This window comes from Homo sapiens, chromosome 12, assembly GCF_000001405.40.
Source record: "Homo sapiens chromosome 12, GRCh38.p14 Primary Assembly".
NCBI lineage: Eukaryota > Metazoa > Chordata > Mammalia > Primates > Hominidae > Homo > Homo sapiens.
The window spans coordinates 49,850,690-50,053,353 of record NC_000012.12 but is presented as its reverse complement, the minus strand read 5'-3'; the positions used below and the strand labels follow the sequence as shown (position 1 = coordinate 50,053,353).

Sequence of the window (202,664 nt, the reverse complement as noted above, 5' to 3'; positions counted from 1 at the left end):
TGTGTCTAGCAAACAGTAGGGGGTGTTCCATCAATAGTGGCAAGCATTATGATCATCCCTGAAAGGCTGATGGGGGCAAATTCCCCATGGATGCTTCCCTTGCAGATGGCCCCATCTGCTTTAGGTGCAGAAGCGCCCTCCAGCCTCTCAGAGATGGGTGAAGAGGGAGGGTAAAGAGGGGGACAAGACCCCCTGGGATTTCCAGGCAGCTCTTCTCCGCTCCCCCGTGCATGAAATCACACGCGCCCCAATCTGTCTGCATCCACTTCATCTGCCGGCTCAGCAAATGCAGAGACAATTAAGGAGTTAATTAGCACGCACTGGGAAGGGGCTGGGGACCTAAGGCTGATGGGACCCAGCAACACAGCCTCCCCACCCTCCATACTCAACGTTGTCCCCCCACCACCTGCCAACCCATAACCCTCATCTTTTCCACTGCTTTCTCTTTTTACTAGTCCAAACACTCCTCTTACCCCACTCCCACACTTACCTGCTATCCTCACCCTTTCTCCCCCACCTTATGCTATCCTGTCTCTTTTCTCTCATTCCTCTCTCTAATCTCTTCTCTCCTCCTCCACTCAGCTTTTCTCCCTTTTCCCACTCAAGTCTCTGTCTTCTCCATCCTTCTAGGACTCACCCTTTCCTCCTCCCCACTTCCTCCTTCTAATCTAGCCCCCTCTTCACTCCCCATCTCTTCTCCCTCTCCTATTCATCACCTTTCCCTCTCCAACTTGAATATGGGTCTCAACAAATGTGCCTGTCCACTGGTTCATGAACATGGGGCTCTGTATCTGCTACAGGAGTCCATGGGTTCCAGGTTGCCTGTCAGGCAGGTGTCTGCCTCTGCAATCCTGAAGGAGTGATCTCTGGTCCTCACCGTTCCCCAGCACCTCTCATTCCTGGCTCTCTCGGTGTCTCAGGCTCTCTTTCTTGTGCCAGTGCATCTCTGGGGGGCTCTCTCCCCATACTGCTGCCTCTGTCTGGGTCTCAGCAGTTTGTCTGCACATCCAGGACCATGTTGAACCCTTCTTTTTTCTCCCCAATTAGGGGGTTGGGGGACAGCAGATGGCCACCTTCCTTCTATGGCACATTACAATTTGTGTGTCAACATGCCATTTGGGGGAGTCAAGACTTCAGAAGGGAGGGATCATTAAAGAGACAATAGGCTGGGCATGGTGGCTCACACCTGTCATCCAAAGCACTTTGGGAGGCGGAGGCAGGTGGATCACTTGAGGGCAGGAGTTGGCCAACATGGCAAAACCCCATCTCTACTAAAAATACAAAAATTAGCTGGGCATGGTGGTAGGTGCCTGTAATCCCAGCTACTCAGGAGGCCGAGGCAGGGAGAACTGCTTGAACCCGGAAAGCAGGGTTTGCAGTGAGCCGAGATTGCGCCACTGCACTCCAGCCTGGGAGACAGAGCCACACTCCATCTCGAAGAGAGAGACAGAGAGGTGGAGAAATCGGGGCCAAGGCAGAACTTCAAAGGGCAGATGGACACACAATATGGAGTGAGAGGGAGGAGTGGAGACAGATGGAGAGGAAAGAGAAGAGAGAAGGTAGGGAGAGATGGAAAGATAGAGACTTCAAGATAGGGAAGAGACTGTTAAGGTCCTTCCCTGCTTTCAAATTCTGGGTCTTTGAGAACAAGCAAGAAAGGAGAGAAACAAAAGGTTCACATAGTGCCTGGGGTTATTTCCCCTCGCAGGAAACTTCCCTGGTTATCTCCCTACGGTAGCACTGACCCCCACTTCCCCCCTACACCACCTGCCCTGGTTTCTCTGTTTTGGGGGCTCTGGCTGGCCTGAGAGCAGATCTGTCCTGTCTCCTCCTCTTGCACCCCCTCAAGTCGGGGTGCTCCCCCAGAGCGAGCAGCGGCTGTCTTGACTACCAGAGGAGATGACGGAGGGGGAGAAATGTGGCTGAGACAGGCCTGGTGAGAGGAATGCGCCCAGGTCCAAACACAGCCCGCATTCGGTAGGTGCATTGTATTGAGGGCGCCCTCAGGCGGGACTGGCTCTCTAGCTCTGGGGTGCTGGGACCTGGCCTGAGTCTGGCTATTGTAGCCTCTCAATAGCGTTTAATGAGTTGTATAATAAGGAGCACCCCTGCGGGGGTTCTGGCTGGGTCTGGGCTTCCCAGGGCCTGGGGACACCTTCTTCCCCTGCATCAGTTGGCTTTTCAAGGCGCTTGTGTCTCTGAGCTGTCCCCCAGCTAAGTACAGTCCTCCCCTCTCCCCATCCCCCATAGGAAGACCCCTCTACAGCCTGCTGCCCTTCCCCACGGACCCCCCTCCCACCCTACCCAGGCCCCTCTGGAAGACGCAATCTCAGCGCCCAGGGCGGCCGCCCAGCCAGAGGAGGCAGTGCCGGTGAATAATTCATGGGGCTGGGAGGCCCTTATCTCCCTGGCCGGCCCCACCCGGGGCCCCGGCGCTGGGCCGCCGTCCCGCGGCTCCCCGCTTTATCTCGACGCCCAGCTTGTAATGCAGCCCGCCATATCACAGGCAGAAGGGGAGATTAATTTTCTAGTTTTGCATGGGCGGGGAGGGGGAGGGGGCGAGGGGAGGTGCTGGGGAGCAGAAGCTGGGATCTTTCCGATTTCAGACTCCAGCGGCTTAATCCTCTCCCAGGCCTGCAGGAAGGGGAGGAAGAGGTTGTTGCAAGCCAAATTTCATCATCAGCGGCAGCCCCAACAGAGGGAGGAGGCGGCGAGGGGCAAACAGACGGGAGAGGCAGCGGCGCTGGCGCAGAAAGGGGAGTTGTTTGGAAACAGGGTAATAGGCGGCCCTCTCAGCCTCGGCTCACAGGAGGCTCAGCTTGTCGGGAGCTGGAACTCCAGGCCGTGTGGGGCTTGCACGTGGGCACATGTATGTGCACACACAGGAGCTCCGGGCACATAGGCATACTCTTTGGGAACGGACACCAGGCTGGTGTCCGCTGCACCTCACACAGTGCCTGGCACAGAATAGACAAAAAAAAAAAAAAAAAAAAATGTTGACTGACTGAGGGGCTAAATGTCTGAGAGAATGTTGATGAGCTGAGCACACACAGCTCCACATGCTCCTAGAATCTGGCTCTGCCGTCTTCTTGCCATCTGCTCGGTGGACCCTGCATGTACAGACTGCTGGCTTCGTTGGTTTTCTGTACCCTCATAGTCTACACAGGTCAGTGAGGGTGGCCTGGGAAACCTGCAGGTTCCTGCTGCTTCTGCTTAGATGACACAACTACCCAGAGCTAGTAGAATCCACCGTCTGTTAGCTGAGCACCTATTACATGCCAGGCCTTGGGCTGGGCAGCCCTGTGTTTCCCAAGATCAATCAGAAGTGGGTCCTGCCTTCAAGGAGCTTATGGGTCAGCAGGGATGACCAGACACATAGGTGTTTGGCTCTGATGCAAGAAAGAATGCGATGCTTGCCAAGAAAGAGGTACTATTAAAGAGTTCAGAGGCAGGAGAGAGTTGGAGATGACCATGAAAGCATATTGGAAGAAGTGATATTTGAGATGGGTTTTGAAGGATGATAGGAGTTTGCAATGGCCATAATGGCATGGGAGGGAGGCAAGGCATTTCAGGTGGAGGGATAGTATGAAAGAAATGTTGATGATGGGGGACCAGGGTGAAGCATAGGGAGGAATTTAATCTGTCTGGTTGGCTGGAGGTGGCAGGGAATAAATAGTGAGGGCCAAGGCTGAGAAGTAGGAAGAGGTGAGGACGTAAGTATAAAGGAAATTGGATTTGCCCTGGGGTTACTGGAGAGCAATTAAATGGTTTTGAGCAGGAGGTGGCATAATCAAGGTAGTACTGGGATAAGATAAAGACAGCCAACATTTATTTAGCAAGTATGTGCTGGGCATTGTAGTAAGTGCTTCAAAAGGAGTTATTAAATCCTCACAACCTTCTTAGGTAGTATCATCCCATTTTATAGATGAGGAAATAGAGTCACAGAGATGCAAGCAATAGAATGGGGATCAATTGAAGACCCAGAAATCAGAGACAGGAAGCTTAGGATAAATTCTTTAACACCTCAGGTGCTTTTGGGTATGGAAAAAAATGTTTGTTATTTTTTGTACTTTGATGTCCAATTTATTAATCTCTATTCAAGTAATATTCCCCAAATACTCCCATACTATTTATACAACCAATAAATCAAAACTCAGAAATTTAGCAGGTTATGTTTCCTCAAATATTTAAACATTGATTGCAAATGAAATCAAATATCAAACTCTTCATAAATCTGTTTTTCTTTTCTTTCTTTTTTTTTTTTTTCAGAGACAGTACCTTACTCTGTTGCCCTGTCTGGAGTGCAGTGGCACAATCATAGTTCACTGCAGCCTCAAACTCCTGGGCTCAAGCAATCCTCCCTCCTCAGCCTTCCAAGTAGCTAGCATTACAGACATGTGCCACAACTCTTGGCTAATTTTTGTTTTTGTTTTTTTGAGATGGAGTCTAGCTCTGTCACCCAGGCTGGAGTGCAGTGGGGCAATCTCCGCTCACTGCAACTTCCACCTCCCAGGTTCACGCGATTCTCCTGCCTCAGCCTCCTGAGTAGCTGGGATTACAGGTGTGCGCCACTACGCCCGGCTAATTTCTGTATTTTTAGTAGAGATGGACCTTCACCATGTTGGTCAGGCTGGTCTCGAACTCCTGACCTCATGATCTGCCCGCCTTGGCCTCCCAAAGTGCTGGGATTACAGGCATGAGCCACCGCGCCCTGCCTAATTTTTGTATGTTTTGTAGAGACCAGATCTTGCTGTATTCCCCAAGTTGGTCTTGCTGTATTGCCCAATACAGGTCGGTCAGTACAGGTCAATCAGGCAATACAGGTATTTCTATATTGCCCGAAATCCTGGCCTCAATTCTCCTGCCTCAGTTTCGCTTATAAGGTTTAAACACCTTTAAAAGCAGACGAAACATACAATACAATTATTGCAAAAAAAATCCACCCACCCATTATGAATTTAAATTTCTCTGTTTAATATTTCTAATATTATGTTCTTTATTTTTATTCTTTTTTCTTTTCAGAGATAGGATTTTTTGTGACTTAAACTAGGGAGTAGAGATTTACCTTCTCCAACAGGCTGAGGCTGCAGAAGGAGTTGATTGGGATGGTTTGGGACCGGGCACACAAATCCTGGCAGGGTGGGGCTTCCAAGGAGATTTTTCGGGGAGTTCATTATGCAGCTCTTCACCTATTTCATCAGAAATTGTCCTCTTTATGCTCAGACCAATCATAGGTTCTAGTTTTGTGTGCGTGTGACCCTAATCTTTTCTCCAAATAATTCTAGTTTTGAGTACCTTATCTTTACAGCACAGCCCACCACGTAACCACTGTTCTCAGTGGAGCCTGGTCTGGTTCACTTAAGTCGAAAGCCCTTGGTCAATTGGTTAACTGGAACTACATCCCTTCCTTCTCATCAACCACTAAGACCTACAATATTGTCAGCTAGGGTGCTGAAGCAAGGGTCTAAGACGTGGTATTAAGAGCTTGAATTAGGGCAGTGGCAATGGAAATAAAAAGGAAATGACAGTTTTCAGACACTCCATGAAGGCAAAATTGACTTCTATTAAATGGGGGATAATAGCTTACCTCATAGAATCAAATGAAAACACGTGAAGTCCTTTGTACCTTATAAGCACCATTAAGTCCTAGTTGTTTTGGCTTTTGTTATGTTACTAGTACAAGCGGTCAAGGAGGAAACCTTCGGGGTTTCATCAAAATTTAAGGGGTAAACAGAAAGCGGACGCAGATAAGAGGCTGAAAGACAAAGGGACCTGAGAAAGATTGGCCAAAGACATGGGAGAAGAACAGGAGAGGAGGAATGTCCCTTAGGCTGAGAGGGTGGGAGGCAAGGGAACAGTTACAGAGGCCCAGGAGTGTGTTACAGAGGCCCAGGAGGGAGGTGGTGAAGGCCTGAACTAGGTGGGAACCATCTGGGTGTGTTAGAATGTCTCCTGGGACACACCTGGGCTGTAGGTCTTAGTGGTTGATGAAACAAAGGGATATCTTAGGGGAAATTGCAGATGGTGGCTGACTGGACGCACTGATGAGTGTGAGGGGAAGCTGGCAATTTTAAGTTCATGTACTTGGGGCCTGGCCAGGTGCAGAAAAGGAAGGTTGGGGTGGCCCTAGGTTCCTACAATGCACAGAAAAAAGGTACCCTGTTGTGACTAGGCTTGACTCTCCTTTGCAAAACGAAACTACTGTCTTAACCATGTGGCCCTCAGCTTTCTAGTGCAGCTAGCACCTTCTGCTCAACCTCCACCCTTTTCCTGGGAAGCAGAATTATAGAAGTTTCTTTTTTTCTTTTTCTTTCTTTCTTCCTTTTTTTTTTTTTTTCTTGTGAGATAGAATCTCACACTGACACACAGGCTGGAGTGCAGAGGCACAATCACGGTTCACTGCAGCCTCAACCTGCCAGGCTCAGGTGATCCTTCCACCTCAGACTCCTGAGTAGCTGGAACTACAAGCACATGCCACCACACCTGGTTAATTTTTGTATTTTTTGTAGAGACGGGCTTTCACTATGTTGTCTAGGCTGGTCTTGAACTCCTGAGCTCAAGTGATCTGCCTGCCTTGGCTTCACAAAGTGTTGGGATTATAGGTGTAAGCCATCATGACCGACCTATTTTTTTTTCTAGTATAATATTTACCTTAAAATTTTTGACCAGGTGCAGTGGCTCATGCCTGTAATCCCAGCATTTTGGGAGGCCGAGGGAGGAGGATCACTTGAGGTCAGGAGTTTGAGACCAGCCTGACCAACATGGGGAAACCCCATCTCTATTAAAAATACAAAAATTAGCCGGGCGTGGTGGTGCATGCCTGTAAATTCCTGCTACTCAGGAGGCTGAGGCAGGAGAATCACTTGAACTTGGGAGGTGGAGGTTGCAGTGAGTCAAGATCGCAGTATGGCACTCCAGCCTGGGCAACAGAGCAAGACTCCATCTCAAAAACAAAACAAACAAAAAAATTGGTATAAATTGCAACGTTATCTATGTAAGTATTAACCTTTTTTCCCTTCCTCCCCTTATTTATGCATGTATTTGAGACAGGGTCTCTCTATGTTGCCCAGGCTGGACTTGAACTCCTGGGCTCAAGGGATCCTCTCACCTCAGCCTCCTGAGTAGCTGGGATTACAGGCATGTGTTTATGGAACTGGCAGGGTCTTTAGAAATGATCTAATCCAGGCCGGGTGCGGTGGTTCACGCCTGTAATCCCAGCACTTTGGGAGGCCAAGGTGGGCGGATCGCGAGGTCAGGAGATCAAGACCATCCTGGCTAACATGATGAAACCCCATCTCTACTAAAAATACAAAAAATTAGCCGGGAGTGGTGGCAGGCACCTGTAGTCCCAGCTACTCAGGAGGCTGAGGCAGGAGAATGGCATCAACCTGGGAGGCGGAGCTTGCAGTGAGCCGAGATCGCGCCACTGCACTCCAGCCTGGCTGACAGAGCGAGACTCCGTCTCAAAAAAAAAAAAGAAAGAAATGGCCTAATCCATCTTTCACCTTTATCATTTAACAGACAAGGATACTGAGGCCAGAGAGCATCACAGGCATGATTAGTGACAAAACTGGGATTAGAATCCTGGTATCTTGACTCCTTGTCTAATACCTTTTCCCCCTGGTTACCCTACTGCAAGAGAACTTGGCCCCCATATTACCCATTATCACCTGGCTGCCTGAAGAGATTTTTCTATATAATTAGTCCCTATTATGGCTTGCCAGGCCTAAAAGCCCTGGCACTGGGGTCTTATTAGGGGGCTTGTGGTGATCATCGCAGGGATAAACCTTCAGAAAAGATGAGTCCTGGTCGGGCGTGGTGGCTCATGCCTGTAATCCCAGCACTTTGGGAGGCCGAGGCGGGCAGATCACCTGAGGCCAGGAGTTGGAGACCAGCCTGGCCAATGTGGCGAAACCCTATCTCTAGTAAAAATACAAAAAAATTAGCCGGGCATGGTGGCAGGTGCCTGTAATCCCAGCTACTCAGGAGGCTGAGGTAGGAGAATCGCTAGAACCCTGGGGGCAGAGGTTGCAGAAAGCCAAGATCGCAACACTGCACTCCAGCGTGGGCAAGAAGAGCAAAACTCCATTTAAAAAAAAAAAAAAAAAGGACAAGAAAAGAAAATATGACCGCTTTCTGTGCTTATCAAAAACAGCGGTGGGCCAGGCCCAATGGCTCATGCCTGTAATCCCAGCACTTTGGGAGACTGAGGCGGGCAGATTGCTTGAGGTCAGGAGTTTGAGACCAGCTTGGCCAACATGGTGAAACCCTGTCTCTACCAAAAATACAAAAATTAGCTAGGCATGGTGGCGGGTACTTGTAATCCCAGCTACTCGGGAGGCTGAGGCAGGAGAATTGCTTGAATCCAGGAGGCGAAGGTTGCAGTGAGCCAAGATCACACCGCTGCACTCCAGCCCCAGCCTGGGCAACACAGTGAGACTCTGTCTCAAAAAACAAACAAACAACAACAACAAAAACCAGGAGTGGTGTTGGGGAATTTCAAGAAATAGAAGATCATCAGAAGTAGGGAGAGATTAGAGGTAGGAGATGGAGGCCGGGGCTGGAGTGGATGGGCTCCTATGGGCTCCCATGGGCTCAGTGAAGCTCTGATCTAAACCCTATGTGAAGGACTGAGAGAGGGAAGATAAAGTGATGGTGGGGTGGGCGGTGTCTACAGCGGTGTGGTAGACCAAGGACATGGGGTTCAGTATAGAATAGGGTAGATGGCTTTATCCAAGTTGAAGGATCCACAGTCCAGCCCCCAAACTGGCAGCACCTCTCCATCCCCCCTGGGCCTCTGACCACTCTTTCCCCATCCCCCTTGGACTGCTGGAGGTAATTGCTCTCCATTTGGCCATTACTTAGCTCATTAATTGTCTAAAGAGGAAGAGCAGCCTGGAGTGAGAGTGGTTGGCAGAGAAAGCAATGAGTAGCGAGGACTCTAGGGGAATGGATGTGGGCCTGGACCTGGAATGGGGCTGGAACATTGTGGGGAAGAGTGGGTCTCATATATCTGGCTCGGGCCAACTGAATGCCCCTGCTCAGATCCAGTGTGAAGGAACCACTTTTCAATTCTAATAGGCCACCAATGCTTTCACTCTCAAATACCCTAGCATCCCTGATCTAATCACCACTCTCCAACTTCTCTACTGTCGTCATCACCACCATCGCCATTGTGGTAGGCAGCCTCTAAGATGGCTCTCAGTGACCCCTGCCTCCTGGCATTCATGCCCTTCATTGCATGGCATTCATGCAATCCTATCCCTTTGAGTGTGGGTTGTATTTAATGACTCACTTCTAGTGAATAGACTTCAGCAGAGGTGACGGGATGTCACTTCACGATTAGGCTACAAAAACACTGTGGCTTCCGTCTTGGTTACTCTCTCACTTGCACTGAGGAAAGCCAGCTGCCATGCTGTCAGCTACCCCACGAAGAAGCCCACATGGCAAGGAACTGAGGAAGACCCCAGGCCAACACTCATCAAGGTCCAAGAGCCTAAAATGAAATGAATCCTGCCAACAATCATGTGTGTGAACTTGGAAGAAGGTTGCTTCCAGTCGACACAACAGATGAGGCTGCAGCCCCTGCTGACACCTTGGTAGCAGCTTTGTGAGAACCCCTGAGCCAGAGGCACCCAGCCCTAAGCCATGCTCCAATTTCTAATCTATGTAAACTGCAAGGTAATAAATGTATGCTGTTTTGAGCTCCTAAGTTTTGGGGGTAATTTGTTATGCAGCAATATGTAACTAATACAGCCACCATCGCCACAGTCATCTTCAAATTCACATCATCAGTATCACCATTACCACTCCCAACACTACCATGCTCTCAAACTCACCACCAAAACTGCCATCATAGCCATCACCACCACTACTTTATACTCAAATGTGGATTCATTCTATCATGAGCATCATGACCACAATCATCACCAGTAGCTGCAAAATTCATCCTAGTATCCAATACGTCCCAGACCTTATGTAAGCCCTAAGGTTATGAAGAGGCAAAAGACAGTCTGTGCCCTCAGAGAATCAGCTGGGGACTCTAGTTAAGAGATTAGAACACATTCATAAAAAGTGGCTCATGCCTATGATCCCAGCACTTTGGGAGGCCAAGGCAGGCAGATCACTTAAGGTCAGGAGTTTGAGACCAGCCTGGACAACGTGATGAAACCCCGTCTCTACTAAAAATACAAAACAATGAGCCGGGCATGGTGGCAGGTGCCTGTAATCCCAGCTACTTGGAAGGCTGAGACAGGAAAATCGCTTGAACCCGGGAGGCAGAGGCTGCAGTGAGCCGAGATCACGCCACTGCAGTCCAGCCTGGGCAACAGAGCGAGAGTCCTCCTCCTCAAAAAAAAAAAAAAAAAAAAAAAAAAGTGAATGGTAAGTCAAGAAAGCCTATGCTTATTGCCACTGTGGGTCAGAGTGGGAGGGAAGGCTTCACGGAGGAGGGGACCTCAAATACAGGGGATCAAAGAGATCTGGATAGGCAGAGGAGGAAGGGGAAGACATGAGATGAGTCAGCCTGATGGTTCATGTGAAAAATGAAGTGAGGAGATCTAACCAGAAGGAAGGCCAAGCAGGAGAGCAGTGAGAGTTGAGGTTGGAACCAGAAAAGAAGCATATGAAGGTATAATGCATTGTAAGTTTGTGCATGACTCTATACTTCCCAGAGCATTCTCTGTGCCATCCTCTTTAACAGATGAGAAAACTATGGTTTAGAGTAATTTACAGATCTGTCCAGTTTTTAGCTCAGGGATGGGGAGACAGGCCTGGGGCTGAGGCCTCCAACCCTCTGCTCCAATGGGAGGCAGTGTGGAGTGATGGGATCCATCCAACCTGAGTCTCGGTTCCTTCCAGCTGGTAACAACGGGCAATTATTCAACGGCCACATCCACTATACCTACCTCTCAGGCTGTAGTATGGGCCAGATATATGAAAAACACTTCCTATATCTGCATGGTGCTTGGCACATGGCAGCCTGGTAATAAATATTAACTCCATCCCCTAGCCTCCCTCCACCGTCTCCTCTCCATCACCTTGTCCACTCACTGGAGGCTGGGTGGAAGTTGTCTCGTTCTGTATTCAGGCAAGCCTGCCACCCTGCACCACTCCGGGGCGCACCATTCACAGGAGGACATAAGGGTAGGAGGAGTTAGGAAGGAGACACTATTGACCAACTGCCTCTCAAACCTCCCTCTTCAGAATGTCTTTCTGGATTGGTCTGAGGAGAGTTGACAGCTACTCCTCTCAGTTCAGGATTGTTTGTCCAAGAAACTGCCTTATCTCCTTTCCCAGACAGACTGTGTCCTCACCCCACTTCGGGAGGGCAGGGACCAGAACTGGGATCCTAAGACAAGAAGGAACCCTGTGGAGCCATGTCCAGGACCAGCCTTCAGTCAGGGAACGCACCAGGAATCCCATTGTCTTGTAACAGGACAATGCTATTGGCACAATTGTTTACAACTTTCATATCTCCGGCTTTGTTGATACTCACTATCACCTTAGGACGCAGGCCTTATATTTGTGTCACCCGCATTTTATAGATGAATAAACCGGAGCTCAGAGAGGTTAAATGATGTTGCCCAAGACCAGTGAAGCAGCGAGTGGCTGAGCCTCCGCTAGGGTCTAGGGATGCCGAATGCCGTTGTTCTCTCCCTCACCCGCACTGCCCCAAGGCTTAGAGAGGCTCAGTGACTTGCACAAAATCCCTGCACTTGGAAGCGGTAGGGGGGTTAGAACCCAGGCCTCCTCTCCAGCCCCCAGAGCAGTGTTCTTTCTGTTCCATCACCCTGCACTGGGTAGAAAAACTGCTGTGGGGAAACAAGTTTGGCAGTTGAGAGGGAGAAAGGAGGGGAAGGGAGGAGGAAGGAGCTTGGGCTCTGCTGGTGACTGCGGAGGATGGGGTCGATATAGAGATGGGAGGGTTGGGACACCAGGGTCCCCAGGTGGCAGGGCCTGGGACCAGCCCTCCTCACTCTGTCAGGCCTGGGGCTGCAGGCTGCCAGTGCTCTTCCATCAAGACCCCCGGAGAGTCTGAAATCAAATATTCCTCCTCCCCTGCTCAGGCAGGCTTACTGCCATTGACAGCAAATGTATTGCTCTAATCTTTTCTCATTTTGCCAGGATGGGCTCCATTCTGACCTCCCTCCCAGCCTTGAAGGCTTCACAGAGGCAGGAGGGAAGCACGGAGGAACAGGAGGAATGAGATGGGAGGGAGGAGCAGGGGTTGGGCTGTAAATGGGGCAGCCACAACGATTCCAGGTTTCATATGGCCTCGTCTCTAGAAGGCTGGAAGATACTTCGAATTTGGAGGAAGTCAGTTCCTCTGCGTTCCCCGAGGGTTTCCCTGGGAAAGCAGATGGGAAAAGCTTGGTAGGCAGTAAGGAAGCAGGCCCTGGGGCCCCAGAGAAACAGACCAGGCTGGGTGTGTGTGGGTGTGTGGGGGTGGATGCTGGAGCCAAAATTCCAAGCTTGGGAGACTATCCTGTTGAGAAGAGGGGTAGGTTGTGTGTGTGCACCCTCTCCAGAGTGGCTGGCCTGCCTGCCTGTCCCGCTGTCCTCTGCCATCCAGGGAAGCCTTGCCAACATGAATGGCCCTGCTCTTTTGCCTGCCTCTCCTTCTGGCCTTCTCTGCTGGGAAGCACTCACTTGGGAAACCTCAGACAGGCATTGTGGGAGAATCAGAGGTGTGGGAGGGTGGGTGGAAGAGTCCTGGGAGGCACTTGGCCTGGGGGACAGGGATGGTGCCCAGAGCCCAGGCAAGGGGTGGAGGGGCAGATAGGGCAGAGGGGTTGTGGGAAAGAATTAGAAGCTCAGAGCCAGCTGGGGTCCATGAGAAGGGAAGAGCAGATGAGTAGGGCTTGGCTGGGAAGGGGAAGGGTGGCACCTCCAGAGCAGGAGTGAGGCAGGCAGAGTCCAGTGCTCCGCCTGAGAAGCTGGGAGGCCAGAGGCCCTGGATTCTACTTCATTTGTTCTGCTAAAATCAGCCCTGAGCATGTGTGCGTGCGTGTGTGTGTGTGTGTGTGTGTGTGTGTGTGTGTCTGTCTGTCTGTCTCTCCCAAGGTAGGGTAGAGTCCCTGTGCCCCATCATGGTGGGCATCCCTTTGTCTGAGTGTATCTTCGGGTTGGGCCCGAAAGTTTTCTGGGTCCTGATGGTTTATGAGTGGAGAGGGCCTCAGCCTCTGGCGGTGGGTAGGGGCGGGTGTGAGCTGCCTTGTCCCTTTGAGGCTCTCTGGCCCTTCCCAGGGAGAAAGTCCTGGCTGGAGTGTCTGAGCTGGGTGGAGCTCTGCCCGGGATTCAGCAGGGGAGGGAAGGGAGTGGAAGGAGGGTTCTGGCCTCCCAGTCCTCCCTTCTGGCAGTGAGCTGCTGCCTTCTACTGCTGGGCAAGGCAGGCCCTGCATGTCAGCAAAGATCTCAGAATTGTTACCTTTCTAGACAGACCCCCCTGCCTGGCATGATCTTCCTTCTCTCCTCTGATTGTCCCCAGCCCCACTTTCAGAATGGCTTCCCTGACTCCATAGGTCTCCATCCATTCCCTGCACTTGCGAGGTCCATGGGAAGCCACTCACTTGGGATAGCCATCCTGCCTTGTAGGAACATTTCCTCCTCTCAGTCCCTCTTGTCTGAGGATAGCTGAGGTGGAATTTGAGAAATTCTCTGTTTCTACGCCTCCAAGGTCCAACCAGACAGGAATGACTACTGGCTGCCACAGGAGCCCCCATGCAGGTGTGAGTCCAGTGCAGCGGACCTGGGACAGGTCACCCCACCCTGGGCCCCTTACCTCCCCCAGCTCTGGAGAGACACCTCCCTTACAGAGTACTTAGGTCTAACAGGTCTCAACTGTGGTCTATAGAGCCTGGGCCAGAAGCTTGACCTCACCCCTCTCTCTGTTTAGAGCCTGTTCACCATGGGCCTCAGCTTCCACGTTGCACAAGGGCTGCAGCGCCCCCTGGTGGCCCAAAGTCCTTTCTCCCAGGTGGCTGCGGAGGATGGCAGCTGATAAGGCCTTTAGAGGATATCTACACTAGGGGCTTCCAACCTTTTTATTCTTTTATTTTTTTAACTTAAGCCAGGAGCGGTGACTCACCCCACCCAGTAATCCCAGCACTTTGGGAGGCTGAGGTGGGCGGAGCGCTTGAGCTGAGGAGTTCCAGACCAGCCTGGCCAACATGGTGAAACCCATCTCTACTCAAAACACAAAATTCACCGGGCATGATAGCACTTGCCTGTAATCCCAGCTACGCAGAGGCTGAGGCAGGAGAATCGCTTGAACCCGGAAGGCAGGGGTTGCAGTGAGCCGAGATCCCGCCATTGCACTCCAGCCTGGGCGACAGAGCAAGACTCTGTCTCAATAATAATAATTAAAATTTTTTTGCAGTGATGGGATCTCACTATGCTGCGATGGAATACCTGGCCTCAAGCGATCCTCCTGCCTCAGCCTCTGAAAGCATTGGGATTACAGGCGTGAGCCACCATGCCTGGCCCAACCTTTTAAATTTTTTATTTATTTTTTATTTTTAATTCTTCTGGGTAACTTATAGAACCCAGCATAACCTTTCTATTTCCAAAAAAATTTCCCTGACCATGACCATATGGCAATAGCTGTACTTTTGTTATCTTTTGACTGAGAAAATACATGATGATTGAGTTCTGGATCGCATCATTAAAGCTCATTTGGATCTCGTCTCCCAGCAATCACACAGTTACACAGTCAGTTACACACAGATGGGCTACTCAGTCTTTATGGAGGCCAGGGGCTGAGTCTCTCCTGATCACTCCAAGGTTTCTACAGTTAGGGAACCACAGATCTATATTCTTCTTATGTAACAGATGAGGCCTAGAAAGGGGAAGGAACCTGATAAAATTCACACAGCTAGAGAAGTTGTGCCAGAATTTGAATTCAAGATAGATGCTTGTCAAAGGGACCGCAGGGGCTTAAATAGGGAGGAAGGTGCAGACAGGGCTCGGAGGAGGGGGCAGCAGAACAGGGCTGTCTCCAACAGGGGCAGGGAACCCCACCTTATTTCCTTACCATTCAGATTCAGGTAAGATATGCCCATAAAGAATGACCTATGGGAAGGAGATGTCAAAAGAACAAATACAAGGATGAGGGGAGAGGAGCAACCAGCTCTGCTTAAAGCCCCTTCCCCTATATACCCAGACTGTGCAGGTCATTTTAACCTCTAGGTTAAGAGTCATTTAACCTCGGCTAGGGGCAATGGCTCACGCCTGCAATCCCAGCACTTTGGGAGGCCGAGGCGGGCGAATCATAAGGTTAGGAGCTCGAGACAAGCCTGGCCAACATGGTGAAACCCCGTCTCTACTAAAAATACAAAAAATTAACTGGGCGTAGTGGCAGGCGCCTGTAATCCCAGCTACTCGGGAGGCTGAGGCAGGAGAATCGCTTGAACCCAGGAGGCGGAGATTGCAGTGAGCTGAGATTGTGCCACTGGACTCCAGCCTGGGCGACAGAGTGAGACTCTGTCTCGAAAAAAAAAAGAAAAAAAAAGAAAAAAAATTACTTGCCTAGAGATTAAATGACTTTTTTTTTTTTTTTGAGACGGAGTCTTGCTCTGTTGCCCAGTCTGGAGTGCAGTGGCAGGACCTTGACTCACTGCAACCTCTGCCTCCCAGGTTCAAGCGATTCCCTTGCCTCAGCCTCCCGAGTAGCTGGGATTACAGGCGCCTGCCCTCATGCCCAGATAATTTTGTATTTTTAATAGAGACGGAGTTTCACCATGTTGGTCAGGCTGGTCTCAAACTCCGGACCTCAGGTGATCCACCTGTCTAGGCAAGTCACTTAACCTCTCTGAGACTCAGCTTTCTCAATGGTAAAATGAGAGTGAACCATAATGTCTTTCTTACTCCTCATGACTGTTGTAAAAACCCAATTAAATATGTATAGAAGTTTTGGTAAATAGCAAAGTGATGGCTGGGTGTGGTGGCTTCACGCCTGTAATCCTAGCACTTTGGGAGGCCGAGGCAGGCGAATCACGAGGTCAAGAGTTTGAGACCAGCCTGGCCAACATGGTGAAACCCCGTCTCTACTAAAATACAAAAATTAGCTGGGCATGGTGGCACATGCCTGTAATCCCAGCTACTCGGTAGGCTGAGGCCGGAGAATCGCTTGAACCCAGGAGGTGGAGGTTGCAGTGAGCTGATATCGCACTCCAGCCTGAGCGACAGAGTGAGACTCTGTCTCAAAAAAAGAAAAGAAAAGAAAAAAAAGGTTATGGATGCCAAGTTCCTTTCCCCAGTCACTTTGCTATTATTTATTTATTTATTTATTTTTGAGATGGAGTCTCGCTCTGTCGCCCAATCTCAGCTCACTGCAACCTCTGCCTCCCGGGCTCAAGCAATTCTCCTGAGTGCAGTGCTGTGATCTCAGCTCACTGCAACCTCTGCCTCCTGGGTTCAAGCGATTCTCCTGCCTCAGCCTCCTGAGTAGCTGGGATTACAGGCATGCGCTACCATGCCTGGCTAATTTTGTATTTTTAGTAGAGACAGGATTTCTCCATGTTGGTCAGGCTGGTCTCGAACCCCCGACTTCAGGTGATCCGCCTGCCTCAGCCTCCCAAAGTGCTGGGATTATAGGCGTGAGCCACTGTGCCTGGCCCCATAACCTCTTATTTAATCTTCAGCTCAACCCTGTGAAGTAGGTTATGTTATTCTCATTTCACACTGGAGGTAAAAGAAGCAGAGTGTAACAGAAACGGAGGGAAGTTTAATAGGGAGGAAGAGAGCTGAATTTGACTCCAGGTCAGACTAGGGAGAACTAGCTCCTGGCTTGTCTTTCAGAATTAACAGTTAGTAGAAGTGGCACTTGTTACAATTTACGTAAATCTCTGGTCTGCTTTTTAGAACCAGCTACTTCCTCTCACTCTTGGCAGCCCATTCCTCTATAGTTCCAGCCATCTTGAACCCAGAGCAGCAAGGTGTGCCCTGAATAAAGTGCAGACAGGCAGTGGGCTTTGCTTGAAGCAGGAGTTAGCTGAGGCGGGCAGAGTACAGGACTGTGCGTGGCAGTAGAATACCAAACCTATTTGCACATAAGAATCACCTGGGAAGATGATTTTTGGAAAATCTCTGAGTCCTACACCTCATGATTCTCAGCTTTGGACCTGTATTTTCAATGCTGATGACCAGCTGAGCTTGGGAAGGGGACGGTGAGGCTACTTTACCGTCTCAGATACAGCCATTCAACATGTTGTTATAGAGCGGTGGTTCCAAATGTGGTTCCCAGATCTGCAACATCAGCATCATCTAGGAATGCATTCAAAATGAAAATTCTTGGGGCCCATGGAAGACGGATGGAATGAGGAACTCCATGATGGGTCCCAGCAATCTGTATGTTACCAAGCTCTCCAGGGGATTTTGATGCACGCTAAGGTTTGAGAAGCACTGGTATAGAACAGGGACTTACTGTGAGTCAGACACATTGTTCGGCAGGGGACAGGCTGGGGTGAATAAGCTACGGTCTCTGTTTTTTTTTTTTTTTTTTTTTTTTTTTTGAGACAGAGTCTTGCCCTGTCACCCAGGCTGAAGTGTAGTGGGGCGATCTTGGCTCACTGCAACCTCCGCCCCCCGAGTTCAAGTGATTCTCCTGGCTCAGCCATCCGAGGGGCTAGGATTACAGGCGTATGCCACCATGCCCAGCTAATTTTTGTGTTTTTAGTAGAGATGGGGTTTTGCCATGTTGGCCAGGCTGGTCTTGAGCTCCTGACCTCAGTTGATCTGCCAACCTTGGCCTCCCAAAGTGCTGAGATAACAGGCATGAGCCACCACACCCGGCCTATGGTCTCTGTTTTTGTTTTTTAATTAATTAAATTTTTTTTTTGAGATGGAGTTTTGCCCTTGTTGCCCAGGCTGGAGTGCAATGGTGCAATCTCAGCTCACTGCAACCTCTGCCTCCTGGGTTCAAGCGATTCTCCTGCCTCAGCCTCCTGAGTAGCTGGGATAACAGGCATGTGCCACCATCCCTGGCTAATTTTGTATTTTTAGTAGAGACAGGGTTTCTCCATGTTGGCCAGGCTGGTCTCGAACTCCCGACCTCAGGTGATCCACCTGCCTCGGCCTCATAAAGTGTTGGGATTACAGGCGTGAGCCATCGTGCCCGGCGGTCTCTGTTTTCAAAGAGGTTGGACTCTAGTAGAGATGAGTTCAGCATGTCAATAACTATATCCCCTCCTCCAAGCAGGGCTCCCCAGAGCCTGGACACCCAGGAGAGACACAGGCGTGTTTCTAAAGGGGGACTTGTTTCTATTTGTTCCTATTAGAGTTTTGTTGTTATTGTTGTTTTGTGGGTGGTTTGTTTTGTTTTGTATTTTTTGAAACAGAGTCTTGCTTTGTCTATTACAGTTTGATTTAGTTCAACACTTTATTGAGTGTGAAAGGGTGATTCCTAGGCATGGGGCAGGGAAACATTGTTTTTGATTTTTTTTTTTTTTTTTGATGAGAGAGAGAGAGAACATCAAAAAAAAAGGGGAAAGAAACAGAGAATGTTATATGTAAATGCTTATTTAGAAATAAAATGCTTGTTCCCTGGTGTCACAGAGAAACAGCACTTAAACATAAATTTAATTCTCTTAGCAAAGCCGTTTTTACTTTCTGCAGAAAGGGTGCTCATCGCAGATGGAACAATGGCAAGAGCACATTTGAACAAAAGAGGGAAGCAATTTTTATTCCTTATGCAGTTTTTCCCTGCTACTGTCTTGTCTCCATTGGCTGGAGCCAGACTGCACAATTTAAAACCCGATTGGCTAGCAGTTTAAAACTTTTCTAAATAGGTAAAAGTAATGGAAGGATAAAGGAAAAGAGGAAGTTGCTTATGCCAAACAGGGAAGGGGCATAGGCTGCGAGCTGGTACCTGCCTGTGAGCATGTCCAGCACAAATATTTTGGTTTAAGGTACAAGGACATAGAATGTACTATATGCCTGTGAGTGTGTTTAACAGCTACATAGGATAGGGCCCAACAAAGAGTTATTACCATAAAATAAGGAGGCTTAAAGCAAGTTAGTCTTTAAAATAAACTATTATTTCTAACATTATTTTTTTAACAAGAAGGGAAACTTTGAAGAGGAACTTTTTACTTTCTACAGAGAGGAAGACAGAGGGATACAAAATAATTATAAGTAATACTCATGGAGTTACTATGTGGCAGGCACTGTGCTAAGAGCTTTGCAAACACCCATTTATTGCTCCCAACAGTGCTTTACACTATTATTATCATCCCCATTTAATAGATGTGGAAATGGAGGGACAGAGAAGTTAAGTTGCCCACTACACAGGTCATAAATGGTGGAAGTAGACCTTCACCCAGGGCCAAAATAACTCCAGGCCTGTGTGTTTACCCACTGTGCTTATTGTTTCTCTTAGAGAAATAGGAAGAAAACCTTCAATGGCTCACTAGTCCCTCAGGAATTACACTGAATTTATCTGGCCTGTCATTCAAGGTACCTCAGCTCTGCTCTCAAAAGTCCTTCCAGCCTGTGGGGTGTGATGGCTCAGGCCTGTAATCCCAGCACTTTGGGAGGCCAAGATGGGAGGATCACCTGAGGTCAGGAGTTTGAGACCAGCCTGGCCAACATGGTGAAACTCCATTTCTACTAAAAACACAAAAATTAGCTGGGCGTGGTGGTGCGCGCCTGTAATCTCAGGTACTCAGGAGGCTGAGGTGGGAAAATCGCTTGAACCTGGGAGGTGGAGGTTCCAGAAAGCCGAGATCGCGCCACTGCACTCCAGGCTGGGAAAGAGAGCGAGACACTGTCTCAAAAAAAAAAAAAAAAAAAAAAAAAAAGTCCTCCCAGCCTTACCCGCCCCCCAGCCAAGATCCTCTCACTCCAGTCAGGCTGGACTGACTTCCCTATTTCTCTCAGCACTTCCTGCCTACTTCAGTCCCCAGCCTCCTCCCTGTTGGGGTCCTATTCATCCTTCAAAGCTCAGCTCAGAGGTCTCTTCTTTGACAGTCTTGAGTCCCAGCCAGAGGTGGGCCCTCCCTCCCTGGACCCCCAGAACACAGCCCCCACCTCCGCACTCTGCGCTGCAGGCCCTGGCCTTGCACCCCGCATCGCCCCACCCCCGCCCCTGGGCTTAGCGCACAGCCTGGAAGGCAGAAGGGCTCAAAGCTTCTTGGTGTAATTCACAGGGGGAACGATAATCCTGGATGGGAGGTAGGGAGCCAGACCTCCAGAGGGCAAGTGAGAAGGCCATGGGAGGCGGAACCCAGCGAAGGCGAGAGAATGAAGACACGCATCGGGCTGTGGCCAGACGGTTGGCAGCCAGGGACCTAGCCAAGCCTCCCTGCCCCCGACGCCCGCGTCCAGGGATCGTCGATGACAGTTCGCCTGTCGGGACATCGGATCAGGCGGCCGCCCCTGGGGAGGTGAGGGCCGGTGGGGTACGGGCGCGCTCGGGAGGTCACCCGCAACCACCTATCAGCACCAACCCCATCATTGGTGCCTGGGCGCGGGGGAGCGCGTGGGAGGGGGGCGCCCCCGCTTGCCGCCCCCGCGCGGGATAACAGGCGCGTTCCAGCCTGACCTCTCCCGCACCTCGGAAGCACTCAGAGCGCGCGTCTCGCCGGACATGGGAGATTAAATAACCGGATACTGCACCTCTCCTAGGTGGCAGAGCGGGGAATCGAACCCAAGCTTTCTGGCACCAGCTCTCAAAGCTCTCAAGCTTCTCCGGTTACAAGTGCAGCCCCAGGATCCCTCCCTACTCTGGAAGCTACAGTTTGGGAAGAAAGGGAGTTAGGAACCCGCGCCCCCACGCCACCCCGCTTCACACACACACACACACACACACACACACACTCACCTTTTCCTTTGCTGCCTTCTCGCTGGGGCGGGTGCAGCAGGGAAGGAGATTGAGAGGAATTGGAAGGGTGGGTGGTATTTTGGGTAGAGGCAGGTGTAAGAGAGACAGCATCTCCAACCCCCATCCATTATTTGGGACACCGTCCTATTGAACTTAACTCACCTCCATTACACAGCTATTTATTGGAGCTGCAAAAGCAAGACTAGTACATGGAAGGAGTACCATCCCTTCTTCTCTGGAAGTTCATAGTCTAGTAGGGAAAATAGGCATTGCAGAGTGTTTACAGTGGGCCAGGAACTGTGCTAAGTGTTTTATAAGGATAACTCATTTATTCCTCTCGACAACCCTAGGAAATAACTATTATTATTATTATTATTATTTATTTTTGAGACAGAGTCTCGCTGTGTCACCCAGGCTGGAGTGCTGTGACACAATCTTGGCTCACTGCAACCTCTGCCTCCCAGGTTAAGCAATTCTCCTGCCTCAGCCTCCCAAGTAGCTGGGACTACAGGCACGTGCCACCACACCAGGCTAATTTTTGTATTTTTAGTAGCGATGGGGTTTCATCATGTTGGCCAGGCTGGTCTTGAACTCCTGACCTTGTGATCCACCCTCCTTGGCCTCCCAAAGTGCAGTATTATTATTATTATTATTTCCATTTATAGATGAGCAAGTCAAGCCACAGCTGACCTGTGAAAGGCCGTGTAACAGTGACTGGAAGAACCAGGAAGCCTAAACAAATCAGGAGTATGAAAGGGAGAGAACACAGTGCTGCGGGAGTTTATGCCAAAGGCACGGACCCAGGCATCAGCGTTTAAGTTTAAACTGTCTAGAGGGTGAGTAGAACTTATCCTGGTGAAGAGGCACTGGAAGTTCGGGAAGTTCCGGAGAGTGCTGGCGCACAGGGAAGGTTGAAGGCCCCAGGTGGAAATGGTAGCCAGGTGCGTGGAGGAACTGCAAACGAGGGTTGGGCAGTGCAGCTAGAAGGGCGAGCAAAAGCAGCCTAGGAGGGCCTTGTAAAGGATTTTGGTCTTTTTTTTTTTTTTTTTTTTTTGAGATGGAGTCTTGCTCTGTTGCCCAGGCTGGAGTTCAGTGGTGCAATCTCGGCTCACTGCAGCCTCCACCTCCCAGGTTCAAGCAATTCTCCTGCCTCAGTCTCCTGAGTAGCTGGGATTACAGGCACACACCACAATGGCCGGCTAATTTTTTTGTATTTTTAGTAGAGACGGGGTTTCACCATGTTGGCCAGGCTGGTCTTGAACTCCTGACCTCAAATGATCCGCCTGCCTCAGCCTCCCAAAGTGCTGGGATTACAGGTGTGAGCCACCGCGCACGGCAGAATTTTAGTCTTTATTAGAAGGCAAGTTGAAGTCATTAAGGATTTTAAGCAAGGGAGATATATGATTAGAATCACATTTTTACTTTAACATTTTTTTTCAAGTTTATTTTTAAAAATTGGCCGGGCGCGGTGGCGTCTGTAATCCTAGCACTTTGGGAGACCAAGGCAGATGGATCACCTGAGGTCACCAGTTTGAGACCAGCCTGGCCAACATGGTGAAACCCCATCTCTACTAAAAATACAAAAAGTAGCCAGGCATGGTGGTGGGCGCCTGTAATCCCAGCTACTCTGGAGGCTGAGGCAGGAGAATCTCTTGAAACTGGGAGGCGGAGGTTGCAGTGGGCCGAGATCACGCCATTGCACTCCAGCCTGGGTGAAAGAGCAAAACTCCGTCTCACACACACACACACACAAAAGACATAAAATTGAACATATTTATCATGTACAACATGATGTTTTGAAGTATAATGTATATATATTATGGTTTTTGTTTTGTTTTGTTTCTGAGACAGAGTTTCACTCTGTCGCCCAGTCTGGAGTGCAGTGGCGCAATCGCGGGTTACTGCAACCTCTGCCTTCTGAGTTCAAGCAATTCTCCTGCCTCAGCCTCCTGAGTAGCTGGGATTATAGGCATGTGCCACGACGCCCGACTGATTTTTGTATTTTTTAGTAGAGACAGGGCTTCACCATGTTGGGCAGGCTGTTTTCAAACTCCTGGCCTCAAGTGATCCACCCTTCTCAGCCTCCCAAAGTGCTGGGATTACAGGTGTGAGCTACCACGTGCTCTCAGACTGTACATATATTATGGAATGATTAAATATAGCTGCTTTTTTTTTTTTTTTTTTGAGACAAGGTCTTGCTCTGTCACTCAGGCTGGAGTGCAGTGGTGCAATCATAGCTCACTGCAGCCTTGAACCCCTGGGCTCAAGTGATCCTCCTGCCTCAGGCTTGCAAGTAGCTGGACTAGCCAAGCCCACTACATTCAGCTAGTTTGTTTGTTTTAAATGAAAGCAAGTTTGTTAAGAAAGTAAAGGAATAAATGAGTGGCTACTCCATAGGCACAGGAGCCTAATTTTTCAGTTTTTTGTAGAGAGGAGGTCTCGATATATTCCCCAGGATGGTCTTGAACTCCGGGCCTCCAGTGATCCTGTCGTCTCAGCCTCCCAAAGCACTGGGATTACAGGCATGAGCCACAGCTTGTCTGGCCAAATCTAGCTCATTAATTAAGCTATGCATCACTTCACATAGTCATCATTTCTGTAGTAGAATTGCATTTTAATTTTTATTTATTTATTTTTTTTGAGACGGAGTCTCGCTCTGTTGCCCAGGCTGGAGTGCAGTGGCGCAATCTCAGCTCACTGCAACCTCCACTTCCCAGGTTCAAGCAATTCTCCTGCCTCAGCCTCCCGAGTAGCTGGGACTACAGGCGCCCGCCACCACGCCCAGCTAATTTTTTGTATTTTTAGTAGAGATGGGGTTTCACCATGTTAACCAGGATGGTCATGATCTCCTGACCTCGTGATCTGCCCACCTCGGCCTCCCAAAGTTCTGGGATTACAGGCGTGAGCCACCGTGCCCAGCCCTCAAATTTTTTTTTAATTAAATTAAATTTTATTTTTTGAGACAGAGACTCGCACTGTCACCCAGGCTGGAGGGCAGTGGCACAATCTCGGTTCACTGCAACCTCCGTCTCCCGGGTTCAAGAGCGATTCTCCTGACTCAGCCTCTCGAGTAGCTGGGATTACAAGCACACACCACCATGCCCGGCTGCTGTTTTTTGTTTGTTTGTTTGTTTGTTTGTTTGTTTTTGAGATGGAGTCTTGCTCTGTTGCCAGGCTGGTGTGCAGTGGCGCGATCTCAGCTCACTGCAACCTCTGCCTGCCGGGTTCAAGTGATTTTTCTGCCTCAGCCTCCTGAGTAGCTGGGACTATAGGCGTGCAGACCACCATGCCCAGCTAATTTTTTTTTTTTTTTTTTTGAGATGGAGTCTCACTTTGTCGCCCAGGCTGGAGTGCAGTGGCGCGATCTCGGGTCACTGCAACCTCTGCCTCCCAGGTTCAAGCCATTCTCCTGCCTCAGCCTCCTGAGTAGCTGGGACTACAGGCGCACGCCGCCACGCCTGGCTAATTTTTTGTATTTTAGTAGAGACAGGGTTTCACCATGTTGGCCAAGATGGTCTCGATCTCTTGACCTCGTGATCTGCCCACCTCGGCCTCCCAAAGTGCTGGGAATACAGGCATGAGCCACTGTGCCCGGCCTAACTTTTGTGTTGTTAGTAGAGACAGGGTTTCACCATGTTGGCCAGGCTGGTCTTGAACTCCTGACCTCAGGTGATCTGCCTGCCCTGGCCTCCCAAAGTGCTGAGATTACAAGTGTGAGCCACTGTGCCCGGCCATAATTGCATTTTTATTTTTATTTTTTTGAGACAGAGTCTTTCTCTGTCACCCAGGCTGGGGTGCAATGGCATGATCTCAGCTCACCGCGACCTGTGCCTCCCAGGTTCGACCAATTCTCCTGCCTCAGCCTCCCAAGTAGCTGGGATTACAGGCATCCACCAGCACACTTGGCTAATTTTTTTCGCATTTTTAGTAGAGACGGGTTTTCACCATGTTGGCCAGGCTGGTCTCGAACTCCTGATCTCAAGAGATCCACAGGCCTCGGCCTCCCAAAGGGCTGGGATTACAGGCGTAAGCCACCTCGCCCAGCCATAATTGCATTTTTAAAAGATCACTTGAGGAGTAAAGAATGCAAGGGAGGGCAAACAGTTTCACTGGGGTTGGACTACCAGATTGGACAAGGGTAGTGACAGGGGGAAGGAGAAAAGTGGGCACACACAAGAGATCTGTACTTAGGAGTTTCACTCAGTAATTGAGGTGTAAGGGAAAGAGAGAAAGCTGAGGCATTCTACACTCCCCTGCTTCTCTCCCTCACCCCTGAGGTCCAATCATTTAATAAGTCCATTTCATTTCATTGATTGATTTCATAAATATCTTTCCCACCTGTCCCCTCCTTGTCATCCCACTGCCACTGGCCTAAATAGAGAGTCTACCTTTACATTTTTCCCTTTCCAGACAATCCTGCTTGCCATGTTAGCATATGTTCTATCCAAAGACAAATCAGTCAAGTCAGTCCAAGTCCCATTGTCTTGTCATTGAGTCCGTTACAGGATCAAGTCCAATCCGTTCCTAGTGTGGTCTCATCCTACTTTGCCAGTCTCTCCTTTTCCTTCTCAGGCCAAAGCTACTCAAGAAGCATCACACTCACTTAACCCCCAACATCACCTGAAAGTTGAGGTAAATGTTCCTTCACAGCCTAAACCTTCATAAACGCTTTCTCGTGTATTGATTGATTGATTGATTGATTGATTTGAGATGGAGTCACGCCCTGTTGCCCTGGCTGGAGTGCAGTGGCATGATCTCGGCTCACCACAACCTCTGCCTCCCGGGTTCAAGCGATTCTCTTGCCTCAGCCTCCCGAGTAGCTGGGATTACAGGCGTCTGCCACCACGCCTGGCTAATTTTTGTATTTTTAGTAGAGATGCGGTTTCACTATGTTGGCCAGGCTGGTCTCGAACTCCTGACCTCACGATCCACCCGCCTCGGCTTCCCAAAGTGCTGGGATTACAGGCATGAGCCACTGTGCCTGGCCTTGTGTATTTATTAAATATATGCTTGCCTCATTCTTCAGAGGTCACATGATCTTCCTATTGCCAGTAATTTTCCATTCCCTTCTCTCCTGTAAATTCCTATTCACACAAGACCCAGCTCAGATCAGTCTCTGCAGGCTTTTTTAACACTCCCACTCCCCAGATAGGATTAATTGCTTCCTTGTCTGTGCTCCTAAAGTACTTTATACATGTCTTTGTCCTACTACTTATTTCATTTTATTATAGGTATCTAAGCAGGCACAGGCTAATGCAATCAATGAATGCTCCTGACCTTGAAAGGTTGTTAGGAGGATTAAATGGGATAACAAATGCACAGTTCATATTTTCTTTCTTCATCCCTTTCTTAATAATATTAATAATAATCTGTATTGCAGTTTACCAAGTATAAACTTTGATAGTGTACCACACTGTGTCTCAGTCGATCTGGGAATAAACCTGTGAGATAGAGATGGGATTATTATTTCTACATTATACTTGGAGGAAGTGAAGTACAGAAGTATTAAAAAGTGATAATATGGGTGGGTCAGCCGAACGCCTGCTATTGTTCAAGGCCAGGTGGAGTGCTACTGTCTGTAATCCCAGTGCTTTGGGAGGCTCAGGTGGGAGGATCACCTAAGGCCAGGAGTTCAAGACTAGCCTGGACAACATAGTGAGACCCTTCTCTACAAAAGATAAACAAACAAGCAAAAGAATTACCTTGATCATGTGCCTGTAGTCCTAGGTATGAGGGAGGATCCCTTGAGTGTAGGAGTTCATATTTGCAGTGAGCTATAATTGTGCCACTGCACTCCAGCCTGCGTGACAGAGTAAGACCCTGTCTCTAAAATAAAAGTGGAGTCAAATTTTCGGGTTACAAAATTTGTGATGTGATTTTTGGATAAAATACAATTTTATATATTTATGGTGATGTTTTGATGTATGTATACACTGTGGAATGACTAAATCAAGCGAATTAATATATCCATTACCTCACATACTTTATTGAGGTGTGTGGTGAGAGCATTTAAGATCTACTCTTAGCAATTTTCAAATGCATTATACTTTGTTATTAACTACAGTCACTGTGTTGTACAATAGATCTAAATTTTCCTCTAACTGAAATTTTATATCTCTTGACCAACATCTCCCTAATCTCCCTCCCCCAAATCTGTGATCTTTCTTTTCTTTTTTTTTTTTTAAATTAAGGACCAATGTGACAGTAAGTGATCTTTCCTTTAAACCACAGCGCTTCTTGTATGCTCCAGCCAGTATTTTTCCAAATTGCGGGTAGCCATGCGTTGTTGAGTAGTGAGTTCTGGGTACTTTGCATGTAGTAAGGATGAGCAGAGTTTTCATTACCCGGTTGCAACGTAAAATGTATTTCTCACTGTGGGTCCAGAGTTTTTAAAAAGCATGAAAGCTCCTGTGCTAGCACAATGCCAAGTTCTAAATAACGTTTATTAAATGGAATTATAGTATTTTATTTTCATTTTGTATTTATTTTTGTTTTCTAGAGCTATCGCCTCCATTCGTAGCTACTGGACAGTAGAGACCATACCATCTTTATTTTTCCGATTCCCAGTGGAGTGCTTGTGATGATGTGGGCTCATTCAATGTGTGTCAAATAAAAGTCTGAATGGATACATCAATGGAAGGGATAATATAGCTCAGTGAATGTGCTTGAAACTAACTGCTGTTCTAACTCCTGGTATTCTTCTGATTCTACTGTGAGAGCTGACATTGTTCAGTTAATCGTTTCCAAGGGCCCTAGTCCCGCAGACAGTGAGACCAAGAATAATTCGCATTCAGGAAGTACCACTTGCCCTTAGTCAATATGGCATCCTGAATGACTTCCGGAAAGGGCACCGCAAAAAAAAACAAAAAAAACCGAAAAACCGTTGACATTAGTCAAAATGGCCACCTTTGGCTTCGCTTTGTCAGAATGCGCATGCTCATTCCCGTTCCCGTCACCTCCGCGTGGCCCTGACGCGTACGTCACACCGTAGAGGGACGGCGCGGGAGGAATAAATTTCTCTGTGATTGGTTGGTGAAGGTTTTCAAACCGGAGCTGTGGGCGCGGCGCTGCTCTGCCGTTGGGTGAGGCGCGGAGCGAAGTGAAGGGTGGCCCAGGTGGGGCCAGGCTGACTGAAGTGAGTAGTGGGGGTGCCAGACCAGGTGCGTCTGCCGCTGGATTGTGATAGGAAGCAGAGTGTTCGTGTGGTGAGCCGTGGCCGCCGCGGGGGTCCGGGACAGCGGGACAGCGGGACAGGCTGGCAGCCACAGCCTCTCCACTCGGGCTTTTCTGGGGTGGGGGTCGTGGCAGGTCGAATGGACGCGGCCTGGGAGGGTCGGGGGCTTCTGTCTTGGCGCCGGGTTTTGTGGAAAGCCGGGGGCGTCTTTTTGAGGTGGTGGCTGGACCAGGGCAGGAGTCATCCTAAACAAGAGTCTCTCAGTCAGATACGAGTTTAAGAGTGGTTGGAGTGACACCCCATCGTTTTCGAAGGGAAGAGCCCTGGTGTTTGAGAGGCCCGGGCGGCCTGCAGTGGAGCCCCTCTACTTCGTGGGTCTCGTATGTCTAGGGAGGCAAGGCAAGGCAATGACATCTTGTCCTTCTCATCCTGATTCTTACCCTCAGTAACAACGAGGCCTTACTTGTACACTTTCACGTACATTTCTCTTCACAGGATTTCATCCGTAGGCCGAGAGGTGTGTGTCGGAAAGTGGGGGTAGGTGGGTAGATAAGCCCTTTTTTTTTTTAAGAAAGCATTATCTTTCTAATGTGTCGGGTAAATAAGCTTTCCGAGTTATTGTAGGTGTTTAGAGAAGGCGCCTTTCCTGTAGCTTAATCATTCAATAAGTATTTATCTTTTGGAGGGGACTTAAAAAAATTTTTGTATATTTAGGGGGTACAAGTGCAGATTTCTTACATGCATATATCGCGTCGTGGTGAGGTCTGGTCTCTTAGTGTCCCCATCACTCAAATAGTGAACATTGTACCCAATACGTAGTTTTTCAACCCTCAGCCCCCTCCACCTTCCCATCTTTTGTATTCTCCAGTGTGTATTATTCCACTCTGTATGTCTGTGTACCCATTGATTAGCTTTCACTTATAAGTGAGAACATGCGGTATTTGACATTCTGAGTTATTTCACTGAGGATAATGGCCTCCAGTTCTATCCATGTTGCTGCAAAAGACGTGATTTCATTCTTTTTTATGGCTGAGTAGTATTCTGTGGTGTATGTCTGTCTATATATTACATTTTCTTTATCCAATCCTTCGTTGATGAACACTTAGGTTGATACCGTATCTTTGCTACTGTAAATTCTGCTGTGATAAATATATCAATGCAGGGGTCTTTTTGATATACTGATTTCTTTTTTTTTTTTGAGACGGAGTCTCGCTGTGTCGCCCAGGCTGGAGTGCAGTGGCGCGATCTCGGCTCACTGCAAGCTCCGCCTCCCGGATTCACGCCATTCTCCTGCCTCAGCCTCCCGAGTAGCTGGGACTATAGGGGCCCGTCACCACGCCCGGCTAATTTTTTGTATTTTTAGTAGAGACGGGGTTTCACCGTTTTAGCCAGGATGGTCTTGATCTACTGACCTCCTGATCTGCCCACCTCGGCCTCCCAAAGTGCTGGGATTACAGGCATGAGCCACCACGCCCGGCCGATATACTGATTTCTTACCCTTATACCCATTAGTGGGATTGCTGGATTGAATGGTAGTTCCATTTTTAGTTCTTTGAGAAGTCTCCATACTGTTTTCCATAAAGGTTGTACTAGTTTACTTTTTTTTTCTTTTTCTTTTTCTTTTTTGAGAAGGAGTCTTGCTCTGTGGTCCAGGCTGAAGTGCAGTGGTGCGATCTTGGCTCACTGCAAACTCTGCCTCCCGGGTTCAAATGATTCTTCTGCCTCAGCCTCCGGAGTAGCTGGAATTACAGGTGTGCACCACCATGCCTGGCTAATTTTTTATTTTTAATAGAGATACGGTTTCACCATGTTGGCCAGGCTGGTCTTGAACTTCTGGCCTCAAGTGATCAGACTGCCTTGGCCTCTCAAAATGATGGGATTAGAGGCGTCAGCCACCATGCCTGGCCTGTTTACTTTCATTCAATAGGTATTTCTTAAGTGCAAAGTGTAAGTAGAAGACAGTCTTATTTGGTCTTAAAGAATGTGCAGTTAATTTGGGGTAACAGAACTTAAAAAGATAACTGGTGAGTCTGGTAAGCCTATACACTGTTGAAAGTACTGTGCATTAGTACATCCCTTTTAGAAAACTTTTTGGCACTATTAAGAGCCATAAAATGTTTTTACACCCTAATATAGCACTCCTAGCCTTGGAAATCTAGTCTAAGGAAAACAGTCACCTGAAGAAAAATATTGTCCATAGGAATGCTCAATTCATTTATTCACCAAATATTTATTAGTCATTTACCAAATGTCAGGTACTGTTCTAGGCATCAGGGAAGAAAACACAAAAATCTCCGCTTTCTTGGAACTTAAGCTAGAGGAGAAACAGACAATAAACTGAATAAATATGTAAGTATGTTAGATGGAGAGAAGTGCTTTGGAACAAAGTAAAGCAGGGTAATGTTAGAGAAAGGCTGCAGTTTACAATAGGATGGTTGGAAAGACCTCACTGAGAAAGCAGCATTTGAGTAAAGATATTTGAGGTGAGAGAGTGACCATGCAAGAGATTCCAGGCAGAGGTAAGTGAAAAACTGGAAATGACCTAAACGTCCAAAGAAGAGAATAGTTAAATAGTTGTTCATCAACTCTTTAGAACTTAATGGAAACATGATAGAAGCAAAACACAAAATTATATGTAATGTATGATTGTAACACCATGAAATAAGAGTGTAAAATGGGCAAAGATTAGATCAGATGGTACATATAGTTGTTTAGGATAGTGAGATTTTTGTTTTGCTATTAATTTTTTGTTTTTGTTTTCGTTTTGTTTTTTTTTGAGACAGAGTTTCACTCTTGTTGCCCGGGCTGGAGTGCAATGGCGCCATCTTGGGTCACTGCAACCTCTGCCTCTCGGGTTCAAGCGATTCTCCTGCCTCAGCCTCCTGAGGAGCTGGGATTACAGGCATGCACCGTCATGCCTGGCTAATTTTGTATTTTTAGTAGAGACAGGGTTTCTCCATGTTGATCAGGCTGGTCTCAAACTGCCGACCTAAGGTCATCCACCTGCTTCAGCCTCCCAAAGTGCTGGGATTACAGGCGTGAGCCACCACACCTAGCCTGTTTTACTGTTAACTTTTTGAACATAGAAGATTAATAATAAACAGTATTTTTGTATCTGCTAAATGAATGTTATAGATAATAAAGGAAATCATTTTGGACTGAAATGGTTAGGGAAGGCTTCAGTGAATTGGTGAGACTTATTCTAGACCTTGAAGGATGGAAGACCAGAATAGGAAGAATTCACAGGGAAAAAAAGAGGTATTCAGTATGCTGAACTTCTAGTAATTTTCTGAAAAATCACAATTCAAATCTTCCCTTCCTTATTTTAGTCTTCATGTTGGATTGAGAACATTTTGTTTACTCTCTGCAAGTGATTTGCTTATAAAGAACATTTGGTTTCAAGATAATCCTTCTGTCCGCCAGTTGTATTAGAGACTTTCGATACAGTGAAGCAGAAGCTGGACATTTCAGGAAAAGAATTGTCCTCACATTGTCCTCAAATGTGTTCCTATGAAAGGATCTTAAAGTACTGAGATTATCTTTGAGAATGGTTTTCCTTGACAGCAGGGAATCTATATTGTTGATTTCTTGGAAATCTCCAGATTTAGCAATGTTTGTGGGAAAGTTTTTCATTAAAACACTTTCCTGAAAAACTCCAGCAACCTTTCATTGCTTTGTCTTAAAGTATTTAACACCCTTGATGCATCTAAAAAACCTGATATATAGGTCTCTTAATAATGTTGTTTGAAGGAGGAGGAAGAAGAGGATAGAGACTTTTCCCAGGATACCCTGCAGTAAGATCTGTAATAGTCTGTTTTTCTGAAGGATGATATCTACCTCTTGGCTGGGTGATTGAAATTAAATTGGGGGCTCAAAGCAATCACATCCAGCTGAGACTCTTTCATGGTGTTTCCAGATTGCTCCCTTAGGGATACTCACAGATTGGGAATCTGTAACATACTGACTTCTCCACCTCTGGGGTTCCCCATCAATAACAGCTGAGATTCTCTAGCACCTTTTGGTTTAAAGTGCTCCACAAACTGAGTTTCTTGCTGCACGCAGGGATCGTTTCAGCTTTCCCGAAAAGGCAGCAGTCTCTGTTGTGGAAAGTGACAGCTGTTTTACAGCTGCAAAAGCAATGTACTACAATATGACTTTGTTTTTGTTTCCTTTCACATTAGTGTATCTCCTAGCTATGGACTAAATAATACATGGGGGGAAATAAACAAGTATTCATGAGGGTGAAAATGTGACCCAGCAGGAAAATTACAACTATTTTCAATTGACGTTGAATAGGGTGAGTAAATTTTAGCTTTTTGAGTTACAATTTGGCTGAGATATCAGAGTTAGTACTGATATAGAAAGATATTTTTGTCATCTATAAATAATTCCTGAGAGTCACTTCTGTAGAATGTTAATAAAAATATATGGTCCCCTAGCATATAAAGAGAAGAGGATTATATTCTGCTAGTGCCATTTTTGGATTACCCTAAGTAAATCTATGTTAGAGGAAAAAATAACTCTTCAGAAGCAGCAAACCTCATCTAGAACAGCTTGTTTAAAAGCCTAGACCTGGCCAAATTTTGCTGTTTCCTTGATTCTTCTTGGTCTGGGTTCCAGCTATAATTTGTGTTTTATATGTGTTGCTGTTTGTATGACATGTTATGGTTTGCAGGAGGTCTCTGAGTAGGTCTGCAACATATATGGTCTAATTGATATTTTTGTAACTTATCTCTTCAATGTGTTGGGTTGGAGAGAATATAGATTTTGGACTCAGACCTGGGTTTCAATGAGAACTCGACATTTATTGGTTAATTTAAGGTTTCTGGACTTAGTTGCCCATTGTCTGTAAAATGGAGATAATTAAGTTAGTGAGGCCAGGCATGGTGGCTCACGCCTGTAATCCCAGCACTTTGGGAGGCCGAGGCAAGCAGATTGCTAGAGGTCAGGAGTTCGAGACCAGCCTGACCAACTTGGTGAAACTCCATCTCTACTAAAAATACAAAAAAAAAAATTAGCTGGGCCTGGTGGTGGGCACCTGTAATCCCAGCTACTCGGGAGGCTGAGGCAGGAGAATCACTCGAACCCTGAAAATGGAAGTTGCGGTGAACCGAGATGGTGCTACTGCACTCCAGCCTGGGTGACAGAGCAAGACACCGTCTCAGAAAAAAAGTCAAATTCACTTAAAGAAAAAGTGTACGTGAAGTGTCTAGTTTAGTGCCCGAATCATTTCAAAGCACCTAGTAAATACTGGATTCTTTTCTTTCTAATTGTATAGTATTATTTTTAAAAATGGTCTAAAATTCTGAATTTACTGATATCCTTATTTGGAGACAGCCTAGGGGGGAAAACACCTAGATTTGAGAATCACTGTTTTAGGATGGAAGTAACAACTATCAGACCAAAACCAAACCTAAACAAAAGAAACTCACTTCATACCAACTAAAAGATACCTTATATTTTGGTAGTGAGATTGTAAACTTATACATTTTAAAATTTTTGTAATATTCTATGAGGTAAATAGAGCAAGTGTTATTGTTTTCACTTTATAGATGAGTCATGGAATTTAAGTGATTTACTGAAGATTATACTACTGGTAGATAGAAGAGCTAAAGGTTTGTCCCAGGACCTTTTTATTTATTTATTTATTTATTTATTTATTTTAAGAGAAGGGGGTCTTGTGATGATCAGGGTGGTCTCAAACTCCTAGACTCAAGTGATCCTCCCACTTCAGCCTCCTGAATAGCTGGGACTACAGGCACGCACCACCACACCCATCTTGTCCCAGGACTTCTGCTCCCTCTCCCGCTTTTAACTGTTCTTTTTGCTTTAAACTATATTACACGTTGATGTTGAGGTAGAATGGAAATTCTTTTGACCATAGCATCACAGATATGTGTGTGTTTGTTCTCTGAATTAACACTTATCAATTTTTTTTTGTGAGCATCATATTAAATGCTACATGCTTGTGTGTGTAATATAGTAGTGCCGCATGTAAGGTTTCTCCCCTCAAATTTATATTCTAGCTGGGACACAGGGCAGAATCATATGGTAAAGTTTAATTCAAGTGCAAAGAGTTTGTATCTGAGTGGCAACTGCCTGAAGCAGTAGGGGAAGGACTGGAGGAAGGGAGTGCAATTGAAGTGAGTGGTGACAACCTGCAAGTGATAAGGGGGTGGGTATGGTAGATACATGAGAGAAGAGTACACAAGGTTTAGTGATTATGCTGTGGGAAGGGGAGGAACCAGAGGTGATTCTGAAGTTTGGAACTGAGCGACTGAGAGAATGATAAAAATAGGGAAATCAAAATTGGAAGTCAGTAGGGTATGGGATAGGGTAGGTCAGTGAGTAGCGTAGTTGATGGACATGAACAGGAAGAGTAGAACAGTGTCAGGAGGCTGAGGCCGGAGAATCACTTGAACCTGGGAAGCAGAGGTTGCAGTCAGCTGAGGTGGCGCCAGTGGACTCTGGCCTGGGGGACAGAGCAAGATTCTGTCTCAAAAAATTAAAAAAAAAAAAATGGACAAGAGAACAGGTTATATTGTAATTTAAGACTTAAAACCCCCCCTAAAAAAGCTTTTTTTTAAACAACCAGTTTTCAACATCCTAGCACCATGAAATTTTCCTTTTTGAATTCTTGGACAGATAGAAGTTTTGCCGTGGTATTGAGCTGTCTTATAGTCTCACGATATATAAGTGAATGCCGAGATGATAGAAAGTAATACCTTATATTAAAACTACTGATTAGAGTCTTCCATTTTTACCTCAGGAGAGCCAAAGGAAATCAACATTTGAATTGACTACCCAATGTCCTGCCCCTGTTTCTGTCCTGTAGCACTTAGGGTATGTTGCCTATTTCATTATATGTTAAATCCATGGCATCTCCATGAATTCCACAGCTCTTCCTGCCGGTTTTAATGCTATCCTTTTAGTTTTGTTCTTAGTTTAGAGAAAGATCTTTGTAATAAATTTGTTGGTCTGGTTGCTTAGCAGCTTGCTGTGATTATGTAGCTTGGAACAGATACTTGCCGTTTGAAAATCTTGGTTTCCGGCCCTGATTCAGGTATATGTTGCATCCAGGCTTGGAACTGAGAACTTTTTTTCTATTATAGCAATTATCATATGAGTATAAATGTATAATTCTGCAGCATTTAATATATAAAATATCTTCATGTTTATATATTCTTTTTTTTTTTTTTTTGAGACAGAGTCTTACTCTGGCACCCAGACTGGAGTGCAGTGGCACCATCTTAGCTTACTACAACCTCTGCCTCCCAGGTTCAAGCGATCCTCCTGCCTCAGCCTCCCAAGTAGCTGGAATTACAGGCACACATAACTGTGCCCAGCTAATTTTTGTGTTTTTAGAAGAGACGGGGTTTTGCCATGTTGGCTCAGGCTAGTCTCGAACTCCTGACCTCAAGTGATCCGCCCGCCTGGGCCTCCCAAAGTGCTGGGATTACAGGCGTGAGCTGCCGTGCCCAGCCTATGTTCATATATTCTTTGTCCTTTGTGCTTTTTTATATATTTTTTCTTGCTCTCATAGCTTGTGGTGCAATCTTGTAAACATTGCAAAATCACTAACCCTTCATAAGAGTTCTTAAAATTTTATTTAGGAAATAAGGACCTGGACTAGAATGTTGAAGCATTGGTTAAGAGAAACACAAGAATCCTTTAATGGTATTTCTGAGGACATTAAATTTCTAATAAAATTTGACTTTTTATTTCATTTCCTTGATAGTTTTCATAACATCCAGTTAATGTCTTTCTTTCTTGACTGTTAAGTGAAGATCTTATTTCCTCAAAGTGTTCCCAGTTAAAGTCTATTTGGAATAGAACCGCCTGTAACGACACTGTTTTTTCTATAGTATCAGCAGGCCTTTGAGGGGAAATACAAAGTCTGAAATTCACTATACAGGACACAGTAGCAAATGATTTTTGCTTTGCCCTTCGAACTGTGAAGGTGCTGTATTGTCTCTCTGATGCCAGAATGTGGTACAACATAATCCTTTGCCTCTACTTAGTATAAATTTATTAGACGTAGTTCCTGCACGCAGCCCAGCAGAGAGCCCTGTATTACAGAAATAATTCTTGTGCTGCTGAGCTGGCGATTTTCCCACTTAATCACTCATGTGACGTCATCTGTGCTTTTGGTAGGAAATGTGCTGACCATGTCCTGCATTTTAAAAGGCAGTTGCAACAGGGGCATTAGCTAAAAATGAAATTAAAAATAGATATTTTAAGTTACATTGTAGGTCTTCAAAGCCCACAAGGAATAAACTGGCAAAATTATTATATTAATCAATAGGCTTGACTTGAAGAACCACATTTTCTTGTTGGTCAGTCACTTGCTAATGAACTGACATGCTCTTTCCTATTTGTTTTCTGCTCCAAGTGATTGGAGGGGCTGTTATATTCAAAGGTCTGAAATGGTTTTCTAATTTTCAGATGAGTCTTAAACATTCCAAGTTTGTTTTTATAATAAGAATCACACAAAACATCTGTTGTTAGCTTGAGATTCTTATAATGGTAGTTATAAATGGAAGAGTCCAGATGTTGGTCACTAATGGCTGGATTGCTATAGAATCTTTTGTTGTGGGCGAGAAGGCAGGACCCCTAATGTATATTTGATTTCTTGGCAGAAAGATGGATACTATGATGCTGAATGTGCGGAATCTGTTTGAGCAGCTTGTGCGCCGGGTGGAGATTCTCAGTGAAGGAAATGAAGTCCGTAAGTCATTCTGAGCTGGCCTGTCCAAAGGAAAAACAGATTTCAAATTTGGGATTTTTACAAAGCTGAAGTATTTTCCAATCTTAAAGTTGTTTTCCATTTGGGTTACCTAAAAAGAAAGCAGTGATCACTTACGTGGTCAAAGCCTAATGGGCACTCATTCTAAATGGTCACTAAAATTCTTTTCTATAGCTGCTCTTAATAGGTTTTAGCCAGGCTTTTTTATTATCTTTATTTATTTATTTTTTTGAGATGGAGTCTCTCTCTGTCACCCAGGCTGGAGTGCAGTGGCGACATCTCGGCTCACTGCAACCTCTGCTCCCCGGGTTCAAGCGATTCCTTGTCTCAGCCTCTCGAGTAGCAGGGATTACAGACACACGCCACCACGCCCGGCTAATTTTTTGTATTTTTAGTAGAGACGGGATTTTGCCATGTTGCACAGGCTATTCTTGAACTTCTGACCTCAGGTGATCCGCCCGCCTCGGCCTCCCAAAGTGCTGGGATTACAGGCGTGAGCCACCGTGCCCGGCTGCTTTTTTATTATCAAGATTCTTTTTCCACTGAATAGTTGGCACTATTTTCTGTGCCATGAACTGGGAAAAATTTACTAGGATGTTGCTTTTTTCTTTAGAGTAGTAGTTGTCTTTTTTTTATCCTGGATTTTCTTTGTGTTCTATAAAGCATTTTCAGTTGAAGTGGGAAAAATTCATAATTTCTTCTTTTTTCTTTTTTTTTAAGAATCTCATTCTGTCACCCAGGTTGCGCCACCATGCCCAGCTACTTTAAAAAAAATTTTTTTTTAAATTTTTTTAATTTTTTTTTTATTTTTGAGATGGAGTCTTGCACTGTCACCCAGGCTGGAGTGCAGTGGTGCGATCTCGGCTCACTGCAAGCTCCGCCTCCTGGGTTCACGCCATTCTCCTGCCTCAGCCTCCTGAGTAGCTGGGACTACAGGCGCCCGCCACCACGTCCGGCTAATTTTTTTGTATTTTCAGTAGAGACGGGGTTTCGCTGTGTTAGCCAGGATGGTCTCGATCTCCTGACCTCGTGATCTGCCCGCCTCGGCCTCCCAAAGTGCTGGGATTACAGGCGTGAGCCACTGCGCCTGGCCTTAAAAATTTTTTGTAGAGATAAGGTCTCCCTATTTTACCCAGGCTAGTGTCCAACTCCTGGCCTCAAGCAGTCCTCTCACTTCTGCCTCCCAAAGTGATGAGATTATAGGCATGAGCCACCAGGCCCAGTCCATAATTTCTTTTTGAAGGAGATACTAGGCATTTGCTTTCACCTACTTCATATATTTGATGCTAAATAATTAAGGATTGAGAGCCAGGTTTGGTGGTTTGCACCTGTATTCCCAGCTACTCAGGAGGCTGAGGCAGAAGAATCACTTGAGGCCAGGAGTTTGAGACCAGCTTGGGCAACATAGCAAGACTGTCTCTGAAAATATTAGCGGTCGGGCATAGTGGCTCATGCTTGTAATCTTAGCACTTTGCAGGGCTGAGATGGGTGGATCGATTGAGTCCAGGAGTTTGAGACCAGCCTGGGCAACATGGCAAAACCCCATCTCTCTCTTTTTTTTTTTTTTTTTGAGACAGAATCTCACTCTGTCACCCAGGCTGGAGTGCACTGGTGTGGTCTCGGCTCACTGCAACCTCCACCTCCCTGGCTCAAGCAATTGTCCTGCCTCAGCCTCCTGAGTAGCTGGGATTATAAGTGTCCGCCACCACACTCGGCTAATTTTTGTATTTTTAGTAGAGATGGGGTTTTGTCATGTTGGCCAGGCTGATCTTGAACTCCTGACCTCAAGTGATCAGCCCACCACAGCCTCCCAAAGTGCTGGGATTACAGGTATGAGCACCTGGCCACAAAAACCCCATCTCTACAGAAAAAAAAACAAAAACAAAAAAACCCGCCAGTGTGGTGGCATGCTCCTGTGATCCCAGCTACCTGGGAGGCTGAGGTGGGAGGATCACTGGGGAGGCAGAGGTTGCAGTAAGCTGAGATCACACTCCTGTACTCCAGCCTGGGACAGAGCGAGACCCTGTTTCAAAAACAAAAAAATTAGCTGGGTGTGGTGACACATGCCTGTGGTCCCAGATACTCAGGAGGCTGAAGTATCACTTGAGCCCAGGAGTTTGAGGCTACAGTGAACTATGATTGTGCCACTGCACTCCCGCCTGGGTGAAAGTGAGACTTCAATTCCTGGGGGGAAATAATAAAGAGAATTGAGATGGGGTGGTGAGCTGGGGAGAAAAAGGAGGTGCTAAGAAAGGAACAGTCTGGGAAATAAATTAGCAAGAAAGAATAATGGGGATGATGGTACTGACATGTGATCCAAGGGAATTATTCTATACCAGCTTCTCTTTGTATTACCATCCTGTCCTATTTCAGATTTTCATTAATACCTAATTTAGTAAATGTTGCTCTCAAGTCAGCCTCACTGGTGTTAATGTAAGAACTGTGTCTTGAACTTTTTTTATTTCTATAGTACTTACTTGTGGTATCTTGCTTATGCCATTCAATATTTTTTTTGAATTGATTGATGTTTTTAATAGCTCTTATCCACTTACAGGCCTTTCAAAACAATATTCTATTTTCTCTCTCTAATAGCTGCTGCATGACCCTGTCATCTGGTACCAGCTCAGTAACCACAATGGCATACTAATTAGGTTTCTCTTTGAGGTCACATCATCTCAGAAGATGGATCAGAGTGTGGTGGGGACTAGAGTAGGGAATAAGAGATATTAAAACTCAGATTCATTCAGCAAATATTTTGTGAGAACCTATCAGGGCTTCTAGCATTTTTGAGTTGAGGGAAAGGGATGACTAAATGGTGTCATGGAGGAAAGGGTTTGAGCTGAGCTTTAGCTGTAGGGTAGAATCCCAAGAGGCAGAGATGAAAGGGGGTATTTTAGATCAGGCGACAGCCTGAGCAGAGCAAGAGGGTGTGGGACTTGAGGGAAATAGGAGTAAGGGGGTGTGACATAATCAGAACCGTGCTTTGGGAAGATTACCCTGGCAGAGGTGTAGTCTGCATTAGAGGTGGATGCTGGTACACTGACTAGGAATGACATGGTTGTCATAGCTCAGGAAAGAGGCAATAACAGCCCTAACTGGAATGGTGGTTATGAAGATGGAAGGAGGGAGAAATGGGTAGAAGAGATTGTGATAATAAGACCTGTAGAAGGAGGCAGCTGATAGAATATGGGGGCAGAGGGAAGAATCTGTGGTTTAAGAGTGTTGATAACTAGTGCTGGCTTTTACCTGTTATTTCTGTGTCTGTTTTTCCACCTATAAAATAGGAATTTAAACATCTTTATTTTCTTTGTGGGAGTGCTATGAGGATTTGGGCATAAATTGAGATATTAGTTGTGAAAATACTTTGGGAAATGATTATGCCAAAAATCTCCCAAGATATTTATTTTTACAGAAATCCTGATTTTATTGTATAAGCAAATTTTTACCTTCCCATTTATTTCTATTATAAAACAGAGGTACATTTTACCTCCTTCTCCAGATCTCTAATTTGGAATGTTGGCTTTTTTTATTTTTTATTTTTATTTTTTGAAACAAGAGTTTCACTCTTGTTGCCCAGGCTGGAGTGCGATGGCGCAATCTCAGCTCACTGCAACCTCCGCCTCCCAGGTTCAAGTGATTCTCCTGCCTCAGCCTCCTGAGTAGCTGGGATTACAGGCATGCACCACCACACCTGGCTAATTTTGTATTTTTAGTAGAGACGGGGTTTCTCCATGTTGGTCAGGCTGGTCTTGAACTCCCGACCTCAAGTGATCCTCCCACCTTGGCCTCCCAAAGTGCTGGGATTACAGGGGTGAGCCACCGCGCCCGGCCCTCATTTATTTTTTATTTTTTTTGAAACAGAGTCTCACTCTGTTGCCCAGGCTGGAGTGCAGTGGTACGATCTCAGCTCACTACAACTTCTGCCTCCCAGGTTCAAGCAATTTTCCTGCCCCAGCCTCCTGAGTAGCTGGGATTTCAGGTGTCTGCCACCATTCCTGGCTAATTTTTGTATTTTTATTTTTATTTATTTATTTATTTTTTTTATTTTTTTGAGATGGAGTTTCACTCTTCTTACCCAGGCTGGAGTGCAATGGCACAATCGTGGCTTACCGCAACCTCTGCCTCCCAGGTTCAAGTGATTCTCCTGCCTCAGCCTCCCGAGTAGCTGGGATTACAGGCATGTGCCACCACGCCTGGCTAATTTTTTTGTATTTTTAGTAGAGACGGGATCTCACCATGTTAGCCAGGATGGTCTCAATCTCCTGACCTCGTGAACCACCCGCCTCAGCCTCCCAAAGTGCTGGGATTACAGGCGTGAGCCACCGCGCCTGGCAATTTTTGTATTTTTAGTAGAGACAGGGTTTCACCACGTTGGCCAGGCTGATATTGAACTCCCGACCTCAGGTGATCCAACCGCCTTGGCCTCCCAAAGTGCTGGGATTACAGGTGTGAACCACCATGCTCAGCCTAGTTTTTATTTTTTTGGAGACAAGGTCTCGCTCTGTTGCCCAGGCTGGAGTACAGTGGTGAAATCATAGCTTACTGCAGCGTTGAACTCCTGGGCTCAAGCAATCCTCCTACCTCAGCCTCCAGAGTAGCTGGGACTATAGGCTCATGCCACTACACCAGCTAATTTTTTTTTTTTTTTTTTTTTTTTTTGAGACGGAGTCTCGCTCTGTCGCCCAGGCTGGAGTACAGTGGCACGATCTCGGCTCACTGCCAGCTCCGCCTCCCAGATTCACGCCATTCTCTTGCCTCAGCCTCCCAAGTAGCTGGGACTATAGGCGCCCGCCACCACGCTCAGCTAATTTTTGTATTTTTAGTAGAGACGGGGTTTCACCGTGTTAGTCAGGATGGTCTCGATCTCCTGACCTCATGATCCTCCTGCCTCGTCCTCCCAAAGTGCTGGATTTATAGGCATGAGCCACCATGCCCGGCCCACACCGGCTAATTTTTATATTTATTTTGATTATTTTATTTTGAATTTTTATTATTTATTTTGTCTCCCAAACTACTATAAACACTACTTTTGTTTTAATTCTATTTTTTGTAGAGACAAGGTCTTGCCATGTTTCCTGGGCTGGTCTTGAACTCCTGGGCTCAAGCGGTCCTCCCACCTCGGCCTCCCAAAGTGCTGGAATTACAGGTGTGAGCTACCGCACCTGGGCAAATGTTGGCTTTTGAGGAACTAAAGTGACCCTGTGTTTTTTAGACACTAGAATCAGGTTTGTGCATCCACCCCAGTGTCTGTCCTCTTTTTTCTTTTTTTTTTTTTTTTTTTGAGACAGTCTCACTCTGTCGCCCAGGTTGGAGTGCAGTTGTGTGATCTCAGCTCACTGCACCCTCCGTCTCGTGGGTTCAAGTGATCCTCCTGCCTCAGCCTCCCAAGTAGCTGGGATTACAGGCGCATGCCACCAAGCCTGGCTAGTTTTTGTATTTTTAGTAGCGATGTTTCACCATGTTGGCCAGGCTGGTCTTGAACTCCTGACCTCAAGTGATCCACCTGCCTTGGCCCACCAGAGTGCTGGCATTACAGGCGTGAGCCTCTGTGCCCAGCCTGTACTCTTCTTAGATCCTTAGGAATTCCCCACATGCCCAAGTATCCCTTGACTCCTTACTCTTGCCTTTCATCATTAACTTCATTCCTCTTTCTCTTTTTTGTATTCATTTTTTTTTTGAGACAGAATTTTTCGCTCTTTGTTGCCCAGGCTGGAGTGCAATGGCGAGATCTCGGCTCACTGCAACCTCCACCTCCCGGGTTCAAGTGATTCTCCTGTCTCAGCCTCCCGAGTAGCTGGAATTACAGGCATGTGCCAACACGCCTGGCTAATTTTGTATTTTTAGTAGAGGTGGGGTTTCTCCATATTGGTCAGGCTGGTCTCGAACTCCCGACCTCAGATGATCCACCTGTCCTGGCCTCCCAAAGTGCTGGGATTACAAGCGTGAGCCACGGTGTCTGGCCTGTATTGTTTTTTAAAAAGCTAAGTCCGGGCCGGGCAAAGTGGCTCACACCTGTAATCCCAGCATTTTGGGAGGCCAAGGCAGGTGGATCACTTGGTCAGGAGTTCAAGACCAGTCTGACCAACATGGTGAAACCCCGTCTCTACTAAAAATACAAAAAGTTAGCCGGGCGTGGTAGCATTCACCTGTAATCCCAGTTACTTGGGAGGCTGAGGAATGAGAATTGCTTGAACCCAGGAGGTGGAGGTTGTGGTCAGCCAAGATCATGTCATTGCACTACAGCCTGGGCAACAGAGTGAGACTCCATCTCTTAAAAAAGAAAAAAAAAAAAAAGTTAAAAAAAGAGAGCTAAGTCCAAGTTACAGGAAGATCAGAATGAAAGTTAATATTTTAAAAAAGATGACTTTAATAGCATATTTTGTTGTCTTGTTTTCTCCAGTCCACACAGTTTTTATGTTCTATTTTTAATTTTTCATAAGCTGCCTGAGCTTTTTAAAAAAAATCATTGGTGTATAAATTAGGAATAAGTATAATTTAACATTTATCAGGTGCCTGTTGTGTGCCAGTGACATACTAGGTTTGTGCTACACTATGCATAGTAGGAAATAATGAAGTATATATGACATATTGCCTGTCTTCAAGAAGATTATGGTATTTTAGTTTCAGAGACAGGATTTTTTTCTCATGAAACAGAAGATAGTACAAGTATCAAAATATATGCTTTTGGGTAATCTAGAAAAATTTAGTGTGTAGCAAACTGATTAGGAAAAGATTCACAGACCAGATGGGACTTGGTAAATGGGTATGTAATAGGTAGGGCATTCCATTTGGAGTGCATAGCTTGGTCACAAGTGAGAAGGCAGGAATGCCTCTGTTCTGGGGGCAGGGACAGACTGGTTTAGCTAGAGGGGTATTTATTGCATAGTGGTGGGAGGTAAGTTTGATTAAACTGGTAAGGTGGTCTTGGATGCTGGTAAATTTAATTTGAACAGCGGCTTTTCATTCATTCATTTGTTCAACAGATTATTTCAAGTGTCTACTGTGTGCTAGGCAGGTTACAACACTGGAGATAAAAGAGCAAAGGAGACATAGGGTCTTTGTCTTTAAGAAGCTTAGAGAGGGTAGTAGGGAAGGCAAATGGAAGAGCCTGTTCAAAGGCCTCCGGGAGTAAATGGAAAAAAAAAATCAGGATTTCTGGACCCACTTAAATTTGCTTGCTGAGCTATGAACCAAATCCTGATTTTTAAATTTTAAATAAATCAAAGATCACCCTCAATTTGTTTTGAGGAAATTTCCCTTCTCTTTCCTCCTTTTTGATAGGGGCACTTCATAGTTTAGGGTGTACGTAACTTTTTAAAGGAGGTACTGTAATTTGAATTTTATAAATCTTTTTTTTTTTTTTTTTTTTTGAGACAGCATCTCACTCTGTTGCCCAGGCTGGAGTGCAGTGGCACGATCTCAGCTCACTGCGACTTCTGCCTCCTCGAGTAGCTGGGATTACAGGCGCACACCACCACACCCAGCTAATTTTTGTGTTAGTAGAGACAGGGTTTCACCATGTTGGCCAGGCTGGCCTTGAACTACTGACCTCAAGTGATCTGCCTGCCTTAGCCTCCCCAAATGCTGGGATTACAGGCATGAGCCACCGTGCCCGGCCTGAATTTTATAAAGCTTTTAATGTGCACTTCATGGCAGGCTGGTACCAAGCTGAATTGTGATTCACCAACTGACCAAAACAGTGCCATGATTATTGGTCTTCAACATCAAAATTGTTTCTGATCTATGGCCCAAAATGCCTTCTGACCCAATCCCAGCAAACTTTGCTCATAGCAGAATTGTACATAAAAATAGTATCTTTCGGCCGGGCATGGTGGCTTATGCCTATAATCCTAGCACTTTGGGAGGCTGAGGCAGGTCAATCACTTGAGGTCAGGAGTTTGAGACCAGCCTAGCCAACGTGGTGAAACCCCATCTCTAGTTAAAATACAAAAATTAGCCAGGTGTGATGGCACACGCCTGTAGTCCCAGTTACTCAGGAAGCTGAGGCAGGAGAGTTGCTTGAACCTGGGAGGCGGAGGTTGCGGTGAGCCAAGATTGTGCTACTGCACTCCAGTCTGGGTGACAGAGGAAGACTGTCTCAAAAGTGAAAAGTAGGCTGGGCACAGTGGCTAACACCTGTAATCCTAGCACTTTTGGAGGCCAAGGCAGGTGAATCACCTGAGGTTAGGAGTTTGAGACCAGCCTGGCCAACATGGTGAAACCCCGTCTCTACTACAAATACAAAAATTAACTGGGCATGGTGACACACACCTGTAATCCCAGCTACTCAGGAGGCTGAGGCAGGAGAATTGCTTGAACCTGGGAGGCGGAGATTGCAGTGAGCCAAGATTGCGCCATTGCACTTCTGCCTGGGCAACAAGAGTGAAACTCTGTCTCAAAAAAAAAAAAAGTAATATCTTTTTTTTTTTTTTTTTTTTTTTTTCACATTTCTCACCTGCACACACAAAAAGTAATATATTAATCAGGTATGTAAATGTTCTGCTTTGGGTCTGACTTAAACTAAGCTGAAGCAGTAATTTAATAAAAGGAGTATCCTAAAGAACAAACAAACCAGCAAAATTAGGTCAGATGAAAATCTTTTTATTCTCAAAATTGTTTTTCAGTTCGGTAAATATTTTGAGTGTGTATGCATACGGTATTTAGTTTGCAAACATATATGTTTTTTTCTTTAAGCTAAAAAAAAAAACCCACAAAAAAGTAGTATGTTCCAGACTAACCCAGCATATTATTTCTTAAAACTATTTGAATTGTAATATTTTTTTAATTGTTGATATCCGCATTGTTTAAGATAACTAGGTCATAATAACCTATTTTGCTGAAATTTGTGGTTTGTAAAAACTAAAGTTTCCTTATTACTTGGTTTTTCTGGAACAAATTGGTATCCTGATTTGTAAGTTTGATATTTGGTCAAATGATTAAAATTGTTTAAAAAGGACTATGTATTGTTTCTATGCTTTTAGGTTAAATTCATAGGGGAAAAGTGCCCTTACTACCTAAGAATCTGCTAGCTGTGTGTGAATTTGGCCTAGTTTCAGTTTTAACTGGGTTAGTTTGACCAGCAGCAGATGTACACCTTGAGACCTTCTTCCTTGATGTTGGTGGAGAGTGATCCTTAGAGATAGACGGAGGTTAACTAGAAAATTGTAAGGCACTTTTGCAAATACATTGCAGAACAGCTTTGCCAATAGCAGGAGATAAGAATGAATGCCAACAGGGTTATCTTCTTCCTTTGAGATGCTGCCTTGGAAGTGATGTTCTCTTTGCAGACATTTGAAGAGACTTCACATTCTGCTATCAGGGATGTTCCAAAAGCTAGTTTGATCTTCTCTTCCTGTTTTTTTTTTTTTCAACTGGAATGTTTACATACCCTTCAGGGCAGTGTTAAACAGCAAAAGCAAATTGGCTTTTTACTTTCAAATCAATATTTGTATAATTATATAGCCAAATGGAATTGTAGGTCTAGACATCTGTAATATTAATCTACATCTACTGGAGCATATTACAGCAGTTACATTTGAATTTGCTGTTTAACATCTCTCTGGTGCAGCAATGCGTGACTGTAAAGGAAACTGTTTTTGTTTTATAGCTGTAACTGTCCTGGTGCATGACAGCTGCCCCAAAGGTATCCCCCTTTGATTGCCTTCTGTTCAGGAGCTTTCAGTGTTAGTGTTACATCTGGAGCCAGGTGACTAATGAGTTACATATTCCATAGCAGATGCCACTGGCTAAGCCAAAAGTAAGTGGCCTATTGAATAGGAATTGCTACCCACAAAGTTCTCATCAGAGTGACAAACATATCCAGGATCTGCTCCTAGTTATTTTCAGCTGGATTTGCCCATAGTTCAGCTGGTTCCTTAATTATGAATTTCAAATAAAGCTAACCGTAGGACTCATTTATTAGAGCAGTTATACTCTGTTTGGTGCTTGAATTATTAAAGATTCCCCCTTTCCTCAGAATTTATCCAGTTGGCGAAGGACTTTGAGGATTTCCGTAAAAAGTGGCAGAGGACTGACCATGAGCTGGGGAAATACAAGGATCTTTTGATGAAAGCAGAGACTGAGCGAAGTGCTCTGGATGTTAAGCTGAAGCATGCACGTAATCAGGTGGATGTAGAGATCAAACGGAGACAGAGAGCTGAGGCTGACTGCGAAAAGCTGGTGTGTATTGTTTTCCGTGCTAGAACAGTGATGATGCAGGAGGGGGAAGGCATTGTCTGACAGTTTCCACTTGCCAAATATACCTAGTTTCTTCTTCCACATTAAAGAACTGAAAGTGACCTGTTCTTTAACAGCTTGCCCATGATTAGAGCTGAAATTGCAGACTAGGAATCTTGTTCTTCATAATTTGAAATTTAAATGTTTTTGTCACTTAGACTTGAAACTTACTTAACAGACAGATTTCAAATGAGAACTTAAAGAATTAGAGGAAAAGGGAGGGAGGGAGATCCTAACGTACTTGATCTGTCACAAGTTATTGGCCATCCTTCATTGTTTATTTTAAGTGCTACCCGGAATATCCATCCTTACATGAGTAGCTGGTACTTTGTCATACATACAGGCAAGACAACTGTGACTCTTCTTTTCATCACCCCTCTCTAATTCAGGGTAAAAGGCTAGATGTATTCAACCAGTTGAGCAATGTGACTGACACAGAACACTATCATTTTGATGTGCCAGGATGGGTCATAATGCAAAGGAAAGCCTTTACTGGGAGGGACTAATCCATCTTGGTATACAGTGTTAGATGCCTCAGTAAACTCAAATTGTCTGGTTCCAGTGCATTATAGCTTTGTATCCATTTTAATGCATTTTGCTCCACTACTTTGAGAGGTGGGTGGCTGCTTTGATCCGTAGAAGCCAATATTTGTCCTGATAAAATGACACTAAAGTGTTTTTGCTATGTGAAATCTATTTTGGGACTCTCATTTTGCATTATTCTCCTCTTGGATTAGCAGGTTAATCCAAAAGTCTTGTAGCAGAAACTTCGCTGTTCTAGATGTAGTTCATTTTACCAGTCAGAAATCAGAGACACAATCTGGGTTTGATGTGAATTAATATGCTATTGGTGTAGCAGCCTTCCTGAAGGTCCATTTGCATAATGCTGCATTTTAATGTCTTCTGGTCTGCCTGTCCCATAAACTTGAGGTGAAGCTTTCTCCCCTGGCTAGTTATGATGTTTTACTTTGCTTTGGTCTGTAGGAACGACAGATTCAGCTGATTCGAGAGATGCTCATGTGTGACACATCTGGCAGCATTCAACTAAGCGAGGAGCAAAAATCAGCTCTGGCTTTTCTCAACAGAGGCCAACCATCCAGCAGCAATGCTGGGAACAAAAGGTGGAGGAACTGCATCTGTTGTTATCCTATCACAAGCAACACAGGCTGTCAGATATTCTTGTTATCTGAATTCTTAAATATACTTCTTCTAGAATGTGTGCTGAAAAAAGCAGAAAAAGATTTTGTGGGGAGAGTAGGTGGGGAATAAAGGCACAGGGATGTCCCTGTATATTTTATTTTATTTTATTTTTAAATCTTTCCTAAGGATGTTGTTTCACCATGGATACAATTTTGATGTTGGTGCTAAATTGCACATCAATAACTAATCCTGTGCATTGCTAAGAAACCCAAAGGTGAAAGTGGCAGTTCAGCAATACTTTCAGTGTTTACTCTCCAGAGAGCTCTTACAGCTCTTCTGGTTTAGAAAGGCCTCTGTGAGCCAAGACCAGACAATAATTTTGGTTCCACTGCACCACTGTTTAAAATAGTCTCAACCAGGCTTTGAATTTAACATCCCCAGTACAATATGTAGGGAAAGGTCAGCTATTTATTTTGTTGCCTGGTTGTTTTATGGGGAATCTTTATAACTAAGAAGATGTACAGGCTTAATTTCTTAAAAAGTCAGTGTTGGGTAATACTCTTGTTTGTAGAAACCAGCACAGTTGGGATCAAATTAAACTTCATTCCCTTGATTTTGTGAATTTGGAGTAGCCTGTAATACAAACTCGGTAGAGAATAGCACCCATAACCCTGACTAACTTTCAACTGCCCTTATAAGGTCTTTGCTGAAAAAGCAACTGTGTTGCACCTGTACTCATGCACACACACTCCTCCGTGGAAACCATACAAAGTAGCCTACCACAGGGTTTGAGATTGTAATTGTCTCTATAGTGAAGATTTTGCTATGAAATTAACTGATGTTACCTGACCAGTAGGACTTGTTCTGAATGTTGGTGAATTTTACATTCCACAGTCTACCATGTCTAACGTTGTATTGTTTCACTGATCTAGACTATCAACCATTGATGAATCTGGTTCCATTTTATCAGATATCAGCTTTGACAAGACTGATGAATCACTGGTAATAAACATTTGATCTCTGAGAATTACCTACTTTTCTTACCTCTGCTTCCCCAGGAATATCTCTCCTGTCTTCTCTTCTGAACATCCTATATTACTATTTTATTAGTTGATGTGTTATAGATTCTGAGCTAGCAATTTAAAATATAAATCCACATGAGCTATAAGAGGCTGGCTTATATATTAGTTTCTGAAGTGAGAATATATAATTCAGAATTTGGCATAAGTTGAGTTCATTTAATAGATCTCTGTGTGCCACATGTACTAACTGATTATATTTTGACTTATTAAAGCCCCAGCTAATAATAAAAATATTAGCAAGACTGTATGTCGTCAGGGTTTATTTGCTGCTCTTAAATAGACTTGTGCCTTATTTCTGAATTAGTTTGGTTCTTGGGGAAAGCATAGTCATACTTCACAATTAGAAGGAAACCAAGGTCCTGGGATTTCAGCCAGAAAAGTGTGATTAGAGTTTCTAGGCACTATATAATGCTTTCATCAACAATGGTTAACATGTTAAACTATTTGTTGCCCTGCTTTTATGGGGCGGCACACTTCTTTTAACTTACAGTGATGCTTCTGCATAAAAGGTCATCTCCTGATACAGTCTTTGATATAGTTCATTGATTTGTGCATCTTTTCTGTTACTAGCTGAAAACTAGCAAACAAAACAAATCAGGAAGTTTTTGGTGACTGGTTTTCTGGTATAGCAAAACAGGTGACAACTATTTGTTACATGGCTAGGAGTTTTCTGTTCAGATTCAGTGTTTGACCAGGGAAAATACGGCCATTTTATAGATAAAAATATTAGGCATCACCTTTCTCAAATAGGGAATGATATAGTGGAGGTCTGGAATATATAATAAAACTAGATCATATTATCAGTTGATTTTTGAGCTAGACCTATGATACGATATTTCTTGTAACTGAAGCTGAATCAAACAACCAGTAACTAAATTACTGGACCATGACTTGGGGAAGTTAAATTTATTTAGCTAAGCTATTATTTGCTGTATACCACTGTTTCTAGATACTGTTTTCAGGGATGATCAGGAGTAAGGAAATCACAGGTAACTACTAAAATGAATGCAAATAGTTAAAATAGGTGAATTGAAATGAGACCACAATAAAAGACAAATAGTTCTTCAGTGGTGGACACGTTTTAGGGCCTAAGTTCCTAAACTGTAGAACTTTTTTTTTTTTTTTTTTTTTGAGACAGAGTCTCACTCTGTCACCCAGGCTAGAATGCAGTGGCGCAATCTCAGCTCACTGCAAGCTCCGCCTCCCGGGTTTATGCCATTCTCCTGCCTCAGCCTCCAGAGTAGCTGGGACTGCAGGCGCCCGCCACCACGCCTGGCTAATTTTTTTGTATTTTTTTAGTAGAGACGGGGTTTCACCGTGTTAGCCAGGATGGTCTCGATATCCTGACCTCATGATCCGCCCACCTTGGCCTCTCAAAGTGCTGGGATTACAGGCATGAGCCATCGCCTGGCAACTGTGGAACTTGTGAAGTGGCAATATTATGCAGAGCATTTGATTAGACAGTGGCAATCCCTTGGGGGCAAGAATCACATCTAATACAATCAGTATAGTGCCTAACATTCTGTAAGTTCTAAAACTAATTACAAAAATAATCAGAAATAAAGGATCAGCCACTGGAAATATGGCAGAATTTGATTCTTTAACCTCTTCTTGCCTCTGTGGTATTGATTCCTGATTTTATTATAATAGCTTCAATTTTTCAAAGAAAGCACATTAACTTACTATAGCTCTATAGCTACAACACTTGAGACCTTCCCTTCTCTAACCCTCCCCGAATTGTACGTTAGGTAGCCTGACTGAAGAAGCCTTTAAAGTTCTCTGTAAATTTATTTGCACAGGGTTTAGGGATGGCCTAACCAAAAAAAGAAATTAATACAGTGTAATTGTCAACAGGATTGGGACTCTTCTTTGGTGAAGACTTTCAAACTGAAGAAGAGAGAAAAGAGGGTATGTATGATTTGTTTAGTCTTTTTTTAAAACAAAGTAATAATGGAGTTATTTTTGGAAATTTTGCCATGATACTGCATTCCTGTCATGTTGCTCTAGCCATTGTTAAGCACATACTACAGATGAATTCATGCTGTGGGGACAGTATTGATATTCTTTTTTTTTTTTTTTTTTCTTTTTTTTGAGACGGAGTTTTGCTCATTTCCCAGGCTGGAGTGCAATGGCGCGATCTCGGCTGAACGCAACGTCCGCCTCCCGGGTTCAAGCAATTCTCCTGCGTCGGCCTCCCAAGCAGCTGGGATACAGGTGCCTGCCACCATGCCTGGCTAATTTTTGTATTTTTAGTAGAAACGGGGTTTCACCATGTTGGCCAGGCTGGTCTTGAACTCCTGACCTCAGGTGATCCACCTGCCTCGGCCTCCCAAAGTGCTGGGATTACAGGCGTGAGCCACTGCTCCCAACCAGTACTGGTACTCTTTGAAGTAGTAACTTAGGACAGAATCCTGTCCATTTCACTGTTTAGGCTGCATTTCAATTCATTCATACAGTGGAAAAGGATAAACTTAAGTTTGTTTTGAATTGTCATATGAATTTTTACACAGAACTTTTGTGCTCTAATATAAGCTTCATATAATGGGATATATAGAGATCTATCTGTGTATGCTTGTTTAGGGTACTTAATGTGTTTCCAAGACTTCATGTCCTTAGTTAGGATTACAGCTGTACTTTTTCTGGTGGTGTCATCTAAATTTCTCCATAGCTTGCTCATTTTTTCTAGGGCACTGAGAGCATTTTTGTACAACATATTCTTTTGAAACAGCTTATTCTTCATGTGGAAATAGGCAAAGAGAGAGAGAGAGAGAACACATTGTTTGTTATTTACTGTAGCCCTAATCCCCAGGACCTGTATCCAAGTTGTTTGATGGAATAATTTTATCTTCTGTGCTTCAGATCTGCTTGGCATTAAAGTTACGGGTCTTTGTCTCCTTTCTAGCGCTCTACTAGCCGACAGTTTGTTGATGGTCCCCCTGGACCTGTAAAGAAAACTCGTTCCATTGGCTCTGCAGTAGACCAGGTAAGAATAGTCAGGCCAAGGTAACAGAGATTACTGGCCCCAAGCATTAAAACTTCTCTGAGTCAGCATTGCAGCATTGTTTTGAGAGACATGATGTTTAGTTAAAGTTTTTGTTTGTTTTTTGAGACAGAGTTTTGTTCTTGTAGCCCAGGCTGGAGTGCAATGGCACCATCTTGGCTCACTGTAACCTCCACCTTCCAGGTTCAAGTGATTCTCTTGTCTCAGCCTCCCACGTAGCTGGGATTACAGGCGCATGCCACCACGTCTGGCTAATTTTTGTATTTTTAGTAGAGACAGGGTTTCATCATATTGGTCAGGCTGGTCTCGAACTCCTGACCAGGTGATCTACCTGCCTCAGCCTCCCAAAGTGCTGGGATTACAGGCGTGAGCCTCCGTGCCTGGCCTTTGGTTAAAGTTTTTCTATGCAGTAGGATCCTTATCCCTATGAATGGAATTACTCTGATGTAGTAAACAACTGTCAGAGTGAGTCTTAGTTGCTTGAATATATACCCCCATGACCTATGTTTATCTTCTTAGGTACGAGATTTCTTTATTTTTACTTTTTAAAGTAGAGGGGGAGTCTCTCCTTGCTGCCCAGGATGACTCGAACTGCGGGGCTCAAGTGATCTTCCCACCTTGGCCTCCCAAAATGCTGGGATTGCAGGCATGAGCCACTGCACCCAGCCAAACATCAGATTTCAACATAAGAATGTTTCAGGTCAGGCGTGGTGGCTCACGCCTGTAATCCCTGCACTTTGGGAGGCCTAGGCAGGTGGATGATCACCTGAGGTCAGGAGTTCGAGACCAGCCTGGTCAACATGGCGAAATCCCGTCTCTACTAAAAATACAAAAATCAGTCGGCCAGGCGCGGTGGCTCACGCCTGTAATCCTAGCACTTTGGGAGGCTGAGGCGGGTGGATCACGAGGTCAGGAGATTGAGACCATCCTGGCTAACACAGTGAAACCCCATCTCTACTAAAAATACAAAAAATTAGCTGGGCATGGTGGCAGACGCCTGTAGTCCCAGCTACTCGGGAGGCTGAGGCAGGAGAATGGCGTGAACCCGGGAGGTGGAGCTTGCAGTCAGCCGATATTGGGCCACTGTACTCCAGCGTGGGCGACACAGCGAGACTCCGTCTCAAAAAAAAAAAAATCAGTCAGGTGTGGTGGCGCATGCTTGTAATCCCAGCTACTCAGAAGGCTGAGGCAGGAGAATGCCTTGAACCTGGGAGGCGGAGGTTGCAGTGAGCCGAGATCACGCCACTGTTCTCCAGCCTGGGCGGTAGAGTGAAAAACTCTGTCTCAAAAAAAAAGTATCAGACTGGGGTCTTAAGTCTTGACTAAGACTAAGGAATTTTTTACCTGCTCCAAAATACCCTATAGTGGAGGGTAAGTTAGATTCTTTGTTTGTCTTTCCTCATTACTACTTTTGTTGCAGGGGAATGAATCCATAGTTGCAAAAACTACAGTGACTGTTCCCAATGATGGCGGGCCCATCGAAGCTGTGTCCACTATTGAGACTGTGCCATATTGGACCAGGAGCCGAAGGAAAACAGGTCCATTGAATTTGTGACTAAACTGGCCTGTGTAAAACAACTAGCAAAATTTTGGAGAGTTGGTTTCTTAGAACCCTCTGGAGGCGGGGATTGGATGTATTGGGTAGTTTCTTACTGCTGCATACCGAGGACCAGAGAACTGCTTGTGTCATGCTTTACCTTTGAATTGCTAGCCCACTGGCATAACTTTAGTTTTTCTTGAAACTGTTTTTTTACATAGCCATTAGTTCTCACTTTTGGCTATGATAACAGATTACTGTTTATCTCCCAGTTAAAATTGGAGCTAAAATTTAGAAGGAGCAAAATACTTAAGACACAAAGCTTAAAAGTTGCTTGTTTTCTAGGTACTTTACAACCTTGGAACAGTGACTCCACCCTGAACAGCAGGCAGCTGGAGCCAAGAACTGAGACAGACAGTGTGGGCACGCCACAGAGTAATGGAGGGATGCGCCTGCATGACTTTGTTTCTAAGACGGTAAATCTGTGATTGTTGTTTGTGTTTTAATTTTTTAATTGTGAAAGTAATAAATACCAGGAATAAAGTTAAATACTTTAGTGTTATAAAGTTAAATGTCAAATTTCCTTCCTCATTCCAATTTTACTCTCCAGAAGTAACTATTGGTTACAGAGGTAAGTTTCTTTCCATTCTGTGAGTAATACTAAATTAAAGAGACCAACTTTTCTGAAGCAATTGTTAGTACTTTTTTTTTTTTAATTTGAGACAGAGTCTTACTCTGTCACCCAGGCTGGAGTGCAGGGGTGTAATCATAGCTCACTGTAGCCTTAACCTCCCAGTCTCAAGCAATCCTCCTGCCTCAGCCTCCTGAGTAGTAGGGATACAGATGTGTGCCACCACGCCCGGCTAATTTTTAAATTTTTTGTAGAGACTTGGTCTTGCTATGTTGCTCAGGCTGGTCCTGAACTCCTGGGCTCAAGTGCTCCCCCTGCCTCAGCTCCCAAAGTCCTGGGATTACAGGCATGAGCTACTGTGCCTGGCCCATTGTTAGTACTTTTTAGTGACACATGTTTACATTTTTTCTTGAATATATCACCTAAGATTTTCAAAATGTTTTGCTTTTGTACCATTTTATTTCCTTATAAAAATCCAAGCAAATTAACTGAGGCTCAGAGGAGTTAACTGACATTTTTGAGCCACATGATAGTAAGTGACAGATTTCACATCCAGGTTTTCTTTTTTTCTTTTTTTTTCTTGAGACAGAGTCTCACTCTGTTGCCCAGGCTGGAGTGCAGTGGTGCGATTTCGGCTCACTGCAACCTCTGCCTCCCGGGTTCAAGCAATCCTCCTGCCTCAGCCTCCCGAGTAGCTGGGATTACAGGTGCCCACCACCATGCCCGGCCAATTTTTTGTACTTTTAGTAGAGATGGGGTTTCACCATGTTGGCCAGGCTGGTCTCAAACTACTGACCTCAGGTGATCCTCCCGCCTCAGCCTCCCAAAGTGCTGGGATTACAGGCGTGAGCCACCATGCCCTGCCAACATCCAAGTTTTCTGCTCTTTGTAAACAAGTTCTTTCCACTATCACACACTGCTGCCTTCCAGTGGGATGACCTTAAACAAGTTACTTAAACTCTCTTTGCTTCTGTTTCCTCATCTTAAAATGAAGAAAACAAAACCTATTTTATGGGATTACTGTGAGAATTACATATGTAAATATGTCTAAAGGGCTTAGAAAATTTTTTGGCACATACTAAGTGCTCAATAAATGTTAGTTGATTATGGCTGGGCACAGTGGCTCACGCCTGTAATCCCAGCACTTAGGGAGACTGACGCAGGCAGATCACCTGAGGTCGGGAGTTCGAGACCAGCCTGACCAACATGGAGAAACCCCGTCTCTACTAACAATATAAAAATTAGCCGGGCGTGGTGGCGCATGCCTGTAATCCCAGCTACTTGGGAGGCTGAGGCAGGAGAATCGCTTGAACCCGGGAGGTGGAGGTTGCAGTGAGCCAACCTCTACCACGCCATTGCACTCCAGCCTGGGCAACAAGAGCGAAACTCTGTCTCAAAAAAAGACAAAAAAAGGCCAGGCCCAGTGGCTCACGCCTGTAATCCCAGCACTTTGGGAGGTCGAGGTGGGTGAATCACAAGGTCAGGAGTTCGAGACCAGCCTGGCCAACATGGTGAAACCCTGTCTCTACTAAAAATACGAAAAATTAGCTGGGCGTAGTGGTGGGCACCTGTAATCCCAGTTACTCGGGAGGCTGAGACAGGAGAATCGCTTGAACCTGGGAGGCAGAGGTTGCAGTGAGCTGAAATCACACCACTGCACTCCAGCCCAGGCGAGAGAGTGAGATTCGGTCTCAAAAAAAAAAAAAAAAAAAAGTTAGTTGATTATGATGATAATTTTCTAATTCATATCACTCTGTTCCTTCTGCCCTGTTTTATCCCAGGTTATTAAACCTGAATCCTGTGTTCCATGTGGAAAGCGGATAAAATTTGGCAAATTATCTCTGAAGTGTCGAGACTGTCGTGTGGTCTCTCATCCAGAATGTCGGGACCGCTGTCCCCTTCCCTGCATTCCTACCCTGATAGGAACACCTGTCAAGATTGGAGAGGTATGACTTATGCAAGCCGTCATTGTTTTATGGCCTCTTTATTCGCCTTTCAAAGGCTTAGTGTCAGTTTTTGTTCTAAAATTAATCATCTCAAATATATTTCTTTCCACAAATAATGACTAGAATTGTAAGATACTTACTTGTAGAAGAGTCCTGTTTGGGTTTGTCTGTCTAATACCTTTCTAAACCAAACTTCTTTCCCCGCCCCTTTTTCCTTCTTGCTCTTCCCTGCTTCTCCTTGCCTCTTCTTCCTTCCTTCCTCCCCTTCATCCCATTTTGGAAAATTTCAGACATATATAAAACTAGAGAAATTAGTATAACTAACCCCTGGTTCTTATCACTTAACTTCCATGATTACTAACTTGTGTCCATTTTTTTTTTTTTTTTTTTTTTTTTTTTTTTTTTTTTTTTAGCTCTATTGCCTAGGCTGGAGTGCACTGGCAGGATGTCAGCTCACTGCAACCTCCGCCCCCCTGGGCTCAAGCGATTTTCTTGCCTCAGCCTCCCAAGTACCTGGAATTACAGGCATGTACCACCACCATGCCCGGCTAATTTTTTTTGGTTGTATTTTTTAGTAGAGATGGGGTTTCATCATGTTGGCCAGGGTGGTCTCAAGCTCCTGACCTCAAGTGATCCGCCCACCTCAGCCTCTCAAAGTGCTGAGACTACAGGCGTGAGCCACCGCGCCTGGTCATGTCCATTCTTTTTTTAATGTCTCTCTTTTTTTTGAGACAGAGTTTCCCTGTTGTCCAGGCTGGATTGCAGTGTTGCAACTTTGGCTCACTGCAGCCTCTGTCTCCTGGGCTCAAGTGATTCTCATGCCTCAGCCTCCCAAGTTGCTGGGACTACAGCCATGTGCCACCATGCTCAACTAATTTTTTTGTATTTTTAGTAGAGACGGGGTTTTGCCATGTTGGCCAGGCTGGTCTTGAACTCCTGACCTCAAGTGATCCGCCTGCCTCGGCCTCCTAAAGTGTTGGGATTCTAGGTGTGAGCCATGGCACCCAGCCTTTATGTCTGTTCTTGATTTATCAATACTGTCGTTGCCTCCTCCTGACTCTGTCCAATGAATTACTTGGAAGCAAATCTCAGCTATCATATAATTTTATCTGTGATAAAATTATCTTTTATTCTTGCTCTTATGTTAGACATACTTCATAATAGGTTATCAAAATGAAGTTGCTTATTTCCAAATATTTAACCAGTTTAATCCAAACTGATTAAATCCATTAAGAAATTATTTATTGCTGAGTGTGGTAGCTCATGCCTGTAATCCCAGCACTTTGGGAGGCTGAGGCAGGAAAATCACTTGAGCCCAAGAGTTTGAGACCAGCCTGGACAACAAAGCAAGACTCCATCTCTACAAAGAATAAATAAATAAGTTAGCCAGGTTAGTGGTGTGCGCCTGTGTTTGTAGCTCCTCAGGAGGCTAGGTTGGACTATTGCTTGAGGTGGGGAGGTTGAAACTGCAGTGAGCTGTGATCACACCACTGCACTCCAGCCTGGGGAATAGAGCAAGACCCTATCTCAAAAAAAAAAAAAATTATTATGTAAGTAACATTAGCAAGAATCAAAATGACTATCTTCCTACCTACTCTTCAGCAAATCAAATATTATTTTCCCCTGATCTTACAAGTTCTTATCCATGCCTGTACATTTTGTTTTGTTTTGTTTTGTTTTGTTTTGTTTTTGAGAGGGAGTTTTGTTCTTGTTGCCCAGGCTGGAGTGCAATGGCGCAATCTCGACTCACCACAACCTCCACCTCCTGGGTTCAAGCGATTCTCCTGCCTCAGCCTCCCTCATAGCTGGGATTACAGGCATGCGCCACCATGCCTGGCTAATTTTGTATTTTTAGTAGAGACAGGGTTTCTCCATGTTAGTCAGGCAGGTCTCGAACTCCTGACCTCAGGTGATCCGCCCACCTCGGCCTCCTACAGTGCTGGGATTACAGGCGTGAGCTACCGCACCTGGCCGCCTGTACATTTTTTTTACACATGTTCTGTACTCTAATATAGAACCATGGAGTTCTCCCCTACAGGTAGGTTTGTGTCATAATCAACTGATAAGATATGTTAAATAATTTTTTTTACTGAGAATAATGAAAGTATACACAATTTTTTTCTCTTGTTCCAGCTTTCTTCTGTTAGAAAAAAAAATCTGTTTAGAGTAATAAATTATTTTATATTAAAGGCTATACCTGTAACCTCATTATTGCTTGTTTTCTGCTGTCCTTGAGTGGATGAGAAGGAGGTAATTATAGCTGGTGGTCTTATTCCTTGTTCACATAACAGTGTGGTGTATATATGAAAAAGAAAAAGTGTGGTATATATGATAATAAATCAGTCCTGGTGTGGAGGTAGGAAAAATAATTGAGAGTCTCTGTTTTAATATATGCTTTGGGAATAGGAATGTAAAAGTAGACATGATGTCCCAGTTTGAGAATAAGATTGGAGGTGGTTCTTCGCATGTGGTCTTCATCTGTTGGTCTACATGGCGTAAATAATAATTTAAAGCTCTTTTTTTTTTCCAGGGAATGCTGGCAGACTTTGTGTCCCAGACTTCTCCAATGATCCCCTCCATTGTTGTGCATTGTGTAAATGAGATTGAGCAAAGAGGTCTGACTGAGGTAAGAGTCAACTGTAGGAGATGGTGAATTTGTTATTTGTGTTAATTCGGAGGTTTTTAAATAAAAATGTCATCTTGATAATAGACAGGCCTGTATAGGATCTCTGGCTGTGACCGCACAGTAAAAGAGCTGAAAGAGAAATTCCTCAGAGTGAAAACTGTACCCCTCCTCAGCAAAGTGGATGATATCCATGCTATCTGTAGCCTTCTAAAAGACTTTCTTCGAAACCTCAAAGAACCTCTTCTGACCTTTCGCCTTAACAGAGCCTTTATGGAAGCAGCAGGTAAGGGCAGATGTAATACTTGAATATGAATTCCTCCACGGCAGTAGTTTTTCTTACTCTCTTTATTTTTTTATTTATTTTTTATTTTTTAGACAGAGTCTCACTCTCGCCCAGGCTGAAGTCAGTGGCGCAATCTCAGCTCACTGCAACCTCCGTCTCCCAGGTTGAAGCGATTCTCCTGCCTCAGCCTCCTGAGTAGCTAGGATTACAGGCGTGTGCCACCATGCCTGGTTAATGTTTTCTATCTTTAGTAGAGATGGGGTTTCACCATGTTAGCCAGGATGGTCTCGATCTCCTGCCCTGTGATTTGCCTGCCTCGGCCTCCCAAAGTGCTGCGATTACAGGCGTGAGCCACCGTGCCCAGCCTCTTTTTTTTTTTTTTTTAAGACGGAGTCTTTCTCTGTCGCCCAGGCTGGAGTGCAGTGGCGCTATCGGCTCACTGCAAACTCCGCCTCCTGGGTTCAAGCGATTCTCCTGCCTCAGCCTCCTGAGTAGCTGAGATTACAGGCGTTAACGGTGTTATACCATGTTAGCCAGGCTGGTCTCAAACTCCTGACCTCAGGTGATCTACCCACCTTGTCCTCCCAAAGTGCTGGGATTACAGGCATGAGCCACCACACCTGGCCACCTTCCTCTTTTTATTAGCTCCTGCCTAGTACAATGCCTGAAACATAGTAGGTGCTCAAGTAGTTTGATGGATGAGTAACTGTATGCGTGTCACCCTTGCCTATCCTCTTGCTTTCTCATTACGTTATTGTGTACAGTGTTCTTCCTTTCTTTCCTTCCTCTCCAGTTAGGTTGGAGCTTTTTCAATTCTTAGAATATACCAAGTTTACTCCCTACCTTAAGGCCTTCACATTTGTTGTCTCAACCTGAATGCTCTTACATTAGATACAGTATGGTTTGCTCCTTTATTTCTTTCATATTTCTCTTCATATACCTTGTCCCCAGAAACACCTTTCCTGACAACCTTGTCTAGATTAACAGCTCTCATTTCTTTCTAGCTTCTTGCCTGCCTTGTTTTCTTCATTTATGTATCACTCTACCTGATAGGTATTTGCTTTTTGACTGACTCCACCAATAGAATGTAGGTTCCATAAGATAAGGGCTTTGTTTACTTCTGCTTTATCCTCAGCACTTGTACCTGGCACATCGTAGGCCCTTAAATATGTCTCATGAATGAATACCTTCTTGGTAATTGTAGTCACTGCAATTGTATGCCTGTCTGCCTAGCACATCAGTTGCCAACTGCTTTCCCTAACTGCAAAGGCCGATTTTTTAAAAGTTTTGACTTCTAATATTGAGCTGTTGGCCAGTATCCTGCTTGTTAATGAAACTAGAGTCTGATGTAGTCATGAACTAATCAGGAGTTTCAGAAGCTTACTGTATAGATGAGACTTTGTGGTCGATAACTTGGAAGCCCGCTGTCAAGGGAAAGAAGTCTAGGCCTCTTGGTGCTTTCTTTTCAATTACAGAAATCACAGATGAAGACAACAGCATAGCTGCCATGTACCAAGCTGTTGGTGAACTGCCCCAGGCCAACAGGGACACATTAGCTTTCCTCATGATTCACTTGCAGAGGTGAGTACAGCAGAAACTTGTTCTGGGAGTTAGGGAATTTTTTTCCAAGGGGAAGATAATGTGGGTTGAGTGTTTGGGAGTATGAGGGATGAATTGTTTTCTTATAGAATTTATATTTTGGTCTGCATTTAAGCAAGGAGCAAGACTTCTAATTTAATATTCTTTTGCTTAGAGTGGCTCAGAGTCCACATACTAAAATGGATGTTGCCAATCTGGCTAAAGTCTTTGGCCCTACAATAGTGGCCCATGCTGTGCCCAATCCAGACCCAGTGACAATGTTACAGGACATCAAGCGTCAACCCAAGGTAGGCAGGTGCGTGTGTGTGTGTATGTGAACTTGTGTAATGTGATAACTTGAAAGACAGTTGAGAAGCCCTGAGCTTTGGAAGTTTGCTAACAGATTTGCTGGCTTTTAGGTGGTTGAGCGCCTGCTTTCCTTGCCTCTGGAGTATTGGAGTCAGTTCATGATGGTGGAGCAAGAGAACATTGACCCCCTACATGTCATTGAAAACTCAAATGCCTTTTCAACACCACAGACACCAGATATTAAAGGTAAGGCCCAAGATGTGCTTCTTCAGGGACTTGACTCTCTCTTTAGTTTTAGTCATATGACCTCTTCCTGCCTTTGCTAGAGCTGTTTGAAAATTCTAACATTAAAGGAAAATTTGTATAATTCTACCATCGTAATTTTTTTTTGCTTTTCCATGTTCTCCTTTCTTTATCCATATGGATATATGTTTTTTAAATATAGATATAATAGGCTGGGCATGGTGGCTCACACCTGTAGTCCCAGCACTTTGGGAGGGAGGCTGAGGCGGACGGATCACAAGGTCAGGGGATTGAGACCATTCTGGCCAACATGGTGAAACCCCATCTCTACTAAAAATACAAAAATTAGCTGGGTGTGGTGGCGCATGCCTGTAATCCCAGCTACCAGGGCGGCTGAGGCACAAGGAATTGCTGGAACCCAGGAGGCGGAATTTGCAGTGAGCTGAGATCCCGCCACTGCACTCCAGCCTGGTGACAGAGTGAGACTCTGTCTAAAAAAAAAAAAAAAAAAAAAAAAAAAATATATATATATATATATATATAATAGTTTAAATATAATTCATTCTTATTTCACTTAGCATGTTGTGAGAACTTTTTCTCATGTATAATCTTATTTATCATTTACTTAAATGTTCTAGTAGGTATTAACATTATTTTTCAATTTTTCATAATTACAAGTAATGCTATAGTCAATATAGCATTTCTCTTAATGATAAATTCCTAAGAGTGGGATCACTGAATTAAATGGCTTGAACATTTTTATGTGTCTTGGTATGTTTTACCAACTTGATTTATTAAATTTCTTATAGGCTTTTGCCAATTTATATTGCTAACCAACAATTTTATATGAATAGGCTGGTTTCACTCCAGTCTCACTGGCATTGGAGACCCATTCTTTCATTATTGCAAGTTCCTTCTAAGGGAGCATATTGCTTCTTCTAGTATAGCTAAAAGTCAGATGTTTAGATGTTAGATTTGTGAAGTGTGGAGTTAGAGAATGGCCTAAATCAGGACGTGTCAGCTATTCATTGAGTTCAAAAGATACACTAGTGTGTTACAGAATGATGACAAAAATGATCTCTGGGACTTTGCTAGATGTCTAACCTTAGCTCTTAAGTGCTTCAGAGGGTAATCAGCTTAAAACTAGCCATCTAAAAAGATGCCTTCTTTTTTCCCACCTCTCTTAAAAATATGTCTGAACTTTGAAGTGAGTTTACTGGGACCTGTGACCACTCCTGAACATCAGCTTCTCAAGACTCCTTCATCTAGTTCCCTGTCACAGAGAGTCCGTTCCACCCTCACCAAGAACACTCCTAGGTATGCAGAATTGGCCTTCCTAGGAAATAAAAAACAACTACTTTCTTAGACTTCTTATTATATTGAAGCTTATTGAAAGAAAAATTGCATTCGATTTTAGCTAGCAACTAGACTTTAAAAGGGAACGTGGGGCTATAAGGATTCCTTCTTTAAAAAGGTTCTGAAAGTCTTTACTATTTCCCCTCTCTCGTTGTTGGTGACTAAGAATACTTAAGCAACTATTGCAAAATAGTTGTCTAGGGTTTCCTACTTATAATGGGTTATATCAAGTAATATTATAGTTGTTTATTCAACCATTTTTTATAGAATATTTTTCCAGTTCATTCTCTTTTTATTGTAGATTTGGGAGCAAAAGCAAGTCTGCCACTAACCTAGGACGACAAGGCAACTTTTTTGCTTCTCCAATGCTCAAGTGAAGTCACATCTGCCTGTTACTTCCCAGCATTGACTGACTATAAGAAAGGACACATCTGTACTCTGCTCTGCAGCCTCCTGTACTCATTACTACTTTTAGCATTCTCCAGGCTTTTACTCAAGTTTAATTGTGCATGAGGGTTTTATTAAAACTATATATATCTCCCCTTCCTTCTCCTCAAGTCACATAATATCAGCACTTTGTGCTGGTCATTGTTGGGAGCTTTTAGATGAGACATCTTTCCAGGGGTAGAAGGGTTAGTATGGAATTGGTTGTGATTCTTTTTGGGGAAGGGGGTTATTGTTCCTTTGGCTTAAAGCCAAATGCTGCTCATAGAATGATCTTTCTCTAGTTTCATTTAGAACTGATTTCCGTGAGACAATGACAGAAACCCTACCTATCTGATAAGATTAGCTTGTCTCAGGGTGGGAAGTGGGAGGGCAGGGCAAAGAAAGGATTAGACCAGAGGATTTAGGATGCCTCCTTCTAAGAACCAGAAGTTCTCATTCCCCATTATGAACTGAGCTATAATATGGAGCTTTCATAAAAATGGGATGCATTGAGGACAGAACTAGTGATGGGAGTATGCGTAGCTTTGATTTGGATGATTAGGTCTTTAATAGTGTTGAGTGGCACAACCTTGTAAATGTGAAAGTACAACTCGTATTTATCTCTGATGTGCTGCTGGCTGAACTTTGGGTTCATTTGGGGTCAAAGCCAGTTTTTCTTTTAAAATTGAATTCATTCTGATGCTTGGCCCCCATACCCCCAACCTTGTCCAGTGGAGCCCAACTTCTAAAGGTCAATATATCATCCTTTGGCATCCCAACTAACAATAAAGAGTAGGCTATAAGGGAAGATTGTCAATATTTTGTGGTAAGAAAAGCTACAGTCATTTTTTCTTTGCACTTTGGATGCTGAAATTTTTCCCATGGAACATAGCCACATCTAGATAGATGTGAGCTTTTTCTTCTGTTAAAATTATTCTTAATGTCTGTAAAAACGATTTTCTTCTGTAGAATGTTTGACTTCGTATTGACCCTTATCTGTAAAACACCTATTTGGGATAATATTTGGAAAAAAAGTAAATAGCTTTTTCAAAATGAACATGAGGCTGGTTTTCTTGTCTTGCAAGGTAATTTTCAATGCCTTTTAGAAAATCATTTCTGGGGCTGGGCTTGGTGGCTTATGCCTCTAATCCCAGCACTTTGGGAGGCCAAGATAGGTGGATCACCTGAGGTCAAGAGTTTGAGATATGGCCAAACTCTGTCTCTACAAAAAATACAAAATTAACTGGGCGTGGTGGTGCACACCTGTGGTCCCAGCTACTTGGGAAGCTAATGTGGGAAAATTGAGCCTGGGAGGCAGAGGTTGCAGTGAGCTGAGATCGTGCCACTGCACTCCAGCCTGGGTGACAGAGTGTGAGACCCTGTCACAAAAAAAAAAAAAGAAAAAATTACTTCCTTCAAAGTGTCTTGACTCTGTTGTTCATCCCCATTTCCCACTCTCTGGACCCACCCCAGGCTTACCACCACCGGGAGTTTGTTTCTTCATTTCTCATCCAGTCTCTCTTTGTCCAAACTGGAGTTGTAGAGTTGTCCTATGCCTGTTGTCTTGTTTAAAGAAACCACAGTCATGAGTTGCATAATGACAGGGATACATTCTGAGAGGTGCTTCATTAGGTGATTTCATTGTTGTGTGAACCTGAGTGTCCTTAAACTAACCTGGATGGTGTGGCCTACTACACACCTAGGCTGTATGGTATAGCCTATTGCTCCTAGGCTACAAACCTGTACATCATGTGACTGTTCTGAACACTGTAGGCAGCTGTAACGCATGGTAAGTATTTATGTATCTAAACATAGAAAGGGTACAGTAAAACTATGGTTATTATAATCTTATGTGACTACTGTTGTATATGGGATCCCTTATTGATCAAAACGTTATGTAGTGTGTGACTGTACTTAAAAAATAAAACAACAACAACAACTTTTTAAACAAGTCTTTAGGGACCAGAATGGTGCAGATAAAAAAAAAAATTGCCTCTGGCTGGCTGACTGCCTAGAACATCCTTCACTGCTGGAAGTGACTTTGGAGTGAGCTGGGATGATTAACTGAGGGCACCTGCACTTGGAACTCTGAAGCTGGTGAACAGAATGTATCTGAGATTGAACGTAAACAGTTGTAGGCTTAATATGTAACTGTGGAGAGAGGAGGCAACCTACTGGCTTTTTTCCCAGGAGGGGGCAGCTTCACAGCAGGGCCCATCTGCCTCAGCAAATTGACAGAGGATGGGTCCCATACCCCCTTTCACACACGCCTGCTAGGCCTTGTTTTTTAAAACTGCCCTAGATGCTACCTCTTTTCTTATGTCTTTGCAATCCTAGCGTTGGCCTGGTTCCATATTTGCTGTTCTGTAGTATCTCCCCAAGGTGCATTTTCAGTCACTAATGTAGAGGAAGTAAATGGATTGTGTAACATTAGTGAAGGCAAGGCTACCCTATGCAGGAACCAATGGTCCATTAACGAAAAAGGAAATGGTCCTGTGTGTCAAATGTTGGCAACCATTTGCTCAGTTTTTGGGCTAGGCCAAGAGACCTTAGCCATGAAAATAATTCTGATAATAGCAAAGGGAAATATATACCCACCTTCAACTTCTTTAACAGTACTTCCTGCGGAACAGCCTGACTTTCCAGGGCCTTCTTAATTATACCTCCTCAATGTGAGGGCTGTGGAAGGGGGTCCAGTGCTTTGGAGTAGCCATCAGTCCATCTCTTACTCCTAACCCTTTCTGACATTCCTCTCTTTTAATGCAGTTTAATTTTACTATCGCACTTGCTAATAAACAGAATCTTTAAGTTGTGATATTTACCTTTATTCTCCCTGATCTATGTAAGACTCCCTAGTTTGATGTTTATCTAACTGGGCAAGCATTACATGGTTGGATTCAGCTGCAACAATTTGAGTTTATTACTGGGTGTTTAACAACTTATCCTTCCTTAAGAGGGTGAATTCATTGCTTGCAGAGATAGAAGAAGGAATGTGAGTTTTGGTCAGAGGACATTTAGGGTGCGCAATTGATTTACCAGGGGAAAAAAGTACTCATTTTTGGTTATGAACTGAGCCTGTGGCATTGAAATTGGTCTTGTGTTCTTTTTATTTTATTATTTATTTTATGCCTCCCAAGTAGCTGGGACAACAGGCATGCCCCACCATGCCCAGCTAATTTTTAAATTTTTTATAGAGACAGGGTCTCACGATGTTGCCCAGGTTGGTCTCAAACTTCTGGACTTAAGTGATCCTCCTGCTGCAGCCTCCCAACAAAGTGCTGGGATTACAGGCATGAGCCATTGTGCCCAGCCAGTTCTTGCATGCTTAAATTATTAGGCAGCACAAAATGACAAGGAGAGCTGAGGGAGTACAGGGAGCAAAGATACCAGGCTTGCTGCTTTTGTTTTGTTATGGTAGGGTCTACCTGCACACCTATCTAGCTTCAGATAGATTGATATGGTTTGTGTCCCCAGCCAAATCTCATCTTGAATTGTAGTTCCCATAATCCCCACGTGTCATGGGAGGGACCCAGTGGGAGGTAATTGAATCATGGGGATGATTACTAACCTCATGGTGTTCTCGTGATAGTGAGTTCTCACAAGATCTGATGGTTTTATAAGGAGCTTTTCCCCCTTTTGCTCTGCACTTCTTGCTGCTGCCATGTGAAGGACATGTTTGCTTCCCCTTCTGCCATGATTGTAAGTTTCCTGAGTCCTCCCCAGCCATGCGGAACTGTGAGTCAATTAAACCTCTTTCCTTTATAAATTACCCAGTCTTGGGTATGTCTTTATTAGCAGTGTGAGAACGGAATAATACATAGATACATACATACACACATATGTACATTACACTTGGTAAGTGATTTCCTCTTGGAAAAGCATTTAGAGGCCCCACTGCTATGCCTGGCATGCCAAGGGGTTCAATCGTGCATCACCTTTTCTTAGGCTCTCAGCACGAGCAGGGCAAGAGCTGGTGTGGATGCCCAGATGTGAGACGTGAGGGTGGCACAGCTCACACAGTACGTTCTTGATCAATGTGCTTTGATGATAGTCTGAGTGATGACTCAGGTTTCAGCCACTGATGGAAAAAGCTTTCAAGCATGCAGAGTTGGGGCATGTTAGCCATTGTGCTTTTAGTGTAAACAGGGTTTGGAGAATGGCCACTTAACCTAAGAACTTGGTAATTTTTTAATATGCCCCCTGTAGCGGGTATATTTTGTAAATAAGTGAAGGCACCAGGCCAGGAGGTCCCTAACTTGGGTAGTTTATTACACACTGGTTCTCAGAGCTATATTTGTTGATGGTTTGTGTTCACAAAGTCAGGTGGAAGACAGTTTGACGTCACCAGGAATAACCTTGTAGCATGTGGGAGCTTTGTCCTCTGCAATTGCGTGGGATGGGGAAGGAGGCTACTTTTCAGGGACTCCTAGTTGGAAGCAGGAATTTTTCCTTTTGTCTACCTTTCTCCCTCTGTAACTCTTGCCAGGCTTCATTTAGCTGCATTGTTTTTTATGCAGCATTACTCTCATATCTCACACAGTTGGGTACCATCTCTGTGCTAGGCTCAAACACATGTAAATGGATATTTAGACTTATAATAAAGCACCAGTTAAATCTTCTCTGGTCATCACTGAAGATGGAATTAGGAACTGATTCCCCATAAAGTCTCTAGGGAATTTAATATGGTGATTTACCATATACAGAGCGCTTTCATTTATCGTCTTACTTGATCTCACTTCACCCACCGGAGGTGGGGCAGGACAGGTGATACTATCCCAGTTAACAAATTCAGAGAGGTGATTTGGCTCAAACTCCTACCAACTAATGTGTAGCTTACCTGGGGTTAGAATCTGGGAGTTACAGCTTAGTCTGAAGGTTAGCCCTGGTGCTTGCTATTTCAGACTTCAGAGAGCATTGTGGGGCCTCTAAGTGTATTATTAGGTACTTAAGTACTAGTAAATGGCCTTTGCTTGGAGCCAGTGTTATTCACATTCCATGCAAGGAAGGATCTTGTTCTGCAAAGTGAGCAACTATAAAATGAGCAGCGCTGTAGAAAGAGATGATCACTTACTTTGCAGGAGTTCTCTCCATTATCCTAAGAACTTGGTAAGTCACACCCAACCTAGAGCCGCAGATTGCACTGAGGACTCTATGTATGTGGATGTAGTATGCATTCTCATTATGCATTCTCAGCAGATGACCCAGAAAGAGCAGGGAGGCCCAAACTGCTGGAGACGGCACGTGGGGCAGAATTTCCTAATGGTTGTCTGGGAGAATGGAAGACCTGGGCTTGGTGATGTAGGGCTGTTTTCTGTGTGGAAGGAGCAAGATGAGTTGTGTGAGCACTTGAGGTTGCTCCTGGTGGCAGTCTGTTTTCAGGCCACCCCTGTGCATCCTGTGTGCTCTGATGCTCAGAGCCAAGGACAGGCAAGTCTCGGAGCCAGAGCCATCAGCCTGCTTCTAGAAACGTGTCAGTGGATTAACTGATTAACTGACTGGCTTTCCCCCTAAGTGGCATTAGCTCTCACCCTGTCTCATGCTCACCATCTGGCTTTGAGTCTTCGAGTGATCTCTCTTCACAGCCTGCTTTGCGCCTGGGCTTTCCGAGGGCTGTGCAGCACTCTGCCTCATCAACCCTAGGGCCCAGTGCTCTCCAGGAAGGGGAGGTCAGTGTGCTGTGTCCACACATATGCATACCTGGGATCTGAAGACTACTTTAGACCTCAAAGGAAAAAAACCAGCTCAAGGGAGAATGAGCCTCCATGGTTAGTGACCTAAAGTCTTTTTGTTGTCAAAACTAACAAGTGGATCTGTTATTAGGTTAGCTTTTAAAATGGAGTTGCTCCCACCACAGAGAAAGCTCTTTCTGCCAGTGAGATGATAGTTTGTCCAGATTTTGGTAGAGAGATATTCAAAGGGGCTGGGATTTTTCTTTCTCATTAGGAAGCAAAGCCCGGGGGTGGAGGTGGTTAAAGGAACCACCTCCCTTCCTCCCAGGGAGCTGGCTGTGGCTGCTCTCTCCTCCTAGGTTAATATACATTGAATGGGGCTAAACGCCTGGTGCTTCTGGACAGAGTCCAGCCCCTCAGCAGAGCAGCCGCACTGTGAAGATACAGCTGCCGGCATTAAAGGGCTAAGCCCTTTCCAGCTGCTTTGCTTTAACGGTATCAGGAATTGCCTGCAGTCGGCAGCTTAGCAGAGCAGTCTTAGCCCGATTAGGAGGAAATGACTAATCTCTGCATCTTCTCTTGACACTGCTCTGGAGGCTCCGGGGAAAATAACCCAGTGGGTTGGGAAGTGGTTGGATAAATGGTGTTGGAGTGCTAGGCTCTAGCTCCTTAAAACTGTGGTCCCAGCTTGGTGTGGTTTGTGTTTGTTTTGCCTCTGTGAAAATAGGGGGCTGGCTTCTCTTCAGTGGACTCCCTGGCACTGAGGGAGAGGAGACGTTCACTGTGAGGGGTGGCCTGGGTACTTAAAAGCTGGTACAGCAAGAGATGTGCAGAGTTGAGAGCATATGGGGGCAATGTATCCATCCCCCTGGGAGGAGGAAGACACCTAAGATGGTCCCCACTTCAGCCTTCCATTCCTCTTTTCACTAAAACCCCATGTAAAGAGCCAAGATTCAGACCCGGCACAGTGGCTCACACCTGTAATCCCAGCACTTTGGGAGGCCGAGGCGGGCAAATCATCTGAGATCGGGAGTTCAAGACCAGCCTGACCAACATGGAGAAACCCCATCCCTACTAAAAATACAAAATTAGCCGGGCATGGTGGCGTATGCCTATAATCCCAGCTACTCAGGAGGCTGAGGCAGGAGAATCACTTAAACCCAGGTGGCGGAGGTTGCGGTGAGCCAAGATTGTGCCATTGCACTCCAGCCTCGGCAACAAGAGTGAAACGCCATCTCAAAAAAAAAAAAAAAAGAAAGAGAAATTATCATTTCATTGATTGAAAAGATGCACTTTGGAAAATATTGTTAATATCTCTGAGAATTGGGACATCTTATAATCAATGGCATCTTACTAATATAATGCAATGTTCCTCAGTAGCTCATAAAATAGTAGTGCATCTTGTAATCAATGTTATTTGGGTTGGAAGTGTTAGCTATTCATGTGAGATAGGCTGTTGGATGGACCAGCTGTGCAGGCCAAGAAAACAGCGACTTTGCTGTGGTCAAAGAGAGATTAAAACAGGAGGTTCCCCCTGGTCTGAAAGATAGCTACAGTATAGGAAAAGCAGAGAAACCAAGGCTCAGTCCAAGACACATAGCATGAAGAAGCAGACAAGCAATGTGTGGGGCAGGATCAAGATTGGACCCAGTCATGACCCCAGAGCTGTTAGGGGAAAGCCACTGTGAATCAGTGATGAGCTGACCAAAATAACAGTACATCCTGGTGGACACCAGGCTGCTTTAACACATGAGAGATGGGAGGTTTTAGACATTCTGTTTGGGCTGGGTTTTGGGAGTGTGTGTTGCAATCCTTTGACCACCTCACTCATCAAGAATATCAGAGGAAGTTCTTTCTTCTTTTGAAAATGAAAGGCCATGATTTGGGGACCTACAAAAAAAGGAAGCCTGTCTCATAGGACAGACAGTAAAGATAAGGAACATATTGCCCTGAAATTAGAAGTAGACTAAAAATATCATTTTGTTTAAGGAGATATTCCTGTTAGAGGCAGATGTTCAAATAACTATGAAGTCACGTGTTCAGTGCTGGGATAGAGGTGGTGCAGAGTGCTGGGGGAGCTCACAGAGCCTTAAGGTCCTGACATGAGAGCTGGAACTCGGGCTGTGCCAGGCAGTTAGGGAGGGACAGAGCGTATTTCCAGAGAAAGCCCCTCCAGCCTGCTGCTCCAGAACCAGACGCCCCTGACTGCTGTCCTGGCCTCTTCCCTCACCACAGGCTGGACCCTTGTTCCCGGATCAAACCCAGGGTCAGGATGCTTATTTTCGTGGCCCAATAATGAGACACAGGTGGACTGGGAAAGAAGGGAGTTTTCATTTCTGTAACCGGTTACAGGGAGAAGGCCTGGAAATTATCACCACACCAACTCAAAACTACAAAGTTTTCCAGAGCTTAGATACCTTCCAAGCTAGATGTCTGTGTGTAAGTGTGCATTCATCTAAAGACATAACTTCTTTTAATCTATAACTAAGATCTGAGGCCTGAAGACCTTCCTCTGGAACCTCAGTAAATTTACTTAATTTAAATGGGTCCAGGTGATGGGGTGATTACCCTTGTCTCCTGCTAAATCATGGAGGTTTGGGGAGTTCCTTCAGACCCCCAATAAACTTGTTTAATCCTAAACAGGCCCTGTTAATAATTCTTTTGTTATTTTGTCATGCTTTAAGCTCTAGGAAAGGCCTAGGCAAAACTCTTTTTTTTTTTTTTTGAGACAGGGTTTCGCTCTTTTTGCCCAGGCTGGAGTGCAGTGGTGCTCACCACAACCTCCACCTCCCAGGTTCAAACGATTCTCCTGCCTCAGCCTCCCGAGGAGCTGGGACTACAGGCGCCCGCCACCATGCCTGGCTAATTTTTTGTATTTTTAGTAGAGACGGGGTTTCACCGTGTTAGCTGGGATGGTCTCGATCTCCTGACCTCGTGATCCACCTGCCTCGGCCTCCCAAAGTGTTGGGATTACAGGCGTGAGCCACCGTTCCTAGCAACCTAGGCAAAACTCCTGGTGGCCGTTTGTTATATTCCAGCCTTTGTATAAGGGCACTGGCTGTCTTAGCTTTTAATATTTAACTTAACCACTCAGTGAGTACTGAAACAGTTGTTATGGAGGCCTGCATTAGTGAGACCTGGCCTGCCACACGCTGGCCTGGCTGGAGCTTGTTTCATCTGTCCATGGGGGTGGAGCGGGAGTTATTTGTCCCTGCCTTTGTCTCTGGCCTCCTCCACCTGCAGCTCTGGCAATAGCTGCCCCTTTATGGGTTTCAATCAGAGCTCTGAAACATTGTTTTTCATTTCCCCCTTTTCTGCTAATTAACTGCAGCCTATTAATTAGTGCTATTGGACTCCCCACTCCCATAAACCCCATTCACTAACCATGCCTTGCCTCCCCAGCTTTTGCTAAATATGTGACTGCGCTGTAGTGTAGCTGCCGCTCCCTGAGAAGTGATTACGGATCTTGGCTATGCTGACCCCCTGCCACAGCTGCCCAGAGAGGTCACAGCTTGGCCAGATGCTTCATCTTGATTAGCCCTTAACTTCTTCCCTCCCTTCTTCCCTCCCCATCTTCCTCTCTGACATTGAGAGGGCCTGGCACTAAGCTGTCAGTTAAAATCCCTCTTAGTATCAAGCATCGATCTCTCTTCTCGCGGCACTCCCTGGGGTTGCTCCGGGGCACAGAAAACAGCACTGTGGGGCCAGAGGAACTTAGCTGATCCCCTCCCCTGACCTGGTGGAGTCTCCCATCAAAACCCAGATCTGCTTGTTTCAGATCCCTTGACCTCATTATCGATCACAGTGATTTTGGTCTGTGTTACCCCTTTAACTCTCAGCTCTGATGTCAGCTCCCTTTTTGTTTACTTAGCTTTCATGTGAAATTCCTAATCTTCAAAGCTCTGCTTCTTTTCACCTCTTTTCCACCCCACCCAGACTTCTTACCTCCATTCCTGGAGTCTCCCAACTCTCCCAGTGTGATCACTTCAGTGCTCCACTTCTCCGTTATGAGAAGGCCCTTATTTCTCGCTCTCTTTTTTTCTTTTGAGACTGAGTCTTGCTCTGTCGCCCAGGCTGGAGTGCAGTGGCGTGATCTCGGCTCACTGCAACCTCTGCCTCCAAGGTTCAGACAGTTCTCCTGCCTCGGCCTCCCATGTAGCTGGGATTACAGGCATGTGCCACCACGCCTGGTTAATTTTTGTATTTTTAGTAGAGATGGGGTTTCACCTTGTTGGCCAGGCTGGTCTCAAACTCCTGACCTCAAGTGATCCACCCGCTTTGGCCTCCCAAAGTGCTGGGATTACAGGTGTGTGGTTAGAGCCCGGCCTCTTTCTTGTGTTTAATTCTTATGTTTTAATTCTTGACTCCTCTTCTGTGATTCCCCCTTTCCCCCAAATACACTCATAAACTCTCTCCCCCCGTCCCCCCTCAGCTCAAGCTAAGCCTGGGGTATGGGAAGGATGTGATCCCTTCTTTAGTAATAGCCCAGGCCTCATTAGAAACTGCAGGGGAAGTAGCTGAACTTATGGTAGACAGAATGCAATACCGCGATCATGATGGTGGTAAAAATAGCTACCACTGATTGAGATCTGACTGCCTGTCAGGCATGGTGTGAAACACACACACATCTCATGTAGTTCTTCCAGCTCCCTTTTGACTGTACTCCATCCTCCAGATGAGGAAAGTGAGGCTCAGGATCCTTAAGTAACTTGCCCAAGTTCACACAGCTGCTAAGTGCCTGAGCCTGTATTTAAACTCTGTCAACTCCCGATCTATGTTTATGTAGTTTTTTTTTTTTTTTTTAACTTTGGTCCGCACAATCCTTTAGGTGAAAGTGATTTTCTTTGGAATGTAAAAGCGCCCAGATCATGGTGTGACTCTACTCTTCCTTCAGTCCTAGGAGACCAAATGTGGCTCAGAGCCCTACCCCTTCCTGGCCTTTTCCCCCTTGCACAGTATGACCCCAGATGAGGCCTGTCCTCTTTATACCTGGAGGTAGTAGATCGAAGATGAAAAGTGGGGGTGGGAAGCGGAGAGGGGCTTCCTGCCAGCCAATCGGGACGCGACCGCCCAGGCTCCCAGCACAGCATCATCTGCTCCTGCTAAGACAATCATCAACATAAAAGGCTAATTGTATTAATCACCAAGGCACCCGGCCCGAGTCCCCCTCCCTTTGGGGAGAATTATGAATTGCAATTGCAGATGGCTCCACTGATTGAAGGCAGTGCTCAGCAGGGAGAAGGGTCAGATCAGATTATACACCATTAATTAAAAACTTCCCTGACAAACAGGAGGAAGGGAATGCACACCAAGGGCTGGCCTGGTTGGGTCTCTGTCCTCCCCATGTCCCCTGCCCCCACCCAGGCCCAGGGGCTATGCCAATGAAGCCTGCTTCCCCCAGCTGGAGCTACTGAGATTCAGCTCTCCAAAGGCCAGCCCTTCCCTCATCCAAACAGATGGCCTGCTGTCCTATTAAAGGGCTCCAGAGGAGGGGAAGCGAACCTTTGGTTACTTATTTCCACGTCTAACCTTGGATGCTCTTCAGAGGCTAACCTAATTCCCCACTTCTCAGGAAACTTATTTCCTCCTGCTCTGTCCTGACAGAACTGCTTTGAAGAACTGTTAGTGAAAATAGCCCCTCAGCTTTCTCTTCAGGCAACCCCTCATATTTTGGCCTGTATGTTCCTGGGACAGACATTGTGAAGCCTGCTCTGAAATTGTGGGTGGAACAGCAAATATCTGGCGATGCACCCTCTCCCCAGCCCCTGCCTGGAAGCATAGGCTTCTCAGCTGCTGTCATACTGGCTTATTTGGAGCTGTAACTCCTGAAATTTTCTCCTCTTGATCTATTACTGCCTCCCATCCTCCCCAACTGCCCAGCCTTATTCATTCATCAAACTTATATTGAGCACCCAGTGTGTGCTTGGCTCTGGGGACAAAAAGCAGTGATCATTTGTCAAGGAGCTTAAGAGCCTACCATAGGAGCTCCACGCCCCCATCCCCTTCAATCCTCTAGTTCCTGTTTCCTTCCTTCCTGGGGCTGCAGCTTGTATGAACCCCCCAGGAGCTCTATTTTGGAAAATTCTCAACTGGGAGCTGGGGAGACCTTAAGTGTTCGTGCTCCTGAACCAGGTGACCTTGAGCAAGTCAATCATGTCCTCTGTTTACACATACGCTCTCATACATGCATACATACAGACACCCAGCTCTCCCTGCTCATAAAAGGACACAGGCAGCCTTGGACTCTGAGAGATTGTGAAGATGGATGAGTGGGGCCCAGCTTGGAGAGATGTGAGTAGTATCTGCGCTGATATTACAGAACGCTGAGCACAGCTACTGGGGCTATGAGCACCAGGGATTCAGCTACTGCACTGGTCACAGGCTGGGCCTGCCACACTGCCCTTGGAAGACTTGGGCAGCCTTTCCCCCATCCCCAGTCCCTCAGGAGACATCACTAAAAAGGATCTATCTTTTGTTTGTATTTTAATTTAATTAATTTTTCATTTTAAATAATAGAGATGAAGTTTCACTATGCTGCCCAGGATGGTCTCAAACTCCTGGCCTCAAGCAATCCTCCTGCTTGGGCCACCCAACATGTTGGTGATTACAGGTTTGAGCCGTCATGCCTGGCTAAGTTTTTAATTTTTTGTAGAGGCAGGGTTTTGCCATGTTGTCCAGGCTGGTCTCGAACTCCTGGCCTCAAGCGATCCTCCCACTTTGGCCTCCCAAAGTGTTAGGATTACAGGTGGGAGCCACTGCACCAGGCCAGGACCCATCTTTTGTTTTGTTTTTTTTGTTTTTTTTTTTGAGACAGAGTCTTGCTCTGTCACCAGGCTGGAGTGCAGTGGCGTGATCTTGGCTCACTGAAACCTCTACCTTCCGGGTTCAAGTGATTCCCCTGCCTCAGCCTCCCAAGTAGCTGGGACTACAATCACGCGCCACCACGCCCGGCTAATTTTTTATATTTTAGTAGGGACAGGGTTTCACCATGTTGGCCAGGATGGTCTCGATCTCCTGACCTCGTGATCTGCCCGCCTCAGCCTCCCAAAGTGCTGGGATTACAGGCGTGAGCCACCGTGCCTGGCCGCCAGGACCCATCTTTTATATGAATTTGGCTGCTGCATCTTAGGGTACCATGGTGATGGGCGTCATAGAGATGAGAAGAACTGATTTTATTGGTTCGCCTCTTCATTCCAGGGCCCTCCCACAGCCCCTCACACCCACAAAGCCTCAAGGTCAGCAGACCCAGGAGAAGAGCACACAGGGTCCCTGGTTAAGTAGATCCAATGATGTGAGAGAAAACCCAGTCTCTCTTCCCTCCCTCTCAATCATCTTTCTCTCTCTCTTTTCCCCTCCTCCCTCTCATTACCAACAGCAATTGTCTTCATACCCAATAATTACAGTAACAGCAACAATAATCATCATTTATTGGGGTTGTTTTTCTAGCATTTTAACTTCTGAAAGTATTTTCCGATTTCTTGATTTCACAGCAGTCCCTGGAGGAGGATTGTGTGTCCATTTTACAGCTGGAGAAGCCGAGATCCAGAAAGGACCCCCAAGTTGTGGGCAGAATAAATCTACAGCAGCTTTTAACTATTAAACCAACTTAGATTTTGGTAGTCTTTCAGAGGCACTGAATCTCAAATCTTAGTTTCCTGGGTCCCTCCTGGGTTCCTACCACCCTTAGGGCTTATTCAACAGCTTTCTGGGGATCCTGTAATGCTGACAGAGAGCCTGGAGACGGCTTCTTTGACCCAGGTCATGAGTCAATGGCTAGATGGGCACTTCCCCTCTGAGGATTGTTCCTGCCTGAGAGTGGGCTGTGGGGTGGGAGCTGGGGCAAGCACCTGGGAGGAGGCTTCCCTGGGAAAGGCCTGTCTGGCTCAAACCTCCCTTCCTCTATCCCACCTCTCTACGAGCCTGAGAAAATGTTCTTCTCTGTGTCAGTTCTTCTCAAGGGTGGGGGCCTCTCCAGAGCATTTGGAGGATTGAGGAATAAAGACCTATTGGGAGAGGCCGGGCACGGTGGCTCACGCCTGTAATCCCAGCACTTTGGGAGGCCGAGGTGGGCAGATCGCCTCAGGTCAGGAGTTTGAGACCACCCTGACCAATATGATGAAACCCCATCTCTACTAAAAATACAAAAAATTAGCTGGGCGTGGTGGCAGGCGCCTGTAATCCCAGCTACTTGGGAGGCTGAGGCAGGAGAATCCCTTGAACCCAGGAGGTAGAGGTTGCAGTGAGCCGAGATCATGCCACTGCACTCCAGCCTGGGTAACAGATCAAGATTCTGTCTCAAAACAAACAAAGATCTATTGGTAGAGCAGTCTCTGTCCTCAGGAAGCCCCCAGTCTGAAGGAGGAAATATAGCCCCCAAAACCACACCCAAGGTCAGAGAAACACCCCCAGGAGCTCAGAGGCTGTCCCAGGGCCTGATTCCTCCAGAAAGCCTGTCCTCTCTGGACCAAGGGTTTCCTGGGTGGGTAAGAAGCTGGGGCTCCCTGAGGTCCCTATAGCTCCCATGTCTAAGCAGAGTGGCTGTCTGGGCTCCCATTCCTTTCTCCCCCAAGACTTGGGCATCTGGGGTCAGGACTCCTACGGGGTCCAGTGGGTGAGAGGATGGGAGGGCGATCCTAAATCCCCTGCCTTCCTCTGCTCTGTCCCACCGAGAGGTGGGGAAGCCCTACAGAGAGGGAATGGGACAAATTCACTCCCAGATTCTACCTAGAAACGTAATGCCAGGGATAGGGCTTGTCCCCTCCAGCCCACCTGGTCAGGACAAAAGGTCAAGCCTCCCCCTCCCGCCACCCCCAGGGAGAACCTCCAGGCAGGTCCTGCAAGGCAGGAAGCCCAAGGGCGCGGCCAGGCGTAGGCTGTTTCACACACTCTCCATCTCCACGGCTCCCGAACCCGGCTGGGATTCCTTCTTCAGGGGCTCCGCCCCTGCCCCTGCCCCTGTCCCCACCTCTACGGTGCCTGTGAGGATAGCCAGCCGCTGCGCCAGGGTCTTGGTGTCGGGGAACAGGACGAAGTTGTAGATCAGTGAGGCCAGGAGGGCTCCCATCAGGGGCCCCACCCAGAAGACCTGAGGAGAAGGATGTCGTCACCCCACCCAGGAGCTATCAGGACCACAGGGTGGCTCTGGGACCGCTGCCTGCTTCCCCAGTGCCGACTTGATCTCCCAGGTCTCCCTCAACTGTCTGTAAGGTGCTAAATTTGAGAACCACGAGTCGTGTTTCCCAAGCCCACAAGGTAAGGGGACCTTGCCCCTTGCTCTCCCTGCCCTCCCTGGGGCTGAGCCCAGGCTCTGCAGCCGTGGCTGGGGCCTGGGGCCAGTCTCCTCACCCGCCCCCGCCTCTTTCCTCTCACTTCCCCCGTTTTAGCCAGGAGTCCTGGCTATTGCTGTTTCTGTCTCTGCTGGTGTGTGTGTCTATTTCTGTTTGTCTTTTTCTTTATCCAAGTTTGAAAATTGGTCCAGCTGGAGAAAGTGAATAAGGAAACAGCCAGGACTTAAAAGTCTGGGCCAAGGCTGCAGCTCCTGCCCTGGCCCATTTCTTGCCAGTCCACTGGGTATCCTGGGCAACTGAAGCCGAAAAGAAAGGAAGTCTCAGCCAAGACATTCACCCTGGCCTTCTGAGCTTAGGGAAGCTGCAAGTGAAACCCACCGTCTACAGGCAACTCAGGCTCCCTTCCCTCCCCAGGGCTGCCAGCAGAGGGGCTCACCCAGTGGACTGTGAACTTCCCAATGATGATGGCAGGGCCGAAGGAGCGGGCTGGATTCATGGAGCAGCCAGTGAAGTGGATCTGGGGAGCAAGTGCAGGGTCAGGGTGGGAGAAGGTTTAAGGCAGGCCTGAGAGGGGACCATTTCTCAGTCCTGGCTCAGAGCCTTAGCCCCAGCCACGGCCTCTGTAGTGCCATATCCTGGGCCTAGAGTGCAGGGGGTACCACTTTGGCTCCAAGGCACGAGGGGCTCAGGGAGGGACACTGCCTGGCCTTCAGGGCTCCACAGTTTCCCCGGGGACGGACCCGGTGTGTGCATGTGCACGGTGTCCCCTCTGTTCCTTACCCCAATGAGGTGGCCCAGTGCCACAGAGATCCCAATCATGGTGGCCGGGGAGCCTGATGTCTGACGGCTGTCGGTGGAAGCGAAGACACAGAGCACCAGCTGCAGGGTCAGAAGCAGCTCCACTGCCACCGCCTGGCCAGTTGAGACACTGTTCCGGACCTGGACAGAGGGAGTTACTCTGGACCAGACGCGGGCTCTGCCCACGGACAGACAGAGAAACCCCTGCCACTGGGCCTGGTCTCCTCAGCTGGAGGGGGGTGACACCTCACTGCCGCCCAGCTTCAGGACTTCGGGAGGCCTGTGCAGAGGGGTCCATATCTGCTCTGGACCCTTGCTCCCTGCAGAAGTGAGTGGTGCTCCTCCCACCCCACCAGTGGGTTGGTTGGGGCCAGTGGTTCAGGAGGCTTGCTTGAGAGGAGACTGGCAGCAGGTGTGGAAGGAGGAGATTTGGGGGAAGAAGGTGGAACACAGATGGTTACGAAATGGAGAAGGGGCGAGTGAGGCAGGCCTCGAGGTGGAGGGAAGAACTTGGGAACAGTCGGAGAGCAGAGGACGTGGGTGGAGCCTGGGAGAAAAATGAAGTCCCCGTGGGGTCCCCTTCTCTACCCACAGGCCCCGCACTCCCTTGGCCGCATCTACCCTTAAACGCCTGGTCCTTCTATTCCTTCTCCTTTATGTGGCCTCTTCCTTCTCCACCTGTTCTTCGCGCCACTATCCCATTTCTATTCTGCCTAGACTGAGGTCAAAGTCTCAGTCCTCTGGGTCCTGGGGCCCAGCCCGGGAGGATGTGGAGCCTGCAGCTGACTTGTTTCCTCCTTTGCTCCCTCGCCTCCGTCCTGGCCTCCACCTTCACCACTTGTGCGCATTCCCGCCTCCTGGCCCTCCAGGTGCCCCTCCCTGCACCTACCACGTTGATCCCAAGGGTCTCTCGGATGTCTCCCGGCATGACCCCATAAAGCAGAGCAGCCCCCACCGTGGCCCCCACCAGCTGGGCAGCCACATAGGCCACAGCACGGGGCAGAGAGATGTGGGAGCCTACGAGGAAGGCCAGCGTCACGGCGGGGTTGGCGTGGGCCCCGCTGGCCTTCCAGGTGACCTGCACAGCCATGGCGGTGACCAGGTTGAAGGTGATGGCAATCTGTAGCACGGAGGGAAGTGCTGTGGGCCAGCGCATGACTGAGCCCACGCCAAAGAACACATACAGCCCCGTGGCCAGGAACTCTGCAAACAGCGCCCTGCTGATGGCTTTCCAAAGCCTGCACGCCAACATGCTGGCCCAGCCACGTCCCCCTGGCTCCACTGCATCCATGTCCTGGTGCCTTGGCCGTTCCTTGCCTTGCTCTGGGGCCTCTTCTCTGTTCCTCTGGTCTCTGATCTCCTGTCTCTTCTGGTGTCCTGTCTCTGGCTGACCCTGGCTTTTGCTCTCTGTGGAGGCTTCTCTGGCCCCCACCTGCAGCTCCTCCACCACGCTCCTGTCCCCAGGACTGTGCTGGTCAGACTGGCAGGGCGCAGGCGGATGGGCTTATGCATGTGTATGGGGGTGGAATGAGGGGTGTTGCTCATATGCCTGCTCCAGCCTGAGCTGACCTGATGGGGTGGGATGTGGGGGCTGTCTCTGGGCACTGAGCTGGAACCTCCTACGATGATTTCCAGGGCGGGTTGGGCCTGACTCGTGTTGTAGACAGTCCAAGGTCTAGCCTGAGGGTCGCAGGTGCAGGGCAGCGGGGCTCATGGGATTTCAGACTGTTCATGTTCCAATGTCAGCTTAGATACAGCAAGATCACTCAGATCCCCGGCCTGCTTCAGGGGGTCCTGTGCATTCCCAGGTCCTGTTCGTCTGGCCCCCTCCATATCTAGGCTTTGCTTCCAAATGGGCTGACACCACACCGTGCCCGTAAACCCAGAAAGTAAGTTCCCTCCTCCACTCCCACCTATACCCGCACTCACAGAATGCAGATGTGAATACAGTCGACTTTACCAAGGACGCTGTGGACACTGTGGCCTGTGGGGTTGCAGAGGGGCGGGTGGAGAAGGGGTTTATTCCACAGCGACTCAAACCGCGTCAGATCACACAAGGCCATGGGCACCTCTGCTGTCCACCAGGGGAAATTTCCACTGGCCCTTCACTCACTTCCTCCTGCCTCCCTGCCCTCCCCCGCGCTCCCCTCCCTTCTTGGCTCCTCCGTCTCTGCTCTCCTCCTCTCAGGGGCCAAACAGATTTCACTCCTTTCTCACACAAGGCAGCTTAACCATTTTTTGTGGCTGCACTGGCCCTATGGTCACCCATGCCCTAGGCTTTCCCTGGCCCTATGGTCACCCATGCCCTAGGCTTTCCCCTTTTAACCCTAGCAGATAGCAAGGTATCTTCTCAAACAAAAGTGTTCCTCCCTAAGAAGAGTCTGCCAAGCTATTGAAATAACAGTCTTCCCCTCTTCACCGTAGCTGGGTGTCCTGACCTCATCCCTGGCATATCTACCTGCCTACAGATGTCCCCTGGTTGTTCTCAGGCTCCTCAAACGCAATCTGTCTCCAGATGTGATCCTCCTGTCTCCTGGTACCCCCCCCAACCCCCATGTTCTCCTCTTGTTTTCTGCAGCTCAGCTGGTGGCATCTGGGAAGCATCCTTGACCCTTTTCTCCCTCCTTCCCCCATCCAGGAAAAGCATCAAGTCCTGCTGATTTTCAATCCTAAATATCTCCTGACTGTGCCCTCTTTTTGCCACCCCTGCCGCCCTGCAGCCTTTCACCAGTCTCTCTGTCTGCTCCCTTGCTCCGTTTCAATCAATTTTCCATACTGCAGCCCAAGTGCTAAAATGCAAATCTGATCATGCTGCTCCCCTGCTAAAATCCCTTCCAAGCCTCCCATCCCTCTGGAAGCTCTGTGCCTGCCTTCAGGGACCCTGCAGCTCTCCCTCACCTCTCCCCACTCTGTTACCCTCTGGTTTCACCAAATGCACACTCTTGCTGGCCTCTCCTTGGAAAAAGCTCTCTCCTCTTCTTGGAGATCCCTTGCACTCCCTTTGCTTGGGTAACTCCCATTCCAAAGGCTCAGCTTTGACGTCGCTTGCTCCTTTCCTGGGTGGGGACCCTTCTGCGTGCTCCCACCACACCTGGGCATTCTCCTACACTGCAGTCACCACAGGGTGTTGTCATGGTGTGAATGTGTCTCCCCAGTGAGGCAAGGCGGGGAGGCCTTTGGGGGGCGGGAACCAAGTTTTGTTCACCCCTGCATGTAGTGTCTTGCACAGAGATTGGCACAGTAACTGCCCAATAAATATTTGTTGAATGAATGAATAAAAACTTCTTGACTTCCCGGGGCAGATGACTATGTCTGCTGCATTTCAGCCTCATACTCATACCTTCCCCCAACTGGGACTGAGCCCTCTGATATCTTCAAGAGAAACATCTTAACTCTGGACTACAGGCTCTGTTCCTCCCCAGTCCCTGTCTGAGTCCCAGTAACATCCCTCACCCATTTCCTTCTGTTCTCCCTGCTGTCTCGACTTCACCATGTCCTCTCCAGGGAACTCCTGGGCATCTCACCCTGAGCAGGCTCTTGCCAGCGCTCCGTGGTCCTGGCTCCCTGTCCTCTCCACCCCGTCCCTGCTGCGTGTCTCTGTTCTCATCCTCTTCCACGCCTTTCTGCCCCCCATCTGCGCTGCTGAGCACTGCTGGAGAAACTCACCCAGTCGTGCAGACTGCTACCATGACAAGTTCATGGTCTCTGGCCCCAGTAGGGATCGCAGCTCTGCTCAGCAATCCTTCCACAGCTCTCCCCTCATTCTTTAAACCTCCCCCACTCTCTTCAAGTATTCGACTCACTCTGGCTTTCTCTCAGCAGAGCACCCACCCTTGCCTCCCACCCTACCTAGAAAGCCAAGCTACCAGGCAAGACTTCTTCCCATCCTCCCTCCCAGCCAAACTCACCTGCAGCTGCCCTGTGGCCTTGAAGTAGGGGCAGCCCTTCTCCAGTGTACAAGTCGGGGTCGGGGGACCCTCCTTGGACTTCTGGCTCCCTTTGAGTGACTGGGACCCTCTCTTGGCCTTTCCCAGTCTCACCTGTGGCTTTCAGGCTTCCCCTTCTCTTGACTTCTTCCCTATAAACGTGCCTGCGTAGTCGCGGAGCAGTGAAAGATCATGATTTGGAGTCAAGGTTCCAGCCACCTATCCACTGCACAACAGCCCCCAGCCCCCGGCTACCGAAACCGCTCTGGCAAAGGCCAGCATGATTTCCTCTCCAGCCCACTGTGGCACATGGGCTGCCGGCCATCTTCCTGACGCCTCTTTTTCCCTGCCTTTGAGGCACATCTCCTGGCTGTCCTCCCATCTCTGTGAGGGCAACTCTGCCACGTGGCCTCCATGGCTGGCTCCTCTTCTGCTGATCCTTAAGCCCAGGACTTGTCTACTCCTGGCCCATGGCCCCTCACTCCTGATGAGTGTGCCTGGGCAGCCCTGTTCCCACCTGTGACTTCCACACCCTGCAGATACTGTCGACTCTCAACACTGTCTCTGGCCCAGATCTTTCTCCTAAACTCCAGACCCACTCACCTCTCACTGGACCCTCCGGCTTGCTCCTCCTCACCCTACTCTCACTCAGTTGCCCAGGCCAGAACACAGGAAGCATCTGGTGCTTCCCCTTCCCCCAGCCCATAGCAAATAGGTTCCTTGTACCAGGTTCCTGGTAGCTCTTTCTCATATTTGACACCTCTTTCCATCCCCACTTGCCACTGGCCCAGTGCAGCCCTTATCACCTCTCCAGGATGACTGCATTAACCTCCTTCCTGGGCTCTCAGACTATGTTGTGCCCTTCCACACCACTCTCCTCTCCACTCACTGTCAGAGAGATCCTTCCAAAATGCAAAGCTCATCAAGTTACTCCTCTGCTCTAAAGCTTTCAATGGCTCCCCATTGCCTCAGAATCAGGTCTGAATACCCATGTTTAACATGCAAGGAAGGCTCCCCTTCCACTGCCCACCCTGCACCCTTTACTCCAAACAGGCCAGACATATTTCCCCAGAACGAGCCCTTTGCTGTGGAGTTTGGATGCCTCTCCTTTTTGTCTCTCAAGACTTTGCTCAAGTGCTGTTCTTCTGCGAAGCCTGCCCTCATTTCCCTCTCCAGCAGAATCAGGGCAAGCTTCTTAGAGAAGCAGGGCTTGAGCAAAGCCAGGGGCTGGTTGTGGCCTCTGCCTCCTCAATGCCTCCACTGTTCCAGCACAGACATCCATCCCTGGCTGGCATAGAGGGGTCATTCAATAAATGCTCAAGGGATGACTGGGCATGGCTGTGGGGGCGGCGTGGGCACTGTTCCTCCCTGGCACGGGGGGTTCCCTGGCTGGGGGCTGTCCCAGGGTAGCTCAAGGGCACTTGTCTGCTTCCCTCACTTCAGGCAGGGCGAGTAGAGGGCTTGGTGGACAGGCACTTTCATCTGACCTAGCCTCAGTTTCTGCCCTTGTTAAATGGGCGCCACGTGGCAGCAATGCTTACCTGTTGAGAGCTGCTGATGAGGCCACTGAAAGGATTGTGAACACTGCCATGTGTATTGCACCCTAAGCAGTTGCTTAACCTCAAGATCCTCATTTATGCAGTGGGGATGATGCTAATAATTCCCTCCTCCCTGTGTGTAGTTAGGAGTAAATGTGCTGATACCTAGGAGAGGGCCTCCAAGTCAGAAAATGTGAATGATTAGGATTGTAACTTCCCTGCCCCCTGCCGTTAGACAGCTGTGGGGACGGGGCTGCATGGCGGCTCCAAGACAGGCACCTCAGCACCTGCCCTGGGCCTTGGAGCCTGAAAGTGCTAAGTGCAGTGGCAGCCCTTGTCCCCAGCTAGCTCGGGGCTGAGTCTCCTGACCTCTGCCCAGCCTGGGACAAGGTCCTTCACCTCCTGAGGCCAGGTAGCCATTGACCAGGGCTTGCTCCAGGCCTGGCTTCCTGTCCTAGCCAGCACGTGCCCGAACCCAGCCAGCACTGGGCTCTAGTGCCAAGCTTTAAGCTCATTCATGCTCAAAAACCTTTTGCCGAGGTTCCTTATCTGGCTGCCTAGGGCTGCCTGTCAATGCAGCTCTGACTGAAGTCCTATTAGAGATTGGGGAAAGTAAGGGGGGCGAAGGGGAGGGGAAGGAGGAAGGTACCGGGAGAGAAAAGGAGGGAGAACACAAACTGATGGGGAGGGAATTCAAGATGGCTTCCCGTGCCTCATCTCAGTGATCCCCACAAAACCTGGAAAGGTAGGGAGGTCTGATGTCCTCATCCACACATGACGGAGACACATGAGGCCAAGAGGAGCGGAGAGACCTGGTCCTCCCAGATGTCCTTCCTCCTGTCCACCCATCTCAACAGCCAGCCCCTCTGTCCGCTCTCCACCTCTCCTCCCGGTCCTCTTCCATCTCTCCCCATATCACCTTGTCCACCTCCCAGCTGGTGAGAACTGGCAGGCCCTGGGGAGAGGAAGAGAGGGAGGAAGGGGAAGGGAGCCTCCCACAGGAGAATCCAGACTCTCCCTGGGTTCCATCTTTAGGTGCAGCAGAGGTGACGGGGACTGTGTGTGCTTGCGTTGGACAGCACACAGGTGTGCCTCTGAGAACCCGTGGAGCCAGGCTCATAGGTCTGGGCCCGCGGTGGGGCCGGCGGTGGCCCTGTGAGCGAATGCTGGAGGAGGGCTGATGTGGCTCTGCACATTCGAATGAACGTGCGGAGGAAAGGAGACGCACACACCCGGAACATGCAGCCCTCGGGCACGACTGAGGTCAGTGTGTGGCCGCGAGCCCCGGACTGTGTGGGGTCAGTGTGTGTGCGCGCGTGTGCACGGGACTTTGTGAGCCCGCAGACCTGCCGCTCCTGCAAGATCCGACACGCAGACACAGCGACCCCTGCTGGCCACACCGCCCCAACCACGGCGCTTGTCAGCCCCAAGCCCTAGCTGGAAGCCTGCCCAAGGGCCAGGCGAGGCAACCTGCAGGAAGCTCAGGGCCGGTAGCCCCCTCTGACTTAGTGCCTTGCCTGCCCCCGCGGGTTTGTCTCCCAAGGGTCCACTGTCCACCCTGCCGTGGCCCCCATTGGGCTGGAGGAAGAGCCCATCCTCCTGGTCATGGCTGTGTCTGTACCTGAGTCTCCTGGAGACTGAGCGGAGAAGGGCTCCCCTCTCTTCTGCGCCCCACCCGGATAGCGGGGCGGGGATGCATTGGGATAGGCTGCCTCAAGGTGGCCCCAGGGGACTCAAGCATGAGGGACTCCCTGTGTCCTCCACTCCACCCCCATCTGGCTAGAGCCCAGACCCAGGACTTGTGGACGACGAGGCGCCACGCTGTGGATTCGGTGGACGACGTCGCCCTCTGCTGGCCAGAGCTGGCACTTGCAGCCCGGCTCCCCCAGCCCGGGGCAGGTTGGAAGAAGTGGGAAGGGACACGGTGGGTGGGGGGCTGCTCCTTCCCTGGGCTCCCGGGGTTCTCACACGCAATGCCACGTGGTGTTTACTGTAAGCCTATGGGGCGGACATGAGTGGCTGACCTCTCACTTGTAGATGCTTAGACTCTAAGTGTGGAGAAGGCTGGGGGGTCTGCCACTCCTCACCCCAGCCCCTGGGACTGCCTCTCGCTGGCCAAGAACTACAGCTTCCCCTACCCCTTCTCAGTCCGTCTCCTGGCCCCGCTGGACAGGCGCTCAGGTCCAGACACCCCCAGGAGGGCAGAAGCATGTGGCTGGGGCCTCAGACTAGGCAGGCACGTGTGGGTTTCTATTAACACGACTATACTGAGCACTCACTCCAAGGCGCCTGACCATTTGTACAAGCGTTTTACCTCCAGGCGTGGTCTCATTTTCTCCTCACGACAGCACATAGCACATGAGGTCGGGAAAAGTACCCCTGTTTTGCAGATAAGGTCCTTAAAGCTCAGAGAGCTTATGTTGCCCCAAGTTTCACGGCCAGATTGGAATGAGGGTAGTTACTGACTCCAGGCTGGGCTCACTGCGAAGCTGGGCTATGCGGAGCTGTTCACTGCATGACCCCCCGCCTTTTCCTCACAGAAAGCTGACTGGTCCCAGGCATCTCATGCCCTCATCTGGTCCCCACAACTATCTTGTGAGGAAAGTGATATTTTATCCCCATTTTACAGATGAAGAGAGGGAGGCTCTGAGAGTTTAAGGAGGTTACCTAAGGAGTGTCAGTGACAGTGGGACAAGAGCAGGCTAGGACAGAGCTCAGGCCCAGAGGAGAGGACGGTGGGGACACTGGTGGGCCAAGGCATGAGAAGCCCTGGAAAAGGGGGCTGGGCCACATGTGGCTTCTGGGGGGGTCGGGGGGCTGCTCCCTCTGGGCACAGGCTCCCAGCAGGACACCTTTTTGAAAGACCAAGGTGCAGAGAAACGAGCCCAGGGCTGTGATGGAACCTGGCTGGTCACCCCCTTGCCATCTCGAGGGGCTGCGGTTGGCTCACTCCTCCGCCCTGCCTGTCACACCCTGGTACTCCCCTCAAGTGCCAGCCAAGCCCTCCTCAAGTGGCAGGGACTTGATTGACATGGCTGAGGGGGAGGGGTGGAGGGTGACTGCAGTGAGGACCCCTCCTTCCTGGCCTCTAGCTCTATTTTGATATTCGGTCTTCTCTCAGTCTCTCCCTGCTCTGTTCCCATCTCTCTGATTCTCTGGGCCTCCCATGGTCACAGTCTCCCTTTCTTCCCACAGAGCACTTGTCCTGGGGTCCCCTGGTACCCTGTGGAGATCGTGGTGGAGGATGTGGGATGACAAAGAGGAGAGGCAATGGGCCAGAGTGTCTCAAGGCACTCTGAGGAGAGACAGAGGTGGAACGTGAGTATCAGTGATTTATTGGGTAGCCCCCACTCTAAACACCAGCAGCCCCACGCATGCATCCTCACCAGAAATAAATAAGGCGGCATTCAATGAACCAGTCTGTCTTCTTCCTAAGGAGCTCTGGGGAGGGTCTGCCTCTGCCCACCTAGGGGCTGGGATCCCTTCAGCTCTTGAGGAAGGGTTGGGGAAGGTGGGGGGTGCAGGCTGCAGGCCCGCCCTTTTCTGGCCTGGCCCTTGCAGCCTGTGAGCTTGGCACTGCATTCACAATCTCTGAGGTCTGTCCCAGAGAGACCTGTCCCCAGCAGACCCCAGCCCCTGGCCCCTACCCCAGGAGTCCCATCATGGGTTCCTTCTCCCCTCTCTAACTGTGCAGCCAGGGTGACCAGCTCCTCCTCCTCAGCCAAGAGGACCGGTTGTGCAAAAAGGAAGCTTGTGTTAGGTACTTTTTCTTCTTTTCCCCCTTGGCTCAGGGGCTGAGGGGCTGGCCCCTGCCTGACACTGGTCAGCGGGTGGTCAGCTCCATGGTCTTCTTCCGCTCTTCCCGCTGCTCCTCCCAGTCCTCGTCAGGCTCATACGTGCCTTTGATGATGGCCACACGCTCACTCAGGCTCAGGGAGTTGGGGAAGAGCAGGTAGAAGTAAAGGATGGCAGCCAGGACCGCCCCCACGATGGGCCCTACCCAGAAAACCTGGTGGAGACAGGGCAGGAGTCAGGGCGCTGAGCCCCAGACCTTGAAGACCACATGCCCCCCACCCCACAGAGGACAGACCCACGGACCCTGAGAGGAGACAGACATGCAGACTTCCAGACCTTCAGGGAGAAAGACTTCCTCCCACCTCGGGGACGAATATACTGACACACCACTCCCAGGGACAGAGACATGGACCACAGACACCTAGACCCTCAAAGAAGGCAAACAGATTCCCAGAGGGACAGGCTCCCTCCAACCACACCGGAAAGAGAAGCAAATAAACCTTCAGAGGGGACACGTGGGTCCTCAGAGAGACGGATGAACAGAGCGCGTGTCCCCTCCACGCAGGGATAGAAGCAGACCCTGGAGAGAGTGACCATGAGCTTCCAAAGGGGGGGCAGACAGACTGTCCACAGGGACAGACCCACAGGAAGACTCTCCCAACCCCCTCAACAGGGACAGATAAATAAAACATCAGAGAGGACCAGCACGCAGACACCGAGGGGGACGGACACCAAATCCTCAAGGGAATTGACACAGAGCCCCTCTGCACCTCCAGGTTCAGTAGAGCCTCTTCCATAAGCGGATAGATACTCAGACTCCCTGTCCCCAGCGGTTCAGGCCATACAAAGCCACCTCTGCCCCTCTAGCTGAATCCCATCCCCTACTGTGTCCCTTTCTCTGTCAGCCACCACTCCGTGGCCCACCCCCAAGCTCTAGACCCACAGAATCCAGGTCTGGTGAGCTCTGAGCTGCCACTGCTGGGTCTCCAGGCCCTCATCTCCAGGGAGCCAGGGGAAGGGACAGACTCACCCAGTGAGCGGGGCTGAACCGATTCATGACCACCGCAGGGCCAAAAGAGCGGGCTGGGTTCATGGAGCAGCCAGTGAAGTAGATCTGGATAGAGACAGGGCGGTGGAGAGAAAGGCAACATCCTGGTCCACTCCCACAGAATCTGGACTCTCTCAAGGTTACACTGCAGTCCAGGGGCTCAGCCAGGTCTCAAACTCAGGCTGGCAACCTCTCCCTCCAAGGATCCCAGCTGCTTGGTTAACCATGGACCCTTAACTACGCCCTCCTCTCTTCTCTGCTCTGAGGTTGGGTTTGATTCCTGTCCCATCCCACCTCCTACTTACTCCCATCTTTCCTCAGCCCAGAGGTTTTGGGGGGATCAATTCTGGGGCCCAGTAGGGCCAGAGTCCAGGAGCCCTAAATCCAGGCCTTAAACTCTGCTGGACTCATCCATCTGAAGTGGGCTCCGCTCCAGGGCTCCATTATTTGCCTTGAGTGCCTGCCCCACCCTCACCCCAGCCCAATGTCGGTACTGCTCACTCCGACAAGGTGGCCCAGGGTGACAGACAGGCCAATGGACAGGGCTGGGGAGCCCACAGGGCTGGTGCGGCGGGAGTCAGTGGAGGCGAAGATGCAGAGTGCCAGCTGGAAGGTCAGAATCAGCTCCACCACCATGGCCTGGCCCTGCGTTGTGTTGTTGTTGAGCTGCAAGGGGATAGCGGGTTAGGACCCCGGCCACCTTCTGGCTGTATAGCCAGGGGCTCGGGGAGTAGGGCTTTTGGCCTCCAGGGACACTTAGAGCACCTTGGCACCTGGAAGCCAAGTCCTGTGGACATCGCCCCAGCGAAGCCATTTGTTAAAGACACTGTACATTTCATAGTTTGCACAGGCTTGAAGCTCAGGCCTGTGGCCAAAGGGCAGAGCGTCAGGGTAGCTTTTCCTGGACACGGGCCTATCAATGGCTCTGCCCAACCCCCAGCCCCCATAAGCTGGCATTTACCCTCCATCCTGTGGGCAGCTGCCCGGTTTGCCTGCCTCACACCCCATCCCGGCCTCCTGCCCGTGCCTGGCCCCATGCCAGTGCCAGCCTTAAACCCGTCTCTCCAGTGCGGCTGACTCACAGCTTGACAATGGCCAAGCAAATCCTCCTCTGTGTTTGATTAATGAACCCAGTTTGCATGGGGTTGGGGGCTGACTCTGGGGCTGCAGGAGGTGGGAGGGAGGCAGGGGTGCGGGGTTGAGGGGAGGAGCACAGGTTGGGGAAAGAGGGAACCAATACTCAACAGAAACTGCTCTGCACTGGCCCCACATTAGGGGGTTCCTATCTACGGTTTCTAAATGTGAGCCCCTTGACACCTGCTGTGGCAGACACAACCATCCCCATGGAGGCGCTGAGAACAATGAAGCACAGACAGGCCAGGGTCACCCAAAGCCGTGATGACAGCCCGCTTTTCTCTGGTGGTTCTACTCAACCGCTCCACTGAGGTGATGGGAGAGGTGAGGGGCCCAGGAGGAAGGTGGAGCTCAAAGGTGAGACAGGAGGAGGCAGAAGTTTCTGGCAGGAGAGGAGGGGTAGCAGGCATTGGAGAGAGACCAGGGTGGGCCAGCATGAGGGGAGGGGGAGAGGAGGTGGGCAGGAAGGGAGCACATATCAGCCTGGAGAGTTGCCTTCCTGGCCTTGGGAGGCTCTTGCCTTCCTGGTGAAGGGTGTGGGCTGGCCCACTCTGCGGCACCCCTTTTTTCCAGGTGGGGTAAGAGGCCTGGTCCTGAGCCCACCCCAGGGTCGAGGCTCCCACCCCCCCCCCAGGGCACTCACCGCGTTGACGGCCAGATTGCCCCGGGCATTGAGCGGTGCCACACCGTAGAGGATGCCAGCCCCGGCAATGGCGCCCACCAGCTGGGCCGCCACGTAGAAGAAAGCCCGGAGCAGCGAGATCTGGTTGCCCACCAAGAGGGCCAGGGTGATGGCGGGGTTGATGTGGCCGCCGCTCACGGGTCCCAGGGCCTGGGCCAGCGTGCCTATGGCCAGGCCAAACGCCAGCGCGATCTGCAGGATGGTAGGCAGCGCCGACGGCCACTTGAGGGCCGAGCCCAGGCCAAAGAAGACGAAGATGAGGGTGGCCAAGAACTCTGCGAACACGGCCTTGAGGAAGGCCACGGAGCACACCTCCTTCTTCATGGTGGCCGCGGGGGCCCGGCGGCAGCTGCCGCGGCGGGGGGCGCCCGTTGGGTCGCAGGCGGCGGAGGAGGTGGATGCGGCGGGGGCGGGGGCCTGGCTGCGGGGCGCCGCGCACTGTCCCGCGCCCACTCCGAGGCTGGCGGCCTGGCGCGGGCCCTGCTGGGGCGCGCTATATAGGGGGCGGGCGGCCGGGCGCGGGGCCGGCGCGGGGGGGCAGGGGGCGGCTCCTACGCTCGGGGGCCAGCGCGGCGCGCGGGTTGGGAGGCTCCAGGCCGCTGCGGGCCCGCCGCTCTCCGTCGTCCAGCGCAACCCCGGCGCGACCCCCGCCCCCCGGCCGGGGCAGCCGCCGGCCCGTCCGGGCCACGTGACCCAGGCGGCGGTGTAGACCGGCCCAGCGTCCCGGGCCCTGCGCATGATGCGCCCAGGTTGGCTCCCGCGCTCTCCTCGGTGCCGTGCGCCCCGGACTCCCTGGGAGACGGGGCTCGGTCCCGGCGCTTCACTCCGACCTCGGGGCGTCTAGCTCCGCCGGCCTTTACCGCGCTCCGTGCGCGGCCTTCCCCTTTTCTTCTCTTCGGGCTTTTGGTCCAGCTCCTCCTTTTCCTCCTGCGACCGGAGCATCCTGACCCGCCTCACCCCCGGCTGGGTCGGAGTGATGCTCGTCCCGCAGGTCGGCGCCGCTCACCTCCCTCACCGCCGGCGGCGGGGGCGGGCGGCCGGGCTGGGTCCTGCAGGGCGGTCCGGCCGTCCGACGTGGGCCGCTCCCGGCCTGGGCCGGGCGAGCTTCTGGGCTTGGAAGGCTGGCGTTTTGGGAAAAGTGGGCACCGTGCCAGCCTGCCCCGACGCTTCGCAATCCTCGACGCCCGGTAGCTGGGCAGTACCTGGACTAGGCAACGGATCCCCGGAGGCGCCCTCTCCCAGGCCGGGGTTCCCCTTGTCGACGGGACGGGACGGGGGTGTGACGTGAGGCCTTGAGACTCTGGGAGTTGGAGTGGGGGAGCAGGGGGGGTAGAGACGCACCACTGACCTCCCAAGCGCGGTCTTGGCGTCTTCCCTCTTCCTGCTAGAAGCCCCTCACCCTGGATCTAAGACTCTCCTTCTCTTCCTCCACCTCCCCTAAGTCTCCTTCAAACCCTCACTTGGTCTTGATCTCTCTCCCCTCGAAATCTGTTTCTGTCAGTCAGTCTTTGCAAAACCCTATTTCTCTTTTTGTCTCTGTCTTTGGTCTCTGACCCTCTCCCTCTGCCAGCCTCTTCCTCTCGGTCTCTCTCCGAGAGGTCTCTTTCTCATTTCAGTCTCTCTGTTCTCCACCTCTCCATCTCTCTCTCTCTCACACCTTCTCATTTTCTGTTTTTCCTTCCTGCCTTTTGCTGTCTTAGTCTCTCTGTCTCTCTCTATTCATTTCTCTCATCCTGCAGTTTCTGTCTCCTGGCTATTTTCACCTTTCCTCTGCCTCTTAATTTTTGTGCCTTTCTTTGTTTCTGTCTGTTTCTACCTCATTTTCCATGTCTCTCTCTCTTACATGTGGTCTTTCTCAGTCTCCCCAAAGTCAAGTTCTTCTACCCCTGGTCTGGGTGACACTTTCTTCCAGTTCCCATCCCCCTTCCCTCTGAGCTTGTAACCCCTTTGTGACCTGCTGCCTCCTCGCACACCACCCTCTCCCTCTTCCCACCCACTCCAGGTCGGGCATGTGGAGAACGAGGCTGGAGGGCTCTCTAGGGCTTAGAGGGGGAGGACCCACCCCCAGGATCCCGGGAGAGGAGCTGCATTAAAGACTCCCATCCCCATGTGTGTTAGAGAAGCCCTTAGCACAGTGCCTGGCACAGAGTAAGGCTCAGTAAAGTCTCCTTACGTTGTGACTGTTAATTTTAAAAGCCCCTTGAGGGTTTAGTGTGGTGCTAAGCTAGGGGGAAGAGTCCAGCGGGAGGGTGCAGAGGAAGTAGAGAACAGGTGCCTCCTCTGTCAGTTTGTCAGGCAGGGCTGAGGGGAGGAGCCTGCAGGAATGCTAAGGACTTGGAGGAGCGGGCTCTGGGCTCTGTGGCAGCTAAGATGCCAAAGAAAACAAGGGCTAAAGAAACCCCGCTATTGTTCCTGCCCAGCTCTGGCATTTCCTGCTGGAGCAGCTCCTCCCCCAGGTCTCTCCTCTTAAGGCCGGAGGTCAGTCTGTCCTTTCTTCCATGGGTCCCAGCGCTTTGTCCCCAGCCAATCATGCCAGCTGTACATGCCAGTTGTACGCAGGATTTTCTTCTGGGCCTGGGACTTGGGCTGGACAATGACCCTGATGACCCCAGAGGCCATTGGGGGCCAGGCTCCTTTGCTGCTGAACTTGCCTCCAGTTCGCACCCTTTCACTTGCTTTCTCATCCTCTCTCCCCAGGCACTGTCTTCATAGTCCACAGGTCTCAAACTCCAGCATCTCAGAATGAAAGGATTCACAAGTGCTCACAAGAGGCTTGGCTGCCAGGGGAAGCTCCGACCTGAAGATTTGAACTAATGAGGGACTATAAAGGCCAAGACCTTGTTCTTGCCATTTTAGAGATTCAGAATATAATCTACAAAGTTAGAGATTATAATTGGCCTCCACTGTGTGATTTGATTCCAAGCTACCCATGAAGAAACCCAGACTCAGAGGTCACTTGCCTAGGGTCACACAGTGACCTGAGATGGGAACCACAGGTCGCCACATAGACTTGGTCATCAGGAGTGGGCCTGGTGAGGCCAAAGAAGGAGATTTCATCTGTCAAGGTTACTCACACAGGGCAGCTGATTCTGTTTCCTAGGGCCTGTGTCTTAGGCTCTTCCATCTCTCTAACCACTAGAGTCCCTCTGTCCTCAAGTCATCACAGTAAACTCCCATTATGTCTCGGAATTCTCTTTGCCCAAGCACTCAGGCCCTGCCCTGGCAGCTCCAGAGGAATGCCCGGGACCTTTGTGAGCTGAGTGATGGGTCTCCCCATTTGTGGCAGGGGGAATTTGAATGTCTTAGGGAGAGCCCTTCCCCTCCTCTCCTGATATGGGGACTTCTGAGTTCCCTGGGAGAAGTTGAGGGCTGGGGTAGAAGTGGTAGGGAGCTCCGCCTGTCTTCTGGTACCTTGGGCTGTATTTCTATTACCACTGCCAAGTTGTGGAAGAAACAGTACTTATTGGCAAATGAGCATTTATTGAGTGCTTATTATATGCAGAGCAGTTGAAGGAAGGTAGATAGGAGAACGCCATCCAAGAACTGGAAGCAGCCCTTGTCCCCAAAGGGCTTACAGTCTAGCTGGGAGGCATTGTATATATACAACATCACAGCTTAAAGATACAAAACGACATTGAAGCACCATTTGCAGGTGCAAAGTCATTTGGCACAAAGTGGGAGTATGGGACAGCTCAGAACCTTCTCTGTCCCCAGCTTAGGGACCTGGAGGTCTGTCTACCTGTCTCCATGCTGCCCTGCCTCTGTCTGGTTTGGTGTGTGTGATCTCTGTTCTCTGACTGACCGGGTGCTCTTAAAGGGCAGAAACCAGCCCCACATTCTTTGTCCTCTCTACCCTGCTGCCCTCGCCAAGGCTCTCCGTCCACTGCAAGACAGTGGGTTGGGCTGGAAAGGCCCAGCCATGTGTTCTGGCTTCTGCCAGGGCCTCCCAGGAGCCTAGGATTTGTCTCAGTGGAAAAATCATGGGATTTTGTGTAAAAAGGTCTGAGTTCAAGTGTTGGCTCCACCATATACTACCTGTGAGACTTTAGACCAGTCCCTTAGCCTTGGTTTCTGAATCTGTAAAATGGGAAGAACAATATTTGCTCTACCTTTGTCACGGGGTTGGGAGATAATCACAGGGGACGATAAGGGGAAGCTTTGGAAATAGCAAAACCCTTCATGGCTGGGGGCCTTTGTCCTTCCCTAACCTATCTGAAGTTTGAGGAAGATCAGATAAGTCCGTGCATGCAAGGCACCCAGCACAGCAGCTGGTACACAAGAGATGCCAGGAACTGCCAATTTCCCTCCACCCCTGGAGTTCCATCACTTGGAATCCTTTTTTGACCTCTGACTCCAATCTGGGCAATAGAGGCTAGAAATGGTAGGGATTTCACATTTAGTTTTTGGGGAGATGCAATCCAAAAAGTGAAACAGACATAGAGAGAAATTCTTGGCTTCTTCTAGAGGAGTTTGTTGGGGTGAGGTGGGGTGGGGATGAGGTGCCTGAGACACATCCATGCTGGGCTCATAGCTCACTGCCTTGCTGCCTTTGAACCTCTAGAGCAAGGACACTCAGGTGCCAGGAGGACAGCTCTGGAGGTCACTTTGGTTTCTGACTCCACCCTTCTTCTGGTAGTGAGGCCAAGTGGCTGTCACTAGCTATTGGGGGTTTGGGAGAGTCCTCTCCATAGCACATATGGCCCAGGGCAGCCTTTTTTGGACCTCAAAGAGAGCTTTGGTCAAGGAAGACAGGAAAGAGCATAGATGAGAGGGGACACAATTACAGAGATGTTCCTTATACACTGTCTTTCTTGGATGGGAGCAGAAGGGAGAAAGAGGCTAGAGACTTAGTGCCTGGTGCACAGTGGGTGCTTGGTGCAGTGTGAGATAGATACAGACAGAAGTCTTGAAGGCATGGAGGCCACAGAGAGCATGGGGGCGGAGGGGGGTTCAAGGTATGACCCACATGTTACTTATACAGCAGGCTGGAGAGGGAAGGAGAGAATGGATAGGGCTGGGTGGTAGGAGGAAGGAGGTGGGAGAAAAGATAGGGCACACATTCAGGGTAAGAAGAGGTTAAGAGGCTGGGCCAGGATGGGGCCAGCCCCAAACCCATCTCCTTCTGCCTGGATCTTGTGGGCTCCCAGGACTCTCCTTTGCTTTGGCCATCAACGAAAGGAGGTAAGGGATGTTGAGCATCAGACTCCTTCTGCATCCTTCCCCCAGGAAGCAGAAATAATGAAATGATTCTAGTAATGCGTGATAATGGTATTAAGAATTACAGTTTACACAGCATCTTTACATGCGTCATCTCACTTAATCCCAGTTAATCTCTTTTGAGAGCAGTAGTACTGGCCTAGAAATTTAGAAGCCTGGGTTCTAGACTCAGATCTGCCTCTGCCTGGAGAAGTCATTTCCCTTCTCTGGTCCTGAGAGCAGCAGGCTGCTCTATCCACAATGACTGTCCAGTGGTAGGAGCCAGAAGCAGGGGATCACGGGCTGTGGAGAGGCAGACAGAGAAGGAACAGAGATTCCTGGGGTGGAAAAGCTGCTGCCTGAGGACTGGGGAGAGTGAGATGGGTGATGGATGGGTATTGCCTGGTGCCCATGGTTGCATGCCTGAGCGCCTTGCCCAGCCAGCCATAGGTGTGTGCTGGGCAAGAGGGCTCACTTGTGAAACTGAGTGTCTCCTTTCAAGAAGTGTCTAGGTGCAAATCTCCCCTCACCCAAGACAAAGGCCCGGGTCCCACAAAGGGCTTTTGTTTTCTGCGCCGAAGTGGGAGGCTAATCTCTGGGTCTGGGGCACCCCTGGAGACGGGGGTCCCGGGCACACACAGCATACACACACGTGAAGGCGTGCGCACTCATATGCCTGCTTCCTCTTTGGAGAGGTTCTCCCTCACCACAGAAAGGAAATCTTTGGCCACCAAAGATTTCCTTTTTCCAGAGGCCATGTCTAGGGGAGCTGTTCTCTGGTTGACACCTCTCTACCTCCAGCAATGAGTCTTGGCAAGCCTTGGGGCCCAGCGCTGCAGGTGGGGGAAATTTTCCAGGAGGAGCCAGATTGCGGCTGGAAATCAAGGCCCTCCCTTCAGCCCTCTCAAAGTGGCCTCCTTCCCTTCCCCTTCTCCTGAGGAGGACTGGCACCCACACTCATCCACTGCAGGAGAAGCGGATTTATTGCAGGTTGGGGAGGAAGGGGTGCAAGGGGAAGTGAGAAGTCCCCAGCCATGCACACTTGCACCAACGTAGGCAAACCTGTTCACACTCAGGGGCATGCACAACTCTGCATGTGAGGACAAAAGAGAACTTGGGGATGAACACACTTGCACACTAGTAAAACCAGTTGCATCATTCCCGGAACCCCCAAGGCAGGGGTCTGTACACTCCCCACTCAGTACCTGGGTGCAGGCTCTCCAGAGTTTCCCTCTTACCACCCACCTGCCTCCCTCCCCAGCTCAGTCCCCTAAGTTCCCAGTTCCCTGAAAAAGGCTGGAGAAGCCACCACTAGCTGCTCACAGCCTCAGGGCAGGGGACCTGCCAGGCTCAGGGCTCCCTCCGGCAGCCTCCTCCCCGCCTGCTCACAGCACTGGCCTGGGCGCGCACGTCCAGGAAGCAGCTACTCTGCGCTGGGGGGCCAACTTCAGACCTGCGGGAGAGGAGGGACGGGGTGGGCCCTTCTGCCTCGGGCCTCACAAGCGTCCGTCGGGGCCGTAGAGGCCGCTGGCGGCCCTCAGGCCTTGGTACCCCGTGGCAGGCTCTGCGGCGAGTGCAGCTCCACCGACTGCCGCCGTCGCACCTCGCGCTCCTCCCAATCGGTGTCCGGCTCCAGGCCCTTCAGCACTGCCAGGCGCTCCGACAGGCTCTTGGCTGGCGGAAACAGCACGTAGTTGTAGAGGAGGGAGCCCAGGATGGCGCCCACCAGGGGTCCGATCCAGAAGACCTGGGGGCGAGCGGAGAGGGCGGCTTGGCACCCGCGCCGGCACCGGCACGCGGAGCCCGCAGGCCCCGGCGGCACACTCTGCGGCCGCACCTCTCCTCCCCGACATTAATCTAGTAAAATGCTTATTTATGTAATTACAACGACAACGCCAGCTGCTGGGGAAGCCTTGTCAGTGCGGGGTTAAGGGTGCGAATTCTGAAGCCACTGCCTGTGTGTGTCCTGATTCCACCACTTAAGTGCTGTGTGCACTTCAACAAGTTACTTACCCTCTCTGTGCCTTTCACTCTAAGAATGTCTACCTCCTGGGGTGGTTGTGAAAACTGAGTTAATGTTTGCAAAGCACTCAGAACAAGGCTCACCACATACTAAGCACCAGATAAGTGCTAAATACTACCACTTATAGAGTTCTAAGTGCCAGACACTGCATTATCTGGGTTACACCGGTAACCTCACTTACTGTTCCCAAGAAGCCAGTGAGGTAAGCTGTTGTCATCCTCATTCACAGACGTGGAAACTGAGTCTTTGGCATCAGATCTGAGGGGTGGAACCCAAGGCTCCCCAGGACCAGGAGGAGTGTGGAGGGTTTGGGGTACCGCTGCTGAGCCCCCATCCCATGCTATTCCAGCTCTTGTTCTCCCTCTAAAATGGGTTTCTAGAGAAGGGGAGGGCAGGGGGTTTCAGCCATTACCCAGTGGTCATCAAATTTGCCAGTGACGACAGCTGGAGCCAGGGAGCGGGCAGGATTCATAGAGCAGCCGGTGTAATGGATCTGCAGTGGGAGGAGGGCATCAAAGAGAGAAGGGAGGTGAGGACAGGGCAGGAAGTCCTTGTCCCGCACTGCAGTGCTTGACCTCAGCCTAAAGGGAACCCACGTGATGGACAATTAACATCACGTTTTATTTACAGATGGGCTGGAGTGATATCTGTCCCTCTGGGGTATCTAGGAGTCAAACCTCTGGGGTGTCTGTTCCTCTTGAGAGTTCTGTGTATGTGTCCCTCTTGGGGTCTCTGTGTCTGTCTCTGGAGTGGTCTGTGTGTCTGTTCCTCCAGGGAGGCTGGAACCCATGGCCATGACCTACCCCAAGGAGGTGGCCCAGGGCCACAGAGAAGCCTATGGAGAGAGCAGGGGTGCCCGGGTTCTCTCCGCGGCGCTCATCGGTGGAGGCGAAGATGCAGAGCACCAGCTGCAGTGTCAGGAAGAGCTCCACAGTCACCGCCTGGCCAGCCGTCGTGCTGTTGCTGAGCTGGGGACAGAGAAGAGGCGGGTAGGGGAACACTGAGCCCACTTTCCTCTCTGGCTCCATCTTCCTGTCCACCTGCAGTCGAGGCACCAGGGGGCCTCTGGGCTGGGAGCCGGAACACCTGGGCTTGCCAGACGCCTTAGCTGCAACGACTGATCCCTTCTTCCTGGGCCCTGGCCCAAAGGCAGCCCCTGATCCCCCAGGATGCCCATGGTCCCCCCGCCAGAGGTAGCAAAACTGACTCTGTAGCCCATTAGATTGGGGCCTGAGGCTGGGAGCCTGCAGTATGAGAGGAAAAGAATGCTGAGATCCGGAATTTCTGTTTCCCAAAGAACAAGAAGGGAAGAGGTTTCAACTGCCTCAGGAAGCTTTGGGCCGGTTAGCAGGAAGACCTTCCTCTGTCTGTAGACCATCAGACCTTGGTGCAATGAGAGGCCTGTGGTCTTTCTTCCTGAGGTTAAATGGCTCCCAGAGACAGGGTCTAGGGACTTGGGTCTGGGGGACAGTCCTAGTGTGCCCCTTTCCGCTATGAGTCCGGAATCTACCTCTTTCCCTAACCCTTGTCTATTCCCCACTGCCTTTCAGGCCTCAGGTTTGCCCTGTTAGTTTGCTCCCTGCACATCCTATGGAGGTTGGGGTAAGGGCCCTGGAGCTGTGTTGGACAATGCCTCCACACCCATGTAGGCTGCCCATGGTCTCAGCAGACCCTGCCTTGGGTAAGGAGAGAACTCGGGGCTGAGTAAAGAGGTGATTTCATAACTGGGCCGCACCCAGCACTGGATTTCTCCTTGGGTTTTGTCACCCTGTACCCTACACCCTGCCTTCTGGGGCTGGGCACTGCACTGGGTGGAACAGTGACAGCTCTCAGCTCCCACGCTCTTTCTCCAGGCCCTGAACCCCCACCCCTGGGTCCGAGACATCAGGTCAGAACCCTTGGGTCTCTCTAGGGTCTAACCTCAATCCCTCCTATTGTTGTCCAATGCAGAGTCTCTAGAGGACAGTGAAAAGAGCTTTGGAAGCAGACACTTTGGAGGCCTCTGACTTGCCATGGGACTACTTAATTTGGCCTCAGTTTCTCCTTCTGTGAAATGGGATAAGAAAATGGATTCTGGAGGACTGTGGGAGGACTAGAAATGACATATTGGTTCTGTGACTTTGATCAATTGCTGTTGAGCCTCAATTTGCCACTCACCATAGGGGGAACCACAGAATTTCCCTTATAGCGTTGTACCAATGATGAGATGATAGCTGGCCTGGCACAGGGCAGGTGCATGTCAATGATTAACTTCCTGGTGGCCAGGCTGGCTCTCAGTGTCCTCAAAGGACACTTGGGATTGTCTTGAGGGTCATCTGGCTCTCCTTAGCCTCAGAGCAAGTTGGTCCCACCACTGCCCCATTCCATCCAGGCAGGGTTCTCCCCAGGTCCTCAAGGTGGTAAATGCTGAGAAGTGGCATGGAGGAGCCCTCCCAGACCTTTCTCTTCTGAGGGCCCCAGTCAGTTGTGAAATGATGGAGGAGGAGGACTGCATGTTTCCCATGGCCTTTCACTCCCAGTGCCCTGCTATTAGAGAAGGACTTCCTGGTCATGCTCTCAGGAAGTTCCTTTTTCAGTCTAACTGGACCTCTTCTTGCTGCAAACTGAACTAATTTTGTTCTCAGAGGAAATGAGCCCACTCCTCTGCTTGCCCACCTAGCCTTTCCTTGGCCCCTGGCCCCCAGCCTTGTCATATTTTCCTCTTTAAAGAACAGAGGCTGGGTGTGGTGGCTCATGCCTGTAATTCCAGCACTTTGGGAGGCTGAGGCGGGTGGATCACTTGAGGTTAGGAGTTTGAAACCAGCCTTACCAACGTGGCGAGTCCTGTCTCTACTAAAAATACAAAAATTAGCTGGGATTACAGGCGTGTAATCCCATGGGAGGCTGAGGCAAGAGAATGGCCTGAGGTGGAGGTTGCAGTGAGTTGAGATTGTACCATTGCACTCCAGCCTGGGCAATAGAGTGAGACTCCATCTCAAAAACAAAACAAAACAAAGCAGAGAAGTTCCCTAATTGGGATACCTCTGTCCCACAGATGAGGAAGGGCCACTTGTGCAGAGAAGGGGGCGCCCACAGAGATTGTGCGGGACTCATCAAAGACATCAGGACTCTTGTCCAGTGGCTCAAGGATGGAAAAGGCCGGGAACTACCGGAAACAAGCACAAAAGAGGCACTCACTGTCCTGGCTTAGGATGGGGGTACAGAGTGAGTGTTGATCTGTTGGGGGCACAGGTCATTCCTCCACATTCATGGGCCTTGGATTCACAGGGCCCACACAGACTTGAGAGGGGAAGTGGGTGGGACATGGGGGAAGGGACTGTGGCACCACCCTCAGCTCCCAAAGGGCCCACGGGGCCCAGTTAGCGCCTGTATCATGTAATCAGCAGCCAGCTTATGGGCTCCGGGGACCTCCTCAAGGTTTGGAGAAGTGAGTATGCCCATTGCTGCTTGCAGGGCTGTGGTGTGTCCGTGCCTGGCCTGTAAGGAGCACCTGCCACGGGACCTGCAAACCCTCAAAGCAGAAGAAATGCTGGGCCCCTCTTCTCTCTTGAGAACCCTGTGATGATCACTCCAAGGCTCCCCGCAGCTTGGAAAGCATGTCTGCTCGGGACACCAACCCCTGCTGAGGTATAGCCCTGTCTTCACTGTAATGTAGGCGTTGAGTCCAACAGAAACCTGGATGAGGCTCTTCCTGCACGACGGTCAGGGTGGAAGAAGCCAGCAGTCTGTCTGCATCCTGCTTTGCTCTGGTATCATTGCTCCTTTCATCCTGACCCTCCTATGGTGGCTGTGTTCCTGGCTCCAGCCTCTCTCTCTGCCTCTGTCTCCATCTCTCTCCCTACATCACCCAGAGCCCATCCCTCCCATCTCATCCTTTACAAGGGATTCCCCAGGACCTGCCCCTTGTGGATGGCAAAGTTGTGGCTACTCACAGCATTGACAGCCAGGTCCCCGCGGATGTCTGCTGGCGTGATCTCATGGAGCAGAGCGGCTCCGGCCACAGCCCCCAGCAGCTGGGCAGCCACGTAGAAGGCGGCTCGGAGAACGGAGACGTGGCAGCCCACCAGGCAGGCCACAGTCACGGCAGGGTTGATGTGGGCCCCGCTTATGTGGCCCAGAGCCTGTACCAGGGTGCCAATACCCAAGCCAAACGCCATGGCAATCTGTAGCACAGAGGGCAGGGCCTGTGGCCAGTTGAGGGCAGAGCCGAGGCCAAAGAAGACGAAGAGGAGTGTGGCCAGGAACTCTGCGAACACAGCCCTGGAGAAGGCTATGGAGCGGAGCTCCCACATGCTGCAGAGCCCTGCGGGGCTGGCCCAGCTGTCTCAGGGCCAGGATGCTCCGGGCACTCGCTCTCGCACTCTATCGCTCTCTTTCTCAAGGCCTCTGGGGAGGCTGGGTTGTGGGCATTTATAGGGTCCTTCCATCCCGGATCTGGGCACGTGGCGGGGAGGTGGAGTCGTTGAGGCCAATACCTCTTCTCCTCCATGGCGGCCTCTGCCCCCATGCCCCATCCCAGCCCACCCACAGGCCTATCACCCTATCTTGGCCTTCACAGCTGACTAATGTTCCCCATTTAATGAGCTCCAGATAAGGACTGACGTCCCTGGTTTTCCGTGTTTGTTCCCTTGGTTACCCCAGGGCTGCTGCCCCAGGGCGTCTCCCAGCCCCCACAGGGTCTTGTGAATGGGAACGTCTGGTGGGGATTGTGCCCGGCCCCCATCTCTCTGACTCAAACTGTTGACCAAGGCAGGGGCAACACCTCACACAAAACTAAGAGAGAACATGAGTGCTGCTCCTTCTGGTAACTGGGAAGTTCTTCTGTCAGACCTCCAATTATTCCTGCTTCACAGGGATGGAAAACAACTGGTTGGCTTGTGACAAATTTCCAAGGCATAAAGGTTTGTGTCTTCTGTGCTTGCATTCTTGCAGCTAATCACCCATAAATCATTAAGCTTCACCTTCTCCTGGGAGCCCCAGCCAAACAGCAGCTCCTAGAGCCTGGGGGCACTGGGACCCTGGCCCTTGGTGATGGAGTCAACCTGGGGCGGCTGAGGAAGCTGAGGGTGTCCATTCTGGCATCAGCCTGTTCCATCTATGTGACTTAACCTTTCTTGTCTTTCTCTGTAAAATGGGGAGAATAAAACTGACCTAGTGGATTGGGGTTTGGATTGAATGAAACAATGTATGTCAAGTGCTCAGAGCAGCGCCTCGTCCACAGTAGGTGGTCAATGAATATCAGCCCTTACTTACAGTATTATTTGCACTTTGAGGAGAACAGGTCTTTGCACACTCATTTGTTGGGGTCCCAGAAGCTGTGACAGGTCCTAGAAACCCTGAGGAGCTCAGGGCCGCTCTGGCCACAGGAGAAAGACATTTCTGTGGGGCAGTGAGCTGTGCAGGCTCGGGGCGGCTGTGATGCCTGATAAGCAGCTCTCTGGCCTTGGTGCCCACTCAGCTCAGCATCTGGGCAGTGCTGCCTCCTGCTATCAGTGCTGCTGTGGCCACTGGGGTCCTGGAGGCGTTCAAGTCTAGAAGTTTCCCCAGCCCCACTCACTGGCCCTTCCCTAATCCCTCCAGCCTCGCTCCCTCTCCTGGGGATTCACAGCAGGGTCAGGCTCAGAGTGGGGACAGAAGGACGGGCTTCTGCACCCTGCCCTAGCTCCTGTCCAGCAGGTCCCTGGGCAAGTCACAGTCGCAGGAACAGAAATCTGGGAGAGATTGGAGACTGGAGTGGAGCGCTTTGTGTTGTATCATGGGGATGTGGGGTGGGCAGGAGGGGTGAGTATAGGCCCAGGGAGGGGAGTGACTTATCTAGGGTGCTCCAGCAGGTTAGTGGCTGAGCTGGGACTGGAGCCTGGTCTGGAGCTTTCTGCCACACCCCACACTACCGAGCCACATTCTGCGCCTCAGTTTCCTTGTCTGGACAATGGGAGTGTGGATGCCTACCCCATAAAGTTGTTTTGAGAATGCAGTAAGATAATGAACGGGAAGGTATTTTGCAACTGAGAATGTATCATATACATATATATATGGGGACTCGTGACTCCTGCTATTATGAAGGAGGAGGAAGAGAAAGCGGAAGAGGAAGGGGAGGAAGAAAGAATAAAAATTACCCATACAGAAGTGATGTTCCAAAAGAGCAGGGATTCCTGTGGGGTTTGTTCTCCTGTGTATTTCCAGTGCCTAACTCCTGGCCTGACACATAGACACCTGGTGCCCTGGCACTCTTCCCTCAGCCATCCCTCCCAACTTCAGGCATTCTGGGTCCTCCGGGAGAAGATCGACGGAGAGGGGGACCCCAACCCCTGTCATATAAAGGGCATCTGGGGCCCACCTCCAGACTCTGCACATAGGAAGAGACAAGGACTCAGAGGGGTCTGGCTGGGGTGTGCCTCTGCCCCCACCCAGGGAACATGCCTTCCCCACTGCTGGAGTGCAGTGGCTCAGCTCACTGCAACTTCCACCTCCCAGGTTCAAGCAATTCTGTCGCCTCAGCTTCCTGAGTAGCTGGGATTACAGGCACATGCCACCATGCCCGACTACTTTTTGTATTTTTTTTTAGTAGACATGGGATTTCACCATATTGGCCAGGCTGGTCTCAAACTCCTGACCTTGTGATCCACCTGCCTCGACCTCCCAAAGTGCTGGGATTACAGGCGTGAGCCACCGTGCCTGGCCTACTCCTTTCTTTTGTGGTTTCATGTATCACTTCTCCTGACCTTCGGATATACTGTCCACCCCAACTGGCCAAGTTCAGGACTGAGTCTCAGGGGTTCCTGGAAAACCTTCTCCTTGGGCCTCATGTGAACTGAAGCTGTGACAGTGGCTTCTAAATCCACACCCAACCATTTAGTTGCTGTGTGCTCTCGGATGGGCCACACACCCTTTCTGGTCTCTCCTTTGGTCAAGGTATTCACGATCTTGACAGAGTGGCCTACTGACCCTTGATTCTGGGAAGAACCACTCCTAACCCAGTCGGGTAAAAATCTCTTGCTTCCCAATACACCAGGATAGGTGTGACAGCTTCTCCTTGGAGCCCACAAAGACCCAACCCGAATTTGCATATGTTTGTGGTGTGTGTCTTGTGTGGTTGTTCAGTTACACAATCATACATTTAGAAGCTAATGGGATCTTAGAGATCATCTTGCCTGTGGATTTCAGTTTCCATGATGAGAACATGAATTCCAGAGAGAGTATGACCTGCCGCACAGCTTACAATAGTAGTCAGGACTCACATTCTGATCTGGCCCCTAGTCTGGGAGGAGGGGAAGGGGCCAACGATGACACGGCTCATGCCTGTGTTTGCATTTGACTTTCCCTTCATGCCAGGGAGGAAGAAGGTGTTCTCATCAAAGCTGGCGGGGCTTGGCTGTGCTTCTGGCTGGCAGCTCTGCTCACCTGCAGGGATGGCTGCATTTTTTCTACAATGGCCACTACACTGTTTCTTAGGAAGTCTATGCATCTATCATGCACTATTAATTAGAACATGACAAAAATTGCTGATGAATTCACAGCAATGTGAATGTGCTTAATGCCACTGAACTGTGCACTTAAAAATGGTTAAGATGAGGGCCAGGCGTGGTGGCTCACGCCTGTAATCCCAGCACTTTGGGAGGCCGAGGTGGGTGGATCACCTGAGGTCGGAAGTTTGAGACCAGCCTGACCAACATGGAGAAACACCATCTCTACTAAAAATACAAAATTAGCTGGGTGTGGTGGCACATGCCTGTAATCCCAGCTACTCGGAGGCTGAGGCAGGAGAATCACTTGAACCCAGGAGGTGGAGGTTGCAGTGAGCTGAGATCATGCCACTGCACTCCAGCCTGGGCAACAAGAGCGAAAATCCGTCTCAAAAAAAAAAAAAAAGTTAAGATGGTAAATTTTATGTTATGCGTATTTTATAGGCTGGGCTTGGTGGCTCATGCCTGTAATCCCAGCACTTTGAGAGGCCAAGGTGGGCGGATCACTTGAGCCCAGGAGTTTGAGACCAGTCTGGCAACATGGTGAAACCCTATCTTTACAAAAAATACTCACAAAAAATTAGCTAGGCATGGTGGTGTGCACCTGTAGTCCGGCTGATGTGGGAGGATTGCTTGAGACTGGGAGGCAGAAGTTGCAGTGAGCTGAGATTGCACTACTGCACTCCAGCCTGGGTGAAAGGGCGAGACACTGTATCACAGACACACACACAAAAAAGATATTTTAGATTTATTTAGATATCAGTCTTTAAAGTCAGAATTGCTCTTTTGCATGCATAAAAGGAAATTATAGGCAAAACAAATTGGCTAAAATAGTCCCCAGATTTCTTCACATTCAGAGTCCAATTTTTCTGAAACCCTCTTTGACTCAGAGCCTTGATTTTCTGCATGGTGTCACCTTCTGTGCCATCAGGAGCATTGGCAATGTGCCATTCTTTAAAAGATTGTCCACTATTGTTTCCACCATTTATTTTCAAGCCTCAGCCACTCATTCTGCAAGCTTTATTGCCGGGGTTTTCTTGCTTCACGTGTGACTAGCAATCATTCTGCCCTTTTCTCGGTAATAAAACAACACAACAGTTCCATTTACTTATGGGGCTCTTCCTTTCTTAGGTCTCACAAAACACTTGGCTGCTGTTTTGCAAGAAAATATGAAACTGTGGTCATTCTTCAATGATAACTGCTTCACTAATATAAAATTCTTGCTACACTCTTCTGTTTGCCCGCCTTTCTGCATACACAGTAACTGGGTTTAAATGCTAAACCACAGTGTAACCTTTTTGAAGACATTTTAAACAGCAATTAAGCTGAAGGCACGGAACTCACCTGACCAAGTTTAGGTATGCGCAGGCAATGACGGCCACTCCCAGCTGCCACACGAGCGGAAGAGCTCTTATGATGAGAAACGAGATACACCTTAGAATTGGTGAAACATGGCAGTTACAAGATTAAACCCATATGCAATGCCCATTCTGCCACGCGCTGTTCTAGACATTCTTGGATATATCAGCTCACTTAAATCCTCACAACCATCTTAGGAGCTAAATATTATCATCCTGTTTTTTAAAGATGAGGAAAATGAGACAGAGAGAGGTTAAGTAACTTTCCTGAGATTTCACAGCTAGTAAAAGTGGGAAGGCAGAATTAGAACTCCAGTAGCCTGGCTTTGAGAGAACTTTTTTGATTGTAAAGGTGAATCCCTAATTCATTCCCTGAAATAATCAAGATGGGAACGAGGTGGGAAAGAGTGCTTAAGGTCTTTGAATAATAAAGACACGGATTAGGGTGTTGTTTGCTGCTGGCTTGAAAGAGCAGGCGGGGACGGTGGAAAACAGGCGGTGGAAGGAGGGTGTCTGGGAGCTAGGCCGGGTTGAGCCGTGGCTGTGGCCGCGGCCGGTGAGGACGCCCCCTGCTGGAGCACTGTGATGGGATTCGGAGCAGCGCTGTCTGACAGTTGACGTGAGATGTGTTTCCTGCTCTGAGCTGAGTCACAAATGCCCTCTACTCTCCCCGAAAGGTCGGTAAAAGTGGGTCACACAGCAGGCCTGTGAGTCTGGTGCTTTGGGGACTGAGGGAGAAGGGAGCGGGTAGATCCACAGTCGGGGCGAAGCGGGACGAAGTGAAGAGAGCAGCCACGGGCCGCGGCTGGCAGGAGAGGAGGGTGGGAGTTGTGTCCCCGGACTCAGACAGCCTCTGAAGGATGGAGGGCGTTGGATCGTTGCAGCTCTGAGACACAGCGTGAGCCATTTGATTTCTGTGTAGGGTTTCCAGATAAAATACAGGACATCCAGGTAAATTTGAATTTCAGATAAAAAACAAATGATTTTTGTTTGTATAAGCATATTCCAAGCAATATTTGGGACATACATACTAATACCAAAAACATATTCTTTTACTGGAGGTCTGCAGACATCTGGCTTACAAACTAAATCTTCACAAGGACTTTTGGGGATGAGTTCTATGAGACCTATTTTACAAAGGAGGAAACTGAGGGACAGAGATTAGACAAGTTGCCCATGATCACAAGGCTAGTAAGTGACAGAAACAAGCTATGAATATAGAAATTCAAGCCTTCTCCTGATAATAGGCTGACTTCCTTCTCCAAACCCTACCTCAAAGGCCAGGTGGTCGTGACGGTTGAGGCCCAGGTGGAGGCAGGGAAGGCCACAGGTCCAGGCTCCTGGGGAGACACAAAGACAACTTCCTGCCATTTCCCTCCTGCCCATGGGGTGAGGCCCAGGGATGAAGAAGATGGGATCTTGCTAACCTCCCATGGCTCCCCACTGCCCTCGAGAAAGGCCAGACCTTGAACTTGGTGTGTCCTCCTTCTAGCCCTTTCATCTCTGAGCCTGATACCTATTGTTTCTTCTTTTGGAACCTGTGTCACCACCATTTCTCATGGCTAACTCTTCCTCTAACTCTAGGCCAGTGGCTTTCAGAGGTTTTTGATTGAGACCTGCAGTAAGAAATACATTTAATATCTTAACTAATAAACATGATCTCTCAGACAGACAGATAGATAGATAGATAACTGAAACTAACATTTCACAAAACAGTATTTCCTAAGTGTGATGTTGTAAATTCCTCTCTATTTCACTAACAAGTAATTCAGGTCACAACTACTAAATTGATTTTATGACCCACAAATGGGTTGCCACTCACAGTTTGAAAGACACTGGTGGAGGTTCTGGCTGAAAAATTGCTTTTTCATTGGGAGAGGCTTCCTGTAGGCCCATAACACACAGTCCCGGGGGCATCTGCCCAGGGTTTGCCTTGCCTTTTGTGTTGCTCACGGATGTGATTCTCTGTTCAGCATCGGGCTTCTCCTCTGGACTGTGAACTCCTAGAGGGCAGGGTCCATTTCTGGATTTGCTCACCATGGCACCGCAGTGCCTAGCACAGGCCCTGGCCCTTTAGAGGTGCTCAGTACATGTTTGTTGAGTGAATCAATGAGCAAACTGCCAGCCCTTATACCCCCCTTAAGCCCACTTGTGCCCTGCCCCACACCTGCTGTGTTGCAGCCACGTGGTGGTCCTCAGGGACCTGGTTCAGGGTAGAGGTTGATTCCTGGAGCTTGGATGGAGAGAGGGAGCATGTGCATGTGTGCACTGGTGGAATGAGAAGGGGCCAGGAACAAGTCTGCCCACATTTGAGAAAGATTAGATGTGGGGGGCTAGGGTCAGGGAAACCTTTCTAATAACACTGCTTTGTGAAACAGTGAGTTCCTACCTGCTTGGAGGGTCCAAGCAGGCTGAGCAAAATGCCAGAAAAGCTTGGCAAGGGTTTGTGCACCAGGGGAAGGGTTGAATAAGCTGACTAATGGGGTCCTGTCAGCTCTGCTGCGTGGAGGAGTACAGGCTGCAGGCTAATAAAGCTTCCTTATAGGAGGCAGCTGGGAGCCATTGTGGGCACTAGCAGGAGGGGAGAGCAGCTGGGAGGAGGAGTTGCAGGAGGGCAGTATCTCCTGATACTGCTCCTCCTCTGACCTCTGAATTCCTCCCAGTCCCTGGCTCCTTCCCCCATTACATCTGGAGGGGGCTGTCTGGGCTGCAGGCTCCAGAGCCAATGGTGCCTCTGTAGCCCCCGAGCTCCCTGGGCTTCCATGCACACTGTGGGAGTCCTCCTGTCAGGGCTCGGGGGCAGTGGAGAAGCTCTTACCAGCTGGTCCTGGAGAGCTGGTGTCTGTTTCAGCCCTATAGGGAGAGAGAGGAGCTGTGACTGCCAGGGCCAGGCCGCACCAGAGTCATTACCAGAGAAGGGGGTGGAAATTAGTGATGCCCCGGGACCTTGCTCACAAGGGTCACCCAAACCTGTTTGACTCCCTGCTCAGAGGAGCTGCGGCTGAACCACCCTGGCTCTCCAGTGCCTGCCTCCAGCATTCGTGGACTCAAGCGACTGGGTGACCTGCAGGACCTGGCTCAGCACCTGCCCAGGGCCCTGCTCTCTTCCGCCCTGCCTCACACCCCTTCCTGCCCCTCCCTAGCCTCAGCCTCTGACAGCCCTGTCCCTGTCCTTAAAGCCTGCCCTGCCCTTCCTTTGCCACACCTCTGAGTCAGGCTCACCCTTTTCTCTCAACGATGTGAGAAGTGGTTACAAACCCCATCACGTGAATTAGGGATAGGGAGGCTCAAGGAGGTTAAGCTGCCCACTATGTCCTGTGGCCCCGCCCTGCAGCCCCGTATTCCACCTCCATCGTAGCATGGGTCACGCTACCCCAGATGATTTGCTTAAGCTCCGAGGACGAGAGCCAGATTGAATTCGCCTTTGTTATCCCAACATTTCACACATGATTGGCATGGAGTAGACACTCCAAAAAATATAGAATGAATGAAAGTTTTGTCCAAGATCAAACAGCTAGGAAGCAGCCAAACTATAATTCAAACCCAGATCTTCCTGTATCTCAACCCAGCCCCACACCCTTCGCTCTCCTCCAGGAAGCCTTCTCTGACTTACTCAGTCAAGGCAGCTTCCCCTTCCCCCAACCCCCTCAGAATCCTGGGCATTTGGATGTGTTCCTATCCCCGTCTCCCCTGCACTCTCTGAAGGCAGGAACTTGGGATAGGGTCTCAGCTTGGCTCTAATCCTGCTCCTTCCCCAGAACCAGGAGGAGCTCTATGAGTGTGGGATGCCCAGGCTGAGGGTGGAGGGCTCAGGAAGGAGGGCCTCACCCAAATCAGTGGTGTCTTCCTGCCTGGGATCAGCCACCCTGCCTCATCGCCCCTGCTCATCGGGCCAGGGGCCAGGCTTCCACCTGGGACTGGGCCTGCCAGCTTCTCACAAGGGCCGGCCCAAGCCTTGGTATTCTCTGGGGTGGGTCCAGGTGGGGCATCTAATCCTCTGCTCATTTTGCTGCAATTCGATATCAGCTTCCAATTTGCATGCTCTGCTGCCATCCTTCCTTCCTCCTCTGGCCGCACCATGTATTTTCCACGGCTCTTCTGAGGGCCCCTTGGGTACCCTTGGGCTGACCTCACCCCAGGCCTTCTTAGGGCTGAGCGTTGGCCTTGGGATGGAGGGACCACTGTCCCCACAGTGGGAGCAAGGCCTGCATGACCAGCAGCCTGGGGTGGATTCAGGTTCCACCGTCTAGGCTGCCTGGCTGTGGAATCCACAGCCTCTCAGAGCTTCCGTATAAACATATGTAAAATTACCTGCACATGGCTGGTGTTAAAAGAAGAAGTTGAGGCTTCCCCAAGGGCTGAGGGCCCCATAGCTCTGGGAAGTCCTTTACCATATCTAACCATGCACTTCTGGCTACAAAGTCGGCCCATTCTCCTCTGGTTCTACTTGATGGACGTCTGTTTTCTTGAGATTTTAGCACACTTGAGGCAGTTCATTGTATTTATTTATTCATGCAACAAATATTTATTGAGCACCAGCCATGTGCTGAGCACCAACCATATGCCATTCACTGTTCTAAACTTGAAATATGTCAGGAATTGAAACTGACAAAGATCCCTGGCCTGCTGGGGCTTACAGTACAAAGGAGTTTATTCGGCCTATGGGGCAGTTTACTAGATGATGGCCCGTCTCAGCTTATTCTCCTCCACTTTAAACAACTTTCAGAAAAAGAGATGAAAAGAAATTGTAAATATTGAAAAATAACAGTATGTACTCTCAGATGTCATCTTTACCCCTGTCTCACCACCACTGCTTGAATTTAAGTAATGCAATTAGAAGTACAGGCTGTTGCTTAAAAAGTTAAACACAGAGTTAACATGTGATCCCACAATTCCACTCCTAGAATTGGAATCAGGTGTTCAGACAGTAACTTGTACACACATGTTCTTAGCAACATTATTCACAATAGCCAAAAAGTAGAAACAATTTAAATGTCCATCAATCTATAAACAAATTATGCTATAGCCACACAGTGAAATATTATTCATTCATAAAAAGGAAAGAAATACTGATGCTTGCTACAACACTAATGAACCTGAAAAACATTTTATGGGTTTTTTTTTTTTTTTTTTTTTTGAGATGGAGTTTCGCTCTTATTGCCCAGGCTGGAGTGCAATGGCATGATCAGGGCAGGGGTCACCACTCTTCACCCTTATTTTCTAGAGCTGCACCAGCCCACAGCACATGCTCAATAACCGTTTCCTATAACCAAACCCTCTGTCTCACCTGTCACATTGTTCCCGAAATTGCTACTCTTTCAAGAAGCCTATCCTGATGGACTAGTGGGCAAGCATTTCTTCATCCCAAGGTGACACCACTGGCCTCACCCCTCAATCCACTTCACATCTCACTGTGCAAAGACCTGCCACCTGCCTTGAAGACAGTGAAAATGGATCAGATGCTGGACCGATGGGCTGTCCATCCTTGGCCATTCAGTTATCTGCCCCAGGCATGTCTAAATATCCAACCAAGGCTCCTGAGTGTCTTGATACCAAGTTCCAAATTCTCAACAGACTCATCGCATGCCACCCCTGCCCACCTCATTACCCTAGGGAACTTCTGGCTACTTCATTCCTCCAGAGGTGACCTCTTGGGTCCCCTGCACACCCTCATACTGCCCAGAATACTGCATGGAGACTGTCCCAGCTGCAACATCCCTGCCTGGGACACCCTCATTCCCTAGAGCTCTGGCCTCTTCATCTGCATCCATCCATGAGTTCCCTTCTCCAAGAAGCAATCTTTTTTTTTTTTTTTTTGAGACAGAGTCTCACTCTGTCACCCAGGCTGGAGTGCAGTGGTGTGATCTCAGCTCACCGCAACCTCCACCTCCTGGGTTCAAGTGATTCTCCTGCCTCAGCCTCATGAGTAGCTGGGATTACAGGCACGCACCACCATGCCCGGCTAATTTTTGTATTTTTAGTAGAGATGGGGTTTCGCCATGTTGGCCAAGTGGGTCTCGAACTCCTGACCTTAGGTGATCTGCCTGCCTCGGCTTCCCATAATGCTGGGATTACAAGTGTGAGCCACCGCGCCTGGCCGAGACGCTCTCCTTCACCAAGTCCTTCCCCACTAAGCTTTCTCCCTCCCTGTTCTCAGCTCTAGTCAGATTCTGACTTATTCTGGGTGTGGTTCTGGCTCCCCATCAGAGGGTTTAATGTCCCCAAGCAGACTTCACCCTATCCTAGGATCATGGACAGAAATGGAAATAGGGCTAGAAAGCAGAGAACTCTCAGGGGTGCACAGAGGGGAGTGAGGCCCTGGAGCCTGAGCTCTGGGCAGCCAGGACTGCAGGAGGAGGAGCCCCAGGGGGCCAGGTCACATTCCTGTAGAGATTCTCTCCCTGGACTGGTGGGAGCTTCATGGAGCTGTAGGGAGCAGTGGTCAAGTGTTCTACTGACTCAAGTTCCATCAGCAGTTTCCCAGTAGTCCCCCGGAGCAACATGAGGTAGCCCTGGGTCCCCTAGGACTCCAGCAATGGGCTGGGCAGAGGGCCTGCTGGGGTGAAGGGCATAGGATGGGGTTGGGGGTCCAGCTCAGGAGAGGGGTTTCACACCCCACAACTCTGCAGTCAATTGGAGAGGAGAGGTGGATGACCCTAGACCTTTGACTTATCAGAGCTGGAAGGAAAGTTAGTGATTTTCTATCTTTTCAGTGGTTCCTAGGCCCAGGGCCCAGGGCTGCACAATAGTTTAAGTGTTCTCAAACTATTTGCTATATCTCACTGGGTACACTAGGCTCTGAATACTTCCCTGATAGGAGGCTGCAGTCAAGTAACTCAGCCAGAAAGAGCCTCTGCTTTTGACTGGAATTCTGTCCACCCAGGGTGGCACTGCTTGCTATCTGTTGCAGATCTGAGTCTGCTCTATGAGCCTTTCTTCCAGTTAATAAGAAATGGGGAAACAAATTAATCTTCACACTCTGCTCAGAAACATTTTTCTTTCTTTCTTTTTTTTTTTTTTTTTTTGAGAAATCTCGGCTCACTGCAACCTCTGCCTCCCAGGTTAAAATGGTTCTCCTGCCTCAGTCTCCTGAGTAGCTGGGATTACAGGCATGCGCCACCATGCCTAGCTAAGTTTTGTATTTTTAGTAGAGACAGGGTTTCTCCATGTTGGCCAGGCTGGTCTCGAACTTCTGAGCTCACGATCTGCTCATCTTGGCCTCCCAAAGTGCTGGGATTACAGGCGTGAGCCACTGCGCCTGGCCTAGAAACATTTTTCAAAGCATGACATCCACGGCAGCAGTGGAGGTGGGGATAGATAAAAGACAGTGTCTCTTCTGGTGAAAAGGTAGGAAATGATCCACCCCAACCCTGCAGGGGATGTACCTGAGGTCCAGAGAGGGAAAGAAGTTTTTCCCAAGGTTGCACAGCAAACCATGGAGACGTATCAAATGTGAGCACAAGTCCCTGACTCCTGGACCAGAGCACTTTCTACCAGGCCACCTGCCTTCCCCACTCTCCCGGGGACCACAGAGACCCTCATACATGTGATTTACTCCATTTTACATTTATAGGTTCCTATTCCTCATGAGGGCAGTCTTTCAATACCCCCTTGCCTTCTCTCTCCAGAGTCTTTGACCAACCTGTTTGTCAAGAGTAAGTGCCAAAAGAGTCCATACTATATGATTCCATTTGTGTAAAGTACAAAACCAGAAGAAATTGATCTATGCTGTTACAAGCCAGGACAGTGGTCACCCTTAGAGAAAGTGGCACCTGGCGGGGGAAGGAGAGTCTAGATGTTGGCCATGCTCTGTTTCTGAACCAGGTTCTGGTTACACAGGTGTGTTCAGTGGGTGGAAATGCATCAGGTTGCACACTAATGACATGTGCATTTTAAACTGTTTGTATACTTCAATTAAAATTTTAAAAAAGTTAAATTTAAATGATCAATAAATACTCATCTTGAATGATGGAAGACAGCACCTTGGGCCTGTTTCTAAGCAATGTATTGACTACTGGACAAAATTACACCACCATCAGCCATCCACAGTGCTGTGGATGCCCTCCCTCCCCACCGCTGCAGCTTGGCCGGTCAGCCGAAGGCCCCAGCACAGGGAGGTGGAAAATTCTGCCTCTTGCAATACCCAAGCTTCACCAGGACCAGTAATCTCTGGCCCAGTCACACAGAGCCTCCTGGGATTTGAGCCACAGTTGCAGTGAGTGAGGACCCTGAGGGGAATGTCCAACCGGGTGACAGGGAGAGGGCCTGCACTGGTGGTAAGGCAGGCAGGAGACAGCAGATATTAAATGCCCTCCTGGGGAAAGGACAGCTGCAACCCACGGCCTGGTGGGCCTTGGAGCTGTGAGCTGACTCAGGTGGACACAATAACATCTTTCAGACAGTTTTGGACTGGCCCAATTCTTGGGTGAAGAATGCAGCTGAGTGTATGAGTATGTGTATTGGTACAAGTATGTGCTTGTGAACATGCCTTCGTTCTAGCTGTTCCTTCTGCCTGGAACACTTTATCCAACTGCCTGAAACCCTCCAGCCCTTGTCTCTACCTGGTCAAATCCTAGGCGTGCTTCAAGCTCAGTTCAAATGTGTGATGTGGCCTGAGGCCTGACACCTCCTTGCCTCCCAGGCAGAACGAATCCTTTACTCCTTCTCTGGACCCACCATATGACCTAGCACTCACCCCACCAATCAAAATAGTGGGGTGTGCTGCCTCCAATTCTGGACTGTGCCCTCCCTGAGGACAGGGGCTATGACACTCTAGCTCTCTTGTCAGGATTGTTTAAGGGAATATATAAGTGCATATATCTCTGGGAGCATATATTAGAATCAATTAGGACTATCCCTCTAAACAAAGAAAATCATTAGCAGATTAATTAAGAGTCCTGTTCAGAGTGCTAATTCAAAGGCTAAAAATCTTCTAGCTTAAGCAGGATCCAATGTTTGATAAAACCTGTCATTGGGTTACCGTATTGATTGAGGCTGAGCCTTAGCTGTGGAATGCCTGAGTGTGCAATTCACACATAATTCCTCAAGTGATTTGGGCACATTTTTCTCTTATTGACGAGCATTATAATGACTATAATAAACCAAAGAAACCTCCAGTGAAACAACACATGACTATGCTTGTCAATAAAGGTGTAACCATTAATTTAATGAATGCATTTCCCAAGTGCTTCTTTGTTAAGGATGTTTGCCTAGATTCTGACCAGAATAGAAATGGTGTGAATGACGCAATAGCATTCATTAGTTATCCACTCATTCATTCATTTACCAAATCCTCAGCCCCACCATAGTCCTAGGCTCCATGCCAGGGGCCATGGGAAATACTTTCTTTCTTTCTTTTTTCTTTTTCTTTTTTTTTTTTTTTGAGATGGAGTTTCGCTCTTGTCGCTCAGGCTGTCCCCCAGGGTGGAGTGCAATGGTGCGATCTTGGCTCACTGCAACCTTCGCCTCCTGGGTTCAGGTGATTCTCTTGCCTCAGCCTCCTGAGTAGCTGGGAGTACAGGTATGCACCACCATGCCTGGCTAATTTTGTATTTTTAGTAGAGATGGGGTTTCGCCATGTTGGCCAGGCTGGTCTCGAGCCCCTGACCTCAGGTGATCCGCCCACTTCGGCCTCCCAAAGTGCTGAGGTTATAGGCGTGAGCCACCGTGCCTGGCCTGGGGAATACTTTCAAGTGAACAAGACCCCTGCCCTCAACAAGCTTACCTTCCAATAAGATTGGAGATCCCAGCAGCCTCATTTGAATACAAGACACTATAAGAGGCATACTAACGAAATGTCCAGAGGAAGGCATATTCCGAATGGTGAGCCTGGGGAAAGTTCCCTAGAGGACATAGCATTTGGTTTGGAATGACATGAATATGCAGGATTTTGTTAATAGCAACATATTTTTTCCCTTCTATGCAAGTAATTCGTGCTTTAGAATGGCCAAAGCAATCTTGAAAAAGGAGAATGAAGTTGTAGGAATCACACTTTTTGATTTTAAAACTTTTGTTTATAGCAGGGTCCTGGGGTCACACCTGGTTCTGCCACTTTCAAATACGTGAATTTATTTTTATTTTTAATTTAATTTTTTTTTTTTGAGACAGGGTCTTGCTATGTTGCTCAGGCTGGTCTCAAACTCCTGGGCTCAAGAGATCCTCCCACCTCAGCCTTCTAAGTAGCTGAGATTAGAGGTGTGCACCACCACACCGGCTCCTGATTTTAAAACTTACTACAAAGCTACATTCATACTCTGTATCAAGACTGTGTGTAACTGGCATAAGGATAGATATCATAGATCAATGGAATAGAATTGATAGTCTAGAAATAAACCCATATATTTAGGGGCAATTGATTTTCAACAAAGGTGCCAGGGTAATGGGAAAAAAGAGAAATAGTAGTCTTTTCAATAAATGATCCTGGGAAACTGCATATCTACATGCAAAAGAGTGAATCTGGACCCCTAAACAAAAATTAACTAAAAATGACCAAAGACCTAAGTGTAAGAGGTAAAACTTAAAACTCTCCTAAAACACAGCCAACCTTGGTGGCTCATGCCTGTAATCCCTACACTTTGGGAGACTGAGGCAGGAGGATCACTTGAGGCCAGGAGTTCAGGACCAACCTGGGCAACATAGTGAGATGCCATCTCTACAAAAATTAAATAAATAAAAATAATAAAATTCTCAGAAAACATAGAGGTAAGTCTCTTCGACCTTTAATTAGGCAAATTAGGCAATTCAGACATCCAAAGTACAAGTTAAAAAAGATAAATTGGACTTCGTCAAAATTTAAAACTTTTGTGCTTCAGAGGACACCATCGAGAAAATGAAAAAACAACTGATAGAATGGGAGGCGATATTAGCCAATCATATATCTGATAAAGATCTAGTTTCCAAAATATCTAAGGAACTCTTACAACACAACAATAAAAACGCAACTCAATTTAAAAAGGGGCAAAGGATGTGAATAGTTATTTTTCCAAAATATAGATACAAATGGCTAATAATAATAAGCATATAAAAAGATGCTCAACATCATTAGTCACTAGGAAAATGCAAATAAGAACCACGATAGGATACTACTTCACACCCACTATCATGGCTATAATAAAAACAGACACTAACAAATATTGACAGGGATGTGAAGACATCACAACCCTCATACATTGCTGGCGGGGATGTAAAATTGTGCAGCTGCTGTGGAAAACAATGTGGTATTTTCTCAAAAAGCTAAATATAGAATTGCTGTATTGCACTTCCACTACTAGGGTACCCCAAAGAACTGAAAACAGACGCTCAAGCAGATCACTGTATGCCAGTTTTCATAGCAGCATTATTCACAGTGGCCAAAAGGGAGAAACAACTCAAGTGTCCACCAACAGAGGAATGGATAAACACAGTGTGGTATGTCCATACAATGGAATATTATTTAGCTTTAAGAAGGAAGGAAATTCTGACACATGTTATAACATAGATGAGCCTTGAAGACATTATGCTAAGTGAAATAAGCCAATCACAAAAGGTCACATATTTCATGATTCCATTTATATGAAATATCCTGAGTAGGCAAATACACGGAGATAGTAAGTAGAGTTGTGGTTGCAGGGGCCAGGGAGAGGAATAACAGGAAATAATTGCTAATGGGTGTGGGGTTTGTTTTGGAGGTGATGAAAATGTTCTGGAATTAGGTAGTGGTGATGGTTGCACAATTTTGTGAATATACTAAAGACCACTGAATTACACTTTAAAAGGGTACATTTGTGGTTGGGCGCAGTGGCTCACGCCTGTAATCCCAACACTTTGGGAGACCGAGGTGGGCGGATCACCTGAGGTCAGGAGTTCGAGACCAGCCTGGCCAACATGGTGAAACCTCGTCCCTACCAAAAATACAAAAATTAGCCGGGTGTGGTGACACATGCCTGTAAATCCCAGCTACTCGGGAGGCTGAGGCAGGAGAATCACTTGAACCCAGGAGGCGGAGCTTGCAGTGAGCCAAGATCGTGCCACTGCACTCCAGCCTGGGTGACAAGAGTGAGACTCAGTCTCAAAAACAAAAAAACAAAAAAACAAAAAAACAAAAGGAGTAAATTTTACATTATATGAATTTTGTCTCAGTGCAATGCTTTGGATATTTGACCCTTCCAAATCTCATGCTGAAATTTGATCCCCTCTGGTCTGAAGAAAAGATACTAAAAAGAAAAAAAAAAATTCTTTTTAAAGAAATTTGATCTCCAGTGTTGGAGGTGAGGCCTAATGGGAGATGTTTGAGTCACGGTGGCAGATCCCTCATGAATGGCTTGGTGCGGTAACCGGGGAGTTCTTGGTCTGTTAGTTCCTGCGAGAGCTGGTTGTTAAAAAGGGCCTGGCTCTCTCTCCTCTCAGTTGGTCTCTCCCCGTGTGATCTCCAGACACACCAGCTCCTGTTTGCCTTCCCCCATGAATGGAAGTGGGCTGAGGCCCTCACCAGAAGTAGATGCTGGTGCCATGATTCTTGTACAGCCTGTAGAACCATGAGCCAAATTAACCTCTTTTCTTTATAAATTACCCAGCCTCAGGTATTCCTTTATAGCAACACAAAATGGACTAAGACATTCAATAAAAAAGTAATTCATGGTTATCATGGTAAATTTGGAAACAAATATTTTAAAAAAGAAGAGAAATTAGCTGGGTGCTGTGGCTCACACCTGTAATCGCAGCACTTTGGGAGGCTGAGGCGGCTGGATCACTTGAGCTCAGGAGTTCAAGACCATCCTGGGCAACATGGTGAAAGCCCTGTCTCTACCAATAAATAAATAAATAAATAAAAATAAAAAAATTTGCCAGGCATGGTGGTGTGGGTCTGTTATCCCAGCTACTCAAGAGGCTGAGGCTGGAGGATCACTTGAGCTCGGGGGGCAGAGGTTGCAGGGAGTCAAGATTGTGCCACTGCACTCCAGCCTGGGTGATAGAGCAGGACCCCATTTCAAAAAAAAAAAAAAAAAAAAAAAAAAAAAAAGAATCTAGGCAAGACACGGTCCTTGCCCTTGCCCTTGCCCTTGCCAAGGTAGGAGGTGTTTTATAATAAATCTGTCTGTCCAAAAGTGAAGTTGCCTGCCTAGTAAGTAATAGTTACCATGTCTTAAATACTTTCTATGTGTCATGTGTTAGGTGCTTTAGGTAGATTACCTACTGCATCCTCCGAACAGTCCTAGGAGGTAGTTACCAGTGTTATTACTCCCTTTTACAGGTTAGCAACTTACCCAGGTTTCTAGATTTGGAAATGGTGGAGATTCTGACCTCAGGAGAAAAGACCTTCAAGCTCACACTACTAAGCTGCCAGCCTCCAAAGTGCACGTGATGACTGCCTTTGTCAGCACAGCCATGAGGCACTTGCATACCTCCTCGACATCACTGAGTTGGGGGCCAGACACTGGGCTGGGTGATGGGGACACAGTGGTGACTAAGGCAGGGCCCGCCCTCAGGTCATGCACAGAACTGAGGCGGGAAATATACATTGATGTTGTTCTTTTCATTGCACAAAAGAGAAAACTGACACTTTGAGAGGTCGAAAGGCATTTCTGAATTTTACACGCAATGAAGCATGCAAAAGCTTAGCACAGTGACTGACATGTAGTAAAGCTTGATAAATGTCAGCTGTTGTTATTATTTCCAAAGTCACATAGCTAGTCCGTACAAAGCTGTGGCTCAAATCCAGCTCTTCTGGTTCAAACCTCAATGTTCCTTCAAGAGAAGTGCCTGGCAAGGAAGAGCCTGGCTATGCAGAGGTGGGTTCGGGTTGTGTGGTTCCTGAAGCTTATACAACTTGCGGCGAGCTCTTTAAGAAAAATAAAAATTATAAAATATACGAAAATATATGGCCATGTGAATGCATGGCTAGGGCCTATTCCAAAGTCCTAGAAGAGCCCACGCAAGCCGGGCCCTGAAGCTTAAGCTTTCTTACCTCCGTAGCAAGACCACTTCTGCTACCACATGTGGAAGATTTGCTACCTGCGTGGTGGGCTGGCTGGCTGGCCACCGAGGTCCCTTCAGAGACTGAGATTTTGTGATTCTGTGTCCTAAAGTCTATGCAGGAGCACTGCACTCAGAAGCAGGCCAGGGGGCTCCTGCTCTGGCCCAGTGCTTTAGAGGGCTCTGCCATATCACGTATATCCACAGCAGAGACATCTGACGGACCAGTGACTCCCAGGACACAGCACTGCCTGGACCCAAACATTCACTCTCATGACCAACACCAGTCAGGCCCCAAGGAAATGCTTCTTCACACCTCTTACCTTATGTTCTCGAAGCCAAAAGCTCTGGAACCCTAATGCTGGGAAGGTTTGTAGGTTGTACAACTGCCACATGGGAGACAACACTGCTTTCAGGGCAGGGCACAGGAAGGATTCAGAATTAGCTCATCCAAGCTTTCTTCTCAGATCCAATGAATGTAATAGACTCCTACCTAACAAAGTATCCTTTCCCAGAAATGCCAAGTGTCCCTATTCTTGTATTTCTTCCTGTTCCAATTCATGGTCCTGGACATACACGAGTTAGTGCAGTATTCACAAAACCTGCATGTGGCATTTGAGGACTGTTTTGTAAGAATGATTCTCATTAACTCTTATATTTTTGCACGTTTATAGGTCTAGACGTAACATGTAGCAGCATGGTACCAGTTCTTTCCATCACTCTACAGCAGCAGTGCTCAAAGTATGGTCTGAGGATTCCTGGGAGTTGTTGAGCTCTTCTAAGGAGTCTGTGGGGGTCAAAATCATTTTCCTAATACAGGTTGTGTAGCCCTAACCTGAGAATCCAAAAACTGAAATGCTCCAAATTCTCAAGCTGTTTGAGACTCAACATGACCCTACAAGTAGAAAATTCCACACAGGACCTCATGTGACAAGTCATAGTCACAATCCAGACAAAACTGTTTCATGCTCAAAATTATCAAAAATATTTTATAAAATTACCTTTGGGCCATGCGTATTAGGTGTATATGAAGCCTAAGTGAATTCTGTGTTTAGACTTGGGTCCCATCCCAAGATATCTCATGATATATGTGCAAATATTCAAAGAAAACATCTGAAAACCAAAACATTTCTGGTCCCAAGCATTTTGGATAAGGGATACCTAACCTGTAATGCTAAGATATCATTTGCCCTTTTCAGGCTAATTCTCTCACGAGTGTACAGTGGAATTTTCCAGAAGTTACTCAGTGTGTGATGTCACCATCACTCTGATGACTAATGGGATGTGTGCTTGTGTGTTGGGTTTTAAAAGTTATCAGTTTTAATTTCTAATTTGGCAAAAATTGATAGTTATAATTTATATAAACAAAAGGGGTCCTCAAAAGGGGTCTTTGGGGTCCTCAGTAACTTTTAAGAGTATAAAGGAGTTCCAACCTCAAAAAGCTTGAGACTTGTTTGATATTGCTTTAAGAAATTTTCATGATGTACAGGATAGCACTTTGTATGATGAAATAAAAACATTTTTGTAATTTTGTTGTGAGAGTGACAATTTAACATACACCATCCCATTATTTAGTTTGTACGTGGCATATAAAATCCATGGTTTAGTTCTGTATCCAAGTATTGCTTTGAGAATTATATTGATAATTTCCAGCCTTCGCAGAGTGTAATTCACAATTTCTCCACAGTGAAATTGATAAAAAACTAAAAACTATAATGACTCAAAAAAAGTTATCTAATTCAGTATGACTGTCAACAGGACAAAAATTATATAAAATTGTGATTATAACTGCATAATTGGTGGCTTTGCTATTACAAAGGCAAGAAAAGCAAATTTTGTTGAATAAAAAAAAATTATGATGTATATATTTATTACTCAACCAAACATAGCCCGCCCATCATGTGCAATAATAAGTAAATTTAGTCTTCTGTTTTGTCAATTTTCAACTATATAAAAACCATAGCTTTATACATTTTTAAGTTTTGTCATTATGAAAGTATGTTGTCAAAGTAGACAGTCAGGACATATTTTATTTAACACTTTATTAGTCCAGTGGATCATTTTTCTATATTTAGGCACACGGTATGACAACTTGCCTGCGTCCTACGAAAGTTAAGGTGTGCTTAGTACTATGGATTGGGTCATTTCTCCCAGAAGTGGGCAAGAGTTTCCAGAATGTTTAGGTCCTGGATCAACCACTTCTTACTCTAGCTGGTAGTTCTGCCACTGATAGAGAGAGAGGAAGGTGTGAATCCACACTGGTTAGCTTAAATCATGGTGCTTGCTGCCTTTTCTGTAGCTCTGGAATTCCCATCTGTATACATGGAACCTCTTGAGTGTGCAGCGTAAGGCAAACATTTGGCATAGGCAGAGGCCCAGACAGGGAGACCACGCTGGGACCACGCCTCCTATCCAACAGTGTCCCCACATGGATTGCAAGGGTGAATGTGAAGTCCTGGGTGAGAAGGAAGAGCAAAGCATGTCACTTGGGCAGGATCGTCCTTCAGGGTGGCTGACCCAACACCTTCCAGAAGGCTGAAGTCTTGGGTTGTAACTGGCTCCGGGATGCTCCAAGCCTGAGGCACCCTGTGGCTTGGCAGGTGCGGCCAACAAAGCTTGGCTTACTCAGTCATGGTTTCTCAGCACAGGCTGCCTGTCAGGCCAGGAAATCTGGTCCTTCTCCCTCCCACCGTTCATCCCTCCGCCCCAACTCCCCTGCCCAAGAAAGCCTGTCAGAAGGCTTTGCCCAGACCTCAGCTCTCTTTCTAGAGGCAGCTCAGGTGAAGAGCAAGGTAGAGAGCTGTGGGTAGGGGATGCAAGGTGGCAGCCAATGGGAAGGCGGTGCAGGGTTACCTTTTCAGAAAGAGATGTGGCAGAGGAAGACTGGTGGCCTGCACCTCATCTGCGTGGTGGAGCTTGACCTCCCTGTCTATGTCGTATGCTTTTCTCTCCCAGCACTGAAGGAAGGATGGAAAACTGAGGGAAATGTGACCTGTCAACCTCTGCTCTCCCCTCTGCCCAACCAAGAAGTATGGGATACATATCAGTTGAGGGTTACAAGGACAGAAAAAGCCATGGCCATGGGTCCTCCTTTTCCTCCTCTTCCTCTCCAGTTCCCACTAATAAGCAGCTCGCACTGGGTGCTGCACAGGGTTGGAAAGGTGATGCCATTCCCCACTCTGCAGGCATCTCATGGCAGGATACTTCGAGGATATAGGAGCCTGCCAGTCTTCCCCCGCTGGTGAAATCAGAAATATTTGGAAACTCAGCTGGGTACGGTGGCTCACACCTCTAATCCCAGCACTTTCGGAGGCTGAGGCGGGTAGATCACGAGGTCAGGAGATCGAGACCATCCTGGTTAACACAGTGAAACCCCCGTCTCTACTAAAAATACAAAAAAAATTAGCCGGGCATGATGGCGGGCACCTGTAGTCCCAGCTTCTCTGGAGGCTGAGGCAGGAGAATCACTTGAACCCAGGAGGTGGAACTTGCAGTGAGCCGAGATCGCAACACTGCACTCCAGCCTGGGTGACAGAGCAAGACTCCGTCTCAAAAAAAAAGAGAAATATTTGGAAACTCACTGGACAAGGCAAGAGGGCCAAAGTGGAATAGTGGAGACAAAGGCAGAGTGCGGGCAGGTGTAGGGCAGATGGGTTGCATGAAGCCCAGCCCTGAGACTCCTGGGTGGTGGAGATGCTAGGGTGTGGTGGGGTGAGGCCAGAGGCTGAGGCCACGCCCTGTTGTGAATTCAGTTCTCATGAGCACCTACTACGACCTTATCCCCTGCAAAAATGTCCCTTTCCTCACAGCACTTAGAATTTTTTCAACCAATATATATACATTGACAATTTACCATGTACTTGGCTCAAAGCTGGCCACCAGAGTCTCAGAGATAAATATAATTCTAAGACACTTACAATAAAGTGAGAGTCACATGTGCACACAGATATAAGCTGATTAACACTGGAATAAGTCATTTAACTTCTAAAGAACTTGAGTTTTCTCATCTATAAACTAAGGGAGTTTGACTATTTGTAACATATCCTATCTACTTCCAAAAGATTTTGAAATAGCTTCCAAAAACACACATTTATAATAATTTTGTTAAGCTAGAATTAGAAAACTAAACAGCAAGTGGAAGAAGAGAAACTAATGGAAGGGGAGAGGAGACAAAAGAAAAAAGCTAATATGAGGTCAGGTTGGGTTGAGAAGTCAGATGCCAATCGCCCTGGCTATGTTGTCACTAGAGTGGATCATCAGATGTGATTTTTGAGCTTCTTAGCAGCCAAGGAGAAACGAGAAACAGAGGTTTATATGATTACCATCGTATGGCAAAATAACACATCAGGTCTTCAGGAGAAAGTAAATCTTTCCTGGTAGTAAATACTGCAGATAATTTATTGTGTGGGCCCTTCCTTATATACTCAATGTAGATTACAATGCCTTTAGTGGTGGTTTTTCCAGGACAAAAAAATGCAGCTTTTCATGTGGTCATTTCTTCTGCCAACCATCAAGAGATGCCAAGCGTATAACATTAAAATGGAACTTGGCTGAAGGCATTTTTCCTGGGCAGCTAAGCTAAGGTGGTTCTAATGTGTAGTTTTTTGGTGACATGAACTGTTACTAGGATAGAACTCAGAATCTACAGAGGAACAGTTATATAAGTTATATAAGTAGTTTTTCTCACCATCCCTGAGTATTGGCAAATGTTTTCATTTTTGCCAAGCAGAAAGGTGAAAAAGTGATGTTTAATTTTAGTTTTATTTTGCATTTCTTGAATTATGAGTGCTATTAAACATCTTTCTACATGTTTATGGGCCACTGATATTTCTCTTTCTGTAAACTACTTGTATTGGCAAAAACTGCAATTACTTTTGCACCAACCTAATATATATTCTTTGGCTTTTTTTTTTTTTTTGAGATGGAGTCTTGCTCTGTCACTCAGGCTGGAGTGCAGTGGTGCAATCGCAATCTTGGCTCACTGCAACCTATGCCTCCCAGGTTCAAGCGATTCTCCTGCCTCAGCCTCCCAAGTAGCTGGGATTACATGTGCCCACTATCATGCCTGGCTAATTTTTGCATTTTTTTCCCCAAGACGGAGTCTTGCTCTGTTGCCCAGGCTGGAGTGCAGTGGCGTGATCTTGGCTCACTGCAACCTCCGCCTCTGGGTTCAAGCAATTCTCCTGCCTCAGCCTCCTGAGTAGTTGGGATTACAGGTGCCACCACGCCCAGCTAATTTTTGTATTTTTAGTAGGGATGGGGTTTTACCATGTTGGCCATGCTGGTCTTGAATTCCTGGCCTCAAGTGATCCACCTGCCTTGGCCTCCCCAAATGCTGGGACTACAGATGTGAGCCACTGTGCCAGGCAGCTATCTTTAGAAAAAACTGCTTCAGTGTTCTCATCTATAAAATGGAGATAGTAATAATAGCACTTACCTTATAGGGTTACTTACTGTGAGAATTAAATGAAATAATCCATATACTTAAAATAGTGTCTAGCATATAGTAAATGATCATTAAGTATTAGCAATTAAAATAATTGTTTTTTCATATTAATTAGTATGAGTTTCTTTGCAAATTAAGGAAATATCCCCATATCATATTTTCCTCAGTTATTGGAAAAACATTTCTATGGTGGTTTTCCATACAGAAGTTTAAAATTTTTTTATGTGGTTGAATGTATTAGTCTTTTCCTGTATGACTCTGGGTTTTCCATCCTGATTAGAAAAGCCTTCCCACTATGCTATGTGGGTGATGGGTTTGATTGTACCCCAAATCCCAGCATCCTGCAGTATAGCCTTATAACAAACCTGCACATATATCCCCCAAATCTAAAATAAAAGTTGGAAAAAAAGAAAGACTTTCCTATTCCAAAATGTAAATCAATTTACCCATACTTCCTTATAGAATTTACATGGCTTTATGACACTTAAATCTTTGACCCAAATGGAATTGTTTTGGTTCCATTTTTATGATCCCTCTCCAACAATATTCCAGGCATCCCAACACCATTGATTGAATATTGTATTTTCTCCATTGAGTTGAGTGGACATGTTTGAATCTTTCACTAAAGTTCTGGAGCCCCTTCCCTAGCTTAAGGTTCCTTTTGGCTTTAATGTGTCAGGGTGGATGCCGACCCATTGGAAGAGACAGGCATGGATGTGGAGTAAGGGAAAGAGGTAGAGCAGGGAGCAGAGGCTCTAACCTCTGTACCATCAGCTTGATGAGTGATCTTAACACATCATTTCTGCTTTCTGGGCCTCCGTTTCTCTGTAGAATGAGTAGAGAAGACCAGTTATTTTCTAAGGCCTCTTCCAGTTTGAATACTGTTTGATTCTAGGGATTGCAGAGAGCAAGTGTGTGGGAGTGACAGAGCAGGAACTGAAAATGAGACATCCATGGTATTTGTCAGTCTCTTCTTTGCCGGTCCTGCCCTCTCCCACCATCCACCACCCCTCACCCCCCAGCTCCCCTGTCCAAGGCCCAGGGGCCTGGGAACCAACCAGACCTTAGCCCTGGCAGGGGAGGGCAAGTCCCAAGAGAAGCTACTGATTGGGGGACAGCAGGCAGAGGACACAGTCCCCTGAAATATGCTGAGAAAGCCAGCCCTGTGCCAGCACCACTAGAGTCTAATCACCTCCAAGGCCCTAGACCCATCCCAAGAGAGGAAGGGCTGGGTAGGACCGGAAAGCGCCACTCCGAAGGTGGGATGTGACTGTAGGAACACACACATGCACACACACACACACACATGCACGCATATGCACACATGCACGATACACACACACATGCACGCATGCACACACATGCACACACACATACACACACATGCACGCATATACACACACACATGCACACATGCACGCACACACGCATACACACACACATGCATGCACACATCATCCCAGGATGCATACACACAAAAGGGGGCAAAATTACTTGGGCTTTGCAGTGAGACAGACCTCCGTTCAAATCCCTGCTCCACCACTTAATCTGTATGATCTTGGCAAGGTATTTAAATTCCAGAGCGTCCTCGAGAATGAACTTTGCAGGATTTTTGTGACAACTCAGTGAATCCTAACACAGTGCCTGGGACACAGTAGGAGGCCACTTTAGGATATTCTGTGTCCCCTCCTGCTCCCTCTTTCTCTGTCCTAGATGCTTGAGTCTTTGATCAGGCCATAGCATGGTGCAATAGAAAGAGATCTTGGCCCTGGGGTCAGACCACCCTGCATTTGAATCCCACCCATGCAGCTTCATTACCTCACATCCATAGAGCACTCGGCATGGCGCCGGGCCCACAGTGGGCACACAACAAGTGGTGTAAATACTACTGCTAGGTTCATCTTCAATGAGCCCAGGAGCTTACTGAGGCCAGCATCCAGGTAGGACCAGGTAGGACAGGGTGTTCAGGCCTGGAGAGAAGAAGGCGTGAGTCTGAGGGATTCACTAACAAAGGCTTAAGACGATCATGCAGTAATGATCCGATGGCCCCACTGGGAGTCTTGACACTGACTCATCCTCATGTTCGATTCAGTTCTAGGCAGCCTTCACAGAGCCATTTCCTGGCCTACACCCCTGTCATTCCCAGCCAGTCAATAAGCCACCATCAATAAGGCTGCCAGATAAAATCTAGGACACACAGTTACATTTGAATTTCAGATAAATATTGAGTTTTTTTTGATATAAATGTGTCCCAAATATTGCATAGGGCATACTTATGCTAAGAAATTCTTATCTGAAATTCAAATTTAACTGTGCGTCCTATATTTTTATTTGCTAAAGATGGCACCCCTAGCCACTTGATCACCCACCACTTATAATAGTAATGACTTACATTTGTGAACACTTAAGCGACCATTACATCAGCTGCGTGCCGCCCTTTGCAGTCAAGGTCACGTCCACTAGCTGGTACATCCCTCCTTTGAAGAGGTGGCACATGACATTGTGGCGAGGGGACGTGCAGGCACTGCTGAGCCTCCTCAGCTCACTGAGGAGGCCCGGGGGGGCACCGGGCTCACTGGGAGTGGATGGGAGCCCTTAGTCAGCAATATCATTATTATTACCTGCCTTTAACAAGCAAAAAAACTGCAGTGCATTCATTTAACAAACGTGTACTAAGCCTGGTGCTTTTCAAGGCCTGAGAGGAGAGGTTAACTGATGTGCACAGTCCCCCGGCTGGTGGATGATGGCCAGCTGAACTCTGCAATCCTAGGCGGAGGCGGTCAAATGATTCTCCACCCTCTCCATCATGCCAATGCTGGAGAATCCCCAGCAATACATTGCAAGTGTGTCTGAATCTTCTGTGTATGTGTTCGTCTCCCTCCCCAGCCGGCTCCACTCCTCTTACCTCACTCCAGGCTGGGAGCCCCAGTGGCTAGAGACAGTCTTATTAACCTTAGGATTCCACTGAGGAGCTCAGAGTGGGTGCCCAGTAATTACAGGGAGTTATTGACGGGGGTCCCCTCTTTACCAAGCCACTGCTTCCTTGGGACCAGGGGCATGACACTGGTTACATACTTCCCACGGCCCTGCTCTTCTTCCTTCAGGTCACAAATTCCGAGGGCCTCTGGAAGGAGTCAAGAAAGGAAGGGCAGATACTTGGGTGGGACAGAAGAGGAGAGGTTGAAGACAGGATTAAGGCGGTAAAATACAAAACACATACTTACACAAATAACATTGTTTTGGCATCAGCAGTGCTGGCATTTACTGTGATGGGTGGGTCCCTAAAATTAAAGTTGATTGGGGAAGGGGTCAGGGCAGGGACAGGTTCAGAGTCAAGATACTCAGGGCAGTGCTGAATGAGTCTTAGAACACTAGCACGTAGGAGCAGCATTCCACAGCTGGCCCCTGCCCCTCACCCCACCCCAGCCCTTGGCCACTCCGCTCCAGCCACGCTGGCCACCCTGCCTGCGTGCTCCCTGTCAGGGCCTTTGCTCTTGCTGTTGACTGCTTGGAATGCTCTTCCCCCAAATGTCACTCAGTTGGCTCCCTTGCTTTTTCCAGTCTCCTTCTCAACAAGGCCAGCCCTGCCCATCCTGCTGAGTCCTGGAACTGCCACATCCCTGCCCTCCTCACCACCTTGCCTAGCACCGCTTTCCCCTGTCCACAGTATCTCTAACTTCTAGAACTTTTTGTTATTTTGCTCACTGATGTATCCTAACATTGCAGAATGGCACCTGGCATGGTGTGTGCTCAGTAAACATGTGTTGTGTTGAATTTGTTGAACTGAATCTGGAAGGACCTTGATCATCTAGTTATTTCTAACCAGGTGTGCTTTCCGAGTTTCCGGTGGAACTTGTCAAAACACCCCAATCAGAGTCCCTACCCCAGACCTCCCGAGTCAGCTTGAGGAGCTCCCCAAGGTTTCATATATTAAAAATCCCTTCTCTGGTGCAGTCTCCCCTCTTAGCAACTGGCTTGCCAAGGCTCCCAGAGGGCCCGCTCCGTCCAAGGTCACTGCATAGTTGGGGGCTGAGCCAGCAATCCCACAGTTCTCTCCACTTGGAGCCCATTCCAGCTCTTCAGGCGGATTGGACAGCACCTCCTAGGCCAGTCTGGGGGACCCTCAGTCCAGAACACTCATTATCAGAGAGAGTGCCTGGCACTGTTGTTCTCTGTTTAGTTTCCTCCCAGCCCAGTGCCTAGCACATAGCTGGAGCTCCATGATTTGCTTTTATTGTTTTCTGTCTTATTCTTGGTGAGCAGATATGCCTGGGCCTCGGTCCAGTTGATCTTCATTTCACGTTCTCCAGTGAGCTGAGCAGGCACAGGGCTGGAGAAGTGAGGAACGGAAGGATGCCCCTGCCTTTCTCACTATGACCTGAGTTTCGAAGCAACGTCCTGTGACAACGAGAGAACTGGCTTGGGGCCAGTTGTCTATTGCTGTGTGGTCTGAGCCGGTCTCATAACCATTCTGTTTCCCAGCCTGTAAAATGTGGCTGGCACCCGGGGTGGACATGAGGATCCCACCTGCCAAGGTATTGCTGGAGGCTCACCATACAAACCCAAGGTTGCACTCTTGTTCAATGCCTCCTGTGGCACCCCTCTACCCAAGGACAAAGTTCATTTCCTTGGCCTGGAACCTGAAGTTCTTCCACCTTGGCCCCAGTCCCCAGCCCCTTGCCTCATCTGCTGGCACTCCTCTCTACACACCCTTCACTCTGGCCACTGTTAGTCACCACCCTGAACAGGCCACACCGTATCACACCTCCACACCTTTACACAAACCGTTCCTTCTGCTGGGAATGTCCCCTCCCTTTGCTACCCAGAGAATCGCAGCATCGCCAGCCTCTGCAACACCTTCCTGTTCTGTCTGTATCTGATGTGGAGGCCCGCAGCCCGGGTTACACCCCTGGCTCCACCACCTACCTGCTGAGTGACCTCAGGCAAAGTTCTCTACCCTCTCAGCCTCAGTTTCCTCATCTGCAAAATGGAGAAGATAACAAGACCATCCTTCAGGGTGTTGTAAAGATGAACTGAGATCATGTGGGACCTGGCCCCTTCCTGGCACACACGAGGTGTAAATGATGACTGTTAGTACTATCCTTAGTGTTCCTATCAATACCTCACTCTGCCCAACTGCACTCAGGATCTCTGCCCTCTAAGGTGACCCAAGGACCCCCCAGGCCAGCTGATTCTGGAGAAGCATGGGGATGGGGAGATTTCCTGCAGTCAGCCCTTTCTCTCTCTTTCCCTCCCTCCCTCCCTTCCTTTTTTCCTTCTTTCCTCCCGCCTTCCTTCCTTTTCCTTTCTTTTCTTTTCCTTTCTTTCTTTCTTTTTCTTTCTTTCTTTCTTTCTTTCTTTTTCTTCTTTCTTTTTCTCTGTTTCTCTCTCTCCCTCTTTCCTTCCTTCCTTCCTTTTTTTCCTTCCTTCTTTCCTCTCTCCGTCTCTTTCTTTCTTTCCTTTCTTCTTTCTTTCTTTTCCTTTCTTCTTTCTTTTTCTCTGTCTCTCTCTTTCTCCCTTCCTTCCTTCCTTCTCTCTCTCTTTCCCTGCACCCTGCCTACCGCCCCCCCACCCACAACTACAAGAGGATTTTGCTCTGTCACACAAGCTGGAGTGCAGTGGTAAGAACACAGCTCACTGCAGCCCTGACCTCCTGGGTTCAAGCAATCCTCCCTCCTCAGCCTCCTGAGTAGCTGGAACCACAGGCATGTGCCACCACGCCTAGCTAATTGTATTTATTTAATTTTTGGTAGAGGCGGGGGTAGAGGTGAAGGGTCTCACTACGTTGCCCAGGCTGAACTCCTGGCCTTAAGCAATCCTCCCACCTTGGCCTCCCAGCATTGATCAGCCCTTTCTGATTAATGAAACAATTAGGAGGAGAACCATAATGGCAATGGAAACAGAACTCACCAAGAACAGCTGTGTTCTTATGCAAGGGTCTGGGTCACAGCAGGTGAGGGGGGAGTCTGGGGAAGGGGAGAGACTGCAGCTGCAATAGGGGTTGCACCCCCCACACGCCAGGCTTGACTGTGCTCCATCCCTGAGGGGAAGTGCCAGGGACGGCCCTGCTCACCTTCTGGCCTGGTCTTCCCATCTATCAGGGCCTGCAGGAGGGCATCACCATCACCCTCTCTCTTCTCCACAACAACCGCTAGAGGACAGTGGGCTGTGGAGTCAGACTGCCCCGGTTCAGGTCCCTGCCGCGCCCCTTTCTAGGTGTGTAACCTTGGACAAATTGCTCAACCACCTGTGCTTCAGTTTCTTCCTCATCTCTAAAGTGGGGACAATAATAACGACTCCTGCTTCACTGAACTGATAGGAGGATTAAATTGCCATCATGTCTTTAAGACGCTGAGCACGATGCCTGGAAGACAGTAAGCACTCAGGAAATGTTAGTTATTATTAATCATTTCCTTATCGGGGGGTGGGGAAATAGAAGGAAAGAGAAGTGAAGTAACTTGACCAAAGCCATCCAGCTTGTAAGTGGTGGAGCCAGGATTCCACCCACGGGTTGTTTGCCTCCAAAGCCAGAGTTCTCTCAATTTTTCTATGTTGTCCCTTGTAATCACCCTTACTCCCTAAACTTAAGCTGGAAAAACAATTTTTAAAAAATATCCTAACTGGCTGGGCGCAATGGCTCACAGCTGTAATTCCAGCACTTTGGGAGGCCGAGGTGGGCAGATCATGAGGTCAGGAGTTCGAGACCAGCCTGGGCAACATGGTGAAACCCCGTCTCTACTAAAAATACAAAAAGTTAGCCGGGTGTGGTGGCGGGTGCCTGTAATCTCAGCTACTCGGGAGGCTGAGGCAGGAGAATTGCTTGAACCCAGGAGGCAGAGGTTGCAGTGAGCCGAGATTGCGCCATTGTACTCCAGCCTGGATGACAGAGCAAGACTCCATCTAGACAAAAAAGAAAAACAAAATACCCTAACTATAATGGCAATGTGTTGAAACATTTCAAATGTATGTAAATCCATAAGTTTATGATAAAAATTAATGATCACTTTCAGAGATGCTAGGGAACTCGCTCATTATTTTGAAAACTATAGGATTTTCAAGCCTCTAGATTTAGGGATGCAATCAAACTCCAGACTCTGGGAAATTCTACAGCAAAAATGACCTGGTTTCCTCAACAAATACATTGTAAGGGTGGAAAAAGAGAAAAAGGGGACCTATAATTTAAAAGAGACTTAAGGCCGGGCGCGGTGGCTCACGCCTGTGATCCCAGCACTTTGGGAGCCTGAGGCAGGCAGATCACATGATGTCAGGAGTTTGAGACCAACCTGGCAAACATGGTGAAACCCCGTCTCTACTAAAAACACAAAAATTAGCTGGACATGGTGGTGCACATCCGTGATCCCAGCTACTTGGGAGGCTGAGGCACAATAATTGCTTGAACCTGGGAGGCAGAGGTTGCAGTGAGCCAAGATCCCGCCACTGCACTCCAGCCTGGGTGACAGAGTGAGATCCTATCTCAAAAATAAATAAATAAATAAAAGAGCCTTAAGGCACAGTGGCTCATGCCTGTAATCCCAGTGCTTTGGGAGGCTGAGGTGGGAGGATCGCTTGAGGCCAGGAGTTTGAGACCAGCCTGGGCAACATAGCAAGACCACGTCTCTACAAAAAATGAAAAAATTAAGCCAGGCATGAAAAGAAACAAAAAAGAGAGAGAGAGGCTTAAGAAGCATTAATCATTTGCAATACAGTATATGGACTTTATCTGAATCCTAATTTGAACAATTGTGTAAATGAGAAAACTGGAGAATTGGAACAGTGACTAAGTATTTAATATTAAATTATTGTTAGTTTTTTAGGCATAATAATAGTAGTATAGCTATTTGTTAAAGTCCTCTTCTCTTAGAGACGCATCTGAAATAGTTACAGATGAGATGGTACGATGTCTGAGATTTGCTTCAAAAGAACCCAGGGGGTATGGCTGGGCTAGAGATGAAGCTCAATTGGCCGTGAGTTGGTAATCAGTGAAGTGGGGTGATGAGCGCCTGGGGTTATTATATTACTCTCTCCACTTTTATATATGTTGGAAAACTTCCATAATAAAAAGTTAAAGAAAAATCTGAATGATGTAAAACCGTTTTGTCTTTATAACTGCTTCTAGGAATTGATCCTCTTGGAACCTCATTTCCCCAACTGCAAAGGGAACTAAACTGTGTCATGGTGATCACCAATGCCCAACACTCACTAGGTGCCAGGCACTGCTCCAAGAACTTGATTTGTTTTCAGTCAATCTCTGAACCACGCTATGGGCAGGGGACTTGTACTGTGCCCATTTTGGAGGAACCCAAGGTCTAAAGAAGTTAGTGGTGGGCTGGGTGTGCCGGCTCACACCTGTAGTCCTAGCACTTTGGGAGGCCCAGGTGGGAAGATCCCTTGAGCCCATGAGTTTGAGACCAGCCTGACCCATGTAGGGAGACCCGATCTTTACAAAAAAATTAAAATAAAAATAACTAGCCAGGTGTGGCGGTGCATACTGTGGTCCCAGCTACTTGGGACGCTGAGGTAGGAGGATTGTTTGGGGCCGGTAGGTCAAGGCTGCAGTGAGCCAGGATCATGCCACTGCACTCCAGCCTGGGCAGCAAAGCAAGACCCCATCTCAAAAAAAAAAAAAAAAGTTGATTAACTTACCCAGGGTTACACACAGCAGGTGGGCAGGTGGAGGAACTCTAGAGCCCTGCTGCTTATGTTGTACAATAGGCTGCCTCTCAGAGTACAGAGCTAACCGTGCATCCATGTGAGCCACTGTGGTGTCTTTTCTGCCTTCACAGGTCCTCCCCATGCTGCCACATCCCTACCTTGCCCACTGCTGGGCCAGAAGAGGCTTGCTAAGGGTGAGGACTGTGGAAACTTGCCTGTGGTACCTCACCTTGAGTCAATGTGTGTGAGGAAGGTGCTCCTGAGAGTCGCTGACCCATGACTTAGGCAAGGGTAGGGCCCCAGCTTGAAGTGCGGGCAGAACCGGGCCAGGTGGAGGCAGCTGCATGTTTACCTCCTTCCCTGGGCTGCCTGGGCAACCTTTACCATCCTGGCCTGAGTGTGGAGAGACCCACTGAAGTTTCTCCCAGGCGTGTGTGTGTGTGTGTGTGTGTTTGTGTTTGGGGAAGGAGCAGGCTGGAGCTCCAAGGCTGCCTGCAGGAGGGAGAAGAATCTACTCCTTTGAAGGGGCTCAGAGGGGCAGGAGGCTGGATGTGATGACCCCAGGTGTCCTCACTGCCTGTTCCCAGCTGTCTCCAGCTACTGGGAAGTGCATATGTGGGTATAGAGTGTGGCCACCCCGCTCTCTGGGAGATTATAGCCTAAAGGATTTAAGGATTAAAATCTCCAAACACCCTGCACCCTGGAACCATCCAGGCAGGACTGGCACCATCTCAGCACAGTTCTTTGCTGTCTGGATTCTCTCCCCATTCTATCCCTCACTCACTCATTAATTCAGTGCATGTTTGCAAGCACTCGCTCTATGGCAGGCGCTGCGTTTGGCCCCGAGGGCGTGGCGATGAATAAAGCACGGTCTTATTTCTCCCAGGTTGCTCACAGTCTATTAACAGGGAAATATGAGAGTGGAGGAGAAAATATCTGCTCCACGCGCCCCTCTTCCCAGGAGCCTGGTCAGGCTTAGTTGTGCAGCCCCCTCACATTCCTCCTGTCTCCAGCCTGGTCTGGATTGATCCTTCTCCCACATGTCACAGTCCCTCCCATCCGAGTCTCCCCATAACATCGCCCTGTGGGTTTGCCCTCCAGAGAGTGGGGAATGGTTCAGTCTAGATCAGCATAGTTCAACAGAAAGAAAAATAACATGAGACATAAATGTGAGTTACACACATAATTTAACTTGTTTTGGGCTGGGCGTGGTGGCTCAGGCCTGTAATCCCAGAAATTTGGGAGGCTGAGGCGGGCAGGTCACGTGAGCCCAGGAGTTCGAGACCAGCCTGGGCAACATTGAGAGATCCTGCCTCTACAAAAAATACAAAAAAAAAAAAAAATTAGCTGGACATGGTGGCATGTGCCTGTAGTCCCAGCTACTCGGGAGACTGGGGTAGGAGGATCACTGGAGCCAGAGAGGTCAAAGCTGCAGTGAGCTGTGACCATGCCAGTGCACTCCAGCCCGGGTGACAGAGCAAGGCCATCTCCATAAATAAATAAATAAATAAATAAATAAATAAATAAATAAATTTTAATAGTCACATAAAAAAATATATAAAGAACAGGTAAAGTTAATTTTAATAACATTTTATTTAACCCAACATACCTAAAATGCGATCACTTCAACATGTAATCAATATAAAATTATAAATAAGATAGTTTGTATCTGCTTTTCATACTGTCTTTGAAATCCAGCGTGCATTTCACATTGATAGCACATCTCAACTTGGACTAGCTGAATATTAAGTGCTGACTAACCACACGTGGCTAGTGGCTACCACATTGGACAGAACAGATCTAGATTATCAATTCTGGGATCTGGTCCTCTTTACCTAGTTTTGGAGCTGGAAACACAACTCCATTATCCAAGCAACAGGCTCCACCTCCCCAGGAGAATTTGCCAGGAAGAAGGGAGGCTGCAGCCTTGTGTCCCTGCCCAGAACTCCAGCCTGTGGTGCCAGGCAGGAAAATGGGCTGAGGCTGGGCCAAGGGTGTGGCCCATTAACCAATCAGAGAGCTAAGAAGTAGGGGGTCTGGGAAGCTCAAGGGTCCCACCTGAGCTTCGTCCGGAAGTGAGCTCCATCACTTCTGATTTGGGTATGTAAAGAGCTTGTAGACGCCACACCCTTGCTCTGCTGTCTCCTCCATTCTGAATGCCTTTCCACCCCTTCCTTCAATTGCATTTGCCAAAATGTTATCCTTCAAAATGCTTAAGCTACAAAATTCAGTGAACAAAGAAAGAAGTGTAACACAGAGAAAAGACCAGAAGAAAACACACCTGCGTTTTAGCCATGGTTTTCTCTGGGTTTTGGAACTAGGTAACTATTTTCTTTTTACTTTTTCTTTTCCTTCCTTCCTTCTTTCTTTTCTTTTCTTTTTCTTTTTTTTTTTTTTTTTTTTTTTTGGAGAAAGGATCTCCCTCTGTCACTTAGGCTGGAGTGCAGTGGCACAATCATAACTCACTGCTGCCTCGACCTCCTGGGCTCAAGCAATCCTCCCACCTCAGCCTCCTGAATAACTAGGACTACAGGCATGTGCCATTATACCCAGCTAATTTTTTATTTTATTTTTTGTAGAGACAGGGATCTATCTGTGTTATCCAGGCTGGTCTCAAACTCCTGGGCTCCAGTGATCCTCCCGTCCTGGCCTCCCAAAGTGCTGGGATTACAGGCTTAAGCCACTGTGCCCAGCCCCTCTTCTTTTTACTTTTGTACATTTTCTTTAAAAAAAATTTTTTTTTGAGACGGAGTCTTGCTCTGTTGCCCAGGTTGGAGTGCAGTGGCGCAATCTCGGCTCACCACAACCTCTGCCTCCTAGGTTCAAATGATTCTCCTGCCTCAGCCTCCCAAGTAGCTGGGATTACAGGCGTGTGCCACCACGCCCGGCTAATTTTTTGTATTTTTAGTAGAGATGGGGTTTCACTATGTTGACCAGGCTGGTCTCGAACTCCTGACCTCGTGATCTGCCCACCTCGGCCTCCCAAAGTGTTGGGATTACAGGCGTGAGCCACTGCGCCCAGCCTTCTTTAAATTTTGAAAAATATGAACATGTCGGCTGGGCGTGGTGGCTCATGCCTGTAATCCCAGCACTTTGGGAGGCTGAGGTGGGTAGATCACGATGTCAGGAGATCAAGATCATCCTGGCTAACACGGTGAAACCCTGTCTCTACTAAAAATACAAAAAATTAGCCGGGTGTGGTGGCAGGTGCCTGTAGTCCCAGCTACTCAGGAGGCTGAGGCAGGAGAATGGCGTGAACCCACGAGGCGGAGCTTACAGTGAGCCGAGATTGCGCCACTGCACTCCAGCCTGGGCGACAGAGCAAGACTGTCTCAAAAAAAAAAAAAAATTATGAACATGTCTTAACTACATATATAATGGGAAAAATTAATTTGTTTAATATACATTTTTAAAAGCCTTACCTGGTCTTCAAAGACCAGTTAAAATGCCAACTTCCCTGAGGGTTTCTGAGACCTCGGTCTCCATTGCTTTACTCTGCTGTGGTCCTTCCTTACTCCACAGCCTGCCTGGTACTGAGTTTAACCTGGGCCTGTCCTATCTCTTCTCTAGCATCTTGAGGGTGGGGCCTGGCACAGTGTCAGCCACCCAGTAGGGGTTCTCTCTGCATTGTGGACTGAATGACTGAGGCCAGCTACAGCCAAAAGGCTCCAACTGGGCCCCTGGGTCGGCTCATGCTCTGGCCTCTCTCCAGAAAAAGTCTGCAAATCTCTTTCACCCCAGAGACTGTCAGCTGCTCAGGGAAAGGTCTTTTTGAAAATGCAGCTGATCAAACGCTTGCAACAGGCCCTGAGACATCTCCCAGATCTCGCTGTCACAAGTGCTCCAGAGGACAGGCTTCACAGCCTCGACTACACAGACACTGCTGAAATATTTACGAGGCTGCTGGCTTGTGAAACAGCTTTGGCTGGGGAGAAAGGGTAGGGATGTGGCGCTTGTTAAGTACCTGGACGTGTCACACCTCACACCGTGCAGGGAGCCTCCTGGCTCAGTGAAGGAGCTGCCATTAACCTCACCTAACCTCACTGGCAGGCTGAGACCCCAAGTTCCTGAAGCAGTACGGCATAGAGGCTGAGAGCTGGGCTCTGGGGGCTGACTGCAGGGCTGGGCAGCTGGCCCCATCACCTGCCAGTTGTAGGCAACCTTGGGCAAGTTACTTAACCTCTCTAAGTCCCAGTTTCCTGTCTATAAAATGGAGATGAGAAAGAGGACCTGCCACTGTTGGGAGGATTAAACAAAACAATCCACGTAGCATCCTTAGCATGGGACCTAGCATATGTTAAGTGCTGCATAAATGGCAGCAATTCTTACCATTATCAACCCAGTCAAACAAGAGTGAAGGGGCTTGGGAAGGAGCCAAAGCCACTCACTAGCAATGGCAACCCTCCAGGAATGGGCCGGACCCTCCTCTGTCTTCCTCATGTCCACTCAAGCTGGAAACCTCTCCCTCTCTCTCACCTTCTACCGCCAGGCAGCCCTTCACCAGATCCCCCCTTAAACAGCCCCTGAATCTGTGAATTTTATCCACCTTCAATGCCCAACACAAGCCCAGGCCACCATCACCTCTCCCATAATGGCAGCGGTAGCTTCCGCGTGTCTCTTCTCTGTCCTGCAGCCAGGGGGGCTTCTAAAATGGCCAATCTGGGCTGGATGCGGTGGCTCACACCTGTAATCTCAGCACTTTGGGAGGCTGAGGCAGGTGGATCACTTAAGGTCAGGAGTTCCAGACCAGCTTGGGCAACATGGTGAAACCCTGTCTCTACTAAAAATACAAAAATTAGCTGGGCATGGTGTGCATGCCTGCAATCCTAGGTACTCGGGAGGCTGAGCCACAAGAATTGCTTGAACCCAGGAGGCGGAGGTTGAACTGAGCTGAGATCGTACCACTGTACTTCAGCTCCAGCATGGGTGACAGAGTGAGACTGTCTCAAAATAAATGAATAAATAAATTAATTAATTAATTAAATGGCCAATCTGAGTGGGTGCCCACCCCTTCAACCTCCCTTACTCTGTAACTTCCCAAAGCCCTCCCCTGTCCACAAGGCTGGCATGATCTGCCTGATGCCCCAGGTACTTCCCCATCTTACAGCCTTTGCACAGGTGTTCCCTCTGTTTAGAACACTCATCCCCTCGCCAACCCCACCTCATCACTCGGGGCTGCTGGAGGCCTCCCCCGGACGTGCTCCTCCACCCATCTGCATTACTGCCCTGTTATTCTTCCACAAGGCAGCTTGGGCTTTGGCTTTGAGGCACTCGCCATGTGTGATTCTGCACTCCAGCATGTGGCTATTTACTTAAGACCTGCTTCCCCCTCTAGACTGTGAGCTCCTGGAGGGCGGGGAGGGGGTCTCTTGCTTGCTTCTGCTCTCCTAGCTCACGACATGACTCTCAGGCTGGGCTGGAAACACTTGGTTGAATAAATGAGTTCTGGTCCCCACCCAAGCACACAAGGAGTGACCCACACTGCTGCCGGGCCAAACTGCACTGAAAAATGGCATTGCTGTGTGGACGTGGCCCTGCCCACGTCCCGCAGGCAGAGCAGGAAGGGCTGAGGAGCCCTGGCCAGGCAAAGGGAGGTCATGGACACAGCACCGACACCTGCCCACCCCTTTCCAGTGACCCAGTCCTGCCTCCCACAGCCGAGCAGTGCTCTGTCAGTATGGATGGCCTGGACAAGTAGGGTAATGCAAGAGGCCTGGCAAGTTGAGGGCTCTGGCCCCTGGCCCCGCCTGGCTCTCCGCTGTTCCCAGCTGTCTTTTCCTCATCACTCCCTCCTTGGCCCAGACTTATCCTTTCATGTTATTCCTCTGGGGATGGTCTGTCTCCTACTGGAGGCTTACTCAAGGAAATGAATTTTTAGTGGTGGAATATTGAGCCTGTTATAGTCTCGGCCAAGGGTAGACGGCTGGGAAGGGGGTCCCTCAAACCCCACCTCTTAGACAGTTGCCTCCTGTCCCTGTGAATACAGCTGCTTTGCCTGGATCAGCCTCCAACCTCACTCTGGGCTAGGCCACCTTCTTCCTAGGATTCAGCTCAAAGTTGGCGCCTCATGTTTTCCTTCCTCCACGCCTTCATTTGCACACCATTCTGGTCCCCTGCAGGGCCTCATTCTCCTCCCCCAACATCACTGTCTCTTGTCTGTTGAAGCCTACCCTTTAAGATGCAGTTCAAAAACCACCTCTCCTTCAGGCCAATCCTTTTCAATCTCCCAATCAGATATAACTTCTTCTGAATCCTCCAAAAGCACAGTACTGATAACCTTCAATCATATATGGCTTTGTCTGAAGGATACTGGGGGACAAACAGCTGTCTCTGTTGTACCTGACATTCTAGAATGTCATGGTTCTTTGTTGCATGTAATACAAGTTGGTGCTGGTTATAAGCTTCTGAACAATGATGAGGATGGTGGCATTTGACATTCGGTAGGTGCATTCGACTATAAGTTCCTTGAGGGTGTGGATGAGAGTTCCACGTCTTTGTCTCCCTAGCACCTAGCATGGTGCCGGCACACAGTAAATTCTCAGCAAATGGTTCTGTGGTTCAGAATGGATGTTCACAATAATGGCTCTAACTTGTCAGGCCTGTCGTATGCCAGGCTGACATATGACGTATGTGCTGAGCCCTGTCCAAATGTCATCTCACTGAGTTTTCACAATCACTCTCTGGGCCAGGCACCAATAGTCTCCACTAAGAAGTAACCCCACAGGGCCGGGATTTGTGTCTGTTGTGGTCACTGTTGTACACACATCAGTGTTTGACATGGAGTTGGCCCTCATAAATATTGTTTGAATAAGTAAATCAGTTCATGGATACCCATTGTAAAGATGAGGAAACTGAGGCTCAGATTTACCTAAGGTCAATCATCTAGTAACTGGGAGAGTCAGAATTGGCACCCAGATTGATCTGACCCCAAACCCTGTATTCTTCAATATTGAACTCTACCAGGTCAAGGGATGGAGCAGGAAGGCTTGAGATACACAACCCATATCTTTAAGGCACTTTCCATCTGGTGGAGAAACGGAAATGTATGCACATAGCGGCACATGCGATGGCAACAGAACCCGTGAGACCCTGGGGAAAGAACTGACTTTTCGAGGGCCTGCTGCAAGGGAGGGGCTAAGCCTGGCCTAGAACTTTAGTTACCTGAAAACTTGATTTTTTTGTGTTATTCTAACGTGCAGAGGGCCTGTGCCAGGCCTACCAAGGAGTGAGCTGATGCGGCTGAGAGTTTTGGAATGTGAGGCTGGGATGACAAGCCTGGGGCCTGGCTCTTCTGTGCTCAGTGAGGACTGCTCCAGCCTCAGCCCCAACTCCCAGCAAAGCCCAGGTGTGGGGAGCAGGGGAGGTGAGACAGAGATGAGGAGGGACAGAAATGTGGTTTCACACCTGACCCAGCAATTCCTGCAGCTGGGAAGCATGGCGACTCAGAATGCCGATGCCTGCCCGAGGCTTCGGCTTCTTGTCCCGCGTTTTGGAGACCATATCTGGAGAGGCACAGTGTGAGGGGCATGGGGAGGCAGGAGTAGGACTGCAGCAGAGAGGGGTTTTGCAACCAGCCTCTGGCTGGTCAGCACAGGAGTGTCAGGTTCTTTGCTGTGGGGCTGCTGGGGATGAGAGAGGCAGGAAGAACCCCTGTGAAGAACAGTGAGAAGGGTAGGGGCCAGGGGCCTGCAGGGTGATGGCAGGCTTTGAAGGGTGTGAAAGGCTGCCACAGCTGAGGCCCGGCTATACCCAGGAGGGAGCAAGCAGCCTGATGCCTGAGCTGGCCTGGCCCATTCACCTCTTGTGGCCCAACCTGAGAACCTTCTTACTGTGGGTGAGCTGGGCCTTGTCTAGCCCCTGCCTCTGCGCCCCCATCACTGGCCTCAAAAGCACAGGTTCTCTCTTTTCTTGCACGGTGAGGAGGCAGAGAGTGGTGCAGGCTGGGTGTGCGGGTCTGTGTGTCAGGGGGTTATTGGTGAGAATCTGGGGAGAGGCGCCTGGATAGCTCTGATTCTACCCACCTAGGAGGTCTGAGACCCTCCCAACTCCTCCCCGACTCCCAGCCTCAGTGTTGTCGCTGAAACCCTCTTGAGCTGATGGTGCCTACGCGGGGTCAAATGCATTCTTCTCACCGGCCTCGGCCCCAACGTGTCATGTAACCTCGTGTTAGTCACTCAACCTCTTTGGCCTTGTGCTTCCACATCTGTAAAATGAGAAGTTGCCTCCGCCCACACCTTTGCCCCTCCCCACCGCCAACCCACACTTGCCCCAGACAGAGCTGGCAACAAAAGCAGACTGCGGAGTGGGAGGGACTGCCATGGCGTGGGCCTGGAAGGAGGAGAGAGGCAATGCCTGCGGCCAGACCTTCGCTCCCCTCAGAGCAGCCCTGAAAATATTCCCGGCTGGTCTTTGCCTCTCCACGGTCACAGCAGCCTCGTGATGAAGATGGCAGGGGGAATTCTACAGAGAGGACAGGACTTCCTTCCATCTTCTCCTGCTCATAGCTGCTGCCTGGGATCCACTCATCCCCTTCTTCTCTCCTTGGCCTCACTCTGCAGTGGGGGTGCTCACTGACTCCAGGGTTCAGCCACTGTCTGCATGCTAATGAGCTAAGGAGTCCCACACCTCCACCACCAGCCCAGCACTCAACTCCATGGGCCCCAGGGCTGGGCCCCAGGGCGGGAAGGGATGTGGTCCTCCCCCTGAACACAGTGCATGGTGCCTCCTGGGGCTGCGCAGGGAGGAGGCCTTGCCCGGACCTCTCTCCTGGGCACCAGGAACCTCTGGCCAACTGCCTACAGGACATCTCCACCTGGATGTCCTACAGGCCCTCAAACTCAACCTGACCCCCGCCCAAGCACCTCAGCTCCTTTCCCTTTTCATAATGGTATCATTCTCCCAGGGACTCAGTCTTCACACCTTTGCCCTTTTTGATGCCCCTTCTGCCTTTCTCTCACTTCTACTGTCTTCCCAAGTCCTGTCGGTCCTGTCCCATGCTGTCCCTTTTCTCCATCTTTTCTGCCCCTGGATCACGTGTCTTATTTTCTAGTGATCAAACATGTTTACAGCATGTGTTAGATGGCTGGCTCTGCTCTAAGTGCCTTACAAATCCTAACTCTCCTCATTCTCACAACCTTCAGTTTACAGAGGATGAAACTGAGGCACAGAGAAGTCAAGCGTCTTGTGCAGGGCCAGGATTGGGACCCACGCAGCCTGCTCCAGAGCCGGGCTCTGACCCTCCACAAGAGCCATCACTAAAGTTCCACTTACCGCTGCACCTTCAATCTCTTCCTCTCTCCATCCCTCCCACATGTTCACAGACAAAATCTTCTTCCTTATTTAATAAAACAATATAATGACCAGCCTGGCAAACATGGTGAAACCTCACGTCTACTAAAAATAGAAAAATTAGGCCTGGCGTGGTGGCTTACGCCTGTAATCCCAGCACTTTGGGAGGCCAAGGTGGGTGGATCACCTGAGGTCAGGAGTTCGAGACCAGCCTGGCAAACATGGTGAAACCCCGTCTCTACTAAAAATACAAAAATTAGCTGGGCATGATGGTGGTGACTATAATCTCAGCTACTTGAGAGGCTGAGGCAGGAGAATCGCTTGAACCCAGGAGACAGAGGTTGCAGTGAGCGGAGATCGCACCACTGCACTCCAGCCTGGGTGAGAGAGTGAGACTCCACCTCAAAAAAAAAAAAAAAAGAAAAAAAGAGAAAACAATGTAATAGCAAAAATTACTACAGAGGTTGGTCTTTCTTATCTTTTTTTTTTTTTTTTTTTTTTTTGAGGCTGAGTTTCACTCTTATTGCTCAGACTAGAGTGCAGCAGTGCAATCTTGGCTCACTGCAACCTCTGCCTCCCAGGTTCAAGCGATTCTCCTGCCTCAGCCTCCCGAGTAGCTGGGATTACAGGCATGTGCCACCACATCCAGCTAATTTTTTTTTATTTTTAGTAGAAACGGGGTTTCGCCATGTTGATCAGGCTGGTCTCGAACTCCTGACCTCAGGTGATCCATCCACCTTGGCTTCCCAAAGTGCTGGGATTACAAGCATGAGCCACTGCGCTTGGCCTGGTTGGTCTTTCTGAAGCATGACTTTAAACACGTCATTTCCATGTTCAATAAAACCTTGAGGCCAGGCACAGTGACTTACTCCTGTAATCCCAGCCTTTGGGAGAGCGAGGTAAAAGGATCGGTTGAGCCCAGGAGTTCGAGGCCAGCCTGGACAACATAGTGAGATCTTGTCTGTACAAAAAATAAAATTAACCAGGCATGGTGGTGCAGGCCTGTAGTCCCAGCTACTTGGGAGGGTAAGATGGGAAGATCGCTTGAGCCTGGGAGGTTGAGGCTGACGTGAGCCATGATTGTGCCACTGCATTCCAGCCTGGGCGATAGAGTGAGATTCTGTCTCAAAAATTAAATAAATAATAAAATAAAATAAAGCTTGAAACTCCCCATTACTTTCCCGCCTTGTACAAACAGAATAAAGCCTATCATGGGGTGGAGATTTGAGGATGTTACCCCAACAACCTCCCCAGCTCCCCTGGGGAGCCCCTTACTGTTTCTGACTCCCTTGAGGCACTATTCTCCCAGCCCTCAGCCACCCCAGCACTGCCTGTCCCCTCCTGCCCGGGGGTGAGTCTGAAGGGATCTCATTCTTCTTGAAGAATGGCTTCTACCAAATGTGTCAACAGGGACAGAGACCACAGACATGACAAATGAATGAACAAATGAGTAACTGTGGAACTGAGCTGCCTTATGTGGTGGAAATTATTTCATTAAACAATATTTGTGGAACCCTTAAGGCTAACACTAATAGCTAACACCAAGAGCTTATTGTGTGCTTATAGTCATCAAACATGCATAGAGCATGTGTTAGATGCCTGGTTCTGTTCTAAGTGCCTTACAAATCCTAACTCTCCTCATTCTCACAACTTTCACAACTCATCTCTCACAAGCTCTCATACAGCTTTTAAATAGAGGAGCCGGGATCTGGAGCAAAGCTGCTTGACTGTGTAGCCTTGGCTTTTGACTACCACACCTAACTATCACCAGATCCCAGAGGAATGTTACACGAATGTTTAATATTTGAGTAATGTCAGCTGGGCACGGTGGCTCATGCCTGTAATCCCAGCACTTTGGGCGGCTGAGGCGGGCAGATCACCTGAGGTCAGGAGTTCGAGACCAGCCTGGCCAACGTGGTGAAATTCTGTCTCTACCAAAAATAGGAAAAGTAGCCAGGCGTGGTGGTGTGCGCCTGTAGTCCCAGCTACTCAGGAAGCTGAGGCAGGAGAATCGCTTGAACCTGGGAGGCGGAGGTTGCAGTGAGCTGAGATCGTGCCACTGCACTCCAGCCTGGGCAACAAGAGCAAAACTACACCTCAAAACAAAAATTTTTTTGAGTAATATCCAAAGACCACCTCATGGGAACATATACCCTAGTTACTTGGGAGGCTGAGGCAGGAGGATGCTTGAGCCCAGAAATTCAGACTGTAACAAGCCATGATCATACCACTGCACTCCAGCTTAGGCAACACAGCGAGACCCTGTCTCAAAAAAAAGTTGGGGGGACATATACACAATGTCAAGGTAATAGAGTCCAACATCTGAGAAACATCATAGCACTGACAATGTCAACATGTCTGAGGAATATAAGGATTTTGTATAATGCTGTACTTTACTCAACCAAATACTTATCAACCCACCACATCCATGTCAGTCACTATTTTAACCCACAGGTGTAAAGCAATGACACAACACCCCCAAACTCCTCCTCTTCTGTAGCTGACGTTCTAATGGGAGAGAGAGAGAGAACAAAACAAAACAAAACAAAACATGTCAGAGGTGACAATTGACATAGAAAACATAAAGCTTAATCAGAAAAAAGGGACTGTCCAATTTGCTGGGTGGGGGTATGCGGGTGGCACTGCTACTTTGTATAAGATCAGGAAGACCACCCCTGAGATAATGTCTGAGCAGAGTAGTGAAGTTAGTGAGGGAGGGAGCCACGCAATGATCTGTAGAATTTCCAAACAAGACACAGCCAGTGCAAAGGGCCTCAGCTAAGCGCATGCTCAGCCCAGTCTAAGGAATGGCCAAGAGGCCTGTGTGGCTGGAGCAGAGTGAATGCGAGAGAAGGAACAGGAGTGATTCACAAACATGAAAGTGCTAAGGCTGATGAAAGTCAGGCTCTGCGTAGTGCCATGTCTGGGAAATATTACTAGCTACAATTGATGGAGTGCATTCCACACACCTGGCACTGCATTCAGTCCAGCTCACACCAAAACTGCTACAGGAGCTTAGAGTGTAACAGGGAGTCAGTCAAAGAAACTTCACAGCGCCACGTGACAGGCGTTACATCAGGGTGCTAGGGAACTACAGAAGAGGAGCATCTAACCCCAACTAGGGGGGGAAGGAGGCTTCCTGGAGGAGGTGGCATTCAAGCTGTCAAGCAGGAGAAGGAAAACACTTCCAGGATGCAGATGCAGAGAAGGAGGGAAGGCCAGAACCTGGACCAGCTGGTCAGAGCTCCAGGTGCAGTGCTGGGGACCAGGGCACAGCTTGCTGGAAGAAGAGCTCGGGTTTGTAGGGTTGAGAGAGCCTCTGGACACGGAGGCCCAGGCTTAAGTGTGTTTGTGCAAAATTGGTGGTTATGGAGTGGGGGACAAAGGGCAAAAAGGGGTGGGATAAAGACTTTGATAATTAGGCCAGGCACGGTGGCTCACACCTGTAATCCCAGCACTTTGGGAGGCTGAGGAGGGTGGATCACTTGAGGTCAGGAGTTGGAGACCAGCCTGGCCAACATGGTGAAACCCTGTCTCTACTAAAAATACAAAATTAGCCGGGCGTGGTGGTGCGCGCCTGTAATCCCAGCTACTCAGGAGGCTGAGGCAGGAGAATCACTTGAACCCGGAAGACAGAGGTTGCAGTGAGCCAAGATTGTGCCACTGCACTCCAGCCTGAGCAACAGAACAAGATTTTCTCTGTAAAAAAAAAAAAAAAAAAAAAAAAAAAGACTTTGATAATTTGTCTGCCTACCTGGGCCCTGCTTTCTCAGGGACTTTAGGTGGGTCCCTGGGCAGTGAGAGGGAAGCAGAAGGTAAGTGGCCACCCCCACCTGTCCCAGGTCTTAGTTTCTCGTCCCATCCTAGCAGGTTCAGATACTTCTTTTAGGCAGATTTGTGGGTGCTCGCTCTGGGGCAGCCCAGGACATTCTGGTAGGAGACTCCTCAGTTAATAATACCTCACATACTTCCAGCACTTCTTGGTCTTTTATGTGCTTTTACGGCCATAACCTGTGCGTCTGACAGTCAATCTAGGATGGACAGAGCTCTGTTCTAAGCCTCTTTTTCGTAGGAGCTGCAGCTCAGAGAGGTTAAGGGCCTTGCCAAGGCCACGCGGCCAGTGGGTGACTAAATTGGGACTTGATCCCAGCTCTTGAGATTGCAAACCCCATAGTGACACTGCAGCAGCTACAGAAAACGGGGCCTGATGATGGCTGGGTCCCAGTGACACGTCTGGGGAAGCGGGGAGAACGAGCTCTGGCATGGGAGGAATGGAAAAGGGGGGAAGATGGAGACGGGGTGATGGAAGCTAAGCGTGGAGGCAGGAAGAGAGCTCTGGCAGGGGTTGTAGAGGCTTTGAGACAGAACTAGCGGTGTCTCCAGAAAGACCCCGTGAAATGTCCCAGCAGGGCTGAAAGAAACAGAAGAGGTGTCCTCCCACCCCATGTCTCTGTGAACCAAGGCAGGGAGGGACCTACTGTGTGCATTTCACAGGCGAGAAAAAGGAGCAAGGATAGGTGGCTATTGGCTTGCCCCAGGCCCACAGGAGCGCAGGGCCCAGGGGCCCTGTTAGAAGCGGGCAGCACAGGCGAGACTTCCAGACCTTCCCCTCTACCAGGGATGATGAAATAGATGATGAGAGGGGAGGTGGAGATGGAGACAGAAATCAGGGCCGCATCCAAAGAGGGAGGAGGAAAAGGCAGAGGCGCAGCTGGAGCTGCAGAGAGGTGCAGAGACAGTGGAGATGAGGCCCTGATGCCCGGCTCTGGTTTCACGCGGGCAGCGTCAGCTGGTCGGTGTCACGGAGTTCCCGCGTCCTCCGCCCGCTCAGCCCCCGCGGACCCATCCACTGGGGTTGCTCCGCAGCGCGACTCTCTCTCATCCCGGGGGAGGGCTAAGGGCGGCGGTGGGGGGCGGGGTGGGGGGGAAGCGGCGGGAGGGGGCGGTGCGCCGCCGCCTTACCCCGGGCTCGCGAATCCGCAGCGTCCTCCGCAGCATCTTCCCAGGCCCGGCCCTCTCCTCCCCCCGCGCCGATGGTACGCGCCGGCTCGCCTGGCCCGGCTGCAGTGGATGTTGCTAGAACCCACGCGGAGGAAGGAAGAGACGCAGGCAGGCTGCGGTTACCCAAGCGGCCACCCGGGCCTCAGGGACCCCTTCCCCGAGAGACGGCACCATGACCCAGGGAAAGGTACCGGCATCTCCCCAGCCTGCACCATCCTCCATCCTCCGGCTCCCGGCTCCCTGTCATCCTCAGCAAGCCCTCTGGACCACGAAAGCATCCTCCCCTGGCCCTAGTTTGAAGGTCCTCCGTGGTCCTTGCTGAAGTCAGAGGACCGAAAGGCCGGTGTCAAGGAATGGACCGAGGCCTCTTCCTGCCCGCAGGCGCGCCTCTCCTCCCCTGTCACCCTGCCACCCCTGCTTTGGCATTACAGCATTACAAGGCTCCTCACAGATACCCAGGCCCCCCGTGAGGAGTCAGCCCGGGCGTCTGGTGTGACTGTATGTGTGTGCATGGGTATGTGTGTGCCAGGGTGAGCCCTGAGGGGCAGTGCCTATCGGGCAACCCCCTCTGGCCCAACCCTCCAGTCCCAAACCCAACCACTTTATGCTCATCTTTCCCACCCTCCACGGAAACAACCCCCACCCTACTCCCTGCCATTGTTCCACATCTGGGCGTCTTGGCTCCATCCCTGTGCTTGGGGCTTGCTATGACAACTCTGCATCAAGATGCTCTAATTGTTGTTTTGGTTTTGGCCAGGCATGGATGGGTCCGGATGAAGCATCTCTTCTCCAGTTTTAGGCCTGAATTGTAGGGGAGGGGCTGGGGCAGAGACTCGGCTGGCCTAGTAGGCTTATGTAACATCAATAGCCTGTGGAATTATACAACCACTAGGGCCTGGGGCTAAGGGGGAGGGTACTCGGGCCCTCTGTTTGGGTTGCTAAGGATTGGGCAGAGAAAACAGGGGAAGGACCTCCCCTACACTCCCCCTTCTTCTCTTTGAGAGGAGCTTCAGAGCCAATGACATCCTTCCCTGGACCCTCAGACCCTCCTCTCCCTGTATGCAAGCTCTTTGGGCCTCAAATGATGTCACTGGGTGATACCACCTCCCGCCATTGGTCACACCTCACTTGGGAGTGCCGTATGTGTGTCGGGGGCCTGGGCATTAGGGTCCAGGAGGCTCTGGGGGGCGGAGTGGCAGGGTGGAGGCTGAACTCGATTTAGGTGGACATGATCCTTCAGATCCGGGTGATGAGGGGGGCTGGGGAGTGGGAGGCAGTGGGAGGCCTGGGGAGTGTTCAGTTCCGTAAACATGGAGAACTCACCCCTTCTGCTGAGTCTCCTTCCACCTCCACCCTGCCTCCACCAGGCCCTTTAGTGGCGCTGTTCCCTTCCTGGTGTGAGGGGGACCTCTGCCTCCTCTGCCCCTTGTCCCCAGCTCACGCACAGGCTTGCTGGGGGATGGAGAAGACCGCTCCAGTTCAGTGGTCCTTGGGCCTGGATGGAACCAGAAGTCTTCTGGTGCGTGCCTGTCTCCAGGCTGCCTCAGCCAGATGCTCCCTGCAAAGAAGGAAGTCCGCAGTCTTCCTCAGTGGCCCTTTAGGTCTAACACAGTCTTCTGGGAACCAGACCTAAATCCCATTTTCTGAGAGCCGGGCTTTTTGTTGCTGTTTCAATTTCACACCACCCCCTCCACCCCAGTCTTTCCTTCTCTGGCTGCCTCATTCAGGCCTTCCCAGCTCAAATCCTCTCACCAAAGCTAAACATGTCCACGGGTGGGGGGCAGGGGACACATCTGAGTGTAAATGGACTCGCATTTCCAACCTGCCATGGGGACGTTTCCCTTTGAGCCTCAGTTTCCTCATCTGTTCAGTGACGGAAGAGACTCAACTGGATGTCTTCTGAGGCCCCTTCCACTGGGTCACTCTGTGAGTCTGTTCTGGTTTAGGGGAGAGGCTGAGATTCCTACAGGATGAGGCCAGAACAGACCCTTAGCCTGGATCCTCTTGCCCTTCCTCCACCCTGAAGGCCCTTCTTCTTTTCTGTTTTCTCCCTCTCCTCTTCCCTTTCTGTTGCCCTTCTCTCTCCCATCTCCATTCTCCTTGCATCACTTCCAGCGCAACAGAAGGATCAATCCCAGTGGATGATGCCTAGGCCCTGCCTCTCAGTGGGCCACATGCAGCTCTGTGACCTTGGATGAATCGCTCTTCCTCTGTGATCCTCATTCTCCTCATTTTAAAGCAGGGGTCAAAATGCAGCTAGCAAGTCTCAGGAAGATTAAATGACATAACCTTTTATTTGTAACAATCTACTATGTGCCAGGCTCTTTTCTGGAACCATAGAGACCCTGCCCCTACCCCAGGGACAATGACAGTGACAACCAATGGTGGACACTCCTAAGAATTTTCTCTTTCCTCTGTTCCTATCCCAGCTCCACCATGTGCCCCAGCTAGCTCTGACCCCTCTGGAGCTTAGTTCTCTTGTCTATAAAATAGAGACATTCTTGTCTGCATTCCTGGCTTCCAAGTGCAGGTAAGGAAGGAACCATGAAAGTTCCAGGAATTGAAGAGTTGGTGAGGAGGAGGAGTTGGAAGGCTCCCTTTCCCTGGTGACTATCTCTCTCTCTGACTCTACTCCATAGCTCTCCGTGGCTAACAAGGCCCCTGGGACCGAGGGGCAGCAGCAGGTGCATGGCGAGAAGAAGGAGGCTCCAGCAGTGCCCTCAGCCCCACCCTCCTATGAGGAAGCCACCTCTGGGGAGGGGATGAAGGCAGGGGCCTTCCCCCCAGCCCCCACAGCGGTGCCTCTCCACCCTAGCTGGGCCTATGTGGACCCCAGTAAGTCTTTCAGCTCCTGGAACCTGAAGCATCATGGGGTGGGGGTGGACCCAGAGGGAAAACCTGAGTAGGAGGAAGTTGTCCAGAAAGAGGTACACTGTGTGGTTGTATGAAGCTGTGTTGTTAGATGCTTAGGATTTGGAGAACTAGTCTGAGGGTAGGTCAGAGACAACTCCATGAAAACAGAGAGAGATACAATGTCTGCATCAGGGTGCTCTCAATAGGGAAGAGGGCATTTTTTTTTCAAGTCACCATGCTAGAGCAAATGGAGGGGACAGATGAGGGAGAAAAGCTAAGGGCTAGTTAAGAAAGAACTCCTAGAAAAAAGAGATACAGAGAAGGAGGGGGCATAGGAGGCTGCCACTGGCCACAGCCTTCACTGGGCCTGGCCCCTGTGAGTGGGGGTGCAGTGTTTACTCACTGGCTGATCTGAAACCTCAGTGGGGACAGGTCTCCACGGAGGCCCCAGGGCTGTTGGGGGATAGGGGTCTGGGGATCCACCTCACCAATCACTCTTCTCATATCTGTTCCCTTCCCCGAGCCCGTGCTGGGGCAGGAGTTCATGACCCAGGGAGGGAGTGTGGTTTCCAGCCTCAGTGTCCCCCACAGCTGGGCACACTCACCCAGGTGGATGCCAGATTCCTGCAGACCGAGAATCCCAGTGGGTAGGAGCTGCTCTGTTGGGTCAAGCAGCCTGTGGGAGCTTTACCTCGGGGCCAGGAACGTATAGCTTCCCAAAAGCTCTGAGGAAATCCTCCTTAGCCCCTGTGGCCTTCCTCAGCAGCCCCTCCCCCTCTCCCACTTTATCACCCCACCTCCAGCAGGATTCTAGAAGAGATCTCAGAGACAATGCCCCAGACAGAGCCTCTGCTCATAGGGAGTAGCCACCATGGTCTACACCTCCCACTACAAATCCCCTGGGCGCAGACCCCTGAAGACTCACCCCACCGTGACCTACTGGAGGGTCAATGAAGGTCTGGTGTTTGTGGGTGTCCTCCTCCCTTCCCTACACACCCGCCGGCCCACTTTCCCTCTCTTTTCCCCTTCCCTCTGTGGCCTGGCCACCTGGGCTTTCGCAGAATATGTAGACAGGACACGAGGGAGAAGTGAAGGACAAGAGGGCAAGGGTCTTCAGGCCTCAGGTTTGCAGTGGGTCTACCTCTCTCCCCCTTCCTCATTTCCCATATCCTCGTTGCTAGGACTGCTGTTTTAAGGAATGTTTTCCAAGGAACTGTCGAGGCAGGAAGGCAGCTATGACAGACATTTACTAAGTGTGTGCCAGGGCACAGGGTTCGCGTCTGGGTTTGTTTCGGAGGATGCATTGATTTGCAAGACCTGCTGGGATCTCTGTCCTCAGAGAGCTGACTGTATAGACAAGTGATTGGACAACTACCACACAGTGACACAAACACAGTGACAGATGCCTCAGCACCTTACCTAACCCACCTAACAGTCAGGGAAGGCTTCCTGGAAGAAGCGGTATCCACACTGAGTCCCAAAGGATAGGCATGAGTTAGTCTGGTGAAGAGGCAGGAAAATGAGTGTTTAAGGCTGAAAGAATAGAATGTGCAGGGGCTCACAGGCAAGAGAATACATGGTTGAAAAAATATACTTGGGTTGAGAACCTGATCGGGGGAGGAATGTATAGCGGGGCTGGAGGGTGCTGCGCAGGGAGGCCGCGGAGGCTTTCTTAAGAAACTTGAACTTGAGTGAAGGGCAGTGGGGAGCCATTGAAGAGCTCAAAGCAGGGCAATACCATGGTCAGCTTTGAAAGACCAAGACAGAGGCTACTGCTGGGGGCAAATAAGATCATGGAAACCTAGTGGGGACAGTGGAGGGACAAAATGAACACACTGGAGGACTTGGAAATGGCCACGATGAGGGGCACATGGGAGAGGGTGAGGCTGTGTAGTTCCCACCAGAGAGCATAGGCTTTCATTTCGCAGACCTGGAGGCTTTCATGTTTATAGGCCCAGGAGGTGGGTATCACTAACCAGTATCAGAAGAGGCTCAGGGAAGGCCAGTAACTTTATCAGGGTCACACATCTAGTAAGTTCTAGGGGAGGGATCCACCCCTGCGTCTGTTTGACTGTGGAGTTCATGCTCTTCCAAAAGCCTCAGTTCTGGGACTAGGCCTGGAACTGTCATCCTCACCCCCACTTCTTGCCCTTGTCCTGGCTTTATTTCCCCTCCAGCCCCCCACCCCCTGAAGCCCTGGTTTCCAGCTGGAGTACCAGCGGTCCACCACAGCCAACCAGTCCCCAGCTCCCAGCCCAAGAGCCTCAGCACAAGCCAGAGTCAGAGCTGGGCACAGTGGCTCATACCTGTAATCCCAGCACTTTTGGAGGCCAAGGCAGGTGGATTGCTTGGGCTCAGGAGTTCAAGACCAGCCTGGGCAACATGGTGAAACCCCATCCCTACTAAAAATATAAAATATTAGCCAGGCGTGATGGTGTGCACCTGTAGTCCCAGCTACTCGGGAGGTTGAGGTGGGAGGATCGCCTGAGCCAGGGGAAGTCGAGGCTGCCGTGAGCCATGATCATGCCACTGCACTCTAGCCTGAGTGACAGGAGTGAGACCCTGTCTCAAAAAAACAAAACAAAACAAAAACAAAAAGAATGAGCAAGGGTCAGGATCTTTGCTGCTGGGTGGCCCAGAGAGAGTGGCTGGCCCTCTGTGATCCTTGACCACAAGGGAGCCAGAATGTCCAAGGAGGATGGTGGGGGGAAGAAGATGGGAGATTCACATTCGTATGGCAGAGCTTGGTCCCCAGGGAGCCCCAGCCGGGGTGGAGGGAGAGGTAGGGGATGACAGCTTCTTCCCAGGACTCAGAGCAGGAAAAGTGAGAATTGACCAGGGAGAGAGATCTGGGGATTGGGGTGGAGCCGGGCTGGGTGTTTGATAATGGGGCAGGAGAGAAAGACTTCAGGGTCCAGAGAGCCAGGTTGACAAAAAGGCAGCTTTGAGTTGGGGGCTGTTGGGGACAGTAATTCTATGTAGGGGGAACCCTCATGTCCTCCTCCTCCACGTGCCACACAGGCAGCAGCTCCAGCTATGACAACGGTTTCCCCACCGGAGACCATGAGCTCTTCACCACTTTCAGCTGGGATGACCAGAAAGTTCGTCGAGTCTTTGTCAGAAAGGTAATGCCCCTCTGTAGCCCTCTGGGACTGGGAGCCTCAGTGGGGGAGCCCCTGGAGAGGTCCCTGGCCCAACCCTCTGCCTGCAGAAGCCATCCCTGCCCCCTTCTCTTGTGATCCCAGCTGACAGCACCCACTAGGAATTGCTTCCTTAGGTGTCACTCCAGTGCCCTGTGCTACACCTAAACACACTGTCCCCTCTTTTCTCCCAATGCTGGGGGGGGGTGCGCTTGGCTCTGCAGCATCTTTGCTTTCCTTTCGCCTTGCCCTGGGTTCACTCCAATGACCCCCAAAAAGGAGGGTGGAGTGCACAGGATGGGGACCTGGAGAGGTGACTGAGTCACTGCGGGGCTGACAGGTCCCTAACAGGGCCCCCCAAGCTGAGTAGAACCCCTCCCACCCCCAGGTCTACACCATCCTGCTGATTCAGCTGCTGGTGACCTTGGCTGTCGTGGCTCTCTTTACTTTCTGGTGAGTTGGCAGCATGGACCAGCACCTTCCAGGGATGACTATGGCCAGGCCTGGAGCCGGGGAACCCATGATCAGACTCCTGCTGGAATGCTGCCTGGAGAGATGCCTGTGGGGCAGTGGGCCTCCTCCTGCTGGGAAAGAACCTTAGAGAGGGCACCAGGCAAGGGGCCCTCTGTCCAGTGTGGGGTGGACCCTGGGTGCCTTCTGGGTGTCTGTGTGGCAGTCCTTCTGATCCGAACCACTAGCTGCTTGCCCAGGCACCTGCAGGTCCCAGCCGGGGACTGTGGGCTGGGACTCCCCGAGCCTCCAGGGGCTGCATTCCTTTGGCTTCCTCTCAAGTTCTGTGAACTGTGTGGGACAGATGCAGATGCTGAACCAGAAATGGAGACCTAGGGTACATTCTGACTCTCTCTCCCACTCTCTCTTCTCTGCAGTGACCCTGTCAAGGACTATGTCCAGGCCAACCCAGGCTGGTACTGGGCATCCTAGTGAGTATATCTCAGTCCCCAGTCCCCTTCCAGAGAAGGCTTAGTGGCCAGAAGAGGGAATCTCTGTGTCTTTCTTGACCTAATCTGAGCCCGTAGCTTCCCCCAGCCCCACAGGGACTGTCCTCACAGATCCCCTCCAACCCTGCCCCATTCTGTCGGCTTCAGAGCATGGCCAGAAGCACCTTTCTGGGGCATTACATCTGATGGGGCACAAAGGAGACGGGGGTAGGTTCTGCTGCCTGCGCAAATTGGGAAGGGTCGGGCCAGGGCTATAGCCGGAGAGACCCAGACCTCGGTCCTAAGAGGAAGTGGGGCTGGAACACTTTGGCCCACACTAATGATAATGTTGCTGCTCTTATTAATGTTGTTAGTAATGCTTATGAAATATTAATCATAATAGCTACCACTTAAAGAGTGCTTAATAAGGGCTGGGTATTGTTCTGTGTGCTTGATGTACAGTATTGCATTCGGTCCTCACATCTACTGGGTATGACTACTTCAGAAAATTAAGGTTCAGAGAAATGAGGAATTTGCCCAAGGTCACACAGCTAGTCAGCGGTAGAACTGGGATTCAAACCCAGAATTCAGGTTAAGGCTTGTGCTCTTAATCCATCTACTTGGCAGGCTCCCTGCAGCCCTCGAGCCACTCGGCTCCTGCTTGTCCTATATTCTTTGAGGAACCCGGCCAGTAACTTGGGAGAGGAGGTTTGAATGTGTAGGTGATTCTGATCCTCCTTTCTGGGTAATTAAGGAGTCACCCTGGATATCTCCAGACCAGAACCATCCTGGGACTCAGAGCAGAACTGCTCTCGCGCTCACTGTGAGCCCAGCCCTGTACGGGGGCTGCGGGAGAGGAGGCCTCTGCAGGGAAAGTTATTGGGTGGCCCAAGGTAGCATGAACAGATGCAGCATTCGGAGAGGGGAGGAAGGAAGGAGTGAGCCTGTACACGCAGCCCACATCAGGGGCGCCCCCCAAAGGATGGGCCATGAAGACAGGAGACAGCGTTCCCAGGAGACAAGTGGCTTAAGCAAAAGCGTGGGGCGAGAATGCACGTGGTACATTTGGTAAACTGGGACTTCTCTGGCAGAGAGCTGGAAGGCTCCATGCAGGGGAATTCCAAGGCATCTTGGAGAGCAGTGGGGCCTCGTGGGGTCAAGGTTCTGACTGCCTGGCCAAGGAGCTTACACACTGCGGCTGTCCCAAGTCTGTTCCTGGATAGGGCTCTGGTGGGGAGGTGGGCTCAGCCCAGAGCCCCCTGGACCACGTCGAGCCCAGAGTAGCCTCAGAGATGGGCCTAGAGTTCACAGAGGCCCACCAGAGGCTGATGGTAAGGACCCTAGCCTGGCCTCTGGGGGTTCCAAAGTCTTTCCTAGAGCAGAGGACAGAGGGCCTGTCTGCAGGCAGGCAGGGAGGCATGTGTCTTGGGGAACTGGGAGGCACTGTACGGTAAAGCTAATGAGGCCCCAGAGACTACCACCTGGGCCAGCCCATGTGGCAGGTTGGCATGGCTTCTGGCACATCAGCATGGCCTGGCAGCTTTGAGCTCCTGAGAACTTGGGAAGGGATTCTTAGGCCCCTCTCTGAGCCTTCTGGAGGAGGGTCTGTGGGACTCTATGCTCTGAGCAGGTGGTGGCAGGGAGACAGCCCAGGAGTGAGTAGGCCCGGGAGGTGGAGGCAGAGTCCACTCCATTGGGGGGGATGGGGGGATTGGGAGGGTGCAGTGTGAGAATCTGACCTCTGAATGGTGAGATCTGGAGTCCCTCCTCTTCAACATCTCTGGGCAGAAAACAGAGATGCTCTCTCTGGCTTCTACCAGGGTGGGTGCTGGCAGAAGTGGGAGGTGGGCGTGGACTGGGCGCTTTTCATAGGGTGTTCCAAAGTGTGAAAGGTGCTTGGGAGTTTCACTGCTGGGATGCTGCCCTTTTCCTCCAGAAAACCTGCCTGGGGTCCTGCCTGCCCTGCCCTGCCCGCTCCACACCCCTCAGCTCTCTCCGTCCTGCCCCCTAAGTTGGCCTCGTGTCTGAGTCCTGGTAGGTCTCACCTCCTGCAACACATCATGTGCTCCCTGAGGACTCCATCCGGGTCTCTTCCTTTTGGAATAACAATAGGAGCATTGAGAAGCAGACAGCTCTTTTTCTGTATGGAGGGCACCGTGCTAAGCACTTCACATGTGTTTTTCACTTGATCTTTCAATAGCCCTGCCAGGCAGACACTACTGTTATCCTCATTTAACAGTTGAGGAAAGTGAGGCTCAGAGCAGCATAACCAGGGTAGAAATCCAGGTCTTTCTGATGGTGAAACCCATGTATTTGCCCTCTGTGCTCTGCTTCCTCCTTTGTCTTAGAGCAGGACAAGCTGGGGAAAGGCATTGTGTTTGGATGCTGGCCTGCACCTGAGCCTTACTTCCCTGTCCTGACATTCTGTAAACAGACTGTGGTTCCTGCCCAGGCCCTGGGGCTGGGGCTCTGATGCATAAATCATTGGTTCTCTCTCTCTCTGACTTCTTAAGTGACTCATTCCCTGCCCCCTGGGCTGCCAGCCTCCCCCTCCCCCACCCACAGCCCAGCTTTCTCAAGGCCCTCATCGCCTCCCTCCATTGGTTCTCACCTTATTGTCTGATTGTGCCCACTGAGCCACCGTGTCTGCGGTGGTGGAGGGCTGGTGGGCCAGGAGAAACCCAGGCAGAGGAGGAAAAGTGTGAGACCAGAGCTGGGTGGAGGTGGGTCAGAGACTTTCCAGGAAGCTGTCCATCAGCCAGCTTCTAATTATCATAACTCTAGTGGGGAGTCCCACCCCTGTGCCAGGCCCACGCAAAGTGCTTGAACTGTGCTGTCTCATCAGTCCTCCCAACAGGCCAGTGAGTTGGTACCAGTATTTTTGTTTCGCTAAAGTGGAAACTGGGTCTTGGCTATTGTCCAAGGTCACACAACAGTAGTGGCAGAGCTGGGATGTGAATGCGGGGTGTCAGCCTCCCAAGCTGTACCACAATCTCAGGGTCTTTGGCCCCTCTGCCCTTCCTCCAGACCCCTTGTCTTGAAAGTTGAAGAGCTATGAACCAGAGAGAAAAGGAGACTGGGCTCTTGCCCTCAGGAAGCTTCCACTCTGGCTGGCGAGATAGAACCCACACCCACATGGACAAGGGTATTATTATTAGCATTATTGCTGAGGTGGCTGACCAATGACTCAAGTGAGACTGAAAGAGGGCAGGTTCCGAGTGTTTCCTAAATCGGGCAGGATGGCTCTGCTGTCCCTCACGGAGCAGGATGTTCAGCAGCCCCTGGCACCAACTACCAGAAGAGCCCTCCAGTCACTGTGACAACAGTTCCTCATTATTTGAAAATCACTGAAGACCAGGAAAGGGTTAAGTTGAAGGGGTCCTACTCACCAAATCCAATATGCTTGTCTCAACTCCTGCATCTCTTGTTTCGTTTTTTTGGGTCTTTTGTTTTGTTTTGTTTTGCATTTCATCCAGAAATATTTGAAGAGCACCTACCAGGCACCAAGCTCCGGGTCAGATGGTGGGAATAGAAAACTGATAAGTTGCAGGCTGGCCCCCAGATGCTATACCTGGGTGGGAAGTCAGAGGAGCTGGCCAGAAGGGTGCGGGGGCTCAGGCTTTGGTTGAGGTATGCCTGCAGTGCACAGAAGATGCCCCCCTCTAACCCAGGCCTCAGGTGTCCTTGCCGGTCAGTCCTTTCCAGCAGGAGCAGAGTGTGGCAGGCACGTTTCCAGGGAGCACAGCAGGTTGTGATGAGAGGGGTGTAGTGGAGGGGCAGAGTGCAGTGAGAGAAGGGCTAGAGGGGTGGGTGGGAATGCATTGTCTGATTGCTCAGCCAGGGCATTGCCAGGTCTTTGGGAATTTTATACAGGGAAGTCAAATGATTGGATCTGCCTGCAGCATGGAGGGTGGAAGGCAGGTGGGCTCCTGCAACAGTCCAAGCCAGAGAGAGAGAGAGGTGCCCTGACCTCAAAGGGTGGTAGTGGGGTGGAGGGAAGAGGGCAGCTTTGATAACTGCCTGGGTAGGAAGATCAACAAGTCCAGGTGGTTAATTGGGTGTAGCAGAGTGAGAGTTAAGGATGATGCTGAGGTCTCTGATTGGGTGACTTGGAGGATGCATGACATCCTCTGCAGGAGGGAATGCAGGAGACCGAGCAGGGGAGACAGGGAGCTCCCCTCTAACCTGTTGAACATTACTTGTGTCTGAATAGTCATGTCTGCCCAGTAGGCAGTTGGAAATTCGAGTCTAGGGTTGAAAAGGAAAATATAGATCAGAAATATGGGTGAGCAAGTCAGGTGGATGAGTGAGCCCACCTAGGGAGAACGTGGGGGAAGAGCTGGAGAGGACCCCACATCGAGGGAACCAGGCAGACTGAGAGAGACCCTGGAGGGACCGAGGAGTGGTGAGGGAGGTAGGAGGGACCCAGGGGTCATGTGGAACCAGGGAAACAATGATAGTGACCAGATGTTGAGAAGCCAGGCAAGATAAGGACTGACAAGCATCCACTGCACTCAATAAGGTCCTGTGATGTGGCAGAGCCAGCTCCTATTGAGTAGTGCTGAGACTGTGTTTGTTGGGCTCGGAAGATGGAGGAGGGGGCATGGTGAATGGAGACCACTTTTTCAAGAAGCGTGGCTGCAAGAGAGGATGAAGTGGCAGTAGCTGGAGCCAGGGAAGGTGTTGGTTAAAGACGGAAAACAGCTGAGGAGGCTTGTGTGGGAGGAGAGGTACCAGTGGAAAGGTTTAAGTAATGGAGATCCCCGGGCAATTAAGGGGGTGGGAGGATTGGCCTGGGACGGGAGGAGGGACAGGAGGGCAAGTAGCACCACATGATATTTGCAGGTGGCAGGCAGGGATCCAAGGGAGCTCACCTCATTTCCAGTCTTTCTGGAGCACCGGAGGCAGACTGTGCGGGAAGAGTGAGGGGGCCTGGGAGGTTTGTGGATGGAGGAGGAAGCTTGAAATTGTGGGTGATGGGTGAGAGAACCGAGGAAGGAGATGGGGAAAGGATGGCAGTGCCATGTTGAAGGCCCATTGGGGGTTGGAAACTATGCATTGGTGGCACCGCTAACCTAGGTAGGCATGGGCGAGCTCCACCCTTGGGTCCCCAGCCATCATCTCCCACCTCCTGGACTGGTCTCTGCCTCCGCTACTCAGAAAATCCTCAATCCTCCATCGCTATCTCTGGATTGCCCTCAAGCTGCCTGCCAGCCTCCCACTGGACGTGGCCACCTGATATAAAAATTCACCCGACAGGTGCCACTTCCTGCTTGTTCCAGGTGCTGGCAGGACAGAAGAGGGCCCTACCCTTGCTGAGTTTACAATTTAATAGGCTAGACCAACAGTAAAGTAACTAACAAGATCACTCCAGGTAATGATAAGGGTTGAGAAGGGCCTGTGTGGGGCAGTGTGGGGCAGTGGTTATGAGCAGGGACTCTGGAGCCAGAGTGCCTGGGTTCTCATCCTGCTTCTGCAGCGTGGTAGCTGGATGGCCTTGGACAAGTCGCCTGACCTCCCCGTGCCTCAGCAGTAAAGTAAAGATATGAGGATTACATTCGTTGATACTCGTAAAACACTTAAAACTGCCTAGCACATGGAAAATGCTATATATGGGCTTTTAAAATAGCAAGATAGTGTCTGGGGAGGCCACTTTGTATTGGGTGGTCAGGAACAGCTGTCTCATGTGACCCAAGATTCCCTGTTTCTAGAAGCAGGCTCGTCCCATCCTTTTGCTCTCTTTTGGAACTGGACCACCACCCTGCCCACTGCCAGGTTCTAGGATGACCGTGGCCTCCCCATCCTGTCCCTCCTGGCTGCCCTGTGGGTGGGGGTGGCAGAGAGTGGCATAAGCAGGGGATCTTGGGGGAGGGACCCAGGAGAGGCTGGCTGACTCACCTATCCATCTGTCTCTCACAGTGCTGTGTTCTTTGCAACCTACCTGACCCTGGCTTGCTGTTCTGGACCCAGGTATGCTAATGGCTTGAGGAGGAACTTGTGGGAATATGAGCAGGATCATGAAAATTCTGGCCCCAGCCCTGCCAGCCACCAGTGAGCTGTGCAGCCCTGAGAGGGCCCCATCCCTCTCTGGGCCTCTATCGAGCAGGCAGCCCCTCCCTCCTTTACCTGGTGCCTCTGAGGTAGGGAGAAGGGGAATGGAGAAGGGAGCAAATGGGGATGTGGCTGAAGGAAGAGGCTCTGAGGAGTGTGGAGGGGGTTGGTCAGAGACCCCCTCCCTGCAACAGTGTCACAGCCTGGGTCCACTGCCCCCACCCCCTACGATCCCCTGAACTCTGTGGCTTGCCTTGCAGGAGGCATTTCCCCTGGAACCTGATTCTCCTGACCGTCTTTGTAAGTGATCCTGGGTGTGCTGAGGACAGACGCTGAGTGGGGATGGAGGAAGAAGGGAAGCAGGGTGGATTGAGGACCAGGAAGACTGGGCTGGGGATGTCCAATGTGAGGTCCCTGGCGGGGCAGGGGTGTTTTCACCCCACTTCTTCCACAAACACATTCCATCTTCTCTTTCCAAATGGGCTTAATCTTGCCCGTTCCCCATCCACTGTCTTTTTTCATTGTGAATTTTTTAAGGGGTTTGCTTGAGGCATCCTAGAGCTATGGTAATGAAGAAGAGTGGAGGGTCTTAGAAGTGGGGAGCAGGGCCGCAGAAGAAAGGAAGGGACAGCTGGCACAGAGCCTGAAGCTGGCAGTAGGGACACTCCTTAGCCAGGCCTGACTCCCGAAAGTCAGTGTGTGTGGGGGTGACATAGACAAAGAGTTGAGGGGTACCTGCAAGGGGTGGAGACCTGAGCTGGACCTCGAGGGTGCCTGGGCCCCTGCGTCTGAGTTTGGAACATTCCTTTACCCTGCTTCTCCTTTCAGACCCTGTCCATGGCCTACCTCACTGGGATGCTGTCCAGGTAAAGGGAACAGGTGGAAGGAGAGAAGGACCATAGGCCAGGCTTGGAGCCAGGCACCAGCCACACCCGAGGGGAGCTGCCCCACACACATGGGAGCATGTGGATGGGCCCGGGGGCTCAGGCATGCAGGAGGCTTTGGCCTAGGGTCCTCTGCTTGAGCACTCAGCTGGACAGTGACCCCAAGACCTGGCCCGGTGGATAGGGGGTGGGGAGCAAGGTGGCTCCTCCCAAACAGTAGCTTACAAGCCCCAAGACTCATGACCTGCAGTTACTTGTAAACCACCTCCAGGCCCGGCACAAACCCCTCCCCACTCCCACTCCCACCTCATCAAGATCCTTCTAATTTGATTTTGAGTCTAAGCCTGTTGGGAGGGGCAGGGCCCAACAGAAAGGCTGGGGAGGCAGACAGAGGGATCTGGGGAAAGGGCACCAGACTGGGGCCAGGGATCCCAAGACCAGGTCCTGGCAGAAGAGAGGGGCCTGCTAGGAGGGTGGGGGAGACCAGATGCCCTGCCTGAGAGCTGACCCCTCGGCCTGACGGTCCTCAGCTACTACAACACCACCTCCGTGCTGCTGTGCCTGGGCATCACGGCCCTTGTCTGCCTCTCAGTCACCGTCTTCAGCTTCCAGACCAAGGTCAGCTCTGGGGCCTGCAGGCAGGGACCCCTGGCCTGAGGCTGAGCAGGGGAAGGCAGATGGGGTGGGGGCCTCAGAGCTCGGACCTGGGGCTGGGGAGAGAAGTAAAGGGGGTGAGTTGGGTTTGGGGAAGCCACCTGATGAGGGGGAGGAGGGGAAGGAATGCCAGGTTCTTGGGGTAAGCACAAGACTGTGGCCTGCTGTATGGGCTCAGCCTGTAGTTGGGGCCCCAGGAAGGTCAGGCCGCTCCTGCAGCTAACCCCATCCTGTCCCCACAGTTCGACTTCACCTCCTGCCAGGGCGTGCTCTTCGTGCTTCTCATGACTCTTTTCTTCAGCGGACTCATCCTGGCCATCCTCCTACCCTTCCAATATGTGAGTCTCTGGGTCCCCCAGCAGGCCCCATGGGGAGGGAGGGGCCCCACTGGCCCAAGGTGCCGTTCCCTCCCCTATCCGCCAGGGAAGGCCAGGAGCCAAGGCCCCACAGCCTGCCATCCTGTGCGGCCCCTCCTGGCACCTGCCACAGGCGTGCTGGCAGTGTAAGCAAACAAGGAGGCTTTTCTTGTCAGGCCTGGGTACCTGCCTGGCTCCACAAGCCACATCCGGCTTCACTTTTCCCGTCCTCCTCTGTGGGGTGGAGGTGAGATTGAGGGTAGGGTGTGGAGCATTTAAACCCTGGGCAGGGAAGGGAGTACTGGGGCTCCATGAGGCCCGCCAGACCCAGAGGGGCCTTGAAGAAGGGTCTTCTGGGGCTCCTGGGGGATCAGCCAAGTCCAAAGAGGCAGAATCTAGCTGGCCAGGCAGGCGGGACGTGGGGCAGCGGGGCTCGGAGTATACCCACATCCTTAGAGCATCCACCAGCTGGCGGCCAAGTCTCAGCTCTTTTAGAGGTGTCCAGCCTGCCCTGGGGAATCCAACTGAGACTCTGCAGGCACCCAGGCCCCTGCATGTGGAGAAGGGGCAGATTGGGGTCATCACAGGAAGGCCTTGAGATCTGAATCCTGGGAACCCAAGAGATGAGCTGTTGGACCGCTGCTGGGGGCCCAGTGCTTATACCCCTCACCCCCATAGCCACACATGGTACACAGTCCCCCACTGCCCTTTTCTAGTAGGGCTGCGAGCAGTTGTCCTCACATCCCCCTCCCCACCTCCATCCTGCCCAGCCCCAGCCTCCGGGCACTTGGCGTCCAGTCCAGGACGTCAGGATTGGTGCTGGCATTTCCTTGGCTCTTCCCAGGATCCTGTTGACAAAGGGAGGGGCCAGAGCTGGCCTGGGGGCCCTCTGTGTGTCTAGGATGGGGAGGAGTGTTACAGGAAGGGGCCACGGAACTTCAAAGAACCCTTTATTGACCCAGGTCTGGTTGATGGGTTGCCTTTGTTTCCGAGTCTTCTGGAGGAGGGCCCCATGGAGGGCCCTAGTGCGGTGCCTCCTGCAGAGTTTCCCCCACAGCTGGCTGCTCCAGACCTGGAGGAAGACTCAGGGGGCAGAGAGTGGGGAGGTGCTGTTCCAGCCTGTGCTGTTCCAGCTGTTCCTCCACCATGCACAGCTGGCAGAGACTCCAGATGCCCCCCCAACACACCCCTGAGGTCAAGTCTTTGTCCCCTTCTACCTGAGTTCCTTGCCTCCAAGGCAGAGCCCAGGAGTGCCCTGACACAAGGACAGACAGATCCTATGCTGGACAGGGATGAACGCACACTGGGAGGCGGGAGCAGCCTCAAGCAGTCCCAGGCTAGAGGGAGGACAGGGCCCACCGAGAGTCATCTTCATCTGCCCTGAGCCCAGGGCTGTGTGCTGCGGGAAGAACGACCAGGCTCGGGGGAGTTCTCCCACCAGTCCCACCAGGATCGCTCTTATCCCGGGCCTCACTTCACCCACCCTGGGCACACAGAGAATCAGGGGCCACTGTCAGTCCTGGGGCTCCTTAGGGAGCTCTGGGCAGGGCTACCCCGTGTCCTCCATTCTCTGGACTGAACCCTCCTCCCTGCCCCTCTGACTGCTGCCCCTTCTTGTCGTCCCTAAGCCCATTTTTCCTCTGCCGCAGGTGCCCTGGCTCCATGCAGTTTATGCAGCACTGGGAGCGGGTGTATTTACATTGGTGAGTGTGGTCTAGCTCCTTGGCAGCCTCCTTCCCAGCATCCTGACCATCACCCCAGTCCCCTTCTCCTCCCATCTTCCTCACAGCCCTCTTCCCTGGATCCTCGGGAGCACCTGCGGGTAGGGCTAGGCTCGGTGCTGCGTTTGTTTGTTTGTTCATTTGGGGGATTCTACCTGGTTTCCAGGACAGACCGGCTGACCTGGGCAGGAGGGAAGATTGTAACAGCAGGATGGAAGCTGTAGACAGAGGCAAAGCTGGGAAGAGGCATCCCTTCCTCCAGGGGAGGGGCAGCGGTGCTTGCGGGGGCGAGAGAGTGGGGGTATCCTGGCCATGTGGACCAAGTTAGTAGTTACCCTCCTAGGGGCAATCAGGGAAGGCTTCTTGGAGCCAGGGAGATTCCAGGTACCCTGAGAGAGAGACTGTTAGATTGAGCATGTTCTTTGCTGTTCTCACGAAACTGAGAATGTTGATGATGATGATTACGGTTAGGATAACAGTAACAGCTAATATTTATTGAACACTTGCTTCCCCCCAGCCAGCTCTCCATAGCATTTAATTGTCATCTTAAGTCTATAAGATAGGTTCTACTGTTAATAAATTAAGATGGGGAGGCCGGTCACGGTGGCTCACGCCTATAATCCCAGCACTTTGGAAGGCTGAGGAGGGCGGATCATGAGGTCAGGAGATCAAGACCATCCTGGCTAACATGGTGAAACCCCGTCTTTACTAAAAATACAAAAAAAATTAGCCGGGTGTGGTGGCGGGCGCCTGTATTCCAGCTACTCCGGAGGCTGAGGCAGGAGAATGGTGTGAACCCGGGAGGCAGAGCTTGCAGTGAGCCGAGATCGCGCCACTGCACTCCAGCCTGGGCAACAGAGTGAGACTCCGTCTCAAAAATAATAATAATAATAAATAAATTAAGATGGGGAAACTGAAGCTCAGAGATATCAAATAACATGCCCAAGGTCACACAGCATCCTAGGAAGTGATAGGGCCAAACTGGGAACCTGGACAGTCTGATGTGTGTCCCCCTTGGGGTCTGAGGCTAAGTGGGGAGTGGCCGGAAGCAGATGCCCAGGAGGCAAGAGATGACCACGGACAGACACCTGCCTGGAGCTGCCCAACACAGGCCTCCTGCTCAGGTGGGCCCCACGCACCCGAATGCAGTCGTGTTTTAGGACCCACCCAGTTGGGCAAGCTTGTGCTGGTGACATCCTCTCGGAAAGGCATTCAAGGTCAACATTTATTGACAATGGAAGCAGTAACCAGACTCTCCCCTCCCTCGCTGGAACGTTCAGCTCAATTCAAGTGGCCAGAGTTGCAGCTTAGTCAAATTTCCGGAGGCTTGTGGGCGACAGGCTGAGGGGGCTGAAATGGGGGAAGGGATGGGGAGAGAGCTGTGAGCAGAGGTTTTGGGGGCTTTGGATAGGGATCAAGCCTGAGTGAGGGTGTGGCAGGTTCATTCACGCGTCCTCTCCGCAGGTCTTTATAGAGCACCTACTGTGTGTGATGTGCAGCACGGCTGCCCAGATGCCTGGTCAGCAGGGAGAGTGCAGTGCGTGGTGCAGAGTAGCACACAGCCAGTATTGTAGAATGAATAAATGACCTCCAGGCTTGGAACTGGAGGGCTGAGATCTAGATGAGAAAACTGAACTCCAGAGAAATGGAATGATTTGTCCATGGTTTCCCGGCAAGATAATGGCTCAATGTGGTCTTGATCAAGACTAAAGTGTCAGCTTACCCCAGGCTACCTAGGACTTTTCCAGTTTCAGCACTGAAAGCCCCACTTCTTGAGGAGCCCCTAAATCCTGGGCAAACTGGGAGCCTGGCCACCAGAAGACACTAACTTTTCTCAGACCCCGCACCATGCTCTTCCCTCCAGGCAATACTTCCTAAAGAAAGGTTTCAAAGGATGTGGTGGGGAATCGGACTAGGAGAGAAAGAGGAGGGCCACATTCGGGAGAGCTAGTCTGGGCAACAGCGCCTGGAGGCCCTAGAGGGAGGCATTTGCAGGGGACAGAAGAGGGGCCAAGCCAGGGCAGACAGTCTGGTGATGTTGGAGGCAGTGAGCACCCATGGGGGGCCGGCCGGGGAGTTTACTTGGCTTCCCGTGGATCAGGTTACAGCCAGTGTGTGAACCACCTGAGGAAGCCATGCATGCAAGTAGGGCTGGGTGAACAGTAATCCCTTAAATTTGTTTGATAAGCCCTAGTGTTATTAGAATAATAACAATAGTCCCCATCCTCTGTTCCACCCTTTATGTTTTACAAAGCACTTTCACACCTGTTACCTCCCCGCATCTCCACCACAGTCTGGCCAGGGAGTGGGGGCAGGCAGCCCTGAGGCTGTAAGACTTGCTTTCCACATCCAAAGCCCTGGGTGTTAACGGGCTGGCACAGAGTCTTTTTTTTTGAGACGGAGTCTCACTCTGTCGCCCAGGCTGGAGTGCAGTAGCGCGATCTTGGCTGACTGCAAGCTCCACCTCCCAGGTTCACGCCATTCTCCTGCCTCAGTCTCCCAAGGAGCTGGGACTACAGGTGCCCGCCACCATGCCCTGCTAATTTTTTGTATTTTTAGTAGAGACGAGCTTTCACTGTGTTAGCCAGGATGGTCTCGATCTCCTGACCTCGTGATCCGCCCGCCTTGGCCTCCCAAAGTGCTGGGATTACAGGCGTGAGTGACCATGCCCGTCCTGGCACAGATTCTTATGGCCAGTAACAGGCAGATTGAGGACCAAGACCCAGGTGTCCTGTGCCCAGCCTGGTGCCATTTCCAGTGCCCCTGTGGTTCCCTTCAAAGAGGACACCTTCTGTGGTTCTACTGGCTTGGAATTGGGGAGAGGCTGAGGAGTTCTCTCCAGGAATTTTTCTCTCTCTCTCTGTCATCAGTATTGCCCTCTCTAATGGAGTAGTCCCATTAACATAGGAACACGTTGCAATTTCTCCCACCTGAAAATAACCCACAAAACACTCTTGACCCACATCCCCCTTCTCACTCCTGCCCCATTCCCTGCTCCCCATATACAGCAAAATTCCTTTTAAGAGAACCTCCACTCACTATGTCCAGTGGCTCTCCTCCCTCTCTCCTTCTTCCCTACTCTCCTCACAATTCCTTTCCCTCCCATTCTCTCTCTCTCTCTGTTTTTTGTTTTTTTTTTTTTCTGAGACGGAGTCTGGCTGTGTCGCCCAGGCTGGAGTGCAGTGGCATGATTTCCACTCACTGCAACCTCTGCCTCCTGGGTTCAAGTGATTCTCCTGCCTCAGCCTCCTGAGTAGCTGGGACTACAGGCATGCACCACCATGCCTGGCTAATTTTTTTGTATTTTTAGTAGAGATGGGGTCTTGCCATGTTGGCCAGGCTGGTCTTGAACTCCTGACCTCAGATGATCCGCCCGCCTCAGCCTCCCAAAGTGCTGGGATAACAGGCATGAGCCATAGCGCCCGACCATTCCCTCTTGATCCTCTTAAACACACTCTCATCCAGGTCAAAGGGACCTCTGTGTAGCTAAATCCGGGGACCCAGTCTCAGTCCTCATCTTGCTGGACTCCCAGAAGTATTGGATACAACGGTTCCTTCCCTCTCCCACCTGCCCCAAAACACCTTCTTCCCTTGGTGTCCAGGCCACCACCCACCCAGGCGTTTCTACAGCCTGCTTGATCCTGCAAAAGGCCGACTCTTCTCTTTCTACCCTGCTCCCTCAGGGTCTCAGGCAGCCTCAAAGCTTTGAATGCGATATTTTATGATGATTACTCTAACATTTACATCTCTATCCTGGATCTCTCTCTTGAATTCTAGACTAGAATTTCCGGTTGCCTAGTGAGGGTCTGCATGAGGAAGTCTCATAGGCACCTCAGACTTCACATGTACAAAACCAAGCTCCTGCCCCTTCCCCTGGATGCCTGCTTTTCCCAAAGCCTTCCCCATCTTCCTGTCACTCAGGACAAATGCCTTGGTGACACCTTCCACTCCTCCCCTCTCCTCACCCCCTACATCACGCCCCACATCAATGCTGTGGCCCCCACTCCTATCCAGAATCTGAAAACTTATCTCTGCCCTCATGGCTACTCCCTGTCCCAGCCCCCGTCGCCTCCAGCCTGGATTGATTGTTGCCATGGCCTCCTGCAGGCTGCCCCTGTGCCCTGCATCTATGCACAGCACAGCAGCTGGAGTTGTTAGGTCCCCTCGTTCCTCCGTTGAGCATCCCGCAATCGCTTCCCACAGCCTGCAAGCTCTCTGACCTCCCCACTCCCCTCTGCTGTAGCCACACTGGACTCGTGCTGTGTGAGCATGGCAGGCTTTCTCCAAACCCAGGGCCTCTGCACCTACCTCTGTCTGTTCTTAGGATCTGCTCACAGCCCTCTCTCCCATCCTTCAAGTGTGTGCAGCTCTGTCCCTCCCTCTTCCTCCCTACCCTATTTCCCTCTCTCTGTAGCGCATCTCATTCTGACACACTATGTATTTTTCTGATCTGTTGCTCATTGTCTGTCTCCCTCCAGCAGAATCTAAGTTCCTTAAGGACAGGGATTGTAGTCTGGCTTGTTCATCACTGCAGCCCCAGTGCCCAGAACAGGGCCTGGTACATAGTAGGTACCCAGGAGATGTTTGTGGCATGAACAGATCCCCAAGAGGTGTGGCAGGGGGCAGGGCCAGGCCCACGGAGGTACAATCAGAGCAAGGCAGAGGACGCACAGGCTATGTGGTTGAATTCAGCACTGCCCATCAGTCTTCTGTGAGTCACAGGGGAGGGGGAACTGCAGTGCCAATTATCTCATTAGGAGATCAACACTCCAAAAGGCCCTGGTCGGGATCATCCTGCAGATTATAGAAACAACAATGGAGAGCATGGGGCCAGTTCCCCTGGCTCCATCCCCTGCCGTGTTCATCTGCAGCTCCCCTGGGGCCCATGGGGCAGGGGAATGTTGATGAGAGGGGCTTTGGGACTCATTCCCTTACCTCCTCTCAGTTTCAGGTAGACGAAGGCCCTCGGAGGCCCAGCACCATAACTAAATCCCCTTACCCTCCCATTAGCTTGAACTCAGAAACATGCTGACCTCGTCCTGACCCTCAGGCCTGCGGACTCTGTGGTCCCCTAGCTCCAGCCTATCCCATAACTAGCACCCAGCACCCCCTGGTCTCTCGTCTGCCCATCCTGCCCTCTCCCACCGTAGCCTTTGGGGAATTCTCAGCACAGTGGGGGCCACTCCCAGCCCTGCAGCTGAGCAGAGCTGGACACAGCACACTGCATGCAGGTGTCCCTGGCACGTGTGTCGCCTCAAGGAGACTGTGCAAGAGTGGGGTGAAGAGAAGTGTAGGAGGAGGCCCCAGACCCCCAGGGGGACCCTCCCCTCAACTCCCACCAACCTGAGCTTTGGAAGCGCTGTGAGAATCCAGCTTCGAGAATCCGATTTCTCTCCCAGAAACATCAGCCCCTCTCTTGAGATTCTGCCATCTTTGAGGGCAGGCCGCCCAGTGGAAGGGGCAGCACCTGAGGGGGTGGCAGGCGAGGCGTCTCAGGGCTCTGGTCCAGCTTTGAGGAACAGGCCCCTCCTAGGCCTCACCCATGTCAGCCTTAGTACATTCTCAGGGAGCCTTGGGTTTTTGGTCTTACCCCTACCCCATATCCCTCACTGGATGCCAGACCCAAATATGCCAGTAGAAGTGGGTGAGCCAGCTGAACAGCCCTGACCTCAGAGTGGCCGAATCCTCCCATTCCCCCTAGTGCCCTCTCTTTGGGTGCTTTTCTGTAGAAACTCATGGAAAGTCGCACAGGAAGCACGAGGGTCGGGCGGGGCTGGCGTGATGGGGCAGGGAATGAGGTGGGGGCACATGCCTGCAGCTGGCTTCTAGCCGCAGCTGAGACTCCAGGGCCCATGGAACTTGGAGCAGGTTGCCCCATCTCAGAGTTGGTTCTTCCTTGGGGAAGCTAAGGTCTCTGAGCCCCCTAAATCAGGAGCCCAAGTCCCAGAGTCCTCGGGAAGGAATGAGGCATAGGACATTAGAAATTAGGTGATGGGCCCAATGGGAATAGACCTCTTCACTTCCTGCCCAGCCTGGCCAAATTGAGGACCTTGGGAGCCACTGACAGTTGCTAAGAAACATCACAGTTGTTGTGCTTTAAGGAAGATTAGTGAGAAGCTGAGTGGACAGACCAGAGGCTGGGAGACCAGTTAGGAGGTCACTGCAGTGTCCCAGAGCCGGGGTGGGTGGGGGCAGGGAGACTGTGCATGGTCAGTACTGGATGCTGCAAGCCTAATGGCATTTGGATGAGCAGAGCTGGGATAGGAAGATGCTCAGTAGGGATGCTGGACCTCCAGTTCCGATGTTGACCACTGACTATGGAGAGACATAATACAGCTATCTGTCCTCAGTCTCTGGAAGGAAAGCAGGGCTGAGACCTGGAGCCCTCAGAGCTGGCAGGGACCAGCCTGAGGCAGCTGCTGCTAAGCTGAGCATGCGCTGAAGCCAAGACAGCACATCCAGAGAGACACACACACACACACACACTCACATTCACGCATATACACACATGCATATCCATATACATACACTCACATAAACTCACATATACACACATAGCCACATGCACAAACACATATACATACACACTCATATACACACATACCCACATGCGCACACACACATGCACACATACACACACACATATACACGCATGTACACACATGGACTCACATGCATACACATGCACATATAGACACGCACACACATGCACTCACAGATACACATGCATATATATACACACATGCACATACACTCACATGCACACACATACACATGCACATATACACATGCACAGATACACACATGCACACACACGCATGCATACATACACACGCACATATACACATGCACATACACACTCATACACACACATACACATGCATACACATGCACTCATGCACACACACATACACATGCACATACACAAACATGCAGAGATATGCACATATACACATGCACATACATACACTCACATGCACACATAGACACACATACACATGCACATATACATACATGCACATACACAAACATGCACACAGACACACATACACATACACACATGCACATACACAGATACACTCATATGCATACATATACACATACGCACATATACACATGAACATACACATACACACATGCATGCACATATACACACATGCACACACACATGCACATATACACACATGCATACACACACATACACACATGCACACACATACACTCACATATACACACATTCACATGCACACACATACACAGACGCACATATACACACAGGCACACACATACACTCATGCACACAAATAAATACATATATACACATGCATATACACTCACATGCACACAGACACATACACACGCATATATGCACACATGCACATACACTCACATATACACACACATGCACATACAAGCGCACATATATACAAGGGCACATACATACACATATGCACACATATACACATGCACATACACATGCACACATACACATACACGTACATATACACATGAACATACATACACTCACACATGCACGCACATATACACATGCACATACACAGTCGTATGCACACATACACACATGCACATATATACACACGTGCACACACATACATGCATACACATTCACTCAGACACACACTTGCACATATACACACACACACACATGCACACAGACACAGATACACACATGCACACACTCACATATACACATTCACATGCCCACACATACACGCACATATACACACATGCACACACATACACTCGCATGCACACAAATACACATATACACGCACATATACATGCATGCACATACACCCATACACTCACATATATACACATGGACACACACACATGCACATACATATACACACATACACTCACATGCACATACACATGCACATATACACGTATGCACACACATATACACATGCACATACACACATACACTCACATGCACACTCACATGGACACATACCCACATACACATATACACACATGCACACACATGCACTCACATGCACACATAAACACATACACACGCACATATACACATGCACATGCATACACATACCCACACACATACACACATATACACATGCACACATACACACATGCACACACATGCATGCATACATACACACATGCACATACACACTCATACACATACATACACATGCATACACATGCACTCATGCACACACACATACACATGCACATACACAAACATGCAGAGATATGCACATATACACATGCACATACATACACTCACATGCACACAGACACATACACATGCACATATACATACATGCACATACACAAACTCATGCACACAGACACACACATACACATACACACATGCACATACACAGATACACTCATATGCATACATATACACATACGCACATATACACATGAACATACACACATGCATGCACATATACACACATGCACTCACACGCATACACATGCACATATACACATGCATACACACTCACATGCACAGACACACACATACACACATGCACACACATACACTCACATATACACACATTCACATGCACACATATACACACAGGCACACATACACTCATGCACACAAATAAATATATACACATATGCATATACACTCACATGCACACAGACACACACGCATATATGCACACATGCACATACACTCACATATACACACATACACACATGCACATACAAGCGCACATATATACAAGGGCACATACATACACATATGCACACATACACATGCACACATACACATACACATGTACATATACACATGAACATATACACTCACACATGCACGCACATATACACATGCACATACACAGTCATATGCACACATATACACACATGCACATACATATACACACATGCACACACACATACATGCATACACATTCACTCAGACACACACTTGCACATATACACACACATACACTCACATGCACACAGACACACACATATACACACATGCACATGCCCACATATACACACATGCACACACATACACTCACATGCACACAAATACACATATACACGCATGCACATACACCCATACACTCACATATAGACACATGGACACACACATGCACATACACTCACATATACACACATACACTCATGCACATATACACACAAGCACATACATACACATATGCACACACATATACACATGCACATACACACATACACTCATACACACACTCACATGCACACTCACATGCACACATACCCACATACACACATGCACACACATGCACTCACATGCACACATAAACACACATACACGCACATATACACATGCACATGCATACACATACCCACACTCACACATACACACATGCACATGCACACATACACATAAACACATACATGCACACATACACATACACACACATACGCACATATACACACATACAGATGCATACACTCACATGGACACATATACACACACATACCCACATACACATATATGTATACACTCACACACACATGCACACACCTACACACATATACGCACATAGACACACATACACATACGCACACTCACACACATATATACACATGCACACACATATACATACGCACATACACACGTATATATACAGGCACACACATACCCACATGCCGTGTGCGCGCACACACATACCATGACCAGCCTGGGCCAGACCCACAGCGTCCAAGGGATTTAAGAAAAATACTGCCGTCTACCCCAACCCCTCACCCTGCTTTTCTAGTGGGGATGGCGATATATGCCCTACCTTCCTCACAATTAGAAAAACACTTCGAAAAGTAAAAATGGCCACACAAATCCAAGGCTGAGGCATGACTTTTAGACTTATGTTCATTCCATTCAGAGCTTGAGGCCCATTTCTCGCAATGCGTTACATGAGGCTGAAGGAGCCAGTGAGAACCTTCTCTATTAGGTCGCCCACCCTCTGCCACTGAAACAGTCCCAATGCCTCCCCTGAGGCCTCCCCGACGCCCCACCCAGACAACCTGGAAGTGGCGTGGGTTCCTCTGGGCTGGGGTGGGTGGACTGATCAGTGATTGCTCCTTCAGGGGAGAGTGTGCAGGCCCCCTCCTGCGGCCTGCCTGTCTCATTCCTGAGGAGTTCATCCCCCAACCCACACCCTGCTCAAACCTGACAGGAGGAGGTGGAGAAGCCCTGGGGTGGGGGACTGAGGGAGGGGAGGCAGAGGCAGCTCCACACCTGCCTGGGGGCAGAAAGGAACTTCTGCTTCCATATCCAGGACCTGGTTCTTCAGAGCAGAGCCAGGAAGAGGCACTGGCACGGCCAGTAGGGTTGTGGAGTGGGGAGGGGGCTCTGCAGCTGGCCAGTGCCCCCCACCAAGTCACATTCAAGGCCTTGCTGCTCCTCTTACCATTCTGTGACCTTGTGCAAAATGACCTGACTGCTCTGTGCCTCACTGGCCTCATCTTTAAAATGGGGCTAACCTGCCTGTCTCACAGGCTGTTGTAATGGATGAATAGTGTAACAGATGAAGGGAAAACAGCCTCCTCACACTTGGCACATGGCAATTCTCAATCGATGACAGCTTTTACTCTTTTTTTTTTTAAATGGAGTCTCGCTCTGTCACCCAGGCTGGAGAGCAGTGGCTCAATCTCGGCTCACTGCAAGCTCTGCCTCCTGGGTTCACGCCATTCTCCTGCCTCAGCCTCCCGAGTAGCTGGGACTACAGGCGTGCACCACCACGCCCGGCTAATTTTCTGTATTTTTTTTTTTTTTAGTAGAGACGGGGTTTCCCCATGTTAGCCAGGATGGTCTCGATCTCCTGACATGGTGATCCGCCCGCCTCGGCCTCCCAAAGTGCTGGGATTACAGGCGTAAGCCACCGCACCCAGCCCAGCTTTTACTCTTATGGTAAATGATAACCTTGTCATTTAAATCACCAGATTTAGCCTGGCTTCAAAATCTGGTCATCTAAATGACAAGGTTATCATTCACTATAAGTATCAAAGCCCCTTCTCTGCCACATTCTAGCTGTGTGGACTCACCGAGTTATGTAACGTCTTTGTGCTTCAGTTTCCCTATCTGTAAAATGGGGACAAGAACAGTACCTTCCTCATAGGTGGCTGTGCTTTTGGATGCATTCATATATGTAAAGCACTCAGTGCCTGGTGTGTGGTCAATGATCAGTAACTCTTACCTGTTGGTAAGTTATCTGAGGTCTGAGCCAAGATTTGAACCCAGGTCTGTGTGACTCCCCAGCCTATGTTCTTAAGCACTGTATTATACTGGACTCATGCCCTTTCTCGTATGACCACACATGGCTCTTTCATACAAAATATTTTATTCCACTTACTGCCACAGGCTATTGATGCTTACCTTGCCTCCTGGTTCCTTTTTTTTGAGATGGAGTCTCACTCTGTCGCCCAGGCTGGAGTGCAGTGGTGTGATCTTGGCTTACTGGAACCTCCGCTTCCCGGGTTCAAGCGATTCTCCTCCCTCAGCCTCCCAAGTAGCTGGGATTACAGGTGCCCACCACCACGCCTGGCTAACTTTTGTATTTTTAGTAGAGACGGGGGTTTCATCGTGTTGGCCAGGCTGGTCTCGAACTCCTGACCTCAGGCGATCCACCCACCTTGGCCTCCCAAAGTGCTGGGATTACTGGATGAACCACCGCACCTGGCCCACTTTTTAAAAAGTTGATAGATAATCGTGTGTCATTAATACACTTTCATACACTACCCCCCTTTCATCCTGGGCCAGGCTTTTTGATTCGAATGCCTGCCAGACCCTGTTCCTTTGGTGGCCCTCCTGGGGGTGCAAATGTTGTCTGTGCCATCTAAATTTTTGACATCCAGGTCAGTGGAGAGAAGTATCTTCTATTGGTATCAGGCAAGAAATGGGCCCCAGATCTCCACTCAGTGGTCTCTCTTCACTCCCTCACCCCCTCACCCTCTCCTGCAGCCCAGTCGGCGCACCTGGACATATGGCTGGTAGTCTCTTCTCCAGAGACTCCCCAAAGCCCAAGCTCACCCTCTAGCTGTCCCTGGGCTGGGTGATGCGGGCAAGTCACTTACACTGTCTCTGCCTCAGTGTCCTTAGCAAATGGTGGAGCTGATAGTGCGACACCTGCCGCAGAGGCTTATGGTGAGAATTCAGTGAAAGAGTTCACGAACTCTTCTTTTGTGCTATTTTAACCCTTCTATTTTAAACTTCTAATTATATAATATGTGAATACATTTATTCACATATTTCACTTTTGGAAAATCTTAAATATAGAAAAAAGCAAATGTCACTTTGATCGTGTCCCTCACTGCTTTCCCCAGCAGGAACCATGAATTATCTCTCCTTCCAGACCTTTCTTTATGCATTTCATAGATATTTGCTATGTGCGCTCCTCTGACGTGTATAGTTTTATGGGATCATACGATATAGATTTTTCACAACTTGCTTTTTTCTCACAGTAGCGTCTGTCACAGATGTTTCCACCTCAGCACTGCTGCCCAGAGTTTATTTAACCACCCCCGTGTTGGTAGAGTTTGGGTTGTTTCAGCATCTCACTGTTAGAACCAATGCTGTAAACAACAGCCTGGGGGTTGCCTCCACACGCCCTCACACTGGCATTTATGCAGGACAGACACAGTCCACGTGGCACTGTTTATGCTGATACAACACATTGCAACCCCAGCTTTTTGTATTCAGTGCCTGCCTGCGGGTGGCTCTGAGCTGGCCTTTCCATGGCATGCACTGCCCAGAGCCCCTCAGCGTCACCTCTGGGGCCACATTCAGGGAGGACAACGGACATAAGCCTGGGCCCCAGATATGGCAGGGTCAGGCCAAATGTGTGGCTGGGGTCCCCGGCCAGGTTTAGCACTGGCCAGTAAAGTGAGGCGGGGAAGTTTGCCTTTGGCACCTGTGCCCTCTGCACATGCTCCCTCCCTCCCTGCAAGCCCACTCCTCCCCTATCTCCACCAGCATAGGAGACGGCACTCGATAAGCAGCCATCAGCAAGTCACTCAGCTCTCAGACTCCTTTCCTCATGTAAGACCATGAGGACGCCCACCTCCCAGGGCAAATGGGGAGAGGGAGATGAGATCAAGTGTTGGTCTGGGGAAGGACTCTTCAGATGTAAGTTAATAGCGTCCTTGTCCCAGGGGGCCTCCTGCCCCATCCCATGTGCTCCTCCTGCAGAGTCTCCTGTTCAGCTGAACACTAACTCAAGTACCTGCCCTCCTTTTAGGGGTTTGCAGTCAATTCGGTTGCTAGCTCTCAGCCAAGATCCTAGCTACCCACTAAGATGTTAACTATAACCAAGATACCTGCTCTCAACCAAGACATTAGTTAACAATGCTTTCCATCTCCAAGGAGATAGCAGCAGATGACTTTCCCCTGTAAATCAATGCACTGCCATGCAGAATCTCTGATCATGTCTTTTGCCCTCATTAGACTGTCAGTTCTATGAGGGCAAGTTCTCTGGAATATAGTAGGTGCTCAGCAAATATTGTTGGGAATAAATCGATGAAAAGACTTTGTTTGACTCACAGGCATCAGGTGGCAGTGATGGGTCATACTGGTCAGTGGGGTTGAAATTTGAAGCAGGCCATCCCAGAGAACACCACATAGATAAGCATCTGTGGCTATGGACCAAGGGCTGGGGCAGAAATCATTTCATTCCTCTTCTCTCCAAGAGAAAAGCCAGCTGGCTGCTCTAGGGGGTCTCCTGCGTGGGTGCTTCTCAGAAGGGCCACCCCCAGAGCTGGACAGATCCAAGCCTTCCAAGTTAAGAGACTCCATTTCATTAGCTCACCCAGGGGTGACCAGGCTCTGGGAAACCAACCAAGCAAGCTACTGATTGAACAGCCAGATCAGCAGTTTATGAACTGATGCTGGCAGCTGTGACTGCCAAGTGGCCCAAAGCATTTGCACTGGGCCTTCTGCTTGCTCATTCTCTCTGCAGAAGGAAAATGTGCTTGGGAATCCAAATCAAACACAGAAGGAGCAGAGCGGAATGGAGAGAAATCATACTCAAAAATACAAATAGTGGATGCCACATACACTGTCATAAATCTACCCTCAAAACCACACCGTGGTGTGGGCATTGCTACTATCCCACTTTGTAGATGAGGACACTGAGGTCAAGTGGATGACTTGGCTACTGAGCAATGGAGCCGGGTCTCAAACCCAGGCATTTCAACTCCTGTTCCTGTCTGGAGTGCCCTTCCCTCAGTGCCACTGAGCTCAGGAGACTGACGCACCCCGTGCAGGGCTCCTCTCAGCCCTGGCCATGGCTCCCCATTTTCGCTGTGTTAAGGCCACTCAGCTCCCCAAGGAACAGTGCTGCCTCCCTGATGAGATGCAAGAGACACCTGAGTCTCATCAGTAGCACGTGCATGTCCTCAAGAGGGCACCTCTCCTTCTGCAGATAATAACAATGAAACCACATTAATATAATAGCAAGCATTCATTAAGTGCTTACTATGTGTCAGGCACCACGCCAGGCCCCTTGCATGCATTATCTCATTCTCACAACAACCTCAGGAGGCAGGCACGCTCATCTCCCTTTTACACATAGGGACTCACAGGCCTAGAGAGATTAAATGCTCTGCCCAGGTCCTACAGCTAATGAGTGGTAGAGCAGAGCCTGCAGTCCAAGTGGATCTGACTTTCAAGCCTGTGCTCATAATTGCCCCCACCTCCTCACCTTTGACGGTGGCCCTGCCTCAATGTCCCATGTGCTGGAATTGCTCCCTGTTGGAGCCCTGGCCTCTTGGGCCTGCCGGGGGGAGCATTGCACCAGGGCTGGGATTCGACTAGGATTCTACAGGGCTGCGTCTATAGCAACTCTAAAGTCTGGGTCTTGGGAGACAAGGAGTCCATGGCGGAGGTGAAGGAAAGGGAACTGGGCATGACCCCTGTCTACCAAGCAGAGTGCAAGCTGCAAGGGCAAGCCCCAATCCCTTCCTCCTCTATCCACTTCTCCCATAGTTCCTGCCTCACCGAGTTCCCCACTCTTCACACAACACCAGTCAGGCCTCCCAGGCTTCCCTAGGCCTTCCCAGCTAGCAAACTCCTACTTAAGCCTCAGGTGAAATGCCACCTCTCCTGGGTCACCTTCCTCTGGCCCAATTAGTAGCTCCTTCCTTCATAGTCCTAATTGTGCATTTCCTGGGTTTTCTTGTAATGACCTATAAGTGTCCCCCATGACGCTGCGAGCTTCCCCAAGGCAGGCACGGCTTTGTGTTTCTCGTCTCTTTTGCTCTTAGCAAGTCCCTGTCATGCAGCTGTTGCCCCATACATATTTATTGTATGATGAATGAGTTTCAGAGGACCCAGGGAACATGCCTTTCATACACAAGTGACTGAAGAGCCCAGTTAACAAGAATGTGAATCAATGTAAAAGAATTCTAATCCCGGGCTGGGCCTGGTGGCTCATGCCTGTAACCCCAGCACTTTGAGAGGCCGAGGCGGGCAGATCACCTGAGGTTGGGAGTTCAGGACCAGCCTGACCAACATGGAGAAAACCCGTCTCTGCTAAAAATACAAAATTAGCTGGGTGTGGTGGCACATGCCTGTAATCCTAGCTCCTCGGGAGGCTGAGGCAGGAGAATCGCTTGAGCCTGGGAGGTGGAGGTTGCAGTGAGCTGAGATCACGCCATTGCACTCCGACCTGGGCAACAAGAGCGAAACTCTGTCTCAAAAAAAAAAAAAAGAAAAGAAAAGAAAAGAAAAAAAATTCCAATCCCACGTGGATCAGTGCTTCATCACCTTTGAGATACTGGTGGACTTTTTGGCCTCTTTCTCCAGAAAAGCGCACCACGCCTGCCAAATTTCATATGCTACTTAAGGGTTCTGCTCTTTAGGCTTGGAGCCCAGAGGAAAGCTACATGGCAAAGGGTAGGAGCCACTGTATACAGTGGGCAGGCCTGGCAGGGGCAGGGGGGTGACACAGCGCTGTCTCAGAGGGAATCTGTTCCTAGTCCATTAGGCCAAGCAGGGCCCCAGGGAAGAGCCTGTTTCCTGGGAGGAAAGGCATTAACCCCGGGTGCTGTTAGCAGCAGGGCAGAATGTTTACACCTGGGGCTCCGAAGCCGGCCTGCTCAGGTTGAAATCTTGGCTTTGCCACTTTCCAGCTGTGTAACCTTTAGCTAATATTTAAGGTCTCTGGGCCTCGCTTCCTGTAGGAAGAATCGGATTCTTATTTGATGGGGATGTCGGTAGCACTGATGGGCTGTCAGTACAGCACAAGTGCCCGGGCCCTGCTTGTACCTGAAGCGTTTGCCTTCCTCTGAGAGCAGGGTCCGGAGGGAATGGCAAGAAGACTAGGCCTCAGCTTGAAGGTCCCCTCTCCCAGGAAGCCTTCCCTAACTTCCTGCCACACTCACATAGGTGAGGCTCCTTGTTATCAGCCCCACTGCTGCCTGGAACCTTGTTATACTCATCATCCTAACAATTACTTCCTCTAGACTCTAAGCTCTGTGAGGACAGGGATCCCGGCTGTCTTGTTCTCTGCTGTATCCCTGTGCCTAGCACATAGCAGGTGCTCAGTAAATAGCTGCTGAATAGAATTAGGGACAGAAGGTGTCACAGGAGGGCCACTGGGTAGTCAGGCAGCTGGTGAGGGTAATAAAATTGGGGGTGGGGCTGAGGGGGACACCTGGGCTGCCATAGTCAGTGTCACACTGCCTGGGCCTCTGACCTCTCTCTCTCTCTCCTCACTTCTCCCAGTTCCTGGCACTTGACACCCAGTTGCTGATGGGTAACCGACGCCACTCGCTGAGCCCTGAGGAGTATATTTTTGGAGCCCTCAACATTTACCTAGACATCATCTATATCTTCACCTTCTTCCTGCAGCTTTTTGGCACTAACCGAGAATGAGGAGCCCTCCCTGCCCCACCGTCCTCCAGAGAATGCGCCCCTCCTGGTTCCCTGTCCCTCCCCTGCGCTCCTGCGAGACCAGATATAAAACTAGCTGCCAACCCAGCCTGTGGCCAGGTCACTGTCTACCCCAGCCCAGCCCAGCCCTCTGCCGCTTGTACATACGCCATGGGGACCCTGAGGAACTGAGGCCACGTCAATCCCTGTGCCGCCCCATTCGCCCGTTACATCTTCCAAACTGGGACGGTCAAGGCTGAAGGCTCCTCTGGGTTTGAGGGTCCAAGGGACAAGGAGGAGAAGCCTAGCAGGATTTCAGATGCAGGAGAGAGACCCAGGAAGCCCGGCAGAGCCCTGAGCCCCACTGCAATTCCTCCTAGGGCTGCACAATCATGTGGCCTTAGGGCACACTGTCCTGCATCCAGTCTGTGTCCTCCTGTCTTTCTCATCCAGGTCAGGCATTGACACTTTGTAAGAAAGGGGGTAGGGGACACAGCTGGGCAGGTGGAGTGGGTGGGCAGGATGGCTGTCCCAGTCTGCCCATCTTCTCTTGGCTCTGGGACCAGCGGCTTGTTCTAGGGATTTGGACCTGGAGGCCAAGGGCAATAGGAGAGGGTCTGAAGCCTGTGCTGTCTGCTGCTTGCTGTGAATGGCCCTCCCGGGTCATGACAGAGCTCTTTTGGGGCAGGAGGTGAGGGCAGGGGGCCCCGCTCCTTGGTAAGGGCCTGCCCTGGGGCTCCCAGGGAAGTGGGAGCTGGGGAGCCAATCCACCCAGACCCGCGTCCACCTGGGAGGCATTTGGGGTTGCAGGACCGAGACCCACATCCTCTCACTCACTTCTCCACCCGCCAGGCAGCTGCCACAGGCCTAAGGCTGAGTGAGGTGTGATTGGGCCCTCCGGCTGGATGTTCTGGGGGAGGAGGCAATCGCTGTAGCTGCCAGGCCAGCCCCATCTGGAAGGAGTCCCTGCTCTGCCTCAGCCCTAACCCGAGGCTGTGTGGGAGTCCCTTCTGCACCTCTTATTTCCTAAACCCTTCCTGTCAGCTGCTGTTTGCTGGCTCGTCCCCAGCCAGGCCTCCTGAGGTCTTCATAGTTGGCACAGTCCACATCTCTTCTAGCTTCACTGGCCACTCACTCAGCCCAGAGTCCCTAAGTGCTCCCCCACTTATCTCTGCATCTCTCCAATTTGGAAGCCATCCAGCTGATGCTAACAGCCAGGGCCAGTCCCTCCAGCTGGTCCCATGTAATGAGGCCAGGGCTCCTTATCAGCTTCCAGGCGGCTGGGATCTCAGGCAGGGTGTGCGTCAGCCCTCCAACCCCCAGAGGGGCGCCTGTGGGGAGGGAACCAGGAGGCCACACTGGGGGAGCGTGCAGCCAGCATGTGCAGTGGCCAACTCCAGGCCAGTGGAAAGTTACTGTGTGGATACAGGAAGGCTCTGAGTGGCTAGCAGGACCCTCCCTTGGCTTCGCCCTCCTCCTCTTCTCTCTCCCCTGTGCTGGGAGCTCCGTCTGCCTTGGGAAGGGAGACGAGGTGTGCTGTTCCTTCCCAGCCCCATCCCTCCCCACCCTTCCTACTCCCAGCTTTCAAGAAACATTGCAGAAGCATTTGAAGTTTTGTTCCATCTTGGATATTTGAAGAGAAAAGGAGCCAAGAACTGGCGGGTGGTGTGTGTGCAGCAAAGGCATTGGGGGCACGGGTGAGATGCCCACTGTGTGCTGGTCTAAATTAATCCATCGCAGTGATCCTCCAGAGACAGCGCTCTGCTCATGTCCGTAGCAGAGGGAAAAGCCGAGGTGCTCAGAAAGGCTCGGTAATGAGTCCCAGGTCATACGGCTAGCGAGTGGCGGGCCTGGGGTTCAGACCCACAGCTGCCTCAAGCAAACAGGGTATCACGCTTGCCCCTGGGCCTGGGTGGGGGCCGGAATGAGACCACATGAGAGCGCAGAGAGGTGGGTGGTCAGGCCCTGATGTCCTGGGGATTTCTTGTCCTCAGTGCCACCCGGCCTCCCGTCTTTCCTGAAACCCCTCGCCAGATTTTGCACTCTGAGGTTTCTATCTTCCAGACAAGAGCTGGGAGGCAAGATTTCTGGTTTCTGGTTCCTAGCCTCACTGCCAGCGGGCTCCTGCTATTAGGTGAGGGTTTCTTGCTGTCTGGAATTCAGTTTTTCCATCTGCCACATGGAAGTTCATAGCCAGGATAGGGCGGGAGAGGCACCAGAACATTTCTCTCCACTGACTTTCTCACCCGGTTCCCACCCTCCTCCACCTCCTCTCCTCCGGGCCCCTCAGTTTCCTCTCCTCATCTCTGGCCTCAGTTCCAGAGGGTTAGCCCCAGCACCCCACTCTCCTGCCACTGTCAGATAGCCTTGGTCATGCTTCCTAGAATCTACTTGTCCAAGTTCTCCTCTCCCTGGGATAAGTTACTGCAGAAACTGGGGATTTAGAAGCTTATTCAGGGCTGAGTGCCAAAAGCTTGGGGGAGGAGGGACAGGTCCTCGGCAATAAACAGTGTCACACACGCATCACAGCCATTTGAGAAATGGCTTCTTTGCAGAGCTGGGGAAGCCGGGCAGAAGATGCCGCAGCCTCCTACTCTGGGTCCTGAGGGGGGGTGGCAGGTACCACAGTGTAGGCAGCAGGGTCAGGGCCAAAGTCTATGCGTTCCATCTCCAATCCAGGCAGTGAGGAATCCTGAAACACCAGGAGAGGCGTCAGAAGTAGGAAGGGCAGGGGAACAGGAATGCAAGATTAAGGAAACCGCAGCTGAGCAGGTGTCACAAGCTGTAAAGGAGGAAGGGAGTCTGCAGGCCCTTCACATTTTTGGCCTGGGTGGGGCTGGGCCCAGGAAGGGGTGGGCTGGATTTTGTAAAGCTGGAGGCAGCCAGGAATCTGACTGTCCGGAATGTGAGTTGAGGGGTCTCCCACTGAAGTCCTCTTCTGGAAGCTGCAGATGGGGGCCCGGGAGGCACACACGAGTCTGGGACTCATTCCCGGGCACACCTATGGCTCCTTCGGTATCACCTGGGGAAGCCCCGGAATCTTAGTTCTTCCATTCCCTACTCTTCCTTCCGAGGGAGTCAGGATGGGACAGACACCCATTTTCCAAAAGGCTCCTTGCCTCCTTCCCTGGCCCACCTGAAGCCAAGTCCCAGGTGTCCTGGCTGCTCTCCTGGGCGGGGTGGGATTTTTGCATAAGCACTTTGCTGCCCTCCAGTGGCTGCTTGAGGAAACGCAGGGCCTGGTTTGGGAGAGTCACCGAGGGCCCATGTGGCTGGAGGTTGGGGGCAGGATCTGGCCCGAGCTCTCCTCAGACCTCCCCAGACCTGTCTTCTCATCAGCCACCGCTGTTTTCTTTTGCCGAACGATGGTTGCATCTCTCGGACACAGTGTACCCCCTCCCAAGCCCTCCCTGAGCCGTTCTCCTGAGTCCCTGAGGGCAGACACAGCTCCAGGGACCCAGGCCAGCTGCCACACCCCCGACACTCCTGCTGTCCACTGGCCTTAGCTCCTGCAAGTTCCCCAGTGTCCGCACCTGTTCCCTTCCCTGACCTCACCTTCCTGGGGTCTGTGACTGACTGGAGATAAAAATAAAAGCAATTGTGACACCTGAGTTGTTTCCCTCGTCTGCCGTGTGCTGGTTGCCTCAGATGGTCGTGGAGTCTGTGTGGGTCAAACCCGGACCTGTGTGAGAGCCTTCTCACCAGAGCTGCTGAGTTTGAAGTAAATCTCCATGTTTATTTTCATGTGGACAGGGTTAAATTGGTTCTCCTGCTCAATAAACCCTTTACGGAGGCTCTCAGGATCCCGGAGTTAGAAGCAATCCCAGAGTCTCCTCCGGAACAGGGGCTCACCCCTTTCTGTGGAAGCCTGTCCGTTTGTGGGCCGTTCTGGTAGAAGGGTCTTTCTTATTTTGAGCCAAAATCTGCTTCCTAAAAGGTACACAGAAGGAAGGAATGCCTGGGTTGCATCTGGACAGATTGTCCAGAGCGGCAGCTTTAAAACCACAGAACCTTGGCTGGGCTCAGTGGCTCACGCCTGTAATCCCAGCACTTTAGGAGGCCGAGGTGGGTAGATCACCTGAGGTCAGGAGTTCGAGACCAGCCTGGCCAACATGGTGAAACCCTGTCTCTACTAAAAACACAAAAATTAGCTGGGCGTAGTGGCGCACACCTGTAATCCCAGCTACTCAAGAGACTGAGACGAGAATCGCTTGAACCCAGGAGGCGGAGGTTGCAGTGAGCCAAGCTTACACCACTTCACTCCAGCCTGGGCGACAGAGCAAGACTCCGTCTTAAAAAAAACAAAACAAAACAACAACCCTACAGAACCAAAGCTCCTTGAAGGCAGAGTTATGACGCACGGTCTCAGTAAACAACTTACTAGCGAATGGAGGAATGCATAGGTGAATGTGTCTACTCCAACCCTCTTATTTTACCTGAGAGGAAACTAAGGAGCAGAGGGTGCAGCGATTTGTCCAAGTTTACGCACAAATTAACGACTGGAAGTGGGGTCAGGAGGCGCATGGGTTAATGATCACCCCACAAGCTCCTGTGGGGAATGTGGGGCCAGGGCGCTGTGTGGGAGGGGAGGGAACGCCATCACACTGGAGCCATGGGGGACGTTATCCTTGTCTCTGACAAGGTTAGGACACAAATTCAGCTGGAGTAGGGAAAGTGGCTGGGGCAAGAGTTAGAGGACTCTGAGGAGAGAAAAGTGACTTTTATTAAGCGCTCACTGCATACAAAGCACTTCCACAGATTGTGAGAGATAGGACAGGGAGAAGATACCAACGGTGGTGCAAGAGAGAAACCAGGCACTGTGGCTCGAGACCGTGCAGCCGTGGGTCCTGAGAAGATGCAGCCCCACCGGGGAAGCAGTGCTGAGCCGTGTCGCCGGGGAAAGGGAAGATCCCTGGATCAGGGCTCAAAGTGTGCAAAATGTTGAGGGGCAGGGGCTGGTGTGATGGAAGGGATGAATGGTCTAGGTTGGGGTACACGCTGGGCCCCCTTGCCACCCCCTGCCTCCAGATCCCTTCTGCCTCACCACCCATTCTTACCTGGACTGCCTGTTAGCTTTCCTAGGACTGCCATACAAATTGCCACAAACTGGGTGGCTCAAAACAACAGTGATTCATTTCACCACAGCTGTGGAGGCTGGAAGCCTGAAGCCAAGGTGTCAGCAGGGTGGGTTCCTGCTGGAGGCTCTGAGGGAGGGCCTGTGGCAAGCACTTTCCAAGCCTCTGGCAGCTGCAGGTGATCCGCAGTGTTGCTTGGCAATGGCGCCTCCAGTCTCTGCCTCCATCTTCATATGGCCTTCTCCTCTGTGTCTCTGTGTCTTGAAGCTCCCTCTCCGTCCTCCTAGAAGGATACCTGTCTCTGGATTTAAGGCTTACAATAAATCTAGGATGATCTCATCTCAAGATCTTTATTTGGAAAAAGATCCTATTTCCAAAAAAGGTCACATTCACAGGTACAGGGGTTTAGAACTTGGACATATCTCTCTTGAGGGGGCCCCTATTCAACCCTTTACACCATTCATTCTCTTCTGGCTGCTACTGCCCCGTGGTGGCCTCTGTACGCATCCCCCACCCATGGGACAGTCTTCACATACAGTACCCAGCCCCCAGTGAGACTGGAGAAATCCCAGAGCTGAGCAACCTCATCCAGCTCACTTATACCATCTGTCTTTACTCAAGTCTGGCTACTCCCAGCAAACCTGTTTGCCCTCACAGATTTTGTGTGTGTGCCTGCACACACACACATGCACATGCGTGTGTGCGCACACACACACACCACGGATGGCTAAGATGCTTTCTTCCCAGCTTCTCATCCTCCACTCCCCTCCACACTCTCTGCTTGCTTTATCTGGGGAAACCCTGCCAAAAGGAGTGAGTCTCGCCTGTCCCGCATCACTGCTGTCCCCCTGTTGGCTTCTTTTTCTCCTGAGCCACTATGTAAGAAGTCAAATTTCCCGAGGCTGCCATGCCAGAGAGGCCACGTGTGGTGCTCCAGCCAAGAGACCCAGCTGAGCCAGCCTCCCAGCCACGCCTGCCAGGCTGGCAGCTGTAGGCAGGAAGAACCATCCTGGAAGTGGATTCTCCAACTTCAGCTGTTCCAGCTCCTGTGCACCCAGTCTTCCTGGTTGAGGTCCAAGACCTCATGGAGCATTAAAAATCCATCTCCTCCATGCCCTATCCAAATTCCTAATCCACAGAATCCGTGAGAATAATAAAATGGTTGTGGTTTTATGCCACTAAGCTTGAAGTCATTTGCTATGCAGCAACAGATGCCTGGAACAGGATTTGGTACCTGGAAGTGAGGCACTGCCGTAGCAGAACCTAACGTGTGTGGGAGGCGCCTGACACCCTCAGTGAGACCGTGCGTGAAAGCTGGCAGGGCCTTGAGGAGACTGCGGGCGAAGGCTCCAGGGAAAGTTGAGCGAAACATTACTGGAATCTGGAGGAACAGAGACTCTGATATAGTGGTGGACAGTTGAGTGAAACTTTCATCTGTGCTAATGTGAAAGATAAAAAAGGTCTAATTAACTGATGACTCTGGCTAGGATTTTCAGGCAGTGTTGAAAGTGTGTTTGGCTTATTTGAGCCTTGCATCCTAAGATACAGATAGTGAGAAAAAAGCTAAAGAAAGAATTATTCTGTTTTTTAAGCAGAATTTGGAGGAGATATAAAAAGCCCAGGATAATCTTTCCAGCCAAGGAAGAATTGTCAAAGTAATAAAAAAGCCTTGGGGCAAAGATCAACTCCAGAGCACTGTCAGGAACACACAGTCTCTGGGTAAAGATGAAGTCAAAGCTATGACTGTGAAAGCAGTCATTAAGCATCAGAAAGATCTAAGCGGGTGCCTCAATCCTTCAGACAGGCAGAAGTACTCCTAAGGATCCCACAGGCATTTGTTGCAGACCCACTCTGTTAAACAATCGGACTTCTAAGGATCTTTTCCCCCCAACAAATCCACTTTTATTTGTTGACTTTTCATTAGTTGAAACCCTTGAGGGGTACAGCATCACTCAGATTCTGTGTCCAGTGGGCTTAGCAGGAAGATTGTTTCGGAATTTGGCACGAACCTTGCCACTGTTTCCGTGGGCCCTAGTTACCTTTCCCCAGACTACTCTGGTTTTGTTTGGTTTGCTACCAGGAGTCACTGTGGTGTCCTTTGCTTTGTATACATAAGCACATCTCTTGCCCAAATAGAATTCTGTTTCATCTCGGGCATAAACCACCTTCAATTTTAAGAACTGCTGTGTGCTCCCTTTGATTCCAGAGACTGTGCTTATAGTCAGCAAAAATGGCCTTGGACCACAGCCTTCCAGACATATTTCCTTTTAGAAGTCCTGCTCCCAGCAGGCCTCCACAGGATTCAAGATGGCAGGAAGAGAAAGACCTTCTAAGGATCTTAAGGATATTATTCCTCTGCAGCCTCACTGGGTACCCAAGATAGAGAAGGCCTTGTCTTAAAGAGACTTATCAGTGTGATTTTTGTCTAATGGAATAATCCTCCAATAAGATTCATAGAGACCAGGTGCAGTGGCTCACGCCTGTAATCCCAGCACTTTCAGAAGCTGTGACAGGAGGATCACCTGAGGTCAGGAGTTTGAGACCAGCCTGGCCAACATGGTGAAACCCTGTCTCTACTAAAAAATACAAAAATTATCCAGGCTTGGTGGCACATGCCTGTAATTCCAGCTACTCAGGAGGCTGAGGCAGGAGAATCGCTTGAACCCAGGAGGCGGAGGTTGCAGTGAGCTGAGATCAGGCCATTGCACTCCAGCCTGGGTGACAGAGCAAGACCCTGTCTCAAAAAACAAAAAACTTAGCAGCCACTAAAAATGAGGACATGGGTAAATATTTACATACAGAATCACAGTACTGAATAATATTAAATTAGAAAGCAAATTATGAAGCATTAATATTGAGTATAATCCCATTTTTTATTTTTAAAAATATCTTTGATGGCTCTTCCTTATAGTAAAATGCCAACTAGTAGATGAAGAAGTAATGATAGAAAAATCACCATTTTGCAATACAGTAATGATTCAGTCAAGAATCATCAATGGATGCTAAAACTCTTAGGTGCAAGTTTGATAGGGAACAGAATATTGATATAGTTTAAACATGCCTCCACACAGACTTCTTTTTTCTTTGTGTTTGTTTTTAGTTTTTGTTTTTGTTTTGAGACACAGTCTCACTCTGTTGCCCAGGCTGGAGTGCCCTGGCACGATCTCGGCTCACTGCAACCTCCACCTCTCAGGTTCGAGCAATTCTCCTGTCTCAACCTCCCGAATAGCTGGGACTACAGTCGTCCGCCACCAAGCCCTGCTAATTTTTGTATTTTTAGTAGAGATGAGATTTCACGATGATGGTTAGACTGGTATCAAACTCCTGACCTCAGGTGATCCATCTGCCTCGGCCTCCCAAAGTGCTGGGATTACAGGCATGAGCCACCGTGCCCGGCCTTTCTTTGTGTTTAAACAGCTTTATTTTATTTATTTATTTATTTATTTTTTTAATTGATCATTCTTGGGTGTTTCTCGCAGAGGGGGATTTGGCAGGGTCATAGGACAATAGTGGAGGGAAGGTCAGCAGATAAATAAGTGAACAAAGGTCTGTGGTTTTCCTAGGCAGAGGACCCTGCGGCCTTCCACAGTGTTTGTGTCCCTGGGTACTTGAGATTAGGGAGTGGTGATGACTCTTAACGAGCATGCTGCCTTCAAACATCTGTTTAACAAAGCACATCTTGCACTGCCCTTAATCCATTTAACCCTGAGTGGACACAGCACATGTTTCAGAGAGCACAGGGTTGGGGGTAAGGTCACAGATCAACAGGATCCCAAGGCAGAAGAATTTTTCTTAGTACAGAACAAAATGAAAAGTCTCCCATGTTACTTCTTTCTACACAAACACGGAAACCATCCGATTTCTCAATCTTTTCCCCACCTTTCCCCCCTTTCTATTCCACAAAACCGCCATTGTCATCATGGCCCGTTCTCAATGAGCTGTTGGGTACACCTCCCAGACGGGGTGGTGGCCGGGCAGAGGGGCTCCTCACTTCCCAGTAGGGGCGGCCGGGCAGAGGCGCCCCTCACCTGCCGGATGGGGCGGCTGGCTGGGCGGGGGGCTGACCCCCACCTCCCTCCCGGACGGGGCGGCTGGCCGGGCGGGGGGCTGACCTCCCCACCTCCCTCCCGGACGGGGCGGCTGGCCGGGCAGAGGGGCTCCCCACCTCCCAGTAGGGGCGGCCGGGCAGAGGCGCCCCTCACCTCCCGGATGGGGCGGCCAGCCGGGTGGGGGGGCTGGCCCCCCACCTTCCTCCCGGTCGGGGCGGCTGGCTGGGCGGGGGGCTGACCCCCCCACCTCCCTCCCGGACGGGGCGGCTGCCGGGCGGAGACGCTCCTCCCTTCCCAGACGGGGTGGCTGCCGGGCGGAGGGGCTCCTCACTTCTCAGATGGGGTGGCTGCCGGGCGGAGGGGCTCCTCACTTCTCAGACGGGGTGGTTGCCAGGCGGGGGGTCTCCTCACTTCTCAGACGGGGCGGCTGGGCAGAGACGCTCCTCACCTCCCAGACGGGGTCGCGGCCGGGCAGAGGCGCTCCTCACATCCCAGATGAGGCGGCGGGGCAGAGGCGCTCCCCACATCTCAGACGATGGGCGGCCGGGCAGAGACGCTCCTCACTTCCTAGATGGGATGGCGGCCGGGAAGAGGCGCTCCTCACTTCCTAGATGGGATGGCGGCCGGGCAGAGACGCTCCTCACTTTCCAGACTGGGCAGCCAGGCAGAGGGGCTCCTCATGTCCCAGACGATGGGCGGCCAGGCAGAGACGCTCCTCACTTCCCAGACGGGGTGGCGGCCAGGCAGAGGCTGCACTCTCGGCACTTTGGGAGGCCAAGGCAGGCGGCTGGGAGGTGGAGGTTGTAGCGAGCCGAGATCACGCCACTGCACTCCAGCCTGGGCACCATTGAGCACTGAGTGAACCAGACTCCGTCTGCAATCCTGGCACCTCGGGAGGCTGAGGCTGGCAGATCACTCGCGGTTAGGAGCTGGAGACCAGCCCGGCCAACACAGCGAAACCCCGTCTCCACCAAAAAAATACGAAAACCAGTCAGGTGTGGCGGCGCGTGCAATCGCGGGCACTGGGCAGGCTGAGGCAGGAGAATCAGGCAGGGAGGTTGCAGTGAGCCGAGATGGCAGCAGTACAGTCCAGCTTCTGCTCGGCATCAGAGGGAGACCGTGGAAAGAGAGGGAGAGGGAGACCGTGGGGAGAGGGAGAGGGAGAGGGAGAGGGCTTTATTGAGATATAATCCAAACGCCGTATAACATACCATTTAAAATGTGCAATTCAATGTTTTCTTAGTATATTCAAAGGGCTGTGCAACTATCACTACAATCTAATTTTAGAATGTTTTCCTCTCTCTCTCCCATTAGCATTAGTTCCTATTCCCTTCCTTCCCCTATCCCTGGCAACCATGAATCTACTTTCTGTTTCTAGAAATGTACCTATTTTGAACACTTCACATAAATGGAATCATACAATACAGTCTTCCGTGACTGGCTTCTTTCACTCAGCATAATGTTTTCCAGCGTTCTCTATGTTGTAGCATGTATTAGTAGTTCATTCCTTTTTCTTTTTGGAGATAGAGTTTCACTCTGTCGCCCAGGCTGGAGTGCAGTGGCACAGTCTCAGCTCACTGCAACCTCCACCTCCTGGGCTCAAGCAATCCTTCCGCCTCAGCCTCCTGAGCACCTGGGACCACAAGTGCATGCCACTGTGCCCAGCTAATTTTTGTTTTTGTTTTTGTTTTTGTTTTTGTTCTTGTTTTGAGACAGGGCCTGGCTCTGTCACTCAGGCTGGAGTGCAGTGGCACAATCTTGGCTCACTGCAACCTCCACCTCCTGAGCTCAAGCCATCTTTCCGTTTCAGCCTCTTGAGTAGTTGGGACTACAGGCATGTGCCACCATGCCTGGCTAATTTTTGTATTTTTTGTAGAGACAGGGTTTTGCCATGTTCTTCGTGCTGGTCTTGAACTCCTGGACTCAAGTGATCTGCCCTCCTCAGCCTCCCAGAGTGCTGGGATTACAGGCATCTGCCACTGCACCCAGCCTAATTTTTGTATTTTTTTTTTTTGTAGAGACGGGGTTTCACCATGTCACCCAGGCTGGTCTCGAACTCCTGGACTCAAGCAATCCACCACCTCTGCCTCTCAAAGTGCTGGGATGACAGGTGTAAGCCACTGAGCCTGGCCACTTCATTCCTTTTTATTGCCAAATAATATTCTATTGTATGAATAGACCACATTTTATGTATCCACTCATCAATTGATGGACATTTGCTTTCACCTTTGTCTATATGAGTAATACTGCCATAAACATTCCTGCTTTTTGTGGGGATGTGTTTTCACACCTAGGAGAAGCATTGCTGTGTCATATGTACCTATGTTTAACTTTTTGAGGAACTGCCAAGTTGTTTTTCGAAGAGGCTGCACCATTTTATATCCCATCAGCAATGGATGAGGGGTTCCAATTTCCCCACATCCTTGCCAACTTGTTGATGTCTGTCTTTTAAATTTTAGCCCTATTTGTGGATGTGAATTGGTATCTCATTATGGTTTGAGTTTGCATTCCCTAACGAGTAGTGATGCTTAGTATCTTTTCATGTGCATAGATTGCTTTTTGTTCACAGATTACTTTTAAATTACAAAGGAGAGGTCTGGCACAGTGGCTTACACCTGTAATCCCAGCACTTTGGAAGACTGAAGTGGGTGGATCGCTTGAGTCCAGGAATTCAAGACCAGTCTATGCAACATGGTGAAACTCTGTCTCTATTAGAAATACACAAATTAGCTGAGTAGCACATGCCTATAGTCCTAGCTACTTGGGAGGCTGAGGTGGGAGGATTATTGGAGCCTAGGAGGCAGAGGTTGCAGAGAGCCGAGATCATACCACTGCACTCCAGCCTGGGCAGAGCGAGACCCTGTCTAAAAAAAAAGTTACAAAGGAAAAAATGATAACACTACATTAGAGAAAACTGTTAGGTTCCAACTTAATCATGAATCACAAATAATGGCACAAATTGACACTATGTGTTTTCTGATATGATGTGCTGAGAAGGACAAAAATATACTTTATAACACTTCTGCCAAAAAAATGCAAAGCCGGCTGGCAGGATGTCTCACATCTGTAATCCTAGCACTTTGGGAGGCCAAGGCAGGAGGATTGCTTGAGCCCAGGCAGTGAAGGCTGCAGTGAGCCAAGTCTATGCCACTGCACTCCAGCCTGGGCGACAGAGTGAGACTCTATTTCAAAAAAAAAAAAAAGAAAGAAAGAAAGAAAAAAAGAAAGAAAGAAAAGAAGAAGCAAAGCCTGAATCTTATCATGAAGAAATATTAGACAAAACCAAATTGAGGGTGGTGCAGCGGCTCACACCTGTAATACCAGCACTTTGGGAGGCTGAGGCAGGTGGATCACTTGAGGTCAGAAGCTCGAGGTCAGGAGCTCGAGACCAGCCTGGGCAACACGGTGAAACTCCATCTCTACTGAAAGTACAAAAATTAGCTGGGCATAGTGGCACATGCCTGCAGTCCCAGCTACTCGGAAAGCTGAAACATGAGAATTGCTTGAACCTGGGAGGCGGAGGTTGCAGTGAGCCGAGATCACGCCACTGCACTCCAGCCTGGGCGACAGAGTGAGACTCTGTCTCAAAAAAAACCCAACAACAACAAAAAAAAACAAATTGAAGGATATTCTGCAAACTAAATGGCCTGTTTTCCTCAAAAACGTTCCGAAATGTAGGCTTCTGGTGGCATCTCCAAAGGAGGCTATACTCACAGTTGTAATATTTGAGTAATATTAAAACTACTTAATTTGTTTAATGTTGATTAAAATATATATATGCACACACATTTTATGTTTACTTATGAATAGAAAAAACCCTAGATGGATATATATTAAAATGTTAGTTAGGCAAAGCTATCCTGAGCAAAAAACAAAACTGGAGGAATCACATTATTTGACTTCAAATTATACTACAGAGCCATTATAGTAACCAAAACGGCATGGTACTGGTATAAAAACAGATACATAGACCAATGGAACAGAAAAGAAAACCCAGAAATAAATCCATACATCTACAGTGAACTCATTTTCAACAAAGTTGCCTAGAATATACATTAGGGAATGGACATTCTCTTCAATAAATGATGCTGGGAAACTGAATATCCATATGCAGAAGAATGAAACTAGGCCTCCATCTCTCAACATATACAAAAATCAAATCAAAATCGATTGAAGTCTTAAATCTAAGACCTCAAACTATGAAACTACTAAAGGAAAACACTGGGGAAACTCTCCGGCACATTGGGCTGGGCAAAGATTTCTTGAGTAATACCCCACAAGCACAGGCAACCAAAGCAAAAATGGACAAATGGGATCACATCAAGTTAAAAAGCTTCTGCACAGCAAAGGGAACGATCAACAAAGTGAAGAAACAACCCACAGAATGGGAGAAAAAATAGTTGCAGACGATCCATCTGACAAGGGATTAATAACCAGAATATATAAGGAGCTCAAATACCTCAATAGGAAAAAAATCTAGTAATCCAATTAAAAATGGACAAAAGATCTGAATAGACATTTCTCAAAAGAAAACATACAATGGCAAACAGGTATATGAAAAGGTGCTCAACATCATTGATCACCAGAGATATGCAAATCAAAACTACAATGAGATATCATCTCATCCTAGTTAAAATGGCTTTCATCGGAAAGATGGGCAATAACGCATGCTGGTGAGGATGTGGAGAAAAGGGAACCCTCATACTCTGTGGGTGGGAATGTAAATTACTACAACCACTATGGAGAACAGTCTGGAGGGCCCCCAAAAAACTAAAAGTAGAGCTACCTTATGATTCACCAATCCCACTACTAGGTATATACCCAAAAGAAAGACATCATTATATCAAAGAGATATCTGCACTCCCATGTTTATTGCAGCACTTTTCACTATAGCCAAGATTTGGGGCCGGGTGCGGTGGCTTACGCCTGTAATCCCAGCACTTTGGGAGGCCGAGGCAGGCTGATCACCTGAGGTCGGGAGTTCCAGACCAGCCTGACCAACATGGTGAAACCCCATCTCTACTAAAATACAAAAAATTAGCCGGGCATGGTGGCGTGCGCCTGTAGTCCCAGCTACTCGGGAGGCTGAGCCAGGAGAATCGTTTGAACCCAGGAGGCGGAGGTTGCAGTGAGCCAAGATCAGGCTGCTGCACTCCTGCCTGGCGACAGAGAAAGACTCTGTCTCAAAAAAAAAAAAAAAAAAAAAAGATTTGGAAGCAACGTAAATGTCCATCAACAGATGAATGGATAAAGAAAATGTGGTACATATACACAATGGAGTACTATTCAGCCATAAAAAAGAATGAGATCCTGTCATTTGCAGCAACATGGATGGAACTGGAGGTCATTATGTTAAAGGAAATAAGCCAAGCACAGAAAGACAGACTTTGCATATTCTCACTTATTTCTGGGAGCTGAAAATTAAAACAATTGAACTCATAGAGATATAGAGTAGAAGGATGATTATGAGAGGCTGGGAAGTGTAGTGGGGGATGTGGAAGTGGGGATGGTTAATGAGTACAAAAATATAGTTAGAATGATGAAGGTCTAGTGTTTGATAGCGCAACAGGGTGACTGTAGTTGACAGTAATTTATTGTACACTTAAAATAACTAAAACAATAATTTATTGTACACTTAAAAATAACTAAAATTGAATTGTTTGAAATACAAAGGATGAATGCTTAAATTGATGGATACTCCATTTACTCTGAGGTGATTATTATTGCCTGTATCAAAATATCTCATGTACCCCATAAATACATTCACCTACTATGTACCTACAAATTTTTTAAAAATTTTAAGGTAATAATTATTATCTCCAGAGGTTGGGTAAGAATAGGTCTTTTATTGTAGCTTATCTAGGTTTACTAATTTTTCTACACTGAAAGAATTCTATAACTTGGGTATTAAAATATACTGTAAAGAGAAACTCAAAAAATAAACAGAGAAAAAGGAAAGGAGGGAAGGATGAAAAAAGGAGGGAAGGATGATGGAAGGAATACAGGTAATTAGTGATACTCACCATGTATCACCTACTTGAGACATCAGATGTCCTTTCCTGCGAATTATTTTTTCTTCCCTTTGTAAAACTGTACATTACTGAAAACCTGTTCCTTCTCTATGTATAAAGAGCCTCCACCCATTAAGGTGACATTCCTTTAGCTGCCCGGCATCGTGCCAGATGCAGGGGATACAAAGGCTATATGTGGTCACTCTTTCCCATGAGTTCATGGTAAATCAAACATTGCAGTATTGTGTGACAAATGCAGCAACAGACATTCATGTAGACAGAGGAAGGAAAACATTCACTCTCTTTGAAGGAGAGTGGCTGGTGAAGTCTTCACAAAAGAGGACACCCATGAGCTGGGTCTTGAGGAACGTGGGAGTTGTGTGTGGAGGGTAGATTCCAAGCACAGGGAACAGTACATGCGAGGACACGGAGTTCCCACCCAGCACACTCAGGGCACTGTGAGTAGTTCAGCATGGCTGGAACAGAGATGTTGGGATGGGGTGGGGAGTGCAGGGGAAGGTGAAGGAACAGACAGGAAGTCAGTCTCAGAGGAGCTTTTGAGTCCTCTGAGGCCTCACTGCTCAAAAAGAGTGTATTACCTGTGTGCTTGTCAGAAATGCAGACTCTCAGGCCCACCACAGGCCTTCTGAATCGGAATCTACATGTATTTATTTATTTAGAGACAGAGTTTCATTCTATTGCCCAGGCTGAAGTGCAGTGGTGTAATCATGGCTCAGGTGATCCTCCCACCTCAGCCTCCTGAGTAGCTAGGAATACAGGCGTGCACCACCATGCTTGGCTAATTTTTTAAAATTTTTGTGGAGACAGGGTCTCACTATGTTGCCCAGGCTACTCTTGAATTCTTCGGTTCAAGGGGTCCTCCTGCCTCGGCCTCCCAAAGTGCTGGGATTATAGGCATGAGCCTCCGTGCCCAGCCAGAATCTACATTTTAGGCCGGGTGCAGTGGTTCATGCCTGTAATCCCAGCACTTCGGGAGGCCAAGGCAGGTGAATCACCTGAAGTCGGGAGTTTGAGACCAGCCTGACCAACAAGGAGAAACCCCGTCTCTACTAAAAATACGAAATTAGTTGGGCGTGGTGGTGCATGCCTGAAATCCCAGCTACTCGGGAGGCTGAGGCAGGAGAATCGCTTGAACCTGGGAGGCGGAGGTTGTGGTGAGCCAAGATCATTCCATTGCATTCCAGCCTGGGCAACAAGAGCGAAACTCTGTCTCAAACAAACAAACAAACAAACAAAAACAGAATCTACATTTTAACAAGAGGTTCAGGTGATTCCTTTGTGCATTCAAGTTCAAGAAGCTCTGCTCTGACTTAAGACCTTCAAACTTTATTGTGTGGACACCGGGGAGCCTTTGAGGGCTTTCAGCAGGGGCAGGACGCAATTGTTCTGTCCTCCTTCCTTGGTGTCCACAGCAGGGGATGGTTCTTCATCTCCTCTTCCCAGTCCTCTCCTTCCCTGTTTCTTCATCAGCCCCTCTGCCACCCACTAACCCCAAACACTCCAGTCCTCCATTCACTACCTGCCTTCACAGACCTTTCCTCAGCCTCACTGCCCTGAACACACCTTGTATAATTCTTGAGTGCAGGGAATCCTTTGGGTTTGAACAATGATAAATAAAAATGTAAGATTCTATGATTCTATGAAATACTTTGCACAGCAGGGTGACCTTGTGGAATTCATTATGCCCAAGCAGTGGCATGTGCCGAAAACATAAGTAGGCTCGAAATACATTGAGAAAGATTCACAGAAGTAAATCCATGGTGAGTTAAGAAGGGAAACAGGATGCAGAGATGTGGTCCCTAACCTTTTCTGGATAATAACCTGTATTGGTTTTTTTCTGACTATAAAACTAATATATGTGCATTAGAAAGCTTGGAAATACATTAGTTTGAACAAGAAAACAAAAGGTCAGTCAGAGAAAAAATCAGAAGGGATTAAAAACAGAGAGAAGGAAATCAAGGGCATGCATGCGTGCGTGCACGCACACACACACATACACACACACACACATATTCTTCCCACCTCCCGCCACTCCTACCCTGTCCTTCTGATTTGGTTATAACTATGATTGCAGATTGATCAATATTCAATGTTTACATTATCAAGACTGTAAACCCTGTTGACCACTGAACTATGTAGTATACAATGATTACTTTTCCTTTCTTGCACAACATTTTGCTTTTCTGGGAGTTGATCATTGTTGTTAGTTCTATGTTCAATTGATTAGTTTTTTATGTCCTTATTAGTAATTTCTTTCTTTCTTTTTTTTTTTTTTGAGACAAAGTTTCGCTCTTGTTGCCCAGGCTGGAGTGCAATGGCACGATCTTGGCTCACCACAACCTCCGCCTCCCGGGTTCAAGGGATTCTCCTGCCTCAGCCTCTCGAGTAGCTGGGATTACAGGCATGCACCATCACACCCGGCTAATTTTGTACTTTTAGTAGAGACAGGGTTTCTCCATGTTGGTCAGGCTGGTCTTGAACTCCCAACCTCAGGTGATCCGCCCGCCTCAGCCTCCCAAAGTACTGGGATTACAGGTGTGAGCCACCGTGCCCAGCCTATTAGTAACTTCTTCACTCTTCCCTAAGTGGGCAAATATTCTCTGAATATATTCAGATACATTAAATGGTTTGTTGTTGTTGTTGTTGTTGTTGATTTGTTTCTTTGAGACAGGGTCTTACTCTGTCCCCCAGGCTGCAGTGCAGTGGCGCAATCCCAGTTCACTGCAACCTCCGCCTCCAGGGTTCAATTATTGTGCCTCGGCCTCCTGAGTAGCTGGGATTACAGATGGTGCCACCATGGCCCAGGTAATTTTTATGTTTTTAGTGGAGATTGGTTTCGCCATGTTGGCCAGGCTGGTCTCAAATTCCTGGCCTCAAGTGATCCTCCCATCTCAGCCTCCCAAAGTGCTGGGATTACAGGTGTGGGCCACTGCACCCAGCCCATTAAATGTTTTATCAGTTTCATCTCGTTGATGCCATCTTCTCTCTTGGAATCTTCTGACTGCTGTAGCCTGCATTGGTCACTCTGAAGATCTGCTGCCCTGCTGCTGTTCAATAACCTTCCATCTCCATCCTAGGGATTTCCTTCAACTCTCCTCTGTTAAAAACCTGCTTTCTAGGTTCCATACACTTTCACTTCTGGTTTTTCTACCTCATTTTGGTGGAAAATTTTCTCCAGTAGCTTCCTGAGAAAGAGCTCATGGAAGACAATGGGTTTGGTTTCTTTCATGTCTGGAAATGCCTTCATTCTGTCTTCACACTAAATTAATCATTTGGCTGTGTATAGAAGGGAAGATTGGAAATCATTTTCCTCCAGAACATTCAAGGCATTATTCTGTTGCCTTCCAGCTGCCAGTGTGGCCGGTGAGAGATCCACTGTTGTTGTGATTCCTGATTCTTTGTATGAAATGTGTCTTTTTGTTTATTTTTAATCTTTCTGAAAACATATAGGAGGATTTCCTCTCTGTCTTCAGTGTTGTGAAAACTCACCATGTTTTGTCATTTGTGAAACTATTTTCATCCATTATACTTGACACTTAATGGGCCCTTCAGTTCTAGGAAATTTTACTGAATTATTTCCTGGATAGTAGTTATTTGATGGATAATTGGATAGTTCTCTCTGCTTTCCCTTTCTGGAACTCCTATTATGTGAGACCTCCTAGGCTGGACCTTATCTTTTGTCTACTATTTTCCATTTTCCATCTTTTGGCTTTTTTTGCTCTACTTTGTGGAAGATTGCCTCTAGCTCATTTTCCAACTGTTCTATGGAGTGTTTCATTTCTGCTATTATATTGTTAATTTTCAAGAGGGTTTTTTTTGTGCATTAAATGTTCTTTTTTTCCAATATTTTGTTATGAAAATTTCCAAACACATAGAAAAGTTGAAAGAATTTATGGCAAACACCCATATAACCATCACCTGGCTTGAATGTTCTTTTTATAGCTTGTTTCATGGATGCAGTATTAAAGAATATTGATATTTCAGGGGCTTTTCTTGACACTTTCTTCTCCCTGTATTCAGATTGATGTTTATCAACTCATAGCCAATCTTGTTTTACTTATACATCTTCCTCTCTCCCATTCTTTTGAAGCATTATATCATTTTACCAGTAAATGTTTAAACGACTATTTAGAGAAGGTAAGAATTCTTTTTAAAACTCTAGCTACAAGGCCAGGCGTGGTGGAAAGGGTAGCATAATTTATCTAACCAGTTCCTTATTGTTGAACTTCTTGGTTGTTTTCAGTTTGTTCTCCTGTTATATAAACAATGCTTAGATGGACATCCTTAGGAACTTATCCTAAGGAATAAAGTATGTAATGATGGAACTCTTCCTAGCTTTAAGGTTCTGAACACTTAACTGAAGTCCTCTAGATCTCACAGTATGTCAGTTGCTGAAAAGTAGCTGATAATTCATGCATGCCTGAAACAAAATGAACTTTTCTCATAAGAAATGAAAGAACAGCCAGAAATATGGTCTAAGAGTTTAAAAATACTTCAGATATCACTTTTTGTTCTTTTCACTTTAGCGTAGTCATTGTCAGCAAATGAGCAGTTTATGGAAAGCAAAATGAAAACAGAAAGTGTTTATGAAAGAAAACCCGGGCAGGCACTGTGGCTCGCACCTGTAATCCCAGCACTTTGGGAGGCCAAGGTGGGCACAT

At 49.2% G+C, this 202,664-nt stretch overlaps 5 protein-coding genes, 6 long non-coding RNA genes and 1 pseudogene across 58 annotated transcripts, besides 19 other annotated features; 6 read left to right on the top strand and 6 right to left on the bottom strand.

Moving 5' to 3' along the window:
* Positions 1,442-2,370: an enhancer, noted in NCBI's record as "NANOG-H3K4me1 hESC enhancer chr12:50444767-50445695 (GRCh37/hg19 assembly coordinates)". NCBI's record gives its function as "activates a minimal SCP1, AML or CMV promoter by ChIP-STARR-seq in primed H9 embryonic stem cells {active_cell/tissue: H9 hESC(primed)}" and the evidence as "EXISTENCE:reporter gene assay evidence [ECO:0000049][PMID:30033119]".
* Positions 10,956-11,844: a transcriptional cis regulatory region, noted in NCBI's record as "candidate enhancer chr12.1559 targeted for multiplex CRISPR interference". NCBI's record gives its function as "positively regulates TUBA1A gene expression with high confidence in K562 cells {active_cell/tissue: K562}" and the evidence as "EXISTENCE:mutant phenotype evidence [ECO:0000015][PMID:30612741]".
* Positions 12,183-12,938: an enhancer, noted in NCBI's record as "H3K4me1 hESC enhancer chr12:50434199-50434954 (GRCh37/hg19 assembly coordinates)". NCBI's record gives its function as "activates a minimal SCP1, AML or CMV promoter by ChIP-STARR-seq in primed H9 embryonic stem cells {active_cell/tissue: H9 hESC(primed)}" and the evidence as "EXISTENCE:reporter gene assay evidence [ECO:0000049][PMID:30033119]".
* Positions 12,939-13,694: an enhancer, noted in NCBI's record as "H3K4me1 hESC enhancer chr12:50433443-50434198 (GRCh37/hg19 assembly coordinates)". NCBI's record gives its function as "activates a minimal SCP1, AML or CMV promoter by ChIP-STARR-seq in naive and primed H9 embryonic stem cells {active_cell/tissue: H9 hESC(naive and primed)}" and the evidence as "EXISTENCE:reporter gene assay evidence [ECO:0000049][PMID:30033119]".
* On the top strand, positions 19,914-64,192 carry RACGAP1 (Rac GTPase activating protein 1). 29 transcript variants are annotated; one of them, XM_047428746.1, is made up of 20 exons: positions 27,860-27,956; positions 32,177-32,292; positions 33,548-33,610; positions 34,765-34,838; positions 36,639-36,723; positions 46,718-46,920; positions 47,962-48,098; positions 49,050-49,119; positions 51,054-51,107; positions 52,102-52,182; positions 53,621-53,738; positions 54,083-54,213; positions 56,150-56,314; positions 58,845-58,940; positions 59,025-59,223; positions 60,699-60,804; positions 60,977-61,109; positions 61,221-61,356; positions 62,562-62,670; positions 63,011-64,192. In XM_047428746.1, exons 4-20 carry the CDS (start codon positions 34,803-34,805, stop codon positions 63,084-63,086), a joined length of 1,935 nt encoding a protein of 644 aa, XP_047284702.1. In that variant the 5' UTR covers positions 27,860-27,956; positions 32,177-32,292; positions 33,548-33,610; positions 34,765-34,802; the 3' UTR covers positions 63,087-64,192. The 29 variants fall into 29 exon arrangements, with proteins under 29 accessions (XP_024304726.1, XP_011536540.1, XP_047284702.1 ...); XM_024448958.2 differs by lacking the exons at positions 27,860-27,956; positions 32,177-32,292; positions 33,548-33,610; positions 34,765-34,838 and adding exons at positions 19,914-19,987; positions 20,148-20,384; positions 21,487-21,657 and having other exon boundaries at positions 36,635-36,723; XM_047428748.1 differs by lacking the exon at positions 32,177-32,292.
* Positions 25,754-26,048: an enhancer, noted in NCBI's record as "tiled region #11175; HepG2 Activating DNase matched - State 9:DNaseU". NCBI's record gives its function as "activates a minimal TATA promoter and a strong SV40 promoter by Sharpr-MPRA in HepG2 cells {active_cell/tissue: HepG2}" and the evidence as "EXISTENCE:reporter gene assay evidence [ECO:0000049][PMID:27701403]".
* Positions 27,908-27,997: an enhancer, noted in NCBI's record as "active region_6338". NCBI's record gives its function as "activates an Ori minimal core promoter by ATAC-STARR-seq in GM12878 lymphoblastoid cells {active_cell/tissue: GM12878}" and the evidence as "EXISTENCE:reporter gene assay evidence [ECO:0000049][PMID:35858748]".
* Positions 64,193-76,214: 12,022 nt separating the features above from the next.
* Positions 76,215-80,407, bottom strand: AQP6 (aquaporin 6). Its single transcript, NM_001652.4, has 4 exons — positions 79,779-80,407; positions 78,872-79,030; positions 78,528-78,608; positions 76,215-77,889 (listed from the first exon to the last, which is right to left on the bottom strand). Exons 1-4 carry the CDS (start codon positions 80,178-80,180, stop codon positions 77,683-77,685), a joined length of 849 nt encoding a protein of 282 aa, NP_001643.2. The 5' UTR covers positions 80,181-80,407; the 3' UTR covers positions 76,215-77,682.
* On the top strand, positions 77,849-88,852 carry LOC105369764 (uncharacterized). Of its 3 annotated transcripts, none has more exons than XR_001749143.2 (3): positions 77,849-78,056; positions 87,549-87,671; positions 88,435-88,852. It is a non-coding gene; the product is annotated as an uncharacterized LOC105369764 (long non-coding RNA). The 3 variants fall into 3 exon arrangements; XR_944953.3 differs by lacking the exon at positions 77,849-78,056 and adding an exon at positions 86,188-86,252; XR_007063303.1 differs by lacking the exon at positions 77,849-78,056 and having other exon boundaries at positions 87,294-87,671.
* Positions 86,034-86,328: an enhancer, noted in NCBI's record as "tiled region #13914; K562 Activating non-DNase unmatched - State 1:Tss". NCBI's record gives its function as "activates a minimal TATA promoter and a strong SV40 promoter by Sharpr-MPRA in K562 cells {active_cell/tissue: K562}" and the evidence as "EXISTENCE:reporter gene assay evidence [ECO:0000049][PMID:27701403]".
* Positions 86,034-86,724: a biological region, named in NCBI's record as "Sharpr-MPRA regulatory region 13914".
* Positions 86,101-86,724: an enhancer, noted in NCBI's record as "H3K4me1 hESC enhancer chr12:50360413-50361036 (GRCh37/hg19 assembly coordinates)". NCBI's record gives its function as "activates a minimal SCP1, AML or CMV promoter by ChIP-STARR-seq in primed H9 embryonic stem cells {active_cell/tissue: H9 hESC(primed)}" and the evidence as "EXISTENCE:reporter gene assay evidence [ECO:0000049][PMID:30033119]".
* On the bottom strand, positions 87,672-91,482 carry AQP5 (aquaporin 5). 2 transcript variants are annotated; one of them, XM_005268838.3, is made up of 5 exons: positions 90,974-91,482; positions 89,698-89,862; positions 89,179-89,262; positions 88,649-88,728; positions 87,672-88,362 (listed from the first exon to the last, which is right to left on the bottom strand). In XM_005268838.3, the coding sequence occupies exons 1-4, from the start codon at positions 91,334-91,336 to the stop codon at positions 88,672-88,674; spliced, it is 669 nt and encodes a 222-aa protein (XP_005268895.1). In that variant the 5' UTR covers positions 91,337-91,482; the 3' UTR covers positions 87,672-88,362; positions 88,649-88,671. The 2 variants fall into 2 exon arrangements, with proteins under 2 accessions (XP_005268895.1, NP_001642.1); NM_001651.4 differs by lacking the exon at positions 88,649-88,728.
* On the top strand, positions 90,430-101,842 carry AQP5-AS1 (AQP5 and AQP2 antisense RNA 2). Of its 3 annotated transcripts, none has more exons than NR_110590.1 (3): positions 90,432-90,687; positions 99,006-99,220; positions 101,266-101,387. It is a non-coding gene; the product is annotated as an AQP5 and AQP2 antisense RNA 2 (long non-coding RNA). The 3 variants fall into 3 exon arrangements; NR_110591.1 differs by lacking the exon at positions 99,006-99,220 and adding an exon at positions 101,685-101,842 and having other exon boundaries at positions 90,571-90,687; positions 101,266-101,435; NR_110589.1 differs by lacking the exons at positions 99,006-99,220; positions 101,266-101,387 and adding an exon at positions 93,710-93,902 and having other exon boundaries at positions 90,430-90,687.
* Positions 94,476-102,617, bottom strand: AQP2 (aquaporin 2). The gene is made up of 4 exons (NM_000486.6): positions 102,164-102,617; positions 99,035-99,199; positions 98,644-98,724; positions 94,476-97,955 (listed from the first exon to the last, which is right to left on the bottom strand). Exons 1-4 carry the CDS (start codon positions 102,521-102,523, stop codon positions 97,746-97,748), a joined length of 816 nt encoding a protein of 271 aa, NP_000477.1. The 5' UTR covers positions 102,524-102,617; the 3' UTR covers positions 94,476-97,745.
* Positions 106,431-110,109, bottom strand: LOC105369763 (uncharacterized). Of its 13 annotated transcripts, XR_007063301.1 has the most exons (6): positions 110,023-110,109; positions 109,871-109,905; positions 108,875-109,055; positions 108,569-108,668; positions 107,039-108,392; positions 106,431-106,846 (listed from the first exon to the last, which is right to left on the bottom strand). It is a non-coding gene; the product is annotated as an uncharacterized LOC105369763 (long non-coding RNA). The 13 variants fall into 13 exon arrangements; XR_944946.3 differs by having other exon boundaries at positions 107,039-107,966; positions 108,325-108,392; positions 108,518-109,905; XR_944948.3 differs by lacking the exon at positions 108,569-108,668 and having other exon boundaries at positions 107,039-107,966; positions 108,325-108,392; positions 108,875-109,905.
* Positions 106,603-107,478: an enhancer, noted in NCBI's record as "NANOG-H3K4me1 hESC enhancer chr12:50339659-50340534 (GRCh37/hg19 assembly coordinates)". NCBI's record gives its function as "activates a minimal SCP1, AML or CMV promoter by ChIP-STARR-seq in naive H9 embryonic stem cells {active_cell/tissue: H9 hESC(naive)}" and the evidence as "EXISTENCE:reporter gene assay evidence [ECO:0000049][PMID:30033119]".
* Positions 106,603-108,355: a biological region, named in NCBI's record as "NANOG-H3K4me1 hESC enhancers GRCh37_chr12:50338782-50339658 and GRCh37_chr12:50339659-50340534".
* Positions 107,454-107,748: an enhancer, noted in NCBI's record as "tiled region #197; K562 Activating DNase unmatched - State 1:Tss". NCBI's record gives its function as "activates a minimal TATA promoter and a strong SV40 promoter by Sharpr-MPRA in K562 cells {active_cell/tissue: K562}" and the evidence as "EXISTENCE:reporter gene assay evidence [ECO:0000049][PMID:27701403]".
* Positions 107,479-108,355: an enhancer, noted in NCBI's record as "NANOG-H3K4me1 hESC enhancer chr12:50338782-50339658 (GRCh37/hg19 assembly coordinates)". NCBI's record gives its function as "activates a minimal SCP1, AML or CMV promoter by ChIP-STARR-seq in naive H9 embryonic stem cells {active_cell/tissue: H9 hESC(naive)}" and the evidence as "EXISTENCE:reporter gene assay evidence [ECO:0000049][PMID:30033119]".
* Positions 107,575-107,815: a silencer, noted in NCBI's record as "fragment chr12:50339322-50339562 (GRCh37/hg19 assembly coordinates)". NCBI's record gives its function as "represses an EF-1alpha promoter that drives an FKBP-Casp9 reporter gene in an ReSE screen in K562 erythroleukemia cells {active_cell/tissue: K562}" and the evidence as "EXISTENCE:reporter gene assay evidence [ECO:0000049][PMID:32094911]".
* On the top strand, positions 107,647-122,530 carry LOC124902930 (uncharacterized). The gene is made up of 2 exons (XR_007063302.1): positions 107,647-107,729; positions 120,281-122,530. It is a non-coding gene; the product is annotated as an uncharacterized LOC124902930 (long non-coding RNA).
* Positions 110,537-111,522: an enhancer, noted in NCBI's record as "H3K4me1 hESC enhancer chr12:50335615-50336600 (GRCh37/hg19 assembly coordinates)". NCBI's record gives its function as "activates a minimal SCP1, AML or CMV promoter by ChIP-STARR-seq in primed H9 embryonic stem cells {active_cell/tissue: H9 hESC(primed)}" and the evidence as "EXISTENCE:reporter gene assay evidence [ECO:0000049][PMID:30033119]".
* Positions 122,531-127,014: 4,484 nt separating the features above from the next.
* LINC02395 (long intergenic non-protein coding RNA 2395) lies at positions 127,015-141,401 on the bottom strand. The gene is made up of 6 exons (NR_110048.1): positions 141,271-141,401; positions 129,673-131,428; positions 128,841-129,572; positions 128,267-128,418; positions 127,966-128,092; positions 127,015-127,273 (listed from the first exon to the last, which is right to left on the bottom strand). It is a non-coding gene; the product is annotated as a long intergenic non-protein coding RNA 2395 (long non-coding RNA).
* Positions 141,402-141,490: 89 nt separating this feature from the next.
* LINC02396 (long intergenic non-protein coding RNA 2396) lies at positions 141,491-144,472 on the top strand. Of its 2 annotated transcripts, NR_026948.1 has the most exons (3): positions 141,491-141,540; positions 142,064-142,181; positions 142,300-144,472. It is a non-coding gene; the product is annotated as a long intergenic non-protein coding RNA 2396 (long non-coding RNA). The 2 variants fall into 2 exon arrangements; NR_146570.1 differs by lacking the exon at positions 142,064-142,181 and having other exon boundaries at positions 144,241-144,472.
* A 4,981-nt stretch (positions 144,473-149,453) lies between these two features.
* FAIM2 (Fas apoptotic inhibitory molecule 2) lies at positions 149,454-186,458 on the top strand. 2 transcript variants are annotated; one of them, NM_012306.4, is made up of 12 exons: positions 149,454-149,576; positions 152,029-152,224; positions 155,264-155,367; positions 155,771-155,835; positions 156,270-156,323; positions 162,240-162,290; positions 162,632-162,671; positions 163,200-163,237; positions 163,786-163,873; positions 164,152-164,247; positions 165,915-165,968; positions 182,701-186,458. In NM_012306.4, the coding sequence occupies exons 1-12, from the start codon at positions 149,562-149,564 to the stop codon at positions 182,848-182,850; spliced, it is 951 nt and encodes a 316-aa protein (NP_036438.2). In that variant the 5' UTR covers positions 149,454-149,561; the 3' UTR covers positions 182,851-186,458. The 2 variants fall into 2 exon arrangements, with proteins under 2 accessions (NP_036438.2, XP_005268787.1); XM_005268730.4 differs by lacking the exon at positions 149,454-149,576 and having other exon boundaries at positions 152,165-153,198.
* Positions 157,667-158,246: an enhancer, noted in NCBI's record as "H3K4me1 hESC enhancer chr12:50288891-50289470 (GRCh37/hg19 assembly coordinates)". NCBI's record gives its function as "activates a minimal SCP1, AML or CMV promoter by ChIP-STARR-seq in primed H9 embryonic stem cells {active_cell/tissue: H9 hESC(primed)}" and the evidence as "EXISTENCE:reporter gene assay evidence [ECO:0000049][PMID:30033119]".
* Positions 163,927-164,715: an enhancer, noted in NCBI's record as "H3K4me1 hESC enhancer chr12:50282422-50283210 (GRCh37/hg19 assembly coordinates)". NCBI's record gives its function as "activates a minimal SCP1, AML or CMV promoter by ChIP-STARR-seq in naive and primed H9 embryonic stem cells {active_cell/tissue: H9 hESC(naive and primed)}" and the evidence as "EXISTENCE:reporter gene assay evidence [ECO:0000049][PMID:30033119]".
* Positions 164,716-165,504: an enhancer, noted in NCBI's record as "NANOG-H3K4me1 hESC enhancer chr12:50281633-50282421 (GRCh37/hg19 assembly coordinates)". NCBI's record gives its function as "activates a minimal SCP1, AML or CMV promoter by ChIP-STARR-seq in naive H9 embryonic stem cells {active_cell/tissue: H9 hESC(naive)}" and the evidence as "EXISTENCE:reporter gene assay evidence [ECO:0000049][PMID:30033119]".
* Positions 165,505-166,293: an enhancer, noted in NCBI's record as "H3K4me1 hESC enhancer chr12:50280844-50281632 (GRCh37/hg19 assembly coordinates)". NCBI's record gives its function as "activates a minimal SCP1, AML or CMV promoter by ChIP-STARR-seq in primed H9 embryonic stem cells {active_cell/tissue: H9 hESC(primed)}" and the evidence as "EXISTENCE:reporter gene assay evidence [ECO:0000049][PMID:30033119]".
* RPL35AP28 (ribosomal protein L35a pseudogene 28) lies at positions 189,813-190,244 on the bottom strand (annotated as a pseudogene).

Coding starts and splice junctions, on each gene's coding strand:
- RACGAP1 (XM_024448958.2), top strand. CDS start 21,605: ATGCCAAAGGCACGGACCCAGGCATCAGCGTTTAAGTTTAAACTGTCT. Junction 48,099..49,049: donor AGCAATGCTGGGAACAAAAG/GTGGAGGAACTG, acceptor TCACTGATCTAG/ACTATCAACCATTGATGAAT. Junction 60,805..60,976: donor CTCATGATTCACTTGCAGAG/GTGAGTACAGCA, acceptor TCTTTTGCTTAG/AGTGGCTCAGAGTCCACATA.
- AQP6 (NM_001652.4), bottom strand. CDS start 80,180: ATGGATGCAGTGGAGCCAGGGGGACGTGGCTGGGCCAGCATGTTGGCG. Junction 79,031..79,778: donor AGACCCTTGGGATCAACGTG/GTAGGTGCAGGG, acceptor CCCTCTGTCCAG/GTCCGGAACAGTGTCTCAAC. Junction 77,890..78,527: donor GGAAGTTCACAGTCCACTGG/GTGAGCCCCTCT, acceptor CCTTCTCCTCAG/GTCTTCTGGGTGGGGCCCCT.
- AQP5 (NM_001651.4), bottom strand. CDS start 91,336: ATGAAGAAGGAGGTGTGCTCCGTGGCCTTCCTCAAGGCCGTGTTCGCA. Junction 89,863..90,973: donor GCAATCTGGCCGTCAACGCG/GTGAGTGCCCTG, acceptor ATCCCCTTGCAG/CTCAACAACAACACAACGCA. Junction 89,263..89,697: donor CCCTGGGCCACCTTGTCGGA/GTGAGCAGTACC, acceptor GTCTCTATCCAG/ATCTACTTCACTGGCTGCTC.
- AQP2 (NM_000486.6), bottom strand. CDS start 102,523: ATGTGGGAGCTCCGCTCCATAGCCTTCTCCAGGGCTGTGTTCGCAGAG. Junction 99,200..102,163: donor GGGACCTGGCTGTCAATGCT/GTGAGTAGCCAC, acceptor CTCTGTCCCCAG/CTCAGCAACAGCACGACGGC. Junction 98,725..99,034: donor CCCTGGGCCACCTCCTTGGG/GTAGGTCATGGC, acceptor CTCCCACTGCAG/ATCCATTACACCGGCTGCTC.
- FAIM2 (NM_012306.4), top strand. Junction 155,836..156,269: donor GTGGCTCTCTTTACTTTCTG/GTGAGTTGGCAG, acceptor TCTTCTCTGCAG/TGACCCTGTCAAGGACTATG. Junction 165,969..182,700: donor GAGCGGGTGTATTTACATTG/GTGAGTGTGGTC, acceptor CACTTCTCCCAG/TTCCTGGCACTTGACACCCA.